The sequence below is a fragment of the Corythoichthys intestinalis genome, chromosome 18 (genome assembly GCF_030265065.1).
Source record: "Corythoichthys intestinalis isolate RoL2023-P3 chromosome 18, ASM3026506v1, whole genome shotgun sequence".
Classification (NCBI taxonomy): domain Eukaryota; kingdom Metazoa; phylum Chordata; class Actinopteri; order Syngnathiformes; family Syngnathidae; genus Corythoichthys; species Corythoichthys intestinalis.
Window position 1 is genome coordinate 27745015 of NC_080412.1, and position 284431 is coordinate 28029445.

Consider the following 284431-nt stretch of genomic DNA (forward strand, 5'->3'; position numbering starts at 1 on the left):
AAGTCAAGGCAGTTCTACTCATGATTTATTTATTTATGTTCTTTATGCATATCAACTCATTGTCTGCCATTGACGGTAATAGACGTTTATATTGATTGGATGTCTGTCACCGCAAATGGCGGCAAAACGTGATCATTCACTACCATGAAATCTAAAATATATGTGTGATTTATTTGATATTTTCAGAAGTTAAAGTGGAAATCAATTTTAGTGACAATTGACGGCTGCTAAGTCTTTAAGCTTTTGGACAAGTGTCTCCTTGAAAGACACTCAAATATTATATGTATATTATACTGTGAGGAGCAGCAGTATTTGCACCCCTTGTGATTTTGCAAGTTCACCCACTTAGAAGATAGTAGAGGTCTGAAATTTACAGCGGGGCAAATAAGTATTTAGTCAACCACTAATTGTGCAAGTTCTCCCACTTGAAAATATCAGAGAGGCCTGTAATTGTCAACATGGGTAAACCTCAACCATGAGAGACAGAATGTGGAAAAAAAAAACAGAAAATCACATTGTTTGAATTTTGAAGAATTTATTTGCAAATCATGGTGGAAAATAAGTATTTGGTGAATACCAAAAGTTCATCTCAATACTTTTTTCATGTACCCTTTGTTGGCAATAACAGAGGCCAAACGTTTTCTGTAACTCTTCACAAGCTTTTCACACACTGTTGCTGGTATTTTGGCCCATTCCTCCATGCAGATCTCCTCTAGAGCAGTGATGTTTTGGTGCTGTCGTTGGGCAACACGGACTTTCAACTCCCTCCACAGATTTTCTATGGGGTTGGGATCTGGAGACTGGCTAGGCCACACACGAAGCTACTCCTTTGTTGCCCTGGCTGTGTTTTTGGGATCATTGTCATGCTGAAAGACCCAGCCACGTCTCATCTTCAATGCCCTTGCTGATGGAAGGAGATTTTCACTCAAAATTTCTCAATACATGGCCCCATTCATCCTTTCCTTTACACATATCAGTCGTCCTGGTCCCTTTGCAAAAAAAGACAGCCCCAAAGCATGATGTTTCCACCCCCATGCTTCACAGTGGGTATGGTGTTCTTCGGATGCAATTCAGTATTCTTTCTCCTCCAAACACGAGAACCTGTGTTTCTACCAAAAAGTTCTATTTTGTTTTCATCTGACCATAACACATTCTCCCAGTCCTCTTTTGGATCATCCAAATGCTCTCTAGCGAACCGCAGACGGGCCTGGACGTGTACTTTCTTCAGCAGGGGGACACGTCTGGCAGTGCAGGATTTGAGTCCCTGGCGGCGCATTGTGTTACTGATAGTAACTTTTGTTACTGTGGTCCCAGCCCTCTGTAGGTCATTCACTAGGTCCCCCTGTGTGGTTCTGGGATTTTTGCTCACTGTTCTTGTCATTTTGACGCCACGGGGTGAGATCTTGCAGGGAGCCCCAGATTGAGGGAGATTATCAGTGGTCTTGTATGTCTTCCATTTTCTAATAATTGCTCCCACAGTTGATTTCTTTACACCAAGCGTTTTACCTATTGCAAATTCAGTCTTCCCAGCCTGGTGCAGGTCTTCAATTTTGTCTCTGGTGTCCTTCGACAGCTCATTGGTCTTGGCAATAGTGGAGTTTGGAGTGTGACTGACTGAGTTTGTGGAAGGGTGTATTTTATTCCGATAATGAGTTAAAACAGGTGCCATTAATGCAAGTAACGAGTGCAGCCTAGTGAGACCTCTTTAGAATAAGTAAGACCTCTTTGACAGCCAGAAATCTTGCTTGTTTGTAGGTGACCAAATACTTATTTTCCACTCTAATTTGGAAATAAATTCTCTAAAAATCAAACAATGGGATTTTCTGTTTTTTTCCACATTCTGTCTCTCATGGTTGAGGCTTACCCATGTTGACAATTACAGGCCTCTCCAATCTTTTCAAGTAGGATAACTTGCACAATTGGTGGTTGACTAAATACTTATTTGCCCCACTGTATATCATAGATGCTTTTCCACTTATAGAGACATAATAAAAAAAATTTGGGAACTCGCATTGTATGATTTTTCAATAATTTATATGTAATTTACTGGGGTTCATAATTATTTATACCCTTGAGAAAAGTGCAGAGGCCTTTGTGTTTAATTATAGAGGTCAGACGCTTTCTGTAGTTCTTCACCAGGTTTTCACATATGGGAACAGGGATTTTGGCCCATTCCCCTACTCAAATCTACTCCAGATCTGTCAGGTTTCGGAGCTGTTTTCGAGAAACCTGAATTTTGAGCTCCATCCAAAGATTATCTATTAGATTGAGGTCTGGAGACTGGCTTGGCCACTCCAGAACCTTGATATGCTTTTTACGCAGCCAGTCCTTGGTCAGCTTGGCTGTGTGCTTTGTATCATTGTCATGTTGGAAGATCCAGCCACAACAGCTCCACAACTGAGGGAAGGGGGTTGTAGCTCAAAATCTGACGATACATTCCTCCATACCTCTGCTTTATACAGTACAGTCATCCTGTCCCTTTTGCCGAAAAGCAGCTCCAAGGCATGAGGTTTCCAACCCTATACTTCACAGTGGGAATGGTGTTCTTAGGATTGTACTCATCCTTCTTTTTCCTCCATACACGACGAGTAAAGTTTGTACCAAAAAGTTCTACTTTGGTCTCATCTGACCACATGACTTTCTTCCATGACCCCTCTGCATCATTCAGATGGCGCCTGGAAAACTTCAGACGGGTCTTCACATGTACTTGCTTCAACAGGGAACATTCTGAACAATGCAAACCATTGCACTGCAGTGTTATACTGACAGTAGCCTTTTAAACTGTGCATCCAGCTCTCTTCAGATTATTGAGCAGCTCCTGCCATGTAGATCTAGGCTGAGCCCTCACTCTTCTCATCATGAGTGATGCCCCACGAGGAGAGATTTTACATGGAGCCCAGGTCTGAATTAGATTACCAGTCATGTATAGCCTTTTCCATTTCTAACAATGGCTGCAACTGTGATTTATTTTCACCAAGCTGCTTTCCAATCGTCCCATTGCCTTTTCCAGCTTTGTGGAGCTCAACAATTCTTTTCTCTGGTGTCTTTAGAAAGCTCTCTGGTCTTGCCCATGGAAGCAGTCGAATTATGACAGATTGTGGGGTGCAGAGGTGACAATTATGAGCTCGAACAGGTGGTGGGTGGGTGGTTACCCATGGGGTAAAGGTGGCTCTATTTTTAAGGTGATAACTCTGATCACTGATAACTCTTTGAATGTTATAATTTTTGCTTATTCTCATGTGTACAAATACTTATTAACCACAGTAAATTACAAATAAAATATTGAAAAATCATACAATGTGAGTTCCGGATTAAAAAAAAATTTTTTTTTTAAAGATTATGTCTCTGCGAGTGGAAATGTATCTATGATTGAATTTCAGACCTCTACCTATTTTCTAAATGAAATTGCAAAATCACAAGGGATGCAGATACTTCTGCGCCTCGCTGTAAGTCATTAGGCTTTTGGACGTGTAATGTTTTCAAGTGTCCCTTGAAAGACACTCCAATATATGTATAATATATCTGTTCTTATAAAGAAATGATGTATGAATTTAGAATATTTATAACTATTTATAAGCCCCATGCTGCTCAACCCTTATTGTACATTATGACATATTTTTGATATTGTGCTAATACGCGCAAGTATAGTTAAATCATCATTTATATTAATATTTAGTTGAGCAATCCTAAAAATATAAAATGAGTCGCATAGATCAAATAAACTAACAACCCCAAGATACTGAATTATGAGTATACATCTGAATTTGATTAAAAAAAAAATATATATATATATATTATGAATTCTCTTAATTAAAATAAGTCTAACTGATTTTTTTTATTAAAGCTGTAACTTAAAATTTGGTAAAACGAAAAAAATCCAACTCGATGAAACATGTAAAAATATTTTCTTTAAATCAATAAAAATACGGTACCAAATCAATAAAAATACAGTACCAAATAAAACTGTTACCAAAAATGTTAACGATACATTCAGCTAAATGCTAATTGTTGCTGGATGAATCTCGCTAACAAAGTGAGTCGACTTTGTGAGTGGAAGAAGAAGCGAAAAAGCCAGCAGCACTTTACTGACTGCACAGCCCCAAACAAAATCAATAATGTTTTCTACGCATCCGGCCTCCCTCCCTGCTTCCCTCTCTCATCCCTCCGTTTCTAATCTTTCTTGCAAACTCATCTGTGAATGAGCGCAACGTTGTCCGTCGACTGGAAGAGGGCGTCGACGTCTTCGGGAAGTGTTGCGTCCGTTTCTGGATATCCAGCGGACACAAGTAGCGTGATCTTTACGCACAAGAAGTGTATAGAAATGTGTTGTCAGGTTTTATTCATTTTATTGACTGAGATAGACGTCCATTCCATTCCTTCATGCATTTGTTCACTCGCCCCTCGCAATCAAAATGGATTGGACGACTATACCCGTCAATGGCAGCCAATGAGTGAGGAGCTTTAAAAAATGAACTGTCATTTGAGTTTCTTTGGAGGTCACCCAAAATCCCCCCCGCTGCATTTCCAGAGTGAACAAAGTGATGACTCGTCGTCCATTGCTGACTTCCTGCATTAAAGGCCATTAAAGCGATTAGCGCAGCTAAACCCTCAGCATCTCTTATTTACACCGCTTGCTTCTCCTCCTCTTCTTCATCACAACGCCCGCGACCAGTCGTCGCGGTAGCGTTAGGGAACAAAAAGTTGTCAATTGTCAACAATCAGACAGGCCGCATGTAAACACTCTTGTGTGCGCCGTTTTGTGGTTTCATTTACTGGACAAGGCACTTAGAGGAAAGCGGACCCCCAGAGAGGTGGGGGAGGGGGGCGCCTCTTATTACAGGCGCAAACATTAAAGGGGCCGACTCCTCTACAACACATAGCAAACGTCCCGTGTGAAATGTCCCTTTCATCTTGAGATGCAAATGAACCGATGATCGTTCGCCCGCCGAAGCTGCAGTAACTGTTTGTGAAGCAGCTACTCAGGGGCCGTTCACATGGTGATTCTCCGAGAAAACGAAAAATTTCAAATTTGCATCTATATGGGCCCGTCTCCATTCGAACAATGTCGCAATTCCACATGAAAACGATGTAGTATTCATGCCAGGCCCTTGGGGGCAGTGCAGATTTACAAGGCGACACCAAAGTTCCACAGCCCGGAAAACAATATGCCCGCCCACTCGAAGCAATGGCATTTTTCTTTTGTTCAAAAAGGCACAAAAATAGAAACATTCAACATATTTAATTTAAAAATATTATTAAAACGGTAAATTAAAGCCGACATTCTGCCATATTTGCTGTTTTTAATGTTTAGTAGCACCACTGCGCACGCCCAATGTGACGTGTACAAGTGCTGACGTTATCGGCGCAGTCTTGCGCCGCGGGAGCCTTTGATATGCATGCGGAGCCAGCCCTCTCAAACCCCCACAATCGAATTCTTCCACTTTGGAGGCAGGATTCAGAATTTTTCATCTTCGCCGACACCATATGCACGCGAGGCCACTCCGCAACACAGTCATTGCGTCTTCGTGTCGCAGAGTCGCCATGTAAACTGCCCCTCATTCTTCGTCGACATTAGGAGGGATAACTTTCTCCCGGTTATTTTGCAGACTGTTTTTATACCTGTCCGCACTTTATGTAAGGTGCCTTTAATGACCCCCCAATTCTGGCAATTGTAGCGTCATCCATTTCCAGTGATATTTATTATTCATTTATTTCTTCGACGTAGTTCGTTCCAGCGTCTCTCTCTCTCTCTGCCTCTGACAAGTCGCATCGCATGCAGCAAAAAAAAAATAAAAAAACTGCTGTTCATTCAATTGGCTGACATACTGACACGTGATGAGCAAGGATAGTTATCTCTGATTGGTTCAAATGCACGTTCTTTCTCCCCAAGAGAGTTGGGTGCAAAACAGGGGACTGAGATGAGCGGTTTACACCCCGAGCCCTCTGTTTTTTGAAACAACAACTAAAAAAGTGTTTGCTTTGTCTTCAAAATATATTACATTTCACTGTGCATAATGTGTGTTATTTGTTCTTATTTTTTTTGTTGATGTATGTTACTTATATCGCTATTATTTTTAAAAAGTCAGTGTTTACATTATCTTCCGTTTTAAAGTGCATCCTATGTTATTGAATAGTTAATATTGAGGTTTTTCTTTTAGATTTAAAGAAATGAGAGTAAAATAAAAATTAGATGGTGTTTTAGATGGAATTTTATAAATCAGTGAAAAAATACCATTTTGAATGGAAATCAGTTTCTCATTTATGCCTTGTTCCAGTGTAATGCAGTGGCCTAATGCATGTGTTAAACCAGAGGTCACGAGACCGCGGACCTCGGTCCGGTTCCGGACCCCCAAGCCGTCTGGACCGGATCTCAAGCTGTCCGGACTAATACGCGTTGCAACAACAAAAAACATTTTTTTTCTGCGGGTTTGCAAAGCGGAAATGGGCAACAAACAAAAACCTTAGCGGTGATGCGCGTGAGCCAGCCAATGGGAGTGAAGCATTTAAAAGTTATTTTTAGAACAGCATGTCTCACACTCGCTTTCCAGACTCCGCGGAGTGACAGCCAAAAACTGTGCCGAATGAAGTTGGAGGAAGAGGCGACAAGGTAAGGCAAGTGGTGTGCTCAAAACTATGCAAGATTGATGCAGAAAACAGAGTGTTTAAGGAGGAGTAGACCAACACATTTTTGTTCATTTTACCTGGCGGCAGCACAAGACCGCTATCCTCATCTGTTCAGGGACGGTGTTCTGCCAAAATCTGCAACATTGGCGAAACGTCCTACGTTAGTCGAATTTGACACCCAAAGTACTACCGTGCAGGCAGAACGTACCAAAAAATGCCTTAAGAAAATACTTAAATGCAGTTGTACCAATATTAAATATTATTTATTACTTACTATAAAATTATTTTTTATATTTTATTTACATTTTTGAATGTTGTAATTATCAGCATGGCCATGTAAAGATATGTTTGTATTTTTTTGAAAAAAAAAAAAAAAAAAAAAACATTAAAAATATTTCCGGACCCGAGATTGTTGTAATTTTTTAATTTTGGACCCAGAGGATTTTTAATTCATGACCCCTGTGTTAAACCATTCATTCATTTTCTGAGCCGCTAATCCTCACGAAAGTCACGGGGGCGCTGGAGCCAATCGCAGCTAACTATGGGCAATATGCAGAGTACACCCTGAATCAGTTGCCAGCCAATCGCAGGGCCCAAGGAGACGAACAACCATTTGCGCACACAGACATAGTTAGCCCCCCCCCCCTTAAAAAAAATGGAGTCAGGGAGTTCCGGCAAGAAATTCAAGCCACTTTCACCCCTGATGATAGGATACAAATGAGAGCAACGCGATGCTGACGTCACATTTGGTTGTCTTTATTCTTTTTATTAATATATGATGAATAGAAACTGATGACAAAGCCATGACAAGTTGGCACCTTGTTCACAGTCTTTTTACGACTTGGATCATGCCATAATACAAAAGCGCCGCGGACGACACTGAAGAACCCCCAGTCCATTTTGGACCGGAGGTGGAAGAAGAAGTAGAGAAGAAAGAAGATTTCAGTGCTGGATCCTCCTGATGGACTGGATCTGGGGGGTCTGAGCGTGGGAGCCGAACTCCTTGTAGGACTTGTACTCGCCTCCCCGGCAGTCCGACTCCATGATGTACTGCTGCCCTCGGTAGCCGGGAAACTGGTAACACACGAATCTGGAGAAGGAAAATATCTTTAATTATCTGGCTGCCATGATAAGTCATTGCCAGTGTTGTCAGTAACGCGTTACTGTATTCTGATTACTTTTTTTCAGTAACAAGCAATCTAACGCGTTCATTTTTCCAAGCCAGTAATCTGATTAAAGTTAGTAACGCACAGGCACTGAGGAAACTATTTTGTTGTTGCCTCATACTGTATGTAGAATGAAGAATACTGTAGTCATGTATGAAGAGCATTTGAATAGAAAATACTTCTCTTGAGTTTGGGAGTGACATCACATTTCACGTTTTCTCATCGGAAAAGAAATGGGTAGCGTGTATTACCATGCTTTGTGCGCGCCGTCTGCTACGGCGGTCAACAACATAGCCTGGCTACCTTGTCAGAGTATACCACAAACGGCTGCATTTGCTCAATGGAAATACAGCGATTACTTCACATTTCTGTCCAGTAAATATGACATATCTCCGTGCGTTGCTAACTCTGCGCTGGCTCAGAAAGGCTGTCGACCGCTAAAAACTCGACATCCAATTCAACAAGGAAGCACTTGGAATTACAGCACAACGCGAAAAAATGCGAAACCAAAGCCGACAGGTAACGAGACAGCCAGCACTTCTATAGTTTGTAACCAGCCTTTATAATATATGTAATTATTTACATTTTATAGTTAGAGTTTGTAATCATAGGCGGAGTTTTACATTTGTGGGACTGGGTGGAGAAGCATGTTGAAGACAGAAACAAAAGTCAAAAGTTTGGACACACTTTATCATTTTTGCGTTTTATATGTTTTCACTACTATTGTAAATTCTCACTGAAGACATCAAAACTATGAACGAACATGTGGAGTAGCAAAAAAAAAAGTGAAATAACCGAAATCAGGTTTTGTATTCTACATTCTTCAAAGTATCCACCTTTGAGGTGTCTCCAAACTTTTGGCCAATACTGTATATATACATACATCTTGACACTGTTCGAGTTCAATGAAATGTTCAAGTTGTTGTTGGTAAAGTTTGAAAGCTTAGGTTTAATGAAATTCTAAATATCCATCTTGCCTCCTCTGGTGTAGTTTTGGCTAAGCAAAGCATAGTCTCCAAGGTGCTAGTCACATGATCTGTTCGAAAAATGGTTTTGACCCATTATGAAAACTGTACGTTGTAGGATTTTTTGTTCATTTCATTAAGTTTTGTTGATTGTTTTATTACTTTACAACTTTTATAGACAACATTTTAACGGCTAGGTCTTTATCTCAAAGGGGATGTTCAGAATTTTTTACATTAGGCTTAATCTTGGCGTTAGCGGGGGTTTAATTAGGCGTTGGAGTTGATTTAAACAAATTTCGTGCAGTTTGTCAGTTATTTGTTAGTTTTAGGGCTCCGGAATGGCTAAGCTAGGGGGAGTCAGTGGTGGTTGAAATCAACTCCATCGACTAATGGCGTACCGCACTCAGGCTATTTTTAGACCATGACGTCGCATTGTAAAGCAGAAGTAAAGCCGAAGTAAGACATTATAGACCCGCCCTCGCATAGACACAACGCAATTTGTGCTACTTTTCGTCGGTAATCTTTCAAAAACGAACATGCAGATAACGCATTGCTTTTTTTGGAACTTCTAGAAATGACTCTAGACATTACGACACATGAAGGATGTTTTCTTCATACGTTTCCGGAAACCAAAAACTCGGGAGAAAAAAAAGTGAAGACCGAATCAACTTGCGCGGACATTAACACCAGCTCGCATTCACATTTCATATGCAGTAAACATTATGTTGGGTTGGCATGGTCTTTCAGAAGACAAAGAGGTAAGGCATTTTTATATTTTGAACTTATTTTTTTAGCGTAATGTTGTGCCGTGCTGCTTCTGTCTGACAATGAATTACCTGAAAAGAATTACAATGGTATCTGACTGCCACTGTTACCGTTTCTGTTATATATAAATATATATATATATATATGTATATATATGTATATAAACAACTTTAGTAAGGGGGAAGTGTAAATAAATTATAAGATTAAGATGTGTTATCAATGAAAAAATTAAAAATGTTCGTTGGTTGTCACTGAGTAGCATTTGCGATCGCTACACAAAGCTAACTAAATTATCCCCAAGAACGGTAAGAGATGTAGGACAACCAGAGGATATATAAGAAAGACAGGGCTGATGGTAAAGGATAGCTTGTTGAAACAGGAGAATGTCATTGTCAAGCGCGTCGATAAAAAAGCTAAAGCTATGCTTAGGTAGGCTCGTTTTTTTGTCTTTTTCAGCCTTCGACACTAAAGCCATCTCTTTAACTGAACATTTTTATGTTCTTCCACAACCTTGCTAGTCAATTTGGCACCTGGCACATCATTTTCGGAGAGAATTGGTAGGTTTAGCGCTGTAAACATCTCCTTCGTACACGATTTCCATTCATTTCCTATTGGGGACAAACGGTGGCTTGTCCCTACTTAGCAACAGTAGCTAATGTCATGAATATTAATGAGCGGAAGTGACGTGTTGCTTGCGGTACGCCATTAAAACTCAGTTACACGCGATGACATTTTTCTGTTATTTTTATGTTGAGGCAGCAAAAGGAGAAAAATTGGTAAAAAGTAACTGATAAGTTACTTTTGAAGTAACTTAGTTACTTTGATAATAAAGTAATCAGTAAAGTAACTCGATTACTTTTTTGAGGTGTAATCAGTAATCAGTAATTAAATTACTTTTTAAAGTAATCCATGACAACACTGGTCATTGCAAGTCAAAGCACACAGAAACAAAGATGAGATTGGCCAATGCGCTTCAGAGGGCGGTTTACCATATCTGTGAAGCGGCCATGTCGGTAGGAGTTCTTTTAAAATTTGATGTAACTTGCTTATTTAAAATTTTCATGAAAATTTTGTTTTAAATTACTTACGCTCCACTCTGGATTTGCATGGATCCAACCTGGTTGTTCAACCATCCCATGGCCTGCAGGGAGGGGTAGTCATCCGACAGCTCAAACTGGCGGCCCATCATGTTCTCCAGCTCGTAGATGGTCATGCGAGCTTCCTTGCTGTTCTGAAGAATAACAAGAAGATGAACACGGTGTGGCCACGATCACTTGCACGTCTTCGAGAGCTTACAGCACAGCAGATGGGCCTGAAGGAGATCATCCTGTCGATACGGTAGGAGTTGCTGCCGCTGTAGGCCTCAATGCGAGGGTAGTCTCCTTTCTCCAGGACAAACTGCTGGCCGCAGAAGCTCGAATGTTCGTAGCCTACCCAGCTAAACGTAAACAAGAACCCAAAAAGAAATGAGATGGAGCCTTTACAGACCGTACCCTGTGCTCAAATTATCATTTCGCATTGAAATGAATGTAAAGGCTGACAATGCATATTACTGCCACATCAGGAAAAAAAATCATAATAAAGTTTCAAACTTCATGAATTGGACGTTTTAACTAAGGCTGTCAAATGATTAAAATTTTTAATCGAGTTAATCACAGCTTAAAAATTAATTAATCGTAATTAATCGCAATTCAAACCATCTCTAAAATATGCCATATTTTTCTGTAAATTGTTGGTGGAATGGAAAGATAAGATGGATATATACATTCAACATACGGTACATAAGTACTGTATTTGTTTATTATAACAATAAAACCACAAGATGGCAATGACATTATTAACATTCTTTCTGTGAAAGGGATCCATGGATATAAAGACTTGTAATTCTTAAAGGATAAATGTGAGTTTGTATATTGTGACTAAATATTGCCATCTAGTGTATTTGTTGAGCTTTCAGTAAATGATACTGTAGCGCCTTAACTGTTCTGCCCAAATGAATGATGGGAAGTGGTGCAACCATGACTGTGTGTGGTGGCTGCAAATGCTAGATCTTCTCTGCGTTGGGCACAACACAGGGTGTTAAAAAACGATCAACTCCTGTCATTCTCTCCCACGTTGCTTCCCATAATAGATATAGTAGTTGTGGGGGAGATGTTAAAGCTTTTGCCTATATAAAGCATGGCCCCAATGGATGCTAGTATCTTCTACATTCATTTGACCCTGCCTCTTAGCTCTGTATATAAGTAAAACGGCGCCATTGTAGGCTGTTTGCGGCAATGTGTGAGTGGGTCGTGCCGCACATGCGTTTATTGCGTTAAATATTTTAATGTGATTAATTTAAAAAATTAATTACCGCCTGTTAACGCGATAAATTTGACAGCCTTTGTTTTAACATGTTATTGTATGTGTATTATGTAGGTTTTAGACAAGTTTCAAGTCCTACACTGTCAAAAAAAGACCATGTCAATCTATGGATCTCACTGTTCTGATCTCACTTTTATCTTTTTTTTTTTTTTTTCTTTGGTCATCTTATTGGTCACCTTTTTGTCTCAGAACACTGTCTCGGGTTCTCTTCTTGTTAGTGCTGTGCTGGTTTTGTGTTTGTCTTGGATGTGCACAACCCTCAATGGCATATCTCAGAATAAATATGACAGATTAATTTGCTATGAGGGCAGGTAGTGGTCACAGACACGTATAAGCAAAAAAAAAAAAAATAATAATTTGCATGTAGTTCGAATAATGCCATGGTTGATATCATGCTCGACAGAAATGCAGACAAAATGAAAAAGACTCTTGTCAAATTTACAGTAAAATACTGGTCAGTACTTTTCCAGTACTGTACTTTGGTAAATTAGGGAAAGTAATAGATAATGCAAATTATTGTAGATAGGATTATATTGTAACTAGGGCTGTTAAAATTATCGCGTTAACGGGCGGTAATAAAATTGTTTAAATTAATCACGTTAAACTATTTGACGCATTTAACGCACATGCCCCGCTCAAACAGATTAAAATAACAGCACAGTGTCATTTACACTTGTTACTTGTGTATTTTTGTATTTTTTTGCCCTCTGCTGGCGCTTGGGTGCAACTGATTTTATGGGTTTCAGCACCATGAGCATTGTGTAATTATTGACATCAACAATGGCGAGCTACAAGTTTATTTTTTGATTGAAAATTTTAAAACTTTATTAAAACAAAAACATTAAGAGGGGTTTTAATATAAAATTTCTATAACTTGAACTAACATTTATCGTTTAAGAACTACAAGTCTTTCTATCCATGGATCGCTTTAACAGAATGTTAATAATGTTAATGGCATCTTGTTGATTTATTGTTAAAATAAACAAATACAGTACATTGAATGTGTCTTATCTTTCCATTCCAACAATAATTTACAGAAAAATATGGCACATTTTATAGATGGTTTGAATTGCGATTAAATACGATTCATTAATTAATTTAAGCTGTGATTAACTCGATTAAAAATTTTAATCGTTTGACAGCCCTAATTGTAACTAGTTTTTACATAAACCAACTGTGAAAAACTATGGGTAGTGGCATTTTTTTTGACAGTAAAATACTTTACATATTGCAGCATTCATATGCAATTTCTCCCAAAATGGCATCTTCTAGTTACTCTTAATAGTATTATTTTAACATGCTTGCTTTTTTAAAAAAAAATTTATGGATAACATTCCACAGATTTAAACTGTAAATTTTACAGTGGAGTCTGTGTTTTTGCACAAATAATGCCATAAATCGAATGTTTCTTTTTTTAAATGTACAGTATTTTTTCATATTTTACACTGATTTAATTGTTATCACTGTAAATCTTTAGGAATATTTAACACATTTAGAGTTTTTAAAAAAAAGGTTCCAGTGACATTTAATGTTATTACACATATAAAATACGGAAAAAGAACAATTTTGGTTTAATGGTGTTTTACCATTGCTATTTTGCTGTTACTCACAATGTTACTCATTACTTGAGTATTCTTTTTACCAAGCACTTTTTTACTTGTACTTAAGTACATTTTTTTGATGACTACTTATACTTAATATTATATTAAATATAATCAATCAAATATCATCTGCTTTACACTAAATCTTATGTCCCCAAATGACCTGATATGTCCAGGACATGTCCCCCGAATGTCCCCAAATACCTGATGTGACCAGGACATGTCCCCAAATGACCTGATATGACAAGGACATGTCCCCAAATGACCTGATATGACCAGGACATGTCCTCCAAATGTCCCAAAATCAACCTGAGCGGGGCTAAGATTTGTATCTCCCCACAGCAAAGCCCAATAGTAATTTCTCCAGAAATTGCAGTTTCGCTACTCTTACTTGAGTACATTTTTTGACCACTCTACCCACCCCTGGACACCAATCACATTAATAAGCCACTTGATTTTTGTTTTTTCATCGAAAACGTGTCGAATATTGCGAACAATCGTCATGATTTGTCAGTGTTACATCAGTAAACCAGCGAGCACTGTTAGCATCATATAAGGTGGCATACCAAGTTGCTCAGTGCAAAATAACCCCACACCATAGCAAAGGAGCTGATACTGCCTGCAGCAAACTATAAAAACTGACCCTCTGTCGATTACACTTTTTGTTTTTCGGTCAAATTGTTTGTCAATATGTCCTCATGTGTTAATGTTGATAATTTGAATTTCTTGTTATTTATTGATTTTATAAAATTTTATTTTTCAGTATGAAACGATCAAAAAATGTACCTTTGAGTGTATTTTTACTGTTTGGATGTGACTTTTTTTTTTTTTAATTGAGGCAAATTGATGATAAGTTGATTTATATTACTTTTTTCATTAATATTTAAAAGGACACAATGTTATGCAGACGGATACATATGATAATAATTTTATAGACAGATGATACTATTTACGGTGGCATCAGAGTTAGGGGGGGTGCACGAAACATTTAGGTCTTTCTGCGGGGGGCCTAACAGAAAATAATTGAGAAGCACTGGTCTATATGCATAACTGCTGTGCTAAACTGTGACCAGCCCTTGTACAAAGGCAGAAGGCTACTACATTCACTTTGAACTTCAAGGCAACATCCACTTTCAAGGCAACATGCATATTGGCCTAAAACCGACAATGAAAAATCAATGTCGAAATATTATCCAATATCATTTTAAAATGCTTTTATCGGCTGACATTATCAGACAACTCTATTTTTTACTTTTAACTACTAATGTACTGATGACTAATATTATTAATAAAGATGTCCCGATTGATCAGGATGCCGATCGATTGGGTCCGATGATTTCAAAGTATCAGAATCGGCAAAAAAATATCGGACATGCCTTTTTTTAATATATATTTATTAATTAAATCGTTTTCTAATTGTATTTAACGTTACAGACAAAATGTCTTACACTCATCCAAAGTCTTTAGTTTTGGCTTAAAGTAAGGCTATCAAATTTGTCGCATTAATGGCGGTAATTAATTTTATTTTAAATAATCACGTTAAAAATATTTGACGCAATTAATGCATGCGCTGCACGACCCAGTCATGCATTGTCGCGATCAATCTATAATGGCGCCGTCTTACCTAAATATAGAGCTAAAAGGCAGCGTATAATGAATAGTGAATTTTGGCAGCCTTTGGATCCTTGTTTTAATTGGCAAAAGCCTTACAATCCATCTCTCAACAATTAGAAATATTGTGGGAGGCAACGTTAGGGAGAATGGCAGTAGTTATTCTTATTCTTATTATCCTATGTTATTCCCAACGCAGAGAAGATATATCAATTGGTGCCACCACGCACAGTCATGGTTGCACTTCCCATCATGCATTTGGGCAGAACAGTTAAATGGCTACAGTATCATTTACTGAAAGCTTAACAAATACACTAGATGGCAATATTTAGTCACAATAAACTAAGTCACATTTATCTTTTAAGAATTACAAGTCTTTCTATCCGTGGATCCCTCTCACAGAAAGAATCTTAATAATGTAAATGCCATCTTGAGGATTTATTGTCATAATAAACAAATACAGTACTTATGTACTGTATGTTGAATGTATATATTCGTCCGAGTGTTATTCATTTTTTTCTTCATGCATTGCCAAAATGTATATGATCGGGGAAAATTATCGGGAATGATTGGAATTGAATCAGGAGCAAAAAAAACAAAAAAAAAGCAATCGGGTCGGGAAATATCGGGATCGGCAGATATTCAAACTAAAACGATCGGATCGGGAGCAAAAAATCATGATCGGAACAACCCTAATTATTAATATTATATTGAGTCTGACCAAGAGTCACAAACTGGGTGTCAACATTTTTCCTTCATAATCTCGCTTTTTCATGGTATACGTACGCGCCGCACTCCACCTTGAGGGATCGGATGTTGTCCAGGCCGCATTCCATGATGTTCTGGCAGCTAGCCGTGAACTCCACACGCTTGCCCTGGAAGTGCTCCTGGTCGTACACTGTGATCTGCACACACAAATACTACATAAACACCTGAAGGAGTTTAGGGTCTGATGGTATTGTGATACCAATGAAAGTAAGATTGACTGTAAGTAAACTAGCGTTGCTCTGTCAACTGAACCATAGCCAAGTAGGGTTAGTCGTTGTAGGAATTAGTTTGACATGCTGCTCACTCACCTTCCATGGGCCTGTAGGCAAAGGGTTGGTCATTGCCATCTTGTTCCTACGCGGGAGCCAACATGACAAACCATGTTAACAACATCTAGTGTATGTGTGTGCACGCTTCGTCAAAAGTGTCGCTCTACCTACCAAAGTGCTGATCTGAGTGTCGCAGGGTTCCACTGACGGGGCTGCCCAGTCGCCCCGGACGGGGGATTATATACCTGGCGCTCGGGGGGCCCCAGGGGGTCCGACCTCGTGTCAGCATTTTGCATTTGAGTTCATGCTATTGTTAGCACGCCAACGCACACACACACTTAATGGCATTCTTTGCAACACAATTGGCTGCCATTGACGGCGATAGACGTCCAATCCCTTTGAACTGGGAGGGCTGACAGCGATTCATTCATACGCTGCGAGCCCTCATAGTTAAATAGATTGGACGTCTATCGCCGTCAATGGCAGTGAATGAGTTAATTGTCTTATTCTTTTTTTGTGTGCGTTTCTGCTGACGCGCCCGCCTCGCAGACGTGACAAAGGGACACGCAAGCTCAGCAGCAGGCCTATGTGAGGCGTTCATGTTGGGTCTCACACACACAGACACACACGCATTACAGATGACACATACAATTATGGTACATTTCAACTATGCATCTATATACTATACACTTTACCATTAAACTAGCAGCTATTGTGTAAATCTAATGTTCGCACATATGTGTGAGCACGTGTGTGAGCAAACGTTTGGAAGTGATACTTTGATGTGAAATAAAAGAAGTTATCAAAGCAATAAAAAAAAGTGTCATAAAATCCTTTTAATGTTTAAAAGGTGCTGACTCGGCACACATTTTTAATCACATTTCAATCCAATATTTGTTTTACTTTCACATACCCTTAAATATGAAAGGATTTTTTTGATTGCTCTTTATAGATGACTGTAAAGTACAAAAGAACATTGCACTGGGAACTGATTAAATTAAATCTTTTGTTAGATTTTTATGCTGATTAAAAATAAAATGGCATGCTTATTTAAAAAATTGTACCGACTTACTTTGTTTCCACTGCAGTACATGCGTACAATTATAATTACAGTAACCATATCCAATGTGAAAATATTGTAGTGCAAAACAGTGCTTTCTTGGTTTATCGTATGTAAATATTTGGTTTTTTTGTAAAACAAGCACCAAACGGAGATTGGTTTTGGATTCTGCTCTCAAATATAAATGTTTTCAAATTATTTTCAGTTGGTGTTATTTATGACATTTATATTGATCAATGCAAAATACACACACCGGCCACTTTATTAGGTACACCTGTCCAACTGCTCGTTAACACTTAATTTCTAATCAGCCAATCACATGGCGGCAACTCAGTGCCAATAGGCATGTAGACATGGTTTAAGACAATCTCCTGCAGTTCAAACCAAGCATCAGTATGGGAAAGAAAGGTGATTTGAGTGACTTTGAACGTGGCATGGTTGTTGGTGCCAGAAGTGCTGGTCTGAGTATTTCAGAAACTGCTGATCTACTGGGATTTTCACGCACAACCATCTCTAGGGTTTACAGAGAATGGTTCAAAAAAGAAAAAATATCCAGTGAGCGGCAGTTCTGTGGGCGGAAATGCCTTGTTGATGCCAGTTGTTTTATCACAATAGATTGGTTTATTTACATTTCAAAAACCAGAAGCCATTTATTTCCGAATGTGATTGCACTTTAGTTTACATATTTAAATGTTCAGATATTAAGATTTGAATGAGGCAAAATATCATGCTTTTTCTCTCAAATATATTGTTATAATCATTTGTTTCGGCTGTACTGTAATTATTTTCTGTATAAAAAATAATTTGGTGTTCAAAAAGTCTTTTTTCAAACTTGAGTCTTGAAAAAGAGGGGGTCGTCTTATAATCAGGGCCGTCTTATATTCGGGCCAATACGGTACGTACAATTATATAAAATATATTCCCTCAAATGTTATCATTTCTTATTTGCTACTTCCTCGCTCATTTACTAATGAACTATTGGAATCTATGATGTAAACATTTATGAAGAATCTTTTAAAATTGGAGACATAGAAACCTGTCTGTGAAATTCAGAATTCGAAATAACTGTAATGTTGAACAAATATTGCTAGATGGTGCTGTTGCATCGCTTTGGATTGTACACCAGCACAGTTTTTAAATAGATGATAAAGATTGGAGATTAGTTTAATATTGTTTTGTCGTATCATTTGTAGGTCCAACAAAGTATATAATATGATTGGTATAAATAGAGTATATGTCACAATAGGTAGTAGAAAGCGTGTATCGTGATTGTAAAACAAAATATATGAAAAAGTTAATGAAAGCCACTGAAATTCAGCTATAGTTTTCAACTGTATACTAATTGTAAATTATTATTCGTCCATGGAAAATATGGAATCAGTCATGTTTTTGTTGTATGTTGCTCAATTTTGTTCTACCGATGATTACTAATCACCAGAAAATAATAGAAACAATAACAACTTTATCCTGAAAAAATTGTGTCTACTCTTTGTTTTCGTGGGTTTGGTATGTTACAGAACTCAATATTTTGTTGCTCTTGAAAATTTAGTCACACTTGCTCTAAAAAATGCTTGGCAGGCAATCAGTTCGCCGCACCTAACCTTTACATATAAAAACAAAATCACAACTTAAATGAAGGAATAATTCAAAGAGTAACCACATTTTTCACATTTACAAGAAGATCAAAAGTTTCACAGTTATTGTTCCCATGTTTATCTTTGTCCGAAAAATCTGATTGCTATACGTGTGTTCTTATGTTATTTTGTTCGTCCTTTGGGGTTACGGTTGTGAGACGTTGGCCCAGGTGGGGAAAGTGTCCATGTCAAACATGACGTATCCCCACGTGTTGATGCCCAAATTGATGGTCAGAATTCCGATGATGTTCAGCATGAAACCAGCTTTGACCTGTGCAGAACAGGAAGGCCTCAATGTCTGTCTCTTTCCTACAAAATAAATCAAATTGCTTCTAAATTGCGTGATGTATGTTCTCACCATGTCCATGACTCTGAGGTTCCCATAGGAGAAGGCGATGGCATTGGGTGGCGTGGCCACAGGCAACATGAAGGCCAGCGAGGCGGCAATGGTGCAGGGAAGCATCACATAAAGTGGGTGGAGCTTTATGCTAATAGCCTATGAGGTGACAAATACGAGTGAGAAAGCTGATCTCAAGAGCTTTGCAGAATTCGCTCACCATAGATGCCAGGACGGGCAGGAACAGCGTGGTGGTGGCCACGTTACTGGAGCACTCGGTGAACGTGGCAACCAGAAGGCTCAGTAGTAACGAGATGGCGAAAGCCGGGATCTTTTTCAACGGCGCCAAACTGTTGCCTAGCCATGTTGATAAACCTGACACCTGACACACAAACGTCAGATGAAATCACGTCACTTGAACAGAAGCTTTGAAGTAATATGTGGACAAGTGTCTTGAAAACACCAAAGGTGCAAATCCTATGTGCATCTGAGGAAATTTTAATGTAGACTAAAAGAGCATGTGATCACCTCACTTCCTGTGGCGAGCGCGTAGCCTCCCCCCAGAAGCAGCACAATGTTCCAGGGCATGTGCTCCTGGACCACCTGCCAGGTGAGCAGCGTGGCAGGAGCAGTCACCCTCGCACCTGCAACAACCCGCATCGTTTTGGAGGATCAGTCACCCTCAGACGGAATTATGTCAAACGGCGCCAGTCACCCGTATCATCATGACCGTAGCCTTTGCAGCTAGGCAGCCGCGAGGGAATGAGAAAGAAGAGCAAGGAAACGAAGATAGCAACCGTTCCATCTGACACGAAGCTGACACGGAAGTAGGAAACTTCATTTGATACCAAAAGAAATGATGAAACTTTCCACAACAAGTCCACTCACGGGCCCTTCTTGTTGAAGAGAACACTAGCCCATCCGTCAATGAAGCCCGGGTCTCGGGTGAACCAAAGAAGCACCAACAGGATAAAGGCACCCAGAACTGCCCCTTCAGCAAACTTCATGTTCCCTAACTTTCTGTACTCCTCCTTTATGACGGCATACGCCTCATGGTCGCGACTGTTCGATGAGCCGCAGCCAAATGTCTGGCGGAAGCTGTAAAGAACACAGAGAAAACACATGGAGTAAACCTAATAACCTAACCTAAACCTAATAACATGTAGACCTCTTGAAGAACACTTTTGTTTACTTGAAACCGAGGAACATGAACTGCAGCCAGAGCCAAGAGAGCAGCAGCATAAGAATCATGTTTGGGAAGGCGAAGCCAAACCAGCTGGCAAAGTTGATGATGTCCTTGTTCTCAGGAAAGAGTCTGCATGAGAGCCAGAATGTGGTCCATAAGAACAACAAGAGAAAGGTTGTGTGTGTGTGTCTGTGTCAGATCCTACTTGTCAACTTGTCCCTTGAGGATTAAGTTGGGCGTGGTCCCTGTGAGCGTGGCGGTCCCTCCGATACTGGCAGAGTAGCAAACGCTCAGACTGATGCCTTTGGATAAACGCTCAAAGTTGCTGTCCACCTCCTGGCGCATGGACTCCTGTTGCTCTTGTGGACCACTGTTCAGGTCATCTATATCAAGTATAGCTTTCAGTTTTCTCTGTAAACAGCTTTCCTCAATGTATAAATAATTGGCTAGGGATACTTCTGGGTGGCAGAGAAGTGATTTGTACAGGCGTGGCATAAATTACTGTACTTATTTATCCAGCCAGAACCAGGTGGAGGGATTATATCTGGACACTGGCTTGGGAGCGCCTCGGTATTCCCCAGTCAGAGCAAGTTGATGTGGCAAGGGAAAGTTTGGTATCTGAAACTGCTGCCCCCTGCGACCAGATTCCGGATAAGCGATTGACGATGGATGGGTGGACAAATGTATCCATCATTGAAGTGCGCTTATTCGATGAGGGGTCGCAAGGGCAACAGCTTCAGCAGGAAAGCATGGATTTCATCTTCCCCAGCCACATCATCCAGCTCTTCCAGGTGGGAGACAGTCTCCTATGTGCTCTGGGTCATTCTCAAGGGACACCTTCCAGTGGGGAATGCACAGAAGGCATCCCAATAAGCTACTCTAATTGCGGAGGAGCAGCAGTTTGACTCTGAGTTGCTCCCAGATGACAGAGCCTCTCACTGTAGTTCTAAGCATGAGCTTGAACACCATGCAGAGGTGTCATTTTAGCCAATAGTATCTGGGATATTGTTCTCTTGGTCATCAACCACAGCTTGTGACCACAGTAGATTGGCAGGTACTGTAAATCAAGTTCTTCCCCTTTCCATTAAGCTTCTCCACCGCAACAGATCGATAGTTTGAGTCATTGCAGATACTTCACCGATCCACTTTTCAATCAACTGCTCTATCTTGGACAGGACCTCATTCCTGACTTGGAGCGGGAAATCCACCCTTTTCCAACCCAGGACTATGGTCTCAGAGGTTTTGATTTTTATCTCAGTTTAGGTCATTCACTTTTCTGACTCGTGGAAGTACCTCCCTTCTAGTTTATAATTCTGAGAGACAATATGGACCTTGTTACACATAACCCCTATAAGGTTGTTCATCAAAATAAAGAACACCAAGTCCTCCGGCATGAGGAAACAGCTGGCTACTCACGTTCTGGATCTCCCTGCGTAGTGCCTTGATCTTTATCCTGCTTCACTTCCCGTTGGGAAGTTTTCATCTCCAAAGCGGAGTGGTCCCGATCCCTGAGATCAGTGGAGTCTGTGTGGATCTGTCTGGTCTGTGTGGCCTTCAACTGCTGCAGGACAGCTTGGGCGATGGGCAACATCATGGCTGTGGTGGCCGTGTTACTGATCCACATGGACAGGAATGACGACACCATCATAAAGCCCATCATCAGCCTGAAGATCACAGAGGAAGCTCACTGATCAGATTTCAGTTTCTGATCCTGAAAGTAAGCAGGGCGCCAGTTCTTACAGCGCCGGACGTACGCCCACGAGCAGCAGAACCCGCAGAGCGATGCGCTTGTGAAGGTTCCACTGCTCCACTGCAATGGCCACCACCAGTCCACCTATGAAGAGCATGTTGGTGTCCTTCAGGTACTCAATGCTCACCTGCAATGCACCATATTTGGATAGTAATGCCATTTTAGTTCTTTTTAACATGTGACAGCAATGTTACATTCCATGTCATAAATTAAGTTTGTCTTTGAAATGCACTGGCAGCACTTTTGGCACTCGAGAGGCAGTGCTGTCAACACTCGTCACCACTGAACGATTTATGAACACCTTTTAAAAACAGATGCCAACTCATAGAAGTCGTCAGCTTGGCCCGGCAGGAATGTTCTACCGGATTTGAACAATTGATGGCCGAGAAAATTACAGTCAGCCTGACCAAAACCAGTGATATTTTGATCAGCACACCGGCCATGAAAGGCTGATAACGTTCCACTCTGCTGGATGCCAATAAGAAGGTCAGTTTGTGATGGGAGATGCAAGAGCATAGCATGACTATGTGAGCGTCTCCTTGTCGTCCATGATGCTCCCCTCCACACCCAGAGAAGTATTTAAATTGTGCTGTAATGTTTGTGTTCTGTTGCTTATATGTTGATGCGTTTTCCCAATTGCACGCGAGACCATATTTGTGGAATTCTTTCCTTCCTGCACCACCTTGTTTTCCCAATTCCATCTAAGGTTTTGGGGCGCTGATGGCAAAAGTGTAGATACCTGTTGTGCCTGCATGATGCCCATCATGGGGAACAGGACCACCGGCAACATGGCCGTCACCGCCAGTGGTAAACACTCAGTGCACCAGTAGAGCGCCATCAGAAGGATGGTGTAGCCACAGCGTGCAACCTGTGAACACACACATGCATACAGGAACTAAAGCTTTAAAAGCCATCATAAGACATGATACAAGTATTGACCTTTGATCACAAATAACTAAGCTCACATTATAATGGGTCACATATCTTCCAATGCTAAATGCACAATCACACATGAGTGATTTTATCTTAAAAATATGAAGCATAGCACTGTAATACATCCAGGTGTGTGTGTTTGTGCAGGTTTGTGTTGTGTTTGTGTGTAAAAAGTTCATTGTTAAATTAAAAACAAACTACCATAAAAGAACTGCATTTTATTATATTTCATTTTATATATTTAATAATATCCAACTGTTCTTTTATCTAAAATTACTGTAAGAGTGCATCACTTTAACAAGTATGATGGTGGTGACATCACTGTACTCCCTTTTTCTTGCTCTCCCACTATCTCCAACTCGAGTTTGAACCCAAGTTGTCACTACAGCAGTCAGATGTCCTAACTACCGAGCTAACAGCATAGCCACTCTTCACCTGCCAGTACACTCTTTTAATCTCTCAGGGAGTCATGTTTCCGTAATCTTCCATACACACAGTACTTTCACCAACTGGTAGCACAACAGTTAGCACGTTTGACTGGCAAGATAACAGTGTGGATTCAGATATCGACTAGATAAGGAGGACAACAAGAAAAGGAATGATGTGCTGTCACCGCCATTAAAGAGAACCTCGGACTTAACCCCTTCTTGCCAAATGTATCACATTTGATACACTTAGAATTTCATGATTTTGAGGCTAATTCAGAATTTTGAAATATCTTCCCCCCCCCCAAAAAAATAATGGATGCAAGTCAACTCATGCATCTGCAGGTTCCATTAGAAAAAAAAACAGGATTTAGCAAGGGTTATAGATATTAGAGCGCTTATTACATACACATATTTTTGGGGAAAATTTGAAAAAAAAAAAAAGGTTTCATTAAGACCTTATTTTTCAAATTTTCGGATTCTCTGACATTTGCTTCATATTGCAGGCATTTTTATATTTTTTTTATTATTATTATTTTTTTTAATCTTTATTTTATCAGGCAGTCTCATTAAACATTAAAGGGTTAAAGACTTGTAGGCTCTAATAAGCCACACTTGTTCTGTTTTACTAAAATATATTATTAGAAGCACATAAAATATTGCCAATGATTTAAAAATCTATAAAATTTAGTACATGTTTTGGCCTACGGAGGGCGCCATGTTTTATCCGCGTATTGGAAGCTCGGGGTAATGACGTAGTTTGTCACTGTAACGAGGCGAACACTACCAGTGTAATGCAATTCATTCTACGCGGGGAAACGTCCAACACATGCGCACATCGGTGAAAAATACTTGCATGTGTTTCCTCCTTCTACTTTTAAGCATTGTGTTTTCTTGTGGTAGCTGTAAATCAGATTGTTTATCTGTTGACCACATTAGTCACGTAGCATATTTAAACCACCCTTATTTGATATTACTACAATGAAGTATTTTCTTAAGGCATCGTTAGTATATTCTATTTGTATGCATCTAAACAAAACAAGCTGAAAGCGCACGGTAGTACTTCGGTTGTCAAATCCGCCTCTTGTTGGACGTTTCGCCAGTGTAGCACATTTTGGCAGAAGACCATTTTTTCCCCCCATACTCTTGTCTCGTCTCATCCCGTTTTTCCTGTTCATTTTGCTTTTGCTGCTGGTTTTGTGGAATATTGACAGTGTTTACATACTCATTAATGTTCCTCTTGGGTTCAAATTGAAAGGGCTGAACAGATGACATGTTTATGTCGCTAAAGTCATACTCTAGAAGCCCGGCAGTGTAACCATGTGACGTCACTGCCCTGCGACGTCAACAACAATGGCGACCTACTAGTTAAACTAATTTTACAAATTGTATCAAAACGAAAACATCAAGAGGGGTTTGAATATCAAATTTTTGTAACACATAATAACCTTTATCTTTTAAGAACTACAACTCTCTCTATCCGTGGATCTCTTTAAGACTGGTTACATGTCAATTACAGTATAATACTTAAGAATGTTATTTACATACTATCATGATTTTTTCGAAAACATTTTTACAATGTGTGTATATTGTATAAATCAAACAATGACATGAAGTATGTGCCTGTATAACAGGAACTCAAACGTTATTAACTCCTTAGCTGCCATTGACGGCCATAGACAGTGGCTGACAACGATTGTTCAATCTCTGCAAGCCATCCTGATCCAAATGAAGTGGACGCCTATCACTGTCAAAGACACTGAGATGTGCAACATCTTCCATGTTGCACTCCTCTTACAGTGGGGCAAATAAGTATTTAGTCAACCACCAATTGTGCAAGTTCTCCTATTTGAAAAGATTAGAGGAGCCTGTAATTGTCAACATGGGTAAACCTCAACCACGCAGACAGAATGTCGGGGGAAAAAAAACTGAAAATCACATTGTTTGATTTTTAAAGAATTTAAATGGAAAATAAGTATTTTGGTCACCTACAAACAAGCAAGATTTCTGGCTGTCAAAGAGGTCTAACTTTTTCTAACAAGGTCTAACGAGGCTCCACTCGTTACCTGTATTAATGGCACCTGTTTTAACTCATTATCGGTATAAAAGACACCTGTCCACAATCTCAGTCAGTCACACTCCAAACTCCACTATGGCCAAGACCAAAGAGCTGTCGAAGGACACCAGAGACAAAATTGTAGACCTGCACCAGACTGGGAGGGACTGAATCTGCAATAGGTAAAACACTTGGTGTAAAGAAATCAACTGTGGGAGCAATTATCAGAAAATGGAAGACATACAAGACCACTGATAATCTCCCTCGATCTGGGCCTCCATGCAAGATCTCACCCCGTGGCGTCAAAATGAAAACAAGAATGGTGAGCAAAAATCCCAGAACCACACGGGGGGACCTAGTGAATGACATACAGAGAACTGGCACCACAGTAACAAAGGCTACTATCAGTGACACAATGCGCCGCCAGGGACTCAAATCCTGCACTGCCAGACGTCTCCCCCTGCTGAAGAAAGTAAATGTCCAGGCTCGTCTGCGGTTCGCTGGAGAGCATTCGGATGATCCAAAAGAGGACTGGGAGAATGTGTTATGGTCAGATGAAAACAAAATAGAACTTTTTGGTAGAAACACAGGTTCTCGTGTTTGGAGGAGAAAGAATACTGAATTGCATCCGAAGAACACCATACCCACTGTGAAGCATGGGGGTGGAAACATCATGCTTTGGGGCTGTCTTTTTTTGCAAAGGGACCAGGACGACTGATATGTGTAAAGGAAAGAATGAATGGGGCCATGTATTGAGAAATTTTGAGTGAAAATCTCCTTCCATCAGCAAGGGCATTGAAGATGAGACGTGGCTGGGTCTTTCAGCATGACAATGATCCCAAACACACAGCCAGGGCAACAAAGGAGTAGCTTCGTGTGTGGCCTAGCCAGTCTCCAGATCCCAACCCCATAGAAAATCTGTGGAGGGAGTTGAAAGTCCGTGTTGCCCAACGACAGCACCAAAACATCACTGCTCTAGAGGAGATCTGCATGGAGGAATGGGCCAAAATACCAGCAACAGTATGTAAAAAGCTTTTGAAGAGTTACAGAAAACGTTTGGCCTCCGTTATTGCCAACAAAGGGTACATAACAAAGTATTGAGATGAACTTTTGGTATTGACCAAATACTTATTTTCCACCATGATTTGCAAATAAATTCTTAAAAAATCAAATAATGTGATTTTCTGTTTTCTTCCCCCCAGATTGTCTCTCATGGTTGAGGTTTACCCATGTTAACAATTACAGGCCTCTCTAATATTTTCAAGTGGGAGAACTTGCACAACTAATGGTTGACTAAATACTTATTTGCCCCACTGTATCTATACATAAAAGCAGTTTAAATGTAAAAGTACCTAAAAGGAATAAAAAGTCAACAAAAAGAAGAGTGTAGCTCACCGAGGTGGGGCTGATGAGGGGCAGTGGGAGGAGCAACATAGGGACCCCCAAAGTGATAATAAAGTTGCGATGGTGCCAAATCCATCTGACGACACCCCCCATGATGCGCAAGACGAAACCTCAGCAAGAACAAGCACATAAAAGAAAACAATGAGGAGTCAGCGAGATACATTTTATACACGGAAACTATCAAACATTAACACGCACTTGTTAAGATGGTGAGCAATTCAATTTAAATTGCTCTACTGGGGTGTAATAAACATTTATGAAATTTGAATGTGGAGTGGTATTTTTTTTTTCTTATTCTAAGCCTTCGAAAACTTCCTCAATTTTTAAAATCCCTTAATAGCAAATATTGCTTTATGATTTTAAAAAAAAAATTTTTTTTTTTTTAACTATATCTAAAAATAAATAAATAAAAGAAGTCATACACATGATCTTTTTTCTTTTTGATTTTGTAAAATAACAAAAGGTGTGAAGTATTTATTTTTAATTCATTTACTTTTTAAAAATAAAAAAACTATAGCAAATATCAAAAATCAATTTTCCGTGTGTATTGGATTTTTATAACATTTTTATTTTAATGTTTTTGTAATTTATAAAATGGGGTGAAAAAGAAAATTCACTTTGTTTGTTTTTTTTAATCTATTTTGGTATTCATTTACTTTTTAAATAATAAAAAAGGGGTTAATATATTCCACCTTTAGTGTACATAAAATACTTGTTTCTAAAGCCTCTTTTAGACTTTCATTCCACAAAATTTCCCTGTAATATGATGCTGGATTTACCCGTGTCATGGCTTTCAGGAATTGGGAAATGTACCAGGAATTACCCAGGTTGGACACTATTAGACTTGTCCCATGTTGGCAAATCGGTGTTCTCAGTGCAGGGGAACGGGATTTTATAACCCGGATATCATGTCATATTTGTGCGGCAGCCAAACAACCCACAATTTCAAAGATGGACGCCAAAGTTGCAACAGTCGTACTCCAACTGATTTCTGTGGTCTTGGTTTCCATTATATGCTCAAGGAAACACATCCAAGCAGTAGATTATGTATTGGAAGGCAATATATAAGCAAACACACAAAAATCACCAAATGCAGAGATAATTAACCCTTAGATGCACAAGTTACTGGACCCTACACTCTTCCATAAGTGGGTCAGAAATGACCCATATAAGAACCAATGTGTTTTTATGCCATTTTGGTGAAGAATAATCACTTGTATATTAATTGGTATGATATTTAGGGTCACACAGGAATAATTTCATGCTTGAAATATCTTTCTGATTCAATTAACAATAAAAAAAAAAAAAACAGAACAGCAATGGACTTCATCCTTTCTTATATTTTATCATCAATGATGAAGAGCTCCCATGCATCTTTTTGGTGAGACAGCTGTGCTAAGCCCTTGTGGAGGCACTGAACAATTTTTGAGGATGTTGTGGCTCTGTTTTCTGCCCTGGGTGGGTGGTAATTCTCTCTAGTAAGAGCCCTACCAACTCATTCTGTTGGCCATGATTTGGACACTTTCTTCTTTAAAGGACAAATAAATGGAATCTTATGAGTCTGATTTATCCTGTTCAGTTGGATTTCCAGGTTGACTACTGCCACTGCCACCTGGACAATAGTCTGGGTCCTCATCATCAGAAATTTCGGACACTTGAGTCCAACCACGTCACTGCCTCTCCATCATCCAACATCTGTAGGACCATTTCAGCTGTAAATCTAGCACAAATCCGATTTTTTTGTTTTTCCAACTCGACTGAACGGGAAAAGTCGCATAAAAGTGGACCATTTTCAAATTCGATCCAGGTCACTTTCATATGTGGTTAAAATCCCTTCCGGGCCACATTTTTCCAGAATGTGTCTACAGTCCGAACTGTCAAGTCCCCCAAATTGGAATTCATGCAGCAATTAACATCAGCAAAGAGCGAGTGAGACAGGGTGCTACGGTAGCGGTGCAGCTGTGCATTAGCGTTAGTGCCTAGCTTGAACGTGGCTTTTGGGGAAGGAGCGGGCTTGACAACAGTCATGAAAAAACAAAATGGCTTGAGAATAAGCCTGACAATGCTTGATTTTCTCTCTGCTCCAATGCTCCTGCACATGCGCGGCAAGTTTGCTCAGCACATCTCGGGACTGCGAATTAGAGCGCATGTGTGATACTTGAACAGGCTAAATGGACAAAGGCAGTCTGAACGGGTACGCCAAAAAAAACAGATATGAAAAAAATCGTAATTGTGCATAAGGACCTGCGGCATGAACCTAGCCTTAGTTAGCTAGCTGGTTATGAAGTAGGTTAATTTGTTGATAAATAATAATTAAGAGTCCTGAAAGACATAATACTTACAGTACATGTATCAGCTCTTGCTGTGTAAAATAATCTTAAGGGATGTCACTTTTTACATACCTAGTTTGTGTGGTTCACGGTAAATTTATTCCTGACAGCCAAAGTTGATAAGAATGAAAAATTCCCATTGGATTCCATAGAAAATGCATGTGGGTCATTTTTGACCCACTTGTAGAAGCTTAGGGTAGTAATACAAAAATGACAATTTCTTCAAATGTATAAAAAGTTCATCAAAAATTTGAATGGCATTATATCAAAAACATGTTTTTTGAGGAATACCTGCAATATGAATTGATAACAATTTTTCATTCTCAAGATATTTCAAGAAAAACACCTCACCGGGTCATTTTTGACCCACTTATGCATCTAAGGGTTAACTATATTTTCAGGATCAATACCAATATTTAACATCTCATATGAATTTTTGCCCAAAATAGCAACTTAATATTTTTCCGTATTAACTGCAAATTTTCAACAGCTAATAAAATACTCAATTTTCACATCAGAAACTTAATACTTGAGGAAAACATGCAGAATCAATTGTAAATAATTTATGAATAGATTATTAATAAATTCTAGTATATACAATCACAACTTATAGAATAGAATAGCCCTTTATTGTCATTATACAGTTGCACAAGGAAAATGTGGAGCGTCTCCCTTTACAGTGCAGGATAAGATAAGTTAAAATCTCAAAAGTGACTTGCAAGTACAGTATAAAGTATGAAATCTAAATAAACATAAATATAAAATGCATATGAAATAGTCATATAATTCAGGTAGTGCAAATAACCGATGTGGTGTTATCAGGATGTGAGCCTCGTCTTTTAACAATCACATAACCTTTTTCTATGCCTTGCGTTTTCTGGTCAGCCTCCTCGACTTGTACAAGTCCTTGTTCCTTGCCATCTCTTTTCTGCCCTCCTCAACTCTGCTCCTTTTCCTGCCGGCCAGCCACTCCAAGGCCTTGTTCTTCCTCCCTTCTAGAGGCACATTCTTGGAGAAGTTCGACCCAAAACCGGTGGAGAGGGACCGCCAGGAACTCCAGCAGGGGCTCTTGTGCTTCCAGGGCCAGGCCATTTGGGGGCCCTAAGCAAAATAATGCCAAGAAGCCCATATTTTTGTAAAAATGTATTAAAATTGTAACTTCATGTGCATCTTTCTTGATTCTTGATCTCATAACTATGTACACGACATTGCCAAGCATTACATTGAGTTGTACATTTGGGGAAATCATCATCTTGTGAAGAGGATGGCACTCCACCTCCAATTTCAAGATACTTCTCAGTAGCTCCTTAAAGTACAAAGTATGATTACTTGGGACAAAATTTAGCCCAGGAAAATATTCATCAACAAAAACGTGCACTGTGGGAAGTGCGCATCTAATTAAGTAGATTCACCATAGGCTGATACGTACATGACATACTACTTGATAATAATGTCTGATATAAATGAACTGACCACACTAGGACAGTTAATTTTCTCCAGGGTATTTTGCCGACTATTTTATATACCTGTCCACACTTCGTTTAAGGTGCGTTTAAGCATATTATTGAGACGTAGCTTGAAGGTTCAAGAAAAAATCCCGCCGGACACCCCGGGCAGGATGCAAAAAGTGGACATGTCCGGGCAAAAGAGGACGTTTGGTCACGCTATTTTTACAATTATGAGCTTGTCTGTAAATGTTCATTTGAAATGGTTGGAAATATTTTACTTATTAATTTCTTTATTCATGGACTAAAACTTTTGAAGTTTACAAACGAAACATTTTGTAATTGTCGACTAAAACTAGACAAAATTTGTTTGAGTTTTCATTGACTAAAACTATACGAAGACAAACACATATAATACTAATAAGCGTTTTCGTCCAAAAGACCGAAACCACTTTCACATATCCCTGAATACGGTTAAAATCCTGGGATTTAAACGGGTAGCCCTTGTGTGTGAAAGCAATTTCCTGGATCGAATGACACGGAAATTACGCGGACATTTAACATATCGCGTCATAGTATTATGTCCGGGACTTTCCCGGGACGAAGAGTGTGTGAAAGCAAGCGTTTGATTCCTGGGTCACTGCACGAAGGCTGATGATGTAATTGTCATGGCGGGCCGATCGTCATTTCCTCTTTGTTCGCTGTACGACAAAAAGCGATAATATCACAATTGTCAACATTGCAAACTATACAGTAAATGGCAAAATTAAACTGAAAACACAACTAAATTAAATTGCTACTAGATCGGCAACCGAGGAAGAGAGTCCATCCCTCTCATCTCATCATCTCTTTGGAAATGTATGGTTTATTTACACTGGGCCAAATAAGTATTTAGTCAACCACTAATTGTGCGAGTTCTCCCACTTGAAAATATTAGAGGCCTGTTACTGTCAACATGGGTAAACCTCACCCATGAGAGACAGAATGTGGGAAAAAAAACAGAAAATCGCATTGTTTGATTTTTAAAGAATTTATTTGCAAATCATGGTGGAAAATAAGTATTTGGTCAATACCGAAAGTTCATCTCAATACTTTGTTATGTACCCTTTATTGGCAATAACGGAGGCCAAACGTTTTCTGTAACTCTTCACAAGCTTTTCACACACTGTTGCTGGTATTTTGGCCCATTCCTCCATGCAGATCTCCTGTAGAGTAGTGATGTTTTGGGGCTGACGTTGGGCAACACAGACTTTCAATTCCCTCCACAGATTTTCTATGGGGTTGAGATCTGGAGACTGGCTAGGCCACTCCAGGACCTTGAAATGCTTCTTACGAAGCCACTCCTTTATTGCCCTGGCTGTGTGTTTGGGATCATTGTCATGCTAAAAGACCCAGCCACGTCTCATCTTCAATGCCCTTGCTGATGGAAGGAGATTTTCACTCAAAATCTCTCGATACATGGCTCCATTCATTCTTTCCTTTACACAGATCAGTCGTTCTGGTCCCTTTGCAGAAAAACAGCCCCAAAGCATGATGTTTCCACCCCCATGCTTCACTGTGGGTATGGTGTTCTTCGGATGCAATTCAGTATTCTTTCTCCTCCAAACACAAAAACCTGTGTTTCTGCCAAAAAGTTCTATTTTGGTTTCATCTGACCATAACACATTCTACCAGTCCTCTTCTGGATCATCCAAATGCTTTCTAGCGAACCTCAGACGGGCCTGGACGTGTACTGGCTTCAGCAGGGGGACACGTCTGGCAGTGCAGGATTTGAGTCCCTGGCGGCGCATTGTGTTACTGATAGTAGCCTTTGTTACTGTGGTCCCATCTCTCTGTAGGTCATTCACTAGGTCCCCCCCCGTGTGGTTCTGGGATATTTGCTCACCGTTCTTGTTATCATTTTGATGCCACGGGGTGAGATCTAGCATTGAGCCCCAGATCGAGGGAGATTATCACTGGTCTTGTATGTCTTCCATTTTCTAATAGTTGCTCCCACAGTTGATTTCTTTACACCAAGCGTTTTACCTATTGCAGATTCAGTCTTCCCAGCCTGGTGCAGGTCTACAATTTTGTCTCTGGTGTCCTTCGACAGCTGTTTGGTCTTGGCCATAGTGGAGTTTGGAGTGTGACTGACTGAGGATGTGAACAGGTGTCTTTTATACCGATAATGAGTTAAAACAGGTGCCATTAATACAGGTAACGAGTGGAGCCTCGTTAGACCTCGTTAGAAGAAGTTAGACCAATTTGACAGCCAGAAATATTGCTTGTTTGTAGGTGACCAAATACTTATTTCCACTCTAATTTGGAAATAAATTCTTTTTAAAAAATCAAACAATGGGATATTCAGTTTTTTTTCCCACATTCTGTCTCTCATGGTTGAGGTTTACTCATGTTGACAATTACAGGCCTCTCTAACCTTTTCAAGTAGGAGAACTTGCACAGTTGGTGGTTGGCTAAATACTTACTTGCCCCACTGTAGTTGCCGATGTTAGGGTCCGCAACTGCAGAAACAAGGTTGTACCTCAAAACAATGGAGGGATGTGTTCAAGGGTTTATTAAATACCAACAAAAATACACACGATCGCGGAAAAAGGGGAATAGCACATTGGTTCTGTGACAGTAAGTCGACGGGGATCAAAAATACTAGCGCATCGTAGAAGATCTCAAAACAAGGGCGGCAAACAAACAAGTTAGCAAATGCACGAAATTCGAGGGTGCAAAGTGTCGATTCTTGTCTTCATTAGCTTGAATTGGCTGCAGGTACGACGTCGGAAACGCTCTGTAACAAAACACGATCTGACCAACAGAATGTGACAGACGATGCCGACCAACAATGACGTAATGTCCAGGTTATAAAATTGCGCCACCCGCCCTCCCCGCACAGAGAGCGCTGAGACGCCAACCCGGGATAAATCCAGCCACTTTCACACATACAACCCGGTTTATCCCCGGGACATTTCCCCATGTGTGAAAGCCATGACACGGCTAAATCCTGCGTCACCTTACATAGGAATTTACTACTACCGGGATATAAATCTGAAAGGGGCTGGAGATTCTGCAGAAAATGAAAAGGGCTGCCAAAAACAACACTGCCTTCAAATCTTACACATAAACTCACAGTCATTTTTGTGGTTACAATCAGTTTACTTAATATTGGAGGAAATACAGGATACACATATAACACTTATGAATAACTGCATCCATTCCTGACGAATAGATATGTAAGAGCGGTCCATAAAGCGGCCCAATTCTTTTCATGAATTGCCCATGGGGTTACGGTTGTGAGACATTGGCCCAGGTTGGAAAGGTGTCCATGTCAAACATGACGCACCCCCACGTGTTAATGGCCAAATTGATGATCAGGATTCCGATGATGTTCAGCATGAAGCCGGCTTTGACCTGCGCAAAATAGGTAGTCAATAGGAAGTAAATCACCAGATCATTGTTTGTCCTGATCTCACCATGTCCATGACTTTGAGGTTCCCGTAGGAGAAGGTGATGGCGTTGGGAGGCTGGGCCACGGGCAGCATGAAGGCCAACGATGCGGCAAAAGTGCAAGGAAGCATCACGTACAGAGGGTGGAGCTTGATGCTGATGGCCTATGAGGTGATAAAACACAATTGTCATGAATGCACAAGTTAAGGGGCTTTGCTGAAATGGCTCACCAAGGACGCAAGGATGGGCAGGAAGAGTGTGACGGTGGTCGCGTTGCTGGAACACTCCGTAAACGTCGCCACCAGAGCACTCAACAAAAACGAGATAGCAAAAGCGGGGATGTTCTTCAACGGTGTCAAACTCTCACCTAGCCACGTTGATAAACCTGAAACCTGACAGAAACCTTTGATGAAATGAAGTTAGATCACCTGACACATTTGTGATGTCATCCTATGACCAGATTTTTTTTTCAGAGGTGCTTACCTCACTTCCCGTAGCGAGAGCATAGCCCCCTCCACAAATAAACAAAAGGTCCCAGGGCATGTGCTGGTGGACTATCTCCCAGGTGAGCAGCGTGCCGGGAGTCTTCAACCTTCCACCTGTAACAACCCACATCATTTTAGAAGCTTACTCACCCTGTGACGGAATTACATCTAGGTCATTCACCGGAATCATCGCAACCATAGCCCCCGCATCTCGGCAACCGTGAGGGAATGACGAAAAACAGCAAGGACATGAAGATCGCGACCGTTCCATCTGATACGAAGCTGACAAACAAACAGGAAACTTAATTTTGTACCGAAAGAAATGATGAAACCATAGACTTCACAGTCAGTTGACGGGAAACGGGGGCCTATTCTGAAAAACTTACAATTCAAATATTTTCAAAACCCAAGCTGCCAGCAACCTAAAACCAAAACAGGCACCTCCCTTAGGCATATGTGAGCAGCGGCATAAAAAAATTCAGCCTTTCCATAATAAAATCCCAATTAATTAATTTTTATATAAGTATAACAAAACCTAAAAGGGCTATAAAATTCTCAGCTTTTACGCTAGATGCACAAAAATCACAGTTATCTTTCATTTTACGTAAATATTTAAAGCTGATGTTACGCAAATTTCTTCCAATTATTTCACTTTTTTCATCCATCTATCAATCCATCATCTTCCTTGCTTGCTCCGGGGTCGGGACGTGGGGGCAGCAGCTTTAACAGGGAAGCCCACTCTTTCCTCTCCCCAGCCACTTCAACTAGCTCCTCCGGGGGGGATCCCAAGCCGTTCCCAGGCCAGCCGAGAGACACAGTCTCTCCAGCTTATCCTGGGTAGTCCCCGGGGCCTTCCGCTGGTGGGAAATGCCCGGAATACCTCTCAGGGAGGCACCCGAATCAGATGCCCCGACCACCTCAGCTGGCTCCTCTCAATGTGAAGGAGTAGCGGCTTGACGCCGAGTCCCTCCCAGATGACCGAGCTTCTCACCCTATTTCTAAGGGAGAGCCCGGACACCCTGCGGAGGAAATTCATTTCGGCCGCTTGTATCCGGGATCTTGTTCTTTCGGTCACGACCCACAGCTCGTGACCATAGGTGAGGTTAAGAACGTAGATCGACTGTTAAATCGAAAGCTTCGCCTTCGGCTCAGCTCCTTCTTCACCACTACGAACTGGTGCAGAGTCCGCATTACTGCAGACGCAGCACCGATCAGCTTGTCGATCTCCCGCTCCCTCCTACCCTCACTCATGAACAAGACCCCAAAATACCTGAAGTCCTCCACTTGGGGCAGCATCTCATCCCCGATCCGGAGAGGGCACTCCACCCTTTTCCAACTGAGGACCATGGTCTCGGATTTGGAGGTGCTGATCTACATACCAACCGCTTCACACTCGACTGCGAACCGCTCCAGTGAGAGTTGGAGGTCACGGCTTGATGAAGCCAACAGGACCACAACATCTGCAAGAAGCAGAAATGCAATGCTGAGGCCACCAAACCGGACCCCTTGCGCCTAGAAATTCTGTCCATGAAAATTATGAACAGAATCAGTAACAAAGGGCAGCCTTGGCAGAGTTCAACCTTCACTGGGAATGAATTCGACTTAATGCTGGCAATGCGGACCAAACTCTGACACCGGTCGTACAGGGACCGAACATCCCTTACCAAGGGGCTCGGAACCTTGTACTCTCGGAGCACCCCCCACTGGGCTCCCCGAGGACCACGTTCGAACGCCCTCTCCAGATACACAAAACACATGTAGACTGGTTGGGCGAACTCCCATGCACCCTCGAGGATCCTGCCGAGGGTGTGGAGCAGGTCCACTTTTCCACGGCCGGGACGAAAACCACACTGCTCCTCCTGAATCCAAGATTCGACTTCCCGACGGACCCTCTTCTCCAGCACTCCTGAATAGACTTTACCGGGGAGGCTGAGGAGTGTGATCCCTCTATAGTTTGAAACGCTCCCTTTTTTCATTTTTTTTCACAACGTTTTATAGTGCATGCATGGTGCTATTTTATATAATAATTACCTAGAATCCTCGACCAAATCACTCTTGAGACACTCCTGCCTGCTTGTATGCACTAAAGCTTTCGTCCTGTTTCCACCTAAATCCGGCGTTAGAACACAGCTTGTTTGAATTTATTGCAGTGAAAGCCACCACGACCCTCTGCCTGGCCTGGCCCACTACAGGAAGCCGTGGCGTAATGTCTGTAGGAGCTGTCTCGTCAACTGATAGTGAAGTCTATGGATTAACCGGTCCACAACAACCTTACACTCACGGGCCGTTCTTGTTGAAGAGAACAGTAGCCCATCCTCCAATGAATCCCGGGTCTCGTGTGAACCAAAGAACCACTAGCAGGACAAATACACAGAGAACCGCCACTTCGGCGAACTTCATGCTCCCCAACTTTCTGTACTCCTCCTTTATAACGGCGTACGCCTCACGTTCACGACTGTTCGAGGAGCCGCAGCTAAATGTCCGGCGGAAGCTGTAAAGAACACAGAGTAGGCATGAAGTAAAAACCTGAATGACACATGTAGATATCTTGAAGAACAGTTCTGTATACTTAATCCCGATGAACATGAACTGCAGCCAGAGCCAAGAGAGCGGCAGCATGAGGATCATGATTGGGAAGGCGAAGCCAAACCAGCTGGCGAAGTTGATGATTCCGTTGCTCCCAGGAAAGAGTCTGCAAATGAGGCAGCTGTGGTCCTCAAAAGCAACAAGAGGATATTTATGAGTATGTCATACTTGTCAACGTGTCTTTTGAGAATGAGGTTGGCCGTGGTGCCCGTCAGCGTGGTCATCCCGCCGATGGTGGATGAGTAGCAAACGCTTAGACTGATGCCTTTGGACAGACGTTCAAAGTTGCTCTCAGCTTCCGCTGTGGAGTCCTCTTCTGGACTGCCGTTCAAGTTATCTGACCACCACAAGCATACTCTAAGTTTCTTTGTATAGATTTTCATAATAAACAGTCGGCCGGGGCATAGACTTCACTATCAGTTGACGAGACAGCTCCGACAGACATTGCGCCACGGCATCCCGTAGGGGGCCGGGCCGGGCCAGGCAGAGCTTCGTAGCAGCTTTCACTGCGATAAACTCAAACACATGCTGCGTTCTAACGTCGGATTTAGGTGGAAACAGGACGACAGTTTTAGTGCACACAAGCAGGCAGGAGTTTCTCAAGAGTGATTTGGTCAAGGATTCAAGGTAATTATTATATAAAATAGCACCATGCATGCACTTTGAAACGTTGTGAAAAAAATGAAATGAATGGGAAAAATATTGCGTAATTTTAGCTTGAAAACTTGTAAAATTAATCATAACTGCCCGTTTTTTTTTTGCTTTTAACCAAGAATCAAGATTGTTTTATGTTCACATTAGGGCTGTCAAAATTATCACGTTAACGGGCGGTAATTAATTTTTAAAATTAATCACGTTAAAATATTTGACGCATTTAACGCACATGCCCCGCTCAAACAGATTAAAATGACAGCACAGTGTAATATCCACTTGTTACTTGTGATTTTTGGTGTTTTGTCGCCCTCTGCTGGCGCTAGGGTACGACTGATTTTATGGGTTTCAGTACCATGAGCTTTGTGTAATCATGATTGAAAATTTTACAAATTTTATTAAAACGAAAACATTAAGAGGGTTTTTAATATATAATTTCTATAACTTGTACTAACATTTATCTTTTAAGAACTACAAGTCTTTCTATCCATGGATCGCTTTAACAGAATGTTAATAATGTTAATGCCATCTTGTGGATTTATTGTTATAATAAACAAATACAGTACTTATGTACCGTATGTTGAATGTATATATCCGTCTTATGTCTTATCTTTCCATTCCAACAATAATTTATAGAAAAATATGGCATATTTTATAGATGGCTTGAATTGTGATTAATTGCTTAATTAAAAGCTGTAATTAACTCGGTTAATTTTAATCGTTTGACAGCGCTAGTTCATATTTATAGAAATTCTGGGATTTACGCATCTGTTTACAAGAATTTTCAATTCAAAAAGCTCTTTGTTTTGCGATAGATGCCACGTTGGATTTTGTATTTATAAAAAATAGCGTAACTTTACATTCAAATAACCAGGTTATTTTTGGGTAAGTTCCCGTTTTTTTGCCAAAAACTAGTAATTTAGACATTTCTGCGTCCATACAAATAAAAAAATCGGCTTTTACGTGTTTTATTTTATGTAACATTTCAATCTAAAAACGACGAGGGCCAGATAGCTGGCAAGACGTGCTTAGGCGATAGTGACATCGAAATTCAACCTAAATAAGTTGTGTTTGTATACAGTACCTGACAAAAGTCTTGTCGCTTCTCCATTTTGTAGAAACAGTTGCTAATAACTTGACTTAATTATTCAATTGGTTTCAGAAATGGCTCATATGAAAGCTAAGACCCTCCCAAATGATGTTGAATGTACAAAAGTATATTTGTTTCACTGAAAAAAGGTTTATCATTTAATGAAGACATAAAGGTCAAGTTTTGGCAAGACGAAAGTTTAGTCGCCTACAGAAAGTAGTGTGAGATTTGAACAAAAAATGTACTTCAATACATAAGCGAATTAAGTAGTGGTGCTGTGAGATCGAAATTTAATATTTTCTATGACTTCCATGGGCTTGAAGGACTGCATCCATGCGGTTCGGCAATGATTCATACAATTTATTGATGAAGTCATCAGGAACATCAAAGAAAGCAGTCTTGCATGCCTCCCAGAGTTCATCAACATTCTTGGGTTTCGACTTCCATGCTTCCTCTTTCATCCTGTTCATGTCTGGTGACTGGGCTGGCCAGTCCTGGAGGATCTTGATCTTCTTTGCCTTGAGGAACTTTGAGATTGAGATTGAAGTATGCGATGGAGCACCATCCTGCTGCTGAATTTGTCCCTTTTTAGGGTTAGAAATGTAAGAGGCAGCTAAGATTTGTTGATATTTCAGACCATTTAGTATGTTGCCTTCCACCCTGCCCAATTTCCAGTCAACTGATAGTGAAGTCTATAGCTGGGGGTACTTCGGATGCCACTGACTTAAATAAGTAATAATAAGTAAATCTGCACCACCATAGTTTGAATTATAATTTCAAACACACTGAATTGTTTTCAGCGACAAAATTAATCCAGGTCATTCTCCTCCGTGACGTTGCCCCCCTCCCCCATCAGACACAAATTTATATAATATTGATGTCAATCGTTCGTGCTACGTTTGTGCTGTAAAATGTTTCGTTTGTACTGCTATCGTTTTTGTCATGCCTGGGTGAGGGTTGTCCTATCTAGGTATACTATTATCTCTTCCTGTTTTATTTTGAAGCCTCACCTACGGTGGTCATTTTTATATACATTTTCTTCTGAAGGGTGGCCAACTTCACGAAGATAAAGCATTTAGTCATCACAATTCAGCCATTAAAACAGGGGTCACCAAACTAGGAGGCCCGCCTCCACATTTGGTCCAGCCCCCTGAACAATACCAGAGAGCATTTGGATTTTTTTTTTTTTTTTTTCCCATAGTGTTATTTATTTCCTGGAAGAACCAGGAGAGGGTTATTTGGTTATTATCTATTTAATTAATAGTGTTATTATTATTATTATTATTATTATATTATATATATATATATTTTTTTTTTAATTTACTTTTGTTCCGTGAAGAATACAGAAAGGGTTATTGGATTATGGCTTTCTGAAAAACAATGAATATTTACATTTAGTCACTCCTGCAATCGTCACACTTTTTCTGTTACAAACTGACCCCAGCCCCTCATCAGAGAAGGGAAAATTTATGTGGCCCTCACAGGAAAAAAGTTTGGGGACCCCTGCATTAAAACAATCAGTAGCTGAAACGCTATGACCAAAAAAAAAAAAACAAAAAAAACCCACTAATAATTAATTCGGTCGCAATGAATTCAACAACAAAAATTTAGTCTTGCAACAAATTAATTTGCAAGAAAAAAAATCTGTGATGATTCACTCACAAAAATACTTTCGGGTTCGCCAGCTGGTTAGCTTTGTGCCACTGCGTGAAAATGTACACATACCCAAATTCTACAATTTTTATATTTTAGCAAAAAAAACTGAATTTAAACGACATGAACTGCTTTGTCAGGCCACAAAAAATGACATGGGGGGAGAAATTTGGCATCCCGGGCCACAAGTTTGACAAGTTTTTAGCTCTGTGGCATGATGCATTGTCATCTTGGAAAAAAATTTCATACATCCATCGCATGCTTCAATCTCTACCTCAAAGTTCCTCAAGGCAAAGATGATCAAGATCCTCCAGCACTGGCCAGCCAGGTCACCAGACATGAACAGGATGAAAGAGGAAGCATGGAAGACGAAACCCAAGAATGTTGATAAACTCTGGGAGGCATGCAAGATTGCTTTCTTTGATGTTCCTGATGACTTTATCAATAAATTGTATGAATCATTGCCGAACCGCATGGATGCAGTCCTTCAAGCCCATGGAAGTCATACAAAATATTAAATTTGGATCTCACAGCACCACTACTTAATTCGCTTATGTTATGTAACATATTTTTGTATTTGAAGTACATTTTTTCTTCAAATCTCGCACTACTTTCTGTAGGTGACTAAACTTTTGTCTTGCCAAAATTTGATATTTGTGTCTTCATTGAATGATAAATCTTTTTTCAGTGAAACAAATATATTTTTGTACATTCAACATCATTTGGGAGGGTCTTAGCTTTCATATGAGCCACTTCTGAAACCAATTGAATAATTAAAAGTCAGGTTATTAGCAACTGTTTCTACAAAATGGAGAAGCGACAAGACATTTGTCAGGGACTGTATACAAACACAACTTATTTAGGTTGAATTTCGATGTCACTATCGCCTAAGCACGTCTTGCCAGCTATCTGGCCCTCGTCGTTTTTAGATTGAAATGTTACATAAAATAAAACATGTAGAAGCCAATTTTTTATTTGTATGGACGCAGAAATGTCTAAATTACTAGTTTTTGCCAAAATAACGGGAACTTGCCCAAAAATACCTGGTTATTTGAATGTAAAGTTACCCTATTGTGTATAAATACAAAATCCAACGTGGTGTCCATCGCAAAACAAAGAGCTATTTGAATTGAAAATTCTTGCAAATAGACGCATAAATCCCGGAATTTCTATAGATATGAACTACGGCTGTCAAACGATTAAAATTTTTAATCGAGTTAATTATAGCTTAAAGATTAATTAATCATAATTAATCGCAATTCATACCATCTATAAAATATGCCATATTTTTCTGTAAATTATTGTCGAAGCCCATGGAAGTCATACAAAATATTAAATTTGGATCTCACAGCACCACTACTTATTTCACTTATGTTATGTAACATATTTTTGTATTTGAAGTACATTTTTTTGTTCAGTTTTCACACTACTTTCTGTAGGCGACAAAACTTTTGTCTTACCAAAATTTGACCTTTATGTCTTCATTAAATGATCAATCTTTTTCCAGTGAAACAAATATATTTGTGGACATTCAACATCATATGGGAGGGTCTAAGCTTTCATATGAGCCATTTGTGAAACCAATTGAATAATTAAAAGTCAGGTTATTAGCAACTGTTTCTACAAAATGGATGAGCGACAAGACTTTTGTCAGTGACTGTAGTGTGCCGCGTCAGTGAAAAACACTGACATAGAATTTACAGGAAAAAAAGCGAGGCCTTCAAAGAAAAGAACACGGTCCCCACAGTCAATCATGGTGGAGGTTCCCTGATGTTTTGGGGTTGCTTTGCTGCCTCTGGCACTGGACTGCTTGACCGTGTGCAAGGCATTATGAAGTCTGATGACTACCAACGAATTTTGCAGTATAACGCAGGGCCCAGTGTGAGATAGCTGCGTCTTCCTCAGAGGTCATGGGCCTTCCAGGTGGACAATGACCCAAAACACACTTCAAAAAGAACTGGAAATGGTTTGAGAGAAGGCACTGGAGACTTCTAAAGTGGCCAGCAATGAGTCCAGACCTGAATCCCATAGAAAACCTTTGGAGAGATCTGAAAATGGCAGTTTGGAGAAGGCACCCTTCAAATCTCAGAGACCTGGAGCAGTTGGCCAAAGAAGAATGGTCTAAAATTCCAGCAGAGCATTGTAAGAAACTCACTGATGGATACCAGAAGCAGTTGTTTGCAGTTATTTTTTTTAAAAGGTTGTGCTATTAAGTTTTAGGCTGAGTGTGCCAATACTTTTGTCCGGCCCATTTTTGGAGTTCTGTATAAAATGATAGTGATTTAATTTTTGTTTTCTCATTCCCTTTCGTGTTTTTTTCATTGCAAGCAAAATAAATGACGATATTACTACCAAAGCATTTGTAATTGCAGTCATTTTCTGGGAGAAATTGAGCATTATCCGACAGAATTGTACTGTTTGTTTTCTCCTTTTTTGTTTTTGTTTTTATCATTCATCCAAGAGAAAACCCATCTTCTTTTTTTTTTTTTTGTCAGCATGTCTTCGCAAAGAGCACAAGTACACATGGAATACGACGGCTGCACCCACAGATGTCAAAGTCCTGAAGATTGCAGACGACACGCTCACGTGTCAACCTTTCAATGATTCGAGTCTCGTAAAACCGTATCACCCTCAGAACTTGGTTACCTGTTCCGCCTGCATGATGCCCATCATGGGGAACAGGACCACCGGCAACATGCCAGTCACTGCCATTGGTAAACACTCAGTACACCAGTACAGCACCATCACCAGGAGAGTGTAACCGCATCGCGCCTCCTGCAAAAGCACACACATAACATGAAACATTATAGAAATATGTACTGACCTTTGATCACATGACTCACATACAGAAAAGGCTTCTTTATTTGAGGAGTTTAATTCTAAATTTTGAAATTCATAAATTATTCATTGTGTTGCAGAATCCTGCAAACTTTCCCAACTACAACTCAAATGGCAAAGGTTTTGGAATCTCCAGTCTTGGAGGATGTTCATGCGGTTGTTCAGTTTTGTAGAAAAAAAAAAGAAGAAACACATGAAAAACATGAAATCACAGACATGACACAAAACTAATTTTCAAAAAATGCAAAATTCTGGCTTTCAGAAATTCTAAACGAAATCAAGTTAAAAAAAATTGTGGTAGTCGGTTAGTTACGTTTTTTTAAAACAAGCCTGTCATCTGCTTTTTTTTTTCCACAAGATTATACAACTGCATGAACATCTTCCATGACAGGTGATTTCATTATTTTTGACAAGGGTTGAACACTTTATGTTAGCAAGCCTTTGTTGATTAGTTGATATGTCAAATTTTGGTTAGCCCACAGGAAGTAAGAAAAAAAAAAAAAAAAAAAGAACAAGTCTTACCGAGGTGGGGCAGATAATTGGCAGCGGGAGGAACATCAGAGGAACCGTCAAAGTGATCACATAGTTGCGGTGGTGCCAAATCCACCTGGTGACGCCCCCCATGATGCTCTATAAGCAAGACCTCCAAAACCAATGTGCACAAAATCAATAACAATAAGCAGGTAAAGAGAGTGTTTTTATACATGGTCGCTGTTAAAAATTAACTTATCAATGTAGGGCACCGCTTGATCTCATTCGTTGGACAGCTCATTTAGTACACACCTTGACACTGCTGCTGCTTCTTCAGTCACATCTTATCAAACAAATACCAACGTCAACCAATACGTCGCTATCCAAGATAACCCAAGTCAACTTAAAACCCTCTATTAAACCATTTCATGCATCAGTTAACGTTTTTTTTTTAAATTTAAGTTTTCTTAAATGTTTTTTTTGTGTGTGCATGAATGTTTGTTTGTCTCATTGTGCCCTGTGAGTGGCTGGCAAGCAATTCAGGTTGTACCCCGTCTACTGGAAAAAAAAAAAAGAAAAATTTTAATCATAGAAAAACAATTTGGGAATGCGAAAAAATATTCGAGTCTCAAATATTTGCATTTAAACACTTCATTTTTCATTGAAAATGTTTTCTTAGATTGAAGAAATCCTTTTTGTGTTTGGGCCATATTACAGGTAGGACATTTGTGTTTACATTATTCAATCCCCCAAAAAAGTTGCTTCAATCAAAAAAAAAAAGAAAAAAAAGTCGATTCAATCAAAATATATATTTTCAATCAAGAAAAAGTTATTTCAATTTTTAAAAAAATGTGTTTGAATGCAAGAATAAATTTAAAACAAAAAAAAAAACAAGCATTTGAAAATGTTTTTCTTTGATTAATTTTTTTTTGACTGAAACAACTTTTTTTTTTTTTTTTTTTTTTTTAATGTTGTTTTGCATTTGGTCCACATTTTGGCTAGGACATTTGTGTCTTTATTATTCAATAATAAAATAAGTTGTGTCAAACAAACAAACAAACAAACAAAAATACGTTGAATGATTATTTGTCCAACTTTAGTGAAAATACAGCTTAATCTATACTAGGGACACAAATGGCACCTGATTAAAAAACAAAAACCAATTTATTTTAGTTTACTTTATTACGAGACGAAAAAGTTACCTGCCTTGCGCTGGGCTCAGGTGCAGTCCTTAAATGTGCCTTTTCACTTTCAAACTTGCATAGCAATTCCTAAATGGTTCTTGAGCTCTTTTTCCCTAGACCTTCTCCACAAAATCTGAAACCTCTTTCCGGGGACAATAGTTTTGTCTGACGTCACGTGTGCGCGGCTTATATCAGTGGTTTGCTGCTCAAGGCAGGAATGTAGCTGCATGCGGTAGCATGTAAGCTCAAGAAAAGCAAACCCGATCCCATTCAGAGTTGTTTATCAATTGTGTTGTAAAAAGCATATTTAATATATTTACGCTTAGTTTCCCCACTGGAATGTTTGATTTCGTCTAACAAATATAACCAAAGTTAGCATGAAATGCGGCTTTTGAATGTTGATTTTATGTATTAACTCATGAATGATGGTCTACTAGTTTATCACGAGTAGACATCCAATCCATTTGAAGTGGGAGGGTGGGTTGGTGGCCAAATAGGGTTGCCAACCGTCCCTTGAAAAACGGAATCGTCCGGTATTCAGAGAAAAAACTAAGCATCCCGTGTTAAGGTTACAAGGGACGTGCTTTGTCCCATATTATCATGAAAATCCAAAATAGTGTTGTATTTGTAGAACGAACGAACACTGGTCTGGTGTTTTTCAAGAATATGCAGCTATGAGGTAGATTTGTGTTTTTTATTATTCAATAAAAAAAGGTGCTTCAATCCAAAAAAAAAGTTGCTTCAATCAAAACATATGGCGGAAAACACTCAGGTGACTTGACGTTCCGCTCTGAGACCCTCAATTTGGCCAAATTTCAAAATTGTTCGATATGCATATGTGATACATCATTGGAAAGCTTAAAATCTCAATTTTCTGGAGGAAGAATAATTTTGAACAGTAGGCCATTTAAAAAAATTTAAAAAATTAAAAAATTTAAACAGCCAAAGCCAAACCCTAACTGGAGGTGAGAGCATGAATGAGCACATTTAAAGACGCCATGATTTTAACGAGATATTGTCGCGTGCTTACCTTGTTTCGATCTAAAAACTCCCTGTAGCATGTATCAACGAGTGTCAAGACACAGGTGTGAATAGCCACAGCCGGATTTTGGATTTTATGGGTGAAACAGGGTACTATAACAAGAGTCGCGATGCAGAAATTGCAGACATCAATGAGAGGTTGAAATTTTCTTTTTCATATATTTACCCTTTTAAACATTTTTTTTTCTCCTTTGTTTGGATCGATTATTTATCATCTAAAATAGTGGGGAAAATGCGACAGTAACAAAAAAATACAATTAAGCGATAGTTATGAGGTAGATATCCATGACTTTTTTACAGACACCATTTTTTTTCATCGTGACGTAATTTGTTTAAAAGTTTAAAATATGCGAGTGAATAATTTTTTAAAGTTGTTTTTTTTTTTTTTTTTTTACTAAATATTAGACATCAATTAATGATCCTCAGCTAAAAATGACAGACATTTCGAATAATAAATACGATTAGTTACCTTCTTTTTATGGCTAGGTTGAAACAAAAGCGGTTGCGCGACGTCTGTAAACGGGGGTTCCAAGGGTAAAACGGAAAAATTAAAAATAGTTTGGGGGATTAATGCACCATGAATCTGCTATGGCAGCATATAGACATATTGTTCTATCAAACACAACAGTTGTTTTGGCTTAAAATACAGCAGTTTCTTTTAAAGAGGCGTGCAAGAGCAGAAAGTGCTTTTTCAGTCTTGTCTGTGTTTTCCGCCATATATATTTTCAATCGGAAAAAAGTCACTTCAATCACAAAAAAAATAAATAAAAATGTGTTTGAATGCAAAAATAAATTTGAGACTCACAAAAAAAAAGCATTTGGAAACTTTTTTTTTTTTTAATTGATTTTTTTTTTTTTTCTTTTGGATTCAAGTGAAGTTTTTTTTTTTTTTTTTTACTGAAACAACTTTTTTGATTGAAGCAGTGTTGTTATGAGTTTGGGTCACATTTTGGGTAGGACATTTGTGTCTTTATAATTCAATCAAAAAATAAGTTGCTTTAAACAACAAAAAATATTTTAAAAAGACAAATCACATCAATCCAAAAAAAATGTTTTCAATCATAGAAAAAAGTTTTTGAATGCCAAAAAATAGAGTGGTACCTCTACATACGAAGCTAATTCGTTCTAGGACCCTGTTGTAAGTCGAAATGGTTGTATGTCGAGCAGGATTTTCCCATAAGAATACATTATAATTCCATTAATTCGCTCCACAGCACGAAAACCTACACTAAATCCTTAATAAATACTGCTGGTACTGTTGCAAATAGCAATTACACTGAGTAAAACAAATAAATTATGAATAAAAAATCATAATAATAATATAATAATAATAATAATAATACTGACTGTATATAAATTTAATGAATCAAATGCATATGCTTATCAAGACCCATCCCCTTGCAGCCAACGACGCACAATCAAACATGGTAGAGTTGTATACATCATACTACATGAGCTTTTTTTTTTTTTTTTTTTTCCACATGAATTTTCTTCCCAAAAGTTATTGATCTGCCATAGCACTTAGCAATATTGTCAATTATTGTGAATTCATTGATTAGGGTGATTGTCAGATTTTCCAGACGTGAAGGTGTTGGTCGGACATGGGTTGGTTTGGTGTAGGTCACACTGTTGAAAAAATTCTGTCCAGTGAACTCAGCGTCCAGTCAAGCAGCTCCATCGTATTTGTAATGCATTCCATGAGATCTTCAATCCTAGTTGACATGTCATGTAGGATATCAAACTTAAAATTTTCATTAACAAACAAAGCAACACCCCCTTCCCCTAGATGTTCGATTCATTTGTGCCATGTTATATCCGTGCAGATTAAAGTCAGAGCCTTTGTTATCTTTTATCCAGGTTTCCGAGACAGCAATGACACCAAACCTAGATAATCCTCAATGTGTTCAAAATTCTTGTAGCGACTCCTGACGTTGAAACTAATTAGCCTCAGTTTACCGTCCAAATCCATGGAGTTGTTATACTGGTCCGCTATGTAGTATTAACAGTTATCCGAAATGTTATTGTAAAACTTGTGGTCCGGATCAAGATATTCATTTAGGTCGTCATGGCACTCTTCAATCTGGTCATCCACTTTTAATCGAAGTGTGGTTTCAGATGTCATCATTAATGTTAGCGGCATAGGCATATGATCTGGGCGTCAGTTGTAATCCAGGGTCTACAATTTTGTCTCTGATGTCCTTCGACAGCTCTTTGGTCTTGGCCATAGTGGAGTTTGGAGTGTGACTGACTGAGATTGTGGACAGGTGTCTTTTATACCGATAATGAGTTAAAACAGGTGCCATTAATACAGGTAACGAGTGGAGCCTCGTTAGACCTCGTTAGAAGAAGTTAGACCTCTTTGACAGGCAGAAATCTTGCTTGTTTGCAGGTGACCAAATACTTATTTTCCACTGTAATTTGGAAATAAATTCTTTACAAATCAAACAATGTGATTTTCTTTTTTTTTCCCCACATTCTGTATCTCATGGTTGAGGTTCATGCATGTTGACAATTACAGGCTTCTCTAATCTTTTCAAGTAGGAGAACTTGCACAATTAGTGGTTCACTAAATACTTATTTGGCCCACTGTACCTGCCTTGTGCTGGATCCAGGTGCAGCTCATAAACGTCCCTTCTCACGTTCAAACTTTCCAAACTGTGTTCTGTTTCCGTCAACCTTCAGAAGTTGTTAAAAAAAATCCAGTAAAGCTTTCCAAAGACATGCGAGGCATACATTTGCGGTTTGCACTTCAAGGCAGGAATGTAGCTTAGCTGCATGTGATAGCATGTAACAACAAGAGAAACAAACCCAATCTTTTATATTAGCACATAGTAACGTAACGAGTGTTTCATATGGTTTTGCTTTAATTCCCCACTTGAATGATTAATTCCATCTACAAAAATAAACTCGAATTTATAACAGTGACGCCTCGTTTTTCATGGTCAATGGGGACCAGAACCTGCCGTGATAAGTGAAAAACTGCGAAGTAGCACCCACACCAACATTTTTTTTGTGTTTGCGTGTTTTCCATGTATCTATTCAGATTTATCATAGGAAAGAGATACATATTTTTCACTTTTTTCCCCAAAGTATAATTTTAAAAATATATACAGTGGGGCAAATAAGTATTTAGTCAATCACTAATTGTGCAAGTTCTCCCACTTGAAAATATTAGAGAGGCCTGTAATTGTCAACATGGGTAAACCTCAACCATGAGATACATTATGTGGAAAATAACCCAGAAAATCACATTGTTTGATTTTCAAAGACTTTATTTGCAAATCATGGTGGAAAATAAGTATTTGGGCAACACCAAAAGTTCATCTCAATACTTTGTTATGTACCCTTTGTTGGCAATAACGGAGCCCAAATGTTTTCTGTAACTCTTCACAAGCTTTTCACACACTGTTGCTGGTATTTTGACCCATTCCTCCATTCAGATCTCCTCTCCTCTGTTTTGGGGCTGTCGCTGGGCAACACGGACTTTCGACTCCACTTGCACCATACCATACCGCTGTCACCACATTTAATGGTTGGTACGTGACAAAAAATTGGGAATCTTTCAGACCTTGTTAGTTTGTTTTTCAGAAGTAATCCTTTTGAATAAGTCATGAACACTAACCTTAGCCCTTTCATGCACAAAATTAATAACCCACATCAGGATTTTTTCCTCAGTCTTTTACTTTTCAATACTACTTTCGAATGTCTGTCCCTGAAATGGTGAAAGACCCCGTCGAGTTACAATGGAAAGAAAAAAATATTTGAACCTTTTGGAATTTCTCACATTTCTGCATAAAATGGCCATCAAATGTGATCTGATCTTTGTCAAAATCACACAGATGAAAAACCGTGTCTGCTTTAACTAAAACCACTCAAACATTTATAGGTTTTCATTTTTCATTGATAGATAAGTGAACCCTCTGCCTAAGGAGACTTTAAGAGCAATTGAAACCAATTTAAACAATTTAAGTCATGAGTGTGCCCAATCACTGATGAGTGGTTTAAAGCAGCCCTGCCCACTATAAAATACACACCTGGTATGAATTGTCTTGATGAGATGCATTGTCCGATGTGCATCATGGCTCTGTCAAAAGAGCTGTCGGAAGATCTGCGATCAAGGATTGTTGATCTGTATAAAGCTGGGAAAGGATACAAAACCATCTCTTAAAGTACGGATGTTCATCAATCAACGGTCAGAGAAATTTTCTACAAATGGAGATTTTTTGGCATTGTTGCTTCTCTCCCAAGGCGTGGCCGTCCACCAAAGACAACGCCAAGAGTTCAGCGCAGAATACTCAGAGACGAAGTAAAAAAGAACCCTCGAGTGTCTGCTAAAGACTTACAGAAATCACAGGCACAGTCGACTATCTCTGTGCACACATCAACTACATGTAAAACTATGGCCAAGAACAGTGTTCATGAGAGGACTCCACAGAGGAAGCCACCGCTGTCTAAAAAAAAAACATTGTTGCTCATTTAGTGTTCGCAAAAAGGCACTTGGACACTCCACAGAAGTTTTGGCAAAATATTTTGTGGCCTGATGAAACCAAAGTTGAATTGTTTGGGAGTAACACACATCGTCATGTGTGGAGGAAAAGTGGAACAGCTCACCAACATCAACGCCTCATCTCCACCGTGAAGCATTGTGGAGGGACCATCATGATTTGGAGCTGTTTTGCGTCCTCAGGGCCTGGACAACTTGCAATCATAATGGAAGAATGAATTCAAAAGTTTATCATGATGTTTTGCAGGAAAACCTGAGGCCGTCTGTCAGACAGTTGAAGTTAAAACGAGGATGGATGCTGCAACAAGACAATGATCCAAAACACAGAAGTAAATCAACTTCAGAATGGTTTCAGAAGAACATAATACACGTTCTGGAGTGGCCAAGTCAAAGTCCAGACTTGAACCCCATTGAGATGCTGTGGCATGACCTAAAGACAGTGATTAATGCAAACATCCCAGGAATCTGACTGAACTACAGCAGTTTTGAGAAAAATGGGCCAAGATTAATCCTGATCCATGTGCCAGACTGATCTGCAGCTACAGGAAGCGTCTGGTTGAAGCCACAAAAATTAAATGTGATGGTTCATTTACTTATTTTTCCCCCATCTGTCAGTTTGCATACCATCTCATTAAAATATTAAAACCTATAAATGTTTGGGTGGTTTTAGTTAAAGCAGAGTTTTTTCATCTGTGTGATTTTGACAAAGATCAGATCATATTTGATGATTTTATGCAGAGATGTGAGACATTCCAAACAGATACTTTTTCATGCCACTGTATTTATCCTGATTTGAAAAAAACTTGTATTTTATTTGATTATATAAAGAAGTTTGACACTGGTGGGTGCGAATGCTTTTTATTACTCCTCTATTCAAAACAAAGAGCATGTGTTTACAAGCAAAAAGTGTGTGCGCGCATGTACCAATGGCAGGCTGATACAACACAAACACACACACATAATGATGTGACGACAAATTAAAGAGGCACCGCCAGCTCCGAGATGGTGTAAAAAGTGCAAGAAAAACTACGATACACATTTGTAGTAGTTACAGTACAAGCATTACAAATAATAACCGATGTAGAACCCCCCCAAAAATCAACAACATCTGTTACATAAACATGCGTATCGCCAAACGAACAAAGAGTTGAAAAAGCCAGCACGACATTTATTACAAAACATAAACCTCGAGATGTAAGAGCGAGCAGACGTACACTTGGACTACAAACAAGCTCAAGTTGTCTTTTTTTTCCTTTGTGACAAAAATTGCGAGTCGGCGCCACCACGACCACCACGAAGGCGGCGGCGTTAGAGAAGCGCACGAGTGTGCGCTAGTCCACAACGGCAAATGCACTTGAAATTGCGTAGTATTCAGAGTATACTAGTGCTGCAACGATTAATCGATTCACTCGAGTAATTCGATTACAATTAGAAAAAAGATTCAAATTTTGTTGCTTCGAGTTTTCGTTTGATGAAAGTGGGGCTGTAATGGTTTGTTTTGAAAGTGTTTGCATTTAGTTTATTTGGGTGGATAAACTGGCCTCTAGTGGCAACAGTGTATATAATTCATTTCACATGGCTAAATCCAGCTGCTCACTGTTAAGACCAACATAAGTTTTTGTTCGAGTTAATGGTTTTTGTAATTTAGTTTAGAGGTATAATTAGCCGTTTTTGTGGGAATATGTGTTTGAACCATTTCTTTAGAGCATTACCCAATAAAAAAAAAAATTTTTTTTAAAATTGCATTTTAGAGCATTTAAGCTAGCGGACTTTTAATAAGTTAGTTGTACTTAGATCCTCATTTCTTTATTTTTTTTAATACCGATTGAGGCTCAGTTCAGGTATTACAACTCTTTATGTTCGTTATCCGATTACTCGATTATTCGAATTAACTAGTTCATCGATTAATCGAATACTAAAATAATTGATAGTTGCAGTCCTAGACTATCCATGTGGTAGTTAGCACTAATATTTCCTTGCAATTTTCCACTTCATTTACACCAATTATTATTTTAGGTATATCCATTATATTTTGTCACTTTTGTGCCAATCACATTTCAAATTAGCCTAAGCTAACGTCACAATGTTTCTGTTTTATGATTTCTTGGCTGAAATTTTTTTGAAATTTTCGGGGATACATTTGAAAGTGCTACGTTTAAAAGTGCGGGCAAAAAAAAACAAAACAAAACCTTAGCATTTTAGAGCATTTAAGCTAGCGGACTTTTGCTATGTACGTAAGTTAGCCAATTGTTATTTTGTTTATTTTTTTAAACCGTTTGAGGCTCAATTCAGGTATTATAACTGTTTATGTTTCTTATCGATTATTCGAACTAACTAGTTCAATTAATTGAATACTAAAATAATCGATAGTTGCAGTCCTAGAGTAACCACGTGGTAGTTAGCGCTAATGTTTCCTTGCAATTTTCCACTTCTTTTACACCAATTATTATTTTAGGTATATGTATTATATCTAGTCACTTTTGTGCCAATCACATTTAAAATTAGCCTATGATGACATCACAATGTTTCTGTTTTATGATTGGTTGGCTGAAATTTTTTTTACATTTTCGGGGATACGTTTGGAAGTGCTACATTTAAAAGTGAGCAAAAAAAAAAAAAACTTAGCATTTTAGAGCATTTAAGCTAGCGAACTTTTGCTATGTAAGTTAGCAAATTGTTATTTGGTTTATTTTTTTATACCGTTTGAGGCTCAGTTCAGGTATTATAACTGTTTATGTTCCTTATCCGATGACTCGAATATTCAAACTAACTAGTTCATCGATTAATCGAATACTAAAATAATTGATAGCTGCAGTCCTAGAGTATCCATGTGGTAGTTAGCACTACTATTTCCTTGCAATTTTCCACTTCTTTTACACCAATTATTATTTTAGGTATATCTATTATATTTTGTCACAATCACATTTCAAATTACACTATGATAACATCACATTGTTTCCATTTTATGATTGTTTAGCTGACAGTTTTTGACATTTTTGGGGATACATTTGGAAGTGCAACGTTTAAAAGTGAGTGACTATTTTACCTCTCATCTTGAATCTAGGAGGGAAATATTTTACATCAAAATTGTTTTGTGTAAAATCCTTCATTAGCCTTTCCCCCTCCCAAATTTAATATTCTGAGGTTCAAATTAGATTTTAGTAACAGCAAATATGGTACTTCTGAAAAATAATAGTTAAAAAATAACAAAAAGCGAGAGTTCATAATTTTTGACATTAGCTTTCATTTTTAGTTAGATGGTGAAGTTATTTCAACAAATTCCGTGCGGTTTGTAAGTTATTTGTTAGTTTCGGGGCTCTGGAGTGGCTAAGCTAGCGCGACTCATTCGGACCAATTTAGCATGCCAATACAAAATTATACAGATCTACGAACAGATCCAATATAGTTAAATAAATTCAAAATGCCACTCCAGAGCCCTGAAACTAACAATTAACTAACAAATTACATGGAATTTTATGAAATCAATTCCAGTGATTAATTAAACCCTCGCTAACTCAAAGATTTAGCCTGTTGTCAAAAATTCCGAACTTCCCCTTTAAGAGTTATTCGATATTATCGTGTAGTGGATGTTATTGGCTGATAAAAGCATTTTAAATGAATATCGACATCGGTTTTTAATATTGGTTTTGGGCCAATATACATGTTCCGTTCAAAGTCAATGCAGAAGCCTTCTGCCTTTGTACAAGGGCAGGTCACAATTTAGCACAGCAGTTATGCTTATTGACCATTAGAGGGCTCCAAACTAAGTTTCTTGGGATTTATCATGTGAGTGTTATCATTGTTAAAGCATTCAGTGGGGCATCACAATACAACTATGTTAAATTCACGACAACATACATCGGTTATCGCTGAAAAAGTCATTATCGGACAACTCTTAATAAAAAAATATGTATAATATAAATGTGGATGAATTAGTTGAGTAGCATTTTGTTGTTGCAAAACTGTTAAAATAAATTACCGTATTGGCCCGAATATAAGACTGTGTTTTTTGCATTGAAATAACACTGAAAAAGTGGGAGCCGTCTTATATTTGGGGCCTAGACATTATACCCATTCGTGACGCTAGATGGCGCCAGATATTAATTAAGCGAATGCTGAACTTGAGGAGTAATGTTCTGTAATGCCAGATCTCAGCTACTCTCGTTTAACCAGTTTGTATTATTTTATTGCAATGTTTTTATTCAGATTTGTTTCAAGATTACAGTTACAGTTAGACCTCACTTTGATGGTTAATGCAGTAATTGCAATTTTGTTGTTTTATCACATTAGATTGGTTTATTTACATTTCAAAAACCCGAAGCCATTCATTTACGAATGTGATTGCACTTTAGTTTACATATTTAAATGTTCAGATATTAAGATTTGAATGAGGCAAAATAACATGCTTTTTCTCTCAAATATATTGTTATAATCATTTGTTTCAGATGTACTGTAATTATTTTCTGTATAAAAATTAATTTGGTGTTCAAAAAGTCTTTTTTTTCCAAAACTTGAGTCTTGAAAAAAGGGGGTCGTCTTATAATCAGGGCCGTCTTATATTCGGGCCAATGCGGTACATATATAAAATATAAATGTGGATGAATTAGTTGATTAGCATTTTGTTGTTGCAAAACTGTTAAAATGAATTAAATATCTGTACGCAATGGCTTATATTGAACAATCACTGCTAACCCCGGTTATATACTGTGTATAGTATTTACAGAGTATGTGCTGTGGTAGTTAGTAAAAGAACATTTACATAAGAAAAAAAAAAAACACCCATTAACGCTAATAGATGTCCAATCCATTTGAACTGGGAGGGGGCGAATGAACATCCGTTCATTCGCCCCCTCCCAGTCCAAATGGATTGGACGTCTATTACCATCAGCAGCATCCAATGAATTCAATTTTCCCAACAACAACTTGTTTTGGGAACTATAGAATTTTTTTAGGGTGGCGCAACGGGCGTAGGAAGTCACCAAAAACTGAAAATACGTTGCTGTGTTGACATTAAGGCACCGACGCCGCGCATACTGGGGCGTCTTCCCCCAGGCGGGCGCCGCCTTCTCGTGGTGGTCGTAGCGTCTGGTCACATGACCTCACGCCACTCCCCCAAAGTGGTTAGGTGGAAGAAAAAAAAACACCGAAAAGCATGGCGGGTGGGCAACAACGGGACGCTTACCTGAAAATAGGTATACTTTTTGACAATTGAAAATGAGGCCGCAAATGCAGGGATGTCCAAACTTTTTCACGGAAAAAAACGGTTCATTTCTTGTAGGATTAGTTATAATATGTGACAAATTTGCTTTTTTGTGCTCAAGCATTGTAAGAGGTGCTTTGTGGGAATTTGTTGAACTGAATTGTGGCGCTTCGTCTGGACATTTAACCCGATTTGAACATTGGGCATCCCTCCATTAGAGGGCAGAGCTGAGCTAGTCTCAAGGATTAGCGAAAAACAAAACCGGCCTCGGCCTGCATTGCAACACGATGATTGATTGACACTGACCACGCCCACTTGATCACACACAAGAAGGTAAGGACCCTGATTGGCTGAAGAAGAGCTTCAGCATCCACGTTTATTATTTGACAAAGTAGCACACGTCAACACCTCCAAAGAAGAGAACAACATTTACTGGCGGGAATTCTCTCTTTCTTTTCCGGAACTGGAAAAAATGCCACAGAGTTCCCGTCTTATCCCAACACATGCACGCACACGCACACACTTGACAGCCAGTCAGCCGGCGGTTGACCCTCCCACAGTACTGGCAAAGTTTGCTACTTCAGTCGCTTTTGAGTTAACGTTGACCGTCGCCGTCTTTTGTGTTGATTTATTGTCGAGCGTGAAAAGTAGTTTGAGAGAAGGCCATAAAGTCCAGATTGAGTCTCGGTTGTTGGCGTGCCATATACAGTACAGTGATATAGAACTTCTAAGCCCCGCCCCCTCGTTAAGTCACAAGTAGAAATCAGTTTACAAACGCTAACAATATAGCTCTCTAAGCTGTACATCACCCTGAAGAAAGTCAAAGCACAATCACTTTTTCCATAGGAAACCTCATCTCAAGGCAAATGGATCACCGCCACGGCTTCCCGGGACCGGATCGTAGACCGCACTCAGACCGTGTCACGGATCAGGTGATAAGACTGCTCCTATCCAGGTCACCAGGTCATAAACCGAGCCTAGTCTGGTCACAGACCGAATCCTGAACCAGGTTATAGACCGCACCGGGCAAGGACACCAAAGTCAGAAACTGCACCAATTCGTTTCATAGACCGAGTCACGGACCGGGTCGTGGACCGCACCGATTCAGGTCATAGTCCAAGGTCGCAGCCCTAATCATAGGTGAAAGACCACAGCGCCCCAGGTGATTGACGGGTCCACAAGGAGCGGCCTATCAAGTACACTTGCAGCATTCACACGAGGCCTTTTTAGCAGCAAATGGAAGAAAAATGCTTTGCTTTTTCTTTGTATTTTTTTTTTTTCAATTTCTTTTTTGGACAAAGTGCAATTGCGTTAAACATATATAATATTCTTAACATGTACTGTATGTATATATATATATATATATATATTGACTCTTCTATATTGTAGATATCAAGCACACTTAACTTTGTGACTATTTACAAAAGTGGAACTGGACGGGAGAGGAGAGGAAAGCGAGTCAAATAAGATTCTTGGATTATCATTCCCAAAGAGCACCAAGTTCTCCCTTCTTCAGACGGAACCACATCGGTCGGTAAAAATATAAAAGATTTCTACATTGAATACATATATACGTATGCATGTGTAGCACAAGCTGCTATTCAATCTCACGATGCAGGAAAAAAAAAAAAAAACATTCTGAAACTCTGAATGTCAACTTGATGCGTCTACTTTCCTGGGAATGTAAGCGTTTCCTGCCGCTCACCTATTTAAAACCTTCACTGCCGGAGAGCCATCTTGCAGCTCAAGTACAAAAATAGTACTAAGTTTTTTGTTGTGGTTGTTTTTTTTTTTTTGTAAGTTTTCTTTTTTTGCCCCCATCGCACAGGGGACGTGAAAGCTGGACGTACACGACGCCGAGACGTTTGTGGAAATCAGTGCTAATTGCTACTTAATAATATGGTATAACTGGGAAACCCCCCTATAATGTGAGGTTGAATCTTTAATTCTCACGGCATTCTAAACATTTAAAGATAATTGCAAAAATATATGTATAAATTATTCTGTTGCCTTTAAAGATCCGTTAAATGCTCTAAAAGGGTTAGCGCTGTAGGGTTAGTTGAGTTGCATTTAGGCAGTTAAATAAATAAGTTTTGAAATCAATAAATTATAGAACAAGTCCCATTCATTCCAACTGGGGGCTGGTAGCAATCAAACTGGATGATTGGATGATCATTTTACTTTGTGTGTTCTATCGCTTTCCTGCCCGTGCATGTCCAGCTTTACACGTTGGAAGGTGCCACGCTTGCTCCCAAAGAAAAAAACATAAGAAAAGAAAAAAAAAAGTCAAAACACGGGGCAGGGCCGTGGGGCCTTTTGGTTCTTGTGTGGGTGACGTCTCCAAATAAAAAGGTAGCTTATCTAGTTAGCGCACTTAGCACAGTTAGCTTGTAACGCGGACTGAAAAGAAATGTTCCGTTAGTGGACCCAACGAGCTTCACAGTTCCATTGGGCTCTCTCGGCCCCCCCTTTCCCCCCACAAGACCTCCCACCCCTCCCCACGTCTACATTCAATACGGCATCATGTAAGCTGTGCAAAACCTTACGTTGCCTGGCTGGCTCGCCATTTTGTTGCATGTGTCTTTGGTACAAAACAATCAATGAAAATAGATTAATAGTGTGCAAATATTCCTTTGTAACGAACAAAATACCTCTTAGCCTCGCCCACCTGGAGAGTACCGACAAGCAACGGTCACCTTTTGCAGAGGCCTCCCCACAAGCGCTCACGCATACATACAGTGACTCTGTGGCATCGCGCAAGCAGAGCTCTCGTATTTACGCACATTCACAAGATCTTTGAACACGTCACAACATTTCCTTCCACGCACGCACAAGAACTTCTCCCGCCATCACACACACACACAAGGCACAATGAATAGAATCGGATCACTCGAAACACTAGCATGAACCCACTCACGTCTACTGTACAAGAGGGGGGGGGCGGAGCCATCTTCATTTTACACTTCCTCTTCCTCGCAGTCTCACGCCCTTCTGCCCCACCCATGTAGAACTAGCACCAAACTACGTCGAGGCCTTTTCCGGTCGTCGGGGCGGGGCGGGAAGCCGGAGCGTGTGACGACACGTGTGCATGGACGCCGGGTGGTAAGGGGCATGCAAAGGGGGCGTGGTTATAAGGGGAACAGCAGGGCGGGAAGACTGAGGCCACGCCCATTTACATTTTGGAGGTGGGCACCCGCAGGCCCACCAGTCCGCCGGTGGGGTCGCCGCATCCTGTGTTCTCCAAGATCTTGTTGACGAAGTCCGAAGTCTGCCCGGCGACAGGTGGCGACACTGTGGAATAAAAAAGGAAGTCAAACCATGCCAATAATCGTATTCGAATCATTAGGTGCCCAAAAATTCCCGCCTCTAGTAAACATCATGCTTGTCATTACCCGTGTGATGACAATGCTCAACTCATGGCGCTAGATAAAAACACAATACTGTATTGGCCCGAATATAAAATGGCCCCAATTATAAGACGACCCCCTCTTTTTTAAGACTCAAGTTTGAAAAAAGACTTTTTGAACACCAAATTAATTTCTATACAGAAAAGAATTACAGTACATTTGAAACAAATAATTATAACAATATATTTGAGTGAAAAAGCACGTTATTTTGCATCATTCAACTCTTAATATCTGAACATTTAAATATGTAAACTAAAGTGCAATCACATTCGTAAATGAATGGCTACTGGTTTTTTAAATGTAAATTAACCAATTTATTGTTACAAAACAACAAAATTCGAATAACTGCATTAACTATCAAAGTGAAGTCTAACTGTGACTGAAGTCTTGAAACAAATCTGACTAAGGAAAAACATTGCAATAATGCAAACTGGTTAAACTTGAGAGAAGCTGACATCTGTCATGACACAACATCGCTTCAATGATATCTGGCGCCATCTAGCGTCGTGAATGGGGAGAGTAGCTGAGATCTGTCATGACAGAACATCGCTTCAATTATATCTGGCGCCATCTAGCGTCGTGAATGGGGAGAGTAGCTGAGATCTGTCATAACAGAACATCACTTCAATGATATCTGGCGTCATCTAGCGACGTGAATGGGTATAATGTCTAGACCGCGAATATAAGACGACCCCCTCTTTTTCAATCTTATTTCAATGCAAAAAAAAACCCCACCGTCTTATATTCGGGCCAATACAGTAATACCTGACTGCTGCCGACAGCCACTACAACCTACACCCACATAATGCAATCGCAGATATCACATGTATAAAGAACTAGATGCGAAATGACAGTCTCGGCGACGTTAGCAGCACATGTAGGTAGTGGGAACCTCTTGGTACCTCACGATATGACACGATTTGAGATTCAAAGCTCACGATAACGATGATCTGACGATATGGCGATACAACGAACATCGATACACTGGTCAGGAAATCATTCTAAGATACTCTACAAACAACTAATAAACAGAAAAGCTTCTGCTGTGAATTGGAATGAGTTCATCACTAGTAGACGTTCAATTCGTTTGAACTGGGAGGGTGGCAGCGAATGAACATTTGTTTATTCGATGCCATCCCTCCCACTTCAAACAGATTGAACGTTTATGGCTGTCAGTGGCACCCAATGCCAGGCAATGAGGTAATTTTGGGCCATTTAAGATCATTTACCTGTTGATTTTGGGGTGTTTTATGGGTCACTTCCTGTTTATTTTGAGTTACAGAACAGGAAGTGACCTGGGAATCACTTAAATAAATAGGCAGTGACTCAAACTCAACAGTAAATGACCTGTAAATGCCCTAAAATGAACAGCAAGTGACCTGTAAATGCCCCAAAAATCGGACCGAATGACTGTGAATGCTCTGGTTTTGAATGAACGAACGTTCCGGTCTAAATGGATTGGGCGTTGAGCACCGTCAATGGCAGCCTTAGAGTTAACTGAGATACTATTATGGTGGAAGATTTCGGTAGCAACTTGTTTTTTTTTTTGTTTTTGTTTTTTTAATACTGACACCTTTTTAAAACGATATCTCAATTCTTCGCAGGAGCATATTGATGACCTTTTGGGATACAAAGTATCACGATATATCACCATTTCGATATTTTGTCACACCTCTAAGCACATGTATAGAAAACTACATGCGAAATGACAGACTTGCCGGCGTTAGTAAACAGCCACCATCTTAAAGCAGTAGACTTCCTTGGACGGCGGTTGTAGCAACCCTTCCAAACGAACCTAATTAACTTTTATCAAAAATATTCCTAAATCAACAAAATCTTCACTTGAATCTATCCTTAAATGATGAAACAGTTTTACAGAAGGGAAATGATGGACTAACAGGAGCAATTTTAACAACTTTTAACTGTTGATTCTCAACATTAAATTAATTGAATGTAGTTTGAAGTTCTGATACAGAATGGGGACTTGAGTATTTTTTTTACTGTTTTGAACTGCTAACTTGATACTGAAATGGTAGTTTATTTAAGCCTTAGAGGATTTTTGTACAATTTTTGTAACTAATGTACGAAACATTTAGTGCTGCAACGACAAATCGATTAACTCGAGTATTTGATTAGAAAAAAAAATTCGAATTAAATTTTGTTGCTTCGAGTATTCGTTTAATTAAAGCGGCACTGTAATGGTTTATTTTGAAAGTGTTTGCATTTAGTTTAATTGATTAGGGTGGATAAACTGCCCTCTGGTCTGCCTCTTTTCACATGGCTGAATCGAACTGCTCCCTGTTAAGACCAACGTAAGCTAGGTTTTTGATTGAGCTAATGTCTTTTAATGCAGTCAGAATTCAGTTTGTGTAGGTATATTTAGCCGTTTTTTGTGGGAATATGTGTCCGAACCATTTTTTAAGAGCACTGTAAAAAAAATAAAAAAAATAAATAAAAAATAAAAAAAAAATTATTGCATTTTATAGGCTTTAAGCTAGTGGACTTTTTCTATGTAAGTTAGCCAATTGTTCTTTTGTTGTACATAGATCCTCATTTAAAAAAAGAAATACCGTTTGAGACTCAGCGCAGGTATTTTTTCATGTACCTTATCCATTTACTCGATTGTTCAAACTAACTAGTCCATCGATTAATTGACAACTAAAATAATCCATAGCTGCAGCCCTAGAAACATTAAAAGCAGCTAATAGCTGGGGGGGTGCATCAATAATTGATTTATAATCGAATCGTAGTCTCTGAATCGTAATCGAATCATTAGGTGCCCAAAGATTCTAAGATTCAGATTCAGCACTATTAATTAGTACAGTGGTACCTCTACATACGAAGTTAATCCGTTCCAGGACCTTGTTTGTAAGTCGAAATGGTCGTATGTCGAGCAGGATTTTCCCATAGGAATACATTATAATTCCATTAATTCGTTCCACAGCCCAAAAACCTTCACTAAATCCTTAAAAAATACTGCTGGTACTATTACAAATGGCAATTACACATAGCAAAACAAATAAATTATAAATCAAAATCGGAATAATAATAATAATAATAATAATAATAATAATAATAATAATAATAATTCCTGTATTAATGTAACGAATCGGGTTGTAATGTGGCGGACGTTTTTTGCTGACCCTGAACGCACCGCGGAGCTGACGTGCCAGAGAGACCGGTGAGCTTGAGTTTCACTTTCACTTTGAATGCTTTCTTGAGAACACCGTCAATTGCGGCAGACAGAAGGTGTTTTTGTTTTGAATAAGTTGTGAAATAAATGATAAAAACGTGGCGAAGTTGGCGATTTCTCTGGAGATGTTACCACAATAAGAATTGTCAGCTTAACTTATAAAGACTGGCGAACGATGGTCGGAGGAGGACCGTGGAGATGTATTGTTGAGCCATTTCACGGATGCCCACCCTACGCTCATATTTTTCTGTCATTTGCATCTTCATTTAGAAGGTAAGCGTCAACTTTTTCCTTGTTTCACCACCTGTACCAACCTTTTCTGAAACCAGTGTTGATTTGTCACACAAGAAAATCCGCCGTGCATTCGTCTGCGGTGCTGCCATTGTCGTCGTATTTCGAACATGTCGTCGGATGTAGAAACAAATGGCGAGTCAAATTTTACGTCGGATGTCGAAAAGTTCGTGTGTCGAAGCGATCGTATGTAGAGGTACCACTGTACTTTGTTTGCTGCTCGTCAAATGTTGCTATTTCGTCTTAGGGTAAAGAAAAATAAGGATAGTAGCACAGTACGCTTTATTCACATGAGAGCCAAGTCATCAACCTCAGTGCTCTGAAGTGGAACTTTACCCTTTGCACGATGACAAAGTGAGAGTGAGTAATGTAGCAGACTTGTGACTGGGTCACAAGCTGCTGAAGTTAATGCTAATGTCGGCGTTAGTTAAATTGGCAAAATGCACTTAGCTAGGGGTGTGACAAGAGATATCGAGATATCGTTTTAAAAATGTGTCAATGTTTTTTTTTTTTTGGTGTGTTTTTTTAAAAAGGAACCAACAGTTGCTACCAAAATCTTCCACCATAATAGTATCTCAGTCTAAGGCTGCCATTGATGGTGCTCAACGCCCAATCCATTTAGACCGGAACGTTCGTTCATTCAAAACCAGAGCATTCAGTCATTCAGTCCGATTTTCGGCGCATTTACAGGTCACTTGCTGTTCATTTTAGGGCATTTACAGGTCATTTCCTGTTGAGTCTGAGTCACTGCCTATTCATTCGGGTGATTCCCAGGTCAATTCCTGTTCTGTAACTCAAAATAAACAGAAAGTGATAAAATACCCCAAAATCAACAGGAGGTAATTAAAATCAACAGGAAAATTATCTTAAATGGCCAAGAATTACGTCATTGCCTGGCATTGGCTGCCACTGACGCCCATCGACATTCAATCCATTTGAAGTGGGAGGGATGGCAGCGAATGAACAAATGTTCATTCGCTGCCACCCTCCCAGTTCAAATGGATTGGACGTCTACTAGTGATAAACTCATTCCAATTCACAGCAGAAGCTTGTTTTTCTGTTTTTTAGTTGTTTGTAGAATATCCTAGAATGATTTTCTGACCAGTGTATCGATAATCGTTGTATCGCCATATCGTCAGATCATCGTTATCGTGAGCTTTGTATCGCAAATCGTATCGTGAGGTACCAAGAGGTTCGCACTCCTACCTTAGCGCATGCCTGGTAAATACCAGTACATTACCGGACTTCATCATATGTCTGAAAGGGGCTACGGTTTCTTTAGATGTAGTTTTAGGACAATTACAATTACTCAAAAACTGCATGTTTTTGGATTTTGTATGTGAATTATTTGAAATCTAAAGGTTGTGGTGTAAAATGTCTTCCAATTGCCGAATGACACAAAGCATTTCACATTGAGATTGGACCTCACCAAGTTTTTCCTGAATCATCCTCTCCAGTGTGTCGCTCATGTTACTGGCGCGAGGGGACGAGTCCTCTACTCGGCTGACGATCTCCTCCTTGATGGCGTTGATGACAAACAAAAGACGATCTACGGGAAGACACCGTCAAGTTCATTTTTCACATAGCCTTTTCACGACCCGGTGCCTTCAAAACGTACCGTATTCTGTGCTGAGTCCCCACAGCTTCACCTTGTTGGCTTCATATTGCGCTTTCTTCTTCAGACGACACGCCCTGTATGAAGTGTCACGTGACCTCGGTGCTCTGGGGACGACGGCGGTCGCGTGAGCGTTACCTGGACGCCAGCTTGTTCTTTTCCTTGCGCGACCACGGCCTGGCGGTGAGCGGCAGCTCGCTGACGGGCGTCAAGTCGCCGATCACCTTGTTGAGTTTTCTCAGCTCGGTGCCGATCTGCAGGAGCTTCCTGGGGTTCGGAGTCAAGTCCTCCACGTCAGTGCGCCGGGACTTCTTCAGTGCGTATTTCCCTACAACCGACAGGGCAACGCACCGATGAGAGAACTGATGAGAGACGCGTGAGAGGTCTGGCCGATCGGGCGCTACCGTGCAGTGGCCCGTTCTTCTGGTACAAGTTACTGGGCAGAGTGTGACGGTCCCACTCGGAAGGTTTCAGCATGCGTTCCTGTTTGGATGGCGTCAGCTGCTCGCTGTACTCCCAGAAGTAGCGACGTTTGCCTCGCTTGCGGCTCGACACGCCAGCCGTCAAACCTTTCACGTCCTCTAGGAGGGACACGTCGCAGCCTGAGGGAGCAGACAGTGGCAAAAAGGAACACAATCATTATCCGACTGTAAGCCGCTACATTACACGTTTATTACAAGTAGACGTCCACTCCATTTGAAGTGGGAGGGTGGTGCATGTGAGAGAATTTTATACATGCTTAAAACACAACCATTATACATTGGGGCAAATAAGTATTTAGTCAACCACTAATTGTGCAAGTTCTCCAACATGAAAATATTACAGAGGCCTGTAATTGAGGGTGCCCTCCCACTTCAAATGGATTGACGGCTAGACCCATCGATGACAGACAATGAGTGGAGCAGTGTCTGACCAAGCCATGATAGAACACTGGGCCATACGTCAAAATAGGTCCTCACATGAAATCAGTCCATGATGAAAACAGATTGGGGGCCATTAAAACGACTAGAAGTGTGCAAAATTTCCGATTCTTAGATTATTCGCGATTCGGCCGTGGAAGATTCTAGAACGATTCACAAACATCCAATTTCCGATTATTGAAATATGCCAAGTAAAGCGGAAGTACAACACACTCAGCGCGCCGCGCGGTCTTCGGGACAATAAGGAACGGAGCGAGAGCAGCTAAACATCATGCTTCTCATTACCCGTCCCCTCTGGTAACGCCAATGCTCAACTCACGGCTCTAGCTCAACTCATGCCACGAGATAAAAAAACACAACAACATACCTGACTGCTGCTGAAAAGCTGCTACAAAGTACATCCACATAATGATACGGTAGATATCATTTATATAGGACTAGCTACAATATAGATTCGGTAGCGTTAGCAGCACACCTACAAAAAGCTAGATGCGGGCGTTAGTAAACGGCCGCCATCTTAAAGCAGTACACTTCCCTGCAAGGCTGTTGTAGCGAACCTTCCAAGTAAACCTAATTAACTTTTTATCTAAAATACTCCTAAATCGGTAAAATATTGACTTGAATCAATCTTTAAAATAGTTTTAAAACTTTCACATGTCGAAAGTAGACAAAAGAGAAATTATGGAATAACGGGAGCAATTTTAACAACTTTATCAGTTGATTCACAACATTAAATTAATTGAATGTAGTTTAAAGCTGCTGATACAGAATGGGGACTGGAGTTTTTTATTTACTGTTATTTTTGTATATTTTTTTTACTGCTATATGTTAACTTGATACTGAAATAGTAGTTTGGTTTAGCCTGAGAGTATTTTTGAACAATTTTGGAAACCAATGTACAAAACAAAAAAAGGAGGGGGGTGCATCAATAATCATTTAATAATCGAATCGGAGCCTCTGAATCGTAATCGTAATCGAATCGTTAGGTGCCCAAAGATTCCCAGCTCTAAAAACGACGTTAAAAAATATTTCCCAGGGTTCCTAACAGTTGTATTTTTCTGGTTCTTTCAACAAAAGAATAAAGATGTGCACATTCTTAGTTTTTGTGTTTGTATGTGAGTGCGTGTTTATACCAGGCTCTGAGAAGGCATCGCTCATGTCGTCGTCCTTGTCGGCCTCATAGTCCTCATCTTCATCCTCGTCCTCTTCCTCGTTGTCGGACAGCTCGTGCTCGCTCCCGAAGCCTTCATCGTGGTCTTCGTCGTGGTCTTCGTCATCCAACTCCAGCCCGTCGCCCTCATCGTCTTCCTCTTCTTCTTCCTCTTCTTCCTCCTCCTCTTCTTCCTCTTCCTCCTCATCCAGCTGCGAAAGGCTCCTCCTGGCCAGGCGGCTTCGGGTGAGAAACAAGGAGTAGTTGTGTTCTTCTTCTTTGCTCTTCTCCTCTTCCACCACGGTACTGGCGCCACCGTCCGGCCCCCCGGGTATGCTGCGCTCCAAGGCGGCGCCGACATCTTCCAGCTGAGGCGCGGCGGCAGGCTTTCTAGCAGTGGCATTGAAGCTGCAGCCGGCGGGCGTCGCCAGCGAGGCGGCGTCGGCTGATGTGGATGCCACGGACACCGTGTTATCGCGCTGGAGGGGTGCGGGGACTTCCGCCCTCTCGAAGTAGGTCTGCGATGGGGGGTCAGTTTGAGCTTTGTGAGCACTCAGGCGGACTTTGGCTTTTCGGACAAAGTCAAAGTTGGCCAACAGAGCGCCCGTCTTGGACGCTCGTGCCTGGCCTTTCACTTGGGGGGCATGGTCCTGGGCCAGGCGCGATTGGGCCTGGGTCTTGGTCATGGTCTCGGTGCTAGAGGGGATCGGCCGGGTGGCCTTCCGGAAACCCTCAGGGAAGTCAGGGACGAGGCTCCTAGAATGGCGGGACGAAGACCCCGGGAGCGGCGTCCTCTTGTCGGGGGCGGGTAGCTGCGTAGGTTCGGCTGGGGGGCAGAGAGCCTCGCACACTGGCTGAGAGTCCTCGCTGTTGAGCTGAGCCAGAGTGGGTGTCTGGCCGATCACTTCCTCATCCTGATACGGGCTGGAGAAGTCATCCAAGCCCAGAAAGTCCACCTCCTTGGTGCCCCAGATGTCGCAGCTGGTCAGACGTGTATATCTGTGTGCAAAAAAACCCACACGCAAAATACGCAGGTTACATGTGAAGTTCACCACGGGGGCGTGGCCAGTCAGCACTCCCACCTGGTGAGGTCCTCCCAGTACGAGTCCCACTGCTCAAAAGCCGGAGCGCCGTGAGCAGTGTCGCACTCTCCGAGCGCCATCATCAGCTGCTGCTCCGCGCCCACCTCGCAATCTTTGGCGCCGTCGGCCACGCCCATCGTGCCGTCGCCGTACGGGCTCTGTCGGTGACTCATGTCTCTGTCCTGAAAGGGGTAACAGCACTTTGTCATATTTCAAACAAACTTGATCGATTTAAAGGGTTAACTTCACTATTTTCACATAGTGAGTGATCAATTTCATATTTTAATGTGACTTAACACATGCTTCATGACAAAACAAGTGTCACTTTTGAAAGTCTTAAACATCTGATTACTCTGAACTGGGAGGGCATCTCTTCCAGTTCAAATGTATTGGACGTCTACTAGTGTCAAACTAATTTAAATTCACAGGATAAAAAAAGTGACATGATTGGTCGTCTATCATCATCAATGGCACTGAAAGAGTTGACAAATTCTACATTATGACTGGAAAAAGCATCAGTTTCATGTTATGTGATAAATTTCAAATCTAAAGTGATAAAACTTCATGTTTTAATGCAACAGATTTCACCTTTACATCATAAATTCTACATTATAACCAGGAGAAATTTCCAAACCATTACAAACGTGATAAATGTCACTTTTGAAAATGAGAAATTTAATGTTATGTGACAATTGTCTTATTTATTTTAAAAAATATATGTGGCGGAAAACACAGACAAGGCTGAAAAAGCAGTTTCTGCTCTTGCATAACTCATTAAAATAAACTGCTGTATTTTAAGCCAGAAGAACTGTTATGTTTGATAGAACAATATGTCTATATGCTGCCATAGCAGTTTCATTATGCATTAAGCCCCCGAACCATTTTTAAGTTGTCCGTTTTACCCTGGAGACCCCCGTTTACAGACACGGCGCAACTGCTTTTGTTTCAACCCAGCCATAAAAAGAAATATATTTATCATTCCAAATGTCTATCTTACAAACATTGACCGATGTCTAATATTTAGTTTAAAAAAAAAAAAACAACAACAACAAAAAAAGACTTTATAAAATTATTCACTCACATATCTTAAACTTTTCAACAAATTACATCAAAATGAAAAAAATAGTATCTATAAAAAGGTCACACCTCATATTTATCGCTTATTTTTATTTGCATTTCCCTGATATTTTAGATGATAAATAATCGATCCAAACAAAGAAAAACTGAAAAAAAAATTTTTTAAAGGGTAAATATTAGGGCTGTCAAATGATGATCCAGTTAATTACAGCTTAAAAATGAATTAATCATAATTAATCGCAATTAATCGCAATTCAAACCATCTATATACTATGCCATATTTTTCTGTAAATTATTGTTGGAATGGAAAGATAAGACACAAGATGGATATATATATTCAACATGCGATACATAAGGACCGTATTTGTTTATTATAACAATAAATCAACAAGATGGCATTAACATTATTAACATTCTGTTAAAGCGATCCATGGATAGAAAGACTTATAGTTCTTAAAGGAAATATGTTAATACAAGCTATTGAAATTTTATATTAAAACCCCTCTAAATGTTTTCGTTTTAATAAAATTTGTAAAATTTTCAATCAAAAAATAAACTAGGAGCCCGCCATTGTTGATGTCAATAATTACTTACACAATGCTCCTGGGTGCTGAAGCCTATAAAATCAGTCGCACCCAAGCACCAGCAGAGGGCAGCAAAACTCCACAAAACACAATTAACAAGTGGGCCTTTCACTCTTCTGTCATTTAAATCTGTCTGAGCTGGGCAAGTGTGTTAATTGCGTCAAATATTTTAACGTGATTAATTTAAAAAATTAATTACCGCTAGTTAACGCGATAATTTTGACAGCCCTAGTAAATATATGAAAAAGAAAATCTCGACCACTCCTTGATGTCCGACCCTTGCGACCCTTGTTATATTACCGTGTTTCACCCGTAAAATCCCCAAAAAGTCTGGCTGTGGCCATTCACAGCTGGGTCTTGACACTCGGTGAGACATGCTACACAGAGTTTTTGGATCGAAAAAGGGTAAGTACGCGATAATATCTTGTTAAAATCATGTTGTCTTTAGCTATGCTCTCTCATGCTCTCACCTCGAGTTTGGGTTTAGCGGTTTAAATTTTATTTATTTTTAAATGCCCTCCTTTCTTCCCCCAGAAAATTGAGATTTTACGCTTTCCACCGATGTATCACACATCTATATACAGTGGGGCAAATAAGTATTTAGTCAACCACTAACTGTTCAAGTTCTCCCACTTGAAAATATTAGAGAGGCCTGTAATTGTCAACATGGGTAAACCTCAACCATGACAGACAGAATGTGGAAGAAAAAAAACTGAAAATCACATTGTTTGATTTTTAAAGAATTTATTTGCAAATCATGGTGGAAAATAAGTATTTGGTCGATACCAAAAGTTCATCTCAATACTTTGTTATGTACCCTTTGTTGGCAATAACGGAGGCTAAACGTTTTCTGTAACTCCTCACAAGCTTTTCACACACCGTTGCTGGTATTTTGGCCCATTTGTCCATGCAGATCTTCTCTAGAGCAGGAATGTTTTGGGGCTGTCATTGGGCAACACGGACTTTCAACTCCAACCACAGATTTTCATGGGGTTGAGATCTGGAGGCTGGCTAGGCCACTCCAGGACCTTGAAATGCTTCTTATGAAGCCACTCCTTTGTTGCCCTGGCTGTTTGTTTGGGATCATTGTCATGCTGAAAGACCCAGCCACGTCTCATCCACAATGCCCTTGCTGATGGAAGGAGATTTTCACTCAAAATCTCTCGATACATGGCCCCATTCATTCTTTCCTTTACACAGATCAGTCGTCCTGGTCCTGTTGCAGAAAAACAGCCCCAAAGCATGATGTTTCCACCCCCATGCTTGACAGTGGGTATGTTGTTCTTCAGATGCAATTCAGTATTCTTTCTCCTCCAAACACAAGAACCTGTGTTACTACCAAAAAGTTCTATTTTGGTTTCATCTGACCATAACACATTCTCCCAGTCCTCTTCTGGATCATCCAAATGCTCTCTAGCGAACCGCAGACGGGCCTGGACATGTACTTTCTTCAGCAGGGGGAGACGTCTGGCAGTGCAGGACTTGAGTCCCTGGCGGCGCATTGTGTTACTGATAATAGACTTTTTTACTGTGGTCCCAGCTCTCTGTAGGTCATTCATTAGGTCCCCCCGTGTGGTTCTGGGATTTTTGCTCACCGTTCTTGTTATCATTTTGACGCCACGGGGTGAGATCTTGCATGGAGCCCCAGATCAAGGGAGATTATCAGTGGTCTTGCATGTCTTCTATTTTCTAATAATTGCTCCCACAGTTGATTTCTTTACACCAAGCGTTTTACCTATTGCAGATTCAGTCTTGCCAACTTGGTGCAGGTCTACAATTTTGTCTCTGGTGTCCTTCAACAGCTCTTTGATCTTGGTTATAGTGGAGTTTGGAGTGTGACTGATTGAGTAGTGGACAGGTGTCTTTTATTCCGATAATGAGTTAAAACAGGTGCCATTAATACAGGTAACGAGTGGAGCCTTGTTAGACCTCGTTAGAAGAAGTTCGACCTCTTTGACAGCCAGAAATCTTTCTTGTTTGTCTTGGTAGAGGTTTACCCACGTTGACGATTACAGGCCTCTCTAATCTTTTCAAGTAGGGGAACTTCCACAATTGTTGGTTGACTAAATACTTATTTGCCCCACTGTAGGACAATTTTGAAATTTTGCCAAATTGGGGTCTCAGAGTGGAACTTCAGGTCTGCTGAGTGTTTTCCGCCATTTACATTTTGGAACATCCTTCCCTACTTTAGTCGTAGCTGTCACAAAAAAATCACCCCGCCTCCTCCTCCCGCAACAGTGCTGCTCATTCTGCTGTGCAAGCCTCGGCCACATGGGGGCAGTAAACGATGTATACACTTACCAGCTCATACATGAAGTCGGGGTCTGAGGTGTTGGCGAGCAGCTCGGTGCTGGTCAACGCCTGGTCGGCGAAGGAGAAGTGCTGAAAGTCGTCCCCAAAGGGAGGCTCCATCCCACTCACGCTGGGCTGCAGCACAGATATTCATTACTTGTATAGCCAATTAATAATCTCTCCCTATTAGCTTGTCCCGATTACATATTTCCGCTCCTGAGTTTAAGTCAAAGTGGCGTGATTTTGAGGATCTGTCGATACCAAGGACCAATCCAATACTTCCGCAATGTATTAAAGCGGAAAAATCACATCTAAATGTAAAATATGTCCTTATTGTTGTGACCTTATCTTACTGTTAGCTGTCAGCTAGCATAACTTTCTCCTGACATCGGTGTTCATTGGCTACAAAACAGAATAATTAGTCAACTATTTATAACTAATACCTACAAAAAAATTTAGTGCTTCCTAAATTTACCTTTTTTCACACTTTGCTTTTTCTTGTCAGCATTTCTGACTGTTACATCATTATAAAATGCTGACATCACACCTACTTGCATGTTAATTGGCAAACAACACGGCCGCTCCTCACATCTGTAATTAGGAGCAACTTCTGCCAAGTTACAACACGTGGATTCACACGGTGACGTGTGGCAAAAGCCCACCTGAGGCATCGCAAGGCACAGCTTAGCGCTCCAGCGGTGGGGAACCTCTGGGCCCGGTGTCCAGTCCCAGAGGTGCGAGGGCGGTCGAGGGAAGGGGTCCGGGGGGACTCTGCGTCGTGGCTCTTGTTGATCTAATGAAAGAGAATCGAATAAAAAAGACTGCACAGAACAGTAACGATCAGGGGTGTGACAAAATATCGAAATGGTGACATATCGTGACACTTTGTATCCCAAAAGGTTATCGATATGCTCCTGCCAAGAATCGAGGTATCGTTTGGAAAAGGTTTCAATGTCTAAAAAAAAAAATAATAAAAATGAACCAACAGGTTGCTACCAAAATTTTCCACCATAATTGTGTCTCAGTTTTTTTTTGTTTTTTTTTTTAAACCTGTCCTGTTCAGCTGTTTAACGCGGAGAATGGAAGTCTAAGAACCCGGATGGTCTGAACAGTTTTAATGTTTCATATTGAGAGTGACATACTCCCATTGTGATCATTCATCATACCTCGTTCATTATGACAAAGCAGCGAACAGGAAGGGGTTATGGGGGAACAGAAGAAACGAAACACAAGAGAATAAAGAAAAGAAACACAAACTACAACAAGAAATACATTGAACGTCTACACTAACTACTAATATGTTCGTGCTATCGTCAGCCAAATGCATTTCCGATTGACACCATGTGGGGGGCCTGTTGACCAGGGAAAAAGGGGGACGGGGGTGGGGGAGTCTATAAGCTAAGTGATTGAAAGGGGTAGAGTGTACACAAATCAGCTCTGTGATCTAGAATGGTGTTATACTTATATAGCGCTTTTCCACCTTTCAAGGCGCTCAAAGCACTTTACACTATCTCGCCATCCACCTACTGGTGACGCAGCACCAGGAGCAACGTGGGGTTCAGTATCTTGCTCATGGACACTTAGGCGAGGTCATCAGGGTGGAGAATTGAACACACAACCCCTGGGTTGGGGTACAACTACTCTACCACTAAGCCAAGCCACCCCGATAGAACCCAGTAATCGTGTGAATCCCTTGTGAGTGTAAGCCCATTGGTGACCGACACTACGCCGCCCCATCGCCAATCCCGGCTCAGAGACCCCCCCACCCGAGCGGGCCACATTACATCCAGCCGCATGCGAGCCCAACCAGGCGCGCGACAGCCACGCAGCCAAGCGGAGACTTGTCTCTAATAGAATAGTGTCTCAGTTAACTCTAAGGCTGCATTGACGGTGCTCAACGCCCAATCTATTGAGACTGGGAACGTTCGTACATTCGAAACCAGAGCATTCACAGTCATTATGTCCGATTTTCAGGGCATTTACAGGTCACTTGCTGCTCGTTTTAGGGCATTTACAGGTCATTTTCTGTTGCGTTTGAGTCACTGCCTATTCATTTGGGTGATTCCCAGATCATTTCCTGTTCTACAACTCAAAATAAACAGGAAGAGACCCATAAAATAGCCCAAAATCAACAGGAAGTATTTGAAAATGAACAGGTAAATCACCTTAAATGGCCCAAAATGACCATTTGAAGTGGGAGGGATGGCAGCAAATGAAAGACGTCTACTAATGATAAACTCATTCAAATTCACAGGAGAAGCTTGTTTTTTTTTGTTTATGAGTTGTTTGTAGAATATCCTAGAATAATTTGCTGACCAATTGATAATCGTTGTATCGTCAGATCATCGTTATCATGAGCGCTATCGTGGGGGGGGCAGTGTCCACCCATGGACACGCTCTGCCCACCCAAAGTAAACTGGATGTAGTACTAACGGCAGTCTGGGCACCGCGTATGGTATCCCATTCATATAGTACTGATGTGTTCTAAGTTTTAACCTTTGCAACATTGTTACCTCCTCTTTTACCTTGAGTTTTGAAGCATTCTGAGGGGGACAAAGTAGGGCTCAAACCATCGGTGGGACAAAGAATGACTGCTAGGGGGCGCTACATTGTGTATTTGGAATTTGTCTTTACACGGGATCAAAGATTTCACCTGTCTTGACCTGCCTGTCGATTTTGGTGCATTTAGAAGCATTCGAAGGGGGTCAAATTGAGCTCAAAGGGGCTGCGGAACAAAGAATGACTATAATACTAATTATTAAAAAAACGAGGAACCACAAAAGGTTACCTAAAAAAAACATTGTCACCTGCATGTCTATACTGTTTGGTTATGAATGTGTTCTAAGTCAAATAAAATCAAATCAACTTCTATTTGTTTAGACCAAATCACAACAACAGTTATCTCGAGGAGAAAACTAAACATGTTTTAAGGTGCAGTAGCCCTATGCTGGATTTCGACCTACTTGAGCCTTGAGCATTGTAGCTTTTTTTTTTTTTTTTTTTTTTGCTCCCTCAGGTAAGACTAATGCCCACCCACACCTGGCATCCTGGTAACACCACTGTAGTGATCCCTCATTTTTTGCGGTTAATGGGGACCAGAACCCACCGCGATAAGTGAAAAACCACGTAGTAGCCTTCCCAAAAAAAAAATATATATATATATATATATATATATATATATATATATATATATATATATATATATATTAGGGCTGTCAAAATTATCGCGTTAACGCGCGGTAATTAATTTTTTAAATTAATCACGTTAAAATATTTGACGCAATTAACGCACATGTCCCGCTCAGACAGTATTCTGCCTTTTGGTAAGTTTTACAGCAAGGTTTTTTGTGCTGTCTAACAGCGAACTCTTGTGGTCGCTTTGTGACATGGTTTATTGCTTTCTTGCCAGTTCAATATGGCTGCACGACGTCTCGGGCTGACGCCTACGTTGTAATGTTGTGCTTATATGATCCTTGGACAAGATTTGTCCGTAATTATGGTTGTTGTAAAGAATGTACATATTATGTTAGTAAGCGAAATGTTATATTTTTTTGTATGAGGCGCTTTTTGTTTATGTTTAGTGAACCTGTATAGCGTGCTAAGCTAACGTTGTTGCTAATGCAATGCTTGTGTACTTTTTTTGTGTAGTTTTACTACGGTCTAAAGAGGACAATGTTTTGAGGCCATTTTATTAATAAATCAGATGAAAAAGGAAGAAGTCTGATTATTAAAGCGTCGTTCACTAGCTGTCTAGCTTTGGAAAAAGTAGACGCTTCGGAGTGAGGACAGCATAGACAGATTTAAATGACAGTAGAGTGAAATGCCCACTACAGTCCTTATGTACCGTATGTTGAATGTATATATCCATCTTGTGTCTTATCTTTCCATTTCAACAATTTATTTTACAGAATATATACATAATTTACAGAAAAATATGGCATATTTTATAGATGGTTTGAATTGCGATTAAGTGCGATTAATTATGATTAATTAATTTTTAAGCTGTAATTAACTTGATTAAAATTTTTAATCGTTTGACAGCCCTAATTTTAATAAATGTTTTTTAAGCACTTCAAATGTAATAATTATAATAAGTTTTAAACATGTTACTCTCCAACCGAATTATTTTTAAACAAGAACAAAGTAGTAGTAGAAAAATGCTTAATTGAGTGAGTCTACTCAAATCTGCTCAAGCTGCTTACTTACATAAAATAAGTTGCCCCAGCAACTGTTTAACAAGTTAAACAATGATTGACGTTCGCAGCGCTTTGAAGTTCGTGTCTCTGGCAAGATCAAACCCAAACATCTGTCAATTATCATTAACTTTTATAGGCAACATAAATGCACTGCCTGACGAACAAAGAGCAGGGAGCGGGAGGGCGGGAGGGAGGTAGAGTGAGACTACGTGATCAGCTCGGGACAGCTCATCTGTATATATTTTTTTTAATTGAAAAAAATCGGCGATGGTCGAAGGGCACGAAGTTTGGAGCACGATGTAGCCAGGGATCACCGAAGACGTCTATCAATGTCAATTGCAGTCAATGAGTTAACTGTTGATTTATGTAACATGATTGTGTTAGTGTGCCGATCAGTCACAAATCTAGTTTGCTGGTATAAGGACGGTAGCTGTTCCTTATCAATGATTTAAGCGTTATCACTGTAGAGTTAAGTAATCTGTATTTTTATGACATTAATAATTTACTCAACTCATTGGATGCCATTGTAAGCACTAGACATCCAATACATGTTGACGGAGAGGGGCGAATGAACGTCACTAGCACTAAACAGGATCATTCTATGCCCCCAATTTAGTAATATGGATTTGATTTTGGCTGCAGCTATCGATTATATTAGTAGTCGATTAATCGAGGAACTAGTTAGTACGAATAATCGAGTGATCGGATAAGGAACATAGAAAATTAAAATACCTGAGCTGAGCCTCAAACGGTATGAAAAAAAATAAATAAATGAGGATCTAAGTACAACAATGCTCTTAACAAATGATTCAAACACATATTCCCACAAAAATTGGCTAAATATACCAATAAACTAAATTACAGATGCATTAAAAAACATATAAGCTCAAACAAAAACTTAGCTTATGTTGGTCTTAACAGGAAGCAGCTGGATTCAGCCATGTGAAATGTGCTATGTCACATTCACTGTCGCCACTAGAGGGCAGTGTATCCACCCAAATCAATAAAACTCAATGCAAACACTTTCAAAACAAACCATAACCACGCCACTTTAATTAAACGAATACTCGAGGCAGCAAAATTTAATTCGAATCTTTTTTCTAATCAAATTACTCCAGTTAATCGATTAAATGTTGCAGGACTGGATTTGATATCTATTGCTGCAAATGCCAGTGAAAGTGTCAACGACGTGCTGGTTGTCAGTTCATCACAGAACTCATTTAGACAAACAAAGGGCTGATTGCTAGTTAACTTCATCCAAATTTCAAACTTAAGTTGTGCCAACCATAAAGCTACCTTATTATTATAATTTTTTTAAAAAATGTGTCGTTCTGAAGCAGAGAACAATCAATATTTTCACAGCAGTGAAGAATAAGGAAGCAGCGGCACGGTCATGTAGCAGATCCAAACACTGGCGAGCGTCCAAGTAGGCCAACAAGCGTGTTTGGAACGCGCTGTTGACTGATCCTCATCCCGTCACGGATAACCAAAGCGGCAGACCTTTTTTGTTTTCTTCTCGCCGCCAGCAAAACATTCGTCTATCCAACCTCGGCAGAAACGGCAAACGCAATTCGCCCCCTCAAGTCTAGCCTGGACTCAGGAAGCTGACTATTCATCACTGGTTCAAGGAGTGAGACGGCAGGAAGCGGCCGAAACAAAACCATCAGTAGCATCTTCAGCTGCTACTGACAGCAGTAATGTAATGTACTAACACACTACACAAATACACAAAGGGTGTGCACTACTTGTCATTTGGCCCATGTTATGTGCACACTCGATGTGACTCAGCACAATGCAGTAATAACTCAGTAACTGGTAAATTAATCAATTTCACATTAAACATGATAAATTTACATTTAAACATGATAATTTTCCCTATATAATTTGAGGACATTGGTAAAACAATCAACGTCGAGGGCCTTCTTGTGGCTTTTAAACAAAATTATTACACTACTCTTATAAGAACATGTTGAAAAAAAAAAAGGGCTTATAAATGAAGACGTACATACATGAGGGTCGAGTAGTGACCACGACAAGCAGGAATTGATTAGTTTTGTTTTGTCAAACGCACAAGGCCAGCTATACCCGTTACCAGAGGTGGGTAGAGTAGATGAAAAATTTACTCAAGTAAGACTATAATATTTGTCAAACAAAAGTAAAAGTAGTCATCCAAAAATTTACTCAAGTACAAGTAAAACGTATTTATTCAAATAATTTGTTGAAAACAACACTCAAATAATGAGTAACACTGAGTGAGCAACTGCTTACAATGGCTGATGATTTTAATAATGCCTTTTTTTTAATCAGCACTTCATTCTCTATATGAACTGTTATTATCATACAATACTATAAGCTATTAAATGACCATATTCAAACCAGAACACTATGAAACGTTACCCGTCTAAAGAGCATGAGTGCCCTCTAGTGAAGAAAAAACATTGTTACCTCTGATTATATGGTATAATGGAGTCATGTAGTTGTTGCGACATCTTATTGGTGAAACTGAGACAGCCACTGTTGGCATGTCTGGCAAAAATAAAAGTCAATATGTAGAATAACAAGGGAAAAATATAACAACTAGTGTAGCCCAAAGTAGCGGCGTAAGAGTAGTGTTTTTTCTTCACCAATAGACCCAAGTGAGGGAAAAAAAAACTAAGTATTGCTTGGTAAAACTACTCTAAGAAGTACATTTTTCTCAAAAAACTCCTCAAGTAAATTAAAGGACCATCCTCTGCTCATTACGTGATCAATCGCCATGATAAAAAAGTGAACATTGTCCCTTTATGCACTGATATTTATCAGTTATCACGTCAAAAAGATAAATCCATCACATAATAACACAAAATGTATAACCTAAAAGTGTCAATTTTCACATTAATGGGGTAACACGTGAATTTCATTGTGTTCAAACTTTGAATATACCACATTAATATGTACCATTCATCACATTAACATATGAATGATCATGTTTCAGTGTCACTCACGGTGATAGATGTCTAATGCATTTTACCTGGGAGAGGCAAAGTTTTACACATTAAAATGTGAACTGTCTCCTTTGATATAGGCTACCTATATTTTCTTTTAATCCTGGTGCAGCAGTAACATACTTCCATGCTACGGCAGAAGAATCAGAGTGAAGAGGAATGAATACCAATAACTGAATTAAGCAATAATAACATTAGAGCTGAAACAATTACTTGAATATTTCAAGTAACTCGATTTTAAAAACTGATTGAGGCATTTTCTCCGCCTCGAGGAATCGTTTAATTCGGCCTGCTCTAAGCATGACGATTTGCACGGACTACTTTTAATGCACCACAACGCGCTGACGTCACGTGCGTAGAGGAAGAAGGGAGAAGCAGTCAGTGTTGTTAATAACGGCGTTACAATATAACGGCGTTACTAACGGCGTTATTTTTTTCAGCAATGAGTAATCTAATTAATTACTTTTCTCGTCTTGGCAACGCCGTTACCGTTACTGAGGCGGGAAAGGCGTGCGTTACTATGCGTTACTAAGTTGGTTGAATAAAAAAAGTCTGAGAGAAACGGACTCACGGGGACGAGAGCAGAGCAGGAGTGGGGCCGTTGCAACCACGATGCTAGGTGGCTCCAATAATACCTGACTGTAGCCATAGCCGACAAACTACGCCCACATGACACGGTAGATATCATATTATAGAACTAGATGCAAAAACTGACACAGCTGCATTGCCAACATGTTTTAAGGACTACATGTGTTAGTAAACAGCCGCCATCTTAAAGCAGTAGACCTCTCAGGAAGGCCCTGATGTTGAGATCCTTCTTAGCGAACCTAAGTAACTTTTTTTTTTGTTTGTTTTTTAAATCTAAAATGCTTCTAAATCGGCAAAATCTTAACTTAAATCTATCTTTAAATGATGAAACAGTTTTAAAACTTACACATGTTTAAAGTAGACAGAAGGGAACTAATGCATTAACAGGTGCAATTTTAACAACTTTAACGGTTGATTCACAACTTTAAATGACTTCCACACATAGCAAAGGTTACTAGCCAGTTATCGCAATACCCTTGTGTCTAGTTAAGTGGAGGGTAAAGGGGCTAGGGCCAATTGTCCCCCAAATCCTTTAAACTTCACATTGTGTGACCTGTTTTTTTGTTGTTGTTTTTTGTTTTTTTTGTTTCTTGTTGTTTTTTTTTTTTTTTTGAGAAAAAAAAAATTATCACTAGTTACTTTGCCAAGTAACTAATTACTCTTACATTCAGGTAACTGAGTTACTAACGCAATTACTTTTTGGGAGAAGTAATTTGTAACTAATTAATTACTATTTTAAAGTAAAATTAACAACACTGCATATACTGTATATAGATATAACTAGATGCAAAATGACAGACACGGCACTAGATGCATTAGTAAACAGCCGCCATCTTAAAGCAGTAGACCTTTTATTACGGCTCTTTTGTAGAGAACCTTCCTAACGAACCTAAGTAACTTTTTATCTAAAATACTTCTAAATTGGCAAAATCTTGACTTGAAGTCAAAATCAACAAAAAAAATCAACAAAAAGTCAAAATGAAAGTTTTAAAACTTTCATTTGTCGAAAGTAGAGAAAAGGGAACTAATGCAATAATGGGAGCAATTTTAACAACTTTTAACAGTTGATTCAGGGTGAAGGGTAAATTAGGGTAAAGAATTGGGCTCGGGCCAATTGTACCAAAAACCTTCACAAAAAAACTTCACATAGAGTGGCCAATGTTTTTTTTTTTTTGAGGAAAAAAAAAAGTAATTATCACCAATTACTTTGCCAAGTAACTAATTACTCTTACATTCAGGTAATTGAGTTACTAACGCAATTACTTTTTGGGAGAAGTAATTTGTAACTATAATTAATTACTTTTTTTCAGTAAGATTAACAACACTGGAAGCAGTGGATATATTTGATTTCAACCACACATGAATATAGAGGTAACGGCGATGAAGCCAATGAAAGCGAAGAGAAAGGCACCAAGAAAAAGTAGAAAATGTCAAAAGTGTGGGACCATTTCAAGCTGGAGAGTGGAGACCAAGGCGAATACTGTTTCATGTATTCACTGTAAGACAGCGCTTGCATAACATTACCACGCCGACACTTCCGCACCCCCGGCTGGAGCCCATGACCGATGACCGCCCCCGAAACCCGGGCCGGGCGCCAAAGCGCGACCCGCCCGCCTAGCCCCCACTCCACCATCACATTTACTCCAAGAGCGAAGGATACTCGGGACAAGGTAAAATTCATTTAACGTAGCACTAATAAATAAGATTAACGTTACTGTACCTCGCTAACGTAACGTTAGCCCTACGGAGAGCTAGGTTTCTATTAATTATGAGTGCTGTTGATGTGTGGCTTTATTTAATCTGTAAAAACACAGCGCTGTAGAGTGATGAAGGTGTGAAATAAAACATAATAAAGCTAACTGTCAATTTTAGCTCGGTAGTCATTGATGGATAAAACACCAAGTAAGTAGCCTACTGGTGCCTAATGTGCTCCAATACAGCAGGTATCATACATTTTTTTGCACACTGCAAAAACTCAAAATCCTATCAGGACTTACAACTTATACTTAAACTTCAAACTTAACTAGAACTTAAAAATAGCTTGACACAAATGGAAATTCAATTAAAACACGAGGGGAAAACACTTAACTTTTAAGTGCTGTGTGTTATCAGTCGTAATGACATTTTAAGGTAAGAAATCTTTTTTTTTTTTTTTTTTTATAAGATCTCAAGTTTTTTTGAGTGAAAGCGGTGATTTTTTTCTAGTCACATCTGAGATGCAATTGTTGGCTGTTTTCAACAATGTGCATCTAAAATAAAGACATTGATTGTCTAAAGATCATACAATATTAAGTGAAATGTCTTGTTTTCTCATGTATATTTATAATTACTCTTGCTCTACCTAAAAAAATGTTTTATCCTATTACTCGTAGGGTGACTAAACGTCCTCTTTTGCCCGGACAAGTCCTACTTTCATGTAGTATCCTCGTCGTCCGGGCGGGTTTTATAAATTCATAATAATGTCCGGTTTTTATGATTTTTCATGGGACCAATTTGAAGAGAATCCCTCCAGCCGTTGGGTGGCAGCAGTTGACATGGCTCGTACTAGAAGAGAGGGAAGGAGTAGTTCTTCTTGTTTTTGTTGGCAGTTTACCCCTATCATGAGGCATTACCGCCATCTACTGGGTTGACAATTTGGCCACAATGCCTGCCCAGTTGTTAAGTTTTTAACGATAAATACGTAAATAATGGCAACTGTTGACGGAGCTTTGACTGTAAAATCCATTTGATGTCGCATCGTTGCGCTCCCGATGATTGTAAACTTTTTAGCATAGTTTGATTTTTGCCTCAGCTAGCTATCAGTAAGCTAAACCATGCTAGGCATTATGGGAAACGTAGTTTTCAACTGCTACGTTTGGAAACATGCTGGTTGAATAGTTTGTCAGTTGACTTCGGTTAATGTTTGTGTGCAATCTAGAACATTGAATGAGAATATCAATTAAATGGGAATAACAATTTGTCAAGGACAATTGTCGTGACAGTAATTTATAAAAATGTTTAGTTGGCACATAGCCTACAGTGTGTATGTGTATTGACGGGACTACATTTCCATGGGTCTGCATTACATATATAGATTATATTTTAGTCATTATTATTTATTTTGTTTATTTTCAAACTGCATTTTCCCATCCAGAGTGAGGGGGCACACTTTAAATACATTAAAGTGATAGAGACATCTTTGAGTGAACTTCGAGTAAAATTCAAGTATCTTGAGGCCGCGCTGAGTGTCCTCTTTTTTGGAAATCAAAATATGGTCACCCTAATCACTCGGTTAATCGATGGAATTTTCAGTAGAATACTCGATTACTAAAATATTAGATAACTGCAGCCCTAAATAACATCCTTATTATATTGAAGTTCTGGGGTTAAAATATGTCAGTATTTGACATCATAAGAAGAATGTCGACGCATTTTCCGTAAAATCACTTAAAACGTATCAAAAACTCAAAAACCCATTATGGAACATGTTGTGCTCACATCCTCGAGGAAGCAAAACATAACCTCAACCTAACCCCACGGCGCCAACACCCACGTAAACCCGCCACTCTGTTGGTCAAAGGCCTGTTGCGTCCCGCCTCCGCGCTCACCCGATTGGTCGAATCTGCCGTCAGCGACGGGGCGTTCGTACATAACAACGAGCCCGCGCTCAAGGTGGGTTGACGCTGAAGATAAACAAGTTAGAGGCCTGCGTGGCGCTCGCTGGCCTTCAAACAAACATTTGGAACTTTTTCCATCCCTGACAAAAGTACAAACATTCAACAACGCTCAGCCACCAAAACAAAGTCAACTACTGACCGACATATGCATGCTAAGTGCTAGCTACTCACGCTAAATGTATCGAATAAACACCCGCACTCGCGTGACGTTTGGTCCACTTGACAGATGTCCCTCCAAAAACACTCAGATGGATTCTTGGTTATTATTTTTGTTGTGCGTTTTACTAAAAGCCGGGAAAGGAACGAATGTTCTAGCACGGGTCGCGCGCGTGTGTTGGGGGGCGTGTACCCTGCTAGCTGAAGTCAACGCGACAAACGAGCACTGGAATCCTATCGACAAGACGAGCAAAACGTCTTGTGTGTTCAAGATGTGAAAAGTGACAAATGACTCGTTACATAAGCATTATTTATTAGAAGCACTCCTAACCAGGAATTAGACGGACACCCGCGCTAAAAGCTAACAAAGCTGTTTCAATTACGTTCAAATGATCAAAGTTGTTTGTGATTGTTTGTTTGTCCGCTGGGGGCTAAATGATGCGCCGCGCCCCCTTAAACAACAACAGGAGAAAAGGAAAGGCGTCTGCTCCTGTCATTGTTTTTGTTATTGTTTGCGGTTTCGGAGCAGCAGCTCGGTTCGACTCGGCCTCAGTCCGCCCCAAATACAACAATCAGCGCTTAGCTGTCAGGCTAACCACACAGCGAATAATCCCAAATCACCAAAGCGCGAGCCTTCGCATCGCTACGCAAAAAATTCAAATAAATACAACAAAACAGCTACGCGCTCGCGAAGTACTCACTTCCTGGCGGACCCGCAGGTGTTCTGCTCGCAAATTCAGTCCGGGTCTTCACGCTGCTGTGCTTGGGTCACTGCTGCTCGTTTGTTTCGTTTCCTTGGCGAGTTTGCTGCTCGCTGCTTTGTTTTGTTTTGTCGCTTCCTGGAAGGCGCGTGACTTCTGACCACGTGGTTCGCAGCTCGGCCAATGGGAGTAGACGGATTCTCGTTCCTCATGAGAAACTCAAGACACGCACACACTCTCACACAAACACTAATAGGCCAAGTAAATTTTTGCTTGCTGATTTCAAAACTTACATCAGTTTTTTCTGCATACTTTAGTTTTCGTGCAATCAGCATTTCCAAAATTGTTATATTTTATTATTACAATTATATGAAACATATTGTTTATATATATTTTCAGACCTAGTTCAAATTTATCAATGTGGGGGCTCCCGATACAGATTCAGACATCTACGTAGCACCGTGCTTAACTGTCTGTCATTGATGGCACTAGACGTCCAATCCATTTGAAGTGGGAGATGAATGAACGTTCCGGGACGTCCAATATGAACAAGGAGGGATGGAAGAATCACTGCCATCTATTCCAGTTTAAATGGATTGGACATCTCCAAGTGACAAACTCATTTAAATTCACCGCAGAAGGATGAAAAAGGCCACATAATTGGACGTCTATCATCGTCGATGGCATTGATACTGTTAAAAAAAATCCCAATAAGACATTCAATGACTTCCAAATAATCACCATTCCATATTCCAAAGGTTCTGCTCACTTCGATTTAATCCATGTTATTGTTCTACTTGCATTTTTGAGATGTAAAAACAGTAGATTACAAAATCCCGATTTACAAAATCCTGAAACAGGAATGTCATCTGATGCAATGAACAGCAAACTGCTGCTGTCTTCCATATTTGGACTTCCTGCCTCAGATGCGACCACTCGGCATGACTCAGGAGAAGTCATCTCTTTTACAGTGGACCTCAAGGATTTTGAATAAGGAAAGCAAAAGGCTTTGTAATTAGTTCATTTTAATTAATCCTATAACAATCTTTGTTTTTCTAATTTCTAATAGCGAAATTTTTTAAATTTGAAAGGATTTTAGTGGATACATGAATCAAATAATACTGTATATGGCTTCTATTTAAAACAGTAAAAAGCAAATTATCTGGGCAAATAAGTAGATTATCCGACGATAAAGTGCTGTTGCTTTCATTTGCTGAACTAATGTGTGCGTCAGTTTTGGTGTTGTACCAAATGTATTGTGCACTGACAAAGGTTCTGTAAACTGTGATTATAATTAAAATGAGTTAATTTTTTTCAACTAGTTGTCTTTTTCAATTAATTAATTGCAATTAATGCTTTTCACGTCGTCAATGAAAGCACAAAAAAATATGTATGAAAATTGTTTTTAAAAATTATTAAATATATTTTTCAATTTTCTTTATATCTTTATATCTTTTTAAAGAGTACAAATTAAAATTTAAAAATAATAATAATAATCTCTTCAATTATTTTTAATTGTGATAAATTGAAATGCATTGGACATCTCTTGCCGTCAATGCCATCGCACACAAAAGTCTTATATTAAAAAAAATATATATTTAAAAATACTAATGAATCACATTTTTTAAAATCACTTTCTATTTTGTAATGTATAAAAACTTCTTGCTTATATATATTAGGGCTGTCAAAAGTATCGCGTTAACGCGCGGTAATTAATTTTTTAAATTAATCACGTTAAAATATTTGACGCAATTAACGCTCATGTCCCGCTCAGACAGTATTCTGCCTTTTGGTAAGTTTTACAGCAAAGTTTTTTGTGCTGTCTAACAGCGAACTCTTGTGGTCGCATTGCGACATGGTTTATTGCTTTCTTGCCAGTTCAATATGGCTGCACGACGTCTCGGGCTGACGCCTACGTTGTAATGTTGTGCTTATATGATCCTTGGACAAGATTTGTCCATAAGTATTGTTGTCGTAAAGAATGTACATATTATGTTAGTAAGCGAAATGTTATATTTTTTGTATGAGACACTTTTTGTTTATGTTTAGTGAACCTGTATAGCGTGCTAAGCTAACGTTGTTGCTAATGCAATGCTTGTGTACTTTTTTTGTAGTTTCACTACGGTCTAAAGAGGACAGTGGTTTGAGGCCATTTTATTAATAAATCAGATGAAAAAGGAAGAAGTCTGATTTTTAAGGCGTCGTTCACTAGCTGTCTAGCTTTGGAAAAAGTAGACGCTTCGGAGTGAGGACAGCATAGACAGATTTAAATGACAGTAGAGTGAAATGCCCACTACAGTCCTTATGTACCGTATGTTGAATGTATATATCCATCTTGTGTATTACCTTTCCATTCCAACAAATTATTTTACAGAATATATATATAATTTACAGAAAAATATGGCATATTTTATAGATGGTTTGAATTGCGATTAATTACGATTAATGAATTTCTAAGCTGTAATTAACTCGATTAAAAATTTTAATCGTTTGACAGCCCTAATATATATATATATAGATATATACTGTATATATCACCATGTTTCACCCATAGAATCCCCCCAAAAAATCAGCTGTGGCCATTCCCAGCTGTGTCTTGACACTCAGTGATACATGCTACATGGAGTTTTTGGATCCAAACAAGGTCAGTACGCGATAATATCTCTTTAAAGTCATGGCGTCTGTAATTCTGCTCTCGCATGCTCTCACCTCCAGATAGGGTTTTGCTGTTTAAATTTTTTTTTCTCTTTTTTTTAAATGCCCTCCTGTTCAATTTTTTTCCCCCCAGACAATTGAGATCTTAAGCTTTCCAATGATGTATCACACATGCATATAGGACAATTTTGAAATTTAGCCAAATTGGGGGTCGTGGAGCGGAACTTAAAGTCACCTGAGTGTTTTCCGCGATATACATTACTGTGCAAAAGTTTTAGGCAGGACACTTGCCTAAAACTTTTGCACAGTACTGTATATATATATATATATATATATATTTACCTTTTTGAGCGTTTTTTTCCAATTTTTCTTTGTTTGGATCGATTATTGATATCTAACATATCGGAAAAAATGCGACAGAAACAAAAAAAATGCAATTAAGCGATAGTTATGAGGTAAATATCCGTTACTTTTTTACAGACGCCATTTTTTTCATTGTGACATAATTTGTTTAAATGTTTACAATATGCGAGTAAATCATTTTTTTAAAGATGTTTTTTTTTAAACGAAATAGTAGACTACAATTAATGATTCTAAGCTAAAAATGACAGACATTTTGAATAATAAATATATTTAATTACCTTCGTTTTATGGCTGGGTTGAAACAAAAGCAGTTGCGCGACGTCTGTAAACGGGGGTTTTCAGGGTAAAATGGGCACATTAAAAATAGTTTGGGGGCCTATTGCGCCATGAATCTGCTATGGCAGCATTTAGACATATCGTTCTATCAAACACAACAGTTTGGGCATTTTAGGGCATTTACAGGTCATTTCCTGTCGAGTTTGAGTCACTGCCTATTCATTTGGGTGATTCCCAGGTCACTTCCTGTTCTGTAACGCAAAATAAACAGCAAGTGACCCAGAAAATAACCCAAAATCAACAGGAAGTAACTGAAAATCAACAGGTAAATGACATTAAATGGCCCAAAATTACTCCTTGCCTTGCATTGGCTGCCACTGACAGCCATAGACATCCAATCCATTTGAGCTGAGAGGCTGCCACCCTCTCAGTTCAAATGGATTGGACGTCTACTAGTGATAAACTAATTCCAATTCACAGCAGAAGCTTGTTTTTCTGTTTATTAGGTTTTTTGTTGAATATCTTAGAATGATTTCCTGATCAATGTATCGATAATCGTTGTATCGGTATATTACCAGATCATCGTTATCATGAGCTTTGTATCACAAATCGTATCATATCGTGAGGTACCAAGAGGTTCCCACTCCTAGTACGCTATGTAGACCTAAAACTCCAATATACAGTATTTTTTTTTTTTTACCTGTTAAATTTATAGTGGGGCACATGTCTGGCGACGCCTATGACGTAATCACACAAAAAAATTGTGATCTAAATGCGTTCATGTTATTGTTAAATCTTTATATCTTAATATTTTTATTTATTCATCGTAATTAATCTATTAAAGTCCCATCCCTAATATGCTACTATACTATATGTATATGTTACTAAAACGCATACGTACAGAAAGATCTCCCCAGTAAAGTTTATACTTATTTTATTTCATTTTGAGGAGAAATATGCCTACACATCACTGAAAAAGCAACAAAGGAGCTCACGTTAGACTTAACAAAGTGCACATAAATGATCCAGTCGAAGAATCATTAGCATTATTACATTTATTATCGCTTTGATTTCCTCATTTTCAATTTTCGACCAAGGACTTCTGTCCACGGTGGACCTCTGAAGAGGTCATAGTTCCGTTTTGATTCTGTGCATGAGGTCCTTATGGTCCACTTTGTGGCTTTGGTTGTTCCAGCGGTGGTACACCAGTAGAGCAATGTTCTTTGCCGCCACGGCGCTCATCTCCATGGCGCTGCCCGCCCACTCCACGCCGTTCAAGTAGTACAGGTGGGGCCGTAGTTCCACTGGGGGCAGCGCCGCCCCTGCTGCGCTACCGTAACGAGGGTACGCTTGCCACTCTGTTGCCTGCACTGAGTAGTACGACCTTCAGGGGAGGAGCACAAATAACAGTAAATCTTCCGTTCATTAACGTAATGGCTTTTGAACATTAAACACAGTTAGCGTCGGCGTCTCACCTAAAGAGCGTCTTGAGCTGCTCTTTGGTGAGCACTTCAGGTGAGAAGACTTTATAGACGGCGGCCTCGTGCGCTCCTTTGCGGCGGAAGCCCGGCGACACGCTGACGGGATAAACGCTGGCCACGCTGTTGAAGAACAACGCCGGCGCTTCAGTCGTCAGCACACCAGCGTACGGGAAGAGGCGCGGGTCCGGGAAGCCGAATAGCGACGTGTTGAGGTAGCCGTGCACCACGGTAGCCACCGTGCCATGGTAGGTGCCTGCCGCCGGCTCCACTGCCGGCGTGAAGTCCAGGAAGGAGACGCCCGAGCCCTGCAACGGTGTCGCCAGCACCACTGCATCGTAGGCGCCGGCCGGGGTCGCCTCTTCCTCTCCGGCCAAGAGCAGTTGGTACTGAGGAGCGCCGTCTGCAATTAAAAGTGGGACGATGTTGCCAATGGGACGTTCTTTATTTACAGTTGTCATAACGTAACGAGTATTTCACCAATACTGATTTCACTACCTGGCTGTGCTTTATCAGCTAATACTGTGACGATACCACATTTTTTAAAACCTAGTTTTTTTCCCTTCAATACTATGAGGGTCATTCAATAAATAAGGTGAATTTTTTGGTATAAGGACTTCTAATACAGTTAAAAGCTTACTTTTGTGGGGGTTATTTTGTTGTTTTACATCTTCTTCACATGAATTTCATTTCTTTTGCTGAATCAAGAAAAACTTTGAGAGTTTTGGCAATTAACAAAAATGGCCGACCAAGAAGCATACTCCAGGATTTAACAGCGGTCAGCTTAGTGCTTCAACAATTAATCGATTAACTTGATTAGAAAAATCTTCCAATCAAATTGCTGCTTCAAGTATTCGTTTAATTAGAGTGGCGTTGTAATGCTTTGTTATGAAAGTGTTTGCATTTAGTTTTATTCATTTGGGTGGATACACTGCCCTCTAGTGGCAACAGCTAATATGACCTAACTGTCAACATGGCTGAATCCAGCTGCTCCCTGTTAAGACCAACAAAAGGTAAGTTTTTGCTTGAGCTAATATGTTTTGATTAGGGATGTCAAAATTAACGCGATAACGGGCGGTAATTAATTTAAAAAATTAATCACGTTAAAATATTTAACGCAATTAACGCATGCGCGGAACGAACCACTCAAGCATTGCCGCGAACAGACTACAATGGTGCCGTTTGAAGTATATTGAGAGCTAAGCAAGTGGAGTGGATGCAAGTGTTACCAGCACCGGCCCCAAGGGGCCGCTGTTATTTTCAATGTGACCGGCATTGTCAGATTGAGCAGTGAGGAAGAAAGTGGTCGAGCGAGTCAGAGAGAGGGAGCGAGAGAGTAGACAGTCGAGATAGTGCGCAGTTAGCGCAGGCTTAAAATGCTGCGTCCCCCACATGCTTTTGTTTTGTTAATAAAAGTACCCACATAAAGCCATTCAACGCCTTTCGGTTCTTATATGCACGCCGCCGCCTTCCTATGGAGGAAGTCGGACGAACCGAGCCAACCGACGATTAAGAGCCAACCTGGATCGCCGGTCTACACCTCACTCTGGCGAGGAGTTGAAAGCACCGCCAATTACCAAAATGGGCGAATAGGTAATACAGACATTCATTGGAGCCGCGCTATTTATTGGATTAAGAAATGGGGATGATTGACTGGAAATGATCTTTATCTTAACACCATGTATTGTACACAATGCAGAGAAGTTTTACCATTTGTAGCCACCATTGTGACTCATGGTTGCCCAAATTCCCATCATGCATTTGGGCAGTTAAGAACATTTAGGTCGCTACAGTATAATTTAGTGAAAGCACAACAAAAATAATATTCCTATCTTTAAAAAAAAAAATGTTCACAAAAAGAAAAGCGCTCAATGCAAAGAGAACTGGCATTGTATTCACATTTATCTTTGAATTACTATAACTTGTACTCACATTTATCTTTTGAGAATTACAAGTCTTTCTATCCGTGGATCCCTTTCACAGAAAGAATGTTAATGTTAATGCCGTCTTGTGGATTTATTGTTATAATAAACAAATACAGTACTTATGTAAAGTATGTTGAATGTATATATCCAGCTTGTCTTATCTTTCCATTCAAACAATAATTTACAGAAAAATATGGCATATTTTAGAGATGGTTTGAATTGCGATTAATTGCGATTAATTATGATTATTTAATTTTTAAGCTGTAATTAACTCGATTAAAAATTTTAATCGTTTGACAGCCCTAGTTTTTATGCATTCATAATTTGTGTTAGCGTCCTCAAATGCGGAAACAAGGTTGGAGCTTGAAGCAAGACATCAAGCCGGGGATTTGTACAAGGGTTTAATGAGTACAAACAAAAAACAACACGCGGTCACGGAAGAGCAGAACAACAAAAGGGGTCTGTAACAGCAGGTCGACGGGGCTCAATACTACAAACACCAATGTTAAGACGATAGGCAGCGAGCTAAAAAGCCGGAGTAAAAACAATCAAATACCTGTAGAAGGTAGAGGTTACAAACGAGAGCAGCACACGAACAGAAAAAAAACAATACAGGGGCGTAACAAGCAAATGTAGCGAGACGATAGTGCTAGCTGTCAAAGGGCAATTAGCAAGGCAAATATCTCAGCAGCCCTCTCTGAGATCACCCGTGCTTAAATGCCATGTTGATGAGCCTGCATTGGATTCAGGTGCGACGTGTCTGCAACAAAACACAATCTAACCAACAGCAGAATGTGACAATTTGGTTTTTAGGTATATTTAGCCTTTTCTGGGGGGAATATGTGTTTGAACGATTTGCTGGGGGCATTGTTAAAAAAAAAAAAAAAAAAAACTTAGCATTTTATAGCATTTAAGCTAGCAGACTTTTGCTATGCAAGTCAGCCAATTCTTTTGTTGACTTAGCTCCGAGCTTAGATCCTAATCGCATTTGAAAGTGGAATCTTGTTTTACATCTCCTAAAATTGATCCTGCAACGCATTAAATTTTCCTAATCCGATCACTCGATTATTGGAACTAACTAGTTGATAGATTAATCGACTACTAAAATAATCGATAGCTGCAGTCCTAAGTCAGTTATCAAGTTTTTGGTTGCTGAAGGGTGCAAACCAGTTGAATTTCATATAATTTCAGAATAAATGATGCTTTTTGCCTGCTTTAAAGCTATATTGTTGTTATAACAGTGTATCTGTGTGCCCATACTTAAACGAGGGAGCCTACATTTTTCTTGGAGTTTATTCACTTTCTACTACACACACTCAGTTTCACTTCCTCCTGGTGAATTTCAAATATATATCTTTTTGTGTGCGTTTATTTAGATTCTTATCAGTTTTGTTAAGCAGCAACATTCTCCCGAAGTAGCAGTACTAGTACTAAACCTGCAAACACGTTACCAAATATTAAGCTATAATAATGTAATGTCCGTAACTATGTGTGGCCCCTTTTAAGAGAAGCGCTGGACGTGTGGGCTGTGACGTAGAGGGAAACGAGAAAGTGAAGAGGTGTGAGCTAGTGATAGCACTTCCACTCCGCAGCAGCTCACTGTATTATTGTTTTCCTTGTTGTCACATTAAAGTGAGTGAAGCTATTCCTGACTCCTCTCCTCTTTCAGCCGAGGGCATTACAGTATTTAGTTTTATTTATTTTACCTACCGACACTGGTTGTGTGCCAGTCACCACGTTACATCTATTAATTGATTTATGGCACGCGGTTAGCTTAGCTTGTTTAACAGGTGGGACTGCGCATTCGGCTAATTTAGAGTTGCACAGAGACAAAGTAACTTCACGAGAAAATTAGTTAAACAATTGAGGTTTAGGGCGGCACACACATACACATTATGTGTTGTTATGTGTTGCAGGTAAGGGCGTGGATGGAAGCTACTGTATTGTGCTGATGGGCAATTGGGCACAAAGGAACGCTTTTGTTTCCGCGTTTGGAACACAGAGGGCGCTGTCACCGTGATTATGTCTACTGCGCTTGGAGGGCATTACACGCATTACTAACATAATAGTGATTATGACTTAATAACTTTGATAAGGGCAGTTGCTCGGTTAAGAGGGCAAGGGCCAGTGCTTGAGCATCACCTGGCGTCTATGTGTGCACGCCAGTGATTGCTATCATGGTTTAGTCAGACACTGCTTAACAACTTTTGTGCCTACCTGGTATAGGTGACAATAAATGAAGGAACTCTAAAACTTGGGGCTTAAAATATTTTTAAATGGCAAAATGATGTTTCTTTCATGTTTGTTCAATTTTGGTATCAAGCCTCTTATTAACAGTGTTGGGCACGTTACTTTAAAAAAGTAATTAGTTACATTACTCACTACTTCTTCCAAAAAGTAACTGAGTTAGTAACTGAATTACTCTATAGCAAAAGTAACTAGTTACCAGGGAAAGTAACTATTTCCGTTACTTTAAAAAGAACTTGTTGTATGTCAAAGAATTTGAAATTTTCTGAGCAGTATTCGAGTCAGTGGAATAGAGAAGAACAGACAGGTAGTTAACTTGTTAGGTGCTCCAGCAGATTTGAATTGCTTACCACAGATGTCGACAAAAGCTTTGCCCCAGGACATAAATTACACATTACATGCAGGTTCTTTCCTTTAATTTTGACAAACTTGAAATAGTGTCTATATCTCCACCTCTTAAAGGACAATTTTTCTTCTGAATGCTCTGCCATCCCGACCCTGTGCATCTGTTTTGCGTGTGTGTGTTTGCCGCACGCGCTGCTCCGGTTTGCTTGTGAAATCACCAGCTCTGATTGGCTTTCCACGACACATGACTCTAACCCTCAGCCAATCACAATCACTTCCATCGCATCTTTCGAGGGGCTACATTCAGGTAGGCTCGTTTCCCGACAATTCGCGTCACCTTCAAAGCGTCTGCCGTCCTCAAGATGGAAGCAGAATTATTGCTGGCTGACAATGGGAGATGGGAACGAGGCTAGCATCAGGTGTAGCAAACACAGAAACGTTACCAAACTTTGAAAAGCATTGTCTAATTGAATGAGCAGGGACAAACAGCTTGGAGTCAGAAGTACGTGCGCTATTCTCGAACCTGAACGCACCCCAAGTCTTAGATGACAAATCAACAGAGCAGAGAGTCGACTCGACACGGCTGGTAGTTTCTTCAATTTATTCAGAGTAAGTAACGCACCGCTTTGACTGTCAGTAACGGTAACAGCGTTGTAACGGCGGAAAAAGTAATTAGTTTGATTACCCCGTTACTGAAAAAATAATGCCGTTACGTAACGGCGTTATTTTTAACGGCGTTACTCCCAACACTGCTTATTAAGCCCACAGGCACTGCCCATATAACACTTTGGTACATTAGCTTGGCTCATGTGCTAATCACTTATGCTAGCAGAGGACACAGGTTCGCTAGTGTTTTTCCAGTTTTTCTTCTGACAAAGATAACATCTTTATAGGCGCCCGTATTAATGTCAGTGTCTGTAAAACTTCAAATCCTAACTGGTATTAGTGTTTAACATTTAAATTTATCCACCTTTTAAAGTATATGCCCAAACATCAAAAATATGACTGCTAAATTAGCACATTTGACAACTCTTTCCTGAATAAAAACTCTCCTTGGCTTAAAAAAAAAAAAAAAAAACAAAAAAAAAAAAAACATTTTTCTTCTTAATCTTTGTAATTGGCAGCCATCTTGGGAAGGTCGAGCGGAAGTTGGAAACCAAAGAGTACATATTGAGCAGCATCAGCGCATTATTAGTGCATTGGGGCCCATTCTAATACAAATATTGGTATCGGTACACATTTCTTTCATCTTCAAAAAAATATCACACACTGTTAATGTTGAATTAAGAGTTGAGTAACTGACAGGAAGTGGCTCAGGCGTACAGGAAGTCAACTTCCTGCGGTGCTAAAGTGGCTGATGTACCTGTATGTAGTGGTCGCACAGCGGTAACATGCGCATTCACCAAGTTGGCATTGGCTGCCTTCAGCAGCCCCTCGCAAACCCGCTTGTTGCCGCCTTCTACTGCCCACAAGTTGGAGTGGGCGCTAGCCAGTGACACGGCACCTGCCAACATCATCAAAGTTTGAGTCGTGCTTTTTTGGTAATCACCAAGTAGTACTAGTGCTATTAGTTCTGACCTACAAATGCAGGTATGCTGACATTCTGGCCGTAGTTGAGCCTGATGATGGGTGCAATGACCTCATCGATGAAGCGCTGGGACACGCCCAACTCCAGCAAGGAATCAGAGAGCGGCCTGCGTGTCATGTTGAGAAAGCCGCTCCCGCCAAGCGAGTCGACAAGTTCCTCCACAGATGTGAACGCGTACCCGTGAGCCTGGTACTTGTAGATCCTACAAATATTCAAAATACTGCTCCTACTACCACCGCTACTTTAACATACAATGTATATGGCGGAAAACACTCAGGTGACTTGAAGTTCCGCTTTGAGACCCCCAATTTGGCCAACTTTCAAAATTGTCAGATATGCATGTGTTATACATCATTGAAAAGCCTAAAATCTCAATTTTCTGGGGGAAGAAAATTTTTGAACGGGAGGGCTTTTTTTTTTTTTAGGTTTTTTAAACAGCAAAACCCCATCTGGAGGTTATAGCACGCGAGAGCAGGATTACAGACGCCACGATTTTAACGAGATATTATCGCGTACTTACCTTGTTTCGATCCAAAAACTCTATGTAGCATGTATCACTGAGTGTCAAGACACAGCTGTGAATGGCCACAGCTGGATATCTTTGGGGATTTTATGGGTGAAACATGGTAATATAACAAGGGTCACGATGCAGAAATCGCAGACATCAAGGAGCAGTCGAGATTTTCTTTTTCATATATTTACTGGGGCTGTCAAAATTATCGCGTTAACAGGTGTTAATTAATTTTCTAAATTAATCACGTTAAAATATTTGACGCAATTAACGTAGATGCCCCGCTCAGACAGATTTAAATGACGGTACAGTGAAACGCTCACTTGTTAATTGTGTTTTATGGAGTTTTGCCGCCCTCTGCTGGCGCTTGGATGCGACTGATTTTATAGGCTTCAGCACCCATGAGCAATGTGTAAGTAATTATTGACATCAACAATGGCGGGCTACTAGTTTATTTTTTGATTGAAAACTTTACATATTTCATTAAAATGAAAACATTAAGAGGGGCTTTAATATAAAATTTCTACAAATTGTACTAACATTTTTCTTTTAAGAACTACAAGTCTTTCTATCCATGGATCGCTTTAACAGAATGTTAATAATGTTAATGCCATCTTGTTGATTTATTGTTATAATAAACAAATACAGTCCTTATGTAACGTATGTTGAATGGATATATCCATCTTGTGTCTTATCTTTCCATTCCAACAATAATTTACAGAAAAATATGGCATATTTTATAGATGGTTAGAATTGCGATTAATTGGGATTAATTACGATTAATTAATTTTTTAGCTGTAATTAACTCGATTAAAAATTTTAATTGTTTGACAGCCCTAATATTTACCCTTTTAAACGTTTTTTCTTTTCTTTTCAATTTTTCATTGTTTGGATCGATTATTTATCATCTAACATATCGGAAAAAATGTGACAGTAACAAAAAAAATACAACTAAGCGATAGTTATGAGGTGGATATGCGTGACTTTTTTACAGACGCCATTTTTTTTCATTGTGACATAATTTGTTTCAAAGTTTAAAATATGTGAGTGGATAATTTTTTAAAGTCGTTTTCTTTTAAATGAAATATGAGACATCAATTAATGATTCAAAGCTAAAAACGACATTTTGAATAATAAATATAATTAATTACCTTCGTTTTATGGCTGGGTTGAAACAAAATCGGTTGCGCAACGTCTGTAAACGAGGGTTTTCAGGGTAAAACGGACAAATTAAAAATAGTTCGGGGGCTTAATGCTCCATGAATCTGCTATGGCAGCATAAAGACATATTGTTCAATAAAACACAACAGTCGTTTTGGCTTAAAATACACCACTGTTTTTTTCAGTCTTGTCTGTGTTTTCCGCCATATGGTGAATGCATATGAATGCATGTGACCTCATAAACTTCTCCATGACCTCCTCGAGCCACATGTGCACACGGATGAAGCTGGTACCGTACCGCCACCACAGGCGTAAAAGGTCCAGCAGGTACCAGTCGCTCTCCTCTGCGATCACCTCCGTGCCGTCGAACACAGCCGTTTTGCCCGACACGCCACGCCGGTACGCCAGGCCTGCGTGTAAGCACACACATCATCGCATGCCAGTTTGTGTTCATGTGCTAACCTTACCCAGCTGCTTGACAAAGTCTTGCATGTGCATGTTGAGCGCATGCACAACAGAGCCGCCCGCCTCGTACTGATTGTTGTTGACGGTGACAGTGGCCAAGCGTCCCCCCACCTGGCCCTTTTCGTACACGTCCAGCTGCACCTCGGGCCCAAAGTGCTGGCGCAAGAAGTGGGCCGTCGCGCTGCCTCCTATGCCGGCGCCCACCACCGCTAAATTTTTTTTGAGATTGTCACATAGGTTGACTGTGAGGTCACACTTCTTTCTAGTTACCTAAAGTGTTTGTGTGTGAGTTAAGCACATGTACGGTGACTTCCATGAATTAAAAATATGACTAAACATAAATTGTCTACAGTGGTATGAAAAAGTATCTGAACCTTTTGGAATTTCTCACATTTCTGCATAAAATCACAGTCAAATGTGATCTGATCTTTGTCAAAATCACACAGATAAAAAAACAGCATCTTCTTTAACTAAAACCTCCCATACATTTATAGGTTTTCATATTTTAATGAGGATAGGATGAAAACAATGACAGAAAGGGGAAAAATAACCGCGACGCTTTCCAGGGCACGGGCGAATCCGTTCCAGGGCGCCCTGCCCTTCACCAAGAAAAGAGAACTCTCCACGGGGCGCCTGCCGGCTTCTCCGGGATCGCTCCTGTCGCCGCACGGAATAAGTGAACCATAACTTTTAACATTTTGTGCCCCCCTTTGGCAACAATAACTTCAATCAGACGCTTCCTGTAGCTGTTAGCTGCAGATCAGTCTGACACATCGATCAGGACTTATCTTGGCCCATTCTTCTCGACAAAACTGCTGCAGTTGAGTCAGATTCCTGGGATATCTGGCATGTCTTTAGGTCATGCCACAGCATCTCAATGGGGTTCAAGTCTGGACTTTGACTTGGCCACTCCAGAACGTTTATTTTGTTCTTCCAAAACCACTCTGAAGTTGATTTACTTCTGTGTTTTGGATCATTGTCTTGTTGCAGCATCCATCCTCGTTTTAGCTTCAACTGTTTGACAGCCTCAGGTTTTCCTGCAAAACATCCTGATAAACTTTTGAATTCATTCTTCCATTAATGATTGCAAGTTGTCCAGGCCCTGAGGCAGCAAAACAGCCCCAAATCATGATGTTCCCTCCACCATGCTTCACGGTGGGTATGGTAAATGGTGTTATACTTATATAGCGCTTTTCCACCTTTCAAGGCGCTCAAAGTGCTTTACACTATCTCGCCATCCACCTACTGGTGACACAGCACCAGGAGCAACGTGGTGAGTTGTTGATGTTGGTAAGCTGTTCCATTTTTCCTCCACACATGACATTGTGTGTTACTCCCGACAATTCAACTTTGGTTTCATGAGTACACAACATATTTTGCCAAAACTCCTGTGGAGTGTCCAAGTGCCTTTTTACGAACATTAAACAAGCAACAATGTTTTTAAGACAGCAGTGGCTTTCTCCGTGGAGTCCTCCCATGAACACCGTTCCTGGCCATAGTTTTAAATATAGTTGATGTGTGCACAGAGATATTGGACTGTGCCAGTGATTTCTGTAAGCCTTTAGCAGACACTCTAGGGTTCTTTTTTACCTCTCTGAGGATTCTGCGCTGAATTCTTGGCGTCATCTTTGGTGGACAGCCACTCCTTGGGAGAGAAGCAACAGTGCCAAACTCTCTCCATTTGTAGACAACGTCTTTGACTGTCAATTAATAAACATCCAGACTTTTCTAGATGGTTTTGTATCATTTCCCAGCTTTATACAAATCAACAATACTTGATCGCAGGTCTTCAGACAGCTCTTTTGACCGAGCCAAGACGCACATCAGACAATGCTTGTCATCAAGACAATTCTTACCAGGTGTTTTATAGAGGGCAGGGCAGCTTTAAAGCACTCATCAGTGATTGGGCACACACCTAACTTGAATTGTTTGATAAAAGTTGGTTTCAATTGCTCTTTAAGTGTCCTTAGACAGAGGGTTCACTGACTTATTTTTCCTCCTTCGGTCATTGTTTGCATGCTATCCTCATTAAAATATGAAAATCTATAAATGTTTGGGTGGTTTTAGTTAAAGCAGACATTGTTTTTACATATGTGAGATTTTGACAAAGATAAAATCACATTTGACGGTGATTTTATGCAGAAATGTGAGAAATTCCAAAAGTTTCAGATACTTTTCCATTCCACTGTAATTATATCGTGGAAAAATTGTGAATGACTTGAAGTTTGAAGGTAAAATATTGAAATGTCTTAAGTATGGAAACAAATTGTAAACATTTAGAGATTTGATCGGATGAGACAACTCTGCCATTCTCGCAGTCGGCGTGATGTCACGATGACATCAGCTCGCATAGCAACGTGTCGCCATTTTGAGAGGGGGGCACGCACAGGTAAACATCCGTAGACGAATGTCTGAAATTCATATATTTCAGCTGTGTTTTGCGTCTTTTTTTCATAAAAACGTCTTAAACGTGACATATTATTATTACGGGTCACTGCTGACAGACGCGAGGAGGCGATCAAACTTAAAATTAGTGTGTATTGGCCTGCAAATCTGCCCATACAAAGTCGCAGCTGATAGCTGGATAAACAATCCGAAGGAATTGCCTGCAGTGGAGTTCGGAAACATCTACAACTACCTCATAAAGTCACCCAGTAAGTTGACCTTTATCAATTACGTGGATTATGTACTGTGTGGAAGTAGGAAAACTGGTAGTAAATACGGAGTGATTATTTCTGCCGTAACCAGTAATTCGCCTCCAAGCATTATTTAGCCGTGAACACGTCACAGCAAAATAACCAATTCACACCAAGCCAATAATATACTGACTGACCGATCATAGTAGTTCACGGCAAAAGAAAAATAACGCTTTGCGAGTTGTCGGTTACGGTAATAATAACCACTGCCTAGTCTATTGAATCCTAGCAGCTAATTGGGGTAAAAAAAAAAAAAAAAAAATCGATTAAAGTTTACTCACCAGTAATAAAATGTCAGCTGCAAACGTAAATGTGCCTGGATTTAGGTTCCCACTGGCGAGAATGGTCAACGGAACCATCATCTTTTCCTGTTCCTCGATTGATTGCTTTCAGCCATTTGCTTGTCCTTTTCTTCTCACGAGGAAGAATGAAGAACTTCAAATGCGGCTCCGAACTCTTCCTTGTGTTACACCCCGCAACACGGGAACTTTTAGTCATTCCGACGGGAAAAAAAAGACCGCAAATAAGACAAAAGTTCAACGCGTTTGTACTACAATGCACGACAGAGCAATTGTTTGTGACTCGTGTTTTGCCCCCATTTCAATATGGCGACGCTCTGTTGTGGCTGGTGACGTCATTAACGCCCGGACGTCCGACTGCGAGAATAATGATGGATCAGTTGAGTGAACTGCGAACTCACTGGCAGCCATTGATGGCGGCAGACGTCTAATCCATTTGAACTAGTTGGACGTCTATTGCTGTCAATGGCACTGAAACATCATCAATCGTTGCTATGAAATCTAACATTTTTGGTCCGATAAATTTGATATTCTGGATTAGACGTTCCTCACCAATGGCAGCCAATGAGTTAGTTCGTTCATTGGGTGCATATTTTTCCATGGAAAACGTGGAATTGAGGGAAAAGTAATTATGTCCTGAACGGGCTCGGCATGTTCAGTCATCGCAAATGGAGTTCTCTTGCCTATTTTGGAGGGCGGAGCTCCATCCTGAGCGGTGGCTGCCGAGGAAAGGACCACTAGAGCAGTCAGCAGGAAACTGAAGCCGCCGCAGGCATCTCCGTCAGTGGACCACGGTGGACGCCGCATAATTGCTGCCTCGGGCCGGCGAGGAGACGCAGATACTGGACAGACGCGAGCGAACGTTCCCTTTCCTCGTTAGCTGACAAAGACGAAGCGATCGATTGATCGAGCCTCATGCAAGTACATCACGTGACAGGAATGTGGTCAACTATGGCCCAATCACACAAGTATTACGTCACAATTTAATGACATTGCTGTATTGCTGTACGCTTGATGTGTTTTATGTACTAGTCCTTCTAAAAAAATTAGCATATTGTAATAAAGTTCATTATTTTCTGTAATGTACTGATAAACATTAGACTTTATATTTTTTAGATTCATTACACACAACTGTAGTAATTCAAGCCTTTTATTGTTTTAATATTGATGATTTTGGCAAAAAAAAAAGAAAAACCAAAAATCCGTATCTCAAAAAATTTGCATATTTCATCCAACCAATACAAAAAAAAAAATGTTTTTTGAAATACAAAAAAAGTCAACCTTAAATTAATCTTATCAGCTATGCACTCAATACTTGGTCGGGAATCCTTTTGCACAAATGACTGCTTCATTGCGCCGTGGCATGAAGGCAATCAGCCTGTGGCACTGCTGAGGTGTTATGGAGGCCCAGGATGCTTCGATAGCGGCCTTAAGCTCATCCACAGTGTTGGATCTGGTGTCTCTCAACTTCCTCTTCAAGATATCCCACAGATTCTCTATGGGGTTCAGGTCAGGAGAGTTGGCAGGCCAATTGAGAACAGTAATGCCATGGTCAGTAAACCATTCACCAGTGGTTTTGGCACTGTGAGCAGGTGCCTGGTCGTGCTGAAAAATGAAACCTTCATCTCCATAAAGCTTTTCAGCAGATGGAAGCATGAAGTGCTCCAAAATGTCCTGATAGCTAGCTGCATTGACCCTGCCCTTGATCAAACACAGTAGACCAACACCAGCAGCTGACAAGGCACCCCAAGCCATCACTGACTGGGGGTACTTGTCACTGGACTTCAGGCATTTTGGAATTTCCTTCTCCCCAGTCTTCCTCCAAACTGGCACCTTGATTTCCGAATGACATGCAAAATTTGCTTTAATCTGAAAAAAGTACTTTGGACCACTGAGTAACAGTCCAGCGCTACTTCTCTGTAGCCCAGGTCAGGCGCTTCTGCCGCAGTTTCAGGTTCAAAAGTGGCTTGACCTGGGGAATGTGGCACCTGTAGCCCATTTCCTGCACACACCTGCGGACGGTGGCTCTGGGTGTTTCTACTCCAGACTCAGTCCACTGTTTCTGCAGATCTCCACAATCTTTCTCAGGGTGCGGCCACCTCTTCTGGTTGTGCAGCATTTCCTGCCACACTTTTTCCTTCCCACTGAGGTGCCTTGATACAGCACCCTGGGAACAGCCTATTCGCTCAGAAATTTCTTTGTGTCTTAGCCTCTTGCTTGAGGGTGTCAATGATGGCCTTCTGGACAGCAGTCAGGTCGGCAGTCTTGCCCATGATTGCGGTTTTGAGTAATGAACCAGGCTGGGAGTTTTTAAAAGCCTCATGAATCTTTTGCAGGGGTTTTGAGTTAATTCGTTGATTCAGATTATTAGGTTAGTAGCTTTTTTAGAGTACCTTTTCATGATATGCTAATTTTCTGAGATAGTCAAGAAAAACCAAAAATCCATTTTTTGTCAAAATCATCAATAGTAAAACAATAAAACGCTTGAACTACCGTATTGGCCCGAATATAAGACGGTGTTTTTTGCAATGAAATAAGACTGAAAAAGAGGAGGTAGTCTTATATTTGCGGTCTAGACATTATACCCATTCACGGCGCTAGATGGCGCGTGTGAAGCGATGTTCTGTCATGACAGATCTCAGCTACTCCCCATTCACGACGCTAGATGGCGCCAGATATAATTGAAGCGATGTTGTCATGACAGATCTCAGCTACTCTCAAGTTTAACCAGTTTGCATAATTTTATTGCAGTGTTTTTCCTTATTCAGATTTTTTTCAAGACTAGTTACAGTTAGACTTCACTTTGATGGTTAATGCAGTTATTGCAATTTTGTTGTTTTATCACAAGATTGGTTTATTTACATTTCAAAAACCCGAAGCCATTCATTTACGAATGTGCAATTTAATTTACATATTTAAATATTCAGATATTATGATTTGAATGAGGCAAAATAACATGCTTTTTCTCTCAAATATATTATAATCATTTGTTTCGGATGTACTGTAATTATGTTCTGTATAAAAATTAATTTCGTGTTCAAAAAGTCTTTTCAAACTTGAGTCTTGAAAAAGAGGGGGTCGTCTTATAATCAGGGCCGTCTTATATTCGGGCCAATACGGTACTTCAGTTGTGTGTAATGAATCTAAAATATATGAAAGTGTAATGTTTATCAGTACATTACAGAAAATAATGAACTTTATCACAATATGCTAATTTTTTGAAAAGTAACAGTATTTTATTCGCCACCCAAACTTTAAATAAACCATATATAATTAAAATGTTAGAATTCGGCATGTTCACACGGTCTTGTAACTCCCTCACACACATTTGCATATTTACATTTTCATACTTTTTAAAATTAGCCATTTACTTCGGCTTTTATTTTTGCAGTATCATTTTGAATTTTCCATTGTTATTGTTAATTTATATTTTCACTACATTGGCAATTAATTGGTCCTGTTATAACTTGTTACCTAGTTTATCATTTCATCATTTTCCCCCACATTTAGTTCTAGTCATTCTCTATTTTGACATGCTTTTACTTTTCTAATTTTTCTGTCATACGGTTTTCATTTGATCAACATGCCTTTGGTTAATTTCTTTTATAGACCTTATTTATAAATTATGCTTCCATTCCAACTTGATTGGAATTGTGGTTTGTATGTACGTATCGAAAATTTAGTCATTTTTCATTTTACTCAGTGACCCTTCATATTGTGTTTGTGCTCAAGAAGCTTTGATGGAGGTTGAAAAAGACAAGAAGTTGCATTTATTAGAACGTGGAGACAAAATTGGGGAACATTCCAGACGGTGGCGGTGCTGTAAGGCTTGGGCTCGCTTCCAACACACTTGTACTCACTCGCACATACACGCACACGCTGAAGATGATTTACATGAACTATCATACACTAGTGGCTGCAGACTGGCGCAGCCTCTTCATCCCTCAAGGCAGAGGTGAAGGGTCAAAGGCGACCTGGTGTCCGCAGGAGGGGGGTGCGCTGTCTCTCCACGGACAAGCTCCCAGTACTGTTGCGAAATTCTGGGAATTTGGAAACTTTCCATGGGAACTTTCAGGGATAAAATATTGAAGGTCGTCGCCTATTATGGAACTAAAATGCAGCTGAGTATAACGCTTAACTACAGCAAGCAGATTTCATGCAAGTCTAGTGATACAGACTTACCAGCTTTTACAGCGCGATTGATCACTTGGATTATTTTATTTTGCACTGTGCCGCAAAATAAAATAACACTTGAGATTTGCTCTCAAAAGAGCCATCAATTTTGCATGGCCATCTGCTTATAACAAAATGAAACCATTTCATTTAGTTCCACCAAATTCCCATGGAAAGCAAATTTCCCAAATTCCTACCCGAATTTGAAAATTGACTGGAAACCTACGACCCCTTTTCAAACCTGAGCACCCAGCGCGGGGGCGGCCCGACGGCGGCTGGCCATTGGGTCAGAGGGCACGCCGATAGGGTGAAGGAAGGGGGGAGGGGAACGCCCGTAGGGTCACTTGGTGGAGCGGCGCGTGGGCTCCGAAGCGGTAGGGGGTGGGGGCGGCCCGCGCCGGTCCAGGTCCTCGATGTAGAACATAATAAGCTTGCGGCGTTCTTCGGGGACGCACTCCAGCACCAGGTAGCGCTTATCGTTCTGTAGGATCTTCTCCACGTCCTTCAGGTGCTGCTCCGACTCTTGGATAAGCTTCCGGGACCTAGCATGACCAAAGACGAAAAAAACAGCTCGTATGAACGTTGCGGCTCCTTGACGCGGGTGTCCAAAGGGAAGGTGCCCACCTGTACGTGATGAACTTTGTCTCCTTCAGGAGAATTCTGAAGTCAGCTTTGGCCGTGATGTATTTATCTTTGATGTAGTCCTCAAACTCACGCTGTCGCTTCTACAAAAAACATGTTCATAATAAAAACACTTGTGAAGACTAATCATGCTAGCCACGTAGGGTCTTACTCTGTCACTGGATGAGAACTTGATACATCTGGGGTCCTCCTTTATGATCTTCTTAACTTCCTTCCACGTGGTTGTTAGAGTGATCTTGAACACAAAACATCCGGTAAGGCATATGGACAAATTCTCTATCGTCACTTTTATCTCACCATACTCAACTCAAGTTTGCACTGATATGTCACTGTCATTGCACTGCTACTGCCACGATATTGTTATATGCAACTCACTAAATAATATCTACTCAGACATCGGTCTCAATCTGGGTATTGTATTAGCTGGGTACTGCATATGCAATATTTGCACAGTTACATTAGTACCTTTGCACAAACTGTTATTTGTTTCTCACAAGTCAAGCCATCAATTTCATATATGCACTGTTATATTACCACTACATCATCACTTGCTGCTAGTCACTTATTCACTTTACACCAAATCAGTGTACACTGTAACCGTTTTTTTTAATATTAGACTTATTGTACTTTTGTTTTATGTGTTCACGTTATGGCGAAGTTTAAATCTCGTTGTACTCTGTACAATGACAAAAAAGGTTTTCTATTCTATTTTTAGACCACACAGAGGAAGGTTTCAAAACCCTGCACTGTTATTTTGGCTCTTCTTTTTGGGGAAAACATTGAATAAAGTTGCTTCTCTGTTAATCGTGGACAGATATGAAATGTAATTTGGTAGGTATATTCTAAGGATGTATACGCATCAATACTCAGAGCCCGGTTTTTAAATTTTTTTTGTCTAATTGCAAATTTTATAAAATCACGCTACGAGAATTAAGGGATCCTGGCTACATAGCTACAAAGTTTCAAGACGGTTGGTTCACGAATGACAGAGGAGTCAGACTTCCAAGCTAGTGTCCACAACAACTTGAGTGGCAAATTGAGAGGTCTTCAGCCTATAAAAATAAGTATGCTATTGTGCCGCCTTTGTTCACTTTACATACTTTTATGTTGCAGCACTTCTTTATGCATTTCAAAATTTATGACAAGTTGGTTTAATATCAGTTAAAAATAATGCGAGAAAAACTCGTAATTGTCAGATTTTTAATCAAGTAATACAAATCATATCGCATCGTTATATGAGATGTCCCAAATTGCCCAAAGGTAAAGTTACAGTAAGTGAAGTGCATTCACCATGGTGGTCTCGTCAAGGAGCTGCCTGAAGTGTTCCTTTTTCTTCTTGGCCAGCGCCTCCACGTGATCATTGAAGAGCTTCTCCTTCTCCTCACGTTCCAGTAGTGACGACGACTCCCAGCGGTGGTCTTTGCGTAGGTTGCGCCGCGTGTCTGACCACGTCGCATCTGATGAGCGCACCTACGAGGGGAAGGAGCTTAAAAGTCTGCCTGTAAAACCAGCGTGCGTCTTTCTCACCATGTCGGACATGAGAGCCTTGAAGTGCTGGATGGCTTCTTCGCGCTTGTGCTGCTCTCTCTCGCGATCAATCTCTTTGGTCTGCTCCGATCGTGCCTTCTGGACCTCACGCTCCCGTTCCCGCAGGCTGGCCTCGATGCGAGCCTGACGCTCCAACTCGCGCTCCTTCTCCAAGTCAAGGCTCTGAGAGAGGATAAGGAAAATAATGTATATGTAAAGTACTTGCACATCATGTGCCGAGGTAGTTAGCAGTTAGTTGACAGTGATAGATGTCTAATCCATTTGGACTGTTAGGAGGCGAATCATTCAAAATTAGGCTTGTCACAATAACTAATTTTAGTAGGCGATATATTGTCTCATAAATTACTGCCGATTTGCGATATTAATGTCAATTTTTTTAACCAATTCAACCACTAATGTAGTGACAAAACATCCTATTAAATCGCCCTTTCAAATGCAATAAATTACTATTCCTAAATAAAACAAACTATATTAGTATGGCTGTCAAACGACTAAAATTTTTAATCGAGTTAATCACAGCTTAAAAATGAATTAAACGTAATGCAAACGATCTCTAAAATATGCCATATTTTTCCGTAAATTATTGTTGGAATGGAAAGACGTAAGACGGATATATACATTCAACATACTGTACATAAGTACTGTATTGGCATTAACATTATTAACATTCTTTCTGTTAAAGGGATCCACAAGAAAGACTTGCAGTTCTTAAAAGATAAATGTTTGTACAAGTTATACTAATTTTATATTAATACCCCTCTTAATGTTTTCGTTTTAATAAAATTTGTAAAATTTTCTATCAAAAAATAAACTAGATACACTAAATACACCACAAGGTGTCAATGGCGAGTTTTAAATTAAATGAGAAATCAAGCCAAATAGTGCGTTTTGTCCCTCGACTGACGCCGTAGTTTCCTGTTTACTGGTCCATCCATTGTAATTCACGTCATTTGAGTGCTGGCTTCACAACGTACTTGACCTCTGATAGTTTGTATATTTTGAATAAATATTGCCATCCAATGTATTTGTTGAACTCAACGAAATGTTTGAATAGAGTTTGACCAAAGTCTTAAGTTTTATGTGTATGTTGCATAGCCATTTTGATTGGGAATGCCAGTTCTCTTTGCACTGTTGTTTAACTCTGAGAATAGGGCCTCATTAATACAGATTGAAGCGCTTTTCTTTTTGTGAACATTAATTTTTTGAGAGATATTATTTTTGTCGTGCTTTCACTATACTTATGTTTGTTGTGAAGGAGTTGCCGAAGCTTATGCCAATAAACGGCGCGGTCCAATGAACGCCTGTGTCCACTCGCCTTTTGTAATATTCTGATATAGAATTATCCGAGGCACCTTGAAGTGCACGCGGCGCCAACAAGTTGTTTACTCACATGATGCAGGAGTGAGTTAGAGTTATGGCCTGCCGAGAGCCGTAAGCTGTGTTAATGTTGAAGCTGAATGTGCTAATAAAGAAACAAAGTGCCAGCACGTTGCGTGTGGTATACCTTTGTTAAGAAAAAGCACAAAAAAAAGACACCTTTCTCTGCCTCTTAGCTCTCAAGTGGGTCATTGTAATCTGTTTGAGGCTATGCATGAGCGGGTCATTCCGCGCATGCGTTAAACATTTTAACGTGCTTAATTTAAAAAATTAATTACCACCCGTTAACGCATTAAATTTGACAGCCCTATATATTACAAATATTTTTTTTTAAAACACACAATGCATAAAAAGTAATATGAAAGCTAGCTAAGTGCAGAATATGATTAATTATGAGTGGTCTTGTATGTCTTCCATTTTCTAATAATTGCTCCCACAGATGATTTCTTTACACCAAGCGTTTTACCTATTGCAGATTCAGTCTTCCCAGCCTGGTGCAGGTCTACAATTTTGTCTCTGGTGTTTTCGACAGCTCTTTGGTCTTGGCCATAGTGGAGTTTGGAGTGTGACTGACTGAAGTTGTGAACAGGGGTCTTTTATACCGATAATGAGTTAAAACTGGTGCCATTAATGCAGGTAACGAGTGGAGCCTCGTTAGACCCCGTTAGAAGAAGTAAGACCTCTTTGACAGCCAGAGATTTGCTTGTTTGTAGGTGACCAAATACTTATTTTCCACTCTAATTTGGAAATAAATTCTTTAAAAATCAAACAATCTGATTTTCTGTTTTTTTCCCCCACATTCTGTCTCTCATGGTTGAGGTTTACCCATGTTGACAATTACAGGCCTCTCTAATCTTTTCAAGTAGGAGAACTTGCACAATTGATGGTTGACTAAATACTAATTTGCCCCACTGTATTTTCTTTTTTTTTGGGATCGTTTGCAAACGCTTTTAACCTTTCATGTTTGAAGCGTCACCTTTAATCCGCAAGTTTTTGTTTTGGAAAAAATTGCCATTGTTTTGTAGCAGGCTAAAGCGGCTAGTATATTGTCTGTTTTCCATTAGACTCGATGTAGCAATGCTAATGTTTTACAATGTTAAATACAGAGGTGTTTCCTTATTTTGTATGTCTGAACTTTAATTCTATGGTGTGTTGATGACCAATAAACATCTGTGAAAGTAAGTATGCAGCACATGCAAACATATGCACGCACGAATGTATGCAAGCAGCGAGAAATTGCAGCCCGGAAAATTACCGCACTCATTTTTATTTACCGTGCGATTAATTGACTTACTGCATATCACGGCAGGCTTATTCCAAATCAGCTGTTAGCATCTTAAAAGTTAAAAAGAGTGAAACTGTACATATGAACAAAATATGATGCAGGAACCTAAAATGTTCTGTTCCTAGTTTAGTTAAAGACTGAGGTGCCTTGTCGTGCAAAATTTGGTGTTCACCTTGGCGAGCTTGTCCAGATACTGTTTGAAGTAATCCTCCCTGAGGGCGGAGCTCTCCACAGCCTTGTAGCGTGGGTCCGTCTCCATCCTCTCCTTGACTTTGCTCCAGCGCTGACCTCCTTCTACATGTTGGTCGCTCAACATCTCGAAGAAGTCCTGCCTCACCTGCCGCCAGACGTAGAGCTCTTTAGTCCGCCGATCATCAGAGTCGGGGAGGCAGCAGGGGGTCTCCTTACCTTATCCCCTCTGGATTTGGAGTCCTCCTTGTCCCGCTTCCTTAGGGCCGTCATGTGTTCAATGAAGATGGCTTCCCTGTCCTTCATCTTGTCGATGCTCTTGAATCGAGGGTCTCTGCCGTTTTTGACGGCAAACTCGCTGAAGGTGGTCCTAAGGAGACGTGACGAAGACGTGTTGAAGACATGAAGAAGACGGCTGCGCCGAACAGTCCTTACCTGGCTGTCAGCTTGGCCTCGTCCATCAACTTCCTGAATTCGTCTTTGGCCTGCATCAGCTTGTTCTTCTTCTCCTTCCTCTCTTCCTCTGCTCTCGTCTTCACGTATTGGTCGAACACCTGCGGTCACATTACAACGTCGACCTGTGCTCGATCGGCACGTGGAGGGAAAACAACGAGACGCGGGTGACCTGCTTGCGTTCTTTGGGGTTGAGCAGAAGGTAGCGAGGGTCGAATACAATCTTGTGAAGCTCTTTATCCCACGTGGAGAAAGCAGACACCTGCGTGCAAGCAAATTAATGTTGACAGGCGGCAAATGACGACATCAAATGCGCCGCGTACCCCTCTTTCTAGCAGCATGTCTTTGAATTGAGTCATCCTGGATTCAAGGGGCACCACAGCTCTTTCTCGGGCTGCCCGAAGCTCCGCCTCCATCACTGCTTCCTTCTCAGAGTCCGGCTCATTTGCATCTTCTTTCCTGTATGTGAGATAAATACCCCGTCTTAAATCCTTTAGTGACATTGACGATGATACGTCCAATCGTGCGGCTATTTACAACAGTCTGCTGTAAATTTAAATGAGTGTCACTAGTAGACGTCCAATCCATTTGAACTAGGAGGGGTGGCAGCGAATGAACATTCGTTCATTCGCTGCCACCCCTCCCAGTTCAAATGGATTGGACTTATAACCCGTCAATGGTAGACAATGACTTAACAGCGATGGTTATAGTCAGGTGGAATTTGCAGTAGATGAAAAACGTGACTGACTTTCTCTTCTTGGCTTTGGAGGGCTCCTCGTCGTGCGCGTCGTCTGAGGCGAGGCCCAGCTCTGACTCCTCCCTGCTAAAAACTGCGCACGCACACAACCGTTACAAACACAAAAAGTGCCTGTTAGCTCTTGTGACGCTTGTTTAACGGTCACCTGTCCGTTTGGCATCGTCGAGGCCTCGCTTATGCGGGGGCTCCTGGATGTGTTTGTCAACGTCGGCGCGACCCACCAGCTCTTCGGGTCGGTCCCACATGGACAGTCGAGTTGTGGGGTTGTAGAAGAAGACGCGCTCGTCGCCCGTCCACACCACGCACCTGCCGCACGGGAAGGAGAGAGTGAGCAGATAGCCGGGTTTTGACACTCGTTGTAATTGGCGTCAGCACGCACGCACCACGGCGTTCCTGGGATTGGGTTGGTGGCCACCGGACGAGCTTTCTGTGCCGCTTTCTCTTCCTCGCTCATTTCTTCTTCTTTGCGCTCCTTCAACAAAAAAAAAAGCACAAATATTGCAGTCCAGTTATTTGTTCATAGTTTGTTTCATTTCAAAGGTATAACAACCAACTGATTAACAACATTTTGATAATGGTGCAAAGGCCTTTTTCAATTCAATTTGTCAGAATTTCAGTAAATTAAAATTGAAAATCTGACTTTAGCAGGGCTATTTGATGCAACATCTGTTGTCTTACATGCTTGTCATTTATGGTGAGGATTTTGCTCTCCTCCTCCTCCATCTCCATGGCTTCCGCCTCCTCCAGCGCCAGTCGCTCCTTGGCCTTCTCTGCCTCTTTTTCTGGACACAAGCAATTGAGGAAACCTCAACATTGGATTTGATTTGTCCCAAACCACATGTATTTCAAATCAATCATTTGCCATGGATATCCAGCATCACTCTCAAAAGACAACACAACGTGTTTGCATGAGCACTATGTAATATTGTACCGTATTTTTCGGACTTTAAGTCGCAGTATTTTTTCCCCGTAGTTTGGCAGAGGGTGCGTCTTATACTCTGGAGCGACTTATGTGTGACTATTTACGGTCGGGTCAGGCCGACTTCTCCCTCGCTAACTTTTTAAAAATAAATATTAGGGCTGTTAAACAATTAAAAGTTTTAATCGAGTTAATCACAGCTTAAAAATTAATTAATCGTAATTAATCGCAATTCAAACCATCTCTTAAATATACCATATTTTTCTGTAAATTATTGTTGGAATGGAAAGATAAGACACAAGACTGACATAAACATTCAACATACTGTACATAAGTACTGTATTTGTTTATTATAACAATGAATCCACAAGATGGCATTAACATTATTAACATTCTTTCTGTTAAAGGGATCCACGGATAGAAAGACATAGTTCTTAAAAGATAAATTTTAGTACAAGTTATAGTAATTTTATACTAAGAAAAAGAACGTCTCCTGCTCCGCCCAAATGCATGATGGGAAGTTGGGCAACCATGACTGTCAGTGGTGGCTGCAAATGGTATACAGTATGTTCTGCGTTGTGTACAATGGCGTACCGCACGCATGCTATTTTTAGACCACGACGTCGCATCGTAAAGCCGAAGTGGGACATTATAGACCCGCCCTCGCGTAGAAACAACGTAATTTGTGCTACTTTTCGCCGGTAATCTTTCAAAAACGAACATGCCGATCACGCGTTGCTTTTTTGGAACTTGTAGAAACGACTCTAGACATTGCGACACATGAAGGATGTTTTCTTCATACGTTTCCGGAAACCAAAAACTCGGGAAGAAAAAAATGTGAAGACCGGATCAACTTGCGCGGACTTTAACACCAGCTCGGTGAATCCATTCACATTTCATATGCAGTAAACATTTTGTTGGGTTGGCATGGTTTTTCAGAGGACAAAGAGGTAAGCCGTTTTTATATTTTTAACTTATTTTTTTTTAGCGTAACGTTGTGCCGTACTGCTTCTGTCTGACAATGAATGACCTGAAAAGAATTACAATGGTATCTGACTGCCACTGTTACCGTTTCTGTTATATATATATATATATATATATATATATATATATATATATATATATATATATATATATATATATATATATATATATATATATATATATATATATATATATATATATATATATAAATAAAACAACTTTAGTAAGGGGGAAGTGTAAATAAATTATAGAATTAAGATTTGTTATCAATGGAAAAATGAAAAGTGTTCGTTGGCTGTCACTGAGTAGCATTTGCGATCGCTACACAAAGCTAACTAAATTACCCCCAAGAACGGTCAGAGACGTAGGACAACCAGAGGATATATAAGAAAGACAGGGCTGATGGTAAAGGATAGCTTGTTGAAACAGGAGAATGTCCTTTGTCAGTCGAGTGGATAAAAAAGCTAAGGCTATGCTTAGGTCGGCTCCTTTTTTTTTTTCGTCTTTTTCTGCCTTCGACACTCAAGCCATCTCTTTAACTGATCGTTTTTATGTTCTTCCACATCTTTGCCAGTGAATTTGGCACCAGGCACATCATTTTCGGAGAGAATTGGTAGGTTTAGCTCTGTAAACATCTCCTTCGTACACGATTTCCATTCATTTCCTATTAGGGACAAACAGTGGCTTGTCCCTACTTAGCAACAGTAGCTAATGTCATGAATATTAATGAGCGGAAGTGTTTGTTTGCGGTACGCCATTAGGCGTGGTAAAAAAAACACCTCTGCTCCGCCCAATGCACGATGGGAAGTTGGGCAACCATGACTGTTAGTAGTGGCTGCCAAAGCTTAAACCAATAAAAGGCGCGGTCCAATGAACACCTGTGTCCATTCGCATTTCTCTGCCTTTTCGCTCTCAATGTGTTAAAACGGGGACAATGTAAACTGTTTGAGGCAACGCAAATTGATTGTTGAAGGTGCTATACGGAAACCTGTGTCGACTTCGCTGAATGTCAACGAATGTGGCGCTTTGGTCTCATACGAGAAATATATTTAACAAACTTTTCAAGCGTTATTTCGATGTGTAAATGCATTTATAATAATCATAAAAATATGTAGACTATTTAAACATTGACAAAACTTGCGGGTTTTTTTTCTGCCAACTCCAGGAGATTAAAATAAATGTCAAATCCACTATCCGCCTGTTAGAACAGCTACGCAAATATTAAAGATAAAAATGTTATTGAATATCAATCTTACAGTCTTGTTTAACTCAGAGAATTCGTTACAAAAGACAGGCTTTAATTTGTTATCGTAATGCATATATGCACCTCATCGTCACAAATGTGATCACACAAAATGCAAACACGCATCGCATCCCCGCATTTCCTCCTTCTCCTGAGTCCTCACAAATAAAGCATTAAATCTCGTTTTTTTTTCGGGCTCGTGCCTACAAATAAAACATAAAATTTCGGGTTTTTTCGGGCTCCGGCAAGCAAATCAAGTTAATTGATCAGGCTCGGGTCACGTCGGGCTTTAATACCCCCGGACCGGCCTGGATTTTTTTAGGCCCGATCTAACTTCTAGTGTCATGTAATGTTAGGATACTGTACACCTATTCAGCCTGTTGTGCTCTATTGTATTTTAAATTGCCTTTCAAGATGACATGTGTGTTCTTGGTGCTGGATTCTATCAAATAAATTTCCCCCCAAAAAATCTGACTTATACTCCCGTACGACTTATATGTTTTTTTTTCTTTTCGTTGCGCATTTTTTGGCTGGTGCAACTTATACTCAGGTGCGACGTATAGTCCGAAAAATACGGTACTGTATGAAAACATGTGGCATTAAAATCAGTTACCCGAATTTTAGAGCAAAGGAATTGTGGCACCGTAAAAACTAGTTCACGTTTATCAAGTCTTTGACTAATACGAAATACACATACAGACGAGGTGGCTTTTTTTTTGTCATGTTGAGCAATTCTGAATTTCGTGAGACAGTCGACAACATGAGCAAAGCGATGGGAACATGAGTTATTTTTATAGTATTACTCTCATGTAATGTCACTAATACTGTGAATGCCAGGGCTAAGACAACAATTCGCAATCTTGTTTGTTTCCTTCTCAAAGTGAGTGAGCATGATGGAAGTCAATAAAACCTGATTTTCTTTCTTTTTTCCTTGGTAAAAGAAGAGTATTTTGTCATTTCTTGTGAGCCTTGAAAAATCAGTCAAGTGGCTTGCAATCAGAAGTAGGCTATTCAGAAAATGACTACAACTGAAGCATCCAAATCTTTGGAATTGGGCCTCGGACCAATGAATATTCAGCTATATCTATCATCCTTCACAAAAAAAACAGAATAATTACTAATTCAAAACAAGACATTTGTAAACATACGTTTCGAAAAAAAATTCTCAACATGGGCTCCCACCTCTGTCCAGCAGGGCCTGCGGTTTCTCCCAGGTGGACTCAAGGGTCCGGTTGTTGTAGTAGTAAGTCTTGCCATCCACAGTCTTGTATTCAGACCACTCAGGCAGCTGTAGGGTGGCGGCCATGGAAGCGGCGGGCGCTGCTGACAGTGCCAACTGAGGGTGCATCATGGATACCAGAGGCGGGCCCATGCCAGGCAACATTCCTGAGAGGCGGGATCATTGGCACAAAGTCGGTGACACTTGTGAGTGCACGGCACCCCCCGCACCCGTTTTGTTAGACCAGCTACTGCGTGTGTGAGTGTGTGTATAGTAAGCAGCAACGATGACATATTGTTCCAATGGTCTCATTCTAGGACAAGTGACTCATTGGTTGCCATTGACGGCGATAGACGTCCAATCACTCTGACAAACACACCGTACATAAGCCCATACCTCCACACTAGTGCTGTGCGATATGACGATATATATCGAAAAAACAATAGTAAGCCTACTATCAGCATAATTCCCATCTATCGTCACTGCTGTCATATACAAAGCAGACCATTCGCTCTTATTTATTAGGGATCTATACATTTCACAGATGTACCCTCGAACGGTCTCTAGTGGTCTCTACCCAAAAAAATTGGGTATATTCTTCATTTACCTACAATTGGTTCATTTTTATCACCACATACCCTGGTAGAGGTTGTCGAGGACTGAAGAGTCTTTCTACTGTCATCTACGATCCTTACGCGTGGGCAGCATTAGGCCTACATATATCATGGCATATCGCTGATATAAAACGGCCCACATCGTGACAGATTATTTTCCATATCGCACAGCACAACTACACATACAACTGCGCATACATCAAACGTGCACAAAAACCACAGACACCTCCCATAAACAACACATACAAAACAACGCACAAACTCATACACATTAGGACTGCACACATGCAACAAACGCTGCCACAAATGATTATTTTGGGTTGTCTAATCCCCAATTTTTTATTATTATTAGGAGTGGGAACCTCTTGGTACCTCATGATACGATATGATTTGCGATACAAAGCTCACGATAACGATGATCTGACGATATGACGATACAACGATTATCGATACATTGGTCAGGAAATCATTCTAGGCTATTCTACAAACAACTATAAAACAGAAAAACAAGCTTATGCTGTGAATTGGAACGAGTTTATCACTACTAGATGTCCAATCCATTTAAACTGGGAGGGTGTTCATTCGCTGCCATCCCTCCCACTTCTATGGCCGGTAGTGGCAGCCGATGCTAGGCAATGAGGTAATTTTGGGTCATTTAAGGTCATTTACCTGTTAATTTTCAGTTACTTCCTATTGCTTTTGGGGCATTTCATGGGTCACTTCCTGTTAGTTTGAGTTACAGAGCAGAAAGTGACCATGGATTCACCCAAATGAATAGGCAGTGATTCAAACTCAACAGGAAATGTCCTGTAAATGCCCTAAAATGAACAGCAAGTGACCTGTAGGTACCCTGAAAATCAGACAGAATGACTGTGAATGCCCTGGTTTCGAATGAACGAACATTCCCAGTCTAAATGGATTGGGCGTCGAGCACAATCAGTGCTGCCTTAGAGTTAACTGAGACACTATTATGGTGAAGATTTTGGTAGCAACTAGTTTGTTCCTTTTTATTTATTTTTTAGACATTGACACCTTTTTTAAACGATATCTCGATTCTTGGCAGGAGCATATCGATAACCTTTTGGGATACAAAGTACCACGATATATCACCATTTCGATATTTTGTCACCCCCTAATTATTATTATAATTATATATATATATTTTTTTTTATGAGCAGATAATGTGCCTCAGATTTAAATCATGTTTCTGTTGAATTAGTCTCGGTTTAACAGTTTAGCTGTAAACGTGAAAATCTATGCGATGTAACTGTTTTCAAAGTAGGGGTGTGACAAAATATCGAAATGGTGATAAATCGTGATACTTTGAATCCCAAAAGGTTATCGATGTGCTCCTGCAAGAATCGAGATATCATTTTAAAAAGGAAATGTCTAAAAAAAAAAAAAAAAAAAAAAAAAAAAAGAACCAATGAGTTTCTACCAAAAGTTTAGTTAACTCTCAGGCTGCCTTGACGGTGCTCGACACCCAATCCATTTAGACTGAGAACGTTCGTTCATTCGAAACCAGAGCATTCACAGTCATTCTGTCAGAATTTCAGGGCATTTCCAGGTCACTTGCTGTTCGTTTTAGGGCATTTCCAGGTCATTTCCAGTTGAGTTTGAGTCACTGCCTATTCATTTGGGGGATTCCCAGGTCTGTAACACAAAATGAACAGGAAGTAACTGAAAATCAACAGATAAATGACCTTAAATGGCCCAAAGTTACCTCATTGCCTGGCATTAGCTGCTACTGACGGCCATAGACGTTCAATCCGCTTGAAGTGGGAGGGATGGCAGCGAATGAACCCTCCCAGTTCAAATGGATTGGACGTCCACAAATGATAAAGTCATTCCAATCCACAGCAGAAGCTTGTTTTTCTGTTTATTAGTTGTTTTTAGAATATCCTAGAATGATTTCCTGACCAATGTATTGATACTCGTATCGCCATATCGTCAGATCATCGTTATCGTGACCTTTGTATCTCAAACCGTATCGTATCGTGAGGTACCAAGAGGTTCCCACTCCTATTTCAAAGCAGCAGATGTTTACAATTATTTTGGTTTCTTAGAAAAATACTCAGTCTGCTATCATCAAAGATTACGTAAATAGTGAGAATATTTACCGTTAACTCATTGGCTGCCATTGACGCGATAAACATCCAATCCACTTGAAGGGGGAGGGTTGGCAGCAAGCAAACAAGTGCTCATTCACTACCAGCCCCCCCGTCCAAATAGATTCGACGTCTACTAGAGACCACAATTTAAATTCACAACAGACGGATGAATAGAGCCACATGATTGGACGTCTGTCATCATCAATGGCATTTAAAGAGTTAATAGGCTTAAAGAGGAAGATTTGGACAATTTTAAGGTACACAATGTCCCTCAGCGATTAATCAACATAGTTGTCATTTTATTATTTATCCATTTTTCAATAGCCCTAACACACACAAGCATATCCGCATACACGCACGCACACACACACATGCTGTCCAAATTCTGCATGTGAGGTTATGAGAATAATATACTTGTGTGTTGTGTGCATGTTGTGTGGCTGAATGACGGCGCAACTGGGGGTGGGGTTGCAGAGGAAGTAACAAACTAGCATGCCATCTAGCGAGCGGGCGGGCGGGTGCGTTTACCGTTGGCACCAGGGCCCGCCTTTACGCAGGGAGCGCCAACTATCTGCATCATTGCTACACCTGCAACAACAATGCACAAGCAAGCATCTGGTTGGACACAAGCAACACACTGCGTGTGTGTGTCGTTGTGTGTGCGCGCGCACTGACAGACTTGGGGTCAGAGGTCATGCTGTGCAAACTTTCATATAATGTAAGTGCAACGGGTCTTGAAAAAAAAAACTTCTCTAAACGAGAGCTCATTAGTGTTGCAGTGTGAATAATTACTGATGTGAAATTTTCATAAAGAAAATATGTGCATCCTCCCATGATCATGAGAAGCAATGGTGATGCTGAGCGCGTCTCACCTGGTAGGGGGATGTGCATGCCTGGCAAGGGCACCCTGAAGGGCGGCACCATGACAGGCGGGAAGGCAGGTATGGTGGCGGTGGGCTGGGCCACACTATGAGGCAGGGTGGCGGTCAGCAGCGGGACGGTCTGCACTGCCGTGACGGGGGACGGCACCGTGGATACCGTCACCACGGTGACTGGCGGCGCCGACGAGCTGGCCACGGGGGAAAGGTCTGCCATGACGGTGGCTGGAGGGACCGCAAGCAAATGTTGAATTGGAGAACTGAAAAATGGTTTTATGAGTTTGTGTGTGTTGCAACCTGCAATGGTCACAGTGGGGGCCAAAGTTGTGGTGGTGGAGTCTGGACTGGGGCTGAGCGTGCGGGATGGGGTGCTGGAGGGGGCGCTGGCAGGGGCGGCGACAGGCGAGGCAGCTGTGCTGGCCGTAGTGTTGATGCTGCTGGAGTTGGCGGCCGGGGTGCCCCCCACGCTGATACCGCCCATGTTGTTGCCTCCCACACTGGCAACCACCACGTTGGTGCCAGCTGCCGTTGCGGTGCCAGCCCCGGCTCCGGACACTAGTAGAGGGTTGAGCTCTGCCTGCTGAATGATTTTTACACCTTCCGGTTTAGTCCACGCCGACTCTCTAGTGCGAGCGTTGTAGTAGTACGCCTTCCCTTCTGGCGTTTTGTTCTCTACCCAGATCTCCTCTGTCGGGTTGAGGGTGGGAGTTGGGGCAGGGGCAGGGGTAGGGTTGGGGGCGGGGCTTCCAGAAGTTTGAACTGGGGGCATACCAGGAGGAAAGAGCATCCCTGGAGGGGGCGGTAGATTGCCCATTGGAGGGGGAAGAAATGGGGGTCTCTGTGGGAAAGACAAGTCAAAAAACAACTTAAATAAAAAAAATACATTTTGGACTCTACTAAGTCATTTCATTTAGTTAATCAAGATAAAGCTAATAAGTGCAAACCAACTCACCTGAAGATGCGGCGGGCCCATGGGGGGCGGCATGCCTCCCGGTGGCGGAATGGGGGGCATGCTGGGGTCAAAAGGTGGTCGCGGGAAAGGAGGACGAGGCGGTGGTGGTCCCCTCATCATTCCAAAGGGGGGCGGTGGCGGCCTGAGGAGAGGCGGAGGGCCGCGCAGAACCGGCGTCTGATTGGGAGCTGGCACAGTGGTGGCAGCAGGGGCGGGAGCAGCGGTGGCGGCGGTGGGCGACGGGCCGGGTCCACGGAACCGCACGGCCTGCTGGGCCATTCTGTAATGCAGGTGTAAAATGTGTTGTACAAAACATTTAGACAATAATCCAAATCACAATACAATCTAATATCCATTTTGTATGGTTTATCCTCACAAGGACTGTAGGGTTAGCTGGAGTTGACTTTTGGGAAATAATCATTTCATCCATATGTAAATTAAGATCATTAAGCCATCGTTGTCATTATTGTTGTGGCTGTAACTGTCATTTTCATCGTTAGTGTTGTCACTATTGATGTAATCCAATTGAGTCCAGATTCTATCGTGATGAACAAGTCTTTGTAAAATAGAATGCCGGTGCTGATGGTGATAGTTAAATGGTTATACATATCTATATAGATGAACTAGTATGCAAACATGTTTATATGTCTACACATTCAATATAACTTTGAGTATAGGAATGGCAAGTGGGAGCTCTGACGCTGGAGGCTAACACCTTGGCTCAGGTTCCCAAATCTTGTCTTTTAATGCACAGCTAGGACACATAGCAATGAGTGGTCCCGTTGCCTGGGGGTTGTTCCCCTCTGGCAGCAGGTCCACAAATAACATTGTATAATGAATAATTAACATTTCAACAATTATCACCATGAGCACCAGTAAAGCTACATAAATTATTACTTTTGAAAGTGCCATCAATATATGGGGACAGCAGTGATGACGACGATGAAGGCAGTGGTAGTGATGGCGGTGGTGATAGTGCAATGATAATAAAGTTGGGAAGTAACGGTATTCACATTGAATTTTTGGGGAGTGAATTGGGGGTGGGACCCAAAAAAAGCTTGGCTTCTTCCCACTCCTTTTCAAGCTACGTATGTATGTATTTTTTATTAATTTTTGTTATAATCAACACTACTGGTATTATTGTTATGTTTTCCCTACTCTTGCTGTTTTTGTTATTACTGCTCGAAATAAATGAAATCAAAATCAAATCAAGACTTTTTCAAATATAAATTTACAGTACTTAAGAGCATGTTACCTTTTGTTGTAATGCAAAAAGATCACTAGTACAGTGGTACCTCGACATACGATCGCTTCAACACGCGATCTTTTCGACATCCGACGTAAAATTTGACTGGCCATTTATTTCTACATCCGACGACATGTTCGAAATACGACGATTTATGACAGGGCCGCAGTTTGTTTTCCTGCAAGACGGACGCAAGGCGGATTTTCTTGTGAGAGAAATCAACATGGGTTCCAAGAATGTTAGTGCAGGTGGTGAAAAAAAAAAAGGCTTAACATTGAAATGATGAAAATGATTAAAACATATTGAGGGTGGTGTGCACGTCAGTAAAGTTGCTCGACAATAGGGCCGTAGAATGTCTACGATTTCGACGGTCCTCCTCCGACCTTCGTTCGCCAGTCGTTATAAGTTGAGGTTGCAATTATTATGATTGTAACATCGCCAGCTTCGTCAGATTTTTAATCAATTATTTTAGAAATTGTGCAACACAACATGCCTACTGTACACCGCAGCTGAACATGATAAGTAAGAAGTCCTCTATATCTGTCAAGTCAGCCACGTGGTGCGTTCAGGTATACCACGCAAAACACATTCGCCACATTTAAACCAGATTCGTTACATTATTACTGGTGTTATTATTTTATTATTATTACTACTACTATTATTAAAATATTATTTTGATTTTTAGTCCTAATTTCTTTTGCTCTGTGTAATTAATCTGTGTAATTGTAATTCCAATAGTACCAGCAGCATTTATTAAGGAATTAGTGTAGGTTTCCGGGCTGTGGCACGAATTAATGGAATTATAATGTATTCTTATGGGAAAATCCTGCTTGGCATATGACCATTTTAATTTACAAACAAGGTCCTGGAACGAATGAACTTCGTATGTAGAGGTACCACAGTAATTGGTAATTAGTACAAGAAAATAGAACTCCTAATTCATCATGATGCTTTTAATGTACAACATGTACAAATGAGTTGATGGGTAACCCTCCAATTCAACCAGCCGCCACTACAAGTTATTTAAAATATATATATATTACAGGGAAATGAGCATTCTACCACTGTAATAGTTTTGATGCAAAGCTGTATAAGTTCATGCTGGTCACGAGTACATCATCTCGGAAATTTCGCACTCAAGGAGAATAGCAAATATTTGAGGGGAACCAAGTTTCCTCTGCAGACGAACGTGAGCTAAAAGGCTAATTTATAAGAACAATGAATAGCCCTTGTACCCAAATGAGGGTCGACTGCGAGCGTGGAAGAGCCAAAAATATCCATACAAAATTTAAATCACACCAAAAGTCCTCTTGCGGATGTTTACCGCGTGCATCGAGATTCGCCACTGGCCGCGAGCCACTTGGCTAAACGCAGATTAGCCTCCGTGGCTACATCCATAAATAGTGCCTTTGTTTCACAAATTGTGGCGGCCCAAAGCTAGCTTGGCAAATTATTTCACGACGCCGATATTTGCTCAATACCATAACTTAAAAACAGTTATAGAATCACTCGAGTTGGCCATATTCTGACCTGTTGTCGCCGAATCCGATTGCTTCGCTGTCTGCTTGGTCCGCCATTACAGGAAAATGGTAGGAGCCTCTTCCTGGAAACGCCCTCAAATCAATTCACCAATTTCCATTCGACGGGTTGCACTGTCAATCGCATTCCATGTGTGTGCTGATTGGACGACGACCTTCGTCCAGGGCGGGGCTTGACATTAAATTGTTACGTTACTTCCAATGGATCACGATGTCTTTGTTCGGTCACAATGCAGGCCGCGAGCTCATTGGTCAATTCGTCCCATTCCCGCACATTTTAGTGTTCTCTCCTGGAAGTACGGTCATTGTATTCAAGTACAATTACTTGAATTCGATTGCTTGTCAATTTCTTTCCAATAAATCGGATGAAACATTTTTACAATTTCCATCCCTTTATTGAAAACAGGACATTCTTTTCGACTAACAGTACAGAATATGCACAAATTTTTGATTCTGTGAAGAGTTTCGTTTGTAACAGCGTCAGAAATTCGGCAAAAATTTAAATCATGGTTTTCTAAATTGTTTGCAAATGTCTCTTTGCTTCACACAAAAATAATGTTTGCTTTCATGGAGATGGCAGAAATTAGAGCATTTTACTGTCGAGAGGCTGAAAATCTGACAATTTAGATAAGTGAAGCTTTTTTTTCTTACATTGTGTAGTCATTCGCACAAGGTGGGAAAAAAGTAACATGACGATTTGAGAAAGGATGGGGGGGGGGGGGAGTGAAAAGCCTTTAAAAAAAAAAAACATTACCTGAAAAATGCATTTAAATACAGTAACAAAGCATTTGTACTTGCAGTACCAGTGCAGTCAAAATGATGGACTCATTTGTCATAATTTCACTGAATGTCCAGTCAAGTACACAATTGAAACAACCAGGCTGTAGTACCGAAAAAGGAACACAAATATGAACGTCATCAATACTGCAGCAGCGCTCCGCATATGAAGACAAGTCAAGTAAATATTAAACTAAAATCTAAAGTGTCCTTCTGAGAGTAACAAAATAAAGATTTGGTCATTTGGAGCACACAAACGGCTCGGCTTAACTGTGTGTGCACGCCTCAAACAAGGTAAACCCACTCACACACACACATTTACACGGAATCAATCACACTCAAACCTATACACGTTGTCATTCACATGCAGTCACACTTACTTCAGTCACTCACAAATGTTCAGCTCGGCTCTCACAAGCATGCGAGTCCATCGCTACGAGATGATTGAAGTTACCACTTTCCAGGACATGATGTAATTTCCAGGGATTCGGATCGACCGCGCACTTCTGTCGTTTGAAAAAAGGCAGGACAGACGAAAGCGGGCATTGGAAAACAAAGATATTCATCAAATCGTTTGTCCTGATGAGGTTAAAACACACTCACAAAAAGTTTGTGATATTGACGTCAACAGAAGCCAGTGATTCTCAAAGTGTGGAACATGCGAAAAAAAAGCACGGAAATATTCAGCAGTCCGATATTCAAAAGTCAAATGTCACCCCCAAGTGTAAGATCACAAACTCTTTGTGAGTCAACCATTTGATTGAAGATCAACATCCTTTTAATTTTTGGGGAATGGCTCATCATTCAAGATTATTTTAGGTTCAATATTTTCATTCAATCTACTGTAATTATAATGGGCAACAAATATTAACGGATTTTCACCATTGGCAGTTGGGAGCGGCCAATAACAAGTTGACTGTATAGGAAAGACGAGTGCTTGGGTCCTCATAAAATGTAAGAATTCCAGTCCGTTGCATGCACGTGTCGCCCTAACTCACCTAACTTCAAAACACACATACACACCCACCCACGCACCCCCACACACCTACTCATACACACTTGCTTATTTTCCAAAGTTGCCAAAGTTACAAAAGGCATCTTGCTTTGCCGGGGTCCTCATTACAGGGTGCGCGCCTGTTGTCATGGAAGGCGGCGCGCTTGCCAAGGTCATGCCGGGATTGGCCAGTAGTCTGATGGGTGCTTTGTTGGCGTGTGGCGGCAGGCTGAGGTTTAGGCTCCCGAAGTTACTCGACAGGACGCCTGCGAAATGTACAAAGGGCAGCCATGAGTTATATTTCAATAGTACTTTCTTACATTGCATATGAATACATAAGCTGCATCTCTGAGTTTAATCCATTCATGCACAAATGACTCATAGTCAAAGGCGATTAGACGTCTACCACAGTCAATGGAAGTGAAAAATTAACATTCACAGCCAGTCCTCCCAGTTTAAATGAATTGGATGTAGGTCGCCATCAATCGCATATAAGAAGGTAAATACTAGGTGTGTGACAAAATATCGAAATGGTGATATATCGTGATACATTGTATCACAAAAGGTTATTGATATGCTCCTGCCAAGAACCAAGATATGGTTTTAAAAAGGTGTCAATGTCTAAAAAAACAAATAAAAAGGAACCAACAAGTTGCTACCAAAATCTTCCACCATAATAGTGTCTCAGTTAACTCTAAGGCTGCATTGACAATGCAAGACGCCGAATCCATTTAGACTGGGAACGTTCGTTCATTCGAAACCAGAGCATTCACAGTCATTCTGTTCGATTTTTCAGGGCATTTACAGGTCATTTCCTATTGAGTTTGAGTCACTGCCTATTCATTTGGGTGATTTCCAGGTCAATTCCTGTTCTGTAACTCAAAATAAACAGGAAGTGACCCATAAAACACCCCAAAATCAACATGAAGTAACTGAAAATCAACAGGTAAATGACCTTAAATGGCCCAAAATTACCTCATTGCCTGGCATTGGCTGCCACCGACCACCATAAACGTACAATCCGTTTGAAGTGGGAGGGATGGAAGCGAATTTAACATTCGTTCATTCGCTGCCATCCCTCCCAGTTCAAATGGATTGGACGTGTACTAGTGATAAACTCATTCCAATTCACAGCAGAAGCTTGTTTTTCTGTTTATGAGTTTGCTGTCATCCCTCCCAGTTCAAATGGATTGGACGTCTACTAGTGATAAACTCATTCCAATTCACAGCAGAAGCTTGTTTTTCTGTTTATTAGTCGTTTGTAGAATATTCTAGAAAGATTTCCTGACCAATGTATCGATAATCGTTGTATCGCCATATCGTCAGATCGTTGTTCTCTTGAGCTTTGTATCGCAAATCGTATCGTATCGTGAGGTACCAAGAGGTTCCCACTCCTAGTAAACACTATAAAAAAATAACTTTAAAGTGTGACTTGGGGCCGTAACCACTATGTATTAGGGATGTGCGCGACTAGTCGTTTAACCACCTATTCATAATTAAACTTTTCGTATCTTACTGGTCGGTTAAATGCAGCATCATGCATCATGAGCCCCTTTCAGACATACTCTGAACTCCGGTTAAGTCCCAGCAATTATATGTCTGAAAGCAATTTTTCGGGTCGAAAGACACGGAGATGACACTGGCATTAACCGTCTCGCGTCCTAGTTTAATGTCCGGGACTTCACCGGGACGCGGCATGCATGACAGTAGCCGGTTAATTCCCTGGTCACGGCGCGAAGTCTGATGACGTCACTATCATGGCGGGCTGATCGTCATTTCCTCTTTCTTCGCAGAAAGACGAAAAGCGGTTAACAACCATCACAATTATCAACGTGACAAACTGAATTAACCTGGAAACATAGCAAAATTAATTTGCTACTGAATCTTAAAGCCGATGAAGAGACAACTCATTGTCCGTAATGTAATGTAACGTAATGTCCGGTTTATATAATCCCGTCCCTCACCCTCCACGCACAGCGCGCGCCGAGTCGCCAACACTGGACGAGTCTGAAACTGTCCAACATCTCTCCATGTCTGAAAGCCATAACACGGGTAAATCCCACGTCACATTACACGGGAATTTGGCAGTATATAAGTCCGGAAGGAGCTTTTGTTAACGATAGTGAACACTGTCCCCTGAAAGTGTTAAATGGATTGGACATCTATCATTTTCTGTTTATTTTTGTCTGATATTTTAGATTTGTTTAAATGACCCTAAAAAAAGGATTAGACATCTATCACCGTCCATTGCACAGACACATGATCCTTCACTGTTAGCCCTCCAAGTACAAATGAATTGGATGTCATCAATGGTAGCCAATAAATTAAGAAAAGGACACGCCACCTTGCTGTTGCATGATGTTGTTGAGGGCTGTTTGCGTTTTGACCGGGTTGACGCCGGTCGACAAGAAGTCCAGACTGATGTTGACAGACGGGTCAGACCAGGTGGAGCCTAAAGTTCCCTGACCTCCCACCCCGACGTTCTGTTTCAGTCCAGCCTGTGACTGAGACGTCAAACCTCCCAGACTCTGCCGCCAGATAGAAATATGACAACGAACTTTATCTACAGGGAATAAAAATGTGAAAACACAAGATGGAGGTGCGTTTGATACCTGCTGGGAGCGAGACGACGGCACAGTTGGTACAGCGGTGGACGAGAAGGTCAAACTTTGCGAAGCGCTCAGCGTCGTCGCGTGCATGCTGGTAAGTGGCTGACTAACGCCACCCATCAGGTCAAAGAGCTCAGCAGAAGGTGGGACAGCGGTGGGTTTGGGGGCGTGGTTAAGTGGTGGCGGCGGGGTGCCAAACAGGTCGGCAATCGGTTGCGCAGCAGCGTTGGCAGTACGGGATGACGTCATGGGGTTGGTGAAGGCGCTCCAGTCTCCGAAGTCCGCGTTTCCGTTGGCTGGTGCCGCAGCTGGTCACATGACAAATAATGAAAGAGTGTTCGTCTTGTTGTGATGTTGATGCTTAGAAGCAAAATGCCACACTTCCTGTGTGTTCTGAGGCATTTCTCCTCGAGACTTTTTTGTAGTTCTACTAAAGATGTCTGACAAATTTCAAGTTGCTAGGGCTTTGCGGGCTGAATTGTGCTGAACTTACTTGGCTCCGAAATTACAATTGATAGTGCCCTTTTATGTTTTGTTAACCCTGAAAAGACGCTTCTAACCTCTTGCAAGTTATTTAGGCCAAGGAAGGACAATAAGAAAAGCTTACTGCTGGTAGCAGGCAGGCTAGCGGACGCCGCTGGGGATGAGAAGTCTGCAAATCCGCCGATAAGGTCACTCGAGCAGCCCCCTGAACGGAAACACACTTGTGGTAACAACCTTGCAATGGATCACAAAGACAAAGGTACATACCCGCAGCAGAGCTCTGATTGGCCACTGGCTCGATGTCCAGCAGGTCTGCAAGTCCCTCACTGGACAGCCGGCTAACGGATGCCTAGTGAGACAGCGGAGAGGGGGCGGGGTTAAATACGGTCGCTGACGGTGCCCATGTGATTTTTAGGTGTGACGGAAGAGGGTTGTCTTGTCAAGCAAGAGTGTCTTCTCAGGCGAAAACAAAAATAAATTCTAGCCTTGTCAATGTTTTGTGAAAGTCGTTGTCTTACAAATGTAAAATAAATAAATGTCCCACTAGAATCGTTCAAGCTACTTGTTGTCTTCAAATCATCTTGAAGCTCATTCCTGACAAGATGGCCTGTGGTGTACCTCGTTGTCTTCAGGACTCTTGTCTCCTGTGTAGTGGGCGGCGGCGCCGAGGTCCAAGGTCTTGTTGGAGGGTGTGCCGACGCGTTTTCGCGTGGTGGTCGTGGTGGTCTCGGAGGCCTGGGTATTGCGGACGACATTCTTGGTGGTGACCGTTTCTTCTTCGTCTTTGAATTCGTTTGCTTCCTGACGGCCGTTCCTGGATGTCCTGTCTTCCTCACTGTCGCTACCGAGAAGAGGAGAAGAGAGGCGTGATGCGGCGGTCACGAAAGTGCACTTATTGAGTGATTCACAAAAAAACACTAATACTGTATTGGCCCGAATATAAGACGGTGTTTTTTGCATTGAAATAATACTGAAAAAGGGGGTCATCTTATATTCGCGGTCTAGACATTATACCCATTCACGACGCTAGATGGCGCCAGATATCATTGAGGCGATGTTCTGTCATAACAAATCTCGGCTACTGTTTTTAGTTTAACCAGTTTGCATTATTTTATTGCAATGTTTTTCCTTATTCAGATTTGTTTCAAGACTACAGTTACAGTTAGACTTCACTTTGATGGTTAATGCAGTTATTGCAATTTTGTTGTTTTATCACAATAGATTGGTTTATTTACATTTCAAAAACCAGAAGCCATTCATTTACGAATGTGATTGCACTTTAGTTTACATATTTAAATGTTCAGATATTAAGATTTGAATGAGGCAAAATAACATGCGTTTTCTCTCAAATATATTGTTATAATCATTTGTTTCGGATGTACTGTAATTATTTTCTGTATAAAAATTAATTTGGTGTTCAAAAAGTCTTTTTTTTCCCCAAACTTGAGTCTTGAAAAAGAGGGGGTCGTCTTATAATCAGGGCCGTCTTATATTCGGGCCAATATGGTATGTACTGTATGCTGACACACACATTGTTTCTAAAATTAGGGGAGTAACTCACCATAATTCATGATGCTATAAATGGTAATATTTGCCAATATCACAAATATTATATGATTCAATGGCCTTCAATTGATTGAATAAGATATTATGTACACATTTAACACAATTACTTATATTTCACTAAATCAATACAGAAATACAAATCAATTTTAATGCTTTTGACAATTTTGCTTCAGATATTTTTTAACAAAGCAGCTTAACTAAACGATGATTTGATATAAATGTTTTTGCGTTTCAATCAATTTGATTCTTACTAAACCAATTTATCGATCCAACAGATATCAAACAAACGTACAACACAGAAACACCCCCACACACATACGGAAACAGTGATACACAAAAACAAACACACATGCGCTCTTTAGCACATAAACCACGGGGCATTACCTGATCCTATCCGGGGAGTCGTCTCGCTCCTTCTTCCGGAACTTGCTAATGGTGTCGTCAATGGTACTGCCGATCTTTTCGCCGATCTCACCGAGCTTCTCGCTAAAGGGGAACGCCGCCCGGCTCTTGTCCCAGTCCTCTTCCCATTTACTGCGCTCCAGCTCGCAAGCTGTCAATACACAAGTAGACATGTTCAGGTCTCAAATTATAAAATAAGCAACTGAAAAGTGACTACGAGCCTGTTAGTATGCTCACAGTTTTTTAATATTCCCCCTCCCATGCTGTCTGAGGACACCCCAATGTATTTGTCCTTGTTCTTCTTGGCCTTCTTTCGCTCCTCTCGAAGTCTGTCGTCATCCTGGACGAATTCCACCATCTCTTTCACCTTCTGGCGTACGTTGATGCCTTGGTCTTTCCCGTTCTCGTCTGTCCGGCAAACAGCAAAACACTTGTTAGTTCAAGCACCTAAAAAGACTGCACTCAAGCCACTAGATGAGACATAAATTGCACGCCGACCAATGAAGTGGTAGTTCTCCAGAGATCTCAGGTCGTAGATGTGTTCTCGTGCACTGGTCACCACTCGCTCCGATCCGTTTCTGATCAGGTAAGCTAGCAGCAGCAATGCCTATAGGGTCACACGCAACCACATTACACAACAATAAGAAACTGAGGATGACTGATCGATTAGCGAGTTAGGCTCGGTAAACAAACAAAAACAACAGACACATTCAGGCTGTTTTCAATCACAATTTTGCAGAATTCACTAATGCTAACTACCACATCACATAATCTATACATGATCTGTTCTAGCGAAGATCCCCTCAATTTCTCTGACTGCTTCAACCGCTCCTGCACCGCATCACAAAGGGAAAAATGATTTGACAACTAAGGGTGTAACGGTACATGTTGTCGCGCCGCGAGAACACAGTGAAACGCGGGCGTTAAAGTCAATCAGCCAATGCACACCAGTCGCAGTGCGGCCGCGTGTTAGACGCATCCCAGAAGCGTCCCAGAAGCGGCTCAACACGACGCATGTGAAAAGAACGGCAGAGTTTATTATTTGACGCGAGACGCGACCCTCCTGCGTCAATACTACTACCAGTAGCTAGGATCGGGCAGACCGGGAGTCACTCGTGTAAAAATACGGTGGATCCGGTCGATTTTCAAACTAATATGCAATCGTAACTAGGGCTGTCCCAAACGACTAATTTTCTCCCGATTAGTCAGCCGACTATTTTTACGATTAGTCGACTAATCTAATAATTATTTATTTATTTATTTATTTATTTTTTTTTAAACTAATTTAGCAATGAAATTTTTGTTGACGCTTATCAATTAAAAAAAAACATATTGGAACACTCAAATCATTTATTAAAGTACAAATAAACACGTAAATAACAATAATAAATCACAAATAAACAATGAGTTCAAATGCTGATAGAATTAGCTAGTGTAGCATCCCGATTGAAAAGATGGTCTCTTAAACTGATGGTTTACAACTTTTATTCCATCCTTGATGTAAACACACCGTAAGAGCTACGGCGCACACAAATAAAGCCACACAATTAGAAATTAACAAAAACTTTTCACCTTTTTCCTTTTAAACCTTATTTATATATCAATGAATTGCCTATATGAATTGCCTTTACCTTATTACCTTATCATTGACAATCTCTCCCTTGAGTGCAATCACTGTATATACTGTATATATTTATGACCTTTTAACCTTAAATAATTTTCTATACCATAAAATAAACCATAACATGAAATAAACCTTTCAATTAGCATTAAGAACAATACTAATAGCACTTATAGGCCCATTGTCAATGAAACATTATTATTTAGTAAGGCGACAGCACCCTCTGGTGTACAAAAAATGAAAAAAAAAAAAAAAAAAAAAAAAAAACCTTACAAACTGCGTGAAGGTGCTTGAGGTGTTTATTCACGACCGACGTGCAGCCAAGCTTGGCACTGAAGAGACAGGACAGAAGAGTGTACTCTCCTTTGTTTCTTTGAAATAAGTCAATGTTTTGGACACTCTGGTGCGCTTTTTTTGGCTTTGTGCCGCTTTCCCTGCTTGCAAACAGAGCATCCGACATTCTAACTTTCCACGCATATATTTTTTTAACCCTTCATTAACCGTCGACGGCATGTTGTGCTCGTCGACGGATTTACGTCATCGATGACGTCGACTACGTCGACTAGTCGGGACAGCTCTAATCGTAACCCACTTTTTGAGTCCATCAGATCTCTTGAATAGTAGATCTTGGCACAGTTGACTTGTCTTTGTTGATTTACTGTTGTCTTCTCTGCTATAATAACAACCAACACGGCCCTGTGTTCAATACAAAACCCTCTTACCACAACAAAACAAGTAGTAACTAATATTCACATAGGAACTAACGTTATACAACATAAAATATACAATATAAATGAATACTACATCACATTTCTAAAGTATAAACACATAATAAAATCAATAATAGCCCATTTAAATAAAATAAATTGAAAGGAGCTAAAACACCTATAATTAAATAATAAGAATAATACACAGATCCTGCGTACTAGAGATGTCCCGATCGATCGGGTCCGATCACGTCATATTCAAAGTATCGGAATCGGCAAAAAAATATCGGCCATGCCTTTTTTAAATAAATATATATATATATTTTAATTAAATCATTTTCTAATTGTATTTGTTCCGTTTTCCCCACGGAAAGGGGTTGACCACGGTGTCTAAGGAATTACTCAGCTCACTTTTCCACTGTTCCTCTTTTCCTCTTTATTTTGCTTTTTGCAGTTTAAAACGTCAGGCAGGAACAGGATTAGCCATAGCAGCAATAGTGGTAGTCATGGCAGCAGGTAATAACCTGAACAATGTTAAATACGCAATTTCAGTTTCCCAAACAATGTTTTGATGCATATAATAAACCAACAATTCTCCCACTTACTAAATACTGTCCTGGTAGCATAAACACCACAAATGTGTTAACAAGCATATCACCAATATAAAGATTATATCAAACTACACAATTTCATTTAAAACAGTTTCAATGTATTCAGTGAAAGAAACATGAGTGATCCATAAATTATTAACAAATTAATAAATTAACACCATCACCAACACACCAGCAGCATCAATGTAAATTAATCAATACTTGCTATAAAATTTAAATTCATTAATTTTATATTTACGTTTCAGTAGTATAACCGTATTTACATCAATTCAAATAACCCAGCGCCAAACTATACAATATACAGTCCGCTCTACGTGGACTACAAGTCCCATAATGCCTTGCGGTACCAGGAAGTCACTCGCGGCTGGGTTAAACCCGCTCTCACGGCTTACATTTTACCAAGCAAATGTGACGATCAAGGCATGCGGTACATCAACAAATCCAAATAACACAATCCCCAATCATCACCGCATGTGAGTATGGCATTTTGATGACTTTGCAAACATCGCAACAAAGTTAAAATGACAGCTCGGAGACACTCGCAAAGCGGCGTCATCAAGTAACGTAAACTGCGAGTTTATTAAGTATAAAGCATTGAATTTTAACAGATAAAACAACATCACCCACAACATAATGAAAACGAAGTGCTTTTACCTGTTGGCTGTACACCGGGTCAGGACTCACTACTTTTTTCGTGCTGAACCACCGCGGCATTTGACTTTTCAAACGTGACATGTGACACGCACGGACATTTGATCACGTGCCGCGCACGGACATTTCATCACGTGTCAACGATGTCACCCACGAACATTTAAGGGACCGTTCGCTAAACTCCTCCATTTGCCATTAAGGGCAGCGCAAATACTGTGAAACAACAATGCAGGACCCCAAATTGAATTTTTCTAAATATTGGTACAGTGTAAATGCACATCCCAAACAGTATTTAACGTCACAGACATAATATGTTACACTCATTCAGAGTCTTTAGTTTAGGCTTAAAGTAGGGTTATCAAATTTATCCCGATAATGGCGGCAATTAATGTGTCATGTTAAAATATTTAACGCAATTAATGCATGCGCTGCATGACCCTCTCACTCATTGATGCGCTCAATCTGTAATGACGCTGTTTTACCTATATAGGGAGATAAAACGCAGCGCAAAATGAGTAGAGTGAACTTTGGCAGCCTTTGGAGCCTTTTATTAATTGGCAAAAGCCTTACAATCCCTCTCCCTATGATTAGACAGATCATGGGAAGCAATGTGGGGAAGCAAGGTGGCAATTGATCATTGTCTGAACACCTTGTGTTATTTCCCAACGCAGAGAAGATCTAGCAATTGGTAGCACGTTGCACAGTCATGGTTCCACTTCCCATCATGCATTTTGGATGGCCACAGTATCATTTACTGAAAGCTCAACAAATACACTAGATGGCAATATATAGTCACAATATACAAAGTCACAAGTCTTTCTATCCGTGGATCCCTCTCACAGAAAGAATGTTAATAATGTAAATGCCATCTTGAGGATTGATTGTCATAATAAACAAATACAGTACTTATGTACTGTATATTGAATGTATATATTCGTCTGAGTTTTATTCATTTTTTTCTTAATGCATTGCCAAAATGTATATGATCGGGAAAAATTATTGGGAATGATTGAAATTGAATCAGGAGCAAGAAAAAAAGCAATCAGATCAGGAAATATCGGGATCGGCAGATACTCAAACTAAAACGATCGGGATCGGATCGGGAGCAAAAAAACATGATCGGAACAACCCTACTGCGTACTAGGCATGTGCCGGTTACCGGTTTCACGGTTTACCGTGGTGTGAAAACGTCGCGGTTTCAAAACCACTAAAATTTTCCGTCAGACCGTAGGACGGTATTCGCTATTTTTCTTGTGTCAAAAATGCAGCCAGAAGTGGCTTGGCGCAGCAGCGCTCACCCCCTCCCGTTTGTTGCTGTGTGTGAGAGTGACGCTATCGGCTACACAGCCAGCTAACCCAAAAACAATTACTCCAAACATAAGGCGTACTGTTCTTCAATTTATTGAGCTCTCAAATCGTGGTAAGTTTAATATACAAAATGAATACATTTAAAATGTTGTACAATTAGATTTTTCCATGTGAGTAGCTTCCAAAGATTAGCACCATGGAAAAAGTTCGCCAAAAACAAAACACACATTTTCCTTTCAAATTCAATATATAAACTAAGTAAAAGCTTACAAAGATGAATGTTAGCCTAGGCTCAGCTGGGAGAGCAACTTCGTTGAGTGTTACAGCCGCAGAGTGAGAAAACAAGCTTGATTCGCTTGAATGAAGGGGAAAAAGTGATAGCATCAAAGATCGCTAATTGCGAACGATGATCTTGCCCTAAGCACAAATCCACGTTCGCTGGATCAAGGTGAGGTCTCACTCCCAATGTGTTTTTTTTTTTTTTTTTTTTTTTTTTTTAAGATCAAACCTTTCCACAACAATATTGACATTTTAACTAACTTATACATTTTTACCTAACTTATGAATTCCTTATGTTATTTTTAACACAAAGGCATAACATCATGTAGACTAGAGTTGACACAGTGGCTGAAAATGGCGAAACTTCACTTAAGCTTTTCCACCCACAAAAAAAAGTCATGCAGTATAAATTTTAAAAAATTTTATTCAGAAGTGTTTTTACTTTATAGAAATGATTTTGTTCTTGCTGTAATCTTGTGCAACTTGAGCTGTGGCTGTGAGTATAGTCTATAAGTTATATTTATTTTAATTTTATTTCCAATATTTTTTAAATGATAATTTATTTATTTTAACAACATATTCATGTTCCAATTTGCAACTATGGTCTGAAAAAAAAAATCCTGTTCAATGGAAAAAAGTTTTTTTTTTTAACCCATACATCTCAAAATTTTTGGGAGCTATAATTACAATACCGTGATACCGTGAAACCGCGGTATTTTTGCTCACGGTTATCGTACCGTCAAAATCTCATACCGGCACATGCCTATTGCGTACACAATTAAATATATTCATTTCTGTGTGGGGCTTTAACTTGAGAAAATCTACCAATAAAGCTTACGAAAACTGTTCATAAGAAAAATAAATGATTCATTGAGGCATTTCATTTGTAAAAAAAAAAACATTTTAAAGTCTTTTTCATTGGGATTGCTTTTCCCTTTAGCACAGGACTTTTTTCTTCTTTCTTTCAGAAGAAAGCTGACCAATACGCGGGGTCTGACAGGCAAATTGTTGGATTATCTTTAAATACCAGGTACTTTTTGAGCAGAATTCTAGCTTTGTATAGGCTAGTGTTCCTATTAGTGAAAGCACAAAGGTGTGTAATAAACAACTAGCACATTTATATTTTGCATTTTGTTTTCTTACTGTACCGAAAATGAACCGAACCAAGATTTTTGTGTACCGTGACACCCCTATTGACAACCATTTTTAAAAAAATGAGTGTTATGACAACATGACGCACACCTTGTAGACCCGCCTCCAGTTCTTCTTGTTGTCTTTCAGCATCCTGGTCCACAGCATGTTCATCACTTCGGGGAACTGCTCGTACATGAAGGTTGACCTGCACACGCACGCATACACCATCAGGTCAAGAAGTACGCATGCGTGGTTGTGTATTAGTGTCCGTACATACTTTGCGATATCTCCCATCAGCTGACCAGAAGGTCCCCAAGGGTCATCATTGGTAGCCTCTCTCACCTTGGACTCGATCTCCGAATAGTTCATCACCACATTGGTACTGGTGGCACATGGTAACACACACTTATCTTATTATTGTGTTAGTGTTTCAGGGGCATTGACAGCAATAGATATCCAATTGCAAATGGGTCGGACATCAGTCGCACTGAATGGGTTAAAATGATCACTTCCCATGAGAGCTCAACTTAGAACCCATCAAAATAAAATTAGCCATCAACACTCTTCCTGTCTGTTGTTTTTGTCCTGAGAGCCAACGATTCTTTTGTGTGCTTGGAGGAGGTCCTTGTTTAGACTTCCGTTAGGACAGCATGAGAGACGCGATTGATGCTGCATTTTTTATACGCTTCGTGGAAATTAGCGGGCGGGACAGGATGTAAAAGGGCGTGATGCGACTGCAGCCTAACGGGCCAAGCCGAGCCATGCTAGTGCAATTAGCTGGAGGGGGGCTCGCATTCACAATCAAAGGAGAACAAAACATCATTTCGAGCAAGTCAAGCTGATTCCCTCGAGTGGGGTTGAGTCAAAGCGGTCATTAAAGATGAACTTTTGACTTCGCAAGTGGGCAATCGGCACAAGGTTACAGTAGCCTGGCAGCTAGCCTGCTAACGGTGGCGAACAGCTGAGCCGAACCCGTGACGTCACAGCGCCGAGCCGCCCGCTAGCCGGCTTTTGCTTAGCTTAACTTAAAGCTTTTTAGCGTCTACTTACGCTTTGTCCACCAGCTCTCGAACCTTCCACATGTTCAGCATCTTCTGGCGCGTGGACGCTCCACGCACGCACGCCGCCGAGGCACCTTTCCGGACTCACGCGCACGCCTCGAGACGCCGCCGCTCGAGCTTTACGGCCCAGTTGCTTCGGCAACGTCAGCGTGACGTCACCCGCGTATTATTGACAAGAACGTTAACGTTTGACCCAAGAGTTCTATCACATAAAAACTTTTTTTTATTTTTTTTTTTTATTTCAACGCCATATTGTTCCAGAATAACCTGTAATGAATCGCATTAAATTATTAATTGACTTTTAGTTACGTGTTTTAACAAATGAGTTAATTATAAATTCTTTGTTTATTTTTTAATATTCTGAATATGCTTTAGTTTTACATCTATTTGTGCATATGATGCACTTATATTTTTCATGCCTGATTGATAATGAAATTAAATGTTTATTTAAATTTCCGCTATCCAGCCTGACCGGAAGTTCATTGTCAAAACAAAAATGGCGACTTCCGCTGATGTTCACGTCCAAATTTGTGTTCAACAAATGATCAAATTTGACCTCCAAGTGAAAGAGAACATTCAGGTAATACAATTTATTCCTATCTTTTATTTTACTGCGTACGTGAGTGAAAGAAAAATGAAAGCAAAAACACTAATACGCCTCAAAATCGAAAACAAAGTGACATTTCTTTTTGCTTACCACTCTCATTATGGATTATCCAAAATTACACTGGACATTTTCACATATCATTTTCAACCTACGTCGGACCAATAATAACCAGAAAAAGTGTTGTGGGGAAAACAATGGAGTCAGTAACTGTACAATTACAAGTACACAATGTGTATGTTAACTTCGTTTTGATGAAAACTTAAAACATTTTATGCGCCAACTGGCTTGATGTGTTTGAGTTTCTCAGAAAATAACTTTCCTTTTTACAGTTACTCAAATTTGTTGTGCATTTGTGTTGTCCTGTCCAGTCCATCCGAGAATGTTGTGGGCCTCAGAGTGCACTCGTGCAGCTCAACTGTCAAGTCAAAGAAAAATTCAAGCAACTCAGACGCACAATTCAGGTCAGTACAAGTGTCCAACACTGTTTGTTCTTGTTGTGATTCATTGTTAGAAAGAAGCTAGCATAACATTATTTTGAGAACAATTGAAAGGCATATTGTTGCACATTTTTCAGGAGCTGGAGCAGATGGCGCGAGAACAGGACAAAGAATCGGACAGAATTTCTATCCAAGCAGAGGCTGACAGCCAAAGAAGACAAATGATCAGGTTGACAATTAAACCGCGTTCCTAACACGTAGCTGACATACAGTGCTGGCCAAAAGTATTGCCACCCCTACATTTCTGTCAGATAATGCTCAATTTCTCACAGAAAAAGATTGCAATTACAAATGCATTGGTAGTAATATCTTCATTTTTTTTTGCTTGCAATGAAAAAACACAAAAGAGAATGGGGAAAAAAACATTAAATCATTTTCATTTTACACAAAACTCCAAAAATGGCCCGAACAAAAGTATTGACACCCTTTGAAATAATTAATTTGTGTAATTAACAGCACCTGTTAAGTGCCTCAGGTAAGTAACAGGTGCTGTTAATTACACAAATTAGACAGGGGCAATAACTAAATCACACTTGCAGCCATTTAAAATGGATTAAAGTTGACTCAACGTCTGTCCTGTGTCCTTGTGTGTATCACATTGAGCATGGGGAAAACAACGAAGACCGAAGAACTGTCTGAGGACTTGAGAAGCTAAATTGTGAGGACGCATGGGCAAACTCAAGGCTACAAGTCCATCTCCAAAGACCTGAATGTTCCTGTGTCTACCGTGCACAGTGTCATCAATAAGTGTAAACCCCATGGCACTGTGGCTAACCTTCCTAGATACGGGCGGAAAATAAAAATTGACGAGAGATTTCAACGAGAGATTGTTCGGAGGGTGGATAAAGAACCTCGACTAACATCCAAACAAGTTCAAGCTGTCCTGCAGTCCGAGGGTACAGCAGTGTTAACCCGTACTATCCGTTGGCGTCTGAATGAAAAGGGACTCTATGGTAGGATACCCAGGAAGACCCCACTTCTGACCCAGAGACATAAAAAAGGCAGGCTGGAGTTTGCCTAATCTTACCTGAGAAAGCCAAAAACGTTTTGGAAGAATGTTCTATGATCGGATGAGACAAAAGTAGAACTTTTTGGGAAAAGGCATCAACATAGAGTTTACAGGGGAAAAACGAGGACTTCAAAGAAAAGAACACGGTCCCCACAGTCAAACATGTCTGAGATTCCCTGATGTTTTGGGGTTGTTTTGCTGCCTCTGGCACTGGACTGCTTGACCATGTGCATGGCATTATGAAGTCTGAAGACTACCAAAAAAATTTGCTGCATAATATAGGGCCCAGTGTGAGAAAGCTGGGTCTCCCTCAGAGGTCATGGGTCTTCCAGCAGGACAATGACCCAAAGCACACTTCAAAAAGCACTAGAAAATGGTTTGAGGGAAAGCACAGGAGACTTCTAAAGTGGCCAGCAATGAGTTCAGACCTGAATCCCATAGAAGACCTTTGAAGAGATCTGAAAAAGGCAGTTTGGAGAAGGCACCCTTCAAATCTCAGAGACCTGGAGGAGTTGGCCAAAGAAGAATGGTCTAAAATTCCAGCAGAGGATTATAATAAACTCATTGATGGATACAGGAAACGGTTGTTCCCATTTATTTTGTCTAAAGGTTGTCTTACAAAGTATTAGGCTGCCCAATACTTTTGTCCGGCCCATTTTTGGGAGTTTTGTGTAAAATGATAATGATTTAATTTTTTTTTCATTCTCTTATGTGTTTTTTCATTGCAAGCAAAATAAATGAAGATATTACTACCAAAGCATTTGTAATTGCAATCATCTTCCAGGACAAATTGAGCATTATCTGACAGAATTGCAGGGGTGCCAATACTTTTGACCAGCACTGTATTGATGTGTTGCGGCCTTGTGTCAGTAATCAGACGGCGTGGAGAAAAGCCAACCTGGCGTGCAAAGTGTCCATGGACAAGATGGAGAAAGATGAGCTACTGCGTGAAGGAGATGGAGCAGGAGTCAGGAGCAGGTTTTGCTTTTCATCTTGTAGTCAACCCCCAAAATTTAACCTAACTATTAAAAATACCCTTTTTTCTCCCTCTACTCAACATTCTCAGAAAAGCCACCAAAGAAAGCCTGGTTGAGAGCAGCAGTAACATCACCGAGAGCTTAATGTCCATCAGCAGGATGATGGCGGAGCAGGTTAAGCAGAGCGAGGACAACATCGGCACCCTGGGTAGAACAAAACAAGAACATCAAAATTTCCCAGTTACACGCTCACTCATGGCACATGCATCTTCACTTCCTGTTTTCCAGCCACTTCCTCCCGCACGGTGCAGGAGACCAACGAGGAGTTTCGGAATATGACGGGAACGATCCACCTGGGCAGGAAGTTGATCCTCAAGTACAATCGGCGAGAGTTGACAGACAAGCTTCTCATCTTCTTGGCGCTGGCGCTCTTCCTTGCCACCGTACTCTACATCCTCAAGAAGAGACTCTTCCCCTTCCTTTAGTAGGTCAACCACGATACACTTTACTTTATCATTCGCTCAGTGTTTGTTACATCTGCAATTACGTCAAATGGACTAGATAGATTTAAAAAAATACTGTGGAAATGATTGAAAGATTGCAAAAAAAAATAAAAAAGACTGTTTTGCCTCAATCATTCATACGTTTTCGAACACTACTCTGGTTCTGTTAATGATGTCATTGCTCTAATTCTCTAATTGTATATTGAAGAAAATCTATTACAGTAATGATTCTTGATGCTCAATGTTAAAGATTAAAAATCCAACAAAGCCAAGAACATTATTATGTGTGCACCCGGTGTATAAAGTAAATACAGATACATTTAAAATAAAAACTCTACTTTTCAGTTGAAACAAATGTTGTTAAAACAAAATAGATATGAAAATGACTTGGTTTTGAAAATGTATCAACTTGTTTTTTTTACTTACTGATAGCGATCCCAAGTTAAAAATTAAATGACCATCAGTACTACAAAAGAGTAAAGCACTCTGTTACTGATTTATTATTAAACTATTTAAAAAAATAAAAAGTCAACATTGAAAATAGCGTACCGCACGAATGCTATTCTTAGACCACAAGACATCACCATCATAAACCAGAATGGGGTCAATAGGTAAGCGCGCTCGCATACAGCCCATGCTCGTGCTGCTTGTTTTCTGCCGGCAATCTTACAAAAGAGAACATGCCGAGTAAACACTACTGCTATGGAACTTGTAGAAACGACTCTTCACATTATGACATATGAAGGATATTTTCTTCATAAGTTTCCTGAAGCCAAAAACTCAGAGGGGAAAAAAATGTGAACAATGGATCAACTTGTGCAGACGTCCAAAAGACCAGTTTAACGGCAGCAAGGTGAAACATTCACCTTCATATGCAGTAAACATTTTGTTGGGGGCCATGGTCCTACAGATGACAATCCACTTCCATTGCCAGCTGTTAAGAGAAATGGTGGAGGAAACGTTTTGTATTCATAAATGTGTCCTCAGTTGATGTTGAAATAATGTTCTTATAGCTTGTTATTATTGACATATTATCTTTTCGCCACAAGATGGCAGGATGGGACATAATTGTCTAAAGTGCTACTTTTATTACTTTGTGTATGACTTTCATTACTTTGATTTGTGGGATTGCCTGTGAAGACAGCAATGAGAGAGGATGTATCTGCATGTCGATGGAAATTAAACATGCCAAGTTTTGGCTAAAAGACAACTAATTCTCCGTCAATTCTTCCTACGAATGCAACGTTGAGCTGCAACCACCTCAACTTTGATATTTTTACTTATTTTCTAGTGTGGCATTTTGCCATGCTGCTTCTGTCTGGCAAGAAATGACCTAAAAAAATTAAAATGGTATCTGACTGCCACTGTTGTTTTAGTAAGGCGGAAGTGTAAATAAATTGATAGTTGACCCCCCTGAGCAACAGTTGCTCACGTCATGAATATTAATGAGCAAAGGTGACGTGTTGCATGCGGTTCACTATTGAGCAAAACACTGAGGACATTCAATTTAAAAAAAAAACATTCTGGTCAAGCAGCACCTCCTCAATTGAAAAACATTTCATGTTTAAAACAAAATGTACATAACATACTTATAAATAATACAATAAAAGAAGTGTTTAGGAGCTGCACTCCAAAGATGTCATATTTTTTTGTGATTCAAAATTTTTGTCTGAACCTAAAATCCACATGTCAACTAGATTGGACCTTTTCAACTTTTCATAACAATCAGCTGCAAACTTTCTGTGAACTTTAACAAACTTTAACAACTGGCTAATCAAAAGTTGAAACAAGGTCACAAAAATAGTCTTGAAATTTCACTCAAAGTTTGAGGTAGCTGTTTCTATAGCAGTACAAGTAAAAGTCACTGTTAGTGTTGAGTAACATCAGTAGTGGCGCTGACATCTTCGGGTGATAGTTGTCCGGCCGTGGTTGGCGCGCTGGTGGTGGTGTTGGTCACTTTGGGGGTGCATGTTACACCCAGGCTGCCACACAGGGCCCCCCAGTTCTCTTGGCATTGCAGACGCAGGCGGCGTTGCACCCAAAGGCCAACATTGTCACCGCACGTCAACAGGAAGTTGATGAACTCGGCGTGCGGCCTTATAGGAAGCAACGGGAGTGATTAAATCATTTTCAATCGGCTGCTATTGACTCCGCTACCATTTATATTCTCCAAGTTCTAGCATTCATAAAGATATATATCATCTATTGCCACGAATATCAGTGAATGAGTTAAGAAGTAGGACACCCCCCAGTATCTGTAAAAACACCGATTCCTGACTTCCCACTAAAATACAGTGGTATGAAAAAGTATCTGAACCTTTTGGAATTTCTCGCATTTCTGCATAAAATCACCATGGAATGTAATCTGAAACTGTCAGAATCACACGGATGAAAAAACTGCTTTAACTTAAACCACCCAAACATGGGTTTTCATATTTTGATGAGGATAGCATGCAAACAATGACAGACGGGGGAAAATAAGTAAGTGAACCCTCTGCCTAAGGAGACAAAAAGCAATTGAAATCAATTTTTACAATTTAAGTCAGGTGTTTGCGTAATCACTGATGAGTGGTTTAAAGCTGTCACGCCCACTGTAAAACACACCTGGTAAGAATTGTCTTGATGAGAAGCATTGTATGATGTCCATCATGGCTCAGTCAGAAGAGCTGTCTAAAGACCTTCGATCAAGGATTGTTGATTTGTATAAAGCTGGGAAAGGATACAAAACCATCTCAAAAAGTCTGGATGTTCATTTATCGACAGTCAAAGAAGTTGTTTACAAGTGGAGAGAGTTTGGCACTGTTGCATCTCTCCCAAGGAGTGGCCGTCCACCAAAGATGATGCCAAGAATTCAGCGCGGAATCCTCAGAGAGGTAAAAAAAAAAAAAAACCAAGAGTGTCTGTTAAAGACTTACAAAAATCACTAGCACAATCCAATATCTGTGCACACATCAACTATATGTAAAACTATGGCCAAGAATGGTGTTCATGGGAGGCCTCCACGGACGAAGCAACTGCTGTCTAAAAACAACATTGTTGCTCGTTTAATGTTCGCAAAAAGGCAAGTTTTGGCAAAATATTTTGTGGACCGATGAAACCAAAGTTGAATTGTTTGGGAGTAACACACAACGTCATGTGTGTTGGTGTGAACAGCTCACCAACATCAACACCTTATACCCACCGTGAAGCATGGTTGAGGGAGCATCATGATTTGGGGCTATTTTGCTGCCTAAGAGCCTGGACAACTTGCAATCATTAACGGAAGAATGAATTCAAAAGGAAAACCTGAAGCTGTCTGTCAGACAGTTAAAGCTTAAAAGAGGATGGTTGCTGAAACAAGACAATGATCCAAAACACAGAAGTAAATCAACTTCAAAATGGTTTCAGAATAACAAAATACACATTCTGGAGTGGCCACGTCATAGTCCACACTTCAACCCCATTGAGATTCTGTGGCATGACCTAAAGACAGCGATTTATGCCAGACACCCCAGGAATCTGACTGAACTACGGCAGTTTTGTAGAGAAGAATGGGCCAAGATTCGTCCTGAACGTGGTGCCAGACTGATCTGCAGCTACAGGAAGCGTCTGGTTGAAGTTATTGCTGCCAAAGGGGGGGGGGGGGGGGGGCATAAAATATTAAATGTGATGGTTCACTTACTTATTTTTCCCCTCTTCTGTCATTGTTTGCGTACTATCCTCATTAAAATATAAAAACCTATCAATGTTTGGTTGGTTTTAATTAAAGCACACACTGTTGTTTCATCTGTGTAATTTTTGACAAAGATCAGATCACATTTGATGGTAATTTTATGCAGAAATGTGAGAAATTCCAAAAGGTTGAGATACTTTTTCATACCACTGTAGAGGGTATGCGGGGGTTGCTCACCCAGGCGGGAAGAGTAGGCGGAAGTGGACCAGGCTTCCCAGGGTGTCCTCGTGGTCCCGTACAGCAAGACACAGCTGGTGTTTGGTGAAACATTCCTTCTGTAGAGAGGACAGCAAATCCCTGATGGCCGTACAGCGACGGCTTACGCAACTCAGACGCTGTCGCACCCCCGAAGACAGGCAACGGAGGGACTCCTTCACCTGCCACTTGCCCTGAAAGACGCGTAAAGCAGAGTATATTTAAAGTGAGACTCGGGAGTCGGAAAAAAATTGCTTTTGCACCACCTGCGCGTCGTATCGTCCGGCGTGCTGCAGCAACGTGACGCAGATGAGATGCAGGCCGTCCAGCTGGCATGAGTTATTGAAGCACTGAAACGTCCCACAGCCGGCGTCCCCGGAGGTTGCCAGGCAGTTCTGGATGTCCGCTGTGGAACAAAAAAAATATATTTTGAGTTAGGTTTTGATGCTGTTTTTAAAACTAAAATTCAGAGGTGGGTAGTAACGCGTTACATGTACTCCGATACATTTACTTCAGTAACTTTGAGAAAAATGTACTTTTAAGAGTTTTTCTAGGCCATACTTTTTACTTTTACTTTAGATTTGTGAAGAAACTACTCTGGGCTACACAAGAGTTTTTGCATTTTTCAATTTTATTCTACATATTGTATTTACTTTTTGCCAGCAATGCCAAGAGTAGCTCTACCAATTTCACCAATGAGAGGTCGCAAAAATAATCACATGACTCCATTATACCAATCAGACGCAAGCTTGCCGTTCTATGATCACACCAGCCTATTCAATCACGTGGCGTCTTTAAAGCACCGTAAAAAATGAAGTATTTGACGTAGAGTGCTGACCTCAACCTCACTCGAAAGCGCAGATTTAAACCTCTCACCCAATCTTTATTTGGTGCCGATTGACCACGGAAAAATGGAGATATGATCTTTTTAATTTCATAATAGTAACTATGAAGGAACTATCCACTATTCTAACTAGGAAATATTTTCTCCATTATCATCATTTCTGTCATTTTTTTCCCTCGGCGGAATTAAATTTTTTTTTTTTCTTTGCCTTAAAGTGGTTATGTAATGGGTTATTGTACAGTATCATAACATCAACAGTTCATATAGATAACTTTGTGTTAAAAAAAAAAAAAATGTAAGCAGTTACAATGTTACACATTACTTGAATATTCTTTTCAACAAATACATTTTTTTTACTTGTACTTGAGTAAATTTTTTGATGACTACTTTTACTTGAGTAATGTTATTTTGAAGTAAAGCTACTCTTACTTGAGTAAATTTTTTGGGCTACTCTACTCACCTCTGCTAAAATTGCACATTGTTGTTCTCCATGGCTTACTATGTATTTTTTGTACAACTACCCATATCCTCTGTAAAAACATAATAGTGCTATAGCAGTCATGTCTGTTTCTTTAATAGTTATTTTTGTGTATTTTAGTATTTTTTTCAATATATGTAAAACAAGTACAGGTTAAGCACTATATATTTGGGGGGGGGGGGCGATATATAACCGAAAAAACTTAATTTAGTTTTAGATTCAGCACAAGCACAATATTCAAAACAGCTGTCAGACCTAAATCAACAAAACGTGTGTTTCCCAATCTTATTAGAATACTGTTAACTTATCTTGGAATTGCTTCCCCTCCAATGGTTTATTTTCATTGTGATATAATGTATTCCTATTTAACTGTTCCTCTGGTGATTTTGTTCTGATAATAATAATAATGTAATTTTTTATTAAGGGTCCTCGTGTTTCATGTAAACTGGATTGACTAAATTGTATTTAATAGTTCTTTAAGTACTGTGTATAGTTCCTCTAGTGGTCGCTACAAAATTACAGTTCATCTGTAACGAGTTTTAAACATTAAAGTACACGTTTCATTGAACTGTTATTTCATGCATGAAACATCCAGAGTACAATTTAACACTTTACTTTATTTACTTACTTAGTACTTTCTTTATTGTATTGTTTGGGTCCGTTCAAACAAGCCAACATTGTAGTTGTTGGTGGCCCACCTGTGCTCTGCAGGGACAGCTGGCGCCTTTTGGCCGTGTGTTTGTCCGTGACGTCACGTGGTGGGTCAGAAGCTCGGACGTGCGACAGCAGAACCAAAAGAACGAGTTGAAGAAGCAGCAAATGTACATGCGTGGCCATGTCGGGCGTCCTAGTCCTGTCAAATCCAGATCCTGGTCCCTGGCGGGTCCAGCTCCACAGTCCGGCCGAGCTGCGGTTGCCTGCGCTTTATATGCAGGCGCGCTCACGATATCAGCCGCAGTTACGCGCACACGACGTCATCAATATTTCAAACCCGCATATTGAGAGAACCACGTGCTTTGGTACTAATATTGATTATTGATCAGTGGTGAATTTCTTCTTCAGAGGAACAAAACAACCTTAAAATACACATTGCCTCTTCATAGGCGTCATATCACATTATCATGGTGATCATCAGGGGCGTCACTAGGTATTAAGAACGGGGGGGCTTAGCCCCCAGGAGTTTCACAGGATTAAAGTGAACGTAGCACACAAGCACAATATTTGTAAATCGCACAGATTACATTTTGCACACATACAGTAATGTGACAAAAATGGCTGTAATTTCAAACCCTCAAAATACTAATGACTTGAATTTAGGTAATATCTGGGTCAGGCTAATTTGTCTTGCACATACAAACGCACACAAACGTATATCCAAACACTTTACATACATACAGTACAGGCCAAAAGTTTGGACAGACATTCTCATCCATGGGTTTTCTTTCTTTTCATGACGTTTTACATTGTAAATTCTTACTGAGGGTAATAAAACTTGAAATAAAATGAACATGAGTGGAATTATGTACTTAGCAAAAAAATGTGTATAATATTCTAGTATTTTCAAAGTAGCCACCCTTTTCTCTGATTACTTTTTTGCACACTCTTGCCATTTGGGGTTGGGACCATCATTTATGTTGCATTGAATGAGGTGTGTCCAAAATTTTGGCCTGTACTCATCTAAGCATGGAGAAACACAGTTGATGCTCCAGAAGGAAGTCACCCCAAAGATAGTGGTAAAAGGACTTAACTCTATAAACAACCTGGACCTTCACAATGCATTTCAGACTAACTGGCTAGCAGCAGTTAAGTGGCAGCATTAATCTAGAGCTGGAATGTAACTTTTGACCGCAAAACACTGAGCATTTGCTTTATTAATTACATGGGACTTTCTGCTGTTAGCTCGTGGCTGGAGCTAACTAACTGTTACTACCAACAAAAAATAATAATTACATAATATTATCATTTAATATAACAATGACAGGTTATATGATTATTGATTTTAACTAATAGTCTGGCAAATTCATCGTGAATGTCCTTTTTTTTGTGTGTGTGTGTATATATATACTGTATATGTATATTTTAAATAAAACAACGCCAAATTATTTAGGGGGGCTTTTGAATATTTTAGGGTAGCTGAAGACCCCCCCCTAAAATATGCCTAACAACGCCACTGGTGATCATTCACTGCAACCTCTCCCAGGCAAAATGGATTGGACGTCTAGCGCTGTAATAGCAGTCAATGAGTTAAATGAATTCCCTAGAAAGGGTTAAGTCTAGTACATATTCACAGTTACATGAGCGAATGACCTCCCTTGGCCATGTCAATCATTTTTAATGTCTTATTGCATGAATTACCTATGACCTAATTTTCCAATCTCCACGCTATTTTTCAGACCGACATTCCAAGTTGTTGTGATGTCTGCAAACATTTGTCCGACAAGTCAAACAGCACCCGAGATGTTATCACACTTGTTTTTGTGCGTATGTCTCATGTATCGTTATTGTGTGTCTGCTGGGGGTCAAGGGTCATCTTCACTTCAAAGCATTGTTTTGACTTTGGTCACCATGACTCCTGACCCTGCGGTCATGTGACATCGTCTGCCCGTCCGGCCAACCCATATGTTTCATTTCTACTACGCTGACACAAACGTGTACGTGTAGAGTGCTGGAGCTTGTTTGTATGTTTTTCTGACCGGGGGGCCTTTCCCCCCATTTTCCATCCCACGCGCACACAAGCCCACATTTTGTTGACATATGGACTCATTAAACGGTTCATTTTATCTAAAAAAAAAAGTTTATTTATTAACATGATGTTATTTATATGGTACTTTAAAAGCAACAAAGTGCTTTATATAAAGTCCAATACAAGAAAGTATCACATTTAGTATTTACATCAACTACCAAGTGACTTGTTGCTAAGTCACTTTAGCGAACATTTAACTATGATGCCAAGGAGGGGGCAGCAAACTATTGTCCCCATTTGCTCCCAATAGACATCTATTTTTGTCAATGGCAGCCGATAATTTCATTGTCGTTCATGAGAGGGAATGTCCAAACGGAATGTTCTGGGAAGAGTTTTTAAGGTGTTTTGGGTCCGTCAGACGGTTCCGGCGGCTCAGAAGTGACAGCATTGTCATCCCTTTTATCCCCAGACAGAAAGTCATGGATAGCTGTCTCAATGTTTGGTCTGAAGGTGTGGTTCATCTTAGGGTCCACCACCTGAGTGATGATCCGGTCCACCCCCGACTCCAACATGCCAGACCTTAACAGACAAAGCAGACCGATGCCCGTTAGCACGCAAAAATAGAATAAAAATAATAATAATACCGGCATGAAAATCTCTCACCTTTCGGCGAAATTCGCCGTTTTGAAATAAAAAAGGGTGACCTATGTGAATTGTGTAGATCTGAGGAGAAAATTTTTAGGGGGGGGTTGGGAGATTTTTTTTTTAATGTCAGACGCTTGGTATGCAAGCGGGGAAAGCGGCACAAAGCCAAAATGCAGACCAGAGTGGCCAAAACATTGACTTATTTCAACGAAACAAAGGAGGGTACACTGTCGTGTCCTGTCTCTTCAATGACAAGCTTGGCTGCACGTCGGCCGTGAATGAACACCTAAAGCGTCGTCACCCAGTTGTAATTTTGGAAGACGACAGGAGACAATTATATGCTGGCAGATCGTAAGTCCATCTAGCTAACGGCATGTTTCATTGAAGTTGCTAAGCCTGTCACGGTATGCAATGAGTCCATTTATCGTACGGTAAATAAAAATGAGGGCGGTAATTTTCACGGCTGCGTTTTATCACCACGCGTTATTTGTCATCAACACGCTGTAGAATTGAAGTTCAGACATACAAAATAAGGAAACCCATCTATATTAAACACTGTAAACGTTAGCATTGCTCCATTGCGGCTAATGGGGAAAAAAGACAACCTACTTTAACCTGCTATAAAACATTGGCAGTCTTTTCCAAAACGCAAAGTTGCAGTTAAAAGGCGACACTTCAAATATGAAAAATCGCTGTTTAACACTTTACACTAAGAATAGCTTTAAAATGACATACTTTATGAAAAATCTGATTAGCAATGAATAATAGTTTTATACTATATAGTAGTATCCTATAATATTAATGCTAGATTTTTTTTTAAAAGAATTGTTTTAAATCATTTTGGAAGGGCGAAGTCAGTGTTCTGAATCGGTTTACATTACGTTCTTTTGCACTAGTTAATGCTATCAGCATTTGACCTCATTCTTTATTTGTGATTTATTGTTGTTATTTATGTGTTTATTTGTACTTTAATAAAGAATTTAAGGGTTCTGAAATGTTTTTTTTTTTTTTAATTAATAAGCGTCAGCAAAAATTTCATTGCTAAATAAGTGAAAAAAAGGGGGGAAAAATTATTAGATTAGTCGACTATTTGCAAAAATAGTCGGCTGACTAATCGGGAGAAAATTAGTTGTTTGGGACAGCCCAAGTTGTACAGTGTACCGGAACATATTTCCTCCACACCCTTCTCACCTTTTTAACCCCTGACCCATTTTCATGCCTGATAATAAGAATGATGAGGGTACTGGGTACCAGATAAATCAAGTGGTGCTTACTTACTGGACTACACTTTGCCGGAGTCCATTCCTCATCTGGTTCTTGTTGATGGACGGCTTCCACTCCTGAGTGCTCAGGTGCGATGTCACAAAGTTGTCAACCTTCTGACGAAGATTCTGATAGGCAGGCTAGAACAACAATAACAAGACTTCACATTGTGCAAAAGACAACAAACTCAGCACTTATCAAACGTCTGTAAATGCCACTTCCTGCTGCGATTGACGGCGACAGACGTTAATCCTTTTCAACGTAGATGATTTTTGGACTTCCACCAGTTTGACGCCACTATTAATCATGAAAGTATTGCCCAAGATTTTAATTAAATAACGGCAAATTTCTAGCCAAATAAAGTACGTACAAAATATTGATAACTTTGCAATTATTCATAAAAAGAACTCAATATTGGGAAGGAAGGGAATGCCTTTGGCTGATACCTTGGTGTCAACGTCCGCCAGACAGTCGCGTCGGAACTCGTCAAAAAGTCCTCGGCTCTTCAGGTGCTCTACGATCATGGCGATGAGCTGCGGGTCACCTGGGGGCAAACTAGCAGGATCCAGGCCACAGCCGCCGCTGCCGCCGCCCCCGTTGCCGCCGGTGCCCTCCGCCATCTTCCACAAACAGCAGCTGAGCAGAGCTCTGATACCGGCTAGCTTGCAGGCTAACGAGCCTGCTTGACAATGAGTGGCTTTAATGTATTCGTATGAAGCAAAATGAGCAGGCGGAGTTGGTCGTTTGTTTAACGTGGAACAGTTTTCAATGCACAGTAGCTAATATAAATTAAGCACACCCTGTAGAAAATCCACGCACGCGCAGTTCAAATCTAACACCGGAAGTACTTCATTCAATCCTCCCTCACCGCGAATTAGGCGAGCAGCTAAACGTTCCAACTGCGTCTTTTGTTGCAAGAAATTCAATTTAAAACCCTTTTGTGGAAAAGAATGATTGCCGCCTAGGTGTTTGTACCGCCCACATCTGCACCGTTTCCTCAGCGGAATTTGAACGTGCATCGCTGTGTAATGGTAATGTTAGCCTAGGAATGCTAATTTAGCATCAAGTGTGTGTGTGTGTTAAAAATAGCAAACACGTACAGAGACCAAAATAACTCATGTGCACAGATTTGTTTACACTGACAGCGTCTTGCCCGCAAATGAAATCACGTCACTGCTAAATCAAACCAAATTAGTATGAAATATATTATGAATATTTAATAAGCCCTTAAACTGGGCAGTGTGTTTCTTACATTATTAGAGATAGTACATTTTTGATAAACAGAGTCAATGTCAAGAAGGTTGTTCATTGTTTCATGCTAATTTTACACTCGGTAGCAGCACAGTACCATGAAATATGAAGTGGTTCTTCTGAAGGTCCAACAATAAATCAATTCTATTTTTGTCAGCAGTTTTTGCTCAATCAATATTATGTTTTTTTTTTTTTCTCCACTGGAATTATATGGGCATCTGTTATTAACTGTTGATAATGATTATGATGATGCCGTCATTGCTGACACAGATGAGCGGCGACGCCAACAAAGAGTTTGAGGAGCAGCTGCGCCTTCAGGAGCTCTACAGCAGGAGGAGCCAGGATGGTTCTGATCCGTTCACGTACACGGACACCGACGGCACAGTTTACGACTGGGATCATGACAAGAAGGCTTGGTTCCCCAAGGTACGGTGACGGCAGCATTTTGGGCGAGCACCGAAACGTGATATTTTCCCTATTATTGCGTTCAGGTCACAGAAGATTTCATAGCTGCCTACCAGGCAAACTACGGTTTCTCTCAAGAAGGCGAGCCGGGTGTCGCCTCCGAAATGGAGATGAAAAAGACAACGACGACAAAGACGATGACGAAGGAACCAATCCCAGAGCAGCAAACAAGTGTGGCTGCAGACGGCAAGCAGAAAGGGGAGAAAAGGAAAGCTGATCCAGGTAACATTGCCGGATGTCAACAAGCGTCACGGTAGCATACATATTTTTGCATAAATGTAAAGATATCTAATTATCTATTAGTTCTTAAGTGGTTTTAAATTTGAAGACTATATTAACTCATTCACTTCCAGCGATTTTCACTGGTGCAACCCCCTTCGCTCCCGTCCGTTTTACTGGATTTTGACTGATTTTGCAGGGCCCACAGAAAATTCTGTTCTATTGCTATATAAACATGAAACCCACCAAAAGAAAGATTGGACTCTATTCTTTCAGCAGGAAAAAAACATAAGTTTATATCTTTTTCCATTCTTTAGAAATCAGCATTAGAAAATAGCCTAGTTTGAGCAATTTTACAATTTCTGATGAAAAAAAGGGAAATTGAGCTTTTTGTGAAAGCATACATTTCAGACATAACTTTGACTTTAACACAGCTGTTTTTTGCTTTAGTTACATCCCAAACATCTGGATAATGTTTTCCTTTTACGAAATAACATAAACAACAAGACAAATAGAGCTTTTGATGGCAAAGTAAGAATTTATTTACACATGCAGTGGGGCAAATAAGTATTTAGTCAACCACTAATTGTGCAAGTTCTCCCACTTGAAAATATTAGAGAGGCCTGTAATTGTCAACATTGCTAAACCTCAACCATGAGAGACAGAATGTGGAAAACAAACAGAAAATCACATTGTTTGATTTTTAAAGAATTTATTCGCAAATCATGGTGTAAAGTAAGTTTTTGGTGAATACCAAAAGTAGCAACAGTAGCAAGTACCAACAGATTCAGTCCTCCCACCCTTGTGCAGGTCTACAATTTTGTCTCTGGTATCCTTCGACAGCTCTTTGGTCTTGGCCATAATGGAGTTTGGAGTTTGACTGGCTGAGGTTGTGGACAGGTGTCTTTTATACCTATAATGGGTTAAAACAGGTGACATTATTACAGGTAACAAGTGGAGCCTCGTTAGACCTCGTTAGAAGAAGCTTGTTTGTAGGTGACCAAATACTTATTTTCCACTCTAATTTGGAAATAAATTATTTAAAAATCAAACAATATGATTTTGTTTTTTTTTTTCCACATTCTGTTTCTCATGGTTGAGGTTTACCCATGTTGACAATTACAGGCCTCTCTAATCTTTCCAAGTAGGAGAACTTGCACAATTGGTGGTTGACTAAATACTTATTTGCCCCACTGTAACTAACTGAGAGATGACGTTGTTGTCGCTGCGACAGCCGGGTAAATTTTTCCCTCATCGCTGCCTATCTCATAAAGATGGATTTTTTTGAATCTCTGCGGGGTCTGCTCGGCAAGCAGCACTGACTCAATGACATCGTCCGCTGCACTGGTGGTCCTGGTCGTTCTGCTTGGTCGTCCAGCATCTGGCATCCCGGGCGTCCTCTAGGTTGTTCTCCCTTCGGTCGTCGTCCGCCGGCGCCCCGGCCGTTAGTTGCCGTTGAATCGGGTTGTGGGTCTTACCAAATGTGCTACTGCCATCCAGTGGCCAGTTTTATTGCTTTAAAATAGAATTTCAGCTTTGTGCTTTGGAGCTAAATTGAATCAGAACCCAGAGATGTCTCTTGTAAAAAAAATAAAAAAATAAAAAAAAAACCGTAAAAGACATACAAATACATCTTTGGGACACTGAAACAATTAAAAATAGAACATATTGATACGTTTTTGGGAGCAAATGAGCTAAGACAGCATAAAATCATTATAATTGAAATAATAATAATGTTATAAGATTTTTACCTGTGTGGGTTACATGTCATACTGTCATTATCCTCTGTGAAGAACGAGCAGCATAACTGCAGCGCAGCCGTGATGATGCTGAATAATGTGTATTTCAGGCTGGTTTGACATGGAGGACACCAAGAACACCAACGTGTACGTGTCTGGTGGGTAAACCTCGCTCGACTCGTTTCTCATTGTCCTCCCAGTGCTCTGATTGGTCTGCGTGCCCTCAATTGAGTGCAGGCCTGCCCCCCGACACGAGCCCCGAGGAGTTCGTGGAGCTGATGTCAAAGTGCGGCATCGTCATGCGGGACCCCATCAGTGAAGATTTCAAAGTCAAACTCTACAAGGACAAAGATGGCAACCTCAAAGGGGACGGCCTTTGCTGCTACCTCAAGGTCACTCAAGGGCGCAATGATCATCAACTAATGCGTTAATGTGCTCATTACGATGATTTATGTGTCGTGTGCACAGAGGGAGTCTGTTGAGTTGGCAGTGCGTCTTCTGGACGAGTCGGAGGTCAGGGGTTATAAAGTGCACGTGGAGGCGGCGCGCTTCGAGCTCAAAGGGCAATACGACGCCAGCAAGAAGAAGAAAAAGAATAAGGAGTACCGCAAGAAGATGCAGCAGCAGCAAAAGTACGTGTGGGAGAGTGCGTGCGTGGGTTATTGTGATGCTGACATGTGCGCGCGTCCACGCAGACAGTTGGACTGGAGACCCGAGAAGCAAGGAGACGCCAGGAAGCGACACGAAAAAGTCGTCATCATTAGGAACATGTTTCATCCCAGCGACTTTGAGGTTAACACACAGACAATCCAACAAAAGGCACATTTACAAACTGTATGTGTACATGTGGACGTGTTTCAGGAGGACCCTCTGGTCCTGAACGAGTATCGTGACGACCTTCGCTCCGAGTGCGACAAGTTCGGCGAGGTCAAGAAGGTCATCCTGTTTGACGTGAGTGCTCGCCCACTTGGCCGACTGCGCGCTTGAGGCAATCGCTAAATCTGAGTGTGATTTGCTAGCGCCACCCGGACGGCGTGGCATCGGTGGCTTTCAAGGAGCAACCGGCAGCCGACGCCTGCATCGCATCCTTCCACGGACGCTGGTTCGGCGGACGCCAGCTCAGCGCCGAACTTTGGGACGGGAGCACAGACTATCAGGTGGCCGCTCACTGCTCGTCAGGCAAAACTTGGAATTTGGCTTTGGAATGGAAATTGAACAAATTGATAAATCTTGAATGTTACGTTTTTTTTAATATTTGTAAAACTTTACAATTTTTTTTTTTTTTACAATGAATCAAAGATCAAATTAATGATGATGAAGAAAAAAAATAAAACTATAATTATATTTAAATTTAATCATAATAAATCCAGTTGCCAGTTATGCAGTAAAATAAACCAATGTGGTATAGAAATGTATTTCCGGTGAATTAAGCATTTATTGAATTAAAATGTTAATATTCAAGTATTTGTATTATATTTTTAGAAACAGCTTTACTTAAAATAGAATAAAACTTTGTCATTGTCAGCAAGAACGTTGTTAACAAAGAAATTTGGCGTGGCACTCAAGTATAAAATTTCTCCCAAAACTTGATTTTCAACAGAAAAACCAATGATTAGAAGCCGTGGCGCAGTTGGTAGCTGGAGTTGTTCTGGGACTGAAGGGTCATCAGTTCGATTCCCGGCTATGACTGCCCACTGTTGAAGTGCCCTTGGGTAAGGCACCGAACCCTAATTTGCCCCCAATGGCATCAGCACCATTGGTGTGTGAATGTGTGCTAATGTAAAGCGCTTTGGGCATAGTAATCATGTAGATAAATGCGCTATATAAATACTGTCCATTTACCATAAAATTACTCTATAGAAAAAAAATGAATATTCTACCATAACACGATGAAAACAAAAATTTCAATTGTGTATTTTGCTCATCTTTTTTGTTAAAATAACAATGTCAAACAAATGTAAATTTCTACACTTTTTATTCACAACAAATTTTTAGTCTTAATCTGGTTGCCATGGTGACGCTTTCCCTTAATACATAAAAGGTGGAGGAGACAAGCCGCGAACGTGAAGAACGTCTCAAAGGTTGGTCCTCCTTCCTGGAGGGGGCGGAGCCGGCCGGGGGTCCCGCCCTTCCGCCAGAGGGCGCCACAAAGGTGGCGGGCGATGCACCTGCTATCCCGCAACCATCGCACGATGAAAAAAAGGGAAAAAAGGAAGACGAGGAAGCCAAGTCGACAGACAGCAGCTTGGCGGGAAGCGACGAGGAGGAAGCTTAAGCAGAGACGGCGTTAATTGAGGATCTCCACTCGTCACTTTAGCACATCTGACTGATCGTATCATCCCAGCCGCACGATTGATCGTGCAGGAGCCAAACCCCATCCGCCAAGGTTTGTCATTACCTCAAGATGCAGCAAGGCAAATTGTTTCGTACTAACTGACGAAATCCATTTCTAGCTCCTCCCATCGCCCTAACTTAAGATATTGCTTTGGCGCCATTTGGAGAATACCAAGCATTTATCACTTGGTGTTTTCTTGAATCGGGAAGGTCCGCCACCCCCACACCATTAACTCTTTTAGTGACAGTTTTCAGAGCAGACAGATTGGCTTTGGTAGTGAATGAGCAAACTGCATCCATGTGGAGGTTTTATGTTTGCAGGCATGTTTCAGTGCCATTAACGGTGATAGACATTCAATCCATTACAACAGGCAGTGGCTGCTAGCCATAACCAGTTCAAATGTTTGGACGTCGATCACCGTCCATGGCAGCCAATGTGTTAAAATAGACAACTACAGTGCTGCATTGACATCCAAGTTTAATTTGTTTTACAACTATGCTTGTATATTAAATCATATTTCCCCATTGAAATGAAAAATCATCTGTTCCAGCAGCCACAAAAACAAAGTGAGCACAAAACCTATTTGTACCTAACATATTGTCCTTGTTCTTGATTAACGGTTGGCAAAGCAGCTTTATGGCTCTTTAGTCCTTCCACTGCAAGGAAAGCAACATGAATTGAGGGAGCTTTCTTGCCACCACTCAGTGGTATCGGTGATGAAATTACATTTAGTGCTGCGTACCTCAGAAAACTCATAAGTCAAGGTGTTCGTATATGAGGACAGTGCTGTATTATCAGTTTCTGTTAAGGAGGGAATCATGTAAACAAGCTTGTGAAAGTTGTGATGTTGGTCCGCGATCATACAGCAAGAAACAGGAAGTGGACCCACTTTTTGACACGTGTGCTAAAAAGATCTGGTGATAGCAATTAGCCACTAAATAAATTAGTCTTACTTGTCACCTGTTTATTGTTGGCAACAATGGAGACCGATAATGAGAGTGAGCATGTGACGTACAGACGAGCTCCGTCGAGCGTCCATTGGTCTCGGAATAATTTATTAAAAAGTTTTAAAAACGTCCAACGAGTGGTTCTGACGCTGCCAGACCCGTGGCGGCGCTGTTGGCGTAAGAGTCCACAGATGAAGAAGGGGGCGGGACAAGGCAGAATGATGTCAACGAGGCGTGGCGGGTGCGACGGGAAGTGCGTCTCAGGTCCACAAGGCGATTGTGTTGAAGGTTCTGGTGCCCTGTTTGGTTCTCTAGCCGAGTCCAGAAGGTTCCGCCACCTTCCAAGAACAAAGAAAGGTCACGAATATACGCAAGATTCCCAAAGATTCAAATTTTACCAGTGCGGGGTTGGAGAGCGAAGGTGCGCGGGCATAGTCTGGCGGGTTGGCACGTGGGTCGTAGCCCAGTCGAGCCAACATGGGAGCCACCTCGGCCATGTGCTCCACGACGTCATCGGGGATGTGGCCCACCCACTTGGCCAGTGCGTCTGTGTTCACCGGCTTCACCACCTGGTCGGTAGAGCGCTCAACCCTGCCAGATGTGCCCAAAAATAACGGAAAAGTGTGAGCCAGAATAGTCATGCACAATTTGAAGAAAATATCTACGAACTTTTGTACATCTAGGAAGTCTTACGGTATCTACTCACACAACCATGAGAAATAAAGATAAACATATGTAAACCTGAACTGCACTGTTGCATTGATAACTGCTGATTTTGGTGTTCATCTCATTGTCTTTGTCACTAGTAAACGGCCATTCCACTTGAAATGGTAGGGTGGCAGTGAATCATCCACAAAATTGGAATCACACTACTAAAATGTGCTTTTAATTTGTTTATTTCTTAAGGGGAGGAATACTGATTCAAAGCAGCATAGCCCTGTGTGCTAATTGCTATTCAACAATTTTTGGAAAACACTTTCACTCGATTTATCTTTGTCTGATGAACCCTAACCCACTCAACCAATAAGGAGACTGGATGCCGGGTCTTACTTGGACAGGGAGACCCCGCCGGCTTTGCCGATGAGCTCCTCGTGGTGCAGGACGGCCGGGTCCCACTGAAGCTCCAGGAAGCGCAGCAGCTTCCTCATCTCCTGCTCGGGCTGCAGCACCAAGTGCTCATAGCGCACCGGCAAGCAGCGCTCGTGTCCCGCCGCCACACACTGGTTGAACATGGTCTCCACAGCGTTGCTCCATTTGCTCAGGCAGTCGCGCGGGTTGTTCAGATCGAAACCCGAAATGGTAACCTAAAGATGGCGCCGTTCGATTTAGACGCCGTGACCGAAGGTGGATGGACAACGTGGACCCACCTTGCGTGAGATGACTGAGTGTATGGAAGCGCGTCCGTCGCGCACCATCAGCACAAACTTGCTCTTGGGGAAGATGTGAGCTAAGTACGTGAGCGACTTCAAGGCGAATGGGTCTTTGTTGCACAGACGGGGGGCTGGCTCGCCGTGGCCCACGATTACCTGCGTGCAGCACAAACAACAATGATGCAAAGAAAAAGAGTACTGTATTTTTCGGACTACAAGTCGCACCTGAGTATTAGTCGCACCAGCCATAAAATGCCCAACGAAGAGAAAAAAAACATAGAAGTCGCACCGGAGTATAAGTCACATTTTGGGGGACATTTACTTGATAAAATCCAACACATTGAACAGATCTGTCATCTTGAAAGGCAACTTAATATAAAAATACAATAGAGAACAACATGCTGAATAAGTACAGTGCATGAACAACGAAATGCGAATATACTGTCCTCACCAGGAGGCTATGGCTTGGTCCTGGCTATACAGCGAGGTAAACTCCCAAATGGCGATGCTTGACATCCGTATAATTTGCGGAATGAATTTCATCCTCGATACCAAACAGGTTCGCATCAACGTAAATAAGGTGCTGTTAAAAGCTAACAGACAAACTAAAAGAATGCATTTCAATATAAAAAAGTCAATAATACAATTGAACACACATTGCCAAAGGCAGAACGCGAACGTGGCCATAGCTATTAAGAGTTATTCAGATAACAGAATAAAGAACATGCTAACAAGTTTACAAAACCATCAGTGTCACTCCAAAACACCAAAATAATATGTGAAATGATATCACAATGTGTTAATGATTTCACACATAAGTCGCTCCTGAATATAAGTCGCACCCCCAGCCAAACTATGAAAAAAAACCCCGACTTATAGTCCGAAAAATACGGCAAGCTTGCATGATGTTGGGTTGGGTTACCAAAGACAGGACTAAAATGTTTGTATGCGCACACCTTGGCCACTGGGAGGCAGTAGTGGTTCACTGACAGTAACAAAGTAGAACATTTACTCGTGTGAATTTGGATATTCATGGGTTTGAGAGTTAAATAGAGCCATGAAATTAACTGTTTGTTAATGTTATCTTCAGTTGGTATTAAGATTTTAAAGGGATCAAATTTGAAGTGTCTTGTATTCTTTAATGCACTGTATGTGTCATTTTCTTTGTTTACGGTTTAGCTTGAAAACCATTAACATTGAACTCTCGCAGGGACTGTTAGCTATTTGACAAATTAGTCAATTTGCATTTGCACGGCATTTGAGCGATTAAATGACACTGCAGATCACAGAGATCGAATTTCCATTTTTTCCCGAACTATGATCTCAATCTTAAAATCCCTTTTAACATCTATTGCAGCCGATTAGTTAAGAGTGTGATGACATCACCTCTAATAGGAAGGCGCGCACGGCTGTGTCAAGGACCTGGTCGGTGACGCCGGCTTCGTCCAGGCGTATGCGCTCCTTGACGGAGCGGCTCCAGGACGCTCGCATGGTGAGTAGCCGCGGGATGACACGGGTCTCCTCCCCGCAGCGGACAGCCTTGTGGGCATCCAGCATGACCCGCATCAGTGTGGTGCCGCTGCGGGGGAACCCACCGATGAATATGAGGGGCGTGTCCTCGGGAAGGCGTTCGTTCAGCGAGGCGTTGGGATTAGCCGAGCTTCGGCGGAGTGCCGACCAGCGGGAGCGCTGACTTTTGGTGGGGCAGTCCAGCCCGCTCAGGCCTAGGTAGAGCAAGGAGGCCGAGCAGAGGAGGACGCAGCCCAGCAGAACATTGGAGCGGCTTACTCGCATTTTTGTCAGGGCGCGCGCTCGCAAAGTTCTGCTGGAAGGTTCCGGGCCTGCCGGGACGCTCAGGTGAGGGCGGGGAGGCTTCCTGCCAGGCTGGCGGGACGGGTCACGTCCATCGTGTCCTCCTGAAACAACAAAAAGAGGCTGTTTGCGTCACGTGACCAGCAGTGTGGAACTAACCCACTTCAAAGTTCTCCAGAACATTCCTGAGAAGCAGTGATCTGAGCTCTTGCCGCCATCTCCAGGGAATTAATTCAAAGTTCATGACACCGCCATTAATTATGTACGTCATGCTATTTCACTCTTATTGACAGTTTGGCAGAGGCGGGGATCACATTTCGATCGACCTGGGAGAACCGCATACTTCCTTATTTTTACTCCGCTGCTGAGTGCTAACATCACTTTTGAATCCGCTTCCTCCTTTTTCAACTACGACAATGTAACACTCTGTGCTCACTGGATTAAGAACCCAGTAGAGCATTAAGCGTGGTCAGATGAAGATTAAAGGGATCCAAATTCAAAAACATTTGTAATGTCCCTTACCAAACAATGAAAAATGCAAGATTAAGTCTGCTAAAATGATCCTGAAGTGTTCAATCTCAATTTGTCCTGATATTTGGATCGTAGCTGGGTCAGTGCCAACCATTGACAGCGATAGACGTCAAATATATCAAGGATTAGCCAAGTAAACAGAAATTAGGCTCTCACAATATATCGTTAGAACATCGCAATGTGCGCATGCGCAGCACTAACATTGTAGGATGTGCAGGATGTGTGTTTTTTTTTTTTTTGGAACACGTAAACTTTTGTTTTATTTCATAAAAGCAACAAGCATGCAGCTCCGGGATCCCTTTTATATACAGCAAGCCTGGATTAAACAACTTTAAAAGGGCTGTTGCTGATCCGATCGCGTGATCAGAAATCGAGCCGATCGCGCCATTTTTCACAGGATCGGAATTGGGTAAAATGTATCCGATTTTTTATTTAAAAAAAGTTTTTCTGCTTCATGCTCGTACAGCCCCACAGCCTCTCACCCTCCCTGCTGCTAAGCAGTGCGACCAAACTGTTTTTCTTGGTCACCAGTGCAGCTGCCGTTGGTACTTAACGTTAACAATGATTGACAGTTTTGTAGCTTTGATCTGGCCAGTGAAGCAAAGAAGATGAATGAAGGAATTATATGAATGAGGGTGATTAAAAATATGGAGGTAAAGGTGATGCAATGAAAAATGTGTGTGCGCCTACATTTTGTGCAACCAATGAAAAAAATATGTGTGGATCCTTGGCAATATATATCGCAAGGGCATAGGTTTGGTCTCAACATTGGTAGGGACGATATGTCAGCATAACCTGCATGTACACTTTTTGCTGGGTACGGGACATTAACTAGACCAAACAGATTGGTTGAACGGGGGTTTGGGCTACATTTCCCACAAATATGAACCTAATTAATAGGCTAAATGATCAATGCAAAATAAATCTGTATTGACTTATAATAACTGTCATGTGTATTGGTTCAGGTGATACACCGTTCAATTCAAACCTTTGTTTTCAAAAACTACTAAAATAAAAATTAAAACATTTTGAATACTTCCAGAATAAGTATCTGATTTTAACCTATGGAACATCATGTTAGCCTACATTGTCCTTCACCACAAAAGTAATACATTGCTTTATTTGGTTGCGTCTTTCACCTTCTTCCCCCTTGTTTTCATCTCTAAAGCGCATCAGTGTGTTGAGCAATTATGGGAAAAACTACATTTCTCACAGTTAATGAAGGTTTACAACAGAAAACACCTCTCTAAGCAGCTTCCTCCAAGAGTTTTGCAGGTTAACAAGTTCACACAATTTAATATTATGCTAAATCTGATGCAGGTCGGACTTTCAGTAGCAAATTTAGTGGTGTCTTCCCCACCTCCACGAGATTGAAGTCTTTTCACATTAGTTACAGTGGCTGCTGCTGGCAGAAAAAAAAAAAAAAAACTTCCAATATCACTCTTCTTCGAAGAGAGCAGAGGAGGCAGCATGTGGCTGACATATTTATGTCGGGTATGTGAGTGTGTGTGTTTGGGGGGGGGGGGGGGGGGTCAAGTCATCAGCCAATCAAAAGTGCGTTTAAGGAGAAAAGACCTGCACATTCAGCAAGGGAAAAGGGGTAATTGTAAGAATAAACATAATGAAAATAATTCACTTATTAACGGTAGGGTCAATTCTGTCCTTACAACATATTGGAAGACCATGTAAATGAACTATACAACTGAACTTATTTTATAATGCAAATAGGGTTGCTTTAAAGTTGGTGGAGACAATTTGAGCATCCTGAAAAGTTATGTTATGTCCCTACCGTCCCTATGCAAACCTACGCCCTTGATAAATTGCAATGTTATTTTTTTCTAATATCGTTCAGGCCTATCCCAAATAGAGCTATTCAAGTTATCTGGTGAAAATTGTTCTAGTTCTAATATCTTAATATATCACAACATACCATAGCCCCCCCCCCCCCCCCCCCCCCGGTATCGCATAAATTGCCGTTTTTAACTTGATCATCCGCTGTCAGCCACTCCCTCTTCATATGTATTGGACATCTATCGTCCTCAATACCAGACCACAATTTTAGCACCTCCAAAAATCTTTGTGTGGCGGCTTTGCCCTAGAAATTCTTATTTGAGCTCCAACAAGTATAGCAGACCCGCGCCGCCAATAAAGCAATTTAAGCAACTGCCTGAGGGCGCACCAGCGTCCAAAAAGGCGTCAAGAAAAATATTCAAATAATATTTGATGAAAGCAGTATTCAAACAATTATACAAAACAATAAAAGAACAACAAAACAGTTCATAATAAGTCTTTAAATAAAAATGAAATCATTTTTCTAGTGTGCCTTCTGCCCGTTTCACTTTTTCCTGTGATACGATAATTTCACCACGGACCCTAGTCTCATCACCCAGCAGACCAGCAAGCTACCAGAAGTTTACTATTTTTAGCCTCCGCAATTGAGCGACGTTACGGTGACAAGTCAACTTCATGAAGAGACAAAAGCCCTTCTGGTCAGAAGAAAAAGAAGACAGCAAAGACGTGAAGAAAAACAGAGGTTTGTTGTGATAATTTTTTTAAACAGCATAAGTACGTAGACTAGTGGTTATTTACATAGAGCTTATATGACTTGGTGCTAAAGCAAAATTATACTGTATCATTAACTGTTGTTTTATAAATATTTTCAGTATTCAGCCAGATGTGGATTAGTTTCAGTTAAATCTACTCCCCCTCCAATTTTGGAGAAATTTGTGTGTGGGAGACTAAAATTGTCTTGCTTATTTTCATGTGATGTGAACCACTTTTACCTTGTGTTAAATTGTGCTTTTCAAATAAATTTGCCTTGCCTAAAAGTGCCAAGGTAATTAAATAAATACACCATTAAATATGGAAATAATAATTTCAAAGTTCTGTGGTATTGGGGACTAAAAGTGCCACGGATTCAAATGCAAACATTTGCAATTAAATCTGTCATTAATTCATTAAAAGGGCAATCACATTCATGTAAAAACGTATTCAATTTATTTATTTTTTTGGGTATCATATATTATTTAATTCATTATTATTGGATAGTCCTGTGTAGTTGCCGTGCTTCAAGAATTTATTTTCTTTTAACTACGCCCATCAAAGATAGTGGCCGGATCCAATAGACAAGTACAGTAGGCTGCAAGAATTTAGGCGCTATTATGGTTATGTCATGCTGGTTTCACGATCAACAGCTATTTGACTAATACAATGTAACATTCCACTTTCTTCTCTTTGTAGATGCTCTTCTGAAATATTTTCTTTCTCCCTCTGTAAATCCTGGGCCATCTTTTACAGTGAACTTATCCACATCAGCACCAAGTCCAGGAAAGAAGTGCACCTTCCAAAACAACTGTCATATGAAAGTGCAATAGATGCTTTTGCATCAGTGAAGACAAGGTGAGTAAGGTTATAAGTCAAGGTGAAAAAAAAAGTTGCAGTGTGAAGTGTTCTGTTAGTCTTTATATAGGTTTGTGTGGGTGGGTGTTAATCATATATATATATATATATGATAGTGCTGCAATGATTAATCGATTAACTCGAGTATTCGATTAGAAAAAAATATTCGAATTAAATTTTGTTGCTTCGAGTATTCGTTTAATTAAAGTGACGCTGTAATGGTTTATTTTGAAAGTGTTTGCATTTAGTTTTATTGATTAGGGTGGATACACTGCCCTCTGGTCTGCCTCTTTTCACATGGCTGAATGCAACCCGCTCTCTGTTAAGACCAACGTAAGCTAAGTTTTTGTTTGAGCTAATGCTTTTTATTGCATTTCTAATTTGGTTTATAGGTATAGCCGTTTTTTTGTGGGAATATGTGTTTGAACCATTTGTTAAGAGCATTGTAAAAAAAACTTTAGCATTTTATAGCATTTACGCTAGCTGACTTTTCTATGCAAGTTAGCCAATTTTCTTTTGTTGTACATAAATCCTCATTTAAAAAAAAATTATACAGTTTGAGGCTCAGCTCAGGTATTTTTAATTTTTCATGTTTATCCGATTACTCGATTATTCGAACTAACTAGTCCATCGATTAATCGACTACTAAAATATTCGATAGCTGCAGCCCTATATTGTAATAACAATTGTAATTTATTTATGCATTTGTTTTTTAAGTGTTTTCATTTGAGCTTTTGAATAGTTATTACAGCATTTTTTAACTTCTGTACTTGTTCGTTGTCGGTTTTTATATAATAAATTACAAAGAGATAACGTGCTTTTTCAGTGTGAGTGTTTAAATATATGTGGTGAAAATAGTGGAGGGGGGGCGCCAATAAATATGTTGCCTAGGGTACCAAATTGGTCGGGAACGGCCCTGAAGTATAGTCATATGTTATCTGAGGAGTTTCGTTTTCATTAGAACTACCACTTTTTTAGCTTTCAGAAGGCTCCCAAACATGATTTAACCCTTTATAAAAGACAAGACCACACGGATCTGTTCCAAATATTAGTGAACGTGTGTTCCTCGATACGATGTCAAAAGTGATTTATAAGCAGCGCCATCAACAGGTCAATTTGGGTCAAGGCTCCTCGTCGAGGCCTGGTGGCCACCAGAGGCACATCTGGAACGGCAGCGTGACCCATCCTGTCGGCAACGAACCCCCAGGCGAAACACCGCGGGCCAAAAGGCCAGGCCCGGCCCGGAAAACGCAACGAAGCGGTCAGAAAAACAGCTTCTAAATGAGCTAGTTAGCCGCTACAAGGCGTCGCAAGCTCGACACAAACATTAGGATGGACTCGACTCACCCGACCCTCCCGCCGAAGAAAAAGACGCTGAAGCAGAAGCGTCCGGGACCTCTCAGCGTTGTGAAGGCGGAAATGCCACGGCCGTCTAGTCATGAAGAAGCGGCGTGAAAAGCGAGCCGGAGCCCCGCGAAGTTTCCAGCCGCCGAGCTGCAGGCAGGCGGCGCTGCTGTCGAGTCGACTAGCAAGTCCGCACTGTGTGGACGAGGAAAAAAGGCAGAAAAGGAGCCTTGCAGCCCGCTTATGATAGCTCGGCGCCGATTGGACGAGCGCTTTTTTGGAGCCCTCCCATTGGTCGAACCTTTAAATGGCAATTCCGCCATAGTAGAACTCATTTTTTTCTCCACTTCCGCACTTGAGACCGTAAAGATTGGCGCTCATCGATTGCGATGTTCTCTCTAAATGCACGACCATCATATTTTCCAACAGCAAACACCATAAGTGATTAACTTCCAACTTTATTGTAAAAATAACTGCAATTCATACTCCTTTTTCCAGCAATTAAGTACCCATGACGTGATAGCTAGATAAAACAGGGGTCTCAAACTGGCGGCCCAAGAGCCAGATCCGGGCCGCCGGTTTAGTTTGTGTTGCTCGGAAAGTACCGTATTGGCCCGAATATAAGACGCCCCCGATTATAAGACGACCCCCTCTTTTTCAAGACTCAAGTTTGAAAAAAGACTTTTTGAACACCAAATTAATTTTTATACAGAAACGACCACGGAAAGCTTTACTCTGACTGTGAGCATTTTTTAGGCGATCTTTTTGAGCTCTCCATCTCCGTACATTACACTCTGTGACACCATATTTCACAGCCGCTTGGCAGTTGTTTGAAGACACCGCCTCATTTATCACCATCAACTTGAAGTTTGCGTCATAACTTACCTGAGCTGCCGGTTAACCTGGCCAATCTTCGACCCACTTCTCTCCAAATTGTCGCGAAGTTTCTCCATTTTCGGTTATCTCTTCTATTACCGGTATTTTCTTCTCTTTTCCTTCTTACCACTTTCTTCTTCGTGTCAGGGGTTCGCTTTGGCCGCCGGAGTCGCGTTCAGCATTTGATTCATTGATGACTGGCGCCATCCAGCGTCGTGAATGGGTATATGTCTAGGCCTCAGTTTTTTTGGTTTTTTTTTAGGCCGCAGTTATAAGACGACCTCCTCTTTTTCAATCTTATTTCAGTGCAAAAAACATTGTCTTATATTCGGGCCAATACGGTAAATCACGTGAATCGACTGTGACTTTCGCTTGAATTAAGTTATGTAAAATTATTGTATTCTAAAAATCGGAGAGAATATACTGCCTGCAACAATCTTTTTTTTAATGAAATAAAATTGAAAAACAAAATGAAAATGTGTGTGTGTGTGTATATATATATATATATATATATTAGGGCTGTCAAAATCATCGCGTTAACGGGCGGTAATTAATTTTTTAAACTAATCACGTTAAAATATTTGACACATTTAACGCACATGCCCCGCTCAACCAGATTAAAATGACAGCACAGTGTAATGTCCACTTGTTACTTGTGTTTTGTCGCCCTCTGCTGGCGCTTGGGTGCGACTGATTTTATGGGTTTCAGCACCATGAGAATTGTGTAATTACTGACCACCTTCAAAGGTGGAAAAGCGCTATACAAGTAAAACATCATCATCATCATCAACAATGGCGAGCTACTAGTTTATTTTTTGTTTGAAAATTTTACAAATTTTATTAAAACGAAAACATTAAGAGGGGTTTTAAATATAAAATTTCTATAACTTGTACTAACATTTATCTTTTAAGAACTTCAAGTCTTTCTATCCATGGATCGCTTTAACAGAATGTTAATAATGTTAATGCCATAGTGTTGATTTATTGTTATAATAAACAAATACAGTACTTCTGTACCTGTCACACCATGGTGAGGTTTGTCTTGTCATGGTCATTTCCTGCTTTATTTTGTAAGTCTTTTCCTCCTTTTTTCAGAGGACTTGTCCTCACTAATCACTAATTGGTTCCACCTGTTCCCCATTACCTTGTGTGTGTATATAAAGTCAGTCTCCCCTTTGTCTTGTGCCAGAGTGTCATCGTCTGCAGTCATGTCATCCAAGCCCACGATTGTCCACAGCCAAAGATCGTGAACCTTGTGTAAGCATTTTTTAGTTTGTTTGCTACTTTGTATTTATGATAACATTTTTGCCTTCCACAGTGAAGTGACCTTTTGTTGTGCTATATTGACCAGTCCTGTATCCATCGTAAGCATTTTTTAGTTTGTTTGCTACTTTGTTTTTGGTAAATGTTTTGGCCTTCCTTGGTGAAGTGAATTTTTGTTGAACAACCTGCCTTGTTGTTTTTTACCTTGACATTATGCAATTGAGTCCAGCCTGACAGTACCATATGTTGAATGTAAATATCCGTCTTGTGTCTTATCTTTCCATTCCAAGAATAATTTACGGAAAAATATGGCATATTTTATAGATGGTTTGAATTGTGATTAATTACGGTTAATTTTTAAGCTGTAATTAACTCGATTAAAAATTTTTATCGTTTGACAGTCGTAATATATATTTTTAATCCTTTGGTGTTTTTTTTTTTTTTTTTTTTTTATAAATTAAAAATAAAGCGAATCATAGACTTCATAATATATTGATGGGACCCGGGGCCGATTAATAGGGGGCCTGCATTGTTGGCGTGGCCATCAAATCTGAGTGGAATCATCATTGCCGTTGAAAGTTCTTGTGAATAAATGGTTAAATCCCTGAATTATTTAAAGATATGGACGTAAAACGGTCTCGATTCCTAGTTAAAAGCAAAAAAAAAAAAAAAAAAAATGCAGTTAGCATTTTTCGTAAATATTGCGAACTATGATGCTCGTCAGTAAGCAAATGTAGCGGCCGCCTTATAAAAACAAAGCTTTTTCCATGAAAATCTTGTGAATAAATGCTTAAATCCCTGAATTCTTTATAGATATGGACGTAAACCGGTCTCGGTTCTTGGTTTAAAGCAAAAAAACAAAACAAAACTGCAGTTAGCATTTATTTTACGTAAAAATTGCGAGCGTTTATTTTACGTAGATATTGCAAACTATGACGCCAATGCTGTTGCGGCTAATTTCTCCCATTGATTTTTTTTTTTTTTTTTTTTTTTTTTTTTTTCAGAACGTTTCAAAATTCATGCACAGTTCGAATATGAAAATACCTTGAATCCTCAAACAAATTACTCCTGAGACAATCCTTCCTGTTTGTATGCTGTACAGCTTTCGTACTTTTTCAACCTAAATCCGGCGTTGGATCGCTACGTGTTTTGAGAATAACTCCGACTGACTGAAGCGGAGTGTAGGATATAATTCCTACATCTTGTTTGAGGGAAATAAAAATAGGTTAGAGAAAATATGGCTCAAAAAAAGGATTTGGATAATTTTCATGTTAAATGTCTCTAAACAGTTTGTTGACGATCAAACTGGATTATCATTCATTTGCCAGTTGATGAATCGATTAATCATGGCAGACTTAGGTGCAGCCAAAATGCATTGGATGTCTACCACTGTCAGTTGCAGCCAAATGAGTTAAAATATTTATATAGGCTGACCAACATAATGGCCCTCCTAAGAAAACCATCACTACAATTTAGTAGCCCATGACGAAGATGAGTTTGACACCCCTGACCCAAAGTGAGCGTTGGACGCACATACGCACAGTGTGTGCCCAGATGAGTCAGACTAAATAATACACGTCAATAAATAATAAATGATTGATTTGTACCAACAGATGGCTGGACAATCACCAAGGAAGTGATGCAAATGATGGTAGATCGATAAAAATGATTGCCTTTTGTCGTGGCAAATGCCACGCTTTCTAGCCGGTTGTCAAAGCAAACATTTTTACTGGAAATGCCTGCTGAGGACACGAGTTCGGTGTTGTGCGTTTGCAGCCAATAGCTACTTGTGACCAAATTTTTCAGGAATTAAAGACATGTGTTTGTTCTGGAAGCGCTGCCTCACAGTTGTGGGGTCCAGGGTTCAATTCTTGGTCTTTCTGTGTGGAATTTGCAAATTGTCTCCCCAAAATGTTATTTTTCTGGCTCGAAAAGCTTTGAGTCTCAGAGAAACAAAATTTTTTTTTTAGTTTTGTGTGCAATAACATTTAATAAAAGGGGATTTTTTTAAATGCACACTTCCATGCACTACTTTAATTTTTTTTAACCCTACTCATTTTAACTCACTGGCTGCCATTGATGTCGCTAGACGTTCATTTGCCCTTCCCAGTCAAAGTGGATTGGCCATCAACCAGTCAATGGCACTGAAAGATGAACATTCACAGCCCATCTTCCCGGTTAAAATTAATTGGACGTCTATCGCCATAAATGGCATGCAAGGAGTTAAATACTATTACAGTGTATAAAGAATAACAGTGTTACTTGGGCCGTAACCAGTGTGTGCTTTTATTCCTTTCATTAGTTTTTATTTACATTTTATTAATTTATAATTGCAAAATATAAAAAATACAATATGGATTAAAAAATAAATCTAACTGCTAAAATTTAAGTTTTTTAAATGACCAAAAATACTCACTTGATCTATACGTGTCAACTTTTGAATGCCCCTGAAAGGGTTAAAACACAAAAGGAAAATGGTTAATACTAAAAAATATTCTTTAGTTTATATTTTTACATTTAAAAAAAAGTATTGTTTTCTCTAGTCCTTGATGAAAGCAGATCATCATTCATCAAAATGAGATATTTGCAAACATCTGCTTTTCTAATGAAAATGATTGTTAGTCACATGGCATAGTTTTTTTTTCTTCTAATGCAGGATTCTAGCAAAAATGTAAAGCCCAGAGTAATATAACAGCACATGATTTTTATACGACTCATTGCAATAAATTGTTTGCAGCAGCCGTAGTATACCTGAATCAAGAATATACTCCTACGTAACAGTAGCAAAAGGAACACAAAAAATTGCCTTATAAAATTGTGGGAATAATTGTACTATTTGCACAGAAAAAAACTGCTCCAAACACAAAATATCATAAAACATAGAAACATGTGCAAGGCATAAAACTTGTTAATCATCCGCAGGTGTCTGGCCCAATGATGTTTGGAACCGGCACCCCAGACTCGAGCCACGTGTAAAACGTAGCCCAGAATGAATCAAGTATCTCTATGAGAAGAGGAGAAAGGACTTGCTCCTTGAAATCGTGGCGCAACAGTTACATTGCCTCACAATGTTGCCTTGTGAAAACAGGAAATGACGCAACAGTACCACAGGAACTGCAAACCAGTTATAAGCTTAACTTCCTTTGTGGTTGCATTGTATTCATTCAGCCTCCTAAAAACACTTGTTGACCGAGACGGGAAGCACTCAGAGTTAACACTCAAGCCATCTACGCGTCGGCGTTCGCTGTAACTTCCTGCTCTGGATCGCCGGGCAGAAGTTGGGAGATGGTTTGGATGAGCTCGTCAATCTGCTCCTCTGAGAAACGCTCCTCGCTCTCTTCCACCATCTGATGTGCGATTGCCACAAAACAAACAGCAGCGCAAGGTTACACACCAAAACAGCCTTGAAACACGCCAATTACAGTCAAAAAGACTCACAAGCTGCATCTCCACTGCAGTCTGCGGTCTGTGGTTCAGTAGCTGCAGCTTCTCAGCCCTGTTCAAGTGTGAAATTGCAGAAAGATAACATTAATTGAAGTGCATCTCTTATTTTGCATAGGATTGAATCTCAACGAGGAGACGATTGGACTGACTTTGTGAGTTTGTGATGCATCATGGTGGAAAGAAAGGCTTGGACCATCTCGGGACCCTGGCGACTGCACGGGGTCTTAGATAAGTACTTCAGCGTCTGAGCGTGGTGGAGAGAGTGTGAAGTTGTGATATTGATTGACTGCCAATAGACGTCCAATCCTAATCGAGCGATTACCATATTTTTCCGACGATAAGGTACACTGGATATTGGGCGCATTAATGCATCAGTGTATGGCATTTGTTATTAATAAGTAATTACTGTTTTATTTATCGATTTACTATTTGTTTTATTGTTTTAATTACGTATTTGATGAACACAACCAGAATTCATACTTACGGTGTACTGGATAATAAGGCGCACTGTCAATTTTTAGCAAAATTTAAGTATTTTTAGTAAATATACAGTACAAGAGAGTAAGCTCACCTCATACATGATGGTGTTGAGATTCTGCTGTCCGGCGCTGTGTTTGCTCTTGCCGCTATCCTTCTTCTGTTCCTTGAGGTCAGTAAGCAGTCTGAACACCTGACAAAACATTTGTAGAGTACATATTCATTAGGGGTGTAACGGTACACAAAATTCTCGGTTTTGAGGTCACGGTTCAGTTCATTTTCGGTAAAGTAAGAAAACAAAATGCAAAATATAAATGTGCTAGTTGTTTATTACACACCTTTGAGCGTTCAACAATAGGAACATTAGCCTATACAAAGCTAGAATTCAGCACAAAAAGTAGCGGGTATTTACAGATAATCCAACAACAATTTGCCTTTCAGACCCCGCGTATTGGTCAGCTTTCTTTCTGAAAGAAGGAAAAAAAAAAGTCCTGTGCTAAAGAGAAAAGCAATCCCAATGACATAGATTTTAACATGTATTTTACAAATGAAATGCCTCAATCATTTTTTTCTTATGAATGGTTTTCAAAAGCTTTATTGGTGGATTTTTTTCAAGTTAAAGCGCCACACAGAAATTAATAAATGTGTAAGCAGGATCTGTGTATTATTCTTATTATTTAATCACAGGTGTTTTAGCTAATTTCAATTTATTTTATTTAAATGGGCTATTATTTATTTTATTATGTGTTTATATTTTACAAACGTTATGTAGTATTCATTTATATTGTATATTTTATGTTGTATAACTTTAGTTCCTATGTGAATATTAGTTCCTACTTGTTTTGATGTGGAAAGAGGGTTTTGTATTGAACACGGGGCCGTGTTGGTTATTACAGCAGTAAATCAAAAAAGACAAGTCAAATGGGCCCCGATCTACCACTCAAGAGATCTGACGGACTCAAAAAGTAGGTTACGATCGAATATTAGTTTGAAAATCGACCGGATCCACCGTATTTTTACACGAGTGACTTCTGGTCTGTCCGATCCTAGCTACCGGTAGTAGTATTGACGCAGGAGGGTTGCGTCTCGCGTCAAATAATAAACTCTGCAGTTCTTTTCGCGTGCGTCGTGTTGAGCCGCTTCTGGGACACGTCTAACACGCGGCCGCACTGCGACTGGTGTGCATTGGCTGATTGACTTTAACGCCCGCGTTTCACTGCGTTCTCGCGGCGGCCACGTTGTCGCGCTGTTGACGTTTCTGGGTTATACTGTCGTACCGTGTTGGTCCTCATTATAGTAGAGAAGACGGAGTAAATATAATCTACACAAAGAAACTGTAACCCGATCGACTCAGTCTGGAAAAGTTAGGATCACATTGTGTCAGAAACTCGTTCAGTACGCCTCTGTTCCGAACCGAGCACCACGTACCGAAACGATTCAATACAAATACGTGTACCGTTACACCCTTAATATTCATTGAAGAACGAACTGCAGAAATATTTTTACCAAGACTTAATTTTAGGCTGCACAATGGGCTGTGTGACATCATATCTGTAGCGGACAATACAGTTTTACACTACAGGTTTACTGCAGTATGAAAGCCATGTATTTATAGTCAAGTGTACAGCTGATTATGAGCTTTAAATTTTTTTCTAATTTCAACAGCAAAACAAACAATGCCACGGACATTGTTGAATTTCAATGTGCATATTGTCATCCTTAACCTGACTTGGTATGTTGTACAAAATAAACAGAGAGATTATGTGTGTCTGGGGTGGTGTGGCTCAGTGGTAGTTGTCCCCCAACCCAGAGGTTGTGGGTTCGATTCTCTGCCTTGATGAACTAGCCTAAGTATCCTTGAGCAAGATACTGAACCCCACATTGCTCCTGGTGCTGCGTCACCAGTAGGAGATGGCAATGTAGTGTAAAGCGCTTTGAGCACCTTGAAAGGTGGAAAAGCACTATACAAATATAACACCATGTGTATTGTTAAACGTCTGACCTGTTAAGTGCTCATTTAAAAGGTTATTGTGTACATTTATACAGACTAAGCAAGTGCCGGTATGATATTCTGATGGTATGATAACCTTAAGCCAAAATATCACGGTTTCACGTTATTGCAATTACAGCTCTAAAATGTGTTACTTTGAGATATCTAGGTTTAAAAGAAAAAAAAAAAAAAAAACTTTTTTCTATTTAACAGGATTTTTATTTTTCAAAAGATATTAGCAAATTGGAGCTTAAGTATAAAGTTAAAATAAATTTTAAAAAATAACAAAAAATAACTGAAATATTGTAAATAAAATAAAAATAAATGCAGTCATTTAGGTGACCCTAAACCCACAGCCACAGCTCAACATTATTACCAACACAACAAAATTATTTTAATTATTTTCCATAAAAAGCATGTGTGTATGACTCGTATCATGTTTACATTATACACACACTCTCTTTCTCAACAGACAGTTGCCAGAGAAAAAAAACACCACGTTTTACCACCGCTAGACACACTAAACACGCTGGAGTTAAGTCTCGTGGCTGGTGGGAAACGTTCATGAGAGTGTTTACTAACCTTTAATTTTGTATAAAAGCCAAATTATATTGGAGGTATCGCCTCCACGGCAGCCACCCTCCGCAAACATGTATTAGATGTCGGTTAGCCCTCCTCCTCCAAGCCGCGGCCGCCAGTAACTTTTCTGTAACAGAACTATTCCCATACCAGCGATTTAGTTTTCTTCGATGGGGTTAAAAAGTTCAGGAGTTTCACCTCCTCCAGCCATTGTGTAGCACAGCTGGCTCACTGACACTGAGCAACAACCAGTGGGGGAGGGTTGAGCCTTGCAGCTGCAAGCGAGGGATTTCTCCCTGCATTTTTGGGACATAATAGCTAATACCTTAGGGACGGTATGACTGATTTTTTTCGGAATACCTTGAAACCAGTTATCGGTCTATGACTAATATGCCCCTTTCCCACTGAAACTAGTGGGTCAATGCGTGTTTTTTCCAAGCCGATGCAACCCACTAGCAAATGGCATTTGGCACTTTTCTCATTGACAAAAAAAAGCCGTGTCTTTTTTTTTTTTTCACCCGTCTAACCCTCCATCCCACCTCAGCCGTGCGTAAGGTTACGTGACGTCACCACGCTAAGATGCGCGTCGACAAGTGCGACCAAATTCATTCAGTTCAAGGAAGTAAACAATGCAGAGCAACATGGAAGCCTCCTTCCTGTTTGTATTCTCCGTTTGTGTGAGCTGGCGGGTCTCATCATCTTTCCAATGCTGGGACATGTTTTTCAATGTGGTGCGCTACTGGCTCCTTCTTCTTCTACTAGCTTTGTTGTGACCATCGACGTAACTACGGTTGTGGAGCGTGTTAAATGGGAGGCAACTGGCAAGTTGTTATGACGCATCACGTAAGAGCCAACGTCACCACGTAGATTTAGGGTGTTGACTGTTGACCCGGGGTTTTGCTTTCACACTGCATGACGATCAGAGCTGAGGTGATTTTAACACTGGTCGAGGCGGGTCGCTGCACCTTTCCCACTGCCACCAAAAGCCAATTGTTAGTGGGTTGACATGGGTTTTTTTGGCCAGTGGGAAAGGGGTATTACAGACACAATTTTCATTGAATTACAAACAAAAGTAAATAATAAAAACAAATTAGAACACCTTTTCTTACCTCATAGTTGCTGAGCATAGCAGCGTTAGCGTTTTTCCTAATAAGAGAGAAATGTGCAGATATAAACCATGGATTTATGGTATTCCAGAATCTGGATTGACAGCCATCTTAAATTGAGATGCTTTTGTAATTTGCTTCAATAATACTGACAGACGTTAAATCGAACATCACACTGCCTAAACATAAAAGTTAAAATATATACTACTCGTGTATAATTTCAACGTTATTAACTTTAATTTGGTAAATGTACAAGCTTTTAGTCAGCTTTATTCACGTCGAACGAAGAAAAGTAAAGTCTAGTATTCTGCATTATTACCAGCTGTTAGGGTATTAAATACAGCTTACATTCAGACTGAAATAATCCTTAAAGCCATTGAATAAAAGATTAAACTGTTTGACTTACACCTCCATATTGCCTGCTTGCCTGGCGTTTTGGTCCTACACAAAAGGAGTCCGTGTGAAACAAGACGTTTTTTAATTTGTTTCCTTTTTTACATTCGCTGCTACAAATAGATTAAACATAGAAACGAAACAATTTTTACCTGGGGGGAAATCTACACAATACTGTGATGAAGGCATTTGTTAGTTTTTGTCGTGAAGATGAAAAACGAGGGTCTTTTTAATGGAAATGTCCCAGGATGCATTTCACCCAAACAAGTTACACGAGCGCAGGTAGGCTCTACCTTCGACGTAATTTATGCATGGCATATGATTGTTCTTGATTTATTGATTTATAGCTATCCATCGACTATGACATATTTAATGCCGTCGTCTAGCTGGCCGTGGACGTAAGCCGAAAGATTTTTTTTGTTGCTGCATTTGTTTTTACAGCTACCTTTAGTTTCAACACTAGTTTACACCTCACAGGCGCCATGTGTAAACAGAAATACACTAGTTTTTTCACCCTTGTATTAGGTTTTGTTCGTTTGTTGCTTTTAAAACGAGTCAAACCAGTCAAGTTATGATTTATTTATCAGCTTCTATCAACTCGAACGAGAGACCATCATTCGACATGACTGCAGAGGTAAGGAACAATCTAACTTTATTTTACCGACGAATAAGTTTCATAAATTCATAGTTGATAGAGCAGGTGTCCTTAATTTTTTGGGTAAATGTCAACTGCAACAGTTCCCGCGGATCCTTGAAAAGTCTTAAAAGGCATAAAATTCAGGTCTAAGGTCTTCAAGTCTAAGGCCTTAATTGCGATTAAAATGGCCTAAAACTAACTTTTGCAGCCTCACTTTCACGCAATTAATGTAATTTCATAATTAAAATTAATCATAAAGAAAAAATACATTGTTTTCGTAAATTTAAATAATTTAACGAAAAATATCTTTTTTGAACTGTTATGTGCGGAACCATTTAACTGCAATATGATGAAGGCTGGGATTCTAAAGCAGACGCACCTTGCAACCGATTCATAGCGACGTCATGGGAAAGTGCAAATTTAACGAAAATTGGCTTTTCAAACACGATTTTTCACTATGGCTGAGACCGGTACCTGGGAATGTGTACGTGGCACGATGCACTTTGTGCAGGAAATATTTGAAACTCGGCACAATGGGAGTCAAAGCGGTGGAATCTCACATGCAGAGCGCGAAGCATAAAGCCTCGGAATCAAGCTGGCAACAAATGCCCGGTATTTCCCAGTTTTGTGCAACTCTCGTTTCCACCGTGCCTCCACCCATACTCCCGACATCAACAAGCGGGACTGCATCACCGCTCCAATTTGAGAGGACGGCTACTATTAAGGCGGAGGTACTAAAGTCTCTTAACACTAGGGGTGTGACAAAATATCGAAACGATGATATATCATGATACTTTGTATTAGGCCTGAACAATATTGGAAAAAATTATTGCTGCGATTTTTTTTGGGGGCGGGGGGTGGGTTGCGATATATTGCGATATTATATTGCGATATTAAAAAAAAAAAAATTTTACTAGATGACTTGAATAGCTGTTTGGAAATACTTTGGATGACTCATCATGACCACAGTGTACAGTATTCCATCATTTTTCGCGGTTAATAGGGACCAGAACCCGCCGAGATAAGTGAAAAAACGCGAAGTAATGAATAGCGACCCCCCCCCGTGTGTGCTCAATGTATTTATTCAGATCTGGCACTGGAAAGAGATACATATAGGACATGCTTTTTCTCACTTTCTCCCCCCCCAAAGTCTGATTTTAAAAAATGTGTGTGTGTGTGTGTATATATATATATATATATATATATTTTTTTTTTTAATAAATGCTTTTTAAGCACTTCAAATGTAATAATTATGATCAGTTTTAAACATAACTCCCACTGAATCATTCTTAAACAAGACTAAAGTACTGTAGTAGAAAAATGTTTGACTTTATTAAATGCTTCGGTTTACCTAACATGGCTGTGACTCTTGGAGTGACATATAGAAATTACAAACTCCTCATAATAACTTCTGGGGTTTATTTTGTATGTCTCGAACGTGTCCACATTCTCCCTTTACAGACACACATATTCATTCCAGCCCGCGCTTCTTTGCAGAAACTGTTTAACAAGTTAAACGATGATTGACAGATTGCTGCCCGGCTTCTTTGGCCAGATCAAAGCCATCGTTAACTTTAATAAGCAAGTGCCGCAGTGACTGAGAGCTGGGAAAGGGGGTGAGAGAGGCTGTGCGAGCGAGTGAAGCAGAACAAAGGTTTGCGGATTGGGGGGGGGGGGGGGGATTATCACACGTCCTTGCGATGGGACTATCGCGCATGCGCACATCGCGATGGCGATGTTTAAACGATATATCGTTCAGGCTTACTTTGTATCCAGTGTTGTTAATCTTACTTTAAAAAACTAATTAATTACAGTTACAAATTACTTCTCCCAAAAAGGAATTGCGTTAGTCACTCAGTCACCTGAATGTAAGAGTAATTAGTTACTTGGCAAAGTAACTGGTGATAATTTTCATGTTTTTTTTTTTTTTTTTTCCCCCCCCCAAAAAAACAAAACAAAACAAAAAAAACCAGGTCACACAATGTGAAGTGTAAAGGGTTTTTGGGACAATTGGCCCAAGCCCAATTCTTTACCCTAAACTTAACTAGACACAGGGGTTTTGAGGATATTGCGATAACTAGATAGTAACCTTTGCTATGTGTGGAAGTCATTTAATGTCGTGAATCAACTGTTAAAGTTGTTAAAATTGCTCCCGTTATTGCATTAGTTCCCCTCTGTCCATTTGAAATGTGTAAGTTTTAAAACTTTCATAATTTAAAGATAGATTTAAATTAAGTTTTGCCGATTTAGGAGTATTTTAGATAAAAAGTTACTTAGGTTCGCTAGGAAGATTCTCTACAACAGAGCTTTCTTGAGAAGTCTTCTGCTTTAAGATGGCGGCTGTTTACTAACGCATATAGTTCTTTATTATACTTGTTGCTAATGCCGCCGTGTCTGCCATTTGCATCTAGTTCTGTATATATGTGATATCTACCGAAGCATCATGTGGGCGTAGTTTGTAGGCTATCGGCTAACACAAAATAAACAGCAAGTGACCCATAAAATACCCTAAAATCAACAGGAAATAACTGAAAATCATCATGTAAATGACCTTAAATGGCCCAAAATTACTCATTGCCTGGCATTGGCTGCCACTGACGGCCATTGACGTTCAATCTGTTTGAAGTGGGAGGGATGGCAGCGAATGATCATCGCTGCCACCCTCCCAGTTCAAATGGATTGGACGTCTACTAGTGATAAACTCATTCCAATTCACAGCAGAAGCTAGTAAAAACTCTAATGCAACTCTCACTCTGTCACATCAGCCGCGCGGTGCGTTCAGATACACTACCGTTAAAAAGTTTGGGGTCACTTAGAACATTAGAACCCTATTCGCTACATTATTACAGGTATTATTTAGCCCTGTCGCGATAACAAATTTTGGTGGGCGATAAATTCTCTCAAAAATTGTTGCAATAAGGGATATTATTGCGCCCCCCCCCCCCCCCAAAAAAATGTTTTAAACCAATTTACAATAACACAGTAAGAATACAGTATATATTAATATTTCTAAGTAATATTAAGTACACCCATATAAACGCAATAAACGTTTACTCTTAAATTCAAAAATACTTTTTAAGAAATCCAAACTAAAAACAACAAACTATGCCTCTTTTAAGTAAAAGACAACAATATCAATACCGCACAGAAACACAGAATAAATAAAATGTCTGTTTCAAGGAAAGATAAAATTGCACTTCAATAACTTAAGCATTTAGGCACAGAGGTATAAAGTTGTAGTAACACAAACAATTGCACTTCAACAACAACAGAGAAAAATAGATTAATTAAGTAGCAGCAACAAAAATGTGGCTCCACTAAGGCTAGGTTCATACTGCAGGTCTTAATGCACAAATCCGATTTTTTGTCATGTCTGTTTTTTTGGCGTGCCCGTTCAGACTGCCTTTGTCCATGGAGGCCGTTCAAGTATCACGCATACGCACTAATTCGCAGTCCGAAATGCGCTCAGCAAAGTGACCGCATGCGCAGAAGCATCAAAACAAATTACACATGCTAGCTGTATGTCATTCCAGGGTGATCATATTTTGAGTTCCAAAAAGAGGACACAAATAACGGACATTAATAATCCCCGTTTAGTGCTCTATTCAAAGTTTATATGGACTGATAGAACGCATACACGCACGCACGCATGCACATAAGCCTTAACTTGTGGACGTGACATGACTTGGGTGTGTCAATTTGCCCCGTCTCGGCCATGTAAGCAATACTTAAATATTGCTCATTCGGCGCATAGAATTAAAATCGAAAATTGTCAGGCTTATCCTTTTCTTCATTATTTTTTTATGACCGTGTTCAAGCCCGCTTCGTGCATAAAAGCAGAGTTCAAGCTAGAAGCTAATGCACAGCTACATCGCTCCCGTCCAGCCTGCCGCTTTCGCTTAGCTGATGTCATTGCTGCATCAATTCCGATTCGGGAGACTTGAAAGTTCAGACCACCAGCCACATTCTGGAAAAATGTGGCCCAGATCGGATTTGGACCACATTCGAAAGTGACCCAGAACGGATTTGAAATGGTCCACTTCTATGCGACTTGTCATGTTCAGGCCGTCAAGTTGATGCCTCACTCGAGTCGGAAAAACACAAAAAAATCGGATTCATGCATTAAGACCTGTAGTATGAACGCAGCCTTAGGCTAGGTTCAAATGTGTAAAACGAACATACCCAGAAGTCAATAAAACAGTGAATCCTCATCACAGCATATTGCGCTGTTGGTAGCAAGGAATCACGCGCACGCACGCACGTGAGGTGATAAATCGCAGCGGGAAAATTACCGCCTTCATTTTCATTTACCGTGCGATAAATGGAATTATTGCATATTGCGACATGCTTAGTATTATTATTATATTATTTTGCGATTTTTATAATTTATTTGTTTTGCTTTGTGTAATTGCTATTTTCAGTAGTAATTAGTAATTAACTTCGTATGTAGATGTACCACTGTACTTGACTTTTTTTTTTTTTTTTGTCGCATGTGCTTGTGTGGGCACGCCAGGGGTCCAAGCTGTGGGGCGGACGATTTGTGGGTGCCATCGACCCAGTGATGGAACGCTTCAACTCATCCGTGGCGTATGACCAGCGGATGTGGGACGCCGACCTGAGAGGCAGCAAGGCCTATGTGAAGGCTCTACACAAGGCCGGTCTGGTCACTGGAGACGAAATGGTCAGCATTCTGCAAGGCCTGGAAAAGGTGATGACACAAACACACCCATAGTGTGTTGTACTGGTGTCACATTGCTGCACATTGTTCTGAACAACAAAACGGAAAGTTCACGTGACCTGCCACGCGCATTCACACGCTGGTGAAAGGTCAGGGGGGGGCTTAGTTGTTTTAAAGCTAACAACATTTTTAGGAATGTGGGAGAGAAAAATAACATCACACAAGGAGGCACCTCAGAACTCCCACCATGCCGAAATGTGTTGCTGGTATTTTTACAGATCAGTGAGGAGTGGAGCAAAGGTGTGTTTGCTTTAAAAGACGGTGATGAGGACATCCACACTGCCAATGAACGCAGACTCAAGGTCAGCTGTCTAACTGTGCATTGAGAAGAGGTGTGACAATATATTGATAAGGTGATATATCACGATACCAACATGTTGCTAGAAAAATTTATATAAGAATAGAACAGTGTCTATGTTAACTCACTGGCTGCTAGGAGTGGAAACCTCTTGGTACCTCACGATACGATACGATTTGTGATACAAAGCTCATGATAACGATGATCTGACGATTTGACGATAAAATGATTATCGATACATTGGTCAGGAAATTATTCTAGGATATTCTACAAACAACTAATAAACAGAAAAACAAGCTTCTGCTGTGAATTGGAATGAGTTTATCACTAGTAGGCGTCCTATCCATTTCAACTGGGAGGGTGGCAGCGAATGAACGAATGTTTATATTCATCCCTCCCACTTCAAACAGATTGAACGTCTATGGCCGATAGTGACAGCCAATGCCAGGCAATGAGGTCATTTTGGGCCATTTAAGGTCATTTACCTGTTCATTTTCAGTTACTTCCTGTTGATTTTGGGGTGTTTTATGGATCTCTTCCTATTTATTTTGAGTTACAGAACAGGAAATGACCTGGGAATCACCCAAATGAATAGGCAGCGACTCAAACTCAACAGAAAATGACCTGTAAATTCCCTAAAATGAACAGCAAGTGACCTGTAAATGCCCTGAAAATCGGACAGAATGAATGTGAATACTCTGGTTTCGAATGAAGGAATGTTCCCAATCTAAATCGATTGGGCGTCGAGCACCGTCAATGGCAGGCTTTTTTCTTCTTCTTTTTTTTCAATGGACAACTTTTTAAATGGTATCTCGATTCTTGACAGGAGCATAACGGTAACCTTTTGGGATACAAACAGTGTTGTTAATAACGGTGTTAGAATATAATGGCGTCACTAGCGGTAAGTTAATTGAGATACTATTATGGTGGAAGATTTAGGTAGCAACTTGTTGGTTCATTTTTATTTTTTTAGACATTGGCACCTTTTTTAAAACGATATCTCGATTCTTGGCAGGAGCATATCGATAACCTTTGGGGATACAAAGTATCACGATATACAGTGCTCTCCATAATTACTGGCACCCCTGAAAAAGATGTGTTTTTTAGCTTCTAATAGCTTCTAATAATTTTTAGCTTCCCCAGGCTGGGGCCGTGTGTATTTTTGTGTGAGACCAAGATTGAGCTTTTTGGCAACAAACACTCTTAGTGGGTCTGGCGTGCCATGAAAGATGCGCATGCTGAAAAGCACCTCATACCCACTGTGAAGTATGGGGGTGGGTCAGTGATGCTGTGGGGCTGTTTCGCTTCCAAAGGCCCTGGGAACCTTGTTAGGGTGCATGGCATCAAAAATGCTTTGAAATACCAGGACATTTTAAATCAAAATCTGTTTCCCTCTGCACGAAAGCTGAAGATGGGTCGTCACTGGGTCTTTGAGCAAGACAATGACCCTAAACATATGGCCAAATCTACACAGAAATGGTTCAAGAGACACAAAATCAAGCTCTTCCCATGGCCATCTCAGTCCCCAGACCTTGTTTTGTTGGCAAAAGGGGGTTGTACAAAGTATTAACACCAGGGGTGCTAATAATTGTGACACACATTATTTGATGTCAAATAATTTTTTTCTTTATGTGGGATTTTTTCCCCACTGAATGAATGCACTTGTATTGAAGGTTGGATTTTTCTTTTTTTTCCATTAAGGTCTCATATTATTTGAATTAAAAAAAATATTAGAAGCTAAAAAACAAATCTTTTTCAGGGGTGCCAATAATTATGGAGGGCACTGTATCACCATTTCAATATTTTGTCACACCCCTACTAGCTGCCATTGACGGCGCTAGATGTCCAATTCATTTTGACAGGGAGAGGGTGAATGAACTCCCTCTCCCAGTCAAAATGAATTGGATGTCTATCGTTGTTAATGGCGGGCAATGGGTGAAGAAATACACTAATTTGTTTACGTTTACAAGAATGTTGCACTGAAATATTCTGATATGATTGTGTTGTCATGCAGGAGTTGATTGGCGTAGCTGCAGGGAAGCTGCACACCGGCAGGAGTAGGAACGACCAGGTGGAGCCGCTGAGTGATTGCTTCGCGACTTATCCTTACCATTGCTCACGCGTGTTCGCTGCCCAGGTGGTGACCGACATGCGTCTGTGGCTGCGGGACGCCATCGCCACGCTGACGGACAACGCCCTTCTCCTCATTTCTGCCATGGTGGAGCGCGCCGCGGCGTAAGATCGCGCACGAGACTGACGGTCGTAACGCCTCAGCAAACTGCGGTTATATTCGTCGTTCTTTTCTGTAGCGAAATAGATGTCCTGTTTCCTGGTTACACCCACATGCAGCGAGCTCAGCCAATCAGATGGAGTCACTGGATCCTGAGGTGAGCGACAAAAGTGACTTGGAGGGATTTGACCTGTTTTTCCTCACGGTGCTGTCTTTATTTTTCTGTGTTCCTTGACATCCTGTGTGGAATGCAAGTCACGCCGTGGCATTGCGGCGGGATGTCGAGCGGCTACAGCAGATCAGGAAGCGCGTCAACGTCTTACCTCTAGGCAGGTAGGAACAGATAACGTTGACGCGGCAACACATTATGAGGAAAAAATCTTCACATGTTAACTGGATTGCTTGCTATAATATTCAGCGGCGCCCTCGCTGGAACGCCGTTTGCCATTGACAGGGAGCTTCTAAGGACAGGTCCAAATGAACACATTAATTTGAACTCATTAGCCGTCATGGACGGTGATAGATGTCAAATCCATTTTTGTGTCGTCAACAGAGTTGTCATTCGACGAGATCAGTTTGAATAGCATGGACGCCACGGCGCAACGAGATTTTGTCGGTATGTCTGTCGACATCGGTGCGTTTTTTTTAAATTTATTTTTTTTTATCTTTCAATCAAACTGTTCTTTGTGCACATGTGTCAGCGGAGTTCCTGTTCTGGGCCTCGCTGTGTGCGACTCATCTGAGCAAGATGGCGGAGGACCTTCTGATGTACAGCACCAAAGAGTTCTCTTTCATCACGCTGTCCGACGCTTACAGGTCAGCTGAAGTAAAATGACATGTTACGTTTTTTGAAAATTTTGCTCTCAAAATTTGACACAACATAAGTAAATTTTGATTAGTGATGAGAGTTTGGAGAGCTGTCATATATAGTAAAAGCACCACCGTATATAGAATTTGTGCAAGGCTATTTAACATGGGCGCAATATATTTACTGCTAACAGAACTATGATACATGTATCATACACACATGCACGTTGTTCTCGTTGGCACACACATTTGTATGTGTATTGGTTTGTTTGTATTTGCCTAAGTTAGACTAAAAACAAAGTACCAACGCTAGCCTGTAGCATTTAAATGCTAGTGTTGTACCGATGCCATTTTTTGCCTCCTGACACCGATTCTGACACCTGGCTGCATGGCATCGGCTGATGACGACTGTAAAGTAATTGCTGTCATGGTTTGGTCCGACACTGCTCAACTCATTATCTTTCATTGACTGCGCTAGACGTCCAATCCATTTGAAGTGTGAGGGTTGGCAGCAAATGAACATATTCCGCCACACTCCCACTTCAAATGAATTGGGTGTCTAAAACTCATTTAAGTTCACAGTAGAAGGATGATTTAACACCACAAATATTGGTATCGGTGCAACGCTAATGAATCTAAATACATCTTAACCTGTTAAGAAAATGTGACTTGACGCCCTGTGAGTTAGTCATCCCGCTGTAAGGTCTCAGTGTCATGTCCCCCCCAAATAATCCAATGTCTAATTTGTGGCGTGCAGCACAGGCAGCAGCTTGATGCCCCAGAAGAAGAACGCTGACAGCCTGGAACTGATCCGGAGCAAAGCGGGACGAATCTTTGGCCGAGTAAGACGAGTAAAGGTCCGTGTTTCCACTCAGGGACGTTAATGTAGTTGTGTTTGTAACAGTGCACAGGCTTCATGATGACCCTGAAGGGCCTTCCCAGCTCCTACAACAAAGACCTTCAGGTACATTTTTTTATCAAATGATTACAGATTATTACTGAGGAGTCCAAATCCTAGAAATTTCAGGCCAATGAGTCAATTTTAACTCAATTTCTGCCGTTTCTGCTTTGCGTTGTGGCTCTCAGGAGGACAAGGAGGCCATGTTTGACTGCTACGACACCATCCTGCCCGTCCTTCAGGTCACTACAGGAGTCATTTCCACGCTAAAGGTCAGCAGACGCAAAGACGCCTAAGTGACACATAGGTAACTCACCTGTCATTTGGGCTTTTGATTTTTTTTCAGATAAATAACGACGCCATGGAGGCTGCGCTCAGTCCTGACATGCTGGCCACCGATTTGGCCTACTACCTTGTGAGGAAAGGGGTAAGTAGAACATCATTCTTTGACATACACTGGGAACAACAAGCATCAAAATGGACACGTTTCGTCCCCAGGTGGCGTTCAGGGATGCCCACGCACTGTCAGGTAAAGTAGTCTTTGCGGCTGAATCCAAAAATGTTGCCTTGAACCAGCTCACCTCAGAAGACCTCAAGGAAATCAGGTGATTCAACACACAAAAACGCACTCGCGGAAGCTCACACACACACTAATAGCGATGATGCGTGTGTGGCCAGCCCGCTGTTTGGAAGCGACGTGTCATCGGTGTGGGACTACACGTCCAGCGTGGAACAGTACGCAGCGCCGGGTGGCACGGCCAAGAGCAGCGTGTCCGCTCAGATACACCAACTGCGCGTATGGATGAATCAACAAAAAGCGCAAGCATAAAAAAAAAAACAACCTTGATGCATGCTTACTCTGAATCAAGTTTACTGATGCCAAATAAATGACTAAAAGTCTTTGTGATTGTGGCAAAACAACTGTGGCTGGAAATTTTAATTAAACTTAATATTTGGGGGGGGGGGGCAGACATGCACATTAATAATTCAAAAAATATTTTCATTTTTATTTTATTAATGAAAAAAACAAACATTGCTTCTGAATTCACACTTGTCCTGTATTTTGAAATAAAATTATAGATTCTAAATCCGTGGGGTTCTAGGCCAAGAATTTGTTGGGGTTCACTGCATACACTACTCAGTCTGGGCTGGATATCAAACTTTACCTAACAAACTACAATAGATGTCCAAAACATTTGAGCTGAGAGGGTATTCTGTAATTGTCCTAAAGTAGGTGTACTGCGAGGGGCTTTGCACTAAATGAGTTAACTCATGAGTAAACCCATTTTCTACCATTAATGGCAATAGCATCCCAGTTTAAATAGATTTAACATCTATGGCTGTCGATGGCATCGTAACATCATTCACTGCCTACACTACAGTTTGTGTGCATTTGTTGATGAAATTAATGGATGAACACTACAGTTGTGAGTATGACAAAGAAGCCTGCAAAGCATGGACGCGCAGCAGAGTTTGAGCGGTACACCGCGCGTCCGTCCAGTGGTTGCGTGGGCCTGAAGATGTCCATCATAGGCTGACCCGTCCAGAAGCGGCACTGCTGCACAACGGCATCAAGCTGACAAGGAACATAACCAGTTGTAACTACTCGCACAGCCCCCAGTCCTACCACCTTCCAACCTGGCGGCTGCTAACGGGCAGCGTCTTGTGGAAGACTGTCCACGCCACTGCCTGTTCGCATCCCGGTGTCGTCATGGAGCCCACGTAGCGATAATAACCACGCAGCTCCTCAGACGGCGGGATGATATTGCTCAGTTGGAAGTTGGAGATCACTGCTGTGGAGCCTGAATAAGGAAGAAGCAAACTCTGGTAAAAGGGCTTGCTGTGCCACCATAATTGATCACAATATACTGTGTATACATCCTGTGTATATATGTATACACATATATATGTGTGTGTATATATATGTATAAGTGCTGTCAAACGGTTACAATTTTTAATTTGTTAATTACAGCTTAAAAATTGTAATTAATCGCAATTCAAACCATCTATAAAATATGCCATATTTTTCTGTAAATTATTGTTGGAATGGAAAGCTAAGACTGATATACACATCCAACATACGGTACATAAGTACTGTATTTGTTTATTATAACAATAAATCAACAAGATGGCATTAACATTCTGTTAAAGCGATCCATGGATAGAAAGACTTGTAGTTCTTAAAAGATAAATGTTAGTACAAATTATAGAAATTTTATATTAAAACCCCTCAATGTTTTCGTTTTAATAAAATTTGTAAAATTTTCAATCAAAAAATAAACTTGTAGCTCACCATTGTTGATGTCAATAATTACACAATGCTCATTTAGCTGAAACCCATAAAATCAGTTCCACTCAAGCGCCAGCAGAGGGCGACAAAACAAAAAACACGAGTAACAAGTGGACATGACACTGTGCTGTCATTTTAATCTGTGCGTTAAATGCGTCATATTTTAATGTGATTAATTTAAAAAATTAATTACCGCCCGTTAACACAATAATTTTGACAGCTCTATATACACTCACCGGCCACTTTATTAGGTACACCATGCTAGTAACGGGTTGGACCCCCTTTTGCCTTCAGAACTGCCTCAATTCTTCGGGGCATAGATTCAACAAGGTGCTGGAAGCATTCCTCAGAGTTTGGTCCATATTGACATGATGGCATCACACAGTTGGTGCAGGTTTGTCGGCTGCACATCCATGATGCGAATCTCCAGTTCCACCACATCCCAAAGATGCTCTATTGGATTGAGATCTGGTGACTGTGGAGGCCATTTGAGTACAGTGAACTCATTGTCATGTTCAAGAAACCAGTCTGAGATGATTCCAGCTTTATGACATGGTGCATTATCCTGCTGAATGTAGCCATCTGAAGTTGGGTACATTGTGGTCATAAAGGGATGGACATGGTCCGCAGCAATACTCGGGTAGGCTGTGACGTTCCAACGCTGCTCAACTGGTACCAAGGGGCCCAAAGAGTGCCAAGAAAATATTCGCCACACCATTACACCACCACCACCAGCCTGAACCGTTGATACAAGGCAGGATGGATCCATGCTTTCATGTTGTTGACGCCAAATTCTGACCCTACCATCCGAATGTCGCAGCAGAAATCGAGACTCGTCAGACGAGGCAACGTTTTTCCAATCTATTGTCCAATTTCGTTGAGCTTGTGCAAACTGTAGCCTCAGTTTCCTGTTAGCTGAAAGGAGTGGCACCCGGCGTGGTCTTCTGCTGCTGTAGCCCACCTGCCTCAAAGTTCGACGTACTGTGCGTTCAGCGATGCTCTTCTGCCTACCTTGGTTGTAACGGGTGGTTATTTGAGTCACTGTTGCCTTTCTATCAGCTCGAACCAGTCTGGCCATTCTCCTGTGTCCTCTGGCATCAACAAGGCATTTCCGCCCACAGAACTGCCGCTCACTGGATATTTTTTCTTTTTCGGACCATTCTCTGTAAACCCTAGAGATGGTTGTGCGTGAAAATCCCAGTAGACCAGCAGTTTCTGAAATACTCAGACCAGCCCTTCTGGCACCAACAACCATGCCATGTTCAAAGTCACTCAAATCACCTTTCTTCACCATACTGATGCTCGGTTTGAACTGCAGGAGATTGTCTTAAACCATGTCTACATGCCTAAATGCACTGAGTTGCCGCCATGTGATTGGCTGATTAGAAATTAAGTGTTAACAAGCAGTTGGACAGGTGTACCTAATAAAGTGGCCGGTGAGTGTATATGTATGTATGTATATATATTTATACATACACACACACACACATTGTTTGCTCTTGATTCTTCGCACGATCTTTCATTTTTCTATTTTTATTTTTTAACAAAGTTTTAATAGTCTGCATTCATCTATGATCACAGAATTGCCCAGGCCTACTGACCGTTATGCTGCACTTGGCCCAGAGCTGCTATGACTGTGTCCAGATGAGGATGATCGTCAGTGGCTTCCTGTCAGCAGAAGACTCAGTCATTTTCGTTCACTAATGTAGAAGGTTATGGCAGTACCTCAAACAGGAAGGCAAGCAGGGCAATCCCTGCCATGTCGTGCTCTGCTTCAGTTAGAGACCCGTACGGTTCTTTGATGTGAACTATGTGAAGCTGTGCACAGGATAAAAAAGTGGGTAGATGGCGTATGTGAAGTTTGACTTTTGGGGGGTGGGGGGCATGTTTATGACCCCGAAAGCCAAAATGCACTGTCAGCAATGAAATTAACTTGCATGATATGTGCTCGGTTAGTAGGGTTGGGGTCTCGTATGATATGTTTGAAAAAAAATTTGGACCCATTATGAAATACTTTGTAGGATCCTTGTTCATTTCATTCATTTTTGTTGATTGTTTTATTGCTTTACAATTTTTATAGACAATATTTTACCGGCTAGATCTTTATTTTAAATAAATATGGCGGAAAACACAACGTTGAAAAAGCAGTTTCTGTAGTTGCACCCCTCTTTAAAATAAACTGCTGTTTTTTTAAGCCAAAAGAACTGTTGATTTTGATAGAACAATATGTCTATAGGCAGCCATAGCAGTTTCATGGCGCATTAAGCCTAAACTATTTTTTAATTTATCCGTTTTACACTGGAGACCCCTGTTTACAGACACTGCGCTTGCTTCAACCCAGCCATAAAAAGGTAAGTTATTATATTTATTATTAGAAAGCGAAATGTCTATCATTTTTAGCTTAGAAACATTAGTTGATGTCTAATATTTAGTGTATTAAAAAAACTTTATGAAATTATTCACTCGCACATTTTAAACTTTTAAACAAATTACGTCACATTGAAAAAAAAAAGTCTGTAAATAGGTCACGGATATCTACCTTCTAACTATCGCCTAATTGTATTTTTTGTTGTTACTGTCGCATTTTCCCCGATATTTTAGATGATAAATATTCGATCCAAACAAAGAAAAAGTGAAAAGAAAGAAAACGTTTAAAAGGGCAAATATTTGAAGAAAATCTCGACCGCTCCTTCATATATGCGAGTTCTGCATTGCGACCCTTGCTATATTACCGCGTTTCACCCATAAAATCCCCAAAAAGTCTGTCAGCTGTGAATGGTTGTGTCTTGACACTCGGTGAGACGTTTTTGGCAAGAAACAAGGTAAGTACGTGATATCTCCTTAAAATCATGGTGTCTTTAATTATGCTGTCTCATGCGCTCACCTCAAGTTAGGATAGGGGTTTAAATTTTTTTTAATAAATGCCCTCCTGTTTAAAAATTTTCTTTCCCCAGAAAATTTAGATTTTAAGCTTTCCAATGATGTATCACAGATACAAGCCAATTTAGAAGTTTGGCCAAATTGGTGGTCTCAGAGTGGAACTTCAAGTCACCTGAGTGTTTTCCGCCATATACATACAGGTATATGGCAAAGTAAATTACATGCAATTACACTTTCCGGCCACTAGGGGGAACTACGCCTGCCTTCTCTCAATATCTGAAAGTGTACAAAGGTGGGTACATGTATGAACAACCTCCATGGGGAATCTCTCTCCATCGATGGTGTGCTCCGATCCAGGGGTCCCGCTGGCCCCCCAGTGGAAGTGGAACTGTGCGGCCCGGTAGTGACCCGGCAGTGCTCCTCCGCTGAGGCGGACCGACTGAGGCAGGTGGAAGTGAGCTGCGCAAAAATGTTTGGAGTCAAGGTGAACAATCAGGTGACATTTGAACTGGATGGACGTCTGCCATCGTCAATGGCAATGAAATATTGACTGTCAGATCTCCCATTCACCTGAATGTCCTTTGTTCTCCACAGTGATGTTGATGCGATCGTCGTGACCTATGAACTCCAGGGGTGGCAACTCCGTGTTGACGTGAACTTTACGGCTGACGATGTTGATAGGGGACTGGCGCAGACCCCCGCAGCGAGGGAAATCTGAAGACCACCTGCTCGGATCTAGCCTCGAGAAGGATGGTCAGTCTCGCACACATCTGGCCACTTCATTCTTAATCTTCAATATTACAGTTTAAGTCCCTCTTATAGGAAATGTGATGCACCTGCAGCGCTTCCTGCGGGATCAACGGCATCATACGTCACATGGTCTTACCTCTGCAAGGGTTGTCACAGGAAGATTGGGTCTGGTAACACCACCCACCTACACACACATCCACTCTTATCATTGACCATCCTCATCTTCATCACCTAAATTACTCCTCCTTCCTCTATTCATCCTCAATTGCACCATTTTTTGTAAAGAAGTGATTGTCACCTTGTCACTCATCATTCTCTCACACACACCTGGTCCATTCATCCACACCAGGACACCTATTGTAAGAGCGTGGGAATGCTGAAGGAATCCTTCTCCCACAATGCACCTGTGTTCTCATGAAAATGATAGCATCTGATGGACAATAATGGAAGTGAAATGTTTCTTGTAATTTTGTCTGCTCAAAAATTGTGGGACACGAATGACTGGAATTCTAGAAAGTACTTGAGGTACACACTTGTCCTTTAGTCTTAACTGAAAAGAAAAATGTTTGGAACATTTCTCCGGAAGATCAATAAGTTCCTCTGCTCTACTCGTATTTTATAGCTTTTATAGCTTTTGTCAATTTCTAATCTATTTGTCTAGCCTGAGACTTTTGTTTTCTTGCTTGTAATTCTAACTGAAGCTCATCTAAACAAGGTGTCTATTTGGATTAAAAAAAATGCCATACCTGCGCATAAAGAAGGAAGACCAAGCATCAGACAGAGAACAAGATGCATGATGGAATCCAACAGAAGTACTCAGTTAAGATTTAAGGTTGAATCAAGGGAACTGGAAGTTTAATACATAGGGCTTTTTCAATTCTAATTTTTAGGTGTGGAGTCCCTCTATTTATGTCTTGATGGGCGTGTTCCTTGTGGGGGGTCCACAATAGTGTGTTGTTCTTACCGAGTGTGCGAAGTGTGACGACTGTCCTGCATCGACCCATTAAGGCCACTCTTCCTTTTAATGGGGCCATCTTTTTTGGGGTGCGAGGTGCACATAGTAAAGCAGTTTTTACTAGGCGTGTGACAAAATATCAAAATGGTGATACATCGTGATACTTTGTATCCCAAAAGGTTATCGATATGGTCCTGCCAAGAATCGAGATATCATTTTAAAAAGGTGTCAATTAAAAAAAAAAAAAAAAAAAGGTTGCTTCCAAAATCTTCCACCATAATAGTGTCTCGGTTAACTCTAAGGGGCCGTTTACATGGTGACTCTCCGAGAATACGAAAAATTTCAAATTTGCATTTGTATTTGCGTCTCCATTCGAACAATGTCGCAATTCCGCATGAAAACAATATAGTATTCATGCCAGGCCCTAAGGGGGCAGTGCAGATTTACAGGGCGACAGAGAATGATGCACTTTGACCCCACCAAGCTCCCTCAGCCCGGAAAAAAATATGCCCGCCCACTCAAAGCAATGCCATTTTTCTTTTGTTCAAAAAGGCACAAAATTGGAAACATTCAACATATTTAATTAAAAAATATTATTAAAACAGTAAAGTAAAGCAGACATTCCTCCATATTTGCTGTTTTTAATGTTAAGTAGCACCGCTGCGCACGCCCAATGAGACGTGTATGAGTGCTGACGTTATCGGCGCTGTCTCGCACCGCGGGAGCCTTTAATATGCATGCTGAGGAAGTCCCCCGCAATCGTATTCTTCCACTTTGGAGGCAGGATTCAGAATTTTATATCTTTGCCTTCTGTCTTCGCCAACACCAAATGCATGCGAGGCGAGTCTGCTACTCAGTCATTACGTCTTTGTGTCACAGAGTAGCCATATAAACTGCCCCTAACGCTGCCATAACCACATCCATTGAGACTGGGAACGTTCGCTCCTAGGCCCAAAAGTGTTTTTTGACCGTTTTTGAAATTTTGAAAAAATGCGTAAGCACCCCCCCTTACAAAAAATTAAAAAATGGACTTTTCTCAAAAGTCAAATTTTTTGGCATATTTGGGATGTGCCGAGAGTCCTGACATGTTTTTGGAACGTTTCCCGGCGCTCCGTGGCCCAAAAGTGTTTTTTGACCATTTTTGACATTTTGAAAAAATGCGTAAGCACCCTTCCTTACAAAAAAGCCAAAAATTGACTTTTCTCAAAAGTCAACTTTTTTGGCATATTTGGGCTCTGCCGAGAGTCCTGACATGTTTTTGGAACGTTTCCCAGCGCTCCTTGGACCAAAAGTGTTTTTTGACCGTTTTTGAAATTTTGAAAAAATGCGTAAGCACCCTTCCTTACAAAAAAGTCAAAAATTGACTTTTCTCAAAAGTAAACTTTTTTGGCATATTTGGGCTCTGCCGAGAGTCCTGACATGTTTGTGGAACGTTTCCCAGCGCTCCTTGGACCAAAAGTGTTTTTTGACCGTTTTTGAAATTTTGAAAAAATGCGTAAGCACCCCCCTTACAAAAAAGTCAAAAAATTGACTTTTCTCAAAAGTCAACTTTTTTGGCATATTTGGGCTCTGCCAAGAGTTCTGACATGTTTTTGGAACGTTTCCCGGCGCTCCGTGGCCCAAAAATGTTTTTTGACCATTGTAAACATTTTGAAAAAATGCGTAAGCACCCGCCTTTAAAAAAATTTCAAAAATTGACTTTTCTCAAAAGTACAATTTTTTGGCATATTTGGGCTCTTCCGAGAGTCCTGACATGTTTTTGGAACGTTTCCCGGCGCTCCTAGGCCCAAAAGTGTTTTTTGACCGTTTTTGAAATTTTGAAAAAATGCGTAAGCACCCCCCCTTACAAAAAAGTCAAAAATTGAATTTTCTCTAAAGTAAACTTTTATGGGATATTTGGGCTCTGCCGAGAGTCCTGACATGTGTTTGGAACGTTTCCCGGCGCTCCTTGGCCCAAAAGTATTTTTTGACCGTTTTTGAAATTTTGAAAAAATGCGTAAGCACCCCCCCTTACAAAAAAGTCAAAAATTGACTTTTCTAAAAAGTACACTTTTTTGGCATATTTGGGCTCTGCCGAGAGTCCTGACATGTTTTTGGAACGTTTCCCGGCGCTCCTTGGCCCAAAAGTATTTTTTGACCGTTTTTGAAATTTTGAAAAAATGCGTAAGCACCCCCCCTTACAAAAAAGTGAAAAATTGACTTTTCTAAAAAGTACACTTTTTTGGCATATTTGGGCTCTGCCGAGAGTCCTGACATGTTTTTGGAACGTTTCCTGGCGCTCCTTGGCCCAAAAGTATTTTTTGACCGTTTTTGAAATTTTGAAAAAATGCGTAAGCACCCCCCCTTACAAAAAAGTCAAAAATGGACTTTTCTAAAAAGACACTTTTTTGGCATATTTGGGCTCTGCCGAGAGTCCTGACATATTTTTGGAACGTTTCCCGGCACTCCTTGGCCCAAAAGTATTTTTTGACCGTTTTTGAAATTTTGAAAAAATGCGTAAGCACCCCCCCTTACAAAAAAGTCAAAAATGGACTTTTCTAAAAATTCAACTTTTTTGGCATATTTGGGCTCTGCCGAGAGTCCTGACATGTTTTTGGAACGTTTCCCGGCGCTCCTTGGCCCAAAAGTATTTTTTGACCGTTTTTGAAATTTTGAAAAAATGCGTAAGCACCCCCCCTTACAAAAAAGTGAAAAATTGACTTTTCTAAAAAGTACACTTTTTTGGCATATTTGGGCTCTGCCGAGAGTCCTGATATGTTTTTGGAACGTTTCCCGGCGCTCCTTGGCCCAAAAGTATTTTTTGACCGTTTTTGAAATTTTGAAAAAATGCGTAAGCACCCCCCCTTACAAAAAAGTCAAAAATGGACTTTTCTAAAAATTCAACTTTTTTGGCATATTTGGGCTCTGCCGAGAGTCCTGACATGTTTTTGGAACGTTTCCCGGCGCTCCTTGGCCCAAAAGTATTTTTTGACCGTTTTTGAAATTTTGAAAAAATGCGTAAGCACCCCCCCTTACAAAAAAGTGAAAAATGGACTTTTCTAAAAAGTACACTTTTTTGGCATATTTGGGCTCTGCCGAGAGTCCTGATATGTTTTTGGAACGTTTCCCGGCGCTCCGTTGCCCAAAAGTGTTTTTTGACCATTTTTGAAATTTTGAAAAAATGCGTAAGCACCCCCACTTACAAAAAAGTCAAAAATTGACTTTTCTCAAAAGTACACTTTTTTGGGATATTTGGGCTCTTCCGAGAGTCCTGATATGTTTTTGGAACGTTTCCCGGCGCTCCGTTGCCCAAAAGTGTTTTTTGACCATTTTTGAAATTTTGAAAAAATGCGTAAGCACCCCCCCTTACAAAAAAGTCAAAAATTGACTTTTCTCAAAAGTACACTTTTTTTGGATATTTGGGCTCTGCCGAGAGTCCTGACATGTTTTTGGAACGTTTCCCGGCGTTCCTTGGCCCAAAAGTGTTTTTTGACCTATTTTGAAATTTTGAAAAAATGCGTAAGCACCCCCCCTTACAAAAAATTCAAAAATGGACTTTTCTCAAAAGTACACTTTTTTGGGATATTTGGGCTGTGCCGAGAGTCCTGACATGTTTTTAGAATGTTTCCCGGCGCTCCTAGGCCCAAAAGTGTTTTTTGACCGTTTTTGAAATTTTGAAAAATTGCATAAGCACCCCCCCTTACAAAAAAGTCAAAAATTGAATTTTCTCTAAAGTAAACTTTTATGGGATATTTGGGCTGTGCCGAGAGTCCTGACATGTTTTTGGAACGTTTCCCGGCGCTCCTTGGCCCAAAAGTATTTTTTGACCGTTTTTGAAATTTTGAAAAAATGCGTAAGCACCCCCCCTTACAAAAAAGTCAAAAATTGACTTTTCTAAAAAGTCAACTTTTTTGGCATATTTGGGCTCTGCCGAGAGTCCTGATGTTTTTGGAACGTTTCCCGGCGCTCCTTGGCCCAAAAGTATTTTTTGACCGTTTTTGAAATTTTGAAAAAATGCGTAAGCACCCCCCCTTACAAAAAAGTCAAAAATGGACTTTTCTAAAAATTCAACTTTTTTGGCATATTTGGGCTCTGCCGCGAGTCCTGACATGTTTTTGGAACGTTTCCCGGCGCTCCTTGGCCCAAAAGTATTTTTTGACCGTTTTTGAAATTTTGAAAAAATGCGTAAGCACCCCCCCTTACAAAAAAGTCAAAAATGGACTTTTCTAAAAAGTACACTTTTTTGGCATATTTGGGCTCTGCCGAGAGTCCTGACATGTTTTTGGAACGTTTCCCGGCGCTCCTTGGCCCAAAAGTATTTTTTGACCGTTTTTGAAATTTTGAAAAAATGCGTAAGCACCCCCCCTTACAAAAAAGTCAAAAATTGACTTTTCTAAAAAGTACACTTTTTTGGCATATTTGGGCTCTGCCGAGAGTCCTGACATGTTTTTGGAACGTTTCCCGGCGCTCCTTGGCCCAAAAGTATTTTTTGACCGTTTTTGAAATTTTGAAAAAATGCGTAAGCACCCCCCCTTACAAAAAAGTCAAAAATGGACTTTTCTAAAAAGTCAACTTTTTTGGCATATTTGGGCTCTGCCGAGAGTCCTGACATGTTTTTGGAACGTTTCCCGGCGCTCCTTGGCCCAAAAGTATTTTTTGACCGTTTTTGAAATTTTGAAAAAATGCGTAAGCACCCCCCCTTACAAAAAAGTGAAAAATTGACTTTTCTAAAAAGTACACTTTTTTGGCATATTTGGGCTCTGCCGAGAGTCCTGACATGTTTTTGGAACGTTTCCTGGCGCTCCTTGGCCCAAAAGTATTTTTTGACCGTTTTTGAAATTTTGAAAAAATGCGTAAGCACCCCCCCTTACAAAAAAGTCAAAAATGGACTTTTCTAAAAAGTCAACTTTTTTGGCATATTTGGGCTCTGCCGCGAGTCCTGACATGTTTTTGGAACGTTTCCCGGCGCTCCTTGGCCCAAAAGTATTTTTTGACCGTTTTTGAAATTTTGAAAAAATGCGTAAGCACCCCCCCTTACAAAAAAGTGAAAAATGGACTTTTCTAAAAAGTACACTTTTTTGGCATATTTGGGCTCTGCCGAGAGTCCTGACATGTTTTTGGAACGTTTCCCGGCGCTCCTTGGCCCAAAAGTATTTTTTGACCGTTTTTGAAATTTTGAAAAAATGCGTAAGCACCCCCCCTTACAAAAAAGTCAAAAATTGACTTTTCTAAAAAGTACACTTTTTTGGCATATTTGGGCTCTGCCGAGAGTCCTGACATGTTTTTGGAACGTTTCCCGGCGCTCCTTGGCCCAAAAGTATTTTTTGACCGTTTTTGAAATTTTGAAAAAATGCGTAAGCACCCCCCCTTACAAAAAAGTCAAAAATGGACTTTTCTAAAAAGTCAACTTTTTTGGCATATTTGGGCTCTGCCGAGAGTCCTGACATGTTTTTGGAACGTTTCCCGGCGCTCCTTGGCCCAAAAGTATTTTTTGACCGTTTTTGAAATTTTGAAAAAATGCGTAAGCACCCCCCCTTACAAAAAAGTGAAAAATTGACTTTTCTAAAAAGTACACTTTTTTGGCATATTTGGGCTCTGCCGAGAGTCCTGACATGTTTTTGGAACGTTTCCTGGCGCTCCTTGGCCCAAAAGTATTTTTTGACCGTTTTTGAAATTTTGAAAAAATGCGTAAGCACCCCCCCTTACAAAAAATTCAAAAATTGACTTTTCTCAAAAGTACACTTTTTTTGGATATTTGGGCTCTGCCGAGAGTCCTGACATGTTTTTGGAACGTTTCCCGGCGTTCCTTGGCCCAAAAGTGTTTTTTGACCTATTTTGAAATTTTGAAAAAATGCGTAAGCACCCCCCCTTACAAAAAATTCAAAAATGGACTTTTCTCAAAAGTACACTTTTTTGGGATATTTGGGCTGTGCCGAGAGTCCTGACATGTTTTTAGAATGTTTCCCGGCGCTCCTAGGCCCAAAAGTGTTTTTTGACCGTTTTTGAAATTTTGAAAAATTGCATAAGCACCCCCCCTTACAAAAAAGTCAAAAATTGAATTTTCTCTAAAGTAAACTTTTATGGGATATTTGGGCTGTGCCGAGAGTCCTGACATGTTTTTGGAACGTTTCCCGGCGCTCCTTGGCCCAAAAGTATTTTTTGACCGTTTTTGAAATTTTGAAAAAATGCGTAAGCACCCCCCCTTACAAAAAAGTCAAAAATTGACTTTTCTAAAAAGTCAACTTTTTTGGCATATTTGGGCTCTGCCGAGAGTCCTGATGTTTTTGGAACGTTTCCCGGCGCTCCTTGGCCCAAAAGTATTTTTTGACCGTTTTTGAAATTTTGAAAAAATGCGTAAGCACCCCCCCTTACAAAAAAGTCAAAAATGGACTTTTCTAAAAATTCAACTTTTTTGGCATATTTGGGCTCTGCCGCGAGTCCTGACATGTTTTTGGAACGTTTCCCGGCGCTCCTTGGCCCAAAAGTATTTTTTGACCGTTTTTGAAATTTTGAAAAAATGCGTAAGCACCCCCCCTTACAAAAAAGTCAAAAATGGACTTTTCTAAAAAGTACACTTTTTTGGCATATTTGGGCTCTGCCGAGAGTCCTGACATGTTTTTGGAACGTTTCCCGGCGCTCCTTGGCCCAAAAGTATTTTTTGACCGTTTTTGAAATTTTGAAAAAATGCGTAAGCACCCCCCCTTACAAAAAAGTCAAAAATTGACTTTTCTAAAAAGTACACTTTTTTGGCATATTTGGGCTCTGCCGAGAGTCCTGACATGTTTTTGGAACGTTTCCCGGCGCTCCTTGGCCCAAAAGTATTTTTTGACCGTTTTTGAAATTTTGAAAAAATGCGTAAGCACCCCCCCTTACAAAAAAGTCAAAAATGGACTTTTCTAAAAAGTCAACTTTTTTGGCATATTTGGGCTCTGCCGAGAGTCCTGACATGTTTTTGGAACGTTTCCCGGCGCTCCTTGGCCCAAAAGTATTTTTTGACCGTTTTTGAAATTTTGAAAAAATGCGTAAGCACCCCCCCTTACAAAAAAGTCAAAAATTGAATTTTCTCAAAAGTAAACTTTTTTGGGATATTTGGGATGTGCCGAGAGTCCTGACATGTTTTTGGAACGTTTCCCGGCGCTCCTTGGCCCAAAAGTATTTTTTGACCGTTTTTGAAATTTTGAAAAAATGCATAAGCACCCCCCCTTACAAAAAAGTCAAAAATGGACTTTTCTAAAAAGTCAACTTTTTTTGCATATTTGGGCTCTGCCGAGAGTCCTGACATGTTTTTGGAACGTTTCCCGGCGCTCCTTGGCCCAAAAGTATTTTTTGACCGTTTTTGAAATTTTGAAAAAATGCATAAGCACCCCCCCTTACAAAAAAGTCAAAAATGGACTTTTCTAAAAAGTCAACTTTTTTTGCATATTTGGGCTCTGCCGAGAGTCCTGACATGTTTTTGGAACGTTTCCCGGCGCTCCTTGGCCCAAAAGTATTTTTTGACCGTTTTTGAAATTTTGAAAAAATGCGTAAGCACCCCCCCTTACAAAAAAGTGAAAAATTGACTTTTCTAAAAAGTACACTTTTTTGGCATATTTGGGCTCTGCCGAGAGTCCTGACATGTTTTTGGAACGTTTCCCGGCGCTCCTTGGCCCAAAAGTATTTTTTGACCGTTTTTGAAATTTTGAAAAACTGCATAAGCACCCCCCCTTACAAAAAAGTCAAAAATTGACTTTTCTCAAAAGTACACTTTTTTGGGATATTTGGGCTGTGCCGAGAGTCCTGACATGTTTTTAGAATGTTTCCCGGCGCTCCTTGGCCCAAAAGTGTTTTTTGACCGTTTTTGAAATTTTGAAAAATTGCATAAGCACCCCCCCTTACAAAAAATTCAAAAATTGAATTTTCTCTAAAGTAAACTTTTATGGGATATTTGGGCTGTGCCGAGAGTCCTGACATGTTTTTGGAACGTTTCCCGGCGCTCCTTGGCCCAAAAGTGTTTTTTGACCTATTTTGAAATTATGAAAAAATGCGTAAGCACCCCCCCTTACAAAAAAGTGAAAAATTGACTTTTCTAAAAAGTCAACTTTTTTGGCATATTTGGGCTCTGCCGAGAGTCCTGACATGTTTTTGGAACGTTTCCTGGCGCTCCTTGGCCCAAAAGTATTTTTTGACCGTTTTTGAAATTTTGAAAAAATGCGTAAGCACCCCCCCTTACAAAAAATTCAAAAATTGACTTTTCTCAAAAGTACACTTTTTTGGGATATTTGGGCTGTGCCGAGAGTCCTGACATGTTTTTAGAATGTTTCCCGGCGCTCCTTGGCCCAAAAGTGTTTTTTGACCGTTTTTGAAATTTTGAAAAATTGCGTAAGCACCCCCCCTTACAAAAAAGTCAAAAATGGACTTTTCTAAAAAGTCAACTTTTTTGGCATATTTGGGCTCTGCCGAGAGTCCTGACATGTTTTTGGAACGTTTCCCGGCGCTCCTTGGCCCAAAAGTATTTTTTGACCGTTTTTGAAATTTTGAAAAAATGCATAAGCACCCCCTCTTACAAAAAAGTCAAAAATTGACTTTTCTCAAAAGTACACTATTTTGGGATATTTGGGCTCTTCCGAGAGTCCTGATATGTTTTTGGAACGTTTCCCGGCGCTCCGTTGCCCAAAAGTGTTTTTTGACCATTTTTGAAATTTTGAAAAAATGCGTAAGCACCCCCCCTTACAAAAAAGTCAAAAATTGACTTTTCTCAAAAGTACACTTTTTTGGGATATTTGGGCTCTGCCGAGAGTCCTGACATGTTTTTGGAACGTTTCCCGGCGCTCCTTGGCCCAAAAGTGTTTTTTGACCTATTTTGAAATTTTGAAAAATTGCGTAAGCACCCCCCTTACAAAAAATTCAAAAATGGACTTTTCTCAAAAGTACACTTTTTTGGGATATTTGGGCTGTGCCGAGAGTCCTGACATGTTTTTAGAATGTTTCCCGGCGCTCCTTGGCCCAAAAGTGTTTTTTGACCGTTTTTGAAATTTTGAAAAATTGCATAAGCACCCCCCCTTACAAAAAAGTCAAAAATTGAATTTTCTCTAAAGTAAACTTTTATGGGATATTTGGGCTGTGCCGAGAGTCCTGACATGTTTTTGGAACGTTTCCCGGCGCTCCTTGGCCCAAAAGTGTTTTTTGACCTATTTTGAAATTATGAAAAAATGCGTAAGCACCCCCCCTTACAAAAAAGTGAAAAATTGACTTTTCTAAAAAGTACACTTTTTTGGCATATTTGGGCTCTGCCGAGAGTCCTGACATGTTTTTGGAACGTTTCCTGGCGCTCCTTGGCCCAAAAGTATTTTTTGACCGTTTTTGAAATTTTGAAAAAATGCGTAAGCACCCCCCCTTACAAAAAATTCAAAAATTGACTTTTCTCAAAAGTACACTTTTTTGGGATATTTGGGCTGTGCCGAGAGTCCTGACATGTTTTTAGAATGTTTCCCGGCGCTCCTTGGCCCAAAAGTGTTTTTTGACCGTTTTTGAAATTTTGAAAAATTGCGTAAGCACCCCCCCTTACAAAAAAGTCAAAAATGGACTTTTCTAAAAAGTCAACTTTTTTGGCATATTTGGGCTCTGCCGAGAGTCCTGACATGTTTTTGGAACGTTTCCCGGCGCTCCTTGGCCCAAAAGTATTTTTTGACCGTTTTTGAAATTTTGAAAAAATGCATAAGCACCCCCCCTTACAAAAAATTCAAAAATGGACTTTTCTCAAAAGTACACTTTTTTGGGATATTTGGGCTGTGCCGAGAGTCCTGACATGTTTTTAGAATGTTTCCCGGCGCTCCTTGGCCCAAAAGTGTTTTTTGACCGTTTTTGAAATTTTGAAAAAATGCGTAAGCACCCCCCCTTACAAAAAAGTCAAAAATGGACTTTTCTAAAAAGTCAACTTTTTTTGCATATTTGGGCTCTGCCGAGAGTCCTGACATGTTTTTGGAACGTTTCCCGGCGCTCCTTGGCCCAAAAGTATTTTTTGACGGTTTTTGAAATTTTGAAAAAATGCGTAAGCACCCCCCCTTACAAAAAAGTCAAAAATGGACTTTTCTAAAAAGTCAACTTTTTTGGCATATTTGGGCTCTGCCGAGAGTCCTGACATGTTTTTGGAACGTTTCCCGGCGCTCCTTGGCCCAAAAGTATTTTTTGACCGTTTTTGAAATTTTGAAAAAATGCATAAGCACCCCCCCTTACAAAAAAGTCAAAAATTCACTTTTCTCAAAAGTACACTATTTTGGGATATTTGGGCTCTTCCGAGAGTCCTGATATGTTTTTGGAACGTTTCCCGGTGCTCCGTTGCCCAAAAGTGTTTTTTGACCATTTTTGAAATTTTGAAAAAATGCGTAAGCACCCCCCCTTACAAAAAAGTCAAAAATTGACTTTTCTCAAAAGTACACTTTTTTGGGATATTTGGGCTCTGCCGAGAGTCCTGACATGTTTTTGGAACGTTTCCCGGCGCTCCTTGGCCCAAAAGTGTTTTTTGACCTATTTTGAAATTTTGAAAAAATGCGTAAGCACCCCCCTTACAAAAAATTCAAAAATGGACTTTTCTCAAAAGTACACTTTTTTGGGATATTTGGGCTGTGCCGAGAGTCCTGACATGTTTTTAGAATGTTTCCCGGCGCTCCTTGGCCCAAAAGTGTTTTTTGACCGTTTTTGAAATTTTGAAAAATTGCATAAGCACCCCCCCTTACAAAAAAGTCAAAAATGGACTTTTCTAAAAAGTCAACTTTTTTGGCATATTTGGGCTCTGCCGAGAGTCCTGACATGTTTTTAGAATGTTTCCCGGCGCTCCTTGGCCCAAAAGTGTTTTTTGACCGTTTTTGAAATTTTGAAAAATTGCATAAGCACCCCCCCTTACAAAAAAGTCAAAAATTGAATTTTCTCTAAAGTAAACTTTTATGGGATATTTGGGCTGTGCCGAGAGTCCTGACATGTTTTTGGAACGTTTCCCGTCGCTCCTTGGCCCAAAAGTGTTTTTTGACCTATTTTGAAATTTTGAAAAAATGCGTAAGCACCCCCCCTTACAAAAAATTCAAAAATTGACTTTTCTCAAAAGTACACTTTTTTGGGATATTTGGGCTGTGCCGAGAGTCCTGACATGTTTTTAGAATGTTTCCCGGCGCTCCTTGGCCCAAAAGTGTTTTTTGACCGTTTTTGAAATTTTGAAAAATTGCGTAAGCACCCCCCCTTACAAAAAAGTCAAAAATTGAATTTTCTCAAAAGTAAACATTTTATGGATATTTGGGATGTGCCGAGAGTCCTGACATGTTTTTGGAACGTTTCCCGGCGCTCCTTGGCCCAAAAGTATTTTTTGACCGTTTTTGAAATTTTGAAAAAATGCATAAGCACCCCCCCTTACAAAAAAGTCAAAAATTGACTTTTCTAAAAAGTCAACTTTTTTGGCATATTTGGGCTCTGCCGAGAGTCCTGACATGTTTTTGGAACGTTTCCCGGCGCTCCTTGGCCCAAAAGTATTTTTTGACCGTTTTTGAAATTTTGAAAAAATGCGTAAGCACCCCCCCTTACAAAAAAGTCAAAAATGGACTTTTCTAAAAAGTCAACTTTTTTGGCATATTTGGGCTCTGCCGAGAGTCCTGACATGTTTTTGGAACGTTTCCCGGCGCTCCTTGGCCCAAAAGTATTTTTTGACCGTTTTTGAAATTTTGAAAAAATGCGTAAGCACCCCCCCTTACAAAAAAGTCAAAAATGGACTTTTCTAAAAATTCAACTTTTTTGGCATATTTGGGCTCTGCCGAGAGTCCTGACATGTTTTTGGAAGGTTTCCCGGCGCTCCTTGGCCCAAAAGTATTTTTTGACCGTTTTTGAAATTTTGAAAAAATGCGTAAGCACCCCCCCTTACAAAAAAGTGAAAAATTGACTTTTCTAAAAAGTACACTTTTTTGGCATATTTGGGCTCTGCCGAGAGTCCTGACATGTTTTTGGAACGTTTCCCGGCGCTCCTTGGCCCAAAAGTATTTTTTGACCGTTTTTGAAATTTTGAAAAAATGCGTAAGCACCCCCCCCCTTACAAAAAAGTCAAAAATGGACTTTTCTCAAAAGTACACTTTTTTGGGATATTTGGGCTCTTCCGAGAGTCCTGACATGTTTTTGGAACGTTTCCCGGCGCTCCTTGGCCCAAAAGTATTTTTTGACCATTTTTGAAATTTTGAAAAAATGCGTAAGCACCCCCCCTTACAAAAAAGTCAAAAATTGACTTTTCTCAAAAGTACACTTTTTTGGGATATTTGGGCTCTTCCGAGAGTCCTGATATGTTTTTGGAACGTTTCCCGGCGCTCCGTTGCCCAAAAGTGTTTTTTGACCATTTTTGAAATTTTGAAAAAATGCGTAAGCACCCCCCCTTACAAAAAAGTCAAAAATTGACTTTTCTCAAAAGTACACTTTTTTGGGATATTTGGGCTCTGCCGAGAGTCCTGACATGTTTTTGGAACGTTTCCCGGCGCTCCTTGGCCCAAAAGTGTTTTTTGACCTATTTTGAAATTTTGAAAAATTGCGTAAGCACCCCCCCTTACAAAAAAGTCAAAAATGGACTTTTCTAAAAAGTCAACTTTTTTGGGATATTTGGGCTGTGCCGAGAGTCCTGACATGTTTTTGGAACGTTTCCCGGCGCTCCTTGGCCCAAAAGTATTTTTTGACCGTTTTTGAAATTTTGAAAAAATGCAAAAGCACCCCCCCTTACAAAAAAGTCAAAAATTGACTTTTCTCAAAAGTACACTTTTTTGGGATATTTGGGCTCTTCCGAGAGTCCTGATATGTTTTTGGAACGTTTCCCGGCGCTCCGTTGCCCAAAAGTGTTTTTTGACCATTTTTGAAATTTTGAAAAAATGCGTAAGCACCCCCCCTTACAAAAAAGTCAAAAATTGACTTTTCTCAAAAGTACATTTATTTGGCATATTTGGGATGTGCCGAGAGTCCTGATATGTTTTTGGAACGTTTCCCGGCGCTCCTTTGCCCAAAAGTGTTTTTTGACCATTTTTGAAATTTTGAAAAATTGCGTAAGCACCCCCCCTTACAAAAAAGTCAAAAATGGACTTTTCTAAAAAGTCAACTTTTTTGGCATATTTGGGCTCTGCCGAGAGTCCTGACATGTTTTTGGAACGTTTCCCGGCGCTCCTTGGCCCAAAAGTATTTTTTGACCGTTTTTGAAATTTTGAAAAATTGCATAAGCACCCCCCCTTACAAAAAAGTCAAAAATGGACTTTTCTAAAAAGTCAACTTTTTTGGCATATTTGGGCTCTGCCGAGAGTCCTGACATGTTTTTAGAATGTTTCCCGGCGCTCCTTGGCCCAAAAGTGTTTTTTGACCGTTTTTGAAATTTTGAAAAATTGCATAAGCACCCCCCCTTACAAAAAAGTCAAAAATTGAATTTTCTCTAAAGTAAACTTTTATGGGATATTTGGGCTGTGCCGAGAGTCCTGACATGTTTTTGGAACGTTTCCCGTCGCTCCTTGGCCCAAAAGTGTTTTTTGACCTATTTTGAAATTTTGAAAAAATGCGTAAGCACCCCCCCTTACAAAAAATTCAAAAATTGACTTTTCTCAAAAGTACACTTTTTTGGGATATTTGGGCTGTGCCGAGAGTCCTGACATGTTTTTAGAATGTTTCCCGGCGCTCCTTGGCCCAAAAGTGTTTTTTGACCGTTTTTGAAATTTTGAAAAATTGCGTAAGCACCCCCCCTTACAAAAAAGTCAAAAATTGAATTTTCTCAAAAGTAAACATTTTATGGATATTTGGGATGTGCCGAGAGTCCTGACATGTTTTTGGAACGTTTCCCGGCGCTCCTTGGCCCAAAAGTATTTTTTGACCGTTTTTGAAATTTTGAAAAAATGCATAAGCACCCCCCCTTACAAAAAAGTCAAAAATTGACTTTTCTAAAAAGTCAACTTTTTTGGCATATTTGGGCTCTGCCGAGAGTCCTGACATGTTTTTGGAACGTTTCCCGGCGCTCCTTGGCCCAAAAGTATTTTTTGACCGTTTTTGAAATTTTGAAAAAATGCGTAAGCACCCCCCCTTACAAAAAAGTCAAAAATGGACTTTTCTAAAAAGTCAACTTTTTTGGCATATTTGGGCTCTGCCGAGAGTCCTGACATGTTTTTGGAACGTTTCCCGGCGCTCCTTGGCCCAAAAGTATTTTTTGACCGTTTTTGAAATTTTGAAAAAATGCGTAAGCACCCCCCCTTACAAAAAAGTCAAAAATGGACTTTTCTAAAAATTCAACTTTTTTGGCATATTTGGGCTCTGCCGAGAGTCCTGACATGTTTTTGGAAGGTTTCCCGGCGCTCCTTGGCCCAAAAGTATTTTTTGACCGTTTTTGAAATTTTGAAAAAATGCGTAAGCACCCCCCCTTACAAAAAAGTGAAAAATTGACTTTTCTAAAAAGTACACTTTTTTGGCATATTTGGGCTCTGCCGAGAGTCCTGACATGTTTTTGGAACGTTTCCCGGCGCTCCTTGGCCCAAAAGTATTTTTTGACCGTTTTTGAAATTTTGAAAAAATGCGTAAGCACCCCCCCCCTTACAAAAAAGTCAAAAATGGACTTTTCTCAAAAGTACACTTTTTTGGGATATTTGGGCTCTTCCGAGAGTCCTGACATGTTTTTGGAACGTTTCCCGGCGCTCCTTGGCCCAAAAGTATTTTTTGACCATTTTTGAAATTTTGAAAAAATGCGTAAGCACCCCCCCTTACAAAAAAGTCAAAAATTGACTTTTCTCAAAAGTACACTTTTTTGGGATATTTGGGCTCTTCCGAGAGTCCTGATATGTTTTTGGAACGTTTCCCGGCGCTCCGTTGCCCAAAAGTGTTTTTTGACCATTTTTGAAATTTTGAAAAAATGCGTAAGCACCCCCCCTTACAAAAAAGTCAAAAATTGACTTTTCTCAAAAGTACACTTTTTTGGGATATTTGGGCTCTGCCGAGAGTCCTGACATGTTTTTGGAACGTTTCCCGGCGCTCCTTGGCCCAAAAGTGTTTTTTGACCTATTTTGAAATTTTGAAAAATTGCGTAAGCACCCCCCCTTACAAAAAAGTCAAAAATGGACTTTTCTAAAAAGTCAACTTTTTTGGGATATTTGGGCTGTGCCGAGAGTCCTGACATGTTTTTGGAACGTTTCCCGGCGCTCCTTGGCCCAAAAGTATTTTTTGACCGTTTTTGAAATTTTGAAAAAATGCAAAAGCACCCCCCCTTACAAAAAAGTCAAAAATTGACTTTTCTCAAAAGTACACTTTTTTGGGATATTTGGGCTCTTCCGAGAGTCCTGATATGTTTTTGGAACGTTTCCCGGCGCTCCGTTGCCCAAAAGTGTTTTTTGACCATTTTTGAAATTTTGAAAAAATGCGTAAGCACCCCCCCTTACAAAAAAGTCAAAAATTGACTTTTCTCAAAAGTACATTTATTTGGCATATTTGGGATGTGCCGAGAGTCCTGATATGTTTTTGGAACGTTTCCCGGCGCTCCTTTGCCCAAAAGTGTTTTTTGACCATTTTTGAAATTTTGAAAAATTGCGTAAGCACCCCCCCTTACAAAAAAGTCAAAAATGGACTTTTCTAAAAAGTCAACTTTTTTGGCATATTTGGGCTCTGCCGAGAGTCCTGACATGTTTTTGGAACGTTTCCCGGCGCTCCTTGGCCCAAAAGTATTTTTTGACCGTTTTTGAAATTTTGAAAAAATGCATAAGCACCCCCCCTTACAAAAAATTCAAAAATGGACTTTTCTCAAAAGTACACTTTTTTGGGATATTTGGGCTGTGCCGAGAGTCCTGACATGTTTTTAGAATGTTTCCCGGCGCTCCTTGGCCCAAAAGTGTTTTTTGACCGTTTTTGAAATTTTGAAAAAATGCGTAAGCACCCCCCCTTACAAAAAAGTCAAAAATGGACTTTTCTAAAAAGTCAACTTTTTTTGCATATTTGGGCTCTGCCGAGAGTCCTGACATGTTTTTGGAACGTTTCCCGGCGCTCCTTGGCCCAAAAGTATTTTTTGACCGTTTTTGAAATTTTGAAAAAATGCGTAAGCACCCCCCCTTACAAAAAAGTCAAAAATGGACTTTTCTAAAAAGTCAACTTTTTTGGCATATTTGGGCTCTGCCGAGAGTCCTGACATGTTTTTGGAACGTTTCCCGGCGCTCCTTGGCCCAAAAGTATTTTTTGACCGTTTTTGAAATTTTGAAAAAATGCATAAGCACCCCCCCTTACAAAAAAGTCAAAAATTGACTTTTCTCAAAAGTACACTATTTTGGGATATTTGGGCTCTTCCGAGAGTCCTGATATGTTTTTGGAACGTTTCCCGGCGCTCCGTTGCCCAAAAGTGTTTTTTGACCATTTTTGAAATTTTGAAAAAATGCGTAAGCACCCCCCCTTACAAAAAAGTCAAAAATTGACTTTTCTCAAAAGTACACTTTTTTGGGATATTTGGGCTCTGCCGAGAGTCCTGACATGTTTTTGGAACGTTTCCCGGCGCTCCTTGGCCCAAAAGTGTTTTTTGACCTATTTTGAAATTTTGAAAAAATGCGTAAGCACCCCCCTTACAAAAAATTCAAAAATGGACTTTTCTCAAAAGTACACTTTTTTGGGATATTTGGGCTGTGCCGAGAGTCCTGACATGTTTTTAGAATGTTTCCCGGCGCTCCTTGGCCCAAAAGTGTTTTTTGACCGTTTTTGAAATTTTGAAAAATTGCATAAGCACCCCCCCTTACAAAAAAGTCAAAAATTGAATTTTCTCTAAAGTAAACTTTTATGGGATATTTGGGCTGTGCCGAGAGTCCTGACATGTTTTTGGAACGTTTCCCGGCGCTCCTTGGCCCAAAAGTGTTTTTTGACCTATTTTGAAATTTTGAAAAAATGCGTAAGCACCCCCCCTTACAAAAAATTCAAAAATTGACTTTTCTCAAAAGTACACTTTTTTGGGATATTTGGGCTGTGCCGAGAGTCCTGACATGTTTTTAGAATGTTTCCCGGCGCTCCTTGGCCCAAAAGTGTTTTTTGACCGTTTTTGAAATTTTGAAAAATTGCGTAAGCACCCCCCCTTACAAAAAAGTCAAAAATTGAATTTTCTCAAAAGTAAACATTTTATGGATATTTGGGATGTGCCGAGAGTCCTGACATGTTTTTGGAACGTTTCCCGGCGCTCCTTGGCCCAAAAGTATTTTTTGACCGTTTTTGAAATTTTGAAAAAATGCGTAAGCACCCCCCCTTACAAAAAAGTCAAAAATTGACTTTTCTAAAAAGTCAACTTTTTTGGCATATTTGGGCTCTGCCGAGAGTCCTGACATGTTTTTGGAACGTTTCCCGGCGCTCCTTGGCCCAAAAGTATTTTTTGACCGTTTTTGAAATTTTGAAAAAATGCGTAAGCACCCCCCCTTACAAAAAAGTCAAAAATGGACTTTTCTAAAAAGTCAACTTTTTTTGCATATTTGGGCTCTGCCGAGAGTCCTGACATGTTTTTGGAACGTTTCCCGGCGCTCCTTGGCCCAAAAGTATTTTTTGACCGTTTTTGAAATTTTGAAAAAATGCGTAAGCACCCCCCCTTACAAAAAAGTCAAAAATGGACTTTTCTAAAAATTCAACTTTTTTGGCATATTTGGGCTCTGCCGAGAGTCCTGACATGTTTTTGGAACGTTTCCCGGCGCTCCTTGGCCCAAAAGTATTTTTTGACCGTTTTTGAAATTTTGAAAAAATGCGTAAGCACCCCCCCTTACAAAAAAGTGAAAAATGGACTTTTCTAAAAAGTACACTTTTTTGGCATATTTGGGCTCTGCCGAGAGTCCTGACATGTTTTTGGAACGTTTCCCGGCGCTCCTTGGCCCAAAAGTATTTTTTGACCGTTTTTGAAATTTTGAAAAAATGCGTAAGCACCCCCCCTTACAAAAAAGTCAAAAATGGACTTTTCTAAAAAGTACACTTTTTTGGCATATTTGGGCTCTGCCGAGAGTCCTGACATGTTTTTGGAACGTTTCCCGGCGCTCCTTGGCCCAAAAGTATTTTTTGACCGTTTTTGAAATTTTGAAAAAATGCGTAAGCACCCCCCCTTACAAAAAAGTCAAAAATGGACTTTTCTAAAAAGTCAACTTTTTTGGCATATTTGGGCTCTGCCGAGAGTCCTGACATGTTTTTGGAACGTTTCCCGGCGCTCCTTGGCCCAAAAGTATTTTTTGACCGTTTTTGAAATTTTGAAAAAATGCGTAAGCACCCCCCCTTACAAAAAAGTGAAAAATTGACTTTTCTAAAAAGTACACTTTTTTGGCATATTTGGGCTCTGCCGAGAGTCCTGACATGTTTTTGGAACGTTTCCTGGCGCTCCTTGGCCCAAAAGTATTTTTTGACCGTTTTTGAAATTTTGAAAAAATGCGTAAGCACCCACCCTTACAAAAAATTCAAAAATTGACTTTTCTCAAAAGTACACTTTTTTGGGATATTTGGGCTGTGCCGAGAGTCCTGACATGTTTTTAGAATGTTTCCCGGCGCTCCTTGGCCCAAAAGTGTTTTTTGACCGTTTTTGAAATTTTGAAAAATTGCGTAAGCACCCCCCCTTACAAAAAAGTCAAAAATGGACTTTTCTAAAAAGTCAACTTTTTTGGCATATTTGGGCTCTGCCGAGAGTCCTGACATGTTTTTGGAACGTTTCCCGGCGCTCCTTGGCCCAAAAGTATTTTTTGACCGTTTTTGAAATTTTGAAAAAATGCATAAGCACCCCCCCTTACAAAAAATTCAAAAATGGACTTTTCTCAAAAGTACAATTTTGGGATATTTGGGCTGTGCCGAGAGTCCTGACATGTTTTTAGAATGTTTCCCGGCGCTCCTTGGCCCAAAAGTGTTTTTTGACCGTTTTTGAAATTTTGAAAAAATGCGTAAGCACCCCCCCTTACAAAAAAGTCAAAAATGGACTTTTCTAAAAAGTCAACTTTTTTTGCATATTTGGGCTCTGCCGAGAGTCCTGACATGTTTTTGGAACGTTTCCCGGCGCTCCTTGGCCCAAAAGTATTTTTTGACCGTTTTTGAAATTTTGAAAAAATGCGTAAGCACCCCCCCTTACAAAAAAGTCAAAAATGGACTTTTCTAAAAAGTCAACTTTTTTGGCATATTTGGGCTCTGCCGAGAGTCCTGACATGTTTTTGGAACGTTTCCCGGCGCTCCTTGGCCCAAAAGTATTTTTTGACCGTTTTTGAAATTTTGAAAAAATGCATAAGCACCCCCCCTTACAAAAAAGTCAAAAATTGACTTTTCTCAAAAGTACACTATTTTGGGATATTTGGGCTCTTCCGAGAGTCCTGATATGTTTTTGGAACGTTTCCCGGCGCTCCGTTGCCCAAAAGTGTTTTTTGACCATTTTTGAAATTTTGAAAAAATGCGTAAGCACCCCCCCTTACAAAAAAGTCAAAAATTGACTTTTCTCAAAAGTACACTTTTTTGGGATATTTGGGCTCTGCCGAGAGTCCTGACATGTTTTTGGAACGTTTCCCGGCGCTCCTTGGCCCAAAAGTGTTTTTTGACCTATTTTGAAATTTTGAAAAAATGCGTAAGCACCCCCCTTACAAAAAATTCAAAAATGGACTTTTCTCAAAAGTACACTTTTTTGGGATATTTGGGCTGTGCCGAGAGTCCTGACATGTTTTTAGAATGTTTCCCGGCGCTCCTTGGCCCAAAAGTGTTTTTTGACCGTTTTTGAAATTTTGAAAAATTGCATAAGCACCCCCCCTTACAAAAAAGTCAAAAATTGAATTTTCTCTAAAGTAAACTTTTATGGGATATTTGGGCTGTGCCGAGAGTCCTGACATGTTTTTGGAACGTTTCCCGGCGCTCCTTGGCCCAAAAGTGTTTTTTGACCTATTTTGAAATTATGAAAAAATGCGTAAGCACCCCCCCTTACAAAAAAGTGAAAAATTGACTTTTCTAAAAAGTACACTTTTTTGGCATATTTGGGCTCTGCCGAGAGTCCTGACATGTTTTTGGAACGTTTCCTGGCGCTCCTTGGCCCAAAAGTATTTTTTGACCGTTTTTGAAATTTTGAAAAAATGCGTAAGCACCCCCCCTTACAAAAAATTCAAAAATTGACTTTTCTCAAAAGTACACTTTTTTGGGATATTTGGGCTGTGCCGAGAGTCCTGACATGTTTTTAGAATGTTTCCCGGCGCTCCTTGGCCCAAAAGTGTTTTTTGACCGTTTTTGAAATTTTGAAAAATTGCGTAAGCACCCCCCCTTACAAAAAAGTCAAAAATGGACTTTTCTAAAAAGTCAACTTTTTTGGCATATTTGGGCTCTGCCGAGAGTCCTGACATGTTTTTGGAACGTTTCCCGGCGCTCCTTGGCCCAAAAGTATTTTTTGACCGTTTTTGAAATTTTGAAAAAATGCATAAGCACCCCCCCTTACAAAAAATTCAAAAATGGACTTTTCTCAAAAGTACACTTTTTTGGGATATTTGGGCTGTGCCGAGAGTCCTGACATGTTTTTAGAATGTTTCCCGGCGCTCCTTGGCCCAAAAGTGTTTTTTGACCGTTTTTGAAATTTTGAAAAAATGCGTAAGCACCCCCCCTTACAAAAAAGTCAAAAATGGACTTTTCTAAAAAGTCAACTTTTTTTGCATATTTGGGCTCTGCCGAGAGTCCTGACATGTTTTTGGAACGTTTCCCGGCGCTCCTTGGCCCAAAAGTATTTTTTGACGGTTTTTGAAATTTTGAAAAAATGCATAAGCACCCCCCCTTACAAAAAAGTCAAAAATTGACTTTTCTCAAAAGTACACTATTTTGGGATATTTGGGCTCTTCCGAGAGTCCTGATATGTTTTTGGAACGTTTCCCGGTGCTCCGTTGCCCAAAAGTGTTTTTTGACCATTTTTGAAATTTTGAAAAAATGCGTAAGCACCCCCCCTTACAAAAAAGTCAAAAATTGACTTTTCTCAAAAGTACACTTTTTTGGGATATTTGGGCTCTGCCGAGAGTCCTGACATGTTTTTGGAACGTTTCCCGGCGCTCCTTGGCCCAAAAGTGTTTTTTGACCTATTTTGAAATTTTGAAAAAATGCGTAAGCACCCCCCTTACAAAAAATTCAAAAATGGACTTTTCTCAAAAGTACACTTTTTTGGGATATTTGGGCTGTGCCGAGAGTCCTGACATGTTTTTAGAATGTTTCCCGGCGCTCCTTGGCCCAAAAGTGTTTTTTGACCGTTTTTGAAATTTTGAAAAATTGCATAAGCACCCCCCCTTACAAAAAAGTCAAAAATTGAATTTTCTCTAAAGTAAACTTTTATGGGATATTTGGGCTGTGCCGAGAGTCCTGACATGTTTTTGGAACGTTTCCCGGCGCTCCTTGGCCCAAAAGTGTTTTTTGACCTATTTTGAAATTTTGAAAAAATGCGTAAGCACCCCCCCTTACAAAAAATTCAAAAATTGACTTTTCTCAAAAGTACACTTTTTTGGGATATTTGGGCTGTGCCGAGAGTCCTGACATGTTTTTAGAATGTTTCCCGGCGCTCCTTGGCCCAAAAGTGTTTTTTGACCGTTTTTGAAATTTTGAAAAATTGCGTAAGCACCCCCCCTTACAAAAAAGTCAAAAATTGAATTTTCTCAAAAGTAAACATTTTATGGATATTTGGGATGTGCCGAGAGTCCTGACATGTTTTTGGAACGTTTCCCGGCGCTCCTTGGCCCAAAAGTATTTTTTGACCGTTTTTGAAATTTTGAAAAAATGCATAAGCACCCCCCCTTACAAAAAAGTCAAAAATTGACTTTTCTAAAAAGTCAACTTTTTTGGCATATTTGGGCTCTGCCGAGAGTCCTGACATGTTTTTGGAACGTTTCCCGGCGCTCCTTGGCCCAAAAGTATTTTTTGACCGTTTTTGAAATTTTGAAAAAATGCGTAAGCACCCCCCCTTACAAAAAAGTCAAAAATGGACTTTTCTAAAAAGTCAACTTTTTTTGCATATTTGGGCTCTGCCGAGAGTCCTGACATGTTTTTGGAACGTTTCCCGGCGCTCCTTGGCCCAAAAGTATTTTTTGACCGTTTTTGAAATTTTGAAAAAATGCGTAAGCACCCCCCCTTACAAAAAAGTCAAAAATGGACTTTTCTAAAAATTCAACTTTTTTGGCATATCTGGGCTCTGCCGAGAGTCCTGACATGTTTTTGGAAGGTTTCCCGGCGCTCCTTGGCCCAAAAGTATTTTTTGACCGTTTTTGAAATTTTGAAAAAATGCGTAAGCACCCCCCCTTACAAAAAAGTGAAAAATTGACTTTTCTAAAAAGTACACTTTTTTGGCATATTTGGGCTCTGCCGAGAGTCCTGACATGTTTTTGGAACGTTTCCCGGCGCTCCTTGGCCCAAAAGTATTTTTTGACCGTTTTTGAAATTTTGAAAAAATGCGTAAGCACCCCCCCCTTACAAAAAAGTCAAAAATGGACTTTTCTCAAAAGTACACTTTTTTGGGATATTTGGGCTCTTCCGAGAGTCCTGACATGTTTTTGGAACGTTTCCCGGCGCTCCTTGGCCCAAAAGTATTTTTTGACCATTTTTGAAATTTTGAAAAAATGCGTAAGCACCCCCCCTTACAAAAAAGTCAAAAATTGACTTTTCTCAAAAGTACACTTTTTTGGGATATTTGGGCTCTTCCGAGAGTCCTGATATGTTTTTGGAACGTTTCCCGGCGCTCCGTTGCCCAAAAGTGTTTTTTGACCATTTTTGAAATTTTGAAAAAATGCGTAAGCACCCCCCCTTACAAAAAAGTCAAAAATTGACTTTTCTCAAAAGTACACTTTTTTGGGATATTTGGGCTCTGCCGAGAGTCCTGACATGTTTTTGGAACGTTTCCCGGCGCTCCTTGGCCCAAAAGTGTTTTTTGACCTATTTTGAAATTTTGAAAAATTGCGTAAGCACCCCCCCTTACAAAAAAGTCAAAAATGGACTTTTCTAAAAAGTCAACTTTTTTGGGATATTTGGGCTGTGCCGAGAGTCCTGACATGTTTTTGGAACGTTTCCCGGCGCTCCTTGGCCCAAAAGTATTTTTTGACCGTTTTTGAAATTTTGAAAAAATGCATAAGCACCCCCCCTTACAAAAAAGTCAAAAATTGACTTTTCTCAAAAGTACACTTTTTTGGGATATTTGGGCTCTTCCGAGAGTCCTGATATGTTTTTGGAACGTTTCCCGGCGCTCCGTTGCCCAAAAGTGTTTTTTGACCATTTTTGAAATTTTGAAAAAATGCGTAAGCACCCCCCCTTACAAAAAAGTCAAAAATTGACTTTTCTCAAAAGTACACTTTTTTGGGATATTTGGGCTCTGCCGAGAGTCCTGACATGTTTTTGGAACGTTTCCCGGCGCTCCTTGGCCCAAAAGTGTTTTTTGACCTATTTTGAAATTTTGAAAAAATGCGTAAGCACCCCCCTTACAAAAAATTCAAAAATGGACTTTTCTCAAAAGTACACTTTTTTGGGATATTTGGGCTGTGCCGAGAGTCCTGACATGTTTTTAGAATGTTTCCCGGCGCTCCTTGGCCCAAAAGTGTTTTTTGACCGTTTTTGAAATTTTGAAAAATTGCATAAGCACCCCCCCTTACAAAAAAGTCAAAAATTGAATTTTCTCTAAAGTAAACTTTTATGGGATATTTGGGCTGTGCCGAGAGTCCTGACATGTTTTTGGAACGTTTCCCGGCGCTCCTTGGCCCAAAAGTATTTTTTGACCGTTTTTGAAATTTTGAAAAAATGCGTAAGCACCCCCCCTTACAAAAAAGTCAAAAATTGACTTTTCTAAAAAGTCAACTTTTTTGGCATATTTGGGCTCTGCCGAGAGTCCTGACATGTTTTTGGAACGTTTCCCGGCGCTCCTTGGCCCAAAAGTATTTTTTGTCCGTTTTTGAAATTTTGAAAAAATGCGTAAGCACCCCCCCTTACAAAAAAGTCAAAAATGGACTTTTCTAAAAATTCAACTTTTTTGGCATATTTCGGCTCTGCCGCGAGTCCTGACATGTTTTTGGAACGTTTCCCGGCGCTCCTTGGCCCAAAAGTATTTTTTGACCGTTTTTGAAATTTTGAAAAAATGCGTAAGCACCCCCCCTTACAAAAAAGTGAAAAATTGACTTTTCTAAAAAGTACACTTTTTTGGCATATTTGGGCTCTGCCGAGAGTCCTGATATGTTTTTGGAACATTTCCCGGCGCTCCGTTGCCCAAAAGTGTTTTTTGACCATTTTTGAAATTTTGAAAAAATGCGTAAGCACCCCCCCTTACAAAAAAGTCAAAAAATGACTTTTCTCAAAAGTACACTTATTTGGCATATTTGGGATGTGCCGAGAGTCCTGATATGTTTTTGGAACGTTTCCCGGCGCTCCTTTGCCCAAAAGTGTTTTTTGACCATTTTTGAAATTTTGAAAAAATGCGTAAGCACCCCCCCTTACAAAAAAGTGAAAAATGGACTTTTCTAAAAAGTACACTTTTTTGGCATATTTGGGCTCTGCCGAGAGTCCTGACATGTTTTTGGAACGTTTCCCGGCGCTCCTTGGCCCAAAAGTATTTTTTGACCGTTTTTGAAATTTTGAAAAAATGCGTAAGCACCCCCCCTTACAAAAAAATCAAAAATGGACTTTTCTAAAAATTCAACTTTTTTGGCATATTTGGGCTCTGCCGAGAGTCCTGACATGTTTTTGGAACGTTTCCCGGCGCGCCTTGGCCCAAAAGTATTTTTTGACCGTTTTTGAAATTTTGAAAAAATGCGTAAGCACCCCCCCTTACAAAAAAGTGAAAAATTGACTTTTCTAAAAAGTACACTTTTTTGGCATATTTGGGCTCTGCCGAGAGTCCTGATATGTTTTTGGAACGTTTCCCGGCGCTCCGTTGCCCAAAAGTGTTTTTTGACCATTTTTGAAATTTTGAAAAAATGCGTAAGCACCCCCCCTTACAAAAAAGTCAAAAATTGACTTTTCTCAAAAGTACACTTATTTGGCATATTTGGGATGTGCCGAGAGTCCTGATATGTTTTTGGAACGTTTCCCGGCGCTCCTTTGCCCAAAAGTGTTTTTTGACCATTTTTGAAATTTTGAAAAAATGCGTAAGCACCCCCCCTTACAAAAAAGTCAAAAATTGACTTTTCTAAAAAGTACACTTTTTTGGGATATTTGGGCTCTGCCGAGAGTCCTGACATATTTTTGGAACGTTTCCCGGCGCTCCTTGGCCCAAAAGTGTTTTTTGACCTATTTTGAAATTTTGAAAAAATGCGTAAGCACCCCCCCTTACTAAAAATTCAAAAATTGACTTTTCTCAAAAGTACACTTTTTTGGGATATTTGGGCTTTGCCGAGAGTCCTGACATGTTTTTAGAATGTTTCCCGGCGCTCCTTGGCCCAAAAGTGTTTTTTGACCGTTTTTGAAATTTTGAAAAATTGCATAAGCACCCCCCCTTACAAAAAAGTCAAAAATTGAATTTTCTCTAAAGTAAACTTTTATGGGATATTTGGGCTGTGCCGAGAGTCCTGACATGTTTTTGGAACGTTTCCCGGCGCTCCTTGGCCCAAAAGTATTTTTTGACCGTTTTTGAAATTTTGAAAAAATGCGTAAGCACCCCCCCTTACAAAAAAGTCAAAAATTGACTTTTCTAAAAAGTACACTTTTTTGGCATATTTGGGCTCTGCCGAGAGTCCTGACATGTTTTTGGAACGTTTCCCGGCGCTCCTTGGCCCAAAAGTATTTTTTGACCGTTTTTGAAATTTTGAAAAAATGCGTAAGCACCCCCCCTTACAAAAAAGTCAAAAATGGACTTTTCTAAAAAGTCAACTTTTTTGGCATATTTGGGCTCTGCCGAGAGTCCTGACAAGTTTTTGGAACGTTTCCCGGCGCTCCTTGGCCCAAAAGTATTTTTTGACCGTTTTTGAAATTTTGAAAAAATGCGTAAGCACCCCCCCTTACAAAAAAGTCAAAAATGGACTTTTCTAAAAATTCAACTTTTTTGGCATATTTGGGCTCTGCCGAGAGTCCTGACATGTTTTTGGAACGTTTCCCGGCGCTCCTTGGCCCAAAAGTATTTTTTGACCGTTTTTGAAATTTTGAAAAAATGCGTAAGCACCCCCCCTTACAAAAAAGTGAAAAATTGACTTTTCTAAAAAGTACACTTTTTTGGCATATTTGGGCTTTGCCGAGAGTCCTGATATGTTTTTGGAACGTTTCCCGGCGCTCCGTTGCCCAAAAGTGTTTTTTGACCATTTTTGAAATTTTGAAAAAATGCGTAAGCACCCCCCCTTACAAAAAAGTCAAAAATTGACTTTTCTCAAAAGTACACTTATTTGGCATATTTGGGATGTGCCGAGAGTCCTGATATGTTTTTGGAACGTTTCCCGGCGCTCCTTTGCCCAAAAGTGTTTTTTGACCATTTTTGAAATTTTGAAAAAATGCGTAAGCACCCCCCCTTACAAAAAAGTCAAAAATTGACTTTTCTAAAAAGTACACTTTTTTGGGATATTTGGGCTCTGCCGAGAGTCCTGACATATTTTTGGAACGTTTCCCGGCGCTCCTTGGCCCAAAAGTGTTTTTTGACCTATTTTGAAATTTTGAAAAAATGCGTAAGCACCCCCCCTTACTAAAAATTCAAAAATTGACTTTTCTCAAAAGTACACTTTTTTGGGATATTTGGGCTTTGCCGAGAGTCCTGACATGTTTTTAGAATGTTTCCCGGCGCTCCTTGGCCCAAAAGTGTTTTTTGACCGTTTTTGAAATTTTGAAAAATTGCATAAGCACCCCCCCTTACAAAAAAGTCAAAAATTGACTTTTCTAAAAAGCACACTTTTTTGGCATATTTGGGCTCTGCCGAGAGTCCTGACATGTTTTTGGAACGTTTCCCGGCGCTCCTTGGCCCAAAAGTATTTTTTGACCGTTTTTGAAATTTTGAAAAAATGCGTAAGCACCCCCCCTTACAAAAAAGTCAAAAATGGACTTTTCTAAAAAGTCAACTTTTTTGGCATATTTGGGCTCTGCCGAGAGTCCTGACAAGTTTTTGGAACGTTTCCCGGCGCTCCTTGGCCCAAAAGTATTTTTTGACCGTTTTTGAAAAAATGCGTAAGCACCCCCCCTTACAAAAAAGTCAAAAATGGACTTTTCTCAAAAGTACACTTTTTTGGGATATTTGGGCTCTTCCGAGAGTCCTGACATGTTTTTGGAACGTTTCCCGGCGCTCCTTGGCCCAAAAGTATTTTTTGACCATTTTTGAAATTTTGAAAAAATGCGTAAGCACCCCCCCTTACAAAAAAGTCAAAAATTGACTTTTCTCAAAAGTACACTTTTTTGGGATATTTGGGCTCTTCCGAGAGTCCTGATATGTTTTTGGAACGTTTCCCGGCGCTCCGTTGCCCAAAAGTGTTTTTTGACCATTTTTGAAATTTTGAAAAAATGCGTAAGCACCCCCCCTTACAAAAAAGTCAAAAATTGACTTTTCTCAAAAGTACACTTTTTTGGGATATTTGGGCTCTGCCGAGAGTCCTGACATGTTTTTGGAACGTTTCCCGGCGCTCCTTGGCCCAAAAGTGTTTTTTGACCTATTTTGAAATTTTGAAAAAATGCGTAAGCACCCCCCTTACAAAAAATTCAAAAATGGACTTTTCTCAAAAGTACACTTTTTTGGGATATTTGGGCTGTGCCGAGAGTCCTGACATGTTTTTAGAATGTTTCCCGGCGCTCCTTGGCCCAAAAGTGTTTTTTGACCGTTTTTGAAATTTTGAAAAATTGCATAAGCACCCCCCCTTACAAAAAAGTCAAAAATTGAATTTTCTCTAAAGTAAACTTTTATGGGATATTTGGGCTGTGCCGAGAGTCCTGACATGTTTTTGGAAGGTTTCCCGGCGCTCCTTGGCCCAAAAGTGTTTTTTGACCTATTTTGAAATTTTGAAAAAATGCGTAAGCACCCCCCCTTACAAAAAATTCAAAAATTGACTTTTCTCAAAAGTACACTTTTTTGGGATATTTGGGCTGTGCCGAGAGTCCTGACATGTTTTTAGAATGTTTCCCGGCGCTCCTTGGCCCAAAAGTGTTTTTTGACCGTTTTTGAAATTTTGAAAAATTGCGTAAGCACCCCCCCTTACAAAAAAGTCAAAAATTGAATTTTCTCAAAAGTAAACATTTTATGGATATTTGGGATGTGCCGAGAGTCCTGACATGTTTTTGGAACGTTTCCCGGCGCTCCTTGGCCCAAAAGTATTTTTTGACCGTTTTTGAAATTTTGAAAAAATGCATAAGCACCCCCCCTTACAAAAAAGTCAAAAATTGACTTTTCTAAAAAGTCAACTTTTTTGGCATATTTGGGCTGTGCCGAGAGTCCTGACATGTTTTTGGAACGTTTCCCGGCGCTCCTTGGCCCAAAAGTATTTTTTGACCGTTTTTGAAATTTTGAAAAAATGCATAAGCACCCCCCCTTACAAAAAAGTCAAAAATTGACTTTTCTCAAAAGTACACTTTTTTGGGATATTTGGGCTCTTCCGAGAGTCCTGATATGTTTTTGGAACGTTTCCCGGCGCTCCGTTGCCCAAAAGTGTTTTTTGACCATTTTTGAAATTTTGAAAAAATGCGTAAGCACCCCCCCTTACAAAAAAGTCAAAAATTGACTTTTCTCAAAAGTACACTTTTTTGGGATATTTGGGCTCTGCCGAGAGTCCTGACATGTTTTTGGAACGTTTCCCGGCGCTCCTTGGCCCAAAAGTGTTTTTTGACCTATTTTGAAATTTTGAAAAAATGCGTAAGCACCCCCCTTACAAAAAATTCAAAAATGGACTTTTCTCAAAAGTACACTTTTTTGGGATATTTGGGCTGTGCCGAGAGTCCTGACATGTTTTTAGAATGTTTCCCGGCGCTCCTTGGCCCAAAAGTGTTTTTTGACCGTTTTTGAAATTTTGAAAAATTGCATAAGCACCCCCCCTTACAAAAAAGTCAAAAATTGAATTTTCTCTAAAGTAAACTTTTATGGGATATTTGGGCTGTGCCGAGAGTCCTGACATGTTTTTGGAACGTTTCCCGGCGCTCCTTGGCCCAAAAGTATTTTTTGACCGTTTTTGAAATTTTGAAAAAATGCGTAAGCACCCCCCCTTACAAAAAAGTCAAAAATTGACTTTTCTAAAAAGTAAACTTTTTTGGCATATTTGGGCTCTGCCGAGAGTCCTGACATGTTTTTGGAACGTTTCCCGGCGCTCCTTGGCCCAAAAGTATTTTTTGTCCGTTTTTGAAATTTTGAAAAAATGCGTAAGCACCCCCCCTTACAAAAAAGTCAAAAATGGACTTTTCTAAAAATTCAACTTTTTTGGCATATTTCGGCTCTGCCGCGAGTCCTGACATGTTTTTGGAACGTTTCCCGGCGCTCCTTGGCCCAAAAGTATTTTTTGACCGTTTTTGAAATTTTGAAAAAATGCGTAAGCACCCCCCCTTACAAAAAAGTGAAAAATTGACTTTTCTAAAAAGTACACTTTTTTGGCATATTTGGGCTCTGCCGAGAGTCCTGATATGTTTTTGGAACATTTCCCGGCGCTCCGTTGCCCAAAAGTGTTTTTTGACCATTTTTGAAATTTTGAAAAAATGCGTAAGCACCCCCCCTTACAAAAAAGTCAAAAAATGACTTTTCTCAAAAGTACACTTATTTGGCATATTTCGGCTCTGCCGCGAGTCCTGACATGTTTTTGGAACGTTTCCCGGCGCTCCTTGGCCCAAAAGTATTTTTTGACCGTTTTTGAAATTTTGAAAAAATGCGTAAGCACCCCCCCTTACAAAAAAGTCAAAAATTGACTTTTCTAAAAAGTACACTTTTTTGGCATATTTGGGCTCTGCCGAGAGTCCTGATATGTTTTTGGAACATTTCCCGGCGCTCCGTTGCCCAAAAGTGTTTTTTGACCATTTTTGAAATTTTGAAAAAATGCGTAAGCACCCCCCCTTACAAAAAAGTCAAAAAATGACTTTTCTCAAAAGTACACTTATTTGGCATATTTGGGATGTGCCGAGAGTCCTGATATGTTTTTGGAACGTTTCCCGGCGCTCCTTTGCCCAAAAGTGTTTTTTGACCATTTTTGAAATTTTGAAAAAATGCGTAAGCACCCCCCCTTACAAAAAAGTGAAAAATGGACTTTTCTAAAAAGTACACTTTTTTGGCATATTTGGGCTCTGCCGAGAGTCCTGACATGTTTTTGGAACGTTTCCCGGCGCTCCTTGGCCCAAAAGTATTTTTTGACCGTTTTTGAAATTTTGAAAAAATGCGTAAGCACCCCCCCTTACAAAAAAGTCAAAAATGGACTTTTCTAAAAATTCAACTTTTTTGGCATATTTGGGCTCTGCCGAGAGTCCTGACATGTTTTTGGAACGTTTCCCGGCGCGCCTTGGCCCAAAAGTATTTTTTGACCGTTTTTGAAATTTTGAAAAAATGCGTAAGCACCCCCCCTTACAAAAAAGTGAAAAATTGACTTTTCTAAAAAGTACACTTTTTTGGCATATTTGGGCTCTGCCGAGAGTCCTGATATGTTTTTGGAACGTTTCCCGGCGCTCCGTTGCCCAAAAGTGTTTTTTGACCATTTTTGAAATTTTGAAAAAATGCGTAAGCACCCCCCCTTACAAAAAAGTCAAAAATTGACTTTTCTCAAAAGTACACTTATTTGGCATATTTGGGATGTGCCGAGAGTCCTGATATGTTTTTGGAACGTTTCCCGGCGCTCCTTTGCCCAAAAGTGTTTTTTGACCATTTTTGAAATTTTGAAAAAATGCGTAAGCACCCCCCCTTACAAAAAAGTCAAAAATTGACTTTTCTAAAAAGTACACTTTTTTGGGATATTTGGGCTCTGCCGAGAGTCCTGACATATTTTTGGAACGTTTCCCGGCGCTCCTTGGCCCAAAAGTGTTTTTTGACCTATTTTGAAATTTTGAAAAAATGCGTAAGCACCCCCCCTTACTAAAAATTCAAAAATTGACTTTTCTCAAAAGTACACTTTTTTGGGATATTTGGGCTTTGCCGAGAGTCCTGACATGTTTTTAGAATGTTTCCCGGCGCTCCTTGGCCCAAAAGTGTTTTTTGACCGTTTTTGAAATTTTGAAAAATTGCATAAGCACCCCCCCTTACAAAAAAGTCAAAAATTGAATTTTCTCTAAAGTAAACTTTTATGGGATATTTGGGCTGTGCCGAGAGTCCTGACATGTTTTTGGAACTTTTCCCGGCGCTCCTTGGCCCAAAAGTATTTTTTGACCGTTTTTGAAATTTTGAAAAAATGCGTAAGCACCCCCCCTTACAAAAAAGTCAAAAATTGACTTTTCTAAAAAGTACACTTTTTTGGCATATTTGGGCTCTGCCGAGAGTCCTGACATGTTTTTGGAACGTTTCCTGGCGCTCCTTGGCCCAAAAGTATTTTTTGACCGTTTTTGAAATTTTGAAAAAATGCGTAAGCACCCCCCCTTACAAAAAAGTCAAAAATGGACTTTTCTAAAAAGTCAACTTTTTTGGCATATTTGGGCTCTGCCGAGAGTCCTGACAAGTTTTTGGAACGTTTCCCGGCGCTCCTTGGCCCAAAAGTATTTTTTGACCGTTTTTGAAATTTTGAAAAAATGCGTAAGCACCCCCCCTTACAAAAAAGTCAAAAATGGACTTTTCTAAAAATTCAACTTTTTTGGCATATTTGGGCTCTGCCGAGAGTCCTGACATGTTTTTGGAACGTTTCCCGGCGCTCCTTGGCCCAAAAGTATTTTTTGACCGTTTTTGAAATTTTGAAAAAATGCGTAAGCACCCCCCCTTACAAAAAAGTGAAAAATTGACTTTTCTAAAAAGTACACTTTTTTGGCATATTTGGGCTCTGCCGAGAGTCCTGACATGTTTTTGGAACGTTTCCCGGCGCTCCTTGGCCCAAAAGTATTTTTTGACCGTTTTTGAAAAAATGCGTAAGCACCCCCCCTTACAAAAAAGTCAAAAATGGACTTTTCTCAAAAGTACACTTTTTTGGGATATTTGGGCTCTTCCGAGAGTCCTGACATGTTTTTGGAACGTTTCCCGGCGCTCCTTGGCCCAAAAGTATTTTTTGACCATTTTTGAAATTTTGAAAAAATGCGTAAGCACCCCCCCTTACAAAAAAGTCAAAAATTGACTTTTCTCAAAAGTACACTTTTTTGGGATATTTGGGCTCTTCCGAGAGTCCTGATATGTTTTTGGAACGTTTCCCGGCGCTCCGTTGCCCAAAAGTGTTTTTTGACCATTTTTGAAATTTTGAAAAAATGCGTAAACACCCCCCCTTACAAAAAAGTCAAAAATTGAATTTTCTCTAAAGTAAACTTTTATGGGATATTTGGGCTCTGCCGAGAGTCCTGACATGTTTTTGGAACGTTTCCCGGCGCTCCTTGGCCCAAAAGTATTTTTTGACCGTTTTTGAAATTTTGAAAAAATGCGTAAGCACCCCCCCTTACAAAAAAGTGAAAAATTGACTTTTCTAAAAAGTACACTTTTTTGGCATATTTGGGCTCTGCCGAGAGTCCTGACATGTTTTTGGAACGTTTCCTGGCGCTCCTTGGCCCAAAAGTATTTTTTGACCGTTTTTGAAATTTTGAAAAAATGCGTAAGCACCCCCCCTTACAAAAAATTCAAAAATTGACTTTTCTCAAAAGTACACTTTTTTGGGATATTTGGGCTGTGCCGAGAGTCCTGACATGTTTTTAGAATGTTTCCCGGCGCTCCTTGGCCCAAAAGTGTTTTTTGACCGTTTTTGAAATTTTGAAAAATTGCGTAAGCACCCCCCCTTACAAAAAAGTCAAAAATGGACTTTTCTAAAAAGTCAACTTTTTTGGCATATTTGGGCTCTGCCGAGAGTCCTGACATGTTTTTGGAACGTTTCCCGGCGCTCCTTGGCCCAAAAGTATTTTTTGACCGTTTTTGAAATTTTGAAAAAATGCATAAGCACCCCCCCTTACAAAAAAGTCAAAAATTGACTTTTCTCAAAAGTACACTTTTTTGGGATATTTGGGCTCTTCCGAGAGTCCTGATATGTTTTTGGAACGTTTCCCGGCGCTCCGTTGCCCAAAAGTGTTTTTTGACCATTTTTGAAATTTTGAAAAAATGCGTAAGCACCCCCCCTTACAAAAAAGTCAAATATTGACTTTTCTCAAAAGTACACTTTTTTGGGATATTTGGGCTCTGCCGAGAGTCCTGACATGTTTTTGGAACGTTTCCCGGCGCTCCTTGGCCCAAAAGTGTTTTTTGACCTATTTTGAAATTTTGAAAAAATGCGTAAGCACCCCCCTTACAAAAAATTCAAAAATGGACTTTTCTCAAAAGTACACTTTTTTGGGATATTTGGGCTGTGCCGAGAGTCCTGACATGTTTTTAGAATGTTTCCCGGCGCTCCTTGGCCCAAAAGTGTTTTTTGACCGTTTTTGAAATTTTGAAAAATTGCATAAGCACCCCCCCTTACAAAAAAGTCAAAAATTGAATTTTCTCTAAAGTAAACTTTTATGGGATATTTGGGCTGTGCCGAGAGTCCTGACATGTTTTTGGAACGTTTCCCGGCGCTCCTTGGCCCAAAAGTGTTTTTTGACCTATTTTGAAATTTTGAAAAAATGCGTAAGCACCCCCCCTTACAAAAAATTCAAAAATTGACTTTTCTCAAAAGTACACTTTTTTGGGATATTTGGGCTGTGCCGAGAGTCCTGACATGTTTTTAGAATGTTTCCCGGCGCTCCTTGGCCCAAAAGTGTTTTTTGACCGTTTTTGAAATTTTGAAAAATTGCGTAAGCACCCCCCCTTACAAAAAAGTCAAAAATTGACTTTTCTAAAAAGTACACTTTTTTGGCATATTTGGGCTCTGCCGAGAGTCCTGACATGTTTTTGGAACGTTTCCCGGCGCTCCTTGGCCCAAAAGTATTTTTTGACCGTTTTTGAAATTTTGAAAAAATGCGTAAGCACCCCCCCTTACAAAAAAGTCAAAAATGGACTTTTCTAAAAATTCAACTTTTTTGGCATATTTGGGCTCTGCCGAGAGTCCTGACATGTTTTTGGAACGTTTCCCGGCGCGCCTTGGCCCAAAAGTATTTTTTGACCGTTTTTGAAATTTTGAAAAAATGCGTAAGCACCCCCCCTTACAAAAAAGTGAAAAATTGACTTTTCTAAAAAGTACACTTTTTTGGCATATTTGGGCTCTGCCGAGAGTCCTGATATGTTTTTGGAACGTTTCCCGGCGCTCCGTTGCCCAAAAGTGTTTTTTGACCATTTTTGAAATTTTGAAAAAATGCGTAAGCACCCCCCCTTACAAAAAAGTCAAAAATGGACTTTTCTCAAAAGTACACTTATTTGGCATATTTGGGATGTGCCGAGAGTCCTGATATGTTTTTGGAACGTTTCCCGGCGCTCCTTTGCCCAAAAGTGTTTTTTGACCATTTTTGAAATTTTGAAAAAATGCGTAAGCACCCCCCCTTACAAAAAAGTCAAAAATTGACTTTTCTAAAAAGTACACTTTTTTGGGATATTTGGGCTCTGCCGAGAGTCCTGACATATTTTTGGAACGTTTCCCGGCGCTCCTTGGCCCAAAAGTGTTTTTTGACCTATTTTGAAATTTTGAAAAAATGCGTAAGCACCCCCCCTTACTAAAAATTCAAAAATTGACTTTTCTCAAAAGTACACTTTTTTGGGATATTTGGGCTTTGCCGAGAGTCCTGACATGTTTTTAGAATGTTTCCCGGCGCTCCTTGGCCCAAAAGTGTTTTTTGACCGTTTTTGAAATTTTGAAAAATTGCATAAGCACCCCCCCTTACAAAAAAGTCAAAAATTGAATTTTCTCTAAAGTAAACTTTTATGGGATATTTGGGCTCTGCCGAGAGTCCTGACATGTTTTTGGAACGTTTCCCGGCGCTCCTTGGCCCAAAAGTATTTTTTGACCGTTTTTGAAATTTTGAAAAAATGCGTAAGCACCCCCCCTTACAAAAAAGTGAAAAATTGACTTTTCTAAAAAGTACACTTTTTTGGCATATTTGGGCTCTGCCGAGAGTCCTGACATGTTTTTGGAACGTTTCCTGGCGCTCCTTGGCCCAAAAGTATTTTTTGACCGTTTTTGAAATTTTGAAAAAATGCGTAAGCACCCCCCCTTACAAAAAATTCAAAAATTGACTTTTCTCAAAAGTACACTTTTTTGGGATATTTGGGCTGTGCCGAGAGTCCTGACATGTTTTTAGAATGTTTCCCGGCGCTCCTTGGCCCAAAAGTGTTTTTTGACCGTTTTTGAAATTTTGAAAAATTGCGTAAGCACCCCCCCTTACAAAAAAGTCAAAAATGGACTTTTCTAAAAAGTCAACTTTTTTGGCATATTTGGGCTCTGCCGAGAGTCCTGACATGTTTTTGGAACGTTTCCCGGCGCTCCTTGGCCCAAAAGTATTTTTTGACCGTTTTTGAAATTTTGAAAAAATGCATAAGCACCCCCCCTTACAAAAAAGTCAAAAATTGACTTTTCTCAAAAGTACACTTTTTTGGGATATTTGGGCTCTTCCGAGAGTCCTGATATGTTTTTGGAACGTTTCCCGGCGCTCCGTTGCCCAAAAGTGTTTTTTGACCATTTTTGAAATTTTGAAAAAATGCGTAAGCACCCCCCCTTACAAAAAAGTCAAATATTGACTTTTCTCAAAAGTACACTTTTTTGGGATATTTGGGCTCTGCCGAGAGTCCTGACATGTTTTTGGAACGTTTCCCGGCGCTCCTTGGCCCAAAAGTGTTTTTTGACCTATTTTGAAATTTTGAAAAAATGCGTAAGCACCCCCCTTACAAAAAATTCAAAAATGGACTTTTCTCAAAAGTACACTTTTTTGGGATATTTGGGCTGTGCCGAGAGTCCTGACATGTTTTTAGAATGTTTCCCGGCGCTCCTTGGCCCAAAAGTGTTTTTTGACCGTTTTTGAAATTTTGAAAAATTGCATAAGCACCCCCCCTTACAAAAAAGTCAAAAATTGAATTTTCTCTAAAGTAAACTTTTATGGGATATTTGGGCTGTGCCGAGAGTCCTGACATGTTTTTGGAACGTTTCCCGGCGCTCCTTGGCCCAAAAGTGTTTTTTGACCTATTTTGAAATTTTGAAAAAATGCGTAAGCACCCCCCCTTACAAAAAATTCAAAAATTGACTTTTCTCAAAAGTACACTTTTTTGGGATATTTGGGCTGTGCCGAGAGTCCTGACATGTTTTTAGAATGTTTCCCGGCGCTCCTTGGCCCAAAAGTGTTTTTTGACCGTTTTTGAAATTTTGAAAAATTGCGTAAGCACCCCCCCTTACAAAAAAGTCAAAAATTGAATTTTCTCTAAAGTAAACTTTTATGGGATATTTGGGCTGTGCCGAGAGTCCTGACATGTTTTTGGAACGTTTCCCGGCGCTCCTTGGCCCAAAAGTATTTTTTGACCGTTTTTGAAATTTTGAAAAAATGCGTAAGCACCCCCCCTTACAAAAAAGTCAAAAATTGACTTTTCTAAAAAGTCAACTTTTTTGGCATATTTGGGCTCTGCCGAGAGTCCTGACATGTTTTTGGAACGTTTCCCGGCGCTCCTTGGCCCAAAAGTATTTTTTGACCGTTTTTGAAATTTTGAAAAAATGCGTAAGCACCCCCCCTTACAAAAAAGTCAAAAATGGACTTTTCTAAAAATTCAACTTTTTTGGCATATTTGGGCTCTGCCGAGAGTCCTGACATGTTTTTGGAACGTTTCCCGGCGCGCCTTGGCCCAAAAGTATTTTTTGACCGTTTTTGAAATTTTGAAAAAATGCGTAAGCACCCCCCCTTACAAAAAAGTGAAAAATTGACTTTTCTAAAAAGTACACTTTTTTGGCATATTTGGGCTCTGCCGAGAGTCCTGATATGTTTTTGGAACGTTTCCCGGCGCTCCGTTGCCCAAAAGTGTTTTTTGACCATTTTTGAAATTTTGAAAAAATGCGTAAGCACCCCCCCTTACAAAAAAGTCAAAAATTGACTTTTCTCAAAAGTACACTTATTTGGCATATTTGGGATGTGCCGAGAGTCCTGATATGTTTTTGGAACGTTTCCCGGCGCTCCTTTGCCCAAAAGTGTTTTTTGACCATTTTTGAAATTTTGAAAAAATGCGTAAGCACCCCCCCTTACAAAAAAGTCAAAAATTGACTTTTCTAAAAAGTACACTTTTTTGGGATATTTGGGCTCTGCCGAGAGTCCTGACATATTTTTGGAACGTTTCCCGGCGCTCCTTGGCCCAAAAGTGTTTTTTGACCTATTTTGAAATTTTGAAAAAATGCGTAAGCACCCCCCCTTACTAAAAATTCAAAAATTGACTTTTCTCAAAAGTACACTTTTTTGGGATATTTGGGCTTTGCCGAGAGTCCTGACATGTTTTTAGAATGTTTCCCGGCGCTCCTTGGCCCAAAAGTGTTTTTTGACCGTTTTTGAAATTTTGAAAAATTGCATAAGCACCCCCCCTTACAAAAAAGTCAAAAATTGAATTTTCTCTAAAGTAAACTTTTATGGGATATTTGGGCTGTGCCGAGAGTCCTGACATGTTTTTGGAACGTTTCCCGGCGCTCCTTGGCCCAAAAGTATTTTTTGACCGTTTTTGAAATTTTGAAAAAATGCGTAAGCACCCCCCCTTACAAAAAAGTCAAAAATTGACTTTTCTAAAAAGTCCACTTTTTTGGCATATTTGGGCTCTGCCGAGAGTCCTGACATGTTTTTGGAACGTTTCCCGGCGCTCCTTGGCCCAAAAGTATTTTTTGACCGTTTTTGAAATTTTGAAAAAATGCGTAAGCACCCCCCCTTACAAAAAAGTGAAAAATGGACTTTTCTAAAAAGTACACTTTTTTGGCATATTTGGGCTCTGCCGAGAGTCCTGACATGTTTTTGGAACGTTTCCCGGCGCTCCTTGGCCCAAAAGTATTTTTTGACCGTTTTTGAAATTTTGAAAAAATGCGTAAGCACCCCCCCTTACAAAAAAGTCAAAAATGGACTTTTCTAAAAATTCAACTTTTTTGGCATATTTGGGCTCTGCCGAGAGTCCTGACATGTTTTTGGAACGTTTCCCGGCGCGCCTTGGCCCAAAAGTATTTTTTGACCGTTTTTGAAATTTTGAAAAAATGCGTAAGCACCCCCCCTTACAAAAAAGTGAAAAATTGACTTTTCTAAAAAGTACACTTTTTTGGCATATTTGGGCTCTGCCGAGAGTCCTGATATGTTTTTGGAACGTTTCCCGGCGCTCCGTTGCCCAAAAGTGTTTTTTGACCATTTTTGAAATTTTGAAAAAATGCGTAAGCACCCCCCCTTACAAAAAAGTCAAAAATTGACTTTTCTCAAAAGTACACTTATTTGGCATATTTGGGATGTGCCGAGAGTCCTGATATGTTTTTGGAACGTTTCCCGGCGCTCCTTTGCCCAAAAGTGTTTTTTGACCATTTTTGAAATTTTGAAAAAATGCGTAAGCACCCCCCCTTACAAAAAAGTCAAAAATTGACTTTTCTAAAAAGTACACTTTTTTGGGATATTTGGGCTCTGCCGAGAGTCCTGACATATTTTTGGAACGTTTCCCGGCGCTCCTTGGCCCAAAAGTGTTTTTTGACCTATTTTGAAATTTTGAAAAAATGCGTAAGCACCCCCCCTTACTAAAAATTCAAAAATTGACTTTTCTCAAAAGTACACTTTTTTGGGATATTTGGGCTTTGCCGAGAGTCCTGACATGTTTTTAGAATGTTTCCCGGCGCTCCTTGGCCCAAAAGTGTTTTTTGACCGTTTTTGAAATTTTGAAAAATTGCATAAGCACCCCCCCTTACAAAAAAGTCAAAAATTGAATTTTCTCTAAAGTAAACTTTTATGGGATATTTGGGCTGTGCCGAGAGTCCTGACATGTTTTTGGAACGTTTCCCGGCGCTCCTTGGCCCAAAAGTATTTTTTGACCGTTTTTGAAATTTTGAAAAAATGCGTAAGCACCCCCCCTTACAAAAAAGTCAAAAATTGACTTTTCTAAAAAGTACACTTTTTTGGCATATTTGGGCTCTGCCGAGAGTCCTGACATGTTTTTGGAACGTTTCCCGGCGCTCCTTGGCCCAAAAGTATTTTTTGACCGTTTTTGAAATTTTGAAAAAATGCGTAAGCACCCCCCCTTACAAAAAAGTCAAAAATGGACTTTTCTAAAAAGTCAACTTTTTTGGCATATTTGGGCTCTGCCGAGAGTCCTGACAAGTTTTTGGAACGTTTCCCGGCGCTCCTTGGCCCAAAAGTATTTTTTGACCGTTTTTGAAATTTTGAAAAAATGCGTAAGCACCCCCCCTTACAAAAAAGTCAAAAATGGACTTTTCTAAAAATTCAACTTTTTTGGCATATTTGGGCTCTGCCGAGAGTCCTGACATGTTTTTGGAACGTTTCCCGGCGCTCCTTGGCCCAAAAGTATTTTTTGACCGTTTTTGAAATTTTGAAAAAATGCGTAAGCACCCCCCCTTACAAAAAAGTGAAAAATTGACTTTTCTAAAAAGTACACTTTTTTGGCATATTTGGGCTCTGCCGAGAGTCCTGACATGTTTTTGGAACGTTTCCCGGCGCTCCTTGGCCCAAAAGTATTTTTTGACCGTTTTTGAAAAAATGCGTAAGCACCCCCCCTTACAAAAAAGTCAAAAATGGACTTTTCTCAAAAGTACACTTTTTTGGGATATTTGGGCTCTTCCGAGAGTCCTGACATGTTTTTGGAACGTTTCCCGGCGCTCCTTGGCCCAAAAGTATTTTTTGACCATTTTTGAAATTTTGAAAAAATGCGTAAGCACCCCCCCTTACAAAAAAGTCAAAAATTGACTTTTCTCAAAAGTACACTTTTTTGGGATATTTGGGCTCTTCCGAGAGTCCTGATATGTTTTTGGAACGTTTCCCGGCGCTCCGTTGCCCAAAAGTGTTTTTTGACCATTTTTGAAATTTTGAAAAAATGCGTAAGCACCCCCCCTTACAAAAAAGTCAAAAATTGACTTTTCTCAAAAGTACACTTTTTTGGGATATTTGGGCTCTGCCGAGAGTCCTGACATGTTTTTGGAACGTTTCCCGGCGCTCCTTGGCCCAAAAGTATTTTTTGACCGTTTTTGAAATTTTGAAAAAATGCGTAAGCACCCCCCCTTACAAAAAAGTGAAAAATGGACTTTTCTAAAAAGTACACTTTTTTGGCATATTTGGGCTCTGCCGAGAGTCCTGACATGTTTTTGGAACGTTTCCCGGCGCTCCTTGGCCCAAAAGTATTTTTTGACCGTTTTTGAAATTTTGAAAAAATGCGTAAGCACCCCCCCTTACAAAAAAGTCAAAAATGGACTTTTCTAAAAATTCAACTTTTTTGGCATATTTGGGCTCTGCCGAGAGTCCTGACATGTTTTTGGAACGTTTCCCGGCGCGCCTTGGCCCAAAAGTATTTTTTGACCGTTTTTGAAATTTTGAAAAAATGCGTAAGCACCCCCCCTTACAAAAAAGTGAAAAATTGACTTTTCTAAAAAGTACACTTTTTTGGCATATTTGGGCTCTGCCGAGAGTCCTGATATGTTTTTGGAACGTTTCCCGGCGCTCCGTTGCCCAAAAGTGTTTTTTGACCATTTTTGAAATTTTGAAAAAATGCGTAAGCACCCCCCCTTACAAAAAAGTCAAAAATTGACTTTTCTCAAAAGTACACTTATTTGGCATATTTGGGATGTGCCGAGAGTCCTGATATGTTTTTGGAACGTTTCCCGGCGCTCCTTTGCCCAAAAGTGTTTTTTGACCATTTTTGAAATTTTGAAAAAATGCGTAAGCACCCCCCCTTACAAAAAAGTCAAAAATTGACTTTTCTAAAAAGTACACTTTTTTGGGATATTTGGGCTCTGCCGAGAGTCCTGACATATTTTTGGAACGTTTCCCGGCGCTCCTTGGCCCAAAAGTGTTTTTTGACCTATTTTGAAATTTTGAAAAAATGCGTAAGCACCCCCCCTTACTAAAAATTCAAAAATTGACTTTTCTCAAAAGTACACTTTTTTGGGATATTTGGGCTTTGCCGAGAGTCCTGACATGTTTTTAGAATGTTTCCCGGCGCTCCTTGGCCCAAAAGTGTTTTTTGACCGTTTTTGAAATTTTGAAAAATTGCATAAGCACCCCCCCTTACAAAAAAGTCAAAAATTGAATTTTCTCTAAAGTAAACTTTTATGGGATATTTGGGCTGTGCCGAGAGTCCTGACATGTTTTTGGAACGTTTCCCGGCGCTCCTTGGCCCAAAAGTATTTTTTGACCGTTTTTGAAATTTTGAAAAAATGCGTAAGCACCCCCCCTTACAAAAAAGTCAAAAATTGACTTTTCTAAAAAGTACACTTTTTTGGCATATTTGGGCTCTGCCGAGAGTCCTGACATGTTTTTGGAACGTTTCCCGGCGCTCCTTGGCCCAAAAGTATTTTTTGACCGTTTTTGAAATTTTGAAAAAATGCGTAAGCACCCCCCCTTACAAAAAAGTCAAAAATGGACTTTTCTAAAAAGTCAACTTTTTTGGCATATTTGGGCTCTGCCGAGAGTCCTGACAAGTTTTTGGAACGTTTCCCGGCGCTCCTTGGCCCAAAAGTATTTTTTGACCGTTTTTGAAATTTTGAAAAAATGCGTAAGCACCCCCCCTTACAAAAAAGTCAAAAATGGACTTTTCTAAAAATTCAACTTTTTTGGCATATTTGGGCTCTGCCGAGAGTCCTGACATGTTTTTGGAACGTTTCCCGGCGCTCCTTGGCCCAAAAGTATTTTTTGACCGTTTTTGAAATTTTGAAAAAATGCGTAAGCACCCCCCCTTACAAAAAAGTGAAAAATTGACTTTTCTAAAAAGTACACTTTTTTGGCATATTTGGGCTCTGCCGAGAGTCCTTACATGTTTTTGGAACGTTTCCCGGCGCTCCTTGGCCCAAAAGTATTTTTTGACCGTTTTTGAAAAAATGCGTAAGCACCCCCCCTTACAAAAAAGTGAAAAATTGACTTTTCTAAAAAGTACACTTTTTTGGCATATTTGGGCTCTGCCGAGAGTCCTGATATGTTTTTGGAACGTTTCCCGGCGCTCCGTTGCCCAAAAGTGTTTTTTGACCATTTTTGAAATTTTGAAAAAATGCGTAAGCACCCCCCCTTACAAAAAAGTCAAAAATTGACTTTTCTCAAAAGTACACTTATTTGGCATATTTGGGATGTGCCGAGAGTCCTGATATGTTTTTGGAACGTTTCCCGGCGCTCCTTTGCCCAAAAGTGTTTTTTGACCATTTTTGAAATTTTGAAAAAATGCGTAAGCACCCCCCCTTACAAAAAAGTCAAAAATTGACTTTTCTAAAAAGTACACTTTTTTGGGATATTTGGGCTCTGCCGAGAGTCCTGACATATTTTTGGAACGTTTCCCGGCGCTCCTTGGCCCAAAAGTGTTTTTTGACCTATTTTGAAATTTTGAAAAAATGCGTAAGCACCCCCCCTTACTAAAAATTCAAAAATTGACTTTTCTCAAAAGTACACTTTTTTGGGATATTTGGGCTTTGCCGAGAGTCCTGACATGTTTTTAGAATGTTTCCCGGCGCTCCTTGGCCCAAAAGTGTTTTTTGACCGTTTTTGAAATTTTGAAAAATTGCATAAGCACCCCCCCTTACAAAAAAGTCAAAAATTGAATTTTCTCTAAAGTAAACTTTTATGGGATATTTGGGCTGTGCCGAGAGTCCTGACATGTTTTTGGAACGTTTCCCGGCGCTCCTTGGCCCAAAAGTATTTTTTGACCGTTTTTGAAATTTTGAAAAAATGCGTAAGCACCCCCCCTTACAAAAAAGTCAAAAATTGACTTTTCTAAAAAGTACACTTTTTTGGCATATTTGGGCTCTGCCGAGAGTCCTGACATGTTTTTGGAACGTTTCCCGGCGCTCCTTGGCCCAAAAGTATTTTTTGACCGTTTTTGAAATTTTGAAAAAATGCGTAAGCACCCCCCCTTACAAAAAAGTCAAAAATGGACTTTTCTAAAAAGTCAACTTTTTTGGCATATTTGGGCTCTGCCGAGAGTCCTGACAAGTTTTTGGAACGTTTCCCGGCGCTCCTTGGCCCAAAAGTATTTTTTGACCGTTTTTGAAATTTTGAAAAAATGCGTAAGCACCCCCCCTTACAAAAAAGTCAAAAATGGACTTTTCTAAAAAGTACACTTTTTTGGCATATTTGGGCTCTGCCGAGAGTCCTGACATGTTTTTGGAACGTTTCCCGGCGCTCCTTGGCCCAAAAGTATTTTTTGACCGTTTTTGAAAAAATGCGTAAGCACCCCCCCTTACAAAAAAGTCAAAAATGGACTTTTCTCAAAAGTACACTTTTTTGGGATATTTGGGCTCTTCCGAGAGTCCTGACATGTTTTTGGAACGTTTCCCGGCGCTCCTTGGCCCAAAAGTATTTTTTGACCATTTTTGAAATTTTGAAAAAATGCGTAAGCACCCCCCCTTACAAAAAAGTCAAAAATTGACTTTTCTCAAAAGTACACTTTTTTGGGATATTTGGGCTCTTCCGAGAGTCCTGATATGTTTTTGGAACGTTTCCCGGCGCTCCGTTGCCCAAAAGTGTTTTTTGACCATTTTTGAAATTTTGAAAAAATGCGTAAGCACCCCCCCTTACAAAAAAGTCAAAAATTGACTTTTCTCAAAAGTACACTTTTTTGGGATATTTGGGCTCTGCCGAGAGTCCTGACATGTTTTTGGAACGTTTCCCGGCGCTCCTTGGCCCAAAAGTATTTTTTGACCGTTTTTGAAATTTTGAAAAAATGCGTAAGCACCCCCCCTTACAAAAAAGTCAAAAATGGACTTTTCTAAAAATTCAACTTTTTTGGCATATTTGGGCTCTGCCGAGAGTCCTGACATGTTTTTGGAACGTTTCCCGGCGCGCCTTGGCCCAAAAGTATTTTTTGACCGTTTTTGAAATTTTGAAAAAATGCGTAAGCACCCCCCCTTACAAAAAAGTGAAAAATTGACTTTTCTAAAAAGTACACTTTTTTGGCATATTTGGGCTCTGCCGAGAGTCCTGATATGTTTTTGGAACGTTTCCCGGCGCTCCGTTGCCCAAAAGTGTTTTTTGACCATTTTTGAAATTTTGAAAAAATGCGTAAGCACCCCCCCTTACAAAAAAGTCAAAAATTGACTTTTCTCAAAAGTACACTTATTTGGCATATTTGGGATGTGCCGAGAGTCCTGATATGTTTTTGGAACGTTTCCCGGCGCTCCTTTGCCCAAAAGTGTTTTTTGACCATTTTTGAAATTTTGAAAAAATGCGTAAGCACCCCCCCTTACAAAAAAGTCAAAAATTGACTTTTCTAAAAAGTACACTTTTTTGGGATATTTGGGCTCTGCCGAGAGTCCTGACATATTTTTGGAACGTTTCCCGGCGCTCCTTGGCCCAAAAGTGTTTTTTGACCTATTTTGAAATTTTGAAAAAATGCGTAAGCACCCCCCCTTACTAAAAATTCAAAAATTGACTTTTCTCAAAAGTACACTTTTTTGGGATATTTGGGCTTTGCCGAGAGTCCTGACATGTTTTTAGAATGTTTCCCGGCGCTCCTTGGCCCAAAAGTGTTTTTTGACCGTTTTTGAAATTTTGAAAAATTGCATAAGCACCCCCCCTTACAAAAAAGTCAAAAATTGAATTTTCTCTAAAGTAAACTTTTATGGGATATTTGGGCTGTGCCGAGAGTCCTGACATGTTTTTGGAACGTTTCCCGGCGCTCCTTGGCCCAAAAGTATTTTTTGACCGTTTTTGAAATTTTGAAAAAATGCGTAAGCACCCCCCCTTACAAAAAAGTCAAAAATTGACTTTTCTAAAAAGTACACTTTTTTGGCATATTTGGGCTCTGCCGAGAGTCCTGACATGTTTTTGGAACGTTTCCCGGCGCTCCTTGGCCCAAAAGTATTTTTTGACCGTTTTTGAAATTTTGAAAAAATGCGTAAGCACCCCCCCTTACAAAAAAGTCAAAAATGGACTTTTCTAAAAAGTCAACTTTTTTGGCATATTTGGGCTCTGCCGAGAGTCCTGACAAGTTTTTGGAACGTTTCCCGGCGCTCCTTGGCCCAAAAGTATTTTTTGACCGTTTTTGAAATTTTGAAAAAATGCGTAAGCACCCCCCCTTACAAAAAAGTCAAAAATGGACTTTTCTAAAAATTCAACTTTTTTGGCATATTTGGGCTCTGCCGAGAGTCCTGACATGTTTTTGGAACGTTTCCCGGCGCTCCTTGGCCCAAAAGTATTTTTTGACCGTTTTTGAAATTTTGAAAAAATGCGTAAGCACCCCCCCTTACAAAAAAGTGAAAAATTGACTTTTCTAAAAAGTACACTTTTTTGGCATATTTGGGCTCTGCCGAGAGTCCTGACATGTTTTTGGAACGTTTCCCGGCGCTCCTTGGCCCAAAAGTATTTTTTGACCGTTTTTGAAAAAATGCGTAAGCACCCCCCCTTACAAAAAAGTCAAAAATGGACTTTTCTCAAAAGTACACTTTTTTGGGATATTTGGGCTCTTCCGAGAGTCCTGACATGTTTTTGGAACGTTTCCCGGCGCTCCTTGGCCCAAAAGTATTTTTTGACCATTTTTGAAATTTTGAAAAAATGCGTAAGCACCCCCCCTTACAAAAAAGTCAAAAATTGACTTTTCTCAAAAGTACACTTTTTTGGGATATTTGGGCTCTTCCGAGAGTCCTGATATGTTTTTGGAACGTTTCCCGGCGCTCCGTTGCCCAAAAGTGTTTTTTGACCATTTTTGAAATTTTGAAAAAATGCGTAAGCACCCCCCCTTACAAAAAAGTCAAAAATTGACTTTTCTCAAAAGTACACTTTTTTGGGATATTTGGGCTCTGCCGAGAGTCCTGACATGTTTTTGGAACGTTTCCCTGCGCTCCTTGGCCCAAAAGTGTTTTTTGACCTATTTTGAAATTTTGAAAAAATGCGTAAGCACCCCCCCTTACAAAAAATTCAAAAATGGACTTTTCTCAAAAGTACACTTTTTTGGGATATTTGGGCTGTGCCGAGAGTCCTGACATGTTTTTAGAATGTTTCCCGGCGCTCCTTGGCCCAAAAGTGTTTTTTGACCGTTTTTGAAATTTTGAAAAAATGCGTAAGCACCCCCCCTTACAAAAAAGTCAAAAATGGACTTTTCTAAAAATTCAACTTTTTTGGCATATTTGGGCTCTGCCGAGAGTCCTGACATGTTTTTGGAACGTTTCCCGGCGCGCCTTGGCCCAAAAGTATTTTTTGACCGTTTTTGAAATTTTGAAAAAATGCGTAAGCACCCCCCCTTACAAAAAAGTGAAAAATTGACTTTTCTAAAAAGTACACTTTTTTGGCATATTTGGGCTCTGCCGAGAGTCCTGATATGTTTTTGGAACGTTTCCCGGCGCTCCGTTGCCCAAAAGTGTTTTTTGACCATTTTTGAAATTTTGAAAAAATGCGTAAGCACCCCCCCTTACAAAAAAGTCAAAAATGGACTTTTCTAAAAAGTCAACTTTTTTGGCATATTTGGGGTCTGCCGAGAGTCCTGACATGTTTTTGGAATGTTTCCCGGCGCTCCTTGGCCCAAAAGTATTTTTTGACCGTTTTTGAAAAAATGCGTAAGCACCCCCCCTTACAAAAAAGTCAAAAATGGACTTTTCTCAAAAGTACACTTTTTTGGGATATTTGGGCTCTTCCGAGAGTCCTGACATGTTTTTGGAACGTTTCCCGGCGCTCCTTGGCCCAAAAGTATTTTTTGACCATTTTTGAAATTTTGAAAAAATGCGTAAGCACCCCCCCTTACAAAAAAGTCAAAAATTGACTTTTCTCAAAAGTACACTTTTTTGGGATATTTGGGCTCTTCCGAGAGTCCTGATATGTTTTTGGAACGTTTCCCGGCGCTCCGTTGCCCAAAAGTGTTTTTTGACCATTTTTGAAATTTTGAAAAAATGCGTAAGCACCCCCCCTTACAAAAAAGTCAAAAATTGACTTTTCTCAAAAGTACACTTTTTTGGGATATTTGGGCTCTGCCGAGAGTCCTGACATGTTTTTGGAACGTTTCCCTGCGCTCCTTGGCCCAAAAGTGTTTTTTGACCTATTTTGAAATTTTGAAAAAATGCGTAAGCACCCCCCCTTACAAAAAATTCAAAAATGGACTTTTCTCAAAAGTACACTTTTTTGGGATATTTGGGCTGTGCCGAGAGTCCTGACATGTTTTTAGAATGTTTCCCGGCGCTCCTTGGCCCAAAAGTGTTTTTTGACCGTTTTTGAAATTTTGAAAAATTGCATAAGCACCCCCCCTTACAAAAAAGTCAAAAATTGAATTTTCTCTAAAGTAAACTTTTATGGGATATTTGGGCTGTGCCGAGAGTCCTGACATGTTTTTGGAACGTTTCCCGGCGCTCCTTGGCCCAAAAGTATTTTTTGACCGTTTTTGAAATTTTGAAAAAATGCGTAAGCACCCCCCCTTACAAAAAAGTGAAAAATGGACTTTTCTAAAAAGTACACTTTTTTGGCATATTTGGGCTCTGCCGAGAGTCCTGACATGTTTTTGGAACGTTTCCCGGCGCTCCTTGGCCCAAAAGTATTTTTTGACCGTTTTTGAAATTTTGAAAAAATGCGTAAGCACCCCCCCTTACAAAAAAGTCAAAAATTGACTTTTCTAAAAAGTACACTTTTTTGGCATATTTGGGCTCTGCCGAGAGTCCTGACATGTTTTTGGAACGTTTCCCGGCGCTCCTTGGCCCAAAAGTATTTTTTGACCGTTTTTGAAATTTTGAAAAAATGCGTAAGCACCCCCCCTTACAAAAAAGTCAAAAATGGACTTTTCTAAAAAGTCAACTTTTTTGGCATATTTGGCCTCTGCCGAGAGTCCTGACATGTTTTTGGAACGTTTCCCGGCGCTCCTTGGCCCAAAAGTATTTTTTGACCGTTTTTGAAATTTTGAAAAAATGCGTAAGCACCCCCCCTTACAAAAAAGTGAAAAATTGACTTTTCTAAAAAGTACACTTTTTTGGCATATTTGGGCTCTGCCGAGAGTCCTGACATGTTTTTGGAACGTTTCCTGGCGCTCCTTGGCCCAAAAGTATTTTTTGACCGTTTTTGAAATTTTGAAAAAATGCGTAAGCACCCCCCCTTACAAAAAATTCAAAAATTGACTTTTCTCAAAAGTACACTTTTTTGGGATATTTGGGCTGTGCCGAGAGTCCTGACATGTTTTTAGAATGTTTCCCGGCGCTCCTTGGCCCAAAAGTGTTTTTTGACCGTTTTTGAAATTTTGAAAAAATGCGTAAGCACCCCCCCTTACAAAAAATTCAAAAATGGACTTTTCTCAAAAGTACACTTTTTTGGGATATTTGGGCTGTGCCGAGAGTCCTGACATGTTTTTAGAATGTTTCCCGGCGCTCCTTGGCCCAAAAGTGTTTTTTGACCGTTTTTGAAATTTTGAAAAATTGCATAAGCACCCCCCCTTACAAAAAAGTCAAAAATTGAATTTTCTCTAAAGTAAACTTTTATGGGATATTTGGGCTGTGCCGAGAGTCCTGACATGTTTTTGGAACGTTTCCCGGCGCTCCTTGGCCCAAAAGTGTTTTTTGACCTATTTTGAAATTTTGAAAAAATGCGTAAGCACCCCCCCTTACAAAAAATTCAAAAATTGACTTTTCTCAAAAGTACACTTTTTTGCGATATTTGGGCTGTGCCGAGAGTCCTGACATGTTTTTAGAATGTTTCCCGGCGCTCCTTGGCCCAAAAGTGTTTTTTGACCGTTTTTGAAATTTTGAAAAATTGCGTAAGCACCCCCCCTTACAAAAAAGTCAAAAATTGAATTTTCTCTAAAGTAAACTTTTATGGGATATTTGGGCTGTGCCGAGAGTCCTGACATGTTTTTGGAACGTTTCCCGGCGCTCCTTGGCCCAAAAGTATTTTTTGACCGTTTTTGAAATTTTGAAAAAATGCGTAAGCACCCCCCCTTACAAAAAAGTCAAAAATTGACTTTTCTAAAAAGTCAACTTTTTTGGCATATTTGGGCTCTGCCGAGAGTCCTGACATGTTTTTGGAACGTTTCCCGGCGCTCCTTGGCCCAAAAGTATTTTTTGACCGTTTTTGAAATTTTGAAAAAATGCGTAAGCACCCCCCCTTACAAAAAAGTGAAAAATGGACTTTTCTAAAAAGTACACTTTTTTGGCATATTTGGGCTCTGCCGAGAGTCCTGACATGTTTTTGGAACGTTTCCCGGCGCTCCTTGGCCCAAAAGTATTTTTTGACCGTTTTTGAAATTTTGAAAAAATGCGTAAGCACCCCCCCTTACAAAAAAGTCAAAAATGGACTTTTCTAAAAATTCAACTTTTTTGGCATATTTGGGCTCTGCCGAGAGTCCTGACATGTTTTTGGAACGTTTCCCGGCGCGCCTTGGCCCAAAAGTATTTTTTGACCGTTTTTGAAATTTTGAAAAAATGCGTAAGCACCCCCCCTTACAAAAAAGTCAAAAATGGACTTTTCTCAAAAGTACACTTTTTTGGGATATTTGGGCTCTTCCGAGAGTCCTGACATGTTTTTGGAACGTTTCCCGGCGCTCCTTGGCCCAAAAGTATTTTTTGACCATTTTTGAAATTTTGAAAAAATGCGTAAGCACCCCCCCTTACAAAAAAGTCAAAAATTGACTTTTCTCAAAAGTACACTTTTTTGGGATATTTGGGCTCTTCCGAGAGTCCTGATATGTTTTTGGAACGTTTCCCGGCGCTCCGTTGCCCAAAAGTGTTTTTTGACCATTTTTGAAATTTTGAAAAAATGCGTAAGCACCCCCCCTTACAAAAAAGTCAAAAATTGACTTTTCTCAAAAGTACTTTTTTGGGATATTTGGGCTCTGCCGAGAGTCCTGACATGTTTTTGGAACGTTTCCCTGCGCTCCTTGGCCCAAAAGTGTTTTTTGACCTATTTTGAAATTTTGAAAAAATGCGTAAGCACCCCCCCTTACAAAAAATTCAAAAATGGACTTTTCTCAAAAGTACACTTTTTTGGGATATTTGGGCTGTGCCGAGAGTCCTGACATGTTTTTAGAATGTTTCCCGGCGCTCCTTGGCCCAAAAGTGTTTTTTGACCGTTTTTGAAATTTTGAAAAATTGCATAAGCACCCCCCCTTACAAAAAAGTCAAAAATTGAATTTTCTCTAAAGTAAACTTTTATGGGATATTTGGGCTGTGCCGAGAGTCCTGACATGTTTTTGGAACGTTTCCCGGCGCTCCTTGGCCCAAAAGTATTTTTTGACCGTTTTTGAAATTTTGAAAAAATGCGTAAGCACCCCCCCTTACAAAAAAGTGAAAAATGGACTTTTCTAAAAAGTACACTTTTTTGGCATATTTGGGCTCTGCCGAGAGTCCTGACATGTTTTTGGAACGTTTCCCGGCGCTCCTTGGCCCAAAAGTATTTTTTGACCGTTTTTGAAATTTTGAAAAAATGCGTAAGCACCCCCCCTTACAAAAAAGTCAAAAATTGACTTTTCTAAAAAGTACACTTTTTTGGCATATTTGGGCTCTGCCGAGAGTCCTGACATGTTTTTGGAACGTTTCCCGGCGCTCCTTGGCCCAAAAGTATTTTTTGACCGTTTTTGAAATTTTGAAAAAATGCGTAAGCACCCCCCCTTACAAAAAAGTCAAAAATGGACTTTTCTAAAAAGTCAACTTTTTTGGCATATTTGGCCTCTGCCGAGAGTCCTGACATGTTTTTGGAACGTTTCCCGGCGCTCCTTGGCCCAAAAGTATTTTTTGACCGTTTTTGAAATTTTGAAAAAATGCGTAAGCACCCCCCCTTACAAAAAAGTGAAAAATTGACTTTTCTAAAAAGTACACTTTTTTGGCATATTTGGGCTCTGCCGAGAGTCCTGACATGTTTTTGGAACGTTTCCTGGCGCTCCTTGGCCCAAAAGTATTTTTTGACCGTTTTTGAAATTTTGAAAAAATGCGTAAGCACCCCCCCTTACAAAAAATTCAAAAATTGACTTTTCTCAAAAGTACACTTTTTTGGGATATTTGGGCTGTGCCGAGAGTCCTGACATGTTTTTAGAATGTTTCCCGGCGCTCCTTGGCCCAAAAGTGTTTTTTGACCGTTTTTGAAATTTTGAAAAATTGCGTAAGCACCCCCCCTTACAAAAAAGTCAAAAATGGACTTTTCTAAAAAGTCAACTTTTTTGGCATATTTGGGCTCTGCCGAGAGTCCTGACATGTTTTTGGAACGTTTCCCGGCGCTCCTTGGCCCAAAAGTGTTTTTTGACCTATTTTGAAATTTTGAAAAAATGCGTAAGCACCCCCCTTACAAAAAATTCAAAAATGGACTTTTCTCAAAAGTACACTTTTTTGGGATATTTGGGCTGTGCCGAGAGTCCTGACATGTTTTTAGAATGTTTCCCGGCGCTCCTTGGCCCAAAAGTGTTTTTTGACCGTTTTTGAAATTTTGAAAAATTGCATAAGCACCCCCCCTTACAAAAAAGTCAAAAATTGAATTTTCTCTAAAGTAAACTTTTATGGGATATTTGGGCTGTGCCGAGAGTCCTGACATGTTTTTGGAACGTTTCCCGGCGCTCCTTGGCCCAAAAGTGTTTTTTGACCTATTTTGAAATTTTGAAAAAATGCGTAAGCACCCCCCCTTACAAAAAATTCAAAAATTGACTTTTCTCAAAAGTACACTTTTTTGGGATATTTGGGCTGTGCCGAGAGTCCTGACATGTTTTTAGAATGTTTCCCGGCGCTCCTTGGCCCAAAAGTGTTTTTTGACCGTTTTTGAAATTTTGAAAAATTGCGTAAGCACCCCCCCTTACAAAAAAGTCAAAAATTGAATTTTCTCTAAAGTAAACTTTTATGGGATATTTGGGCTGTGCCGAGAGTCCTGACATGTTTTTGGAACGTTTCCCGGCGCTCCTTGGCCCAAAAGTATTTTTTGACCGTTTTTGAAATTTTGAAAAAATGCGTAAGCACCCCCCCTTACAAAAAAGTCAAAAATTGACTTTTCTAAAAAGTCAACTTTTTTGGCATATTTGGGCTCTGCCGAGAGTCCTGACATGTTTTTGGAACGTTTCCCGGCGCTCCTTGGCCCAAAAGTATTTTTTGACCGTTTTTGAAATTTTGAAAAAATGCGTAAGCACCCCCCCTTACAAAAAAGTGAAAAATGGACTTTTCTAAAAAGTACACTTTTTTGGCATATTTGGGCTCTGCCGAGAGTCCTGACATGTTTTTGGAACGTTTCCCGGCGCTCCTTGGCCCAAAAGTATTTTTTGACCGTTTTTGAAATTTTGAAAAAATGCGTAAGCACCCCCCCTTACAAAAAAGTCAAAAATGGACTTTTCTAAAAATTCAACTTTTTTGGCATATTTGGGCTCTGCCGAGAGTCCTGACATGTTTTTGGAACGTTTCCCGGCGCGCCTTGGCCCAAAAGTATTTTTTGACCGTTTTTGAAATTTTGAAAAAATGCGTAAGCACCCCCCCTTACAAAAAAGTGAAAAATTGACTTTTCTAAAAAGTACACTTTTTTGGCATATTTGGGCTCTGCCGAGAGTCCTGATATGTTTTTGGAACGTTTCCCGGCGCTCCGTTGCCCAAAAGTGTTTTTTGACCATTTTTGAAATTTTGAAAAAATGCGTAAGCAACCCCCCCTTACAAAAAAGTAAAAAATTGACTTTTCTCAAAAGTACACTTATTTGGCATATTTGGGATGTGCCGAGAGTCCTGATATGTTTTTGGAACGTTTCCCGGCGCTCCTTTGCCCAAAAGTGTTTTTTGACCATTTTTGAAATTTTGAAAAAATGCGTAAGCACCCCCCCTTACAAAAAAGTCAAAAATTGACTTTTCTAAAAAGTACACTTTTTTGGGATATTTGGGCTCTGCCGAGAGTCCTGACATATTTTTGGAACGTTTCCCGGCGCTCCTTGGCCCAAAAGTGTTTTTTGACCTATTTTGAAATTTTGAAAAAATGCGTAAGCACCCCCCCTTACTAAAAATTCAAAAATTGACTTTTCTCAAAAGTACACTTTTTTGGGATATTTGGGCTTTGCCGAGAGTCCTGACATGTTTTTAGAATGTTTCCCGGCGCTCCTTGGCCCAAAAGTGTTTTTTGACCGTTTTTGAAATTTTGAAAAATTGCATAAGCACCCCCCCTTACAAAAAAGTCAAAAATTGAATTTTCTCTAAAGTAAACTTTTATGGGATATTTGGGCTGTGCCGAGAGTCCTGACATGTTTTTGGAACGTTTCCCGGCGCTCCTTGGCCCAAAAGTATTTTTTGACCGTTTTTGAAATTTTGAAAAAATGCGTAAGCACCCCCCCTTACAAAAAAGTCAAAAATTGACTTTTCTAAAAAGTACACTTTTTTGGCATATTTGGGCTCTGCCGAGAGTCCTGACATGTTTTTGGAACGTTTCCCGGCGCTCCTTGGCCCAAAAGTATTTTTTGACCGTTTTTGAAATTTTGAAAAAATGCGTAAGCACCCCCCCTTACAAAAAAGTCAAAAATGGACTTTTCTAAAAAGTCAACTTTTTTGGCATTTTTGGGCTCTGCCGAGAGTCCTGACAAGTTTTTGGAACGTTTCCCGGCGCTCCTTGGCCCAAAAGTATTTTTTGACCGTTTTTGAAATTTTGAAAAAATGCGTAAGCACCCCCCCTTACAAAAAAGTCAAAAATGGACTTTTCTAAAAATTCAACTTTTTTGGCATATTTGGGCTCTGCCGAGAGTCCTGACATGTTTTTGGAACGTTTCCCGGCGCTCCTTGGCCCAAAAGTATTTTTTGACCGTTTTTGAAATTTTGAAAAAATGCGTAAGCACCCCCCCTTACAAAAAAGTGAAAAATTGACTTTTCTAAAAAGTACACTTTTTTGGCATATTTGGGCTCTGCCGAGAGTCCTGACATGTTTTTGGAACGTTTCCCGGCGCTCCTTGGCCCAAAAGTATTTTTTGACCGTTTTTGAAAAAATGCGTAAGCACCCCCCCTTACAAAAAAGTCAAAAATGGACTTTTCTCAAAAGTACACTTTTTTGGGATATTTGGGCTCTTCCGAGAGTCCTGACATGTTTTTGGAACGTTTCCCGGCGCTCCTTGGCCCAAAAGTATTTTTTGACCATTTTTGAAATTTTGAAAAAATGCGTAAGCACCCCCCCTTACAAAAAAGTCAAAAATTGACTTTTCTCAAAAGTACACTTTTTTGGGATATTTGGGCTCTTCCGAGAGTCCTGATATGTTTTTGGAACGTTTCCCGGCGCTCCGTTGCCCAAAAGTGTTTTTTGACCATTTTTGAAATTTTGAAAAAATGCGTAAGCACCCCCCCTTACAAAAAAGTCAAAAATTGACTTTTCTCAAAAGTACACTTTTTTGGGATATTTGGGCTCTGCCGAGAGTCCTGACATGTTTTTGGAACGTTTCCCTGCGCTCCTTGGCCCAAAAGTGTTTTTTGACCTATTTTGAAATTTTGAAAAAATGCGTAAGCACCCCCCCTTACAAAAAATTCAAAAATGGACTTTTCTCAAAAGTACACTTTTTTGGGATATTTGGGCTGTGCCGAGAGTCCTGACATGTTTTTAGAATGTTTCCCGGCGCTCCTTGGCCCAAAAGTGTTTTTTGACCGTTTTTGAAATTTTGAAAAATTGCATAAGCACCCCCCCTTACAAAAAAGTCAAAAATTGAATTTTCTCTAAAGTAAACTTTTATGGGATATTTGGGCTGTGCTGAGAGTCCTGACATGTTTTTGGAACGTTTCCCGGCGCTCCTTGGCCCAAAAGTATTTTTTGACCGTTTTTGAAATTTTGAAAAAATGCGTAAGCACCCCCCCTTACAAAAAAGTCAAAAATTGACTTTTCTAAAAAGTCAACTTTTTTGGCATATTTGGGCTCTGCCGAGAGTCCTGACATGTTTTTGGAACGTTTCCCGGCGCTCCTTGGCCCAAAAGTATTTTTTGACCGTTTTTGAAATTTTGAAAAAATGCGTAAGCACCCCCCCTTACAAAAAAGTCAAAAATGGACTTTTCTAAAAATTCAACTTTTTTGGCATATTTGGGCTCTGCCGCGAGTCCTGACATGTTTTTGGAACGTTTCCCGGCGCTCCTTGGCCCAAAAGTATTTTTTGACCGTTTTTGAAATTTTGAAAAAATGCGTAAGCACCCCCCCTTACAAAAAAGTGAAAAATGGACTTTTCTAAAAAGTACACTTTTTTGGCATATTTGGGCTCTGCCGAGAGTCCTGACATGTTTTTGGAACGTTTCCCGGCGCTCCTTGGCCCAAAAGTATTTTTTGACCGTTTTTGAAATTTTGAAAAAATGCGTAAGCACCCCCCCTTACAAAAAAGTCAAAAATGGACTTTTCTAAAAAGTACACTTTTTTGGCATATTTGGGCTCTGCCGAGAGTCCTGACATGTTTTTGGAACGTTTCCCGGCGCTCCTTGGCCCAAAAGTATTTTTTGACCGTTTTTGAAATTTTGAAAAAATGCGTAAGCACCCCCCCTTACAAAAAAGTCAAAAATGGACTTTTCTAAAAAGTCAACTTTTTTGGCATATTTGGCCTCTGCCGAGAGTCCTGACATGTTTTTGGAACGTTTCCCGGCGCTCCTTGGCCCAAAAGTATTTTTTGACCGTTTTTGAAATTTTGAAAAAATGCGTAAGCACCCCCCCTTACAAAAAAGTGAAAAATTGACTTTTCTAAAAAGTACACTTTTTTGGCATATTTGGGCTCTGCCGAGAGTCCTGACATGTTTTTGGAACGTTTCCTGGCGCTCCTTGGCCCAAAAGTATTTTTTGACCGTTTTTGAAATTTTGAAAAAATGCGTAAGCACCCCCCCTTACAAAAAATTCAAAAATTGACTTTTCTCAAAAGTACACTTTTTTGGGATATTTGGGCTGTGCCGAGAGTCCTGACATGTTTTTAGAATGTTTCCCGGCGCTCCTTGGCCCAAAAGTGTTTTTTGACCGTTTTTGAAATTTTGAAAAATTGCGTAAGCACCCCCCCTTACAAAAAAGTCAAAAATGGACTTTTCTAAAAAGTCAACTTTTTTGGCATATTTGGGCTCTGCCGAGAGTCCTGACATGTTTTTGGAACGTTTCCCGGCGCTCCTTGGCCCAAAAGTATTTTTTGACCGTTTTTGAAATTTTGAAAAAATGCATAAGCACCCCCCCTTACAAAAAAGTCAAAAATTGACTTTTCTCAAAAGTACACTTTTTTGGGATATTTGGGCTCTTCCGAGAGTCCTGATATGTTTTTGGAACGTTTCCCGGCGCTCCGTTGCCCAAAAGTGTTTTTTGACCATTTTTGAAATTTTGAAAAAATGCGTAAGCACCCCCCCTTACAAAAAAGTCAAAAATTGACTTTTCTCAAAAGTACACTTTTTTGGGATATTTGGGCTCTGCCGAGAGTCCTGACATGTTTTTGGAACGTTTCCCGGCGCTCCTTGGCCCAAAAGTGTTTTTTGACCTATTTTGAAATTTTGAAAAAATGCGTAAGCACCCCCCTTACAAAAAATTCAAAAATGGACTTTTCTCAAAAGTACACTTTTTTGGGATATTTGGGCTGTGCCGAGAGTCCTGACATGTTTTTAGAATGTTTCCCGGCGCTCCTTGGCCCAAAAGTGTTTTTTGACCGTTTTTGAAATTTTGAAAAATTGCATAAGCACCCCCCCTTACAAAAAAGTCAAAAATTGAATTTTCTCTAAAGTAAACTTTTATGGGATATTTGGGCTGTGCCGAGAGTCCTGACATGTTTTTGGAACGTTTCCCGGCGCTCCTTGGCCCAAAAGTGTTTTTTGACCTATTTTGAAATTTTGAAAAAATGCGTAAGCACCCCCCCTTACAAAAAATTCAAAAATTGACTTTTCTCAAAAGTACACTTTTTTGGGATATTTGGGCTGTGCCGAGAGTCCTGACATGTTTTTAGAATGTTTCCCGGCGCTCCTTGGCCCAAAAGTGTTTTTTGACCGTTTTTGAAATTTTGAAAAATTGCGTAAGCACCCCCCCTTACAAAAAAGTCAAAAATTGAATTTTCTCAAAAGTAAACATTTTATGGATATTTGGGATGTGCCGAGAGTCCTGACATGTTTTTGGAACGTTTCCCGGCGCTCCTTGGCCCAAAAGTATTTTTTGACCGTTTTTGAAATTTTGAAAAAATGCATAAGCACCCCCCCTTACAAAAAAGTCAAAAATTGACTTTTCTAAAAAGTCAACTTTTTTGGCATATTTGGGCTCTGCCGAGAGTCCTGACATGTTTTTGGAACGTTTCCCGGCGCTCCTTGGCCCAAAAGTATTTTTTGACCGTTTTTGAAATTTTGAAAAAATGCGTAAGCACCCCCCCTTACAAAAAAGTCAAAAATTGACTTTTCTAAAAAGTACACTTTTTTGGCATATTTGGGCTCTGCCGAGAGTCCTGACATGTTTTTGGAACGTTTCCCGGCGCTCCTTGGCCCAAAAGTATTTTTTGACCGTTTTTGAAATTTTGAAAAAATGCGTAAGCACCCCCCCTTACAAAAAAGTCAAAAATGGACTTTTCTAAAAAGTCAACTTTTTTGGCATATTTGGGCTCTGCCGAGAGTCCTGACAAGTTTTTGGAACGTTTCCCGGCGCTCCTTTGCCCAAAAGTGTTTTTTGACCATTTTTGAAATTTTGAAAAAATGCGTAAGCACCCCCCCTTACAAAAAAGTGAAAAATTGACTTTTCTAAAAAGTACACTTTTTTGGCATATTTGGGCTCTGCCGAGAGTCCTGACATGTTTTTGGAACGTTTCCCGGCGCTCCTTGGCCCAAAAGTATTTTTTGACCGTTTTTGAAATTTTGAAAAAATGCGTAAGCACCCCCCCTTACAAAAAAGTGAAAAATTGACTTTTCTAAAAAGTACACTTTTTTGGCATATTTGGGCTCTGCCGAGAGTCCTGACATGTTTTTGGAACGTTTCCCGGCGCTCCTTGGCCCAAAAGTATTTTTTGACCGTTTTTGAAAAAATGCGTAAGCACCCCCCCTTACAAAAAAGTCAAAAATGGACTTTTCTCAAAAGTACACTTTTTTGGGATATTTGGGCTCTTCCGAGAGTCCTGACATGTTTTTGGAACGTTTCCCGGCGCTCCTTGGCCCAAAAGTATTTTTTGACCATTTTTGAAATTTTGAAAAAATGCGTAAGCACCCCCCCTTACAAAAAAGTCAAAAATTGACTTTTCTCAAAAGTACACTTTTTTGGGATATTTGGGCTCTTCCGAGAGTCCTGATATGTTTTTGGAACGTTTCCCGGCGCTCCGTTGCCCAAAAGTGTTTTTTGACCATTTTTGAAATTTTGAAAAAATGCGTAAGCACCCCCCCTTACAAAAAAGTCAAAAATTGACTTTTCTCAAAAGTACACTTTTTTGGGATATTTGGGCTCTGCCGAGAGTCCTGACATGTTTTTGGAACGTTTCCCTGCGCTCCTTGGCCCAAAAGTGTTTTTTGACCTATTTTGAAATTTTGAAAAAATGCGTAAGCACCCCCCCTTACAAAAAATTCAAAAATGGACTTTTCTCAAAAGTACACTTTTTTGGGATATTTGGGCTGTGCCGAGAGTCCTGACATGTTTTTAGAATGTTTCCCGGCGCTCCTTGGCCCAAAAGTGTTTTTTGACCGTTTTTGAAATTTTGAAAAATTGCATAAGCACCCCCCCTTACAAAAAAGTCAAAAATTGAATTTTCTCTAAAGTAAACTTTTATGGGATATTTGGGCTGTGCTGAGAGTCCTGACATGTTTTTGGAACGTTTCCCGGCGCTCCTTGGCCCAAAAGTATTTTTTGACCGTTTTTGAAATTTTGAAAAAATGCGTAAGCACCCCCCCTTACAAAAAAGTCAAAAATTGACTTTTCTAAAAAGTCAACTTTTTTGGCATATTTGGGCTCTGCCGAGAGTCCTGACATGTTTTTGGAACGTTTCCCGGCGCTCCTTGGCCCAAAAGTATTTTTTGACCGTTTTTGAAATTTTGAAAAAATGCGTAAGCACCCCCCCTTACAAAAAAGTCAAAAATGGACTTTTCTAAAAATTCAACTTTTTTGGCATATTTGGGCTCTGCCGCGAGTCCTGACATGTTTTTGGAACGTTTCCCGGCGCTCCTTGGCCCAAAAGTATTTTTTGACCGTTTTTGAAATTTTGAAAAAATGCGTAAGCACCCCCCCTTACAAAAAAGTGAAAAATGGACTTTTCTAAAAAGTACACTTTTTTGGCATATTTGGGCTCTGCCGAGAGTCCTGACATGTTTTTGGAACGTTTCCCGGCGCTCCTTGGCCCAAAAGTATTTTTTGACCGTTTTTGAAATTTTGAAAAAATGCGTAAGCACCCCCCCTTACAAAAAAGTCAAAAATGGACTTTTCTAAAAAGTACACTTTTTTGGCATATTTGGGCTCTGCCGAGAGTCCTGACATGTTTTTGGAACGTTTCCCGGCGTTCCTTGGCCCAAAAGTATTTTTTGACCGTTTTTGAAATTTTGAAAAAATGCGTAAGCACCCCCCCTTACAAAAAAGTCAAAAATGGACTTTTCTAAAAAGTCAACTTTTTTGGCATATTTGGCCTCTGCCGAGAGTCCTGACATGTTTTTGGAACGTTTCCCGGCGCTCCTTGGCCCAAAAGTATTTTTTGACCGTTTTTGAAATTTTGAAAAAATGCGTAAGCACCCCCCCTTACAAAAAAGTGAAAAATTGACTTTTCTAAAAAGTACACTTTTTTGGCATATTTGGGCTCTGCCGAGAGTCCTGACATGTTTTTGGAACGTTTCCTGGCGCTCCTTGGCCCAAAAGTATTTTTTGACCGTTTTTGAAATTTTGAAAAAATGCGTAAGCACCCCCCCTTACAAAAAATTCAAAAATTGACTTTTCTCAAAAGTACACTTTTTTGGGATATTTGGGCTGTGCCGAGAGTCCTGACATGTTTTTAGAATGTTTCCCGGCGCTCCTTGGCCCAAAAGTGTTTTTTGACCGTTTTTGAAATTTTGAAAAATTGCGTAAGCACCCCCCCTTACAAAAAAGTCAAAAATGGACTTTTCTAAAAAGTCAACTTTTTTGGCATATTTGGGCTCTGCCGAGAGTCCTGACATGTTTTTGGAACGTTTCCCGGCGCTCCTTGGCCCAAAAGTATTTTTTGACCGTTTTTGAAATTTTGAAAAAATGCATAAGCACCCCCCCTTACAAAAAAGTCAAAAATTGACTTTTCTCAAAAGTACACTTTTTTGGGATATTTGGGCTCTTCCGAGAGTCCTGATATGTTTTTGGAACGTTTCCCGGCGCTCCGTTGCCCAAAAGTGTTTTTTGACCATTTTTGAAATTTTGAAAAAATGCGTAAGCACCCCCCCTTACAAAAAAGTCAAAAATTGACTTTTCTCAAAAGTACACTTTTTTGGGATATTTGGGCTCTGCCGAGAGTCCTGACATGTTTTTGGAACGTTTCCCGGCGCTCCTTGGCCCAAAAGTGTTTTTTGACCTATTTTGAAATTTTGAAAAAATGCGTAAGCACCCCCCTTACAAAAAATTCAAAAATGGACTTTTCTCAAAAGTACACTTTTTTGGGATATTTGGGCTGTGCCGAGAGTCCTGACATGTTTTTAGAATGTTTCCCGGCGCTCCTTGGCCCAAAAGTGTTTTTTGACCGTTTTTGAAATTTTGAAAAATTGCATAAGCACCCCCCCTTACAAAAAAGTCAAAAATTGAATTTTCTCTAAAGTAAACTTTTATGGGATATTTGGGCTGTGCCGAGAGTCCTGACATGTTTTTGGAACGTTTCCCGGCGCTCCTTGGCCCAAAAGTGTTTTTTGACCTATTTTGAAATTTTGAAAAAATGCGTAAGCACCCCCCCTTACAAAAAATTCAAAAATTGACTTTTCTCAAAAGTACACTTTTTTGGGATATTTGGGCTGTGCCGAGAGTCCTGACATGTTTTTAGAATGTTTCCCGGCGCTCCTTGGCCCAAAAGTGTTTTTTGACCGTTTTTGAAATTTTGAAAAATTGCGTAAGCACCCCCCCTTACAAAAAAGTCAAAAATTGAATTTTCTCAAAAGTAAACATTTTATGGATATTTGGGATGTGCCGAGAGTCCTGACATGTTTTTGGAACGTTTCCCGGCGCTCCTTGGCCCAAAAGTATTTTTTGACCGTTTTTGAAATTTTGAAAAAATGCATAAGCACCCCCCCTTACAAAAAAGTCAAAAATTGACTTTTCTAAAAAGTCAACTTTTTTGGCATATTTGGGCTCTGCCGAGAGTCCTGACATGTTTTTGGAACGTTTCCCGGCGCTCCTTGGCCCAAAAGTATTTTTTGACCGTTTTTGAAATTTTGAAAAAATGCGTAAGCACCCCCCCTTACAAAAAAGTCAAAAATTGACTTTTCTAAAAAGTACACTTTTTTGGCATATTTGGGCTCTGCCGAGAGTCCTGACATGTTTTTGGAACGTTTCCCGGCGCTCCTTGGCCCAAAAGTATTTTTTGACCGTTTTTGAAATTTTGAAAAAATGCGTAAGCACCCCCCCTTACAAAAAAGTCAAAAATGGACTTTTCTAAAAAGTCAACTTTTTTGGCATATTTGGGCTCTGCCGAGAGTCCTGACAAGTTTTTGGAACGTTTCCCGGCGCTCCTTTGCCCAAAAGTGTTTTTTGACCATTTTTGAAATTTTGAAAAAATGCGTAAGCACCACCCCTTACAAAAAAGTGAAAAATGGACTTTTCTAAAAAGTACACTTTTTTGGCATATTTGGGCTCTGCCGAGAGTCCTGACATGTTTTTGGAACGTTTCCCGGCGCTCCTTGGCCCAAAAGTATTTTTTGACCGTTTTTGAAATTTTGAAAAAATGCGTAAGCACCCCCCCTTACAAAAAAGTCAAAAATGGACTTTTCTAAAAATTCAACTTTTTTGGCATATTTGGGCTCTGCCGAGAGTCCTGACATGTTTTTGGAACGTTTCCCGGCGCGCCTTGGCCCAAAAGTATTTTTTGACCGTTTTTGAAATTTTGAAAAAATGCGTAAGCACCCCCCCTTACAAAAAAGTGAAAAATTGACTTTTCTAAAAAGTACACTTTTTTGGCATATTTGGGCTCTGCCGAGAGTCCTGATATGTTTTTGGAACGTTTCCCGGCGCTCCGTTGCCCAAAAGTGTTTTTTGACCATTTTTGAAATTTTGAAAAAATGCGTAAGCACCCCCCCTTACAAAAAAGTCAAAAATTGACTTTTCTCAAAGGTACACTTATTTGGCATATTTGGGATGTGCCGAGAGTCCTGATATGTTTTTGGAACGTTTCCCGGCGCTCCTTTGCCCAAAAGTGTTTTTTGACCATTTTTGAAATTTTGAAAAAATGCGTAAGCACCCCCCCTTACAAAAAAGTCAAAAATTGACTTTTCTAAAAAGTACACTTTTTTGGGATATTTGGGCTCTGCCGAGAGTCCTGACATGTTTTTGGAACGTTTCCCGGCGCTCCTTGGCCCAAAAGTGTTTTTTGACCTATTTTGAAATTTTGAAAAAATGCGTAAGCACCCCCCCTTACTAAAAATTCAAAAATTGACTTTTCTCAAAAGTACACTTTTTTGGGATGTTTGGGCTTTGCCGAGAGTCCTGACATGTTTTTAGAATGTTTCCCGGCGCTCCTTGGCCCAAAAGTGTTTTTTGACCGTTTTTGAAATTTTGAAAAATTGCATAAGCACCCCCCCTTACAAAAAAAGTCAAAAATTGAATTTTCTCTAAAGTAAACTTTTATGGGATATTTGGGCTGTGCCGAGAGTCCTGACATGTTTTTGGAACGTTTCCCGGCGCTCCTTGGCCCAAAAGTATTTTTTGACCGTTTTTGAAATTTTGAAAAAATGCGTAAGCACCCCCCCTTACAAAAAAGTCAAAAATCGACTTTTCTAAAAAGTACACTTTTTTGGCATATTTGGGCTCTGCCGAGAGTCCTGACATGTTTTTGGAACGTTTCCCGGCGCTCCTTGGCCCAAAAGTATTTTTTGACCGTTTTTGAAATTTTGAAAAAATGCGTAAGCACCCCCCCTTACAAAAAAGTCAAAAATGGACTTTTCTAAAAAGTCAACTTTTTTGGCATATTTGGGCTCTGCCGAGAGTCCTGACAAGTTTTTGGAACGTTTCCCGGCGCTCCTTGGCCCAAAAGTATTTTTTGACCGTTTTTGAAATTTTGAAAAAATGCGTAAGCACCCCCCCTTACAAAAAAGTGAAAAATTGACTTTTCTAAAAAGTACACTTTTTTGGCATATTTGGGCTCTGCCGAGAGTCCTGACATGTTTTTGGAACGTTTCCCGGCGCTCCTTGGCCCAAAAGTTTTTTTTGACCTATTTTGAAATTTTGAAAAAATGCGTAAGCACCCCCCCTTACAAAAAATTAAAAAATGGACTTTTCTCAAAAGTACACTTTTTTGGCATATTTGGGCTGTGCCGAGAGTCCTGACATGTTTTTGGAACGTTTCCCGGCGCTCCTTGGCCCAAAAGTATTTTTTGACCATTTTTGAAATTTTGAAAAAATGCGTAAGCACCCCCCCTTACAAAAAAGTCAAAAATGGACTTTTCTAAAAAGTCAACTTTTTTGGCATATTTGGGCTCTGCCGAGAGTCCTGACATGTTTTTGGAACGTTTCCCGGCGCTCCTTGGCCCAAAAGTATTTTTTGACCGTTTTTGAAATTTTGAAAAAATGCGTAAGCACCCCCCCTTACAAAAAAGTGAAAAATTGACTTTTCTAAAAAGTACACTTTTTTGGCATATTTGGGCTCTGCCGAGAGTCCTGACATGTTTTTGGAACGTTTCCCGGCGCTCCTTGGCCCAAAAGTATTTTTTGACCGTTTTTGAAATTTTGAAAAAATGCGTAAGCACCCCCCCTTACAAAAAAGTCAAAAATGGACTTTTCTCAAAAGTACACTTTTTTGGGATATTTGGGCTCTTCCGAGAGTCCTGACATGTTTTTGGAACGTTTCCCGGCGCTCCTTGGCCCAAAAGTATTTTTTGACCATTTTTGAAATTTTGAAAAAATGCGTAAGCACCCCCCCTTACAAAAAAGTCAAAAATTGACTTTTCTCAAAAGTACACTTTTTTGGGATATTTGGGCTCTTCCGAGAGTCCTGATATGTTTTTGGAACGTTTCCCGGCGCTCCGTTGCCCAAAAGTGTTTTTTGACCATTTTTGAAATTTTGAAAAAATGCGTAAGCACCCCCCCTTACAAAAAAGTCAAAAATTGACTTTTCTCAAAAGTACACTTTTTTGGGATATTTGGGCTCTGCCGAGAGTCCTGACATGTTTTTGGAACGTTTCCCGGCGCTCCATGGCCCAAAAGTGTTTTTTGACCTATTTTGAAATTTTGAAAAAATGCGTAAGCACCCCCCCTTACAAAAAATTTAAAAATGGACTTTTCTCAAAAGTACACTTTTTTGGGATATTTGGGCTGTGCCGAGAGTCCTGACATGTTTTTAGAATGTTTCCCGGCGCTCCTTGGCCCAAAAGTGTTTTTTGACCGTTTTTGAAATTTTGAAAAATTGCATAAGCACCCCCCCTTACAAAAAAGTCAAAAATTGAATTTTCTCTAAAGTAAACTTTTATGGGATATTTGGGCTGTGCCGAGAGTCCTGACATGTTTTTGGAACGTTTCCCGGCGCTCCTTGGCCCAAAAGTATTTTTTGACCGTTTTTGAAATTTTGAAAAAATGCGTAAGCACCCCCCCTTACAAAAAAGTCAAAAATTGACTTTTCTAAAAAGTCAACTTTTTTGGCATATTTGGGCTCTGCCGAGAGTCCTGACATGTTTTTGGAACCTTTCCCGGCGCTCCTTGGCCCAAAAGTATTTTTTGACCGTTTTTGAAATTTTGAAAAAATGCGTAAGCACCCCCCCTTACAAAAAAGTCAAAAATGGACTTTTCTAAAAATTCAACTTTTTTGGCATATTTGGGCTCTGCCGCGAGTCCTGACATGTTTTTGGAACGTTTCCCGGCGCTCCTTGGCCCAAAAGTATTTTTTGACCGTTTTTGAAATTTTGAAAAAATGCGTAAGCACCCCCCCTTACAAAAAAGTCAAAAATGGACTTTTCTAAAAATTCAACTTTTTTGGCATATTTGGGCTCTGCCGCGAGTCCTGACATGTTTTTGGAACGTTTCCCGGCGCTCCTTGGCCCAAAAGTATTTTTTGACCGTTTTTGAAATTTTGAAAAAATGCGTAAGCACCCCCCCTTACAAAAAAGTCAAAAATGGACTTTTCTAAAAAGTACACTTTTTTGGCATATTTGGGCTCTGCCGAGAGTCCTGACATGTTTTTGGAACGTTTCCCGGTGCTCCTTGGCCCAAAAGTATTTTTTGACCGTTTTTGAAATTTTGAAAAAATGCGTAAGCACCCCCCCTTACAAAAAAGTCAAAAATTGAATTTTCTCTAAAGTAAACTTTTATGGGATATTTGGGCTGTGCCGAGAGTCCTGACATGTTTTTGGAACGTTTCCCGGCGCTCCTTGGCCCAAAAGTATTTTTTGACCGTTTTTGAAATTTTGAAAAAATGCGTAAGCACCCCCCCTTACAAAAAAGTCAAAAATTGACTTTTCTAAAAAGTACACTTTTTTGGGATATTTGGGCTCTGCCGAGAGTCCTGACATGTTTTTGGAACGTTTCCCGGCGCTCCTTGGCCCAAAAGTGTTTTTTGACCTATTTTGAAATTTTAAAAAAATGCGTAAGCACCCCCCCTTACAAAAAAGTCAAAAATGGACTTTTCTCAAATGTACACTTTTTTGGGATATTTGGGCTCTTCCGAGAGTCCTGACATGTTTTTGGAACGTTTCCCGGCGCTCCTTGGCCCAAAAGTGTTTTTTGACCATTTTTGAAATTTTGAAAAAATGCGTAAGCACCCTCCCTTACAAAAAAGTCAAAAATTGAATTTTCTCTAAAGTAAACTTTTATGGGATATTTGGGCTCTGCCGAGAGTCCTGACATGTTTTTGGAACGTTTCCCGGCGCTCCTTGGCCCAAAAGTATTTTTTGACCGTTTTTGAAATTTTGAAAAAATGCGTAAGCACCCCCCCTTACAAAAAAGTCAAAAATTGACTTTTCTAAAAAGTACACTTTTTTGGCATATTTGGGCTCTGCCGAGAGTCCTGACATGTTTTTGGAACGTTTCCCGGCGCTCCTTGGCCCAAAAGTATTTTTTGACCGTTTTTGAAATTTTGAAAAAATGCGTAAGCACCCCCCCTTACAAAAAAGTCAAAAATGGACTTTTCTAAAAAGTCAACTTTTTTGGCATATTTGGGCTCTGCCGAGAGTCCTGACATGTTTTTGGAATGTTTCCCGGCGCTCCTTGGCCCAAAAGTATTTTTTGACCGTTTTTGAAATTTTGAAAAAATGCGTAAGCACCCCCCCATACAAAAAAGTGAAAAATTGACTTTTCTAAAAAGTACACTTTTTTGGCATATTTGGGCTCTGCCGAGAGTCCTGACATGTTTTTGAAACGTTTCCCGGCGCTCCTTGGCCCAAAAGTATTTTTTGTCCGTTTTTGAAATTTTGAAAAGATGCGTAAGCACCCCCCCTTACAAAAAAGTCAAAAATGGACTTTTCTAAAAATTCAACTTTTTTGGCATATTTGGGCTCTGCCGCGAGTCCTGACATGTTTTTGGAACGTTTCCCGGCGCTCCTTGGCCCAAAAGTATTTTTTGACCGTTTTTGAAATTTTGAAAAAATGCGTAAGCACCCCCCCTTACAAAAAAGTGAAAAATTGACTTTTCTAAAAAGTACACTTTTTTGGCATATTTGGGCTCTGCCGAGAGTCCTGATATGTTTTTGGAACGTTTCCCGGCGCTCCGTTGCCCAAAAGTGTTTTTTGACCATTTTTGAAATTTTGAAAAAATGCGTAAGCACCCCCCCTTACAAAAAAGTCAAAAAATGACTTTTCTCAAAAGTACACTTATTTGGCATATTTGGGATGTGCCGAGAGTCCTGATATGTTTTTGGAACGTTTCCCGGCGCGCCTTGGCCCAAAAGTATTTTTTGACCGTTTTTGAAATTTTGAAAAAATGCGTAAGCACCCCCCCTTACAAAAAAGTGAAAAATTGACTTTTCTAAAAAGTACACTTTTTTGGCATATTTGGGCTCTGCCGAGAGTCCTGATATGTTTTTGGAACGTTTCCCGGCGCTCCGTTGCCCAAAAGTGTTTTTTGACCATTTTTGAAATTTTGAAAAAATGCGTAAGCACCCCCCCTTACAAAAAAGTCAAAAATTGACTTTTCTCAAAAGTACACTTATTTGGCATATTTGGGATGTGCCGAGAGTCCTGATATGTTTTTGGAACGTTTCCCGGTGCTCCTTTGCCCAAAAGTGTTTTTTGACCATTTTTGAAATTTTGAAAAAATGCGTAAGCACCCCCCCTTACAAAAAAGTCAAAAATTGGCTTTTCTAAAAAGTACACTTTTTTGGGATATTTGGGCTCTGCCGAGAGTCCTGACATGTTTTTGGAACGTTTCCCGGCGCTCCTTGGCCCAAAAGTGTTTTTTGACCTATTTTTAAATTTTGAAAAAATGCGTAAGCACCCCCCCTTACTAAAAATTCAAAAATTGACTTTTCTCAAAAGTACACTTTTTTGGGATATTTGGGCTTTGCCGAGAGTCCTGACATGTTTTTAGAATGTTTCCCGGCGCTCCTTGGCCCAAAAGTGTTTTTTGACCGTTTTTGAAATTTTGAAAAATTGCATAAGCACCCCCCCTTACAAAAAAGTCAAAAATTGAATTTTCTCTAAAGTAAACTTTTATGGGATATTTGGGCTGTGCTGAGAGTCCTGACATGTTTTTGGAACGTTTCCCGGCGCTCCTTGGCCCAAAAGTATTTTTTGACCGTTTTTGAAATTTTGAAAAAATGCGTAAGCACCCCCCCTTACAAAAAAGTCAAAAATTGACTTTTCTAAAAAGTCAACTTTTTTGGCATATTTGGGCTCTGCCGAGAGTCCTGACATGTTTTTGGAACGTTTCCCGGCGCTCCTTGGCCCAAAAGTATTTTTTGACCGTTTTTGAAATTTTGAAAAAATGCGTAAGCACCCCCCCTTACAAAAAAGTCAAAAATGGACTTTTCTAAAAATTCAACTTTTTTGGCATATTTGGGCTCTGCCGCGAGTCCTGACATGTTTTTGGAACGTTTCCCGGCGCTCCTTGGCCCAAAAGTATTTTTTGACCGTTTTTGAAATTTTGAAAAAATGCGTAAGCACCCCCCCTTACAAAAAAGTGAAAAATGGACTTTTCTAAAAAGTACACTTTTTTGGCATATTTGGGCTCTGCCGAGAGTCCTGACATGTTTTTGGAACGTTTCCCGGCGCTCCTTGGCCCAAAAGTATTTTTTGACCGTTTTTGAAATTTTGAAAAAATGCGTAAGCACCCCCCCTTACAAAAAAGTCAAAAATGGACTTTTCTAAAAAGTACACTTTTTTGGCATATTTGGGCTCTGCCGAGAGTCCTGACATGTTTTTGGAACGTTTCCCGGCGTTCCTTGGCCCAAAAGTATTTTTTGACCGTTTTTGAAATTTTGAAAAAATGCGTAAGCACCCCCCCTTACAAAAAAGTCAAAAATGGACTTTTCTAAAAAGTCAACTTTTTTGGCATATTTGGCCTCTGCCGAGAGTCCTGACATGTTTTTGGAACGTTTCCCGGCGCTCCTTGGCCCAAAAGTATTTTTTGACCGTTTTTGAAATTTTGAAAAAATGCGTAAGCACCCCCCCTTACAAAAAAGTGAAAAATTGACTTTTCTAAAAAGTACACTTTTTTGGCATATTTGGGCTCTGCCGAGAGTCCTGACATGTTTTTGGAACGTTTCCTGGCGCTCCTTGGCCCAAAAGTATTTTTTGACCGTTTTTGAAATTTTGAAAAAATGCGTAAGCACCCCCCCTTACAAAAAATTCAAAAATTGACTTTTCTCAAAAGTACACTTTTTTGGGATATTTGGGCTGTGCCGAGAGTCCTGACATGTTTTTAGAATGTTTCCCGGCGCTCCTTGGCCCAAAAGTGTTTTTTGACCGTTTTTGAAATTTTGAAAAATTGCGTAAGCACCCCCCCTTACAAAAAAGTCAAAAATGGACTTTTCTAAAAAGTCAACTTTTTTGGCATATTTGGGCTCTGCCGAGAGTCCTGACATGTTTTTGGAACGTTTCCCGGCGCTCCTTGGCCCAAAAGTATTTTTTGACCGTTTTTGAAATTTTGAAAAAATGCATAAGCACCCCCCCTTACAAAAAAGTCAAAAATTGACTTTTCTCAAAAGTACACTTTTTTGGGATATTTGGGCTCTTCCGAGAGTCCTGATATGTTTTTGGAACGTTTCCCGGCGCTCCGTTGCCCAAAAGTGTTTTTTGACCATTTTTGAAATTTTGAAAAAATGCGTAAGCACCCCCCCTTACAAAAAAGTCAAAAATTGACTTTTCTCAAAAGTACACTTTTTTGGGATATTTGGGCTCTGCCGAGAGTCCTGACATGTTTTTGGAACGTTTCCCGGCGCTCCTTGGCCCAAAAGTGTTTTTTGACCTATTTTGAAATTTTGAAAAAATGCGTAAGCACCCCCCTTACAAAAAATTCAAAAATGGACTTTTCTCAAAAGTACACTTTTTTGGGATATTTGGGCTGTGCCGAGAGTCCTGACATGTTTTTAGAATGTTTCCCGGCGCTCCTTGGCCCAAAAGTGTTTTTTGACCGTTTTTGAAATTTTGAAAAATTGCATAAGCACCCCCCCTTACAAAAAAGTCAAAAATTGAATTTTCTCTAAAGTAAACTTTTATGGGATATTTGGGCTGTGCCGAGAGTCCTGACATGTTTTTGGAACGTTTCCCGGCGCTCCTTGGCCCAAAAGTGTTTTTTGACCTATTTTGAAATTTTGAAAAAATGCGTAAGCACCCCCCCTTACAAAAAATTCAAAAATTGACTTTTCTCAAAAGTACACTTTTTTGGGATATTTGGGCTGTGCCGAGAGTCCTGACATGTTTTTAGAATGTTTCCCGGCGCTCCTTGGCCCAAAAGTGTTTTTTGACCGTTTTTGAAATTTTGAAAAATTGCGTAAGCACCCCCCCTTACAAAAAAGTCAAAAATTGAATTTTCTCAAAAGTAAACATTTTATGGATATTTGGGATGTGCCGAGAGTCCTGACATGTTTTTGGAACGTTTCCCGGCGCTCCTTGGCCCAAAAGTATTTTTTGACCGTTTTTGAAATTTTGAAAAAATGCATAAGCACCCCCCCTTACAAAAAAGTCAAAAATTGACTTTTCTAAAAAGTCAACTTTTTTGGCATATTTGGGCTCTGCCGAGAGTCCTGACATGTTTTTGGAACGTTTCCCGGCGCTCCTTGGCCCAAAAGTATTTTTTGACCGTTTTTGAAATTTTGAAAAAATGCGTAAGCACCCCCCCTTACAAAAAAGTCAAAAATTGACTTTTCTAAAAAGTACACTTTTTTGGCATATTTGGGCTCTGCCGAGAGTCCTGACATGTTTTTGGAACGTTTCCCGGCGCTCCTTGGCCCAAAAGTATTTTTTGACCGTTTTTGAAATTTTGAAAAAATGCGTAAGCACCCCCCCTTACAAAAAAGTCAAAAATGGACTTTTCTAAAAAGTCAACTTTTTTGGCATATTTGGGCTCTGCCGAGAGTCCTGACAAGTTTTTGGAACGTTTCCCGGCGCTCCTTTGCCCAAAAGTGTTTTTTGACCATTTTTGAAATTTTGAAAAAATGCGTAAGCAACACCCCTTACAAAAAAGTGAAAAATGGACTTTTCTAAAAAGTACACTTTTTTGGCATATTTGGGCTCTGCCGAGAGTCCTGACATGTTTTTGGAACGTTTCCCGGCGCTCCTTGGCCCAAAAGTATTTTTTGACCGTTTTTGAAATTTTGAAAAAATGCGTAAGCACCCCCCCTTACAAAAAAGTCAAAAATGGACTTTTCTAAAAATTCAACTTTTTTGGCATATTTGGGCTCTGCCGAGAGTCCTGACATGTTTTTGGAACGTTTCCCGGCGCGCCTTGGCCCAAAAGTATTTTTTGACCGTTTTTGAAATTTTGAAAAAATGCGTAAGCACCCCCCCTTACAAAAAAGTGAAAAATTGACTTTTCTAAAAAGTACACTTTTTTGGCATATTTGGGCTCTGCCGAGAGTCCTGATATGTTTTTGGAACGTTTCCCGGCGCTCCGTTGCCCAAAAGTGTTTTTTGACCATTTTTGAAATTTTGAAAAAATGCGTAAGCACCCCCCCTTACAAAAAAGTCAAAAATTGACTTTTCTCAAAGGTACACTTATTTGGCATATTTGGGATGTGCCGAGAGTCCTGATATGTTTTTGGAACGTTTCCCGGCGCTCCTTTGCCCAAAAGTGTTTTTTGACCATTTTTGAAATTTTGAAAAAATGCGTAAGCACCCCCCCTTACAAAAAAGTCAAAAATTGACTTTTCTAAAAAGTACACTTTTTTGGGATATTTGGGCTCTGCCGAGAGTCCTGACATGTTTTTGGAACGTTTCCCGGCGCTCCTTGGCCCAAAAGTGTTTTTTGACCTATTTTGAAATTTTGAAAAAATGCGTAAGCACCCCCCCTTACTAAAAATTCAAAAATTGACTTTTCTCAAAAGTACACTTTTTTGGGATGTTTGGGCTTTGCCGAGAGTCCTGACATGTTTTTAGAATGTTTCCCGGCGCTCCTTGGCCCAAAAGTGTTTTTTGACCGTTTTTGAAATTTTGAAAAATTGCATAAGCACCCCCCCTTACAAAAAAAGTCAAAAATTGAATTTTCTCTAAAGTAAACTTTTATGGGATATTTGGGCTGTGCCGAGAGTCCTGACATGTTTTTGGAACGTTTCCCGGCGCTCCTTGGCCCAAAAGTATTTTTTGACCGTTTTTGAAATTTTGAAAAAATGCGTAAGCACCCCCCCTTACAAAAAAGTCAAAAATCGACTTTTCTAAAAAGTACACTTTTTTGGCATATTTGGGCTCTGCCGAGAGTCCTGACATGTTTTTGGAACGTTTCCCGGCGCTCCTTGGCCCAAAAGTATTTTTTGACCGTTTTTGAAATTTTGAAAAAATGCGTAAGCACCCCCCCTTACAAAAAAGTCAAAAATGGACTTTTCTAAAAAGTCAACTTTTTTGGCATATTTGGGCTCTGCCGAGAGTCCTGACAAGTTTTTGGAACGTTTCCCGGCGCTCCTTGGCCCAAAAGTATTTTTTGACCGTTTTTGAAATTTTGAAAAAATGCGTAAGCACCCCCCCTTACAAAAAAGTGAAAAATTGACTTTTCTAAAAAGTACACTTTTTTGGCATATTTGGGCTCTGCCGAGAGTCCTGACATGTTTTTGGAACGTTTCCCGGCGCTCCTTGGCCCAAAAGTTTTTTTTGACCTATTTTGAAATTTTGAAAAAATGCGTAAGCACCCCCCCTTACAAAAAATTAAAAAATGGACTTTTCTCAAAAGTACACTTTTTTGGCATATTTGGGCTGTGCCGAGAGTCCTGACATGTTTTTGGAACGTTTCCCGGCGCTCCTTGGCCCAAAAGTATTTTTTGACCATTTTTGAAATTTTGAAAAAATGCGTAAGCACCCCCCCTTACAAAAAAGTCAAAAATGGACTTTTCTAAAAAGTCAACTTTTTTGGCATATTTGGGCTCTGCCGAGAGTCCTGACATGTTTTTGGAACGTTTCCCGGCGCTCCTTGGCCCAAAAGTATTTTTTGACCGTTTTTGAAATTTTGAAAAAATGCGTAAGCACCCCCCCTTACAAAAAAGTGAAAAATTGACTTTTCTAAAAAGTACACTTTTTTGGCATATTTGGGCTCTGCCGAGAGTCCTGACATGTTTTTGGAACGTTTCCCGGCGCTCCTTGGCCCAAAAGTATTTTTTGACCGTTTTTGAAATTTTGAAAAAATGCGTAAGCACCCCCCCTTACAAAAAAGTCAAAAATGGACTTTTCTCAAAAGTACACTTTTTTGGGATATTTGGGCTCTTCCGAGAGTCCTGACATGTTTTTGGAACGTTTCCCGGCGCTCCTTGGCCCAAAAGTATTTTTTGACCATTTTTGAAATTTTGAAAAAATGCGTAAGCACCCCCCCTTACAAAAAAGTCAAAAATTGACTTTTCTCAAAAGTACACTTTTTTGGGATATTTGGGCTCTTCCGAGAGTCCTGATATGTTTTTGGAACGTTTCCCGGCGCTCCGTTGCCCAAAAGTGTTTTTTGACCATTTTTGAAATTTTGAAAAAATGCGTAAGCACCCCCCCTTACAAAAAAGTCAAAAATTGACTTTTCTCAAAAGTACACTTTTTTGGGATATTTGGGCTCTGCCGAGAGTCCTGACATGTTTTTGGAACGTTTCCCGGCGCTCCATGGCCCAAAAGTGTTTTTTGACCTATTTTGAAATTTTGAAAAAATGCGTAAGCACCCCCCCTTACAAAAAATTTAAAAATGGACTTTTCTCAAAAGTACACTTTTTTGGGATATTTGGGCTGTGCCGAGAGTCCTGACATGTTTTTAGAATGTTTCCCGGCGCTCCTTGGCCCAAAAGTGTTTTTTGACCGTTTTTGAAATTTTGAAAAATTGCATAAGCACCCCCCCTTACAAAAAAGTCAAAAATTGAATTTTCTCTAAAGTAAACTTTTATGGGATATTTGGGCTGTGCCGAGAGTCCTGACATGTTTTTGGAACGTTTCCCGGCGCTCCTTGGCCCAAAAGTATTTTTTGACCGTTTTTGAAATTTTGAAAAAATGCGTAAGCACCCCCCCTTACAAAAAAGTCAAAAATTGACTTTTCTAAAAAGTCAACTTTTTTGGCATATTTGGGCTCTGCCGAGAGTCCTGACATGTTTTTGGAACCTTTCCCGGCGCTCCTTGGCCCAAAAGTATTTTTTGACCGTTTTTGAAATTTTGAAAAAATGCGTAAGCACCCCCCCTTACAAAAAAGTCAAAAATGGACTTTTCTAAAAATTCAACTTTTTTGGCATATTTGGGCTCTGCCGCGAGTCCTGACATGTTTTTGGAACGTTTCCCGGCGCTCCTTGGCCCAAAAGTATTTTTTGACCGTTTTTGAAATTTTGAAAAAATGCGTAAGCACCCCCCCTTACAAAAAAGTCAAAAATGGACTTTTCTAAAAATTCAACTTTTTTGGCATATTTGGGCTCTGCCGCGAGTCCTGACATGTTTTTGGAACGTTTCCCGGCGCTCCTTGGCCCAAAAGTATTTTTTGACCGTTTTTGAAATTTTGAAAAAATGCGTAAGCACCCCCCCTTACAAAAAAGTCAAAAATGGACTTTTCTAAAAAGTACACTTTTTTGGCATATTTGGGCTCTGCCGAGAGTCCTGACATGTTTTTGGAACGTTTCCCGGTGCTCCTTGGCCCAAAAGTATTTTTTGACCGTTTTTGAAATTTTGAAAAAATGCGTAAGCACCCCCCCTTACAAAAAAGTCAAAAATTGAATTTTCTCTAAAGTAAACTTTTATGGGATATTTGGGCTGTGCCGAGAGTCCTGACATGTTTTTGGAACGTTTCCCGGCGCTCCTTGGCCCAAAAGTATTTTTTGACCGTTTTTGAAATTTTGAAAAAATGCGTAAGCACCCCCCCTTACAAAAAAGTCAAAAATTGACTTTTCTAAAAAGTACACTTTTTTGGGATATTTGGGCTCTGCCGAGAGTCCTGACATGTTTTTGGAACGTTTCCCGGCGCTCCTTGGCCCAAAAGTGTTTTTTGACCTATTTTGAAATTTTAAAAAAATGCGTAAGCACCCCCCCTTACAAAAAAGTCAAAAATGGACTTTTCTCAAATGTACACTTTTTTGGGATATTTGGGCTCTTCCGAGAGTCCTGACATGTTTTTGGAACGTTTCCCGGCGCTCCTTGGCCCAAAAGTGTTTTTTGACCATTTTTGAAATTTTGAAAAAATGCGTAAGCACCCTCCCTTACAAAAAAGTCAAAAATTGAATTTTCTCTAAAGTAAACTTTTATGGGATATTTGGGCTCTGCCGAGAGTCCTGACATGTTTTTGGAACGTTTCCCGGCGCTCCTTGGCCCAAAAGTATTTTTTGACCGTTTTTGAAATTTTGAAAAAATGCGTAAGCACCCCCCCTTACAAAAAAGTCAAAAATTGACTTTTCTAAAAAGTACACTTTTTTGGCATATTTGGGCTCTGCCGAGAGTCCTGACATGTTTTTGGAACGTTTCCCGGCGCTCCTTGGCCCAAAAGTATTTTTTGACCGTTTTTGAAATTTTGAAAAAATGCGTAAGCACCCCCCCTTACAAAAAAGTCAAAAATGGACTTTTCTAAAAAGTCAACTTTTTTGGCATATTTGGGCTCTGCCGAGAGTCCTGACATGTTTTTGGAATGTTTCCCGGCGCTCCTTGGCCCAAAAGTATTTTTTGACCGTTTTTGAAATTTTGAAAAAATGCGTAAGCACCCCCCCATACAAAAAAGTGAAAAATTGACTTTTCTAAAAAGTACACTTTTTTGGCATATTTGGGCTCTGCCGAGAGTCCTGACATGTTTTTGAAACGTTTCCCGGCGCTCCTTGGCCCAAAAGTATTTTTTGTCCGTTTTTGAAATTTTGAAAAGATGCGTAAGCACCCCCCCTTACAAAAAAGTCAAAAATGGACTTTTCTAAAAATTCAACTTTTTTGGCATATTTGGGCTCTGCCGCGAGTCCTGACATGTTTTTGGAACGTTTCCCGGCGCTCCTTGGCCCAAAAGTATTTTTTGACCGTTTTTGAAATTTTGAAAAAATGCGTAAGCACCCCCCCTTACAAAAAAGTGAAAAATTGACTTTTCTAAAAAGTACACTTTTTTGGCATATTTGGGCTCTGCCGAGAGTCCTGATATGTTTTTGGAACGTTTCCCGGCGCTCCGTTGCCCAAAAGTGTTTTTTGACCATTTTTGAAATTTTGAAAAAATGCGTAAGCACCCCCCCTTACAAAAAAGTCAAAAAATGACTTTTCTCAAAAGTACACTTATTTGGCATATTTGGGATGTGCCGAGAGTCCTGATATGTTTTTGGAACGTTTCCCGGCGCGCCTTGGCCCAAAAGTATTTTTTGACCGTTTTTGAAATTTTGAAAAAATGCGTAAGCACCCCCCCTTACAAAAAAGTGAAAAATTGACTTTTCTAAAAAGTACACTTTTTTGGCATATTTGGGCTCTGCCGAGAGTCCTGATATGTTTTTGGAACGTTTCCCGGCGCTCCGTTGCCCAAAAGTGTTTTTTGACCATTTTTGAAATTTTGAAAAAATGCGTAAGCACCCCCCCTTACAAAAAAGTCAAAAATTGACTTTTCTCAAAAGTACACTTATTTGGCATATTTGGGATGTGCCGAGAGTCCTGATATGTTTTTGGAACGTTTCCCGGTGCTCCTTTGCCCAAAAGTGTTTTTTGACCATTTTTGAAATTTTGAAAAAATGCGTAAGCACCCCCCCTTACAAAAAAGTCAAAAATTGGCTTTTCTAAAAAGTACACTTTTTTGGGATATTTGGGCTCTGCCGAGAGTCCTGACATGTTTTTGGAACGTTTCCCGGCGCTCCTTGGCCCAAAAGTGTTTTTTGACCTATTTTTAAATTTTGAAAAAATGCGTAAGCACCCCCCCTTACTAAAAATTCAAAAATTGACTTTTCTCAAAAGTACACTTTTTTGGGATATTTGGGCTTTGCCGAGAGTCCTGACATGTTTTTAGAATGTTTCCCGGCGCTCCTTGGCCCAAAAGTGTTTTTTGACCGTTTTTGAAATTTTGAAAAATTGCATAAGCACCCCCCCTTACAAAAAAGTCAAAAATTGAATTTTCTCTAAAGTAAACTTTTATGGGATATTTGGGCTGTGCCGAGAGTCCTGACATGTTTTTGGAACGTTTCCCGGCGCTCCTTGGCCCAAAAGTATTTTTTGACCGTTTTTGAAATTTTGAAAAAATGCGTAAGCACCCCCCCTTACAAAAAAGTCAAAAATTGACTTTTCTAAAAAGTACACTTTTTTGGGATATTTGGGCTCTGCCGAGAGTCCTGACATGTTTTTGGAACGTTTCCCGGCGCTCCTTGGCCCAAAAGTGTTTTTTTACCTATTTTGAAATTTAAAAAAAATGCGTAAGCACCCCCCCTTACAAAAAAGTCAAAAATGGACTTTTCTCAAATGTACACTTTTTTGGGATATTTGGGCTCTTCCGAGAGTCCTGACATGTTTTTGGAACGTTTCCCGGCGCTCCTTGGCCCAAAAGTGTTTTTTGACCATTTTTGAAATTTTGAAAAAATGCGTAAGCACCCTCCCTTACAAAAAAGTCAAAAATTGAATTTTCTCTAAAGTAAACTTTTATGGGATATTTGGGCTCTGCCGAGAGTCCCGACATGTTTTTGGAACGTTTCCCGGCGCTCCTTGGCCCAAAAGTATTTTTTGACCGTTTTTGAAATTTTGAAAAAATGCGTAAGCACCCCCCCTTACAAAAAAGTCAAAAATTGACTTTTCTAAAAAGTACACTTTTTTGGCATATTTGGGCTCTGCCGAGAGTCCTGACATGTTTTTGGAACGTTTCCCGGCGCTCCTTGGCCCAAAAGTATTTTTTGACCGTTTTTGAAATTTTGAAAAAATGCGTAAGCACCCCCCCTTACAAAAAAGTCAAAAATGGACTTTTCTAAAAAGTCAACTTTTTTGGCATATTTGGGCTCTGCCGAGAGTCCTGACATGTTTTTGGAATGTTTCCCGGCGCTCCTTGGCCCAAAAGTATTTTTTGACCGTTTTTGAAATTTTGAAAAAATGCGTAAGCACCCCCCCTTACAAAAAAGTGAAAAATTGACTTTTCTAAAAAGTACACTTTTTTGGCATATTTGGGCTCTGCCGAGAGTCCTGACATGTTTTTGGAACGTTTCCCGGCGCTCCTTGGCCCAAAAGTATTTTTTGTCCGTTTTTGAAATTTTGAAAAAATGCGTAAGCACCCCCCCTTACAAAAAAGTCAAAAATGGACTTTTCTAAAAATTCAACTTTTTTGGCATATTTGGGCTCTGCCGCGAGTCCTGACATGTTTTTGGAACGTTTCCCGGCGCTCCTTGGCCCAAAAGTATTTTTTGACCGTTTTTGAAATTTTGAAAAAATGCGTAAGCACCCCCCCTTACAAAAAAGTGAAAAATTGACTTTTCTAAAAAGTACACTTTTTTGGCATATTTGGGCTCTGCCGAGAGTCCTGATATGTTTTTGGAACGTTTCCCGGCGCCTCGTTGCCCAAAAGTGTTTTTTGACCATTTTTGAAATTTTGAAAAAATGCGTAAGCACCCCCCCTTACAAAAAAGTCAAAAAATGACTTTTCTCAAAAGTACACTTATTTGGCATATTTGGGATGTGCCGAGAGTCCTGATATGTTTTTGGAACGTTTCCCGGCGCTCCTTTGCCCAAAAGTGTTTTTTGACCATTTTTGAAATTTTGAAAAAATGCGTAAGCACCCCCCATTACAAAAAAGTGAAAAATGGACTTTTCTAAAAAGTACACTTTTTTGGCATATTTGGGCTCTGCCGAGAGTCCTGACATGTTTTTGGAACGTTTCCCGGCGCTCCTTGGCCCAAAAGTATTTTTTGACCATTTTTGAAATTTTGAAAAAATGCGTAAGCACCCCCCCTTACAAAAAAGTCAAAAATTGACTTTTCTCAAAAGTACACTTATTTGGCATATTTGGGATGTGCCGAGAGTCCTGATATGTTTTTGGAACGTTTCCCGGCGCTCCTTTGCCCAAAAGTGTTTTTTGACCATTTTTGAAATTTTGAAAAAATGCGTAAGCACCCCCCCTTACAAAAAAGTCAAAAATTGACTTTTCTAAAAAGTACACTTTTTTGGGATATTTGGGCTCTGCCGAGAGTCCTGACATGTTTTTGGAACGTTTCCCGGCGCTCCTTGGCCCAAAAGTGTTTTTTGACCTATTTTGAAATTTTGAAAAAATGCGTAAGCACCCCCCCTTACAAAAAAGTCAAAAATTGACTTTTCTCAAAAGTACACTTTTTTGGGATATTTGGGCTTTGCCGAGAGTCCTGACATGTTTTTAGAATGTTTCCCGGCGCTCCTTGGCCCAAAAGTGTTTTTTGACCGTTTTTGAAATTTTGAAAAATTGCATAAGCACCCCCCCTTACAAAAAAGTCAAAAATTGAATTTTCTCTAAAGTAAACTTTTATGGGATATTTGGGCTGTGCCGAGAGTCCTGACATGTTTTTGGAACGTTTCCCGGCGCTCCTTGGCCCAAAAGTATTTTTTGACCGTTTTTGAAATTTTGAAAAAATGCGTAAGCACCCCCCCTTACAAAAAAGTCAAAAATTGACTTTTCTAAAAAGTCAACTTTTTTGGCATATTTGGGCTCTGCCGAGAGTCCTGACATGTTTTTGGAACGTTTCCCGGCGCTCCTTGGCCCAAAAGTATTTTTTGACCGTTTTTGAAATTTTGAAAAAATGCGTAAGCACCCCCCCTTACAAAAAAGTCAAAAATTGACTTTTCTAAAAAGTCAACTTTTTTGGCATATTTGGGCTCTGCCGAGAGTCCTGACAAGTTTTTGGAACGTTTCCCGGCGCTCCTTGGCCCAAAAGTATTTTTTGACCGTTTTTGAAATTTTGAAAAAATGCGTAAGCACCCCCCCTTACAAAAAAGTGAAAAATTGACTTTTCTAAAAAGTACACTTTTTTGGCATATTTGGGCTCTGCCGAGAGTCCTGACATGTTTTTGGAACGTTTCCCGGCGCTCCTTGGCCCAAAAGTTTTTTTTGACCTATTTTGAAATTTTGAAAAAATGCGTAAGCACCCCCCCTTACAAAAAATTCAAAAATGGACTTTTCTCAAAAGTACACTTTTTTGGCATATTTGGGCTGTGCCGAGAGTCCTGACATGTTTTTGGAACGTTTCCCGGCGCTCCTTGGCCCAAAAGTATTTTTTGACCGTTTTTGAAATTTTGAAAAAATGCGTAAGCACCCCCCCTTACAAAAAAGTCAAAAATGGACTTTTCTAAAATGTCAACTTTTTTGGCATATTTGGGCTCTGCCGAGAGTCCTGACATGTTTTTGGAACGTTTCCCGGCGCTCCTTGGCCCAAAAGTATTTTTTGACCGTTTTTGAAATTTTGAAAAAAAGCGTAAGCACCCCCCCTTACAAAAAAGTCAAAAATGGACTTTTCTAAAAAGTCAACTTTTTTGGCATATTTGGGCTCTGCCGAGAGTCCTGACATGTTTTTGGAACGTTTCCCGGCGCTCCTTGGCCCAAAAGTATTTTTTGACCGTTTTTGAAATTTTGAAAAAATGCGTAAGCACCCCCCCCTTACAAAAAAGTGAAAAATTGACTTTTCTAAAAAGTACACTTTTTTGGCATATTTGGGCTCTGCCGAAAGTCCTGACATGTTTTTGGAACGTTTCCCGGCGCTCCTTGGCCCAAAAGTATTTTTTGACCGTTTTTGAAATTTTAAAAAAATGCGTAAGCACCCCCCCTTACAAAAAAGTAAAAATGGACTTTTCTCAAATGTACACTTTTTTGGGATATTTGGGCTCTTCCGAGAGTCCTGACATGTTTTTGGAACGTTTCCCGGCGCTCCTTGGCCCAAAAGTGTTTTTTGACCATTTTTGAAATTTTGAAAAAATGCGTAAGCACCCTCCCTTACAAAAAAGTCAAAAATTGAATTTTCTCTAAAGTAAACTTTTATGGGATATATGGGCTCTGCCGAGAGTCCTGACATGTTTTTGGAACGTTTCCCGGCGCTCCTTGGCCCAAAAGTATGTTTTGACCGTTTTTGAAATTTTGAAAAAATGCGTAAGCACCCCCCCTTACAAAAAAGTCAAAAATTGACTTTTCTAAAAAGTCAACTTTTTTGGCATATTTGGGCTCTGCCGAGAGTCCTGACATGTTTTTGGAACGTTTCCCGGCGCTCCTTGGCCCAAAAGTGTTTTTTGACCATTTTTGAAATTTTGAAAAAATGCGTAAGCACCCTCCCTTACAAAAAAGTCAAAAATTGAATTTTCTCTAAAGTAAACTTTTATGGGATATTTGGGCTCTGCCGAGAGTCCTGACATGTTTTTGGAACGTTTCCCGGCGCTCCTTGGCCCAAAAGTATTTTTTGACCGTTTTTGAAATTTTGAAAAAATGCGTAAGCACCCCCCCTTACAAAAAAGTCAAAAATTGACTTTTCTAAAAAGTACACTTTTTTGGCATATTTGGCCTCTGCCGAGAGTCCTGACATGTTTTTGGAACGTTTCCCGGCGCTCCTTGGCCCAAAAGTATTTTTTGACCGTTTTTGAAATTTTGAAAAAATGCGTAAGCACCCCCCCTTACAAAAAAGTCAAAAATGGACTTTTCTAAAAAGTCAACTTTTTTGGCATATTTGGGGTCTGCCGAGAGTCCTGACATGTTTTTGGAATGTTTCCCGGCGCTCCTTGGCCCAAAAGTATTTTTTGACCGTTTTTGAAATTTTGAAAAAATGCGTAAGCACCCCCCCTTACAAAAAAGTGAAAAATTGACTTTTCTAAAAAGTACACTTTTTTGGCATATTTGGGCTCTGCCGAGAGTCCTGACATGTTTTTGGAACGTTTCCCGGCGCTCCTTGGCCCAAAAGTATTTTTTGACCGTTTTTGAAATTTTGAAAAAATGCGTAAGCACCCCCCCTTACAAAAAAGTCAAAAATGGACTTTTCTCAAAAGTACACTTTTTTGGGATATTTGGGCTCTTCCGAGAGTCCTGACATGTTTTTGGAACGTTTCCCGGCGCTCCTTGGCCCAAAAGTATTTTTTGACCGTTTTTGAAATTTTGAAAAAATGCGTAAGCACCCCCCCTTACAAAAAAGTCAAAAATGGACTTTTCTAAAAATTCAACTTTTTTGGCATATTTGGGCTCTGCCGAGAGTCCTGACATGTTTTTGGAACGTTTCCCGGCGCTCCTTGGCCCAAAAGTATTTTTTGACCGTTTTTGAAATTTTGAAAAAATGCGTAAGCACCCCCCCTTACAAAAAAGTGAAAAATTGACTTTTCTAAAAAGTACACTTTTTTGGCATATTTGGGCTCTGCCGAGAGTCCTGACATGTTTTTGGAACGTTTCCCGGCGCTCCTTGGCCCAAAAGTATTTTTTGACCGTTTTTGAAATTTTGAAAAAATGCGTAAGCACCCCCCCTTACAAAAAAGTCAAAAATGGACTTTTCTCAAAAGTACACTTTTTTGGGATATTTGGGCTCTTCCGAGAGTCCTGACATGTTTTTGGAGCGTTTCCCGGCGCTCCTTGGCCCAAAAGTATTTTTTGACCATTTTTGAAATTTTGAAAAAATGCGTAAGCACCCCCCCTTACAAAAAAGTCAAAAATTGACTTTTCTCAAAAGTACACTTTTTTGGGATATTTGGGCTCTTCCGAGAGTCCTGATATGTTTTTGGAACGTTTCCCGGCGCTCCGTTGCCCAAAAGTGTTTTTTGACCATTTTTGAAATTTTGAAAAAATGCGTAAGCACCCCCCCTTACAAAAAAGTCAAAAATTGACTTTTCTCAAAAGTACACTTTTTTGGGATATTTGGGCTCTGCCGAGAGTCCTGACATGTTTTTGGAACGTTTCCCGGCGCTCCTGGGCCCAAAAGTGTTTTTTGACCTATTTTGAAATTTTGAAAAAATGCGTAAGCACCCCCCCTTACAAAAAATTCAAAAATGGACTTTTCTCAAAAGTACACTTTTTTGGGATATTTGGGCTGTGCCGAGAGTCCTGACATGTTTTTAGAATGTTTCCCGGCGCTCCTTGGCCCAAAAGTGTTTTTTGACCGTTTTTGAAATTTTGAAAAATTGCATAAGCACCCCCCCTTACAAAAAAGTCAAAAATTGAATTTTCTCTAAAGTAAACTTTTATGGGATATTTGGGCTGTGCCGAGAGTCCTGACATGTTTTTGGAACGTTTCCCGGCGCTCCTTGGCCCAAAAGTATTTTTTGACCGTTTTTGAAATTTTGAAAAAATGCGTAAGCACCCCCCCTTACAAAAAAGTCAAAAATTGACTTTTCTAAAAAGTCAACTTTTTTGGAATATTTGGGCTCTGCCGAGAGTCCTGACATGTTTTTGGAACGTTTCCCGGCGCTCCTTGGCCCAAAAGTATTTTTTGACCGTTTTTGAAATTTTGAAAAAATGCGTAAGCACCCCCCCTTACAAAAAAGTCAAAAATGGACTTTTCTAAAAATTCAACTTTTTTGGCATATTTGGGCTCTGCCGCGAGTCCTGACATGTTTTTGGAACGTTTCCCGGCGCTCCTTGGCCCAAAAGTATTTTTTGACCGTTTTTGAAATTTTGAAAAAATGCGTAAGCACCCCCCCTTACAAAAAAGTGAAAAATGGACTTTTCTAAAAAGTACACTTTTTTGGCATATTTGGGCTCTGCCGAGAGTCCTGACATGTTTTTGGAACGTTTCCCGGCGCTCCTTGGCCCAAAAGTATTTTTTGACCGTTTTTGAAATTTTGAAAAAATGCGTAAGCACCCCCCCTTACAAAAAAGTCAAAAATGGACTTTTCTAAAAATTGAACTTTTTTGGCATATTTGGGCTCTGCCGAGAGTCCTGACATGTTTTTGGAACGTTTCCCGGCGCTCCTTGGCCCAAAAGTATTTTTTGACCGTTTTTGAAATTTTGAAAAAATGCGTAAGCACCCCCCCTTACAAAAAAGTGAAAAATTGACTTTTCTAAAAAGTACACTTTTTTGGCGTATTTGGGCTCTGCCGAGAGTCCTGATATGTTTTTGGAACGTTTCCCGGCGCTCCGTTGCCCAAAAGTGTTTTTTGACCATTTTTGAAATTTTGAAAAAATGCGTAAGCACCCCCCCTTACAAAAAAGTCAAAAATTGACTTTTCTAAAAAGTACACTTTTTTGGGATATTTGGGCTCTGCCGAGAGTCCTGACATGTTTTTGGAACGTTTCCTGGCGCTCCTTGGCCCAAAAGTGTTTTTTGACCTATTTTGAAATTTTGAAAAAATGCGTAAGCACCCCCCCTTACAAAAAATTCAAAAATGGACTTTTCTCAAAAGTACACTTTTTTGGGATATTTGGGCTGTGCCGAGAGTCCTGACATGTTTTTAGAATGTTTCCCGGCGCTCCTTGGCCCAAAAGTGTTTTTTGACCGTTTTTGAAATTTTGAAAAATTGCATAAGCACCCCCCCTTACAAAAAAGTCAAAAATTGAATTTTCTCTAAAGTAAACTTTTATGGGATATTTGGGCTCTGCCGAGAGTCCTGACATGTTTTTGGAACGTTTCCCGGCGCTCCTGGGCCCAAAAGTATTTTTTGACCATTTTTGAAATTTTGAAAAAATGCGTAAGCACCCCCCCTTACAAAAAAGTCAAAAATTGACTTTTCTCAAAAGTACACTTTTTTGGGATATTTGGGCTCTGCCGAGAGTCCTGACATGTTTTTGGAACGTTTCCTGGCGCTCCTTGGCCCAAAAGTGTTTTTTGACCTATTTTGAAATTTTGAAAAAATGCGTAAGCACCCCCCCTTACAAAAAATTCAAAAATGGACTTTTCTCAAAAGTACACTTTTTTGGGATATTTGGGCTGTGCCGAGAGTCCTGACATGTTTTTAGAATGTTTCCCGGCGCTCCTTGGCCCAAAAGTGTTTTTTGACCGTTTTTGAAATTTTGAAAAATTGCATAAGCACCCCCCCTTACAAAAAAGTCAAAAATTGAATTTTCTCTAAAGTAAACTTTTATGGGATATTTGGGCTGTGCCGAGAGTCCTGACATGTTTTTGGAACGTTTCCCGGCGCTCCTTGGCCCAAAAGTATTTTTTGACCGTTTTTGAAATTTTGAAAAAATGCGTAAGCACCCCCCCTTACAAAAAAGTCAAAAATTGACTTTTCTAAAAAGTCAACTTTTTTGGCATATTTGGGCTCTGCCGAGAGTCCTGACATGTTTTTGGAACGTTTCCCGGCGCTCCTTGGCCCAAAAGTATTTTTTGACCGTTTTTGAAATTTTGAAAAAATGCGTAAGCACCCCCCCTTACAAAAAAGTCAAAAATGGACTTTTCTAAAAATTCAACTTTTTTGGCATATTTGGGCTCTGCCGCGAGTCCTGACATGTTTTTGGAACGTTTCCCGGCGCTCCTTGGCCCAAAAGTATTTTTTGACCGTTTTTGAAATTTTGAAAAAATGCGTAAGCACCCCCCCTTACAAAAAAGTGAAAAATGGACTTTTCTAAAAAGTACACTTTTTTGGCATATTTGGGCTCTGCCGAGAGTCCTGACATGTTTTTGGAACGTTTCCCGGCGCTCCTTGGCCCAAAAGTATTTTTTGACCGTTTTTGAAATTTTGAAAAAATGCGTAAGCACCCCCCCTTACAAAAAAGTCAAAAATGGACTTTTCTAAAAATTGAACTTTTTTGGCATATTTGGGCTCTGCCGAGAGTCCTGACATGTTTTTGGAACGTTTCCCGGCGCTCCTTGGCCCAAAAGTATTTTTTGACCGTTTTTGAAATTTTGAAAAAATGCGTAAGCACCCCCCCTTACAAAAAAGTGAAAAATTGACTTTTCTAAAAAGTACACTTTTTTGGCATATTTGGGCTCTGCCGAGAGTCCTGACATGTTTTTGGAACGTTTCCCGGCGCTCCTTGGCCCAAAAGTATTTTTTGACCGTTTTTGAAATTTTGAAAAAATGCGTAAGCACCCCCCCTTACAAAAAAGTGAAAAATTGACTTTTCTAAAAAGTACACTTTTTTGGCGTATTTGGGCTCTGCCGAGAGTCCTGATATGTTTTTGGAACGTTTCCCGGCGCTCCGTTGCCCAAAAGTGTTTTTTGACCATTTTTGAAATTTTGAAAAAATGCGTAAGCACCCCCCCTTACAAAAAAGTCAAAAATTGACTTTTCTAAAAAGTACACTTTTTTGGGATATTTGGGCTCTGCCGAGAGTCCTGACATGTTTTTGGAACGTTTCCTGGCGCTCCTTGGCCCAAAAGTGTTTTTTGACCTATTTTGAAATTTTGAAAAAATGCGTAAGCACCCCCCCTTACAAAAAATTCAAAAATGGACTTTTCTCAAAAGTACACTTTTTTGGGATATTTGGGCTGTGCCGAGAGTCCTGACATGTTTTTAGAATGTTTCCCGGCGCTCCTTGGCCCAAAAGTGTTTTTTGACCGTTTTTGAAATTTTGAAAAATTGCATAAGCACCCCCCCTTACAAAAAAGTCAAAAATTGAATTTTCTCTAAAGTAAACTTTTATGGGATATTTGGGCTCTGCCGAGAGTCCTGACATGTTTTTGGAACGTTTCCCGGCGCTCCTGGGCCCAAAAGTGTTTTTTGACCTATTTTGAAATTTTGAAAAAATGCGTAAGCACCCCCCCTTACAAAAAATTCAAAAATGGACTTTTCTCAAAAGTACACTTTTTTGGGATATTTGGGCTGTGCCGAGAGTCCTGACATGTTTTTAGAATGTTTCCCGGCGCTCCTTGGCCCAAAAGTATTTTTTGACCGTTTTTGAAATTTTGAAAAAATGCGTAAGCACCCCCCCTTACAAAAAAGTCAAAAATGGACTTTTCTAAAAATTCAACTTTTTTGGCATATTTGGGCTCTGCCGCGAGTCCTGACATGTTTTTGGAACGTTTCCCGGCGCTCCTTGGCCCAAAAGTATTTTTTGACCGTTTTTGAAATTTTGAAAAAATGCGTAAGCACCCCCCCTTACAAAAAAGTGAAAAATGGACTTTTCTAAAAAGTACACTTTTTTGGCATATTTGGGCTCTGCCGAGAGTCCTGACATGTTTTTGGAACGTTTCCCGGCGCTCCTTGGCCCAAAAGTATTTTTTGACCGTTTTTGAAATTTTGAAAAAATGCGTAAGCACCCCCCCTTACAAAAAAGTCAAAAATGGACTTTTCTAAAAATTGAACTTTTTTGGCATATTTGGGCTCTGCCGAGAGTCCTGACATGTTTTTGGAACGTTTCCCGGCGCTCCTTGGCCCAAAAGTATTTTTTGACCGTTTTTGAAATTTTGAAAAAATGCGTAAGCACCCCCCCTTACAAAAAAGTGAAAAATTGACTTTTCTAAAAAGTACACTTTTTTGGCGTATTTGGGCTCTGCCGAGAGTCCTGATATGTTTTTGGAACGTTTCCCGGCGCTCCGTTGCCCAAAAGTGTTTTTTGACCATTTTTGAAATTTTGAAAAAATGCGTAAGCACCCCCCCTTACAAAAAAGTCAAAAATTGACTTTTCTAAAAAGTACACTTTTTTGGCATATTTGGGCTCTGCCGAGAGTCCTGACATGTTTTTGGAACGTTTCCCGGCGCTCCTTGGCCCAAAAGTATTTTTTGACCGTTTTTGAAATTTTGAAAAAATGCGTAAGCACCCCCCCTTACAAAAAAGTCAAAAATGGACTTTTCTCAAAAGTACACTTTTTTGGGATATTTGGGCTCTTCCGAGAGTCCTGACATGTTTTTGGAGCGTTTCCCGGCGCTCCTTGGCCCAAAAGTATTTTTTGACCATTTTTGAAATTTTGAAAAAATGCGTAAGCACCCCCCCTTACAAAAAAGTCAAAAATTGACTTTTCTCAAAAGTACACTTTTTTGGGATATTTGGGCTCTTCCGAGAGTCCTGATATGTTTTTGGAATGTTTCCCGGCGCTCCGTTGCCCAAAAGTGTTTTTTGACCATTTTTGAAATTTTGAAAAAATGCGTAAGCACCCCCCCTTACAAAAAAGTCAAAAATTGACTTTTCTCAAAAGTACACTTTTTTGGGATATTTGGGCTCTGCCGAGAGTCCTGACATGTTTTTGGAACGTTTCCTGGCGCTCCTTGGCCCAAAAGTGTTTTTTGACCTATTTTGAAATTTTGAAAAAATGCGTAAGCACCCCCCCTTACAAAAAATTCAAAAATGGACTTTTCTCAAAAGTACACTTTTTTGGGATATTTGGGCTGTGCCGAGAGTCCTGACATGTTTTTAGAATGTTTCCCGGCGCTCCTTGGCCCAAAAGTGTTTTTTGACCGTTTTTGAAATTTTGAAAAATTGCATAAGCACCCCCCCTTACAAAAAAGTCAAAAATTGAATTTTCTCTAAAGTAAACTTTTATGGGATATTTGGGCTGTGCCGAGAGTCCTGACATGTTTTTGGAACGTTTCCCGGCGCTCCTTGGCCCAAAAGTATTTTTTGACCGTTTTTGAAATTTTGAAAAAATGCGTAAGCACCCCCCATTACAAAAAAGTCAAAAATTGACTTTTCTAAAAAGTCAACTTTTTTGGCATATTTGGGCTCTGCCGAGAGTCCTGACATGTTTTTGGAACGTTTCCCGGCGCTCCTTGGCCCAAAAGTATTTTTTGACCGTTTTTGAAATTTTGAAAAAATGCGTAAGCACCCCCCCTTACAAAAAAGTCAAAAATGGACTTTTCTAAAAATTCAACTTTTTTGGCATATTTGGGCTCTGCCGCGAGTCCTGACATGTTTTTGGAACGTTTCCCGGCGCTCCTTGGCCCAAAAGTATTTTTTGACCGTTTTTGAAATTTTGAAAAAATGCGTAAGCACCCCCCCTTACAAAAAAGTGAAAAATGGACTTTTCTAAAAAGTACACTTTTTTGGCATATTTGGGCTCTGCCGAGAGTCCTGACATGTTTTTGGAACGTTTCCCGGCGCTCCTTGGCCCAAAAGTATTTTTTGACCGTTTTTGAAATTTTGAAAAAATGCGTAAGCACCCCCCCTTACAAAAAAGTCAAAAATGGACTTTTCTAAAAATTGAACTTTTTTGGCATATTTGGGCTCTGCCGAGAGTCCTGACATGTTTTTGGAACGTTTCCCGGCGCTCCTTGGCCCAAAAGTATTTTTTGACCGTTTTTGAAATTTTGAAAAAATGCGTAAGCACCCCCCCTTACAAAAAAGTGAAAAATTGACTTTTCTAAAAAGTACACTTTTTTGGCATATTTGGGCTCTGCCGAGAGTCCTGATATGTTTTTGGAACGTTTCCCGGCGCTCCGTTGCCCAAAAGTGTTTTTTGACCATTTTTGAAATTTTGAAAAAATGCGTAAGCACCCCCCCTTCCAAAAAAGTCAAAAATTGACTTTTCTCAAAAGTACACTTATTTGGCATATTTGGGATGTGCCGAGAGTCCTGACATGTTTTTGGAACGTTTCCCGGCGCTCCTTGGCCCAAAAGTGTTTTTTGACCTATTTTGAAATTTTGAAAAAATGCGTAAGCACCCCCCCTTACAAAAAATTCAAAAATGGACTTTTCTCAAAAGTACACTTTTTTGGGATATTTGGGCTGTGCCGAGAGTCCTGACATGTTTTTAGAATGTTTCCCGGCGCTCCTTGGCCCAAAAGTGTTTTTTGACCGTTTTTGAAATTTTGAAAAATTGCATAAGCACCCCCCCTTACAAAAAAGTCAAAAATTGAATTTTCTCTAAAGTAAACTTTTATGGGATATTTGGGCTGTGCCGAGAGTCCTGACATGTTTTTGGAACGTTTCCCGGCGCTCCTTGGCCCAAAAGTATTTTTTGACCGTTTTTGAAATTTTGAAAAAATGCGTAAGCACCCCCCCTTACAAAAAAGTCAAAAATTGACTTTTCTAAAAAGTCAACTTTTTTGGCATATTTGGGCTCTGCCGAGAGTCCTGACATGTTTTTGGAACGTTTCCCGGCGCTCCTTGGCCCAAAAGTATTTTTTGACCGTTTTTGAAATTTTGAAAAAATGCGTAAGCACCCCCCCTTACAAAAAAGTCAAAAATGGACTTTTCTAAAAATTCAACTTTTTTGGCATATTTGGGCTCTGCCGCGAGTCCTGACATGTTTTTGGAACGTTTCCCGGCGCTCCTTGGCCCAAAAGTATTTTTTGACCGTTTTTGAAATTTTGAAAAAATGCGTAAGCACCCCCCCTTACAAAAAAGTCAAAAATTGACTTTTCTAAAAAGTACACTTTTTTGGCATATTTGGGCTCTGCCGAGAGTCCTGACATGTTTTTGGAACGTTTCCCGGCGCTCCTTGGCCCAAAAGTATTTTTTGACCGTTTTTGAAATTTTGAAAAAATGCGTAAGCACCCCCCCTTACAAAAAAGTCAAAAATTGACTTTTCAAAAAAGTCAACTTTTTTGGCATATTTGGGCTCTGCCGAGAGTCCTGACAAGTTTTTGGAACGTTTCCCGGCGCTCCTTGGCCCAAAAGTATTTTTTGACCGTTTTTGAAATTTTGAAAAAATGCGTAAGCACCCCCCCTTACAAAAAAGTGAAAAATTGACTTTTCTAAAAAGTACACTTTTTTGGCATATTTGGGCTCTGCCGAGAGTCCTGACATGTTTTTGGAACGTTTCCCGGCGCTCCTTGGCCCAAAAGTTTTTTTTGACCTATTTTGAAATTTTGAAAAAATGCGTAAGCACCCCCCCTTACAAAAAATTCAAAAATGGACTTTTCTCAAAAGTACACTTTTTTGGCATATTTGGGCTGTGCCGAGAGTCCTGACATGTTTTTGGAACGTTTCCCGGCGCTCCTTGGCCCAAAAGTATTTTTTGACCGTTTTTGAAATTTTGAAAAAATGCGTAAGCACCCCCCCTTACAAAAAAGTCAAAAATGGACTTTTCTAAAAATTCAACTTTTTTGGCATATTTGGGCTCTGCCGCGAGTCCTGACATGTTTTTGGAACGTTTCCCGGCGCTCCTTGGCCCAAAAGTATTTTTTGACCGTTTTTGAAATTTTGAAAAAATGCGTAAGCACCCCCCCTTACAAAAAAGTCAAAAATTGACTTTTCTAAAAAGTACACTTTTTTGGCATATTTGGGCTCTGCCGAGAGTCCTGACATGTTTTTGGAACGTTTCCCGGCGCTCCTTGGCCCAAAAGTATTTTTTGACCGTTTTTGAAATTTTGAAAAAATGCGTAAGCACCCCCCCTTACAAAAAAGTCAAAAATTGACTTTTCAAAAAAGTCAACTTTTTTGGCATATTTGGGCTCTGCCGAGAGTCCTGACAAGTTTTTGGAACGTTTCCCGGCGCTCCTTGGCCCAAAAGTATTTTTTGACCGTTTTTGAAATTTTGAAAAAATGCGTAAGCACCCCCCCTTACAAAAAATTCAAAAATGGACTTTTCTCAAAAGTACACTTTTTTGGCATATTTGGGCTGTGCCGAGAGTCCTGACATGTTTTTGGAACGTTTCCCGGCGCTCCTTGGCCCAAAAGTATTTTTTGACCGTTTTTGAAATTTTGAAAAAATGCGTAAGCACCCCCCCTTACAAAAAAGTCAAAAATGGACTTTTCTAAAAAGTCAACTTTTTTGGCATATTTGGGCTCTGCCGAGAGTCCTGACATGTTTTTGGAACGTTTCCCGGCGCTCCTTGGCCCAAAAGTATTTTTTGACCGTTTTTGAAATTTTGAAAAAATGCGTAAGCACCCCCCCTTACAAAAAAGTCAAAAATGGACTTTTCTAAAAAGTCAACTTTTTTGGCATATTTGGGCTCTGCCGAGAGTCCTGACATGTTTTTGGAACGTTTCCCGGCGCTCCTTGGCCCAAAAGTATTTTTTGACCGTTTTTGAAATTTTGAAAAAATGCGTAAGCACCCCCCCTTACAAAAAAGTGAAAAATGGACTTTTCTCAAATGTACACTTTTTTGGGATATTTGGGCTCTTCCGAGAGTCCTGACATGTTTTTGGAACGTTTCCCGGCGCTCCTTGGCCCAAAAGCATTTTTTGACCATTTTTGAAATTTTGAAAAAATGCGTAAGCACCCTCCCTTACAAAAAAGTCAAAAATTGAATTTTCTCTAAAGTAAACTTTTATGGGATATTTGGGCTCTGCCGAGAGTCCCGACATGTTTTTGGAACGTTTCCCGGCGCTCCTTGGCCCAAAAGTATTTTTTGACCGTTTTTGAAATTTTGAAAAAATGCGTAAGCACCCCCCCTTACAAAAAAGTCAAAAATTGACTTTTCTAAAAAGTACACTTTTTTGGCATATTTGGGCTCTGCCGAGAGTCCTGACATGTTTTTGGAACGTTTCCCGGCGCTCCTTGGCCCAAAAGTATTTTTTGACCGTTTTTGAAATTTTGAAAAAATGCGTAAGCACCCCCCCTTACAAAAAAGTCAAAAATGGACTTTTCTAAAAAGTCAACTTTTTTGGCATATTTGGGCTCTGCCGAGAGTCCTGACATGTTTTTGGAATGTTTCCCGGCGCTCCTTGGCCCAAAAGTATTTTTTGACCGTTTTTGAAATTTTGAAAAAATGCGTAAGCACCCCCCCTTACAAAAAAGTGAAAAATTGACTTTTCTAAAAAGTACACTTTTTTGGCATATTTGGGCTCTGCCGAGAGTCCTGACATGTTTTTGGAACGTTTCCCGGCGCTCCTTGGCCCAAAAGTATTTTTTGTCCGTTTTTGAAATTTTGAAAAAATGCGTAAGCACCCCCCCTTACAAAAAAGTCAAAAATGGACTTTTCTAAAAATTCAACTTTTTTGGCATATTTGGGCTCTGACGCGAGTCCTGACATGTTTTTGGAACGTTTCCCGGCGCTCCTTGGCCCAAAAGTATTTTTTGACCGTTTTTGAAATTTTGAAAAAATGCGTAAGCACCCCCCCTTACAAAAAAGTGAAAAATTGACTTTTCTAAAAAGTACACTTTTTTGGCATATTTGGGCTCTGCCGAGAGTCCTGATATGTTTTTGGAACGTTTCCCGGCGCCTCGTTGCCCAAAAGTGTTTTTTGACCATTTTTGAAATTTTGAAAAAATGCGTAAGCACCCCCCCTTACAAAAAAGTCAAAAAATGACTTTTCTCAAAAGTACACTTATTTGGCATATTTGGGATGTGCCGAGAGTCCTGATATGTTTTTGGAACGTTTCCCGGCGCTCCTTTGCCCAAAAGTGTTTTTTGACCATTTTTGAAATTTTGAAAAAATGCGTAAGCACCCCCCATTACAAAAAAGTGAAAAATGGACTTTTCTAAAAAGTACACTTTTTTGGCATATTTGGGCTCTGCCGAGAGTCCTGACATGTTTTTGGAACGTTTCCCGGCGCTCCTTGGCCCAAAAGTATTTTTTGACCATTTTTGAAATTTTGAAAAAATGCGTAAGCACCCCCCCTTACAAAAAAGTCAAAAATTGACTTTTCTCAAAAGTACACTTATTTGGCATATTTGGGATGTGCCGAGAGTCCTGATATGTTTTTGGAACGTTTCCCGGCGCTCCTTTGCCCAAAAGTGTTTTTTGACCATTTTTGAAATTTTGAAAAAATGCGTAAGCAC

General features: G+C 40.1%; 14 protein-coding genes across 23 annotated transcripts; 3 read left to right on the forward strand and 11 right to left on the reverse strand.

Annotated features, from left to right (window-relative positions):
• Positions 1-7382: 7382 nt before the first annotated feature.
• Positions 7383-16398, reverse strand: cryba1b (crystallin, beta A1b). The gene is made up of 6 exons (XM_057821108.1): positions 16305-16398; positions 16173-16218; positions 15883-16001; positions 10817-10958; positions 10609-10751; positions 7383-7714 (listed from the first exon to the last, which is right to left on the reverse strand). The coding sequence occupies exons 2-6, from the start codon at positions 16209-16211 to the stop codon at positions 7567-7569; spliced, it is 591 nt and encodes a 196-aa protein (XP_057677091.1). The 5' UTR covers positions 16212-16218; positions 16305-16398; the 3' UTR covers positions 7383-7566.
• A 1213-nt stretch (positions 16399-17611) lies between these two features.
• LOC130906524 (solute carrier family 13 member 2-like) lies at positions 17612-26963 on the reverse strand. The gene is made up of 12 exons (XM_057820960.1): positions 26910-26963; positions 22840-22968; positions 22091-22227; positions 21767-22014; positions 20556-20733; positions 20357-20479; positions 20053-20262; positions 19880-19980; positions 19693-19808; positions 19385-19546; positions 19186-19323; positions 17612-19098 (listed from the first exon to the last, which is right to left on the reverse strand). The coding sequence occupies exons 1-12, from the start codon at positions 26946-26948 to the stop codon at positions 18973-18975; spliced, it is 1707 nt and encodes a 568-aa protein (XP_057676943.1). The 5' UTR covers positions 26949-26963; the 3' UTR covers positions 17612-18972.
• Positions 26964-33907: 6944 nt separating this feature from the next.
• Positions 33908-45250, reverse strand: LOC130906874 (solute carrier family 13 member 2-like). Its single transcript, XM_057821550.1, has 12 exons — positions 45105-45250; positions 43954-44074; positions 43240-43368; positions 43141-43153; positions 37368-37536; positions 37183-37305; positions 36895-37104; positions 34791-34895; positions 34612-34711; positions 34359-34520; positions 34155-34292; positions 33908-34092 (listed from the first exon to the last, which is right to left on the reverse strand). The coding sequence occupies exons 2-12, from the start codon at positions 44053-44055 to the stop codon at positions 33967-33969; spliced, it is 1377 nt and encodes a 458-aa protein (XP_057677533.1). The 5' UTR covers positions 44056-44074; positions 45105-45250; the 3' UTR covers positions 33908-33966.
• Positions 45251-50591: 5341 nt separating this feature from the next.
• crebrf (creb3 regulatory factor) lies at positions 50592-83867 on the reverse strand. 2 transcript variants are annotated; one of them, XM_057820965.1, is made up of 10 exons: positions 83724-83867; positions 72105-72235; positions 71452-71577; positions 67490-67671; positions 66391-67406; positions 64742-64939; positions 64476-64665; positions 64341-64414; positions 64152-64271; positions 50592-59122 (listed from the first exon to the last, which is right to left on the reverse strand). In XM_057820965.1, the coding sequence occupies exons 2-10, from the start codon at positions 72111-72113 to the stop codon at positions 59004-59006; spliced, it is 2034 nt and encodes a 677-aa protein (XP_057676948.1). In that variant the 5' UTR covers positions 72114-72235; positions 83724-83867; the 3' UTR covers positions 50592-59003. The 2 variants fall into 2 exon arrangements, with proteins under 2 accessions (XP_057676948.1, XP_057676949.1); XM_057820966.1 differs by lacking the exon at positions 83724-83867 and adding an exon at positions 83038-83683.
• Positions 83868-88054: 4187 nt separating this feature from the next.
• LOC130907074 (prenylcysteine oxidase-like) lies at positions 88055-100653 on the reverse strand. Of its 3 annotated transcripts, none has more exons than XM_057821931.1 (7): positions 100416-100653; positions 96740-96946; positions 96508-96682; positions 94591-94802; positions 94376-94516; positions 88493-88898; positions 88055-88401 (listed from the first exon to the last, which is right to left on the reverse strand). In XM_057821931.1, the coding sequence occupies exons 1-7, from the start codon at positions 100537-100539 to the stop codon at positions 88146-88148; spliced, it is 1521 nt and encodes a 506-aa protein (XP_057677914.1). In that variant the 5' UTR covers positions 100540-100653; the 3' UTR covers positions 88055-88145. The 3 variants fall into 3 exon arrangements, with proteins under 3 accessions (XP_057677914.1, XP_057677915.1, XP_057677916.1); XM_057821932.1 differs by lacking the exon at positions 100416-100653 and adding an exon at positions 100285-100411; XM_057821933.1 differs by lacking the exon at positions 100416-100653 and adding an exon at positions 100134-100245.
• Positions 100654-103479: 2826 nt separating this feature from the next.
• Positions 103480-121920, reverse strand: tcerg1b (transcription elongation regulator 1b (CA150)). 2 transcript variants are annotated; one of them, XM_057821666.1, is made up of 20 exons: positions 121853-121920; positions 119077-119356; positions 118422-118962; positions 118119-118349; positions 117775-117834; positions 114485-114688; positions 110835-110938; positions 110540-110628; positions 110302-110462; positions 110148-110229; positions 109723-109858; positions 109572-109661; positions 109382-109500; positions 109166-109316; positions 108930-109094; positions 106075-106257; positions 105838-106017; positions 104699-104782; positions 104530-104630; positions 103480-104447 (listed from the first exon to the last, which is right to left on the reverse strand). In XM_057821666.1, the coding sequence occupies exons 1-20, from the start codon at positions 121897-121899 to the stop codon at positions 104246-104248; spliced, it is 3210 nt and encodes a 1069-aa protein (XP_057677649.1). In that variant the 5' UTR covers positions 121900-121920; the 3' UTR covers positions 103480-104245. The 2 variants fall into 2 exon arrangements, with proteins under 2 accessions (XP_057677649.1, XP_057677650.1); XM_057821667.1 differs by lacking the exon at positions 117775-117834.
• A 319-nt stretch (positions 121921-122239) lies between these two features.
• Positions 122240-136220, reverse strand: LOC130906460 (clathrin interactor 1-like). The gene is made up of 12 exons (XM_057820831.1): positions 136053-136220; positions 135280-135384; positions 135111-135207; positions 129190-129298; positions 128929-129099; positions 128674-128842; positions 127342-127564; positions 126991-127072; positions 126848-126928; positions 126244-126548; positions 125976-126159; positions 122240-123897 (listed from the first exon to the last, which is right to left on the reverse strand). The coding sequence occupies exons 1-12, from the start codon at positions 136091-136093 to the stop codon at positions 123701-123703; spliced, it is 1764 nt and encodes a 587-aa protein (XP_057676814.1). The 5' UTR covers positions 136094-136220; the 3' UTR covers positions 122240-123700.
• A 333-nt stretch (positions 136221-136553) lies between these two features.
• bnip1b (BCL2 interacting protein 1b) lies at positions 136554-140857 on the forward strand. Its single transcript, XM_057820834.1, has 6 exons — positions 136554-136643; positions 137039-137131; positions 137245-137336; positions 139047-139154; positions 139243-139361; positions 139442-140857. The coding sequence occupies exons 1-6, from the start codon at positions 136560-136562 to the stop codon at positions 139636-139638; spliced, it is 693 nt and encodes a 230-aa protein (XP_057676817.1). The 5' UTR covers positions 136554-136559; the 3' UTR covers positions 139639-140857.
• On the reverse strand, positions 139722-150285 carry LOC130906875 (stanniocalcin-2-like). Its single transcript, XM_057821551.1, has 7 exons — positions 149923-150285; positions 149492-149616; positions 147972-148147; positions 145584-145802; positions 143830-143969; positions 143546-143757; positions 139722-141752 (listed from the first exon to the last, which is right to left on the reverse strand). Exons 1-7 carry the CDS (start codon positions 150094-150096, stop codon positions 141524-141526), a joined length of 1275 nt encoding a protein of 424 aa, XP_057677534.1. The 5' UTR covers positions 150097-150285; the 3' UTR covers positions 139722-141523.
• A 17-nt stretch (positions 150286-150302) lies between these two features.
• On the forward strand, positions 150303-157185 carry htatsf1 (HIV-1 Tat specific factor 1). The gene is made up of 10 exons (XM_057820832.1): positions 150303-150507; positions 150998-151153; positions 151219-151414; positions 153261-153308; positions 153388-153542; positions 153619-153782; positions 153846-153942; positions 154012-154101; positions 154170-154307; positions 155192-157185. Exons 1-10 carry the CDS (start codon positions 150505-150507, stop codon positions 155423-155425), a joined length of 1281 nt encoding a protein of 426 aa, XP_057676815.1. The 5' UTR covers positions 150303-150504; the 3' UTR covers positions 155426-157185.
• Positions 155946-165106, reverse strand: LOC130906463 (protein-tyrosine sulfotransferase 1-like). Its single transcript, XM_057820833.1, has 6 exons — positions 164892-165106; positions 159189-159718; positions 157800-157958; positions 157483-157736; positions 156831-157023; positions 155946-156770 (listed from the first exon to the last, which is right to left on the reverse strand). Exons 2-6 carry the CDS (start codon positions 159594-159596, stop codon positions 156744-156746), a joined length of 1041 nt encoding a protein of 346 aa, XP_057676816.1. The 5' UTR covers positions 159597-159718; positions 164892-165106; the 3' UTR covers positions 155946-156743.
• Positions 165107-166927: 1821 nt separating this feature from the next.
• On the forward strand, positions 166928-185589 carry asl (argininosuccinate lyase). 5 transcript variants are annotated; one of them, XM_057821238.1, is made up of 17 exons: positions 170587-175298; positions 175604-175650; positions 180167-180361; positions 180610-180693; positions 182704-182760; positions 182827-182924; positions 182999-183076; positions 183175-183252; positions 183338-183390; positions 183473-183535; positions 183621-183735; positions 184484-184568; positions 184631-184690; positions 184813-184896; positions 184971-185051; positions 185123-185229; positions 185303-185588. In XM_057821238.1, exons 1-17 carry the CDS (start codon positions 175265-175267, stop codon positions 185451-185453), a joined length of 1470 nt encoding a protein of 489 aa, XP_057677221.1. In that variant the 5' UTR covers positions 170587-175264; the 3' UTR covers positions 185454-185588. The 5 variants fall into 5 exon arrangements, with proteins under 5 accessions (XP_057677223.1, XP_057677221.1, XP_057677222.1 ...); XM_057821240.1 differs by lacking the exons at positions 170587-175298; positions 175604-175650 and adding an exon at positions 166928-167021 and having other exon boundaries at positions 185303-185586; XM_057821239.1 differs by lacking the exon at positions 175604-175650 and having other exon boundaries at positions 185303-185589.
• Positions 168055-175249, reverse strand: crcp (calcitonin gene-related peptide-receptor component protein). 2 transcript variants are annotated; one of them, XM_057821244.1, is made up of 7 exons: positions 175169-175249; positions 175030-175064; positions 174627-174663; positions 171043-171141; positions 170621-170715; positions 170466-170523; positions 168055-170374 (listed from the first exon to the last, which is right to left on the reverse strand). In XM_057821244.1, the coding sequence occupies exons 2-7, from the start codon at positions 175035-175037 to the stop codon at positions 170255-170257; spliced, it is 417 nt and encodes a 138-aa protein (XP_057677227.1). In that variant the 5' UTR covers positions 175038-175064; positions 175169-175249; the 3' UTR covers positions 168055-170254. The 2 variants fall into 2 exon arrangements, with proteins under 2 accessions (XP_057677227.1, XP_057677228.1); XM_057821245.1 differs by lacking the exon at positions 175169-175249 and having other exon boundaries at positions 174972-175032.
• Positions 185590-185669: 80 nt separating the features above from the next.
• ca4c (carbonic anhydrase IV c) lies at positions 185670-191404 on the reverse strand. The gene is made up of 8 exons (XM_057821242.1): positions 191291-191404; positions 190681-190728; positions 190365-190529; positions 190108-190253; positions 188640-188732; positions 188516-188582; positions 186263-186426; positions 185670-186200 (listed from the first exon to the last, which is right to left on the reverse strand). Exons 1-8 carry the CDS (start codon positions 191337-191339, stop codon positions 186030-186032), a joined length of 903 nt encoding a protein of 300 aa, XP_057677225.1. The 5' UTR covers positions 191340-191404; the 3' UTR covers positions 185670-186029.
• Positions 191405-284431: the final 93027 nt, after the last annotated feature.

Excerpts from the sequence above, each read along its gene's own strand:
- cryba1b (XM_057821108.1), bottom strand. The coding sequence starts at position 16,211 with ATGGCAATGACCAACCCTTTGCCTACAGGCCCATGGAAG. Across the intron at positions 16,002-16,172 it reads TGCCTACAGGCCCATGGAAG|ATCACAGTGTACGACCAGGA; the intron begins GTGAGTGAGCAG and ends TTGTGTGTGCAG. Across the intron at positions 10,959-15,882 it reads CTCAAGGTGGAGTGCGGCGC|CTGGGTAGGCTACGAACATT; the intron begins GTACGTATACCA and ends GTTTACGTTTAG.
- LOC130906524 (XM_057820960.1), bottom strand. The coding sequence starts at position 26,948 with ATGTTGCTCCTCCCACTGCCCCTCATCAGCCCCACCTCG. Across the intron at positions 22,969-26,909 it reads CCCTCATCAGCCCCACCTCG|GTTGCACGCTGTGGCTACAC; the intron begins GTGAGCTACACT and ends GTGTGTTCACAG. Across the intron at positions 20,263-20,356 it reads TTCATGTTCCTCGGTTTCAA|CTTCCGCCAGACATTTGGCT; the intron begins GTAAACAAAAGT and ends TGTTCTTTACAG.
- LOC130906874 (XM_057821550.1), bottom strand. The coding sequence starts at position 44,055 with ATGGGGGGCGTCACCAGGTGGATTTGGCACCACCGCAACTATGTGATC. Across the intron at positions 37,105-37,182 it reads TTCATGTTCATCGGGATTAA|CTTCCGCCGGACATTTAGCT; the intron begins GTATACAGAACT and ends TGTTCTTTACAG. Across the intron at positions 34,521-34,611 it reads CTCTCGCTACGGGAAGTGAG|GTTTCAGGTTTATCAACGTG; the intron begins GTAAGCACCTCT and ends GGTTTCTGTCAG.
- crebrf (XM_057820965.1), bottom strand. Across the intron at positions 64,940-66,390 it reads CGATGCCTTCTCAGAGCCTG|GCTGCGACGTGTCCCTCCTA; the intron begins GTATAAACACGC and ends CTGCTCCCTCAG. Across the intron at positions 59,123-64,151 it reads GATGATTCAGGAAAAACTTG|TGTCGCCACCTGTCGCCGGG; the intron begins GTGAGGTCCAAT and ends TTTATTCCACAG.
- LOC130907074 (XM_057821931.1), bottom strand. The coding sequence starts at position 100,539 with ATGCGGCGTCCACCGTGGTCCACTGACGGAGATGCCTGCGGCGGCTTC. Across the intron at positions 94,803-96,507 it reads GTCATGGAGAAGTTTATGAG|GATCTACAAGTACCAGGCTC; the intron begins GTCACATGCATT and ends GAATATTTGTAG. Across the intron at positions 88,402-88,492 it reads CAGCTCAAGACGCTCTTTAG|GTCGTACTACTCAGTGCAGG; the intron begins GTGAGACGCCGA and ends CCTCCCCTGAAG.
- tcerg1b (XM_057821666.1), bottom strand. The coding sequence starts at position 121,899 with ATGGCGGACCAAGCAGACAGCGAAGCAATCGGATTCGGCGACAACAG. Across the intron at positions 119,357-121,852 it reads ATCGGATTCGGCGACAACAG|AATGGCCCAGCAGGCCGTGC; the intron begins GTCAGAATATGG and ends CCTGCATTACAG. Across the intron at positions 109,662-109,722 it reads ACATGCTGCTAGAAAGAGGG|GTGTCTGCTTTCTCCACGTG; the intron begins GTACGCGGCGCA and ends GCTTGCACGCAG.
- LOC130906460 (XM_057820831.1), bottom strand. The coding sequence starts at position 136,093 with ATGCTGAACATGTGGAAGGTTCGAGAGCTGGTGGACAAAGC. Across the intron at positions 135,385-136,052 it reads CGAGAGCTGGTGGACAAAGC|TACCAATGTGGTGATGAACT; the intron begins GTAAGTAGACGC and ends ATGTGCCACCAG. Across the intron at positions 128,843-128,928 it reads AGGGGGAATATTAAAAAACT|CTTGCGAGCTGGAGCGCAGT; the intron begins GTGAGCATACTA and ends GTGTATTGACAG.
- bnip1b (XM_057820834.1), top strand. The coding sequence starts at position 136,560 with ATGGCGACTTCCGCTGATGTTCACGTCCAAATTTGTGTTCAACAAATG. Across the intron at positions 136,644-137,038 it reads AAGTGAAAGAGAACATTCAG|TCCATCCGAGAATGTTGTGG; the intron begins GTAATACAATTT and ends TGTCCTGTCCAG. Across the intron at positions 137,337-139,046 it reads CAAAGAAGACAAATGATCAG|TAATCAGACGGCGTGGAGAA; the intron begins GTTGACAATTAA and ends GCCTTGTGTCAG.
- LOC130906875 (XM_057821551.1), bottom strand. The coding sequence starts at position 150,096 with ATGGCGGAGGGCACCGGCGGCAACGGGGGCGGCGGCAGCGGCGGCTGT. Across the intron at positions 149,617-149,922 it reads TGGCGGACGTTGACACCAAG|CCTGCCTATCAGAATCTTCG; the intron begins GTATCAGCCAAA and ends TTGTTGTTCTAG. Across the intron at positions 143,970-145,583 it reads GCTGTCCCTGCAGAGCACAG|CGGACATCCAGAACTGCCTG; the intron begins GTGGGCCACCAA and ends TTTGTTCCACAG.
- htatsf1 (XM_057820832.1), top strand. Across the intron at positions 153,943-154,011 it reads TTCATCCCAGCGACTTTGAG|GAGGACCCTCTGGTCCTGAA; the intron begins GTTAACACACAG and ends GACGTGTTTCAG. Across the intron at positions 154,102-154,169 it reads AGAAGGTCATCCTGTTTGAC|CGCCACCCGGACGGCGTGGC; the intron begins GTGAGTGCTCGC and ends GTGATTTGCTAG.
- LOC130906463 (XM_057820833.1), bottom strand. The coding sequence starts at position 159,596 with ATGCGAGTAAGCCGCTCCAATGTTCTGCTGGGCTGCGTCCTCCTCTGC. Across the intron at positions 157,737-157,799 it reads ACTCAGTCATCTCACGCAAG|GTTACCATTTCGGGTTTCGA; the intron begins GTGGGTCCACGT and ends CGCCATCTTTAG. Across the intron at positions 157,024-157,482 it reads GGCGGGGTCTCCCTGTCCAA|GGTTGAGCGCTCTACCGACC; the intron begins GTAAGACCCGGC and ends CACATCTGGCAG.
- crcp (XM_057821244.1), bottom strand. Across the intron at positions 170,524-170,620 it reads ATGCATCACAAACTCACAAA|GGCTGAGAAGCTGCAGCTAC; the intron begins GTCAGTCCAATC and ends ACACTTGAACAG. Across the intron at positions 170,375-170,465 it reads CTGCAGTGGAGATGCAGCTT|ATGGTGGAAGAGAGCGAGGA; the intron begins GTGAGTCTTTTT and ends ATCGCACATCAG.
- asl (XM_057821237.1), top strand. The coding sequence starts at position 176,058 with ATGGGAAAGTGCAAATTTAACGAAAATTGGCTTTTCAAACACGATTTT. Across the intron at positions 180,362-180,609 it reads TTCTGCAAGGCCTGGAAAAG|ATCAGTGAGGAGTGGAGCAA; the intron begins GTGATGACACAA and ends GTATTTTTACAG. Across the intron at positions 183,077-183,174 it reads TGGAGTCACTGGATCCTGAG|TCACGCCGTGGCATTGCGGC; the intron begins GTGAGCGACAAA and ends GTGGAATGCAAG.
- ca4c (XM_057821242.1), bottom strand. The coding sequence starts at position 191,339 with ATGCATCTTGTTCTCTGTCTGATGCTTGGTCTTCCTTCTTTATGCGCA. Across the intron at positions 188,583-188,639 it reads TGCTTGCCTTCCTGTTTGAG|GAAGCCACTGACGATCATCC; the intron begins GTACTGCCATAA and ends TTCTGCTGACAG. Across the intron at positions 186,201-186,262 it reads TGCCCGTTAGCAGCCGCCAG|CTTGATGCCGTTGTGCAGCA; the intron begins GTTGGAAGGTGG and ends GTTCCTTGTCAG.